Source organism: Aythya marila, assembly GCF_965140915.1.
Source record: "Aythya marila genome assembly, chromosome: 9".
NCBI classification, from domain to species: domain Eukaryota; kingdom Metazoa; phylum Chordata; class Aves; order Anseriformes; family Anatidae; genus Aythya; species Aythya marila.
Genome location: NC_139050.1, coordinates 14,574,358 through 14,862,715, shown reverse-complemented (window position 1 = coordinate 14,862,715; position 288,358 = coordinate 14,574,358). Strand labels below are relative to the sequence as shown.

The following is a 288,358-nucleotide window of genomic DNA, read 5'->3' as shown; positions in this document are numbered from 1 at the left end:
ACGCAGTGCCAAGGTTTGCGCTGTCATGTTCGTATCACTAAGGGAAAAGAAGGCCTCAGGCTATCGATGGCTTTCCATCAGGTCTTGTCTCTGTTATTCCTCCTTGTTAGTCAAGAGGGATTATTCATCCTGGGCTGGTTCCCCTTGGCAATCTGGTTTGGGTACCTTTGGCCTAAGAACCCACATGGCTGAACTGAATCCAAATGGGACTCCATATTATCTGTGTGACAACTCCGCCAGGTCCAAATGCTGACAATCACTCTTAATTGCCCCTGTTTTCAAGCATGGAGGTCTGCTGTTTGACCACCTAAATGCTCTTGCTTTGACTTCTTTTTCAAGTCTCCTCTAGTGATGTCAAGCTGGGGTTAGAGCCTTGCAACCTTTCCAGAATGATCTGCTGAGCTCACAGCTTCCAGGCTCAGCTGTAGCACTCTAAAATTTCAAGCAGAAGCTTGAGGACTGGTCCCTGAAGAGGTGCAGAGCTGCTGTCAGTCTTCAGACAGATTAGGTGAGGTTAGTAATATTTGCAGACTCACTAAGCTGAAGTTTCAGTGCATAAGGAGCTCGTTGCTTGCATTATGCATTAGTGAAAATGAGGAAGCTGGTTTCCTTTGCAGAAACTAATTCTGAAGGTCCAGTTGAGTGGTGTTATCTCCTGTTTGTTTTGGTGAACAAGTACAGTTCACCTGTAGGAGCTTTATATCAAGAACTGGCATTTCTTGGAAATCCATGTTAACTCGTAAGAATCTCAGGTCCAGCTGATGAACAAACTGAGAGGAGTTTTACAGAAAACAAATCTCCTACATCATGGCAGTGTGTAAGTCCCTACGATCTGACCTTTGCTCCAAGTTCTTACATCTTGCTGTAAAACCCTGTCCCAGTGTGAATTGTTGCAGAAGTAATTCTGTAGCAGTGAAAACCTAGGGGTTGCTCTTTGCTGAAACAGAGTCCAGTCATTAGAGATGGGTTGCACAACAAAATTCTGGGACAAAGTTAGGCAATACTTCTAAAAGGAAAGCCTGTTTCAGCTTGTTGGGTGTATGGGACAGTGACAATGCTAACACAAGTGTCATTAGTCTAAAAGATGCCTGTTGTGTCTTTCCCAAACTGAAGGTAAAATCAGGCATTAATGCAAAATGTGTCTGCAAGCCTTATTGAAGCAATAAGACTCTTAACATGGATGATTAAGTAAAACATCTTGTGGGGTGCAGTGTGTTTAAGCTGTTCTCAGGAGCGGATATGGTCCATTATGTTTTGTAAAAACTGAAAACTTAAAACATTTTTTTTATTGTTCTCTGCAATATAGAGTATTTAAACCCTCTCATTTTCCCCTGTAATTTTTTATCTGCTGACTTAAACTATTTTATCAAACAAAAAGTGTGGTTGAATGGAATGCTCAGGAATTGCCTTCCTAGAAGAAATATGTCTAAAACTGTCCATAATGCAAAACTGCATGTTTTCTTGCCAGCCATCATCTGCATCTTTTCACTCTGTATGCCTGTGGGCTTGAAGGATGGAGATTTTGTTTCCTGATCAAAGCAGTAATGGATGGAGATGGCAAGGCTCATCAGTCCAGTGCTGCTGATAGTCTTCTTGTCAGAAACACTTTTTCCATCAGAGTTGGTTCCTGACTTACTGCCGGGGGAAGGAGGGTAATCAGATCTGTTGGCCTCAGCCTCGGTCAGGGTGGCTGTTAGATACATTTTGAAAAGCTTTGCTGGTTGGGTGATGGAATGGAGCTAAAACATTGGAGGATCCTAAATGTTTGACACCCCCCCCAACTTCCATGTCACTTCAGTTGCCAGATAGATGGGGTGAGCAGGACGGGTTTGTGTTTCAAGAGGCAGAGGAGAAATAGAAACTTGAGTTAATCTCCTTTTTGTTCATGTGTTCCAATGTGCTATTTATTTGTAGCCCAATTTCTTTTCTAAAGTATCTAAGCCTCATTTCCCCATCTTGGCAGCCTCAGCAATCCTACTTACTTACTCCATGGGGGTCTTATGAACATTAGCATGGATAATGCGCTGTGTGATTCATTGATGATCATGGGCGTGTATTTGTGTGTCAAATACCATTAGCTTGGTCCTTTTCTTAAATAATGCTTCTCAGTCTATGAGCAGTGGTGATGGGACTCCACACGAACACAATTTGCATCTATAGATCATCTGCCAGATGCCACAGCAATCCTTAATGTAAAGCTAATGACTTTTTCAAATGAATTTAAACAGCCTAACAATGAGATGTAACAGAAAATCAAGGATGTCATCATGTTCAGAGGCTAAATGCAAGTGGGATGTGTAATAGGATATATAAATGCATTGTTAATCTCAAATTGCACGTTCACATCCAAACTTCAGCCCCAAACTTTATTCAAATAGCTAACGACAAAGACAGGGAGGTGTGCTTTCATCCTTAACAGAAATGGAGGAAGTTTTTACCCAGATCAGCTGAATACTTCTGTCTTCATACATTGGTGGGTCATAGTTTTGGTTTGATTACTTGCATGAATTGAAAATGTTTTCCCACTGTGGGTGCGAATGAGGTCATTACCTAGAGCTGTCCAATTATTGGTGGCTTTTCACATTTTCATGGGCTTATTTAGTCACAGAGAGCAATCCACCTTACATGAGCTCAGGGGCTAGATGGCAGTGTAATTGCTCCCTGTGGGAGTTCTTTTGGGGGAAGGAGAGAAGGGGGAATTTTAAAGGCTTCTGTCAGGAAAATTGACATTTAGGTTTGGCTGCTCAATCTCCATTGCTACAAGTAGCCAAGTGTTTCTGACGGAACGGTCACAAATGAAAAGAGCTGCTATTTCCATGTCAGGGCTAGGAATTAGCTCTGGTACCTTATTCGCTAAATAGATGGCATTTCTCTCTCCACAAGCTATTGTTTCTTCTGTTGTGTAGCCTAAACTTAGAAGTATTTATGAAATGGGTGCCACCCTGTGACTTATGGTAAGGAAAGCACGTAGATTTATAAAGAAATAATCTCCTCTAGAAGCGGTTCAGTAAGTCTTAAAATTTACTTTTATTGTTCATTTAGAAGCTGTTAAAACTTCAGAACGTGTGAGTCTAAGTAAGTAAATGTAAAGTACATAGAAAAGATGTAACTAGGCGGGATTAAAGATAAATATGTTCTTTATTACCCAGGCCCAGTGTTAACCACAGGATGGCCTACTGCAGAGCACACAGCCTCTTAGGGGGATTTTGAAGGACCAAAATCTTGGTTTTTTTTTTTTTTTTTTTTTTTTTTTTTTTTTTTTTTTTTTTTTTTTTTTCCCATTATCTGCCACAACCTGAAGTCTCTTTATCTATCTTGCATCACTTAGGCTGGCACTGAAATTCTGGGGCCTCAAAGTAAGGTGTCAGATGAAGCACCGTGTAAATCAGCATGTAGAGCAATATGTGTTTTGCTCTGAAAGCATTCATTGCTTACAAATGCTTTTATTCAGAAATGTGTTGGAACCATTTTCTTATTAAGATCATGTTCTTCTGGTTGTACTTCACTTCATTTTTTCTTTTATTTTTATGCATTTCATTTTATTGGGCAGCAGGTGAGAATGATCTCTATTGATTTTTTTTATTCACCTCTGCTCCAGGCTGGCTTTGATTATTCCTCTGTTTGTTTGTTTGTTTGAAATTGTTTGAAATAATTTAGATTCAGGTTTAGTGCTGTTGTTCAGCTCCTATTCATTGTATTACCAGCTTTTATGTGTGCAACCTACACCAGATGTCTCTTGACAAGGGTGGGAATAAAGGAAATTCTAAAGACGTTCAACATTTTCTTAGCTGCTAAGACTGAGTACAGATTCTTCTCTAAAATCCCATTTCAAAATAATCCTGGCCCTGCAGATCTATTCACAGATAGATGTTAGATCAAATATTTTACTTCTCAGAAGTAATGTAACAGGTATCCGTTTCCTTATAGACTTTTAAGCTGGCTGAGCTTTTCTAGTCTTTTTTTTTTCTTCAATAAAACTGGAAACTTGGTTAAAGCAACTTGGAATAATTTGATCATGAACAAATTTTTTCATGTAGCTAAAACTAGATCTGGAAAGAGGGCCTCTCTTTTCTGCCAACGATGAGGTGTTTGTGTTGGCAGAGGTGGATCACTTAATAGCAATGGTTTGTCTGGCGGCTGACGTATGGTGTATGACTTGTTGATGTACGCTCTGTTTATGATGTAAAGAACTGTGGTACTCCAGGATTTTATCAACAAAAATGTTATCCGTACACAAGTAACAGTAGGGCCATCAGTTCCCCTTGTGGCTGCTTGTTCTTGATCAGGGGAGCCTGTGGGACAGAAGCAGGTTCCTTTTCCCCAAAAGAGGTCTGCCCAAGCCATGGGGACTCTCTGGCCACACGTTCTTTCCCCACAGCAAATGCAGGGGAGTACAACGTGCATGAGGAATAACCAAGCATGCTGGTACCATTGAGGATCAGCTGATGTTAGCGACAAACTGGCATTCCTTATCAGTGTGCTTTAGTCCACACTAAAACCCAGCAATGTTCACGCTTGGCCAAGTTTCAGCAGCAGTGCACAGCTGGTAGAGCTGTAGGCTTGCTCTTTCACAAGGCAGATGGGGTGGGGTAGCTTTTTTAATCCATACAGGTTTTCACTGAGATGCCAGAGAGTGAACCTGGGCATCTGAGGAACAGGTGTGTTCCTCCTGCGGGTAGCAGAAGGTCAGTAGCCTTTGGTAGGAGGTGATGGCAAAGATCTGTAGGGGTTTCTGCAGAGTCCTTTCCACTGGATTAATGTATGGTGCAGCCACTGGGATGTGTCCAGAAGGGCTGGACCTTAATGCTGGTACCCATTAACTACTTCCTAGGATAAATATTAACACACCCAAATGTGCATCGTGAATGAGCACATGTATGTATATACATGTATATGTATACAATCGCTTTCATCACCCCTTGGACACAAGGGGAGCTACTTGCACAGGCAGATCCTGTGTTGCAAAGAACCAAAATTAAGATATTCCAGAAACACACAGTGCTGTGTGTTCTCTTTATGTCAGCACTCAAGAAATTGCCAAAAACTGGGAATTGAGCTCTCAGGAACTACAGCCCTGATAGACCAAAGGGAAGACTGGTTCCTTCCTCTCCCAGTTCCACTGTTAGTGTACCACAAAGACCTCCAATCCTTCTGATGTGCCCTAGCATCCCCTCTGCCCTGTCAAGGTGACAGCATCATTACTTCCAACAAATTCACTTCCCGTAAGGCATTCTAAGGATACACAGTTCATTCAAATGTACCAGATTTAAATGTGTCTTAATTTATGACTGTGTTCTAATCACCAGAAGATGATGAATATAATTAAAGATAATGAATGGCCCCATTAGTCTTTTTGCTAGCTGTGATAATACCTTCAGACAGACGCTTCCTTTGTCTCTGTGTGGTGTGAAAAGATGCTTAAGAGAGGGAAACTTCTCCTGTTGCAGCTGCCTCTCAACCTGGAGTTTGAGTTGTATTTAATAGCAAGAATGTGAGTGAATAAAGAAGTAAGAACCATTTCTCTGTGCTGAAAGCTATGCAAGTAATTGCTGAAGATGGAGGTAGAAAGAACTGGCCATACCCATCAAATTTTACATGCCCTGCAGGGAGGTCTTGGCACTCCCACGTGCTGCTATTTGCACCTCACACTTGCTGTGTTCTGCCTTTTAAAATTTGGGTTTTACATATCTCACAGAAAGCTTTGCTGGCACCTTTATGCTATCCACCACCCTTCCCTCACTTCCAGCCTTTTCAGACGGGCTTCAGGACATGCGATCCCTGGGTTTGGAATGTTTTGTGAGACCACGCTGAAGCTCTGAGGGAGGATTTCCACCCTTTGTGCCTTCCCTGCAGCATTTTCACTCAGGCTTCAAGTTTGTCTGGACAATGACACTGCAAAAACTGCTGATGAAGGTCTTTCAAAATTTTCCAGATTATTCAGAATCTCAGGCCTGTCTGACCACCATGGTAGAAGCAAGAGGCAGACCATGCACTGAGCATTTGTGCCTGCCAGGGCTGCGCCTTAAGGCTCCCAGCATGCTACTGAAACTCGTTTGCTGGGCTCTAGCCCTTTCCTGAAACACAATCATGAGAAAAAAGACAATTTAGACCTCAGAGTGTGCCTGAGACCAAAGTATTTCTGTACCAAATGAGAACTACTCCAGGCCAGAAAGCACAGGGGATGCTGCTAATCTCTCCCTCTTTTGACACTATCCCTTCTGGGCTGTGCTCAGCAGTTATTTATGACTTAAACCTGTCAGCTGTGGTGATCTGATCCTTCAAATCTTTCTAGGCCCAGTAGGAAAATTTAATATCACTGGATGAGGGGATGTTCAAGTTTGTCAAGCTCAGAGATATCAGATGTTCTGTGAAACATGGAACTTCAGCAATGTGATTTCCAGCTTTTGATTTCTGGTTATTAATGCATCAGTAAAGAGGTCTGCATAAAGTTATAAAAATATGGAAGAGATATCTGGTCACAGGCTCCTGCTAAACCACACATCAAAGTCCTGTAAACATCAAGGGAGCAGAGTTTATTGTATTATATCCGTCACAGAGTGCACTGTTTTAATGTACCGCCAACCCTAAACCTGTGGGTCAGTGCCAGTGCTCCATCAGCTGCTCTGAGCACAGTTTTATAGATATGTGAGCCTGAGGAGAAGACGGAAAGGAAAAGTAGAGAAGTAGGGAGCGATGAAGAAGAAACAGAAACAGCTCCGTGGCTCTAGAAGCTGTCTTGAGCTCGCCTTCTCCAGGGCTTGCTCTATGTGCACTGGTATTTCTGAGGTGTAGGGACCTCAGCTAACAATTGAGTTTTATAGAGGATCAAAAGTCTTTGAAATTGTTCTTGCTGAATAATTTCACTACAAAATAAAGGGAGCGTTTTTTTTCAAGTGGTGGAAGATTCAATTTCTATTTTTAAAGAGGGGAAAAAAGGCCACTTCTGCTGCAATGCGCATTTTTATTTAAAAAATTATCTACGCTTGAAAAAAAAATATATGAAAAACTTGAAGAGGAATCTAGTAACCTCAAAATGACATTTAAAGCAAACCAGAAATAAAAACATTTAACATGGAGCAAGTGCTGGGCTTTCTTATGAGTCCTCCCACCCCCAGGGCTGGCAGTGGGCTCTGGGATGTGCAGCAGCGCTCGCAAGCAAATTCCCTCTGAATACAGGGACGGGTGCGTGTTTCCACCAGGACTAACAGCCCAGGGAATTACCAGGGCTGCTGGCTGCTGCTGTCGTGTAGCTGAAGTCACTCCCAAAGTGTTTTCCTGCCGCACGAGGTGCCAGAAGCAGGGCCTGGCTGGCAGCGCGGTGCCCCCTTCCCAGGCTTGCCTGCCACGCTCTTCAGCTGCCCTGACAGTTGATTAATGCCTCGGCTGTGGAGTGACAATTCTGTTCTGCACCTTCATCCATCATCCCTGCTCCACTTCCTAGGGGCCTCAGGACCCTGGCAAATTGTCACATAACCTAGCGGGGACTTGGTGTTCCTCCAGTTGTCTGTCTGAATAAACGCCCCGGTTTTTCATGGGTTGTAAGAGGGAGGAAAGGAAAGGGCTTGGAAAAATGGATCAGATCCCCTCCATAGGAAAAGGGGATTGGGGTGGTTTGGGAAAGTGGCTAATTCACTTCTTTAAATGTTTAAATGAAAGTTGCCCGGAGCACAGAGTTCAGTTCCCAGCTCCCCATGGATGGAAGGAGCGAGGGGCAGAGAAGCCCAGCAGAGCAGGGAGTTTGACTAGCTGATGGTGCGGGACTGGTGCTGAGCTCCTCTGCATGCTCCAGTCCTGCCTCATTTGCCTGTCTGTGCAGGGGGAAAATCTGCTGTTAAGGTCTGGCATCTGTTTTACCACTTTAAAACCCAAAGGAGCTCCTCTGATCCCCTTCATTGCAATGCCACGTGGTAATTTCACATGGAATTGCTGCTCTTGTCTACTGAGAAAGTGAGAGAAAATCAAGTTGAGAGGCATTTATCTTTCTGCCTGTTGGGCAGGGATGTGCAGCTGCTCATTCGGGTGGTTTTGTTCTGAGTCTGCAAGGACTGCGTGAAGGAGGGGAGTTAACAAGCAGCCTGCTCTGAGCAGGAGCTGCACGGGTGGCGATTTCCCAGGGGCTGGACAGACAGAGGGGACTCGTTCTCAGTGCAAGTGCCTCACACGACCTCTTCTCCCTAGTTAACAGGATCACACTGAGCAGAACACAAGCCCATGTCTCTTGTTAGCACAGAGCCTGGGGCCCCGTCAGCCCCTTACCCCCGACACTGGCAAGGTGTTGCTCCTGTGGCTCTGCTGAGCTCATCTACAGCCTGCTGGCACCTTCAGCACACAGCTAAGGTGAAGGAACCTAAGAGGCAGAGATGAATGGGAGATGAATGGGAGAAATAGTTTCTTTGGTGTTTATGTCACACCCAGTTTTGAGATTTGGCTAAAGGCACAGATAGCTCTGTCCTCGCCAGAGTGGTTGGAGACAGGGCAGCTGAATGTGAGTTTGGTGGACTCACCTGCAGGCATTTCCAGCCCAACTCTATCTGCCACTAGGAAGTTTAACTTCCACCATGGCTCACCTATTTTGTTTAATTTTGTCTTGTAAAACCCCAAAGTGAGCTAATGCAGACCCGTGGCATCACCAGGACCTGCTGGTGCTCTGCATCCCCAGCAGGGAGTCAGCAGCAGCTGGAGGAGCTTTCCTTCTCCCCTGAGGTGCCCGGGTGTTGCAGCTCCTCCAAGGCCCTGGTAAGGGAAAAAGGCATTTTGAGCCTTCCCTGGTCTCCTGTGGCAGTGCTCGGGAGCTCTGAGGAACATTTCAGGTGAGTTTGGAGCCTAGAAGTGAGAGGACAGAGCAGATTGCTTGCTCTTCACCTGTGGGAAGCAATAGCTGTGGAAAAACAAACATAGCAGTGATATTTCCTGATGTCTTCTCTTCCCTGCTTTGAAGTACTGCTCTGAAGATGAGCCCTAGAAGGACATGCAGGGGGAATGGAAAAAGGTAATTTTGAGTAATGCTATCAGCGTGCATAGGCAGAGCATATTCTGCTTTCAGCCAGCTCCCCTGCGCTGCCTGCCCGCTCCATCTCTGGGTCTGGCAGCTCTGCTAGCAGCAGGCAGAGCCAAATCCTTCCCAGGTGGGAGTAGTGTCTGGTGTCACACTGCTGCTTCTGGCTGTGATGTTCCTCCAGGCTGAGGAACTGCCTCTGATCACCCTGAGGGATGTGTGGTATGTCTTCCCCAACACCCTACAGTTCCCAGCCAAGGGGAGCCCTGGGTGGTAACCCCAGTGCTACCTCCTGTTGTCCCGAGCAGCCCTCTTTGATGTGGGCAGCACATCCAAAACCAGGCATTGTGTGGGAAAGATTTCCTACCAGTACAGGAGCTGGAGGAAGCCCTGTCTCCCCAGTGGTCAGGCTTACTTTGGGGCACATCCAGTATGGTCCTGGTGTTTCATTAGCAGAAGAGTCAACAAAGCTGCAGGCAACAGCCGGAGAACAGAAGTTATTCAGTTCTTTCATTAAAAAAAAAAAAAAAAAAAAAAAGCTCTGTCCTTTTCTCAGCCAGTGCCCTACGTACTCTTTGGTTTAATAACAAGGGTGACATTTCGAGGCCTGGGGAACTCTTCCAGCCTGTCTTCACTTTCATATTTCAGCTATTTTCTGAGATAAATGAAAGGCCTAGAGCCAGCTGCCCGTCTGAGGTGTGTCACCTGCACTCTGGAGCAGAGACGGGGTATCTGTAGTTCGTTGGAACTGGTGCTTTCCTCCTGAATGTAGAAACAAATCCATGAATATAAGCATACGTGGCAGGTTATGGGGATTCCTTGGCTTTATTTTAAGGGGATGCAGAAGCATCCTTCTGCCTAATGCCCACTATTTTTGTGTGTATGTTGTTGTGGGATTTCTTGCAGCTGTTGCACATGCCCTACATGTCTGCTCCTGGAACCAGTGGGGAAATGAACAAACATCCCCTGTGGACAGGGGAGGGAAAACAGTGTTGAGGGCATTGAGAAATCCCTCTTCCTCTGCAGGAAGGTTCACTTGGGTCCTGTGTTCCTTTGGTCAGGTCTGGAGCTGACAGACATTGTTGCTGAGTTTGTTGCTGCTGTCATTTCTGTTTGTGTTTTGAATTTGAAGGGCAAATTTCATTTAAATCAACCGTGGTCACAAGTAATCAAAGCTAATGAGCAGGTTCCTATCTGTATTAAGGTAGGTAAATAATTCAATAATTTTCAAAATTCTTTGCCAATAAGTCACTTTGCATTTGTCCAGCCAGGGATGACACTGCAAATCTAAACAAAACAAGTCGAGATGTGTGTGCAAGCACACCGAGTGGGACTTGCATGGGAGCGGACACCATTTGGAGGCACAGTTGCTGTCAGCCAGGAGAGGCAGAAAGATGCTCTTGAATGAGAGAGGTGCACAAGTGAGCCATGGGAAGCTCTTATGGAGACAGGGCAGAGACAGCTTCTTAGTTCTTCCATTTCATGACCAACCTCTGCCCTTTACTCTCTGTGCTACACTTGGCTTGTTGCAGGACCAGGTCCTGGGCACTGCTCCATGCATGTGCCAAGCATGCTGGCAGAGAGTGCCTGTGCTCCCCGTGTCTGTGGTACAGAGCTAACCGTGGGTCTTGCTTGCTGTGGGCAGATCTCCCAGCCTCTCACCTCACCCGCGGGCACCTCTTCAGCTCGATTCCTGAAAGTAACTCCACGTGCTGGCAGCAGGGGCAGGCAGCACACAGAGCTCTGCACATCACAGCACCGTGGTTCGGCAGTGGCCAGGCAGGAAGCATATGGCAGGCTCGCGATGGGAGCCTGCCCGTGATCCAAAGGCACTTTCATAGCCAGCCACTACGTGGCATAGATGTTTGTGCAGCATCAAGGGTTTGTTGCAAACGGCATCCTTCACCAAAGGCATTTCTTGAGCACACAACGCAAAAAGACAGCAAGCCCAGGCTGAGTTTGTCGTCTTTTCCTGTAACTATTCCAAAGAGTTCCCACGTCAGCCTCTCCTGGTTTATTTTTGGGTCCAGTTTTTTCAGGTCTGTTGCCATCCATAACCAGTTCTTGTCTGTTTGAGTTGTAACCTGTATCATTTTGGCTTCTGTGAGCCTTGTTTGCTAGCACCACTGCTGAAACATAATGAGGTGGGAGCATTATTACATGGAGAGCCTCGCTGGAAAAATACTGTACTTAAATAAGAAGTTGAGAGCGTTATCACCACTTAGAAAATACTTGGAGGAGTGACAGCATATGCTGCTCTGTCATTAAAACAAAAGCTGTATTTCAAAAGCTTTTTTCCCCCAAAGATATTATGCAGATATTACAAGTCTAACAGGAACATGAAGTAGAAGAGCAGCTGAACGGAGTAGCTGCCATGGAGAGAGGTGGGGGCAGGTGACAGGAATACAGATTTCAGTGGGATGCATGCAAGGAGAGAGGCAGCAGAGTAATTTGCTGAAGCCATCCTGGAGAGAGCTAATAAGTACGTAGAAACCTCTCCTTGCTGCAGAAATAAATTAGCACAAGACGAGGTGAGGGGCACCAAAATTCTTTTTTGGTGGGGGGATAATGGGGAGTGCTTTGGTGTGGCTTGGCTTTGCCTGGAACATCCCCCCACACCTCTTACTGTATTTGGATTTTGCTGGCTCACTGCAGCAGGTTGCTGGCTCATTTCTACCCCAGGCTCTCAAGGGAGAAGAGGAGGGAGTGTGTGGTCCTGAAGGGAAGTCCTGAGGCAGAGCCAAGCCTCTGAGGATAAATAAGCCTTGGGCTGATCTTTGCTCAGGCTGCAGGTCAAGAGTGGGGTTCAAGCTTTGCAAATGTACTGCCACGGTTTGTGCAGTGCACAACATCTATATGAGGAGGCTTCTTGGCATGTGGTATTTAAAACAGAACTTGAAAAAAACTGTGCAGATTAGGCCCTTACAGGCCTGTGAGGTGGACCTAGTTGCAGGTCAGGCTCTACTTCTTTTTAGGCTCCCTTTGCCTCTAAATTGTTTCTTGCCATCCTTATAGGCAAGACTTCCTGCACAGCACTAGCAGTGTGTGCTTAGGTGACTAACATGCACCACATCACGTCTGCTAGGGGCTGATTTCGATGGCTGGGAAAAACCTGATCTGGTTTAAACTGAGCACCCCCGGGGATGCCAGGGGTGGTGAGAAGCTGCCCTGCAGCGCCCACGAGTGCTGCTGGCACAGGCCAAGAGGCTCACGTCCCTTGGGAGCAGGGTGTCCAGAGCCGCTCCACACAGAAAGCTTTGGCAGAGCTGAGGATGCAGAACTACAGCAAAGGAGGCAAAGGGATCAGGAATATTTGTTTCAGCAAAGCTTTAAACAGATTGTTCCCAGTATAGCAATAGTTGAATGCAAAGCAGAAAGGTGTTTCTCCTTTGCAGGCTTACTGCTGAATGCTGCTTTCCAGCCTCCTCTCTTTTCCAGATGTTTTGATTGGTAATTGTGTAAGTAATTAAAAATAGTGAAGCTAGAAACCTGAAATGCACCCCCCTTTTTTATTCTCATTCTGATTCATAAACCAGGCCAGCTCTGAACGATTGAATTAGGTAGGAAAGTTGGAAAGTGTTTTGTGATGTTTAAAAGCACACTTTCACAGCTGCAGTGTAAAACATTCACATCCCATTTCCTCCCCCAAGGATGCTCCTGCTGTGCAGTAAATGAGGGTAACAGTACAGATCTTCAAAACACTCCTAGCCTTTTGCCAGGTGAAAGACAGTTTAAATGTCTGTTGAAGATCACTTAAAATCCACGGTGGATTTTTATTCTTGCAGAAGTTCTCCAATTCATCTCTATTTGTTATATTTGAAGGAAGGTGAATGCGAGGAAGCTTTTTTTACTGCCCACGTTAAAGCTGAGCCATGAGCACTTTCCCTTGTGACTTGTTGGCCATGCTGCCCTCTTCTCCAAGGAGGCAGGTGCTCAGATGCAATGAGGCACAATGAAAACCAAGACCACCCTCTTTCTCTTTCCCCAGGGAATCCCTTTTCACACCACTCCTGCACCAGGAAAGGTTGAAGCCTTTCCTGATGCAGTTTTCCTCGCAGTGCTGGGTACAGAGATTTCTCCTCCACTGAACTCCTTTCCCTTTGCCTCTACTCTGAACTTTTAAGTGTGTTTGCTTCTTGAACTCTCTGTTGTTTTTAAATTTAATCATAAAGAGGAGGAGAAGGGGGGAAGAGAGTGAAAAACGTGTTAAATGAAGAAGAAAATCAATTTTGTGTTTGTCTCATCTCAGCAAACATTTACCCAGCCCTTCCCCTCCCCTGCCTGTCAGTGCCAGGCACCGTGCCGTAATCCTTTCTGCGTCTCTTCAAGCTGGTTGCATCAGGGCCGTGTTGCTTTTCGGTGCTCCTGACCTCTGAGTGTGGACCTGTGTCCTTGAGGTATGAGGGAGTTTAAAATCCCTTCTCTCTGCATTTCACACAAACTCAGCACCCAGGTGTGTTATCAGGCACCAGTGTTTGGTGAGTGGCATATGTTCTCACCATGGGTGACACCACCAGTGCTACCTGTGCTGCTGACAAACTGGAGGGGTTTTGGGGTTGGGATGCTGATGGGGAGCAGCGGTACTGGCTTCCTGCCTGCCCACATCAGGGACCTCGCTGGGCCAGTGTAATCCCACTGGTCTGCTTTTGGTTTCCTTCCCACAAAACCCCACCTCTGACCCAGGCAGTGATGTGTGCCTGGGGCTTCTCACTAGAACACGGAATACAGCAAGGGTGAAAAGTGGTCCTGGAGTTCAGACGTGCTCAGGGGTCTCAGCAGGCTGTGTGCTGTGAGGTTCCCTAGGAACCTGATGAGCAGAGAGCCATGAACAGCTTCAAAAAGCCATGAACTCTTTGTCAGTGTCTGCTCACTAGAACAGAAATGTGAGGAAAAAAATAAAAAAAAACACAATTTGGAAGTAGACACACACACACAGGAAAAAAGTCATGGATTTTCATAAATATTTTTATTTAATTTAAAGACTTTAAATGTTTTTGAAAAAAAAAAAGGATTTTTAGCAAGCACAGTAAGTTCTGTGCACAGCATTGACATAAAATGTTGTTAGAAAATGTCTCTGTCCCACTCTAGTAATAATTTTGCTGCAATAGAAGAGTTAAATATATATGTATGTATATATTTACACACACATTGATTCTTCTCCCAAATCTGACATGAATTAGATATTCATCCTAGATGCCTAGAGCAACAAGAAACACAGCCGAGGATATCTTTATTTCTACTCTTGTTTCTAATGTTAGTTAGCTTATTTAGTTTGACTTGTCTGCATTATCAATAGCCATTCATGAGCGTGTTACATGGTTTGAAATCAAGCATCAGTTTCCATCAAAGAGCCCAAAAGAGCTGCACAAAGGATCTTTTTTTTTTTTTTTTTTTCTTCTGCCAAGCCTCGCTTCCAAAGTACCAGGGTACTTGTGCAGTTCCTGCTGGTGTTTCTGTTCGTAACTGGGTTGTTTGGCTGATACACAGCTGTAAATGAGACGACAAGAAATACTTCCTCAAGATGGCTTGGTTCAAAGCCATCTCCTCAATAGAGGTTGATTGTTAGGCTTGGGCCCAGTGCCCAGAGGAGACAATCTTACATAAGTAAATAAATATTCTGTCTGCTTTTCATGAGGGCTGAATGGACGTTGGATGCAAAAGTCCTGTAAGGACTTCATGTGTTTAGGGCATGAGTAAAACTTTGGTGGAACGTAGGAATGCTTTGGCATCATGTCCCTTAAAATGGTAATAAACTGTTTCTCTTTAAACCTTTGAGATCCTGAAGGAGAGATCTCAGGCATCCATAAAGGTGTTGACCCATATGAATTCTTTAGTTCCTCTTTCTTCCTGGATAACAGAGAGGAAGATTGAGAGCCTTGCCTTCAATGGGTTTACTGCTGGAAGGGCCTGAATTTCTCACTTGGAAAGCCTTGGCTTAGAAGGACATTCCCTTGTCTCCTCCTTGACAGCTAGAGAAAGCCTCACACTTGGGTGCAGCATTAGGTGAGCAGAAATACAGGACTTTGTGTGTAATATTTTGCACATTTTTGACATTGATCTGTGGTCCTCTGACCTCAGAGTAAAAATAGAGATGTTTAGGAATGCTGTAAAGGAAAGGGAGGGTCTAAAGTGTGGGCTTGTTTTGCGCTGTAATTCCGCTGGTTGTGCGGTTGTTGATGGCACCAGTCCTGGCTGTAGCTAATATCCCTGCAGGTTATTTCCCTCTGCCTTCATGTCAGGGAGTACTTGGGTGCTTCCTAGCCAAATAAACCCATGTGCCTCTGATTTAAAGCAGATACCTTTAAAAATAGAAGTAAATATAGATGGGGATTATCCTCCTAGCATCTAAACTGTCTTTTTTGATTGTTTCTTGCATCAAAATTTCTTCAGCTGTAGTCTAGGAAGAAATCAGCCTCCCAGCAATGCTTTTTGAGGGGAAGGGAGGCAGGGAAGTTTGCTGGGGCATCGTGCTGGGAGCACGTGGTGCTGGGAGCAGCCTCCCAGTGCTGCTTGCCATAGCAGCTCCTCATACAGACCACCCGCCACCAATTGCCTGCCCTGTTTCTGATTCAACTGTATTGCAACCAACATTAAAAAATAGCTCCAGGCAATTATTTGGACCAGTGCTTGCTGCAGCAAAACCTTTAAGAGCTTTGCAAAAAGACTTCTTCAGACTCTTGAGAATCCAAAGCGAAGTCCTAGCTCTAAGGACTACTTTAATTTATTCAAAGATAAGGAATAACTGCTCCAGCTGTTGCTTCCAATTCAAAGGTCAGACTTCAAATACTGTGTCCTTGCTACAGACTTCTCACTAACAAGCTACAAGGCTGTCGTTATTCTTAAAAATAAGGTAACAAATGTTTTCACGTTGGGTGTCTGAGAGGATGGCAGACATTTTCAGAACTGGAAAAGAAGACATTTTGCCTTCCAAATTGTTTCTGATTTATTCAGCTGCCTGCATGTGTAATAAGCTATCCCATAAATACAGTAGTTCTAAAGGAAGAGGAAGTATTAAAATTGCTTTGAGTAATATCCATGGTCATGAAGAAAAATCCTCAGTGTAGAAGCAACCGGCAGAGATAGGATCAAATGGCTGACAAAAATCAATCTGAAAATAGCAATTGTAACCAGCTAAAGTTTGTTGCATCTCTGTTGTTCCTGTGGTGTGATGACAAGCCTCCTACTTGATTTACATCAGCTTACTTGGAGAAAGCAATCAACTGTCAGAGAAGGTTCATTATTTAAATGAGCTGATTTTTAAAGATTAAGTCAAGGCAGGAAATCGCCAGAAAATGTCAGTGAAAAGCAGAGAAGTTCAGGTAATCTGCACCACCAGCCAGACGGTGATCTGAGTTTATTGAGAGCTCATCTCCCGTTGTGGGGGGGGGCTGTGATGGACCAGAACGGCTCAGGTGCAGATGCAACAAGAGCACAAAACCTTACCCAAACAGAACAGAAAATGAACTCGTTGAAAATACGGTAACACTCACAGAAATGGTCTTGTGGCTTGAGAATTAGTTCCACAAACCTATTCCACTTATTGGTTATATCTTAATGCTCTCCCACTTTGGAAGTGCTCTGTTCATAAATGTGGCTGTCTGGTCTAATGGGGCACCCAGCCCTCTTTGAGGTATAGTCCCAAGCCACAATTGAAGCAATGCTCTGGATTAAACAACTTATTTTAAAAAAATGGTGAAACTGTTGAACTATTTCTTCTGTAAATCACAAGCTGACCTTTATATCTCGCTGTTCTGGAAAGATTTATGCTCCTGGTAGTCACGTATTTGTAATATTGAAATCATTTTTTTATTAATGATTTGATTTCTGTGGTTGACATAAAAAGTAGTTTGACATCTTCTGTTGTTCTTCAACGTACTGCCATGTAAGCCTATTTAAGATAACCCATCTGGATTACATCAAATGAGAATAATTTGGAGATAATGTCAGTGAAAACGGACAGTTATCAAACAGTAATGGTCTGTTGCTGCTACGTGAATACAGAGTATTTATCAGCAATGAGTATCAAATGGGAGCAAAAGAGCCACGTGTTGCAGGGATATTGGAAAAGGATCAGTGTTCTTATACAATCGCCTTCACATGTTTGTAAGGGGGCACTTGAGAGCAACGCAAGATGCTGTGGTGTCTGTGGCATTTGTGAGCCAGATGCTGCCTGGGTGGCTGTTTGCGTAGCCAGCAAAACCTGCTTGTGTTTCGTAGTGCATGTTGTATGGCACTGATGGCAGGAGTGTAGGCATTGCTCTCCTCTTGCACAGTAATGTGGGACTGGAGGGGAAGACCACTGACCATATCATTCATATTTTTAATTTATCTTAGGACAACAAAGGTGAAAATCCTGCTAAAATGTGCAGAGTATTTTGGGGACATGGAGGAATCAAAAACAACTTCGGTGAATGGAGCCCTTTGCCAAGCTGGCCTCATTTCTTGCTCTCACTGACTATCCTCTACTACCTCTGCTAAGCAGCCCAGTAAGGATGCCAGGCAGGGGGATGCTGCAACTTGCCCCATTATCAGACAGGCAGAAGCGGGGGTGTTGGGTATTTTGTGGGGTTCAGCAGCTCAGCCAGCTGAGCGCATCCACTGCCAGGGAAGTAAAGGAGTCTCGGTTCCCTCCAGCGCCTCCAGGCACAGCAGCTGATCCTGCACCAGTGCAGAAATGTTAGCTCCCGTTGTTGTTTTGGAAGTTGTTTAGTCTCTCTTGCCAAACACCTGTCATTTTTGGAACATTAATAACTGTAATAACAAGCGGGGATGAAACTGAGAGTTCCTCGATTGGCAGACTTTTAAAGATAATTCAATACTGTATAATGACTTTTAAAATTAATTTATAAATATTTAAAGCTGTGAATATTTCAGTCCTTTCAATTCATTTTAATTATTTAGCTTTAAAGTACATATCACGCTCTTTCCCTCTTGTTCAAATTATACTTTTATTGCATTTTGAAAGCCTCAGTCTGCAGACTGCAGCTGCAACAGCAGCTCACGATCCAAGAACATATTTACAGGGTGGTCCTTGGGCCTTTCTTTCTAAGGAAGACGGGAGGACTGCTAGCTGTGCTCATTTTGCGTGCTGAGCTTTTTTGTGTCCACAACCTGGATAATGATTCCAGTCACACAGGCGCTTGCTGCCCTCGTGTGCTTTTGCAAACCAAAGCTTGGCACATGCACATCTAGTGGCTGAAAATGATGCACGTTCAGGAAGGAAGAAGTACTCCTGCCGCCTTGCTGAGACCACACCTTGATCGTGGCCAGGCACGGTGACAGCACTCCTTTGCAAATAGCTGGAGCCTTTGACAATGTAATGAAATTTAATTAACATCTTTGTGATAAATGGTCAGTATCACAGGCTGGTCCCTCTGAATACCTTAATCACCCTTTTATTAGAAGGATAAGTAGATCCTTTGTAATTATCAGTCTCTTGGAGCAGACTGGCATTTTATTGTAGGCTTGTGCAGCATCAAGAGCAAGGGTGTACAAGTGCACCATGACAATCCTGGGGACTGCTGCATTGCAGCTGGTCCGATTGGAAGCGCTGTCGACCCCATAAGGACAACGAAGTAGTGCTGAGCTAGAGGAAGCTGAACCACAAAAGCTGTTGGAAATATGCTCATTATTACATTTGAGGAAATGCATGCCACCCCCAAGAGCAAGACAGATGGAGGAAAACCTAAGGAAGGTATTGGAGAGCCATGTGGATAAAAGATGCTTTATTTCTCCTGAAATGACAGAGGAAGACCAGAGCAAATAAAACCCCAATTTGACTTGTCTGGAGTGCCTGAAGTAGGGTGGGATGAGGATAAACCGTATTATCTTTTTCTCTTTTCCCAGTGCTTCCTGGTCACTTCTTTAACTGAATTCTCTGGGAGCTGTTCTGGAGGATAAAGATATCACGCACCCTGAATGCTCCTGAGGCTTACATGTCTCAACCTTGGCCTCCAAAACTAGTGTGCAGTGTTGCCTGTGTGCTTAAAGTCTGTAAAGCGGGAGGTAATACTTCGTGATATCACGGACCTGCTGGAAAAATGAATTCATTAATTTTTATGAAGCATCCAAATTGCATAGTAGGAGAGTCCTGCAGAAATGCTAATGAGAAAATTTAAGATGGCTTTGTCTGGGGGCAGGCTGGTGGGTGGTGAACAAAGCCTTCAGTCATATAACAATTGTCTCTTCAAGGAGAAGGTAAAGATTGTGTTAAATAATGACTTTCTTGCTAATGAGAGTTGCCCTTGTGTACCTGAAGCAAACACTGCAGTCAGGATTCTCCTTCTGCACCTTGCTTAGCTGTGGATGCTGTAGTGAAGATCACCTCCCGTGCCTTGCCTTTCTGCTGTACGGAAAGGGGATCACCTTTACAGCTGGCTGGAATTGCCCTTCGGTGTGCTCCCAACCAGGAAAAAAAAAAGCTGCTTTCTTGAAATCAGACATTCTCCAGGAATCCTGCAATTGCAGGGACCGTTCATCAAAAGCAGCCAAGTTTTGGCACTCCTTGTGCAGCAGCTCCTCTGCAGGGCGGACGACCTGAGAGCCAGTTGCTTTGCTTATAATGGGAAATAATTAAATGGAAATGCAGCTTTAATTATAAAAACTTCACCTGTTTCCACCTCCTGGTGTGTTCTTGGGTGCTTGCCTGGATGAAGAGGGTCATTGCTTAAAGTGCCACGATGCTTCAGGGAGGAGAAGGAAGGGGGTTACGTGGATGTGGCACGTGCCTCCCCTCGCACTGCTGCTCCTTGCAGGGGTCTGCATGGACCTCTCCCACCTGCCTCTGCCAGTCCAACACTTCGTGCAGCTTCTCCAGGCTCAGCAGCCTCTGAATCCCTGCCCTGCTTACGAGTGACCTTGGGACTCCACCCAGAGCCAGACGCTGCTGTTTGTGCCTCTGCAAGGATTCCCTTCTCCCACGAGAAGTGCTGGTAGCTGCAGGGTGCTTTCTGCAGAGTGACAGAAATCTTGCTTGCTCCTGCTGTGTGCTATCAGGTTGATGTTTTGTGCTGAACATTTGCAGAATTTTTCTTATTCTCTTCCCTTTAGCTCTCAGTTCTTTCCAAATGCATTGCTTGTTGTTAGATGTGGCTTTATGCTGCAATTATCTGTGCTCTGATGTGTCAGACAAGGGGGCTGCTCTGTGATGTCAGGTGTCTTTTCGCATCTCTCTCCCGACCTGCCCAGCCTGTCCTCTCAGGCTCACTTGTCAAGGTTTCAGAAGCCCCACAGTGGAACAGACCTACCCAGGCTGGATTTGATGTGTGTTCCTGGTCTCCTTCTCTTTCCCAGACAAGCTTTGCTTGGATGGTTCAGTTCCATCTCACTTCTTTATTTTAACTGGGCTCCAAAGTCTCTGGGAGACTTTTGAAAGAACCATCTCTGGTGCCTTGACTGCAGCCAAATGCGAGCCTGAAACAGTCGTGGGCAATCCCCAAATCCTGTCCCTATTTCTCCCCGCCTGCTGGAGCTGAGCGTGAGTGAGGACAGCAGAGCCAGCAGTTCTCAGGTGGTGCCTCCTGGGAGTGCAGCTGAGAAACCTCCAGCTGTGATGAGGTTAAAGTAGCAGGAGGTAAAATTACAAACATGAAAAGAAAGAGCTTGTGAGTGCAGAAGGATGTGTTTGCCTTTCCATCAGGATGATCTTTAGTTCATGTACACCATACTTCAAAGTCAGAGCTGTATTTCATCCCATGCCCTTACGTGCTTCCTTTGGCAGTGATTCAGCAGCCCCAAGTCCCCTTTCCTCTTTCCCTTTTAGTCCTGCGGCCTTTCCCGTGTCATCCAAGCACGTCTCATTGCTAAAGCACTCCTTTGCAAAGAGCTCGCCCTGATAAGCCAGGTACTCAGCAATGGAAAGCAATGATCATGAAGAAAAACAGGAGTAAGCAAGCTTGCCACCTCCCTGCCTGTGTTTCACCTGACTCAGCTGCACGCAGGGTATCCGACAGGAACAGCTCCTTAGCACCAAGGTCACGGAAGCCTCGGAGGAAAGCGCCGCAGTTCCCCGTGAAGTCAGAGAAGTCTCTGGTTTGTACGTGTGAGCGCTGTGAACCAGCTACTTTTCAAGTCCTTTCCTTTGGGATGCAAATCTCCACCCTAGGGGCCATGAATTGCACACGAGTCAGGCGGCTGAGCAAAGGAAAAAGACTTCAAAGGGTTGTTGTCCTGCTTCAGGGGAATGCAGGCTTTCCGTGCTGCTCCCTCTCCAGATCCCAGCAATTTTAGCTGGCTGCTTGAACTCCCCTCTCTGATCTCAAGTCCCATGTGAGTTAGGACGGAGTGTAACGCTTGAGAAAATAAAAACAGCCTTCTGCCATGGGCAGAAGGAGCATATTGGGTTTTTGTAAACTGCCTCGTGGCCATCACCATCATCTCTGGAGCAGCAAAAATCAGAGTGGGCTGGTGGAGCTGGTGAGGTGGGACCCTGGCCACTGAGGCCACATCTGCCCAAGGGCTGGCACTGGGGTCACCCTAATACCCACCTTGCCCCAGCACTGGGAAGGTTCCTCTGGCCAAGGACACCAGTGGGAGTAATGGGGACATGGAGAGATAGGGACTTGCACCTTGCTGGCTTTCAAGGGTGACTGCTGTCTTGAGGAGAAAAAGAGAAAGCCTGGCACAGCTCAACTTTTTTTTTTTTTTTTCCTATTTTGTTCCACTACTTTCTATTTGCTAATCAGGCTGCTGGAAGCTGATAATAAAAAAAAATATAAATAAATAAAATACAAAAATAACTAAATAAACCACCGTCTGTTCCAGCTACTTGTTTTTTATCAATTTCCTGTGGTACCGAATGTCTCGCCCACACTTCGGAGCATCAGGCAGGTTGTGGTGTGCATTCAGTTGGCACCATCACAAGTGTATTTAATGCCAGATGTGTCCCTAAATATAACAGGAAATCATCATGTTCATGTTTGCAACGAGCAGTTATTTTTTTCTTGGTAACATAACGGGATCAGGTTTTAAATAAAAGAAAACTGATTATTTGTGGACAGAGATGATGTTCTTCAGAACTGTTTGTCCACCGGGTGTTTGCTATCATAATTAAATTTATTGTTCCAGTTAAACAAAAGCAAGCTTTTCCCCAAAATTAATTAGTCTTCATAATTAGAAATTGTTTTTCAAGAATACATTCAATTTATATGCTAGAAATTACCTAGATTATGTTTTGCTGACAGCTATCAGAGTTGGCCATGCATACCTAATGTGCAGAGATATATTAATTACCTTGCTTAACTAGCTTGCTCAAATATATTAATAACTCCCTGCCTTGGAGAACTGCTGTTCGCTGGAAGCCTTTTATTGAGATGCAATTTCTCATGATGCAGAGTCCCCGCTTAGGTGACGTTCGTGTGTAGACAGAGGTACCAAAAATCAATCTGAAGGAAAACTAATAAAGCTGGCAGCCCTTTCACCTAAGCCTGGTGTAGATGGACAGCTGGAGAGCAGTGACTTTCTCAGATTAAGCTGAAGTGTGGTAAAAGTAAACATTCCTTCTTAAAAATGCACAAGAAAATGCCACGTCCCATCGTTTTTCTAGTTTTTCCCTACTCCCGGCAGCTCTTGCCCTCCCACTTGTCTTTTCTCCTTTTACTTTCTCCTGTATGCAGCTCCAGGACTCTGAGTCCTTGTCGAGTGCTTCAACCACGATTTTCTCAGTTGCTTTTCTAGATTGGAAAGATATGCTGCATCTTAGCTTTGAAAGTATGATTTGGATCTTGAAGCAATGTTGCAAAGTTATTCTATTTGGAATGTAAACAAGAAAGGACTCCCACCTACTTTCAAGCCACAAGGGACACTGTGCATCTGATTTGCTCCTTCAAGTTTTATTCTCTTGCTGCTGTGTTTCTTTCTGGATCTCTTCTTCATGCTGATAATTGCTTTGTTGGTTTGTGTCTCCTCAGAAAAAAATAAAAATAAAAATCTCCCTATGTAAGCTATTCAGCAATGTCTCCCCTTCTTTATATTTAGTTCTACTTTGGGAAGAAAGCAGATTTGGTGAGCTTAAAAAATTCTAGTTAAGCTTGTTCATCCCTATCCTGTTAAGTACTTTGGCTGCAATTTTCAACAAAAGGAGGTTAAATTCCCCAAATCCCACTGAAAGATGTTCAGCCCTGTGAATAGTCTAGCCTTAAATACCTGATTTACTGGATCAAAATAAACTTCACATGTGCTTATAAACCTGGAGAGCTGATGCAACAATTATATCTGGCTGTAAAAGAAAGAGACCATTAAATTCCTTGTCAGTGTAATGGAACACACTGTGCTTTTTAAAAACAATCTTTCTACCTTAAAAAAGTTACATACTACGTTTTAGTTGATTCAATACCCATGACATTCAGCTATATACAACTCTGAGTTGAGGCAGTAGGAATATACGTGCTGTATATGCTGAAGCCAAGGTAGGCACAGCTGAGTGCTGAATTCCCTGATGAAGCAACTTGTTCTTCAGGTCCTTATTCCTCCCCATTTATTTTAATTGATCCCAGCCTGTGCTGAGTTATTTTAATGGTCTCATTATTCTGAACTTCTAATAACTGACTTTTAAAAGGAACATATTTCACAAAGACAACTTCAATAAATAAGATCAAAGCTATTCTGGGCTGACTGGGTTGGGTTTTGTCCTCTGCAAACAGAGACATATGCCTGATGCATTTTTCAAGAGTGGGGACTAAGGGAAGTCAGTATTTAATATTAAAGGTAGGGAAGGTTGGACCATCCAGTAGTTTGCTTTGCAGATGTTAAAAATGCTGTGTTGCTTACTTTCACCTGGGGAGCAGAGGTTTAGCAAAAGCCCAGCTGGAATTTTAGGTACTCAATTTCTGTTTTAAAGATCTCTTGGAGAAGAATACAGTGTTCCCTTCGCGTGCTTTGAAAGCCTCACCTTTATTAGGAATACAGCAATTCAAAAATGCAAACCAGCAGAGAAAAATGCCAGGCAGTGATAACTGCAGCTCCCAGAGCTGTTTCAGTAGCACCTGCTAATGGCAAGGAACACCGCAGGGCAGGAGGGAATGGCCTCTGTGGTTGGAGTGTGCCATACTGACAGCTGGAAGGGCAAGAAGGAGAAATTACATCCTTATTTTTCTAAATAATACAAAGAGCACTTGTATTGGTGTGTGGGAGTTCCCAGGAGCACGGCACAGTTTGCAGTGTGGCATTGGAGAGGAACGCTGACAAACAGCCTTGCGCTGCTGTTCTGGGAGACAAGAGGGAGAACTCCATTTTATTAATTTTTTTTTAATACATAGAAGGAGTTACTGGGCAGCCAAGTGAGGCTGTGCTTTGCCAGGATGTTTGTTTGTGATCTCTTCTCAAAATTTGTTATTTGCAAATGTGACACCGATGGGGACATTTCTGGAGGAAGGGATTGTCTCGCATGGTCTAATATAAAGTTCTAGAACTGATTCAAAAGTCACCCAAAAAATGTGAACTTAAAATAGCATCCAAAGACTGTGTTGCTTGTGTTTTCACCCATTGAGAAACTGACTGAATTTCTATGATACCTGATATTAATGAGCAAAGATGTCATTGGGACATCAGAAATGGGATTTGGGGTATGACACCAAGTGAAACCTCAGCAGTTCAAATATCGTTCTTTGTTTCTAATGTAGCAATATGATATCATGGCTTAAAAATAGACAAATAAGGTATATTTCTATATTCTTAAATATTCATAAATCAGTTTTGGTTTTGACCCATCTTCTTCTCGTAGCCTAGTGTTTATAGGTTTATGGCTCAGATGCATGTTTCTTGTTACTCTTAGTGTGTTCAGCTCGTTCTGTGGGTGCTCAGCTAGTGCTACAAATTAAGTTCATCAAGTCTTCAAATTTCACCATCTGTGAGATGAGGGTGATGTTAGTTATGCAGACTAGCCACCAAGGAAACTGGAGGAGGACTGCTTGGTTAATTTTTGTAAATAGCTCCGAGGCTACAAAGCACCCTGTAAGCAATAAATACCGGTATTTTTACCATGGCATTTTCGATGGCCCAGGCAGTTTCTCCACCGAGAGGTCCAGCAATGTCAGCCATCAATTTAACAGCACGAATCTATCAGGACAGTAATACATTAGCTTCTAGCAATGCTATGTCCTCCCGTTGCAGTTACCTTGACAAATCGCTCGCTTCGGAGGCACTGCATCAAGCACCATTTCTCTGACAGGGAAACCTGGGTGCTTCAGAAGTGCTGTGCTTGGAGGTGGAGACCTCAGCTCAGAGAAAGACGGGGCTGTGGGCTGAAACATCTCCCCTCCTGTCTGCAGAGGGACGTCTGACGAAGGACAGGGTAAACAAAGACTAAGCAGGGAGGACTTTGCCATCCTGGGAGATGGAGGAAGGCATGAGGACCCTGAAATTGCTCGTGTGCTTCAGCAGGTTGGATGGGAAGGCTGCAATTGTGGCTTTAGGGAATGTTATCGCAGAGCCCAATCTGAGTCAGTGTGTGTTCATGGCTCTCTTGTGTAGGCTGAGCAAATTGAGGTCAATCAGTGATATCTATGAGCTTATAGGGGAGAAAAATATTTTTTCCACACCTGCCCTGTGTAGCACTTGTGTTCCTGATGCAGAGCCAGAGCAAGGCTATTTCATCTCCCCTCCAGCTCCACCAGCACTGCAGCTGGATCTGTCACAACCACAGAAACTGAGAGCAAAATGCAGGCACTAAAAATTCTTAGGGACTCAGGCAGGGCAATGGCAGGGCTGCTGCTCTTGAGCCACTGCCATTACCTGGGTTAGCCAGGCTGAGCTATGGATGCTCTAACGAGTCCAGCTCTCCCCTGCGGCACCAAAGTATGGGTTATTTTTGCAGGAAGAAGGGAAGCCAGTAGGCTGGGTGACTTACATTCAGCAGCTTGTTTGTGGCTGTGCAACGACTTGATGACAGAGTCAAGATCTGAATCCAAGACCTTTGATCCAAGCCCACAATAAGCTGTTGAAAGCCTGTGGCACTACAAACCCCACTGAGCTGCTTGATAGCACAACAATAAAGGCTGTCGCTTTTATTGGTGAGGCAGGCACTGCCAGGATGCCAGCAACATGCCACCAAATAGCTTTCAAAGCAATCAAAACTGGTACAGGCAATAAATGCGCAGTGCAGCATGGCACTGACTCAGTGGCTCTTATGGAGAAACTTGGATCTTGACCCTGCAAAGTCTGAGAAGGTATTTTATGTGAGCCCCTGGGTGGTCTCCCTGACCTCAGCAGGATGTTCTCTTGTACAGAGCTGCTGAGGGAGAGCTGCTGCTTGTGGACATCAGCTGCTGGGGCTAAAACCTGTGCACACAGCACACCCAGACCCTGGCAAGGCGCAGCGGTCATTCCACTGATGTCCCAACACTGCAGTTGGGATGCAGAGCTCTCCTGAGCACGGTCCAGCAAAGCTACATCCTGTGGAGGCTGCACGGCACCCCACCTAATAAGCACGTGCAATTTGTGTATGAAAGTCTTTCACCTTTCCAAAATTGCCAAGAGTAGTTCTTACAGGGAGCAAACCTCCTGAGAACCAGACCAAAGTTTATTTTGCAGTCGTAGCCTATTAAAGAAATTGGTTAAAATTAGTTGCGTGCTGCGTTCAAGTTGTGCATAGAAGCATTTTGGGGGAGAAAAAGCAAATACAGGTTTTTCCCAGTTTTCCTCAATCACTCAGGGTAACTGGGAGATTAAAATGCTGAATGATAAAAACCCCAAGTTAAAATTATAATAATTAACTCCAACATTGCATGTAATATCAGGAGAAAACTTTCTTATTATGTGTGTTGTCTTTAATTATAATTTAAAGGTTTGAGAAGGAGAAATTAATTATAGTTTTTATCCTGAGCTTGACAAAACTCAAAACATAAAGCTGATAGAGGATGCTCTGGAGAACATCTTACCCACCATTCAATTTAAACATCATTTAAGAGCCCAGCCTCCTGACGAGTTGCTTAGATTGCCAAATCATGATATTCCCTTGTCATTAAAAGCACAGTGGGAGACCAGTTTCCAGACCTTGTGCAAATGATAATTTTTCAGTAACCTGAAATAAAAACGCTTGGGTCATGATACCTGGCATTTTGCGGTAACCCTCTTCTGAGGGCCTGTAAACATTCATTTCTCTCATCAGGTTGCAGGTGTTATTGTGACACTGGTCTGAAAACAGCACTTTTGGACATGATCTTAAGCTAATTTTCATCAGTGCTTGTATGAGCAGCCCATAATCTTTGCAGACACTCTGTGGCATCCTTACCATCGTGCTGTAGATCCTCTAAACCACTACAGCAAAAAAACAAGTTAACAGTTTTTTGCTTGTCTCCTCCCGTGGAAAGCTTGAGATCTTCCTGGGGTGTGGGGCACTGGTGGCTGCTGTGCTCCGAAAAGCGAGGTGGCTCCGAGGATGCTTCTGTGCACAGCCACGGTAGGGATGCCCCATGGCTGCTCCTAGGATGCAGCAGGGTCTCCAGCTCCGTGTCAGCATGGGCTGAGGAGCCGTAGAGCACAGACGTCGTAGCAGGACCAGCAGCTCCAGCCTGGTGTACAGCCCAGCCCCCTAGAGTTCGTTCTGCTATGAGGAATAAAAGAAAACTCTCTCTCCACTGCACGGATCCTAATGAGAAACTCACAGATCTAACAGTGAGTTTATAGTGCTACCTCTCCTTTAGTAAATAGAAGCTGCTTTTCATAAATGCTCCTTATCAATAAGCTTAGCTACATTTTACAAGTCATAATATTCATCAAATGCCTAATTAAGTGAATCAGAGTTTATTTGTTGTTGCTGCCAATTATAAGTGATCGTCAGAACATTCCCAAAGTCATTAATTATAACTTATCTCTGTCTGTTTGTGTAATGGTTAAGCGTCGTGGCACTGAAGAGCAAACTAATATAATCAAATAAAGATGGCATAATCACCTATCCCTTACCACTGTGGAATTAATAAGATTTGTACAAGTCCGGGCCTACAATTAAAGGAGGCCTGGAGAAGATTTCTTGAGCCCATGAGAGTTTTGGTTTGGGTTTGAGGAAGAAAGTATTTATCCTTTACAAAAATCTGCATTGTTTTAATAGAAAATAAATGTTCTGTGTTCTGCAGCAGTTTCAGATGAAAGACAGGGATGGCATCCTTGGAGGAGTGATCTGTCGATCTTGGAAAGATGAATATTTATTCTCAGGTTGAGGGAGGCTTATAATGCTAGATCATTTCAAGTGTTCTAATTTAAAGCAGGTAATTAGTTATTGTAAGTGAACTTCAGAGATGAATTTCAGGGTATGAGATTTTTCTCTCGGTCTTGGTGTATTTGCTCGGAGGGAAGAGGCCATACACTGCAAGCACGCCTCTCCGCCGGCAGCCCTTTGTGACACTGAGTAGGTTTACATGGTCCTTCTGTGTACAGTGGTCCTCTGGTCCTCTGTGTTACACAGACATCTTTGCTGGGGTGCACACTTCTTGCTGTAATCACAAGTATCCCAATATTGCAAGGATTTAAATAATATTTTTTAAAGAAAAAGTAATGCAGCATCTCCAGCCATTAATAAACGAGAGGTGGTGCAGAGCCATTTGGAAGGAGAGGTGGTCTGAGCTCCATGTATCATGGCAAATTTCAGCTTCATTTTATGGCTTTTGGGGAGCCTTTCAGCAATGCTATTATGTGTGGTTTTAGGAATTTCTTCCATCTAAATGGACTGGCATTTTGATAGAGAGGAATGCCTGCTGCCTTCTGTGATGTTCCTTATCACCTGAACACACATCGCTTAACTTTGTGCCTCCTTCCTTTGACTATTTCTCCAGTTATAGCTCAAGTTCAGAAAGTTAACGCTAGTGTTGAGCGGTACTGCTGTATTGTGCTGGTCACGGGCAGGACCAGCTTGTCCTGGTAACCAAAGCAAAACCATTTGGGCCTGGTTTCTCCTAGCTGTTGGTCAGGATCCACTTGTGTGATTTCCAGATGCCTTTGTAAGTATTATATTTAAATTTAATCTTATGGGCTTCATCCTGAACTCCAAATGCCATGGACTAAGTCAAGCACTGCCCTTTGGTGTTGAAGCACAGGCACATGCCCAGCACACAGAGGTGAGATTACACTGCTGGCACCAGCTGTGTCCACGCAAACCTCTCATAGGAGATAAAAGCTCCTCGCTTTGAGAGGTGCAACTGTGGGTTGCCAAAACCAGCCCTAAGTGTGTCAGCCCTGCCTGCACGTGAGCTCTGCGCTCACATGGTTTCCCCAGACCCTGAAGCACCTTATAAAGAATTTTTCCCCAAGTGCAGATGCTAAAGGACACCTCTAGCATTTCAGACCTCTAGAGAGCACAGGCTTCTAGCACTTCGCCCCAGTAGGGTGTTGTCAGCACAAATTAATCTTTTTCAACACAGCCAGCGGTAAATGCTGTGCAGCTCCCAGCAGAAGCATCGGGAGTGATACAGCCATCTAGTGCTGCCAGCTCTCCTCTCCTCTCCTGCCCCTGAATTGCAAGGTAATTTGCTTAAGGGGCGATGCAGATCTTGTGGTTTGATCTTTAACATTATTACACGGGGCAGTTTGAAAAACAACAAGAAGGAAATGGATATTGCAGGCACTGGGGAAGGGCATTCAGCCTGTGCTTGATTCAAGCAGCTAGTCTCCAGTGACCCTGAGGAACAACAACATGCTTTTTTTTTTTTTAATTATTTCCCCATTCCAGATGGGGAGTAGGTTTATATCCTGGTCAGATGAGTGGGGGAGTTCCCAGCAGAGAGATTATTTCTGGTTAAGGATAGAAGATCTAGCTTGGACCAAGTTCTTCCTGAGTCAACCCCACTGCAGAGCTGTGCTATGTCAGTGCACGTTACCATGCTGTGCACAGCTGCCCTCCAACTGTACCTGCTGCAGGTCTGCTCCTGTGTTGCCTTGCAAAAAAAAAGTTTTATCCATGGAAAAGTCTGTTTTCATTAGCATTTTTGGTGTGCAAACATTTGGGAGTACCATCCAGCCTGAGGGCTTGACGTCTCAAAGCAATTTTGTTCTCTTTGATTCTGGGAATACTTAAGGCAGGTCTGCCTCTGAATCTCCTGGGCCCTCTCCTTGTTGACATTGTGCCAGGGCTCTCTTCGTGGTCTGTGTCAGTCTGCCTGGTTCTCTGGCCAGCCCCCAAATACCAGCACTCGTGTCTGCCATGCATAGCCTGTGTTCCCTGCAGCTCTGTTTGCATTCTTTTACAGATGGCTTTTCAAAACCACATCTCCTTGCCAGGCAGTGAGCACTCCGCTCTGCCCTGTGCCAGCCACCGCAGGCTGGTGTCAGAGAGGCGGAGCGGTCCCAGGGGTCTGGAAGCAGAAGTGCTTCCTTCAGCCTTTTGGGGCTGGACTCGGGGCTTGCTGAGCATCTGTGCCAAGCCCTCACCGCAGCAGAGCCCACAGAGAAGGGGTGGAGCCCAGGACACCACTCCAGGCCTCCTTATTAATTTTTCCTCCTGCATCCACCACCCTCCCCATCGTTTAACCACAGACCCAGTTAGTGCTTCGTGCAAGCTAAGAGGAGCAGCCTGTACATGTTTAGGCATATACGTGGACAGCTATAGGCATTTCCCTTGGCAGACAGGAATTAGAAAATTCTTGTGGAGAGCCAAAAAGGTCCTCTGAAACAACCCTCCTGATGATGGTAGCCAGGTTAGCTGGTGGTAAAGGAGACCAACTGTGTCTTGAGTAAGGAAAGAGCTGACTCAGCCGCCGGTATGAATAGAGCCAAGTTCAATAGCTTCTGCAGAGCAGAGCAAGTAAATATCAGATGTTAAAAGGGACCCAGATAAATCTTTGAGGATGTTTTCTGTGAGGTAAGGGGTTTTTGTTTTAAGACACTGGATTAGATTTATTGATATAGGAGTTAGTGGCTTATTTAAATTAAGAACCAAATCATCACAGGGAAGTTTGTTATTTGGATGGTCATTTAATATTTATGAACAAGAATTGCCTGTAAATTAAGGGCTTAATCATCCAAGAAACTCCAGCAGAAAATTTCTCCCATATACAAGTACAAGGAGATTCCTGAGCTATTACCCCAGAGTTGGCTTTTGCCCATCTTGTTATAACAAAACACTTGCAAACCTCCTCGTAAAGCTATAAATTACAAATTAATTACAAAATACCCATGGAGAACAGAGATGCAAACCCAGAGGAAATGCCTAGACAGAAAATGGCAGGACTGGCTTCCTTCCAGAGCGCTGGCAGGTCCCAGGGCTCGGGGTCATGCCACAGCAGCCCACTCTCAGGCAAACCTCAACAATCCTCAAAAAAACATCCAAATCTGTGGGAATGGTGCTGTGAAATAGATGCAGGAAGATATTCAGAATAGAAATTTTAAGGTACTTCTTTGTGGACAGCAAGAGCTGGGAATTCTGCAATATACACTGCACGACAGTTACATAAAGAGGAATGTATATATGTACATTGACCTATATTTTTCCCCATAATTTTGTTCAGGATTACAAATTTATGAATATAAGGGTGTGGATATTTTTCAAGACCTCCTATGTGATTGTTTTATCTCCCCACAGGCCTCCTTATCTCACCCTTGCAGCAATGTTTGGGAGCAGCTCCCTGATTTACACCTTGCCAGCTGAGGGGAGCTTTCTCAAGGGGTCCTGGCTCAAGCCCCCTGGCTCCCAGACAGGCGATCCAGTCCTTTAACCAGAGCTTGTCTGGAGGTCAGGAGCTGTGTCTGGGGTCTGCAAGCACGCTGGGATGCCACAGGTCTTGTAGCAGATCCTGGGGCTAGAGGCAAGTCAGAGCTACCAACTGTTGGCCAGGGAGGTTTGAGCTAGTATGCTGGATTTATTCTTCTCTTGGAGCACAGTTTGTCTTGCACTGATTTGTTGGGGCTGCAGCCTCATATTAAACCACAACAGCTCATACATCAGGTAAACAAATAGCAAGGTAATATTAAGTGAGTGCCTTGAAGGTGCCTCGCAACCACCTGGAGAAGCTCTGTTGATCTTTCCATGCCACTGTAAGAGCAGAACCCATTCCAGGCGTCCTCCTGAGGACCTCTGGCTGTCCAAAGGGATAGTGCTCGGGTGTTCCTGCTTAGGGTAGCTGAGATGAGTAATTATAGCAATTGCACTTACACCTATGTGCTGCAGTCCTAACGAGCCATATTGCATCTGCTGTGACTGAGTAAGCCATTGGTGTCCAAGGCCAACTGCAGTTACCAGGGCAGGGCTGCCCGTTGAGCTGCTGTAGTCAATTCCTCCGGGTGTGTTTTCCCATTAGCAGACCTAGCTGAGGGTCAGTGCATTGCCCTGCCATTTTCTCTTCCTAAGCTGTGGATTAGGAGAGGCTTGTAGCCGCAGGTGAGGCTTAGTTCACTGACCTTTTGTGCCCTCACTTCTTTGAGTGAAACTCCAAATCTGGATTCTGCGAAGGAAAGGATGAAAATGGTACTGGAAAAAAATAATTTTTCAGGGTGAAAAATCCAATTTAATTGAAATTATAGCAGTAGCCCTAGAAAAATGTGAGGGTGGGTTGGCAGTAAGTTTGGAGGCAGTCCATCTGCTGATTAAATTTGATTTTGTACGTATAGCCATGCTAAACCCCAATTATCGTTATTCAAGAAAAGCACCTGGATTAATCAGACCTGCCACATCCATCTTTTTCTAATGCCTATTCCAAATTTATCTGACTGGCTGTGACTTCCAGAGAGGAAAATTTCACCAACTGATTTAAAATACCGATTACTTTCCAGCCCTTATCTTTCCATGCTGCAGGAAGGAAGAGTGAAAATCAGCCCTCCCTGCTTTGTTCCTCCCTGGTGCGTGAGGTGCCCAGAGCTGGCTGTGTGGCACCCTGGGGACCTGGGGAAAGTGCCTTCATCAGGGCTCCTGATAAAGGGACCAGGTCAGGTCAGTGCTGAGGTTTCTCCCCTTTTCCATTGGTAGTGTCACAAAGACCAAATAGCCCCAGTGTTGCTGGTTTTAAGGTGAGTGACAAAGTCCATGCAGGAGAGCATGGTAGGATCCAGTGTGGGGATGGAGGTTTGAGTTTATCTTGAGCTGTAGGAGCCTGCAAACACACAGTGCAACAAGTGGCAGAGGGTGCAGCAGGAGGTGATGGGTTGCAGCTCACTGTTGGAGCCCTCCAGGCCAGTCCCCAGCCCTTCCCCTGGGCCTCCTGCCCCAGGAGGGGCTTTGCACAAAGCACGTGCTCCAAATTTTGCAATGACTGCAGAGAGCTCCACCACCTCCTTCCTTGCAGCCACTGCTGAACGTCTTTAAAGAGCGAGTGTTGCAGCCAGACACGTGTGGAACTGGGCTGTGCTGGTGAGGAGGTGCCTCTTGGTGGGGAAGGTGCTGCTCTGGAGAAGGCCGCAGAGCGAGGGGAGCGGTGCTGGGAGCAGGCCATGGCTTGGCTGGCAGCTTGTGTGCTACGGGCACTGGTGGAGCAGCTGGAGATGGGCTTATGTGACTGGTTCCAACCTTTATTAGTGCTCCCATCCCTTCCATAACATGAGGTTATCTGGATCTCATCCAGCGATAAGCTCGTGTCAGGGGAGAAGAGGGTGAGGTTCGGTAATGAGACTGTTCTGCCTCTGACCACCAGTGATAGCCGGGCTGTCTGAGGGATGCAGGCTGACAAAACACCCAGGTGAGCTCTCTAATTGCTTCTGGCCACTGACTCAGTGTAACAGCCTGTGGAGTCCCAGTCCCTGTCCCTGCTGGCTGGGATGCCTGAGAAGAACAGCCTTTGCCACTACTCAGGCCTCTCTCTTGAGCCAAAGGAAATCTCTCCTTAGTTTGCTTCAGCAAGTAAAGTGACAGAGCTCTGTAGGTGGACCAAAGTACTGAAAACCTGTCAAAAGTGGTAGCATTTTCAGAGATGCAGAGATGTTCAAGCTAGAAATAAGTAGCAGGTCTCAACTCTTTCCTTTCTTAAAGGCAACTCCTGTGTTCAACCAGGCAGCTCTACAATTTCCAAAGCTAGCAAAAACTGATCTGAAGGCAGAGTTCAAATCTCCAGCAAAAAGGCAACCACTACTGGAACACACAGATGAGAGACAGAGTAGATTCGCCATTGTTTGTGATCTTTTTCTTGCAGTTGGATGATGTTCCTTGTGATAAGCTGGTGCTAATCGGAATTGTTTGCCAGGTGTAAGATGTGCCAAGTGGTATCCTCTGGTCTGCATTACACAAGAGAGTACAAATACTCTGTTCTGCCTCTGGCATCCACAAATCTCTGAAACCCGGGAAGGCAGGGTAATGGCCTCGTGGGCTGTTGCTTATGGTGTGAAACCTAGTGACCTCCTGGGGAAAGTTTGGATGCTTGTGTGCATTTGCTTGGATGCAGATTAAATATTGGTTATGAAAAATGCATCCAGAGAATGTGCGTTAGTGAGCTTTGCAATAGCCAGCCTGAAATATGGAAAATGATTCAGAAACTGCCAAAAGTTGGCTTCTTCTCCCTTTTTGATCTTTGGCTTCACTGTACCTTGCTCTTGTGAGGAAAGAACACAAGGCTGTCTGCTTGCTTTGTTAAACAATTCCAACCTTCTTCTCTTCATACGCAAAATGTTTATAATCCTCCTGCCCTCTCTTGTGTCCCAGAACATCTTTGTCCTTTAGCTCCAATGGACCAGTTTCCAAAATTTTGACTCGGCACTCTGAAGCCTCCCCTGAATTTAAGTCATGCGGTAAAATTTCAGAAGTTAATAACACATTTTTATGGAGAGGAAAAGCATTTGAAGAAAAGCACTGGAAATTATGCACAGATCAGAAATTCTGAAAGATTTTGCAAATTCATAAAGCCTTATAAATACAAAATGAGCTTCTCAGAGGGACAGCGTGAACACTTCCTGAAGCCAGGAAAATCACCATGTAAATAGCCTGAGCACAGTGCAGTGCTTTCTGCCTACTTTCTGGCAGCACAAATGCTACAGCCCTCTTCTCTGAGGTCCTACCTTTATAAGCAACCACCACCACAGCCTGTATCTTTGCTGGATTTCCCCACCCAGTTTTGAATTGCTGCCTGACATCTATTCCGTGCACAGTTTTGCAGCTCTGGGAGTGTCAATCCTAGGACAGGATTTCCTCCTCTCCTTCACTGCACTGCTGCCAGCTCCACACAGTTTCTGATCTCTCCCCAAGCAGACCTCCCTTGTTCCACAGCTTTTGCCCTCACAGTCTGTTTCCTGATGAACCTCAGTACCTTACTTCCTAGAGGGGAGACAACCCAGCAAAGGGAAATATGTGGGGACTTATTCCTCCTCACTCCCTCCTTTTGCTTCAGTCTAATATCAAAACCTCTTTTTGAAGCAGCAGTCTTGCTCTTGCTTGGAATAATTTGGCTTTCCCCATCTATTCTGTTAAGATTTTTCTTTTCTGTCTATCACTCTGACACGGGCAAAGATCTGTGCCTCCTGGAAGGTTCGAGATGTCTATGATGGCTCTGCAGAGCAATTGGAGATGATACAGCCACAAGGACTGAGCACTTGCAATGGTGGTGAATTTGGCCAGAATTTTGGTGCTGTGTGTCATTGGGCCAGGTATATATCCAGATGTGACTGCAGGGCAGAGTAATTACCAATTTCACATTGGCAGTGGGAAAAGGATGAGGTGAAGAGATGAGGTAACCTTGATTTACTGAGGACATAATCAGAAGAAAGACCTTATGAGACAAGTATGATCTAAACTAATCAGGCCAGACCAGAATCCAGGATCCTGGATCCTACTGGAGAACAGCCTTCAAATGTTAGTGCTCCTAATTAGTTAAGCCAGATGCCATTATAAATAGAAGAAGTGACTGAATCTTTTTGTGGCAGTTAGGCTGTACAATGAACTTATTCATTTCCTTTTTAAGAGCATGCTGATATTTATAAGGTTATTTGTAATTGTTCATTAGTGATAATTATTTGGTTACCAAAAAAAAAAAAAAAGGAAAAGCTTGGAAAATTTTTATGGAAGAATTGAACTGTATGCTTATGAGAAACTAACATCAACTCCTTCAAGTCAGCAGCTAGGGAAGATTGTCAAGGTAGCAGGCACATTTACTTTTAAGCAGTGCAACACTATTTTTTCTGGCTGGCATGAATTTCAAGCACTCACATTTCTCCCCTCCCCATGTTTTTTTACTGTAAAATAACCTCTTTTCCCACTGGCTGTGGGACAGGGGACAGTGGGACATTACCTTGAAGAGATAAGAGATTGTGTGCAAGGCTCAGCATTTGCTCAAACTCCTGTTCTCATCAGAATAGTGACCCATGATACATGGAGTAAATTCCTGTGCCAGAAAATCCCCTGATCTTTAACATTTGAGGAGCTGCAGCAGCCTAACAGCTGGTGCCTCATTGCCTGTGTTCCAGTGTTGCCCACGTGCTTGACAGTGAATTAGCTGCTAATAATGGATAGCCAGGCTCTTCTGGAGTGAAACATTTACAAGAACCGACATGCTGCCAAGTTTAAAGCCTGGGAACACAAGGCAATTTCAAACCTGTCATTTCCTCTCAGAAAGGGGATTATTGCTTTGTTATCAGCAAAGATACTGTGTTATGTAGCTTTCCTGCCCTTGAATTATCTAGGTCATATGGAATGGCTGTGGGTTATGTTGCAAAATACATCTTCTGGGTCTGTGTGTTTATATAAGGTGTATATAACTACATAAAGCTCTAACCTGGAATTTGCTGCTCACGTGCATACATGGTGGAGTTGCACAGAGCACAGATACGTAAGCATTAGTACTTACAAACTTGCCAATTGCCTCAGACAGCCACTGGATCAAAGATTTATTGCTAGCTCAGCTCCCACAGCATTCACGATGCTTCCTGTCAGGGGTCTAAGAAATTGGTGCAATACCTAAGGCACTGATTGAAGGTAAAGTTGGCAAAAGGAGAACAAAACAAAACAAAACTTGCTTTCTTTTTCTTTGAGCCATAAGTCTTTGGCTTCAGTAGCTGAAATCCACTGCTTTATCCAGACTTCAGGGAAAGGTGCTCTGCGAGCCGCCTCTTGATCACAGCATTTCTATAGCTATGCTTATTTCTGGTCTTCAATACGTAAAGGATCAGGTAGGTGATAACATTGCCAGTTCATGTGGAGTGTGGATTACACTGTTGCATGAGGAAAGCTGCAGTTGATCCCACTTTCACTGAGAGTAAGGCATCTTGTGCTCACTGCGGGGTTTTGCAAGGCATTTCTGTGGTTCCTGATGCTCAGAGCATACATACTGGAGCTAAAGCACTCACAAGCCTGTACTGCAGAAAAGGGAGCAATGCGGCTGGGTTGGACCTAGTTCTTGAAAAGACTTGGAATCCTAAACCAGAAAGGGTTTTGCAGCCATGCTCCGGCTTTCCAGTAAAGCCATGCTTCTGCTGCTGAGCATCTAGTGAAAGAGCAAAAACCACAGCAGGCAAATTCACAGTAAGCTGTGGGTTTGTAGGAGAAAAAAAAAAAAAAAAAACCTTCTACAAATGTAAGCCTTGTTTCATTTCTGATATGATATTGAAGCATACAATGATGATAACATACACTAATACTTCATTCCTATCTGGTAATTAACAATACAAGTATTCTCAGGGTGCTCTCCAGTCTTTTATTTTGCATATGTATTTCTTCTGCTCCACATTTTTTCAGCTACATTGGCCTGAAAAAATCCCATTATTCATAATGTGCATATTTCCCGAGGAGCGGTTTTAAGTTGAATATAAGTTGCTTTCTTCCAGCTCCTCAAGAGCTGAGAATATATTCAGAATATCTGAGGCTAATATCCTGTAGTTTTCAAACAGACATTAGCATGATACAGAAAGCAGCGTCCAGCCTTATTTGAGCTATAACAATGATTCCATCATCTTGTGCACTGCAATAAATATGTATGTGTGGTATATCTACATATGTACAGCGTACGTCCATACATACGTGTCTTTGGTACTTACCTTATGTATGTCAGTTAAAATAATGTGTGTGACTAATTAGACTATACAGAAAGCATTGGGAGATTATAAAGGATGAATTAATTCTTACAGTTATTGCTCAGGTGCATCTACCTTTGCAGGGCAGTACCTGCTAAATAACATGGTGTCATACTGCAGAATTGCCTTTGATTTACAGCAGCAGCAATGTGCTGATTGACTCAAAGGAATCGAGACAGCAGGTCTGGCTCTGTCATGGGATTTAATGCATTGCTTTTAACTGTTTCTTTCTTGCTGCAAAGCAGCTCCATCACTCACTAGGCATCAGTAGGTTTTAAAAGGGCATTTCCCTCACAGGTATAAGTCACGGGAAATTTAAATTCCTCCCTGCATGAAAAGCACAGGGTGAGGAGAGGCTGTTCGCAGGACTCATTGTCAGAGAATTTCTTTTAGGAAGCATTTAATTGCTAAACCTGTAGACTTCAGTGCTTCTTCTTCTAAGCCAACTAAGAGAAAATGCAATTTTTCCTGTCAACACCTTGAATAAGAAATGATGAAACAAGCGCTCATGGCAGGTTAATTGTTCCTCGGGTATCTGCAAGCTCCGCACCGAGTGGGTGTGAATATTAACTCCAGCGAGTGGCAGGCTTACCGCGTGGGGAGGCCGTGCTAGCCAGACACACACGGGCCCCAGAAGGCTCCCTACCCAGACAGCGTGCACACAGCAAGGTCAGCTCAACCTTCCCCAGCTGCCAGCTGAATCAGTAAATACGTCGCTACTGAGCTTGCGAGGCAGAGCAGCAACACAGCCTGCAGTGGCAGGAGGAGAGCAGGCTGGGGTAGGGGTAAAAGTGGTGCTCCTTAGGAAGCCCAGAGTGTGAGTGCTAGCTATAAAACCACAACACAGCAATGTTTAGTAGATGCTTCCATCTCCAACTTAAATTGTCTGGGGAGACAACCCCAGGATGCACCTAACCAGCTGTGATTTTTGCACTAGCATGTTATCATTGCTTTGCACCCTGTATCATATGGTTTTTACTTACACATAAATTCCTACTTTCCTTTGCTTCCGATGCTCTTTGCTGTCCCCAGGGCTGAATGCAGTCTGCTCTTGGGAATCCAGCTGGACATGAGGCAGACCTGCATCTGTCCCAAGGTGAAGTTTGTATTTTGCTCTTATTCCAAAACTTATTTCTGTGACCATGAAATATAAGTATGTGGGGCTTGAATCCATCTTAAACAACCTGCTGAGATGTTCAACTAGAGATGCTCCTGCCTGAGACCGTTACATGAAGAATTCTAGACTAATTAATCATGTCTCTGGATTTAATTTTTGCTTTCAGCTGGATTTAGTCAGAGTGGCCTAAGCCCCACTCCCTTCTGTGGATGAGGGGAGGTAACGATGTCTCAGAAATCAACCAAAGAGTTAATCTGCCAAGGTTTGGTTTGGTTTTGTTTTCAGTTCAATACTTGCTGCAAATAACAAAGCGCAGTGACTGAGAACCAGCCCCCAGGTTCGATATCTTGGTCCAGCTGCAGCCACCAGAGGGCCTGGGGGCTTGGCAGGGGGGGCAGCCCTGGGACCCCCCTGCCCTGCAGTGAATTTCCAGGTTGTGCTCCACAAGGAGCTGGCAGAGCGGGTGTGTGAGTGTGACAGCACCTCCTGCAAAGCACCGGGCTTGTTCCTTTGCAGGTGTTTTCTTTTTCCTTTTCCTCCTGTGCTATTTTTACTGCGGTTTGAACCAGTGTTTAATTTGCCTCTTTTCACTTGGTGCCTCTAATAACATTTCTCTCTCATCTCGCTGCTTTGCCTGATCATTTTTCCTCCTCTTTTGTTAGATGTCTGGCTTCTCATGTTCTCCTTTCTTCCCCCCCTGTGTATTCAGCCTTGCACACTCCTCCCCACATACGTTTTCATGCATTGTTTGTATCACAGCATTTTTGCTGGGTGTCTGAAGAGGCAAAGGGAAGATCCCAATCCAGCTCAGATGCAGGGAACCAGAGAGCCCTTTCCATGAGTGGGGCAGATCAGGAGACTGATCTCTGCTGGAGAATGCCAGCTCACACAGCCCATCGATTCTGAGCAGGGAGAGGATGGAGACTGCTCCTTCTGATGCAAAATTTGCCCTGGAACCGTGACCCTGTTCTCCTGTCTCTGAGTGAGGGGTTTGTACAAGAACATGCAGCAGCTCCATGGCCACTCCAGAGTATGGATCCAGGCCACCAAATGCACTGGACCACAGATTTCCTTTCAATCAAGCTGTTGCAGGTGGTCTTTTACCTTATTCCTGAGCTCCAGCCTACCTTCTCACCCAGCTTTTTTTTGCTGGGGTGTCTCACAAAGTGTAGCACGGTCCCCGCGTGAGAGTTGGAGTTAATGAAGTCTGACTTCCTCTGGGCTTGTTTGCCGTGGTTAGCTGACTGTGATCTCTAAGAACAAAAGGCTTTTTGTGTTGTCGGAGCTTCATGTGGCTCTCTCTGTCCCTTCTGTGACATCTCTGCAGTCTGTCCCCTGTTTGAAGGGCTTTTGTGGTCTCCTGTACTCAGATACCTGATCTCAGAAAACCGATAGGAACTCCCTTACCTCCTGTCCTCACCCACTCCAACAGACTGCTGAAAGAAGGCTTCAGCAAAAACCTACAGCACTGCAGCATGACTGTAAAAGCCACATTTTCATCAGAAACAGGGCAGCTAAGCTTTCCACAAATCTATTTTTTCTGCCTTTCAGCTCCGCAGCACCAATTGGGCTGAGCAAGTTCTTCCCACCCTTTTGCGGGCCCTTCAGCTTCACGTGCGTGGCTTCACCTGCGGCAGCTCCCAGGACAGGCTGGCTCAGCTCCTGCGAGCAGAGGATGGCAGTTCCTTCAGACAGGCACGTGGTGGTGAGTCTGGGGGATCATCCTCTGCCAGTTCCCTGGCCAAGGGCTGCCCCATTTCTCTGGAGCTCCTACCAGCCTGGTGGGTGGCCGTGAGGCTCCAAACTGAGAGGCAGGGGGAGGGAAGGAGGCAGGGTATAAATAAGGATGTTGCTGCATGACTCTACCTACATCTGGGATTTAAGCTCCCATCTAGCCAGCTCACTCATACATGCATGTATTTTGGGTTTTCGAAGAGTGGGAGTAGTCTGGTCAAATTTTCCTTTTGCATTTTCAATTTGCTTCTCTCCACCCCCACCAAATGTCTCTCTCTAGCAGGAAAAGACCAGGAGAGCAGAGTGCCTGGCAAAGATCTGCCAGATACACAACCACCTGCAGATAAAAAACAATAAATCAAAGGCCTGATTAGTTATCCCTGTATTGCTCAGCAGTGCTGAGAGCCTATCCTAGAAGAAACCATTTAAATTCTCAGCCCAAATCCTGCCAGGCCCACCCTGAGGGAGCTTTCCTTGCCCTTCTTGGCGGTGTGGGTTCAGCCCTCAGTGCCCTGTGCATGGTCAGCATGAGATGGTGCAGGACAAGTCCCAGGCCACCGTGGCCACATGCCCTGCAGGAACCAGGCCTTCTGCTGGGGGATGGGGTCGATGTGGTCCCATCATCTGCAGGACGGAGCTGGCTCCTGCCTCCATGGGTGGGGAGGCCAGGTCTGAGCCACCGAATTCAGAGCTGGAACAGACATGGTAGTTTTCCAGATGGCTCTGTGCAAATGTTGTGGGATGTTTTTTTTTGTTGTTGTTGTTTGTTTGTTTGTTTTGTGGTTTTGGTGTGTTTTTTTTTTTTTTTTTTTTTTTTTTGTGTGTGTGATAGTTTTGCAGATTTGTAAATGATGCTTGCGGTTTTGGAACAGAAATTAAAATCAGATTTGGAAAAATAATGAGGAGTTGGGGCAACCTCAATACTTCATCTTTGATTTTGACTTTTTAACGTTTTGTTTACTTCTTGAAAAGGCAAGAGTAAAATGTTTCTCATGCACAGAAAGGAAGAAATGTCTTCCATCTTCCCTTTCCCACAAAAGGCCTAAACTAAAAGAAAAGAAATATCTAAACAAACAAACAAAAACAACTGGCTGGTGAGAGCAATAACTGATGGCTGAAGTGGGTATCAGGGATGCGCTGTTTGTATATCTATTGGATCATGAGCCAAAGCAAAGAGTCAGACTGAAAGACATCCAATTAGTTAACAACCTCTCCATTTAAGTACATTTCAAAGAGTCAAATAATGGCAGGAAGAAGCTGGGCTCGCAGCCGCTTCTGCCCCAAAATATCGTTGTTCATCCTCATAGCCTGGCCAGAGGCCAGCTGCTTTTGGGTTTTAGCCACAGGGTGCATTTAAAAACCATTCTGTGCTCCTGTTTTCTTGTCACTCAGGGTGAAATTGTTGTAAATAACCATTTTCAAGTGTGTCCATGTCAAAACAGAGCATGGTGGTGTTTTTTTTCTTGGGTTGGTTGGAGCAGGGAGCAAAGAGGAAGAGCAGCTCCAGAGCAGAGCACTCGAGCCTCTCCAGGATCTCTTGTGAGCATCTGCTCCATCCTGCAGGTGGTTTTCCTGCTAGGACCAGCAAGCACAGGGGGCTGTTTGGTGTCTGCTCTTACACTGATTGACATCTGGCCAGTGCTTTTCATCGATGGTGTCAGTTCGTCAGAGTCTTCTCAGGGATGGATGAAACCCCAAGGAAAAGGAAAACTGTGAGTGGAAATACCCAAATGAAGCAGGAGGAAAATCTTCAAGGAAAGCCTTTGCCTGAGAGCGTTTGCTTGTTATTTTTCCCATGGATCTAGGGATGGCACTTGTGAGCATCCCAACTAACCTGACAGCTGTAGAACACATGACCTGTCAAGCCCTCTTTTATTTCTCTTAAAGTACCTCTGTAAGAAAATTATTTAATATATAGGTATATTCCAATCATATTTAGGGAGTACAGAACAGGCTTGTTTTGTTTTGCTTTGTTTTGCTTTGTTTGAAAACCTTTTTATATTTCCTATAAGTCTGGATATTTTTCCTTGAAAATAAGTGAAGAAGGAAAGTAGTAGAAAGCCAGTTCTGGTTAAATCCCAAGCATCTCAGCTGTTGCATTCATGTCCTTTGCCTTGCTCTCTGAAAAGCCTTCTCCATCCTGCAGGGCTCTTCTGTTTCACTTGGTTAGTGGGGACATGGGGCGAGGTGCTGGTGGTCATTGCTAAATCACTGCAACTCTGGAAGCTGTCACACTGCTCCCCACTAGCTCTTGCTCCCACTTGCCAACATTTGCATGGTGCCTCGGGGGAGCTGGTACTGCCACATCCACCGCTGTACTTGGTCAGGGAGGAAAAGAGCTACCAGCTCCCTTTCCCTGTGCTTGCTGAGCTAGGGATTGAGGCCCACTCACAAAGCAAACCCGCTGCAGCCAGAGCCACCGATTTCATGCCCGGTCTCTCCAGTAGTTACAGGACCCGCTGCTGCCCTCCCCAGAAGTGCAGAAGCAATTCCAAGAGGATTTCTACCCTCTCATATGTGAGCTGCGGGCTGGTTCGCTCATTCCTCACTACTCATATAAATATATATATATATATTTATAGCACGTCTCTGCCTCTGAATGCATGTGCTCATACGCATGCACTCGCACAAACTGTAGGTGGCACTTTGAGAATTAGCAAAGATGCTGCTGGGGCCTGCGTCGGGGCACAGCTCTTTGGACACCAAGCCAGGGGGAAGGAGGAACAAAAAATGGATCAGTTACTAGTGAGGCTGGCAGAGAGGGAGCAGAGGCTCCCTGGAAAAAAAATTCCCCTCATTCCTCATGTTCAGTTCACAGGGACTGCGGCACTCTGCTGCTGGCAGCCCCTTTGGGAGAGATGTGCAGATACCCTGTGCTTTTCTTTACAGTATGTCTCACTTATCTGCCTCAGAGGAGGAAGGCTGCTGTACTTAGCGCCCCAGGAGCTCAGCTGGACATGAATGCTAACTGACCAGAGGAGAAGCAGCTTGCTACAAAGGTTTTATCGTGTGTGGAGCGAGCGAGTGCCAGACACAGATTATGCGTTTGCAGAGCTCCCGGCCCTCGCCTGCTTGAATTGTCGGGAGAGAAATTCAAACCCCACAGTGATCAATCTGCTGTCTGTCAGCATTTGGGAACCAAAGGGCAACCCCAGATCAATCTGTTCTTGGAGGCCTGTCCTCATTTCAGAGATTACCTCGTGTTTGCTGTGGCGCATTAACCCCTGAGGTGCTGAGTGAGAGATCCATGGGCTCACGTGGGTATCACCTTTGCATGATGTCTTGCAGAGGGGTGCACAAATTTTGCCCCAAATTTCTCTGACTGTACGTTTAATGCTGCTCTGTATGAGAGGGAGATTGGCCTCTTCAGCTGCATGCCATAGCTCTACAGCATGCAGAGGGGCTTTCCTTTTCATTCTGGGCAATTTGTACCTAGATTTTGGGAGATTATTCTGCACTTGTAAGGCTCTCAGTGTCCCTGGAAGGTACATCTCCAGGTGCAGTACTAGAGGATGGTAATGGAGAAGAGTTTGCTGTGGTCAACATAAACTGTGAGAAGCCGAGAAATATTTCTCAGCCTGCTGAAAAGGTGTGGCAGGAAAACTTGCAAAGTTTCTGGCCTCTGCAGCATCTGGGAGAAGATTTCCATTCCTCTTCCCCACTCGGTGGTGAGCTCCTGCGAGCTCCTTTGTGCACTGACGGCAGCAGGCCTGGGTGGAGCAGGGTGGGCAGAGGGACTTTATGCCTAGGGCTGTAGCCAGCACTATGCATTTATGCCCACCTGGAGCTGGTGGATTCTCTGCTTGAGGAAATAACCTGGGAGTGTGTATAATGTGAGGTCTTCTCTACAGACTTTTAATTCTTTTCCCTTCATCTTGTTTTAAATTGATGCCTTCGAGGTGCCACCGTATTAATCTTTGTGTTTAAAGTGGAAGACTGTATCTTACCTGTGTCAGTATAAGGGAATTAATTTGCAGGGCTATCCAGGGCTTTGTGTGAGCACAGTGCCAGGTAAATCTGTATTCATAATCTGAGGTGTCCTGCGGGATGTTTCTCTAAGAATGCTGCGTATCAAAAAGGTACCAAGACTGATGCACTCCCAGAATCATAACTTCTTCCCAGCCCATCCTATCAATACTTCTCTGAAGTTTTTTTAATGATTTAAAAAAAGCAGCCGTGTAAAATCTACATCTCTGCTTCTTTTTTCTTCCCTCCTCTCTCTCCACCAAACTCCCTTGTGTATGACATCATCTGAAGCACTGCTCATTTAGGATCTTCCACTTTCAGTGCCAGATTACAATGGAGCCAGCAAAGCATGCTTTGTTAGCTTTGATTATGTTCACCACAGTGCAGGGTGCAGCACAACAGCTGGAATAATTGAGATAATCTCTCAGCTCACGTGGGGGGGAAAGTGATGCAAAAGCAGGGGAAATGAGGAAGCAGAACTGGAGGTACAGGAGCAAGAGTGTGGCAGTGCCGGGGTGTTTCAGCAGCTGGGAGTTTTCAGCAGCTCTTTGGGAGTGCTTGCACCAAGAGGATTTGAACTGGTTGTTTCTGGAGGCTTGTGGAAGTTCCATTTTTGTGAAACTGCATTTGTTTGAGGCTCGTTTCCTAAAACACAAGATGGGATCGATGTTTCTGGCTCTCCCTAGAGGTTGTTTGTGATGCCCCATCCACTGCAGCATGAATGTGCTGGTGGCTTTCATGCTGAAGATTCCCGAGGTGCTTTGAAAAAAATCTGTCCCAAAGTTTGTTCATAAAGACAGCCAAGGGTCACAGTGACAATAGCTCTGAGCAGCCACTTGAAGCTGGCAGAGGACACTACGTCTCTCGGAAGCAGTGTGAGACCTGCCTGTGTACACAGGGACCTGCTCCCCTGGGAGAACTCTGCAGAAGTAGCTTTCTTGACTGTACTGCTTTATCTTAATCAAAATCATTTAGCTGAGTTGGGAAGAAGTTGAATCCTGCCCAGACTCACTCAGCTTTAGTTGTAAATGCTGTCTGTGCAACCAGCCAGGGCACGGTGGTTCTGCCCTTAGTGTGGGCTTGTCAGGTATTCGGCTGCTCCTCAATTCTGCCAGGACAGAATATCCGTGAGGCCAGTTTGAGATTTTTGGGACAGAAGGAAGTTATGATCTCGTATCTGTAGTGGTTACACAGTTTTGGAAATGAGTGGCAATGCATATACTTCAGGACTCTCTCAGCAACATGTTACCCTGACATTTGCTTCCATCTGTCCTGGCAATCAGGATTTTGTGAAAGGCCACTAGCCCACTTGCAGCAGCTACCCTCTGTTTCCAGCATCAGTCACCAGCCACTCGAACAGAGATAAGATTTGCCTTTTTGCCCTCCTCTTCCATCACTCTGCTGTCTTTCCCTTTACTACAGAGACATCTCTGTTCTGCATGTGGCTGCAGCTCTAAGCAAGTCTCAGGTAACACTTCAGAGTCAGTCACAGATTTCTAAAGGAAAAATAACAGCCTGATAGGAAAGCCAAGAAGCCTGTTTTGGATGCTACATGTACACAACTATGTATTACAAAAAGCCTAACATGCCATGGTAAACTTTACTTAACAGACTACTTAATCTCTACAAATGTTAACCTCCAGGTTTTTATTTACTGAGCTGGTGGTTTATGATGCCATTGTCTAATTGAAATGTGTTCGTTCCCTCTCCTAGTGCCACCGCTAAGCATTTTACTGATATATGGCATGAGAACTGGATGGGATTTGTTTTCTTTCAGAATAAACTTGGGAGACAGATGGTGTTCAGGCGGTACAGATGTGACAGCTTCCATTGCCTTTTTAATGAAGCTTTTCTTGCCAGCTAAGCACTTTTGTTTTCAAATGAAAAAAAAATGTCATTTTTCACTGGCACTGTAGAAAAACAAGCAGCAGTACAGGAGGAAGGAGATTTAGATTTGTACATCCTCAGCAAAGAGGGTGTTTGCATCCAAACCCAGACCTGGAGGTGGCCTGAGCCCGTTTTTTGGCATCCCTCAAACTCAGGCTGTTGCACATAGAGCAGCAGCGAGGAGAGTCCTCATTCTTCCCTCTCCCTGCTGCCGCACTGCGTGCCTGGAGCTTTGCAAAGAGACCGGTGGCTTGTTCTTTCAGTACAGGTAGGTAAGCTGAGGCTCAGAGAAGGGCTCTGAGCTGCACAGCACCACGAAGCAGAGGGAGGGCTGAGAGCAGGGCCCAGCTCGCCTTTCTCTGCGGCCAAATTGCTCTCCTTGGGGTTGGCAAGGGCGGGCAGGCTGGGAGCAGGTTATCAGAGCCAGCTGACATTTAGTGCAGCATCTGAACCTTTGCAGGTTGGGAAGGCTCAAAACAGCAGATTTATTAACAATGTGCATTTTTTGTTTGTTTTATTTGTTAGTTTTCCCCTTGTACAGCTCAGGAGCTTGACCCAACAAAAGAAGTGCTATTTCATTCAATTTTGGTAAGGTGCTGTTATTTACCATGGGGAGACACAGCACTGCTGCTTTGCATGGAGGACAACTAGTCCTTTGGAACACACTATCTCAGGTTATCACGAAGGTGAAGAGCTCAGTAGAAGTGTAGTTAACTCCTTCCCAGAGCATCTTATGGGCAGTCTCACTGTGACGTTACTGCACGCCTCAGCCAAGGCTGTTCCAGGGGCTGTTGTCTACAGCAGTCCTCAGCTCTTTGCTTCTACTGTAGGTGCCCTCCCCTGCTAGCTAGTTGCTGGCCACTTGCACCAAAAGCCCTGGAAAACAGTGATAAGGGAGGCTGGGGCTGGCTCGAGCCCATCTCTTAGAAGCTGTTCACCTTTCCTACGCCAGTGCTTTCAGCAGTGTAAGCTGGAGAAGGGAATCAAAGGTGCCCTGAAACCCACAGTATTTGTGCCAATTGGGCTGGAGTTTCAGTCTGGAACAAAGACTGGAGCTCTCTGAAATGCTGCAAAAGGGAAAATTTTAGCCACAAGCCTCTTTCATTTTTGAATAAAAAGGTGTTTTTTTGTTGTTGGTTGGTTGGGGTTTGTTTGTTTGCTTGCTTGCTTATATATATATATATATATTTATTTATTTATTATTATTATTATATATTTTTTTTAAACCAGAACCAGATTTGCTCCTAGCTCTGAGGCCAGGCTGGCAGCATGGGCACGCTTGAAGCCGTGTCCCTGGTGCACCCAGAGCGGAGCAGAGCACAGCTGGCAGCCTGGCACAGTGCTGCTATGAAGTCCAGGCCATTTATTTGCTTCCAGGAAGGCCGAGCAGGCTGTCAGCAGGCTGCCGTCATGCATCACTCCCTGCAGACTGCCTGTGGACACATAGCAGGGGGGACCTGGGGGTCCATGGTGGCCCTGGCTGGCTCTGGGCTGGTTGGTTACAAACACTGCTAGAAATACTCCAAGCAGCCATCTGTGCTGAGATGACCTTGTCTCTGTGCACCCGTTGTAACTGCATGGCTTTAATGTGCTTGTGTCCATGGGCTGTTGTTGACTCTCATGTCTGACAGCAGCCAGCAGAGGAAGAAAAGCCTGGTTTGGTTCAATGCAAAAGCCAACATAGGGCCTTGGGTCTCTCGTTGATCTGGTGGTGGCTAGAAATCTCCCACAGTCTCCTGATCTGTTCTGCCTGGGGTGAGGGCAGCAGGTGCTGGGGACGTGGTTTGACACCATGGATGAGGTGACCGATGGGCTGCCCACAGCCACAGGCCTGCTGCCAGGTTCTTCCTCACTGCTGGACAAGAGCTTGTGTCCCATCCCATCTGCCAGTGCCTGTTCTTGGCTGCCTCTGGGGTGAGTTTGGTCAGGGGCTACACCAGCAAGTCATTTTCTTCTGGGTTAGTGCTTTCAACTGACCCCAAAGAGGGGGCAGGTGAACGGCAGTGTGAGCATGAAGGGCAGACCCAGCTCTGGCAGCAGGTAATGGCTGCTCCGGCCTAGCTGGGCCCAAGACGCAGAGCTGGCTGCTTTTCTGGTCTGGCACCAAACCTGACGTCAAACCCACCGATAGCTGGTGCAAAGCATGGCATGAATTCACTTTTCGGTTTCGAAGGAGATGATCTGTCTGCAGAGCACCAGAGGGGCTTTGTGTGTGGCTCCTCCTCACGGTGCGCTCTCTTGCAAATCACCCTGCTGCTCGGTGGCTGCGGTCTCAATTCATCCAGCTCCCGACACATTTTGCTGTTTATCAGTTTAATTGCAAGGGGCCTGCTGCTGTGCTATCTGACTGCAGTGTGCCCATTTAAGTGGCTGTAACCCTGGAAGTCAGTGCCTGTATCTCAGGTCCAAATCCCTCTGCCTCGTGCAGGCATGCTGTGTCCAACTAGATAAGTGGGTAAATGCTGAAAATTTAGCAATTTAGCACATGTGCAAAGCTGCCAACTGGCAGGAATCCTCAGAGTGGTAAGATGAAACGTTCTGAGTTACAGAACAAAATGTCTGTGCTGGGGTACCCAACTACATGTATTTAATACACTAGTACTGAGGTTCAGTGGAAAACCGGAATGAAAGCTGTTTAAACAAATCCTTGCTTCATGTAACGTTGTTGTAGTCCAAGTCATTGCTCAGTGTATCACGAAAGACAACATTACACAGCGCTTGTTCAGTACCAATTCCTTGTCTGTTTCAACTAATAGCAAGCATTTAAAAAAAAAAAAAGTTTGCTTATACATTAGGGAAAATGAAGTTAACAGACATCAAAATTCTGTCTTGGGGAGTTTGCTGCAAGGCAGACACAGGTATAGCAAAAATGATTAGCACTGAATACTGATAATTTATCTACTGGGATAGTAGCATCGTTAGAGATGTCAACGTTTTATTTTATCTGTACTGGTAGGATTTTTGGAAGAGTTTCCATGTTTCCAGCAGTGAGTCTGTGAGTTTCTGACGAGGCTGGGAGAAGCACAGGGACTCTATGCTGCAGCAGACAGGAGGGCTCACATCGGGGTTCGGAGCCAAGTGGTCCCATGGTCCCCGTTTGGGAAGCGTTCATCCTGTGTTGGATGTCTGTGTTGGATGGCATTCCTATGGGAATACCGATTCAGTGTCTGGGTTGCATTGTGTGAGGATGGTTGTAAAGGTCACTTTGGCACTGACTGTGCCCTCCTGTTTATCTGACTTACTAATACAGCTATCAGTGGGTCTGCTCTAAAGCCCTGTGAAGGTGAAGAACCAGTCCCTTGCTGAGGAGACCATCGTGGAGCTCACTGTGGAGCTCCTGCCACTCAAGCAATCTCCGTCTAGCAGGGAGTCGTGCTGCATCCCAAAGCAACTAAGTGTACATGCGCTTAACGAACTCAAGTTCAGCTCCTTTCACCGACCAAAATAAATTGTTTCCATGCCTGCCCAGATTGTAAATTAGTAGAACAAACAGTCATTTAAAATGAATGATTTCAAGTCAGAGGAATACAAATCAGAGACTGTATTTCTTCTCACTGGAGGAATACTGTTGCACCAAAAATATTACTTAGATTTTCAATCTTCCGTAGACCAGACAAAGGATCTTCATTATCAAGCAATCAACAGACAATAAAACCAGCTCTGACTCCACATCTGATGTGGCCTGGCTTTGACAGATCATTCCCTTTGGTGCCTTTACACATAGCAAATGTTGCCAGCTGCCAGGGCTCACATCTTTATTTGGCTTGTGTGGAGCTGGAAGCAGAAAGGTCTCACCTCAGAATTCACCAATTCTGTTAGGCTGCAGCTCCATCTTTTCTGCCATCCTCACCAGTATTGCTTTCCTCCTGTTCCTGCATGAAGGGGGTTAGTGGGTGAGCCTGGGTCATGGCTCTGCTGGGGAGGTGTGGGTCCAGGAAGGACAGCCGTGTGGACCACGTCATAAAAAGGTTACCTTGGGACTGGTTTAGATGTGTGATGAACCCATTATTCAAAAGTGAGCTCCTAATTTGATGCAGACTGCTGAAAGCACAAGCACCAAAGTCCAGTTGTGCAAAATACAACACTGCCTGAACTGCAAATGCTTCGGGCCTGATTCGGGCTGCTGCAAAGTCACCAGGACTCTCTCACTGCCTCCAGTGGGGTTTCGATGCGATCCTTACTGAATAAACAATCAGGAAGTAAACACGTATAGAATCTGATTACCTGGTCTCCAGCCTCTTGATGAACTCACTGCTGCATCATGTAAATACAACTTTGGCATGTCAAATTCCAGCGAAATGCAGCAGCCCTTCCATCACCTCTGTGAGCTTGGCACCTCTGGCCAAGCTCATCTGTGACTTCTGGTCATACATCACAAGGGTCTGCTGCACAGGTGGCAGGGCTATGGATTACATCTGTCCTTTCTGGCCTAAATAATCAGTGGTGAGATCTGCTTTACATCAACTTTAAACAGCTGCAAGTGCCTGCACCGGGTGGCAAATCTGCCCCACAAGCCCTCAGCCTTTCTGTGACCCACCACAGCTCCAGGATTGCTAAGATGCTGCCCTGAGATGATCCGAAAGCTCTCTCTTATTTTAACAACACGGCTGTTTGTTATTCTGTCCGGGAGCAGTAAAGCCATCAATCGTCCAGAAGGAGACCATTTTAAAGCACACTAAACAGCAAATAATTCTCTGCCTGGGATATTAAAATATCACAAACCACAAATTTCCCCGTGTTATTGCCTTGTAGCTGACATCTGTGTGTGTTAGCACTGGGGGACCACAAACTGAGGAGCAGCTTGATCTATAGACTGTAGGAAGTCTATGGACTGAGGAGGTGATATGCTCACACTACGGTAAAAGGCGGTGCATGAGAGAACCTTGTGCAGCCTGCTCCCAGGCTTTGCATTGCTTTTGCAGCCCCTTCCCTTCCTCTCCAATACATCAACTTATAATCGCTGCTGTGTTTGAATGGCATGTCCGTGGGGTAGGTACTGTTGGACATGTCAGGTAGAGGCTTGGCCAGCATGTCTGGCACAGACCTCTTTGTGAAGGAGAGGGGGTCTGCATCAATTGCTGCCTCGTTTTTCAGCCCATCTGCTCTTTTGGACCTGGGAATTATTGCCCTAATGACATGCTTGCAGTACATCTTTGCCCTCAGCTACTCAAAAACATTTTTTAGGTTGCTGACCTAGTCAGGGTCTAAGTTATCTTCACATTCTCCTGCAGGGTCAGATCCATCCAGACTTCACATGTCCTGGTACAAGGAGTGTTACTGGGGAGATAAGAAGGGCACGAGGCTATAGTCATGCATAGACTGACATGCTTGCTCTCCAAAATAAAGTTATGCTTATGGTCTGCTTGTCCTTCCCAGCCCTGTTAGATAAACACTGTTAGATAAAATCCAGCAGATGCGGAAAAGAGGAGCTTCTCCTAAGTTAAAATCAAGAATGAGGGGCATCATCTGGCATTAAGGGAGAGGTTTTGGAAATGAAGGAGGACAAAGTCCTGTACTGCCCTTTGGAAAGATACTGTATATGGCTTTGGGTGACACAGGAGAATTGTCACACAGCAAATACAAGGTCTGGATTTTAACACCAAGAGACTTTATGTTATTTCCTGTGATCCTCTGACATTGTGCAGTCATTTTGTAGCTCTGAAAATGATGGTCAAGATTTGACAAAAGGTATAGCTCATCAGTATGTGCAGAAGCATCTGCAAAATCCAGATGGGAAAATGACCTTGGCTCCTGCAGTTAAAGAGAAAATGAGGCTTGGGCAAGATTAATTCCCAGGGTTGCACACTGATTTCATTGGAGATGCCCTAAGGGTGAGCTTGATTCTGAATCCCTGAGAGTTTCCAAAACAAAGTAAAATCGAGGTGGGTGGCAGTATGGAACTGATGTGGGGTTTTGTTCTCTTGTTGTTTTTTTTTTGTTTGTTTGTTCTTGCCAATTGTTTTAGTACAAGCTACTGTGGTTTAAAACTTATTCCTGCAGATTTGCAGTAGCAGACCACTGTCTGACAAAGAAAAAGTAAGCCTTCACCTTAAACAAGCTCATGCTGCCTTTGGAAAGATTTCACTTCATTGATGAGCCTGTCTTTCCATTCCAAGTTGCTCCAGCTTTGACTCTCCAGAGTGCATCCATTCTGCCTCTTTGAAGCCACCGCCTGCTGATATGTTTGCAGAAGCTTCTCCCAGGGAATGTATTTTTGAACAGAAAAATGGTTTTATTGAATTAATAATAGATGGGCTTAAGCTGCAACAGTTGAAGCTTGATTTCTATATGGATGTGGACTCCAAACTTTGTGCAGGTCTAGAGCGAGGTTGTCGTGATCCTTGACAGTCAGATATATCCCATTCTTAATCTCTGTGATGTTTGAAATGCCATCGCTTTATGAGGCCTATTCCACCAGCTGAACTAGTGCAGTGTGTGTATTTGGAGATTAAAGAAAAAAGAGGCAAGCAGGGAATTTTAAAGTTGGCTTCTGTTCTATAGGGGAAAGAAAATCTGAAGATGGAGAACTTGAACTTAAGCTTCTTCCATGGCAAATTTGTGCCTCTGGGTCTGCATGGTTAGCTGTGGTGCCACATAGTGACTGTACAGCGTGAATTCAGATTTATGTCCTACACTGCAGCCGAGTGACCCTGCTGGGACAGTCTCCCAAACCTTGCTAGTGAAGGGCAAGCCTTGCAGTGCCCTGAGTGCGACCTTGTGAAAGTTCATTACAAAACTGCGTGAAAACCACCCTTCTGAAGCTCAGAGGAAAACTTCTGTAGATTTAGGGCTGAGATGGGAATTACTTGTGTAGCCATTTATTGGTGAGACAGTGAGTGGTTCCTGCATCCATGCCAGAAATCAATGTCTTCCCAGGGGGTTGCTCCCTATTGCTTCTGCTGTCTGTTCTGTCTGATGTGCAGGGAGCACAGCAAATAGCGGAAATTAAACATGAAGATAACACAGAGTGAAACACACCTCTTTTTGATCTTCAAATTGCACTGGCTTTCCTCTTTGTTGAACGGTGAATTCTGCAGAACTATTTCAATTGCCAGCTTGTGCAGTAAGTTGGAAAGCAGAATTAATAAGAAGGAGTGTCAGCATCTGAGCTGGTAAGTGACCTCTGTGAGGCACAGTCAAAGTGGAAGCTCTTTGCCTTTCCAGGGTCCCGTTATCACAGTTATCATATCCTGTTATCATATCACAGCAGACTGCCTCATAAGCCAAAACCTTGTCATCCTTGTCCCAGCCCTGCAGCAGGGCTGCTTGCCAGCGGGTGGAGACCTTGTGCACCACGAGCACCGAGCAGGGACATCAGCACAGGGGTGCCGACATCTCCGTGTCATGGAGTTTGGGGTGCTGGCTGTGGGGTCTGCACAAACCAGGGCCCTTGGGATCCCACTGCTGCCTGTGCAGGAACTGCTCTGCCCCGTCTGGATGAGGGTGTCCTGAGGACACAGCAAGCACGAGCTTCCAGGAATCCAACCCCTAAGAAAGCAAAGCAGCACTGCATTTACCAGCCAAGCCAGGAGGAGCTGGGTGAGACTTAAATGTCACCAAACTCCCACGTTAGGGACTGGCACTAAGATGGAGTCACTGATGGCTTTCCTCCTTGCAATTGGTCTCAGAGCTAAAGAAATTAAATTCACCCAAGTATATCTAGAAGACATCGTCTGACCTGCTTCGACCTTCACAATGCCATTTAGTTGGGCTGCCTGGCCAACAGATTCTTCCTCCTCCGTGCTGTTCCTTCGTCTTTGTATCAAGCAATGGGCACGAGGGGCAGTCAGCAGCTCCCTAAAATGCAGCTTAACACACGAGGTTAGCACAGCAGAAACACACTGCTTTCTTCTACCGGCTCTGCTCAGTATTTAAACTGAGATATTTAGTTCCCATGGGGAAAATTGTACGAGAATAGAAAAAGGCACAGCATGTAGCTATTATTGGGGCAGTGATTGTAATGAGCATGGAAAATGGAACAATATATAACCCATTCTTAATAGACTCTTGGGAGGGTTATCCTCTGCTTCTCCTCAGATTCCATAACCAGACACTTTTTATTTTTTTAATTGGTAATGCATTTTTTTTTCCCCTCTGGAGAGCTCAGATCCATTTGTATTGCTCAGTAAACATTAATGGCATTTCCCAAAGATGAATTATCTCCATGCCTGCACCAGAGCACAGTGTAAATGAAACAACCTATATATCTTCCCTCTTTCAAAGCAGCTGCTTCACTAGAGTTCCTGCCCTTTCCAGAAGGCTCTGAAAGGTCAAATCCTCCAACTGCCTCAGGTGGGGATGCTCTGGAGCTTTTGCAAGCTCCTTATGACATCGCAGCGTTCCCTCATGTTTGCACTGGTGAGATGAGCCCTGGAACCATGGTGACCAAGACCTCTTCTGCCCAAAGTCCTTTGCCCAAAGCTATGAGTGCATGCAGCAGTTAGTGATCCATGTATCATGAGTTGAAATGCTCTGTGAGGAATTGGTGCTTACTCAGCTTTAACTTTGTGGTCACGACGGTTTGAGCAGATTTGGGATGCTCATATGCTAAAACACAATGCTGAAAATGTATCAGCTGGCTTATGGACTTTCATTGTCCTTAGTCAGGGTGTCCAAGAAGACCATCACAAGATTTGCTGGTGCCATGATAACTCTTCAGCAGTAGAAGCAGAGCAGTCAAGGCTTACTCCATGCTGCTGAGGAGGAGGTAGGCTTTTTAGTGCCTTTTACTCCCTGGAAACAGCCTTCAATCAGCCTGAAGGCTGAAGCATTGGCTGTGGGAGAGGGAAGACGTGAATGCCATGGAAACCATTCTGCTTCACTGAGGCAGTGCCGTGGTGCTTCTTCTGATTTTACTCATAGGTGCTTGCAGGGGGTCATCCCATAGCAGCAACTGAACACCTAGTTCCAGTTTGGGGAGAGGAACCTGGCCCTGCAGACACTCATAACTTTTCTCATTGTCTTTGTTTTTCTTGATGGAACTTGACATGCAAACATTTAGGACTGGGCCTATGCCAAAGTTGCTGGAGCTCTAGTGTTGGCCATATTTTGTGACTAAAGCCTCCCTCATTGCTGGAGTCCAGCATTAAAAATAATATATTTCAGTTTATGCCTGTTAGGAAAGCTTGGTTTTGTTTGCTTAACTGAGGACAATTCAGAGCCTTCTCTTTTAGGAACTGTAGCTCTCAAAAAGACAGTTTTTTAATGTTTGCCACACGTCTGTGTTTCAGCTTAGCTGGCATGAAACCAGGCAAGATGGCACTTTTCATTTCCTGCTCGCTGCAATCAGCCCCGGGGAACTTGCACTGCTCTCATGTCAGCTTTGCTGAGGGGACGTGGACATCGCATCCTCCTGGGGAGTCCACACTCGTGCTGCACAACCGGTGCACTTTAAGGCATAAAGGTGCAAAGTAAGGCCGGTGACAGCTTGAAGGATTGTGTGGGCTCTATCAGCCAGACCCTCTCTGAGCGCAAATTTAAAGGAACGGTGTTGACAGACAACGTTCATAAGTTGCTTTGTTGAGTGTTAGCTTCACTTTACAGCACATCGTCATACGGCAGTGCTGACACTTGTGGCATGACTTGCTGGCACATCTTTTGTGCTCGTAGCTTTTTCTGCATTTTTTTTTTTTTCCCCAGTAAATCCCTGATGGCACAAACTGGAGCCGTATTATCAAGTTTTGCTCTTGATGCATAAGTGAGAGCTTTTTTTTTGTACAGCATGTGCTGGCAGAGCAGTGCAGCTATCACAACTAAAAGACAGTCAAGGGTGGAACATAACGATTCCTTTAAATTAAATGTATTTCTGTGTGAGGAAGAGCTTTCTGCTGCTGGGCTTACAATGGCTGAATTCTTCCATTCATTCAAAAGTCATAGCAGCATCTGTTACTTTGAGAGCAAAGGTTTGCTGCGGGCTTAGCAGAGCTAACAGTTGCCGGGGGCTAGGTGAGATGAAAACATCTTACCTTTATGATGCACATTTTTGGGCCATTTTCTGTACTAGATATACTCCCAGTGCCATGCAACCAGAGCTGGGAAGAGAATTTGTCCTCCTAGTACCACACACAGGCTAGGCAAGGCTTGTAGCTGCTGTAACATTAAACTGATTCACAGAGCACCTGAAATGGTGGTGGCATGTATGGACAGAGAAAGAAAAAAAAAATCACTCATCAGGACTTTGACACTGGGAAATATCAGTGAGAAACAATGAAGAGACTGTGGGTGCTCACAGCAGGAAAAAAAAAAATCTGTTGACTTTCCTTTTCCTTGATGGATAATTGACAAAACCCATACGGCCTCATTGAGAGGGGGCCTGGAAGGAAAGCCTGCAAGGCTCCTGAGTCAAAAAATGCATGGAGCCCTACGTGGTGCCTGCAAGCTGCGGGTTTCCCCGGGGACATGGAGAGCCCTGGAGCTCCTGGAGCCCAGCAGCTCCTGGGCAAGGGCTGCTGCAGCCAGACACAGCATGGAGCTGGGCTGTGAGGCTGTCCTGCTTCACCTGCATCACCTCTTGAGCTGATTTTTCCAGCTTCCTTACAGGTCAGGAGGTACGTGGGTGTTTCCTAAGGTGTGTGAGAGGGTTTCATTGTGGTTACATGCCACCAGTGTTTGCCAAGGCCTGGCAGGGAGCTGCTCTCCACACCCGTCAAGGCCATTCAGGCCCCAGGTGTGACCAGGGCTGATCAGCTCCCATTGTGGGCCAACAGTGAGTGTCACATGGAGCTGATTAACTCAAACACAATGGACCCAAACGGCAGATTATTTTGACATTTGGGCCTGAACATGGCACTTCCAGGGGCTGTAGCAGTGAGTTGGCAAAATAAAATTGGCGAGGCAGAGGCTCGATGTGGGAAGCGAAGGGAGATGCACAACAGAAAAACCAGCACAGGGTCCTGCTGGAGCTGCTGTTTGCTGGGGGTCTGGCAAAGGGGTCCTGCACACATGGGCACATCAATCTTTGGTCTCACGAGCTGGAGATGCCATCAGGGATGTTAACAGGTTGCCCAGGGCTGGGCCTGAAGAGGCGTGTGATACCGAGGAGTGCTGTGGCTGCTCTCTGTGGCTGGTGCTGGGCTTTCCACACAGGAGAGCAGCCAGGGAAGTTCATGCCCTGCATGGCCCTGAGCCATTCCCTGGGGAAAATGCTGGGAAAGCAAGCAGAGCCCCACTGTGTAGCTCCAAGGTGTTTATTGAAAGTGGAAGAGACCCTTCCCTGGCGGGTCAGCCAGGACTGGTGTGAGGTGAGGGGCTCCCAGCTGTCAGATGATCTGAAATTCAACTCTTTTCTCCCCAGGAGCTACCACAGAAGCAGCAACCACAGCAAGTTCTGCACCACTGTGTGAACTGTGACCTCCAGGGCTGGGTTACAAACACCCAAACCATGCCCTGGGTGCTTAGTTCAGGGCCCTGCTAGCTCAGTGCGTTCCTCTTGAGGCTCCAGATCTTTGACTGTACATCTCACCACTGAGTAAGCAGCTGTTGTCTCCCCACGCCCCCACCGCCTTACTTTGGGGGATATCTTTAGTCTGGGAGGAAGCTGAAATGTAGACCATGAGCTGTACCAGGTAGGACTGGGCTGGTGGGATGCCCCCAAGGTAAACCTGTATCCGTGACCTTGCCCCAGTGTTGTGGGACTGCGTGTTCTGAGGAGGAAGGCATAACTCACTCCAGTGGGTTATAACTCACCCCAGAAAGCTTCCCTGCCAGCTCCCAGTGTGTGCCCTTTGAAGCTAACGTTGGGCTGGTGTTGGTGCTGTGCTGGCAGCCCACAGGCACCAGTCCCTCACTGTCCCTACAGCACAGGCGGGCTGCCTGGAGGTGGGTGCAGCACGGCCACAACACGAGGCTCTTTACTTCATGCTTTCAGCTTTTCCAGCCACAAAAGGCCGTGCTTGAAATGCGTTCCTTCATGCTGGTCCTGGGAGTCTTCCATAACCTTGAGATTTGGCTGTCTCCTTGCCGTCCCCTCCCGGTGCCCAGCCCTGCCAGGTGCCGGTGCTGCTGAGGGCTGCTCAGCGCCTGGGTCAGCCACAGCATCCTGGAGATGACCATGGCCTGAGCACCAAAACCTCCCCCAGCCAGGACAGCGCATGCATTTGCAAAAGCATCTCCAGCACATCGATACTCTGCTGGTCTGTCCTGCAGCTCCTGGGTGCAGAATGGTTCGCTGTCGACCCCAAACTACAAGGAGAGCAAGCAAGAGGGAGAGCCCTGCGGTGCCCTGCTCACACCGCAGCTGATGTGGGCTGAAGCAATGCCTCCGAGCCCTCATTATGAAGCCAAGGGGGGTTTATTCTTGGTACCTGAGCCTGACTCAGAAGGGAAGATGGCAGCTCATGCCTTCCTCTGTGTTTTGAAGCGTGAGACCATACTTGTATCAGGGCTGCCACAGCATCTTGGAGCTTCCCTTCCTGTAACAGGCTTGGCTGGCGTAAGGCTTTGTGTTAGAGGGGTGTAGCCTAGGCTATGGGTGTAAAATGAGATGTGTGGAGCCTCTGCACACTGGCAGAAAGGGCAGCAGCTCCTCGCCCCCACGCTGCCCTGTACCCACCCACACCTTTGTCCTGGTGTTGCAGCCCCTGCCCCCCCCCCACGCTGTGCATGGCTGCTCACTCCATCCCTCCTTCCCCTTTGCTCTAACTCGCCCCTAATAAATGTGATCATTTCATCCTGCAAAACCTGAAAAAACCATTTCTGAAACTCCCCTGGCAACTAAGACAGTAAAACAAGCCTATAAATATAAATAATTATGATAAAAAGGCATAAAAGGGCAGACATGGGTCAAACGTACTCGCATAGTGACACGAGTAACAAATAACTGCACAGTGCTTGAATGTCGATGGAAAAGGCTGAATGCAGAGCTGCTAGGTTGTTGCCTGTAACTGTCAGACTCCTAATTCGGGCAGGCCATATTTTATTGATAGCAGAGCGAGCATAGCCATAATCCATCCCCACTGTTCCTGCTGTGTGAAAAATCCCATCCATCCCCAGGGAAACAGGAACGGCAACGGCAGTGGTGTGAACGTGAGGTGAAAGGATAAGACAGAAAGCACCGCCCTGGTGTGTGTTTCTTGCACATCATATGCTAAGTTCAATTTTCCAAAAGCTTTGTTTTATTTTTAAAGGTAACATCTTTATTATTATTATTATATTTATTAGTTGTTATTATTAATATTATGCAGAGATGAGATTTTTTTTCCCCCTTTGATCACAGAGCAAACAGTTTGCTTTTGAAAATGTTAATGGAGTCCTGATTTAAAACATTTTTTCTTCACTTTTTTTTTTGTGTGTGTGTGTGTGTGTGTTTTTCGTTTTGTTTTGTTTAAAACGTTGCAACAGGCAAGATCTGGGGTTCGGTTTCCTCGTCCTACACAAAGAAAGCTTCTTGAGTTCGGACTCCTAGCCACTACCGGTAGGTCCTGCCTTGCTCAGCTGTCGTCGTCTCAGTGTGGTTTCGCCAGGTGGGGTGGGAAGGTGGGTGGGAGGGGAGGAGCTGGAGGTAGGGAGGGTGTTTGTCAGCTATGTCGAGTCTTGGTTAACAACTTTGCCTCCATTCATGGTTGGTGTCCCTGAACTTTTTCTAGAGCGTCCTTGTTTTTCTCCAATTTCATGCAGCGATGGCTCTCTGTACATGCACACTGCAAACAGAAAAGACACCCGTTAACAGCCTGAAGTCACAAATGTCACTGACCAGAATGAATTAGTTCTTTGTATGTGGAACTGAAATTTTCAACCCAATACAAACACACACAGACTTAGGAAAACCCCAGTGACCCAGCAGTAGATCCTGTTCTCAAGCAAGACCTGTTACCTGCCTTTGCTGCCACGCCAGATCCTCCCTCCTTATCTGGATTCTTCCAATGGCACAGACAGAAACAAGGGATTTCTGCTTTCTCACAGTTAAATCTTTCTAGGTTTCATGTGCTTTACTGATTTTTAGTATTAGATTCACATACATAAAATAAACATTCCAGTTCCCAGCATCAGCCAGCATCTCAGGATGCTAATACCATTTAATGACAGGTCCAAGAATTACCTGGTGCCCAGTCCTTAATCTCCAACACAACGTAACTGGTGTCTTGAATCAAAATCCCACCTTCATCTGGGCCATCTGAGTTTCCTGGGTGATAAGCTCTGGATGTGGAAGTGGTGACTGAAGCCCATTTTGGTGCCTTCAGCCAAGCCCTGAGGTTTGCTCTCAGCACTTGTTATTTTTTTCTCTCTAAATCAACAGTCAGCCAAGGCAAACGCTGTGAGCAGACACGTGGGGATGAGTTCAGTGACGGCAAGCCAGGAACCTTCCCAGCTCTGCACGGTCACCTGGCAGCGCCTGAGAACGCAGTGGCTGGAGGGCACCTTCTCTCCAGACGTGTGCCTCCAAACACGAACCTGCTGGAGCCTAGGCAGCGTCTGCCCAAGCCGTGGCACATCCCCGTGCCCTGTGCGGCATCAAGCATTTGTCTAGCTCACCGCTGGGACTATGTCCTAGTGGCTGTCCTCGTGCCACGCGAGCTGTGCCAGACCAGGGGCAGGTGCTCACACCGAGAGGAGCAGCTCTGATGAGCTCATTGCAAATACCGAGGCGTTTCAAGGGCAGGCACTTTGGAGTGGAGAACTTGAGATGGGTCCAGACTTTAAATCTCACGTCTGGATCTTTGCAAAAATTGGGAATGAAAGAACTGATTGCCTCCTCCTTCATTTTGTAACGCTGTCACAGCACAAACAACTGCCCGGAGCTCGAACACGGGGATAGAGCCCATCAGGTTTGGTTCCGGGTAATCAACAAGAACAAAATTTCAAAAATTATCTGAAGAAATGAAACAAATATGCCACGTATAGAAAAGCGATGTAAGCGTTTATATTTATAACCTCCCCCGATTTGCAAATAAATCCTGGCAATTAGAGGCAGGCTGCAAATGACATTATTGCTCTGCATTTTACTCCTAGCTAGATAAACAGTTATAGCAGTGTGCAACAATACAGGACAGAGATAAAGTGCAGTCAACTGTGTATTAATAGGCGGGATATTGCACTGAATATATGAGCAGTGAAAAAATACGGCTTTTCCCATAGAGCATCTTTAACACAAAGCTTTCAAAGCAGTTTAAGCGCTAGCTGGGCCTCCCAACAAGGCTGGGAGGCAGGGGCTGCGCTGCAAACTGTTATTGCAGCATCATTATTTGACGAAAACGAGAAAAAGGAGAACACGAACAACTCAGCCCATGTGTCGGGGCCAGAATGAGCAATGCCAGCACCGCCGTCAGCTGCCCGGTGGGACCGCGCGGTCTGAGTGCTGCAGGGACAGCGCGGAGCCTGTCAGCAGCCTGCCAGCAGGACAGAAGTGAGCTCATGTCCCCTTTCGGCTGCTGAGCTGTCCTACACACCTTGGCACGTGTCCTTCACCAACCCTGTGGCAGTGACTTTCCTGTTGTGCAAAGCGCTGACCTTATGGCTGCCCGAACTGCTGCTCCAGTGGCCTAGCACTGGACAGTAAGAGCTTAAAGAACTACGGGGAAAAAGTTAACAACTGAGAAAAACCTGTGCTCGTGTTCCCTTGTGGTTTCTTAGCCCAAGTGGTATGTTTTTTTGATGACACTGAGGCTGCACATCCCCTCTGAGCCTGACCTTGTGCTGTGACGTGATGCTTGCCCAAGGGGGCTGGGTTTTTGTGCTGGTGTTGCTCCAGAGCTGTCCCACACACAAAGTTGTGCCTCGAGTCCAGTGTCGGCTTCACCCTGACCTCTCTGGTCCCAGGCTGGAGCTTGAGGCACCTGGGTGGGCTTTTCCCCCAGGCAGTTTCTCACATGGAAGTCGTCTTCCCAGTCCCAGTTCCCCCACATGCCCAAAGAATCACAGAGAAATTCAAGCCATAGTTTGGGATTTTGCATCTACACTGGCCCACAACTCAGGCTGCAGAAGTAAACAACATGTGCAACAGAAAAATAAAGAAACCCTGTATCTAGCAAGCAAATAAGGCAGGAATTTGATATTTATCTTCCCGTCTAGCAGGTGATACAAGTGCTGACAAGGGTCCTGGCTGGAGGCTGCTCACACTGTGCTTTCCAGCCAGTGTTGTCAAAGCCTCAGCACAAGACAGGCTGTGCCAACAGGCCATGCCAGGAAATCCACAGCAGCACGGGACCGGCGTGTTGTCAGCATTTAGCTACCCCTATGGTATGAGGGTACGCAGCATTTGTACAGCCTCACGTACCAAATATTGCCTGGACAGTCTCAAAAGGCTTCTGCACACATGCTGAGCTGCAGCTTCTACTCCACGGTGACTGCAAACCTGTGTGCACGGCAGCAGCCCGGTGTGCGTACGGCCCCAGGAGGGGATGCACGCGGACGGGTGCCCGTGGGGCTTTGAGGCCGGGGTGACACATTGTGCAACACGAGCTCTTGGCCTGCAGTTTGTTACTCCCTGTGCTGGGAAAGCTGGAGCGTGACTCACATGCGGAGCTGTTCGGCACCGACCCGGGAGGGGATATGTTTGCAAATGGCCTGCCGTGCATGCCCAGATTTTCCCAGCTTCAAACTAAATCCTTGTGGTTCAGGACCACCAGCCCTCGCTGACGGGTGAGTTTGGGGTCCCTGTGTGTGTGTAGGGAGGCTCGCTGCCCCCGTCCCCTGCATCGAGGTGAAGCAGCAGCAGCGTGGCAGGTGGCATGCCGGGACGCTGGGGAGGGCTGTGGCTCTGCAGAGCGCCAGGCAGCTCTGGCAGGATGAGCAATTAGGCTAGAACAAGGCTCCCCTCCCTGCTTTGCCTTGCTTCTCCCACCCACCCACACCCACACACCAAGCCAAATACAGCCCTTAATGTCTGGAAACCAAGCTAATGCTTTGGAGCTTCAATCAGATAATCAGCTCCTATGTCCCAGATTCTAATCAACACATCCATATTCATGCTGTAACTGGAAAGCGCCACGAGCCTGATCCGCGGTGCAGCCACGGGTGTAAATGGCAGGGGGAGAGCGGGGCCGTGCCCCCAGCTGCTGCTTGCAGCTCTCGGTTCTCTGCCTCCCCGGGGCCCAGCGGTGCCTGCCTTTGGCATGCCCAGGAAATAATTCTGCAAGCAGTTCAGCAGGAAGGGGGCTGTGGGTACAAGCAAGGGAGAAGGGGAAGGCGAGGAGCATCCTTCCCAAAGGTCAAGGCACAGAGAGGCTGCCTGTCACCCAGGAACACACGAATCCTCCATCTGCATGCTGGCACAGGGTCCCAGCCTCATTTCTGCTTCCCAAGCCTGGCACTGGCACAGCACCCACACGGTGAAACTGAATTCACCCCGTGTGGTCTCCCTGGGCATCAGGGGCTGGCTGCCTTAGGGAGGTACCCAAGCCCTAGGGAGCTGGGAGGAGCTGATTTTTCCACATTGCCATTCAGCAGGCGGGTGGGCAGCCCTGTGGGATCACAGCCTGGCCCCGTGGCATCCTCAGCAGCCCGGCCTCTTCCCCTCGGTGGCTGCCACCGCCCCGGGTGTCACTCTGCAGCAGCAGGAGGCCACGGCGGCCGCATTAGCTACTGCTCCGGTGGAGGGAATTAATTGTCTGAGCAACAGCTAGGGGCAGGAGGGAGCGGGTGATTATGCACCCTCGTTTTCTGCCTCTAATTACCGTGTTCCAAACCCAGGCCCAGCTGATGCATTTCAGAGGTGTTTGAGCTCGCGGCTCCCCAGCGGCGAACCGTGCAGGGTGCTGCCAGATGGAGTCGGTTTGTTCAGGTAAGGAGCACGGCACAGGATGACAAAAAGCCAAGCAAAAGCGTGGGTAAAATACATTGCCTTTGCCCTCTAATAAGATGATTAGGAGTTTGATAGATGAACAAATGAGCTAGTGTGGGACAGAAAACATACCACAGCCTGTCTGCCTGAGAGGCAGACCCAGAAGAGGAGCTGTGTTTAGCACAGTGAGTGTTGTGGTGTCTTTCCTTTTTTTTTTAATTAAAAAAAAAAAAAAAGAGCACTTCTAGGATTTTGTGTAGATTAAGGTGTGATCTCTTTAAAGTGTTCTTGTTAGGCCTACAGCATCTTCCTACTCAGCAGTGTCTTGCATTTCTTTGCAACACCTGAAGACTCCACTTTACCAGAACTGGGATGTTGTCTCCGCACAAAACACACCAGGAAGGATCTGGCAGCTGTTCTTTGTGTGTGGATATCCATCAGTGGCAGTAGATGGCTCAGATTAGTCACTACCAGGTCACCTTCCTGATACCTGTCCAAGTCACAAAGGCTGAGGCACCGTGAATTTGGATTTCGGGGCAGCTCTGCTGACTCAGAGGGAGTACGAGTCATCTTCTGCTTTCTGTGGCCAGATTTGCCACCCCAGGTATATCCTGCTTTGGGCCAGGTGAGAGATGAACTGACACGTAGCTCTTTTGAGAGAACAGGCTGGAAGTGATGTCTTCAAGGAAATTAAATAAAAACAGCAGAGCACATCCACAATAAGCATCTGATCAAATTCTTACTCGAATGACTGGAAAAGCCTCCCATTATTTGAGGTGGGCTTAGATACGGAAATGAACAAGAGGCACCATGGATAGAAGTGTTTGTCCAGCACTAATCACTACAGACACTTAAAGAGATTGAAATTGCTTTAAAAGATTACTTGGTGTCCAAGTGACAATTATACTCAAGCTAATTTCTTGTGCAGTCTGGTTCAATCTATATGTCTGCACTTTAAAGGCTCATTTAGCTCGAATGATCAGTGATCAGAAATAAAAATATCAAAAGAAATGTGTTGCGTATGTATGTTTTTAACCAAAAGTGGCCCCACACAGTACATTAACTGCTGCCTGCCAGGCTGTTTGCCTTGGCTTTGCCTGTGCACAGATGGGAGAGGAACTTAACGCTTCCCCTGTTGTTACTTAGGAAGGTTTTTTTGTGCTTTTATATTGATTAAGCTTGGTGCGACTCTCAAAAACAAACAAGCAAATCCTACCTACACTAAACCAAAAGCAACCCCTCCTACCGACCAAGCACAAAAACCTTTCTAGTCGCTTTTGCTCAGAGCAGCTCCAGCATCCTGACAATCTACTGGAGACAAAGCGACCTGTGGGATTAGCACAGCATAAAGCTGTGGCTGGGATAGGTAACACACACAGGTACTGCTGCATGTATACATATGCACATACATAAATGTGGTCCTTAGAAGTTACCTGGGAGGATATTCCATAGTTATATTTATTAGTTTATTGACCATTTGCAATTCTGAGGGAAGGACTCTGAATTCAGAAAGCAGTACGGAGCAACAGGCTTCAAGTGAGCTCCGTGAGCACTCCGGCCTTTCTTGTTTCCTTTTCCTGCAAAGGTTCCCTTCCCTGAGCTGCTGTGTATTTTTTCTGCACATGGCAAACGACTGGGAAGTTTCAGCTCGGAGATGATTGCCACTGGAGTGGTGGGTGAAGCGATTCCTGGCAGTGCACGCACCTCTCTTTCCCGAGGGACACGATCCCCAGGCACAGTTACCCTGCCAGCCACCACGGTGCAGTATTAATGCGAACCCAAACCCGGGTGCGTGCTGCGGGTCCAGGCTGGGAAGTGCTGGCCTGAATAAGCAGCAGAGCTCACACGCTGGGACACGCCACGGCGCTCAGCAAAAGGGATGTGCACATACAGCAGGGGAGTGCTTCAAATGCTTCCTTCAAGTCACGTCAAAGAGAAAGATGCTGCTAAAGCAGGGAAGGAATTGCCCCCGTTCTGTAACATCTCTGCTTGCAAGCTCTGCTCGCGGAGACTTTGATGGATGCGGCACCGCCGTGTCACGTGGAGCTGAGCTTTACTCCAGCCCTCCCCACAACCCTCTGCTACCTACAATGAATCTTGGGCTTGGGAACAGAGTCCTCCTGCTGGAGTCACAGCCCCAGACAGCTGAATGCTTTGGGAAGCTGACACGTGCCTCAGCTTGGGCGGCTGCCAGCTCTTTGATGCAGCAGCGCTCGCAGAGGCTGCCTGCAAAGCGTGTGGAGGAGGGAAGGGGTGGAGGAGCCCTTAATTTGGCTGCCAACTTCCAAAGTGCTCGCTCGCTCGGGAGGTTATGTGACAGCTGTGATTGAAGCGAGCGTGGGAGGAGGCAACTGCAGGAAAGGGAAGCTCTCGGGCTGGGCTGGGTTTTTCAAAATGAAAGCCGGAGAGGCATTTGCTGCAATGAGAACTCCGCTGCGGGTCAAGCACCTCTATTATGGCAAGTCTTCCTGCACGGAGAGCCCCAGGAATGGACTAATTTAATGCATGCAGAAGACAACTATTGAGCCATTCAACAGACTGATGCACGCTGCATCAAAAAAGAAATCTGGATTCAAAGGAACCCACTGATCGGTGCCAACACGCAGCCAGGCAGCAAAGAAATACCAGAAGGAGCTGGAAACCCAGCTGGGAAAGCTAGCACTTGCAGAAGCCTCTCCTCCCGCCCAAGGCAGGAGAGGAGGAGACGGAAGAGAAGCTGGTGACCAACCTCATGTCTGAAACAGGTCCTGTTCCTCAGCAAAACTCCAAGTGGGCTTAGGGAGTGAGTCTCCCTGGTGCCTCAGATAAACAAGAAAAGGCTCCTGGCTGCAGAAAAAATAATGAGCACCAGCTCAGGAAAAGCATGCTTGTGCCACTCTCTGTTCTTCCACTGCCTCCATCTTCTGCACAAAGGCTGCAGATACCCTGTGAATGCTGAGCTCCATTTCTCTTGAATTTCCGAGCAACAGGAAAAGGATGTTTGCTTGTTTCAAAAATCAAGTTAATACCTGTTAAGGACTAGGCTTACCGCACTACTTCTCCCCATTTGCCAGTTCCCAGCCCATTAAAAAAGGTAATGGCAGGAGCCTGTGGCACACTTCAGTAGTGTACAGTCAGCAGTAGCAGGAGGGCTAAAAATCAGCTCCACTATTTCCACTGAAGCCTCATGATGTGAGGAAGATGTGGTGTGAGAGCATCTCATCCAACTTTGGACATCTATGATAAAGTTTTGTCTACCCCCTGTGACGTACTAGGCTGTCTTTACATACAGGAAAAAACATGAGCACCTGTAGGTTGAAACCATCTTAGACTAGATGCATTAGGGTCACTGGATTCCTTTGTTGGAGAAGTTGGATTCCTTTTAAACTTCTGAGTGAGCAAGGGCAGCTTTCCCTTCCCAGTAACTTCTCATATAGCTGGGTTTTTAAACTCATCCTTTAGCAAGCCAAAGCTGAGAAGCTTTTATGGGATGATGTGTGGAGTTCATTCATACAGGAAAGAAAGCAGATGAAGCACTAAGAGTGCAGCCCAGCACCCCCCTGAAACTTTACAACCATCACCCTTGCTTTCTGGTCTTGCTCCCCAACACCCCCATCCACACAGCCCCAAATCTGCATCTGCAAACTCAACCACCCTCCACACCACAACGATGGAGGGAGAGGTTCCATACCTTCAATGGGTTTGGGTACAAAATGTGATGAGGGTTTGGTTTTTTTCACCCGGTTTCCCTTCATAATTTGACCTTCTTTATTGAGTCCCAGGAACCACGCTCGTCCGGATTCTTGCTGCCGGTACAGCGTGGAAGAATAAATAACGTAGTAGTTTTCAAAGACAGATTCTTTAAATTTGCACTCTGGTGTGAAAACATCCTGCAGCGAGAGAGAGAGAGAGGGAGAGAGAGAAGAAAAAGCAATGGCAAGAATTAATCACTGATCTCCTAAATTAGGCATCGCTGAGTGATACATGGCGGTCACGCATTGCAGTTAACTTGACAATAGAAAACAACAGGCATCAGCAACACCAGCTCCCAGCAATGATCCTCACCCAGAACACTCCCCACTGAAAGGGAAGGCTTTATTTCCCTGACAAGGCAGAGCTGTGGTATACCAAAACAAAACAAAAGTGAATGGGCTTGAAAAATGTGCAGGAAGTCAGGAATTTGTGTCCCGGTGAGCATGCAAACCCTGTCAGAGCAATGCCCTCGTTTGTGTGAGGTATTGTGAAGTGTGTATGTTCTCCCAGGTCTCATCAACAGGGATTTCAGCTGAAATACTAAGCAAAAAACACGAGAGATGAGAAGCAAAGACACAGCCCTGCTGCTCACTGCTACTCCTAGTGCCACCCCCAGCTTCGCTCTTACCTTCCCTGTGATGGATAAGAAATGTGCAATGGTCATTGTCTGAAACACTGAGGCTTCTTCATATACTTATGGGCAAAAAGCAGCTTACCAGGGGCATTTAAGTGGATTTGGAGAACAAAACCAAGTAATCAACTTGGTTATTTTCAAAAGGGGCAGGAGGAGATTCTGGCACAACGCCCGCACATCTTTCAATAAAGATAAAGAATAATGATAACAATCAAAGACCAACAGAGAAGTCATTTCAAACATACTCAATATCGAAGAATTTCTTCACATACAGAGAACTGGTCTCTGACCTGCCCAGGAGCAGACCACAGGGGCTGTCCCAGCTGCCTCCTGAGCCTGCTGCCTGGGGGTGGCTGTGCCCAGCTGGGGAGGAAAACTTGCCGTCTCTCACAAACTTCTCCAGATTTTAAAAACGGGGAAATAATATTAAGACTCTGAAAAGAGCTGGCTGGCCAGGGGGCTCCGGCAATGGGCTCCCAGCCCTTCACAGTCAGACGCAGTTATTGGTCTGAGACGTGTTTTTCCCAGACTTCAATGAAAATTCTTCCTGTCCAAACGAATGCTTCCACTGGGTTCCTTAAAACGATGATATTATTGAGAAAAAATAAAAAAGAGAAAGAAAAAAACCTCAAACTACAATGAATAAGCATTTCTCAAGAAAAAACCTGTTTTATCAATCAAAATCTCATTCTGCAGGAGCCAGACAAGGCGTCTCAGAGCCCCGTGCGTGCAGGCGGGCGCTGTTATAGGCACGCGATGCGTTCCCAACCCCTCACCACTCAGGTTCCTGCACCCTTCCTGATGGAAAACCCATGACCAATGTCTGAGCGAAGCACCTGGAGTAATGCCACGTATTTACTGCAGACCTCATTTGAAAAGTGAACATTTTGAACACTCAGCAACCCTCAGGCGTGTATTCCCCCGTGCCCCGGGGGTTATATAAAGTGCTGCTGGTCCGACAATAAATCCCGTGTGCAGCAGACCTGCGCAGCCAGGCGGGCTTGAAACCACAGCAGATAAAGCGCAGCAGAAAGCGCAGAGCTGGGCTGCACACATGAAGCTTGCATCCATCAGCACCACGCGGATAAAACCTCTTTCAGCCCAATGGGTCATTTTGCCATATCCCTGGGAGCCTTCCTCGCTGGAGGAATAAATATTTTAGGCTGAGGGAGTGAAGCAAGTTGAGAGAGAACCGGATGACTTAGAGCACTAGGAAGTGGTGTTTGAAGTAGCTTCCCCAAAGATCAGTGTTTGAGCACTCCTTAAACCCACTCCTTATCTCCAGGCTTCGCCTGGCCTCGGAAGAGGTGGTTCAGGCAGTTTGCAGCCCAAGTCCTCCCTGCTCTGCCCAGCACCACCAGGCAGCAAAGCCCATGGTGGGAGCATCTCCACAAGCAGAGTGGACACCTCAGTCCCTTTTCCCAAGCCGTGGGTACTCCACCAACACAAACGTCTCAATAAAATTCCCCTTAGGAGGACTGGAAAGTTTTCTCCAGGGAGGGGTGGCTACCAAAACTTGCCCAAAACAAGCAGCATAATGATGTTATTTTAAAGCTGGTATATTTAAAGGCATCAATTTATTGAAGATATAAAAAATAAGGCAAAAATAGTACCTGTCCACCTGTTTCTGTGAGTTCCCTGGTCAGTTCCTCGTCCCCCCCAATTCACCTGACAGACAGCTCCAGACACTAACCACGGCACCACCACCAAAAGCTTTCCAGCTCTCTAAATTAGGCAGCTTTAGAAAACCCATAGATTTGACAGCTAAGTTCTAGTAAAATAATGCCATTTTATGCGCTATTATTATCTTTCTTATTACACGTACCACACCAGTAGCAACAACTAGTTCCCACTGTCCCCCAGCACAATTCCTCCTACTGCCAAACCAGCAGTCCCTGGGCTCTGTGCAGGCTCCAGCTCCAGAAATCTTTGGCACAGCAACTGCCGTGTGAGGACCTGACACAAAACCCAAGGGGATGGCAATGGAAAAGCAGGTCACAGACAAGAGAGGAGACAGACAAGCAGGACACGGAGCACTCTTCCAAGCACTGGGGATATTTGGTGTGTCCTCTAAACCTATTTACCATGAAAACCCTTATGGTTTTCTTCAATATCTTCTTGGTGGCCCATGTCAAGCCTTCCAAGCTTACCAGGCCCAGCTGTCACGTCACTTGGTTCCCGCCCGTGTCTCTTGCTCTGTGGCATCTCATAACAGAAGGCTATTGGGATATGAATGGTGGAACCTCTCTACAAGCTTTGCTGTCAAAATTCGTTGTGGCAAAGATGCCAGGCCAGGTGGGACACGCTGTCAGTTGTCTTGTGCTGAGAACTGGGAAGGAAGAGCAGAGTGCAGGTGGGCAGATAGGCTGCACGCTAACCAAGCTCCGAGCAGCAACTGCTGCACAGGCTGAAATCAGAGACACCTGAAGGTGTTTGTGGAAAACCACTGAGTTATTAGCCAAATCTCTGCTGGTTGTTTTGCTTTTTAAACTGATCTCAGTGTTGATGAAATGTGCTAGATGGGAAGACCCGCAATGCAATATTTTCTCAGCATCACACAGACACAGGGTGGGTAAAAACAGCAGAAGGACCCTCAGGCTGTGTCCCCCACATGCCTCTGACAAGCCATAAGGACATCCTCCTCCACAATTAATGCTGTGATGAGCCCTGGGGTCAGCAGCACCCACTTCGCTCTCTCGCTTGGCGCAGGGACCTTTCAAAACAGGCTGATTGCAAACCCCACTCAATTATTTTCCCAACTCCCTACTTGATAGAAATAACATGACCAGGTACAGATGGCTTCATCTTTTAATCATCAGCCTTTTGCAGTCTTTAAACACAGAAATAAATCGTGCCTCTGTTTCCTGTACCAGCTCCACAGCGCTCTTCAACCCTTGGCAGCACCATCCTGAACCCGGCTCACTCAGGAGAGCTGTCAGTTCTCCTCATCAAAGAGTGGGGTTGTGACTTGGAGAAAAAATAAATCCATTTGTCTGTTTTATCTTCATGCCAAATATGTATTTTTTGACTAAATTATCTTTGGATAGAAAGAAAATAAATACATTTATTTGTTCACTATATGGATTTAGAGCTTGAGGCGTTTTGTTAAATGTCTCTAGATGTTACTGAAAATGATTTGAAAAAGCAGATCTTTTTTTTTTTTTAATTGTTAAACTAAAAACTTGTGTGAAATACTTGTAAAAGAGATGTTAGCCATTTACATGCCAAATGATTAGCATCTGCCTCCAACTTGTTTTCAGTATCTCAACACAACCCCTTGAACAAAAGGCCGTTCCGGTACGGCACAGTAATGAGATTTGCTTTCAGAAACAAACACGGGGCTGCTCTGTGCCAACTCCAGTTTTATTGGAAATCGGAAATGGCACAGTTTGGAAAAAAACCAAAGTCAAATGGCAGCTATCACACAGAAAATCAGAGACTACATTCAATGGCATTTTGAATCGAAGAAGGGAGCCAAATGGATGTAACTGGCATTTTGTTGTGTTTTTTTCCAGTGCATCAGACCTGCTCAGGGAGGGTGTAAGGTACCACAGTTTGCCCCAAAAGCTATTTCTATTTTAGAAAAGCAAGATGTTTAATTTTCCTTGATCCCTGTAGTGTCTCCTGCCATTTGCATATGGAAATGTGCTTGGGATTTCCAGGCCTGAGCCATCTTCTGTATCACGTGAGCCAGTCTGGTCCTTTGGAGAGGTGTCAGGAGCAGCTCGCTGCCTCTGTCCCCAATCCTGACATGGGCTGGGGGGATCTGTGAAGGACAGACTTTTTCTAATCTAACTTAGCTTTCACCTGCTGTGGTCTGGTAAGTCTATCCCAGCTTAGCTTTGAGCAAAACAAGCTCGGTTGGACTCTCCTTTGCACGTCTGTGAAGACGGAGAAGCTCCACAAGACACTGGTGGAGAAACATTGCTGTCAGACCCTTGGACACGATGCTTCAGGAGGCACAGGGCATTCCAGGGATGCTCAGCCACCCTTGGACATCTTTGCTCCTTCAAAACACGCCAGTCCAATGGAGTCACAGCCCTGGAGCTGCTCCAAGCAAGCAAAGTGCTGACCCCTGCCCATACCAGGCTGGGGGCATCACCTCTGCCGGCACCCTGAGCATCCTCAGCTGGGAGTGCATACAGGGCCCCCCGGTATGCACTTGCCCCTTGCTTTGTTTGGGCCAAGCTCTGAGCAGCAAAGCCCTGCTGTCCCCAGAGCATGGCAGGAATGGTGACAGGCAGCAGGAAGGCTGTCACTGGCTGTCGTACCCAAACCCAGCTGCGCTCTCAGCATCCCCCAGGACTGAGCCACTTGTTTGTATGGCCTGTCATTTCCCTACAAACATCCTCAAAATTGCCAAATAAATAAATAAAGATCTTTTTATATATATTTTTTTTCCTGAAGATGTCCTTTTATTATAACCCAAAGGAGAACAGCAAATATACACATCCACACGCAAACCTAATGACTTAATAAATTTAGTCACTGAAACGAGCGGCAATAAAAGAAAAAGCCTATTCTGCAAGTAGTTTGTGCCACAGTTTAGGGAAGGGATGTTAATTATGAGCGTTGAAATATCTAACTAACATACTCCCAGAGTAACAGTTTTTCTTTGTTTACAGCACTTACGGGTTTCTCTTTTATGTTCTGCACAATTACTGAGCCGGATCTTCCGATGGGATAAAAGCAGCGAACGGCACCAGAGCCCCTGGCACGGCAGCAGCTCCCTCCCAGAGTATGAGGCTCGGGGTATTTACCGGTGCTAGTGTTAACAGGTAAGACTTCAGCAAGTCAATTAAAACATATTAAGGAGCTCCTAGTAAATAGGGAATCATAAATATGATAACAGATGTCAGCAACCAGAACAGGGTTTAATCTGCATCCCTTCGATGCCAACAGCACTGAGAAGTTCACTGTCTGTACCGATGCCCATAGATCTGTGTGGATAAAGACACTGGTTTCTCAGAGACCCATGGGCTGCCAGAGGAAAATGTAAGTGCCCACAAACCTCATCCCAAAGCGCCTGTTGCTGGCCTTGTTCCTAGGACTTTCTCCATGTAGGTCCCGTGCACAGGTTAAGCCCCCTGCAGCCCACAGCAGCACCCCCGAGGCACTGATGCCCTGCGTAGAGCCCGCTGGCTGAGCTCAGCGTCCTCCTGCTCAGTGTAGCTTCCTCCAGGGCTGCATCTGTCTGGAAATGCTTGGAAATAATTGTAGCTGAGCTCTCCTGGCACGTGATCAGGAACCGCAAAACTGCATCCAAACTGTACATCTCATCACATCTTTGTCCAGATGGCAGGTGATATTCTACTGTTCACACTCCACTTTTCCTCCCCCTTCTAGCTCCATGAGAGATTGGTGACAAGTCTTCCTGGTGGCCTTTTACAAGTAGGAGAGAGCAGATATGTTTTAAAATAACAAGCTGCTACATGGGAGCGCACAGCCCTGCTGCAGAGCACAGACTCACTTGATGAGACAATATGGTTATCTCCAAGTATTTTGACTCTGCCTGAGCCATCTGTGGGTTGGAGGGAACACATTTTCAAATAAATCACCATCCGTGGCAGGTCCAGTCCCCAGTGAGCCGGGAAGCAGCATTAACTAGCAATCCAACTTACCGCCCCTGGAAAATGTAACGATGAGGCTATTTACTCTCACTTTTGCAGGAACTGTCTGTGCCCAGGGTACATACTTTGTGTGTTGGCTTCATTATAAAACAGCAAAGCCTGTGGTGGAGCGCAGGTCTGCTAAGTCTCAGGAACTGCCCCAGCATTCCTTGGCAAAGGAATGGAGACAAAGGTGTGATTGCAGCTCATGGGGATGTGTCCGTGGTAACCCTGCAGCAGAGCAGCAAGGAGCATCTGCCTGGGCACGTGGCTGGGGATTAACCAAAACCCACTGAGGTTCTGCAAGAGATGCCGAGCTCCATTCTGCCCCAGCTAGCTGGTTGACTAAACTGAAATGAGTTCGTATGGATCCACATGTGCCATGGTCTAGCATCACGCTGCGAAGCATGTGAACCCTCTGAGTTTTTGAGATCCAAACTCGGACCCATCCATCCCACTGTACCTCAGGATTGTGTTCTTCTTTCAGCTCTTGGCCTGCTCATCACACAGACACATTTCTTCTAAACACTTTATAAAGTTAAAAATGCCTGGATTCATTGCTCTGGCCTTTGGCAGCTGCTCATGCAAACCTGATAGGAACACAGCTTTCAGTTTAATGAGTGCTGACAAGAACATAGCTCAGGACTGCTCTTCAAGTTGGGCTGCTCGCTTCCGTGCCTCCCTGGAGAGCCTGGGTAGGCTGGGGGAGAACACAGGTTCCGGGAGGCAGACCTGGTCTGTGTGCAGTTTAATCCAGGAAAGGCTGCATGCTGAGCAACTCGCAGATGGGACACACATAGAAAAGTCACGTATTTTGTCTGTTGTTCCACTTCTTGTTATTGATGGACCCCAAAATCAAATTTGTGGTTGGATGGAATAAATTTTCATCCTTTCTTTTTAAAACATTAGGTACATTTGGATTTTATTTTTTTTTATTTTTTTTTTTTCTTTTCTTTAATTTTGGATCTAATTTCAAGGTGGAATTGTGAAGTCTTTCAAAATGTGGAGCTGGTAAGAACTGGAGCAGTGATCACAGCATACATGGCTCATTCACATGGCACCTGGCCCATCCAGCCCAGCACCACTCTTCTAGAAAAGCAACTGCTTCCTACCAGAGGGGTTTTCTGACAGCACTGTCTCTGGTATCGCACTCCTGGCAGCTTGGAGATCTGGTGAAACCCCAGGATCATTTATAATCTAGGAATCCCACATTATCTATTGTCTTCTCTACATTCTGTTTTCCTAACAAAGTGTCTGGAATTGGTAATGCTGCTATTGGCTCTGCTTCCTCCAAAGCGGTACCCAGAAATACATCTTTGCATTCAGAGATAATGATCATGAGACAAGATGGGACAAGATGAAGATATGTTAGTTGCACACAAGAAAAACAGATTTCCTAAATTAGCATCACACTGCCTCATCTGCTAAAGCCTGAAATAACCATGAAGAAAAACAATAATGTAAGAACCCCAGAAGCACGGCCAGATGGGCTGCTTTGGACCTGTCATCTCTCCATAGGGCCACAGAGAGTTTCTTGGCATTCATTCCAGCCTGAGTGCAGGGCACAATGAATTGACTTGTGGCCTTTGGTCACTTTTGCAATATTGCTATGTTTATTTCCGTTGACAGTAATAACAACAATATATAAACTAAAATAATGATTACGTATTTTTAAACATGACACCATTTTGTTCTGATATACAAAAGGAACCTCTGATTGGAAAACTAGCAGTAAGTATTAGATTTATCATATTGTTATTGATATTTAAATTATCCTCAGAGGCTCAAACCACAGCAGGAGCACTTCGGGCATTTAATAAAAACACCCTTGCCATAACAAGAGGAAGGGAAGCCCATTTATTTCCTACATTTTTTGTGCAGAGATCCCAAGCACTGAAAGACCAGGCAGTTTGCTGAGTGCTCTGTAAAACCAGAGGTGGCAGAGCTAGCGAAGAAACTTATTTCCCCTGGGTTCCAGTTCATTTTCTTAGGCAAAGGTCCTCTCTTTCTTGTATAAATGAAGTAATACAGCTATAACAACATCGGGGAGAACAGGACCACGAGCAAGCCCCCGGCCTTGTAAGACAGTCTCCTGTGGACGGTGCTTCAGCATGCCGACAGAGCCCAGCGTGCCCTTGCCCCCGTGGCACACCGAGCACAGGTCCAAAGAAAAAACCAAAGGCCCAATTTTCTGTGCAGTTCGCTTTTTGGAGTAACACATCACGTGGGCAGCAGATAAGAGACTTGCCGAGGAGCTCGCCGGGCCTATGACAAGTGTAAGCTGGTGACACACCGAGATAGCCTCCTGGCTTTGACTCCTACACTCCAACCGCAAGGCCGGGTGGAAACACAGCACACCGACACGCTCCCTGTCTGCTCCAGTGCTGGGAAGATCTCTCCTGCATTAAACCAATTTCAGAGCTGTCACAACCAGGGCTGGAAATTCAATTTCTTTGCCGCTAAAACTTCCATCCTGAAAATGAGAGGTGCTAGATTATGAATATTTTGACAGCTTCCTGACAGGGTGGCTACACCCGGCCAATTAACCATGGGCCCTGCAGTCTGAAGCATCAGCTGAGGTTGGGGTGAGCTGGTGTTGGACAGGCTGGATCTCCCAGCCAAGAAGAAATGTTATGAAGTGTGAATATTCATGTGGCTTTTGCCTCCCCCTCGTTACAGCTGCTGCAGCGCCTACGCAGAGAAAAGGAAAGGTTCGTGGCGTGTTCTTGGGAGGAGGCCAGCTCTGCTGCCCACCAGGAGGGCCGAAGGGAACCCACCAAGATCTCCGCCTCAAAGCCTACACCTCCGCATGGTTTCTGATAACCAAGCCAGAAAAAAGGAAAAAAAAAAGTAAATAGTGCTTCCCTAAAACCTGTCAGGATTACCCTAAGGTCTCTGCCCTGTCTCTGCTGAGGCTGCTCTGGCTGCAGCCAAGCAAACCACGTGCCCAATGCTTCAAATCCCTCTGCTCATCATCCAGAGCACCAGTGAAGCTGGATACATGCTACAAAGGCAGATTGTGAAGAGGGGCTGCAGGTTCATTTCTGCTGGTCCTGAGCATCATTTACAGCCAGTGGAGGAAGTTTGCTGGTGAGCATCTATCCTGTAACTGAGGCACTGGACTTCAATTTCTGACAGCAGACTCCTCTGCTGCTCCTGAGTCCTCCAGACTCTGTGTCCTTGAGCCAGACGCTTTGGGCTACCGCCTCATCTAAAATTCTTTAGGTTGCTCATTGTGTATGAAAAGCCTGTCTCTGGCTGCATACAATAGAAGCATATTCAGCCCGAGGAATGAATGAGACTCCAGCTCCTCAGAACATTTTTGGGAGAGAGAGAATGAGACGAGAAAGAAAGTGTTTGGCATGAAACGCAGACAGCCCTTTGTTCATCTATTTCCTGGGAAGTCAGAAAATCAGCCAACTCTGCTGTGATAGAAATCCCATCCACAGATTGACCACAGTATCTCTGCTTAGCCTGAAAGAGCTGACAAATCCCACAGCCCAGAACAACTTTACAGAGAAGACCAGGCCTATTTATACCTTGAATGGATTTCCATGATACGTATGTGCTGACAGCCTGAGTTATTATTATTATTTTTTCTGTTACTTTCATTTTAATGTGAATAACTTGTGGACAATGCACAAACATTTTGAATGGACCCAAACTATGGCACAGCTTAGATCTGCCTGTTCAGTGCAGGCAGCCAAGTGACCCATTGTAGCCGACTCTTTGCTTCCCAGGAATCAGACAGATGGAAGTGTATCGTTAGGGATTTTGTAGCAGTGGCTATAGTGAAATTTTTCACTCTGTTGCACACTTTGCTAGAGAACTCAGATTAGCTTTGGCATCTGATCCTGTTCAGAAGCCAACTAATGACTGCAACTTCCAATCTAAAATAATATAGTCACTCTAGAGAGAGTAATATAATACAGCAACTCTATTTGGCACAATGCACGGTAAAGCAGGAGATCATTTTACTGTGTTACTAATATATAGAAGACTCTGCAACTGTCTTTAAATTATATGACCCAAAACACATCAACAAAGCAAACCAGTATTAAAAATTGGTTATCTCCTATTTGTAGATCCTTACTGCAGCACACTCTCAGTGAGATCTAGGGTTTGCCATCAGCTCTGTGAACATTTCATTTAGGTTTACGGGCTCCGTGTTTACAATGCAGGACTGAATGGGTAGTGTGAAAGTGCTGGTGGCGAGGACCCAACATATCGCCCTGTGCATGTTTCAGGATGGGTTCAGTTGCTCATCTGCCACCTAGTCCCATGGCATAAACATCGGGCACATTAGAGGCTGTCCTGGGGGGTTACGCTTCAGTTTGCCTGCATCCGAAAGGAGCCAAGTTTGCACAGCCTCAGATCACTCTGTGACACGAACCACAGAGCAGCATGTGAGTGCAATTTGGAGATTTGCTCCAGAAGTGCACTCCTGATCTAACTAAAACACTGATCCCAGAGAAGGCTGGGATGGTTGCCTTACTGCAACAGGGTATAATATAGTGGGCATGTGATGGATGTGAAATGTCAGCACACCTCTTGCACACCGTATGTCCTTTAGAGGAGCTGGGGGCCCTGTGTGCCCATTGGGAAAACAGGGAAGTAAGGAGTGTGCGGCAAGCTAGGTGGTGGTTGCACACAAGGTCCCCTTCTCCTGCAGTGTGGGGTTTGCACTTCAAGTTGTTCCTTTGTCATCTGAAATGCCTCACTGGGGGTAAGAACAAGAAGCCTTCCAAAAAAGCACTTGCCACCAACATCCACTACAAGAAATAGCCCCATTAGCAGTAATAACAGAAAGGTCGTTTGTTGAGCCTGCCTATTTCAATCCCAGTACACTGCTTGCAGGAAGCTAGAAGCTGACTACATGTCACAGCTGGGTCCTTCAGAGGTCTGAAAATACTCTTTTTGTCACAATAAGTTTAAAAAAAAATCTAATTGATCTGTTCTAACAAACAGGTTAGGAAGAGGAAGAAATGCTCAGGGCTGTCCTGACCATATCACTGGAGAGAAATGTATCCTTACCTGCTTTGGTTGTTTTTTTGGGTGCTAGCCCAGAACAGGAGAAAAAAAAAGCCACGAAGGAGAAATCTTTTGCTCATTGACATAACAGTCCTGTCTCAATATCCACAATATTTCATAGTTTCCGTATGTTTTCATTGACACTAAATCCTGAATCATTAATGCAGCAACAAGAGCAGAATCAGATCCTCTACGAATCACTACAGCTGGACTACACATTCTGTTCAAGGAATAAACACTGACTCACAAATGTTTCAATTAAAATGGATATGATCACTTTCATAACAAGGGAAATGAAGGAGAAGATTAGAAGTCCTGTGGGAACATAACTGCTGGTGCTTGGAGCAAAAGACACCAAGATAACCTCAAGTCCCGAAGTGTCTGACTTAACTCATCCGAAGGCTGGGACTTCAGGCAAGCAAAATGATTTAGGAAAACCTTATTGTGTGATGGCTTATTTGTACTAATGGACCTGGACAGTCACTTGTGTCCCTATAGACTGGTGCTGGGCTCAGCAACAGGCACACGGTGTGCCACCCTGTTCAAAACTGTCACCCAGGGCAATGAACAGCGTAGCCACAAACCACTGTCAGCATATTTCACAACATGCAAGCAATGGGAAGGTGAAAACCTGTGAAGCAGAAATTCAATCAAGTGGGAGAATGCTTACAGAATCGTTGGACTTTATTTACTGGTTTTGCACTATTGCATCTCTACTGACCTAACTGAAGCGTATTAACGTGCTGCTAATATGCTCAGAAATACATACAGAAAGCCCGTGCACTTGGAGGAATGCAAAGAAAGCAACAGCACCATTGGGATCGTTTTACTTATAAGAGGGCAGTAAAAAAAAATAAGAGGCATGTGAGGCACAAAAGCAAAATAATGAGAGCTGTGAAATTTTACTTTTTAAGCCATAAAATATAACCTTTCAACTGACAAGGATGCTTTAAGAAGTCTGCTTGCTAAATTTAACTTTGATATTGAGAAGTCTTGTGTTTTGTTCTTTTTTTTTTTTTTTTTCTTTTTCGTTAGCGTAAACTTGATAAAAAAAACGAGGCGCGATAATCCTGGTGCTACACATTTTCAAAAGCCATTTTTTAGCTTTAGACTCTTCAGAGAGCGCAGATAACATTTGCATGGATACAAAGCCATTGCAGAAAGACTGTTCCTTAAGGGCAGAGCTGGCTGCAGGGTTTAATGTGATAGGAACTGAGATTCATAATCAGCAGCATTCGCATTAATAGCCATTAAATTATTTATTCATATCAGGCTCTGGAAGCCTGTAGGATGTCTAGGTTGTTCTGAAGGGCTCAACTCTCATAAACTCTGCTGCGTGCCTTCCTGTCAGTTACTGATCTGAGGGACATACCTTCATTTTCACAAGGCTTGGGATCTGCTGATGCCTCCAGCGCAGCCGGAATGAGCAGGCAGAGTGCAAGGGCTCCCTGAATTATTTGATCCAGTCCTTGCCAGGGCCCACCGATTCTCACCAAAGCTCCACAATATCTATAACCCTCTGATTTCTTTTCCCGACAATTCATACTGCAAGGCTTTTTCAGAAGCCCGCTGCTGCAGGTTGTTTCTGGGTGTACTCTCCTTCCTCTACTGAAAAAAAATTACCAAACAGCCCTCAAATCTTGCCTGTGAGGCCAGAGGAACAAGCAGCAGGGTCACAGAAACTAACCTAAGCTGCAAAAGATGCCAATGAGGTGGTACTTTGCCCTAAAGCATCCTCCCCATTTTTTCCCCCCACACTTGTGTCCCGAGCACCACTGCTGACCTTGATCCATTTACCTCTCTAACAAAATTATGCTGTAGTAGCATGTAATTATGCAATCAAGTAACGAGCTATGGCTTTGCTCTTGGTCTTGCACACAAAGCCACCTTTGAAGAGGGCGATAAAAAGGGCAATTATTGCGAAAGGCCAAAGCAGCCCTGGGTACCCATTACCAGGCACGATGCAGGGGATGTGTGCTCACGACTGGCATGCTGAGCTGCTCCTGTGGACACCCACCTAACCCAGCACAGGAGCTGGTGGAGCTCCCTGGGAGAGGTGAGAGGGGTCTGAGCCTGGAGAGGCTTTGGGGAAGTGTGATGGGACCGAGGGTTCCTGGCCGGGCTGGGTTTGGAAAAGCAGCTCCAGCACGGCACCTTGCTGCCTGGCTCCAGGCCAGACCTGTCAGGTCTCAGCCCGTGGACAGTTTGTAGATTTTGGGGTGGGTGAAAGGAAATGGCAAAAGAGAAACTGATATTTTAGGGAGAAAAGAAATTGCCAGCTTTGCCCACTGTGTTATTTGGCTGGGTCATGCTATCCTCACACAGGCAGTTCCACAGAAGCAGGATCAATCCCTTCAAACCACAGTAAAGTACAGGGGGATTTGTTTCTCTGCGTAACCAAACGATGCCATTAGCAGAGCACTTGCGTATGCCCAGCTACCTCGCTCACACAGCAGTCCCGTGAGGGCTGCAGGAAGCCCACCTCAGTGGGCAGGGAAAGGGCAGGGGGAATGAGGCTGGTTGCGTAAGATCCTTGGAAAGGCTGTGTCCGAGTCAGAACATGGATTTTCTTAATCTCAGCCCAATGCTTTCAGCATATAAAAGGTTACAGAATAGACTAGGAAGGCACTGGAATACCAGCACCGAGTCACAGCATTGCTGTGGCCCATCCCTTCTCTCTGACTGCAGCAGAAAGAACATCCCTGTCTGGGAAACATGAAGCTGTCAAGCAGTGATACCAAGCACAGACACGTCAAAAAGCCCCAGAAAGTCCATGGAAATGAATTCCCTATCGTCAGCAGCAGCTTCTCCCTGGGCAAAGATAAATAGCTTGTTATGTATGCAGTCTATGTGCTGGCATGTACTCTACAGCTGACAACGTTCAGCCTCCAGTGTAACTTGTCAGAGCCTGATATGCCTTCCCTTAATCAATGTGGCAAGCTCCTGAACACCACGAGCTTCAAGCAGGGGGCTATTGTCCCTGCAGGCAAGGGAACGAGGCACGCTGTCAGTCTTGCTGCCGCACTTCAACGCAGGCAGCTCCCAGTCATCCAACGCCAAAATGGAGCTGGATGCAGCTCGCAGCTTCACCAGCACAACCCCCCCGAGCTGTGGCTCCTCAAAAGGCCCCGAGACGGGGTGCTGCCACGTCCCGCGGCTCAGCATGAAGAGGAGAAAGAGATGACAGGCAATATGGGATGGCCGCAGTGCTTCAAGGGTCCCTCCTCGTCCCAGTTCTCATTGTGCTGTTTCACGCTGTTCGTTTTGAGCTGAATAGGATGAAGGTCTTTTTAGCTATCATCCCAGCCTGAATCACTCATAAAGCAAATTCCCCCCGTGTTAGCTGCTCCACATGCCTATGAGATGCTGGGACAAAGGATGAGGCTGGGCAGGCAGTGACTAGAATACAGCAGGGTTAGGAAAATTTGTGGTCAGATACTCAGGAGTGCTTACAAGGGGAAGTGCTGAAACGAGACAGTTTATGAAATTTGACCACCACAGAGCAGCCGGGGACACCTGAGGTGTGGCAGGCAATCCCTCAGCTCCAGAAGCCATTTGAAAGCTGAAGGTGTGCACTCAGGACAGGGCACCGGGGAGATGTGTCTGCATTCACAGCTCATGCATAACAACTGCACTGCCTGCACTTTCGGAAGAAATGTGCTGGGGACAGCAGGGAAGCACAGCGATCTCATCTTCATCATATCTGACAAGAGCCTTTTTGGGAACAACCCTGCAGGGTGTTGCTTCTCAGGACTGTCTGGACTGGGAAAGGGATGTGCTCCCTCCTGTGCTTTTCAGGACACCACTTTGCTCTGAAATCTGCCCCTAAACCACTTGTCTCTTTTGAGTGCCACATCACAGCAACTTTTTTCCCTTTCCTTCCACTCCTAACTTACATTATCTTTTGTCCACTTCTGATTCTTTCTTCTCTATTCCCTGGCACTTTATTTTAGCACAGTGAGCTTCTGTTTCTTCCGGAGCCACAGTTTTACACAAACGGGACTGCCCCGAACTGCAGCTGCTCTTCTGGGTCCTTCAGGCTGAGGTCACACTGTGCCATACTCCAAAAACATCCATACACAATAACAGAATCACAGAATATATCACTGTTCCTTACAGTCCTACTGGATCCAGTGCAAATGCTTATGTTCATAAGTTATTTACAGGCTGACTTTCTAAAACACTCTGTCTCAACTTCATCTCTGTCTCAACATCTCTGTCTCAACTTCAACAGACCGTAAGAGAACTCTGGCCACTTCCACCATGAGCGACAACGCACAGAAATGTGAGGCAGGAAAAGGTTTTTTTGAGCATAGTAAGAAAGGAAAGTGCTGTTCTCCCATGGGAAACTTCTTGGGCATGATGTGGCAAGAAAGTAACAGGACCAAGGTCACTGCCAGCATCTCCTCCCAACACAGAGCCTCAGCAGCAGATATAAGGAAGAAAAGGAAGAAAAGAATTGATCGATGGTCAGGAGCCACCACCCTCAGAAGTTCAGACCCTGGGTGTATTTGTTGGGACTGAATGGGCCTTGCATGTAATGGGCACACTGCAAGGAGGCTGCCAGTGCTCCTGCGGGGAAAGGGAAGAGCAGGAGAACAGAAAAAACCCTCGTGCTGGTGCCTGGCTTCTTCCCTCTGCAGCAGCCCAGGCACTAACCACACTGATGGCAGCGGTAGAGCTGGGCTTGCACCACGGGCAGCCCCATTCTCACATGGAAAAGGCAATCATAGAGTAAAACACAAATCCACCTCAAAACCCATCCCTCCTCCTCTCCAAGATAACGCCACTGATTTGGCAGCGTGCAGGTATATCCACTTTCCCCCAACACTTGCACACAAACCATTTTTTTTCTCTTAGTAGGAAATTTCTTTTGTATAATCAACTCCCCATCTATTGAGTTCATCATGTTTTTAACCTAAAAATACAGAATGATAATGGAAAACATGCCTGGACCACTGCAGGCAGGCTGAGGCATCTCACCTCTTTTGTTTAACCCTGTATTCAAGAGCGCATCACCAGAGGGAATTTCAGTAACTCCTGCCTGTCCATTCCCACCTTAATCTCCGAAAATGATTTGAGCAGGACCTGCTATGGATGGGAAGGGTGACACGGGAAGGAGAGTGGCTGGCAGAGCCACAGCCTCCACATCCTGACACCCTGGGACAGCTCTGTGACAGAGCAGGGGACCTGACAGCTCCAGGGCAGAGGCACATTTTAAATAGAGGCTCTCTGCACAGACAGCAAGTTTAGTGCCAGCATGTTATATGGTTTGTGCTTTTTAGGTTTGATTTTGTGCAAATTCATATACTCCTGGAGAAAATGAAAAAGTCATGCTGCAGTTTGGTCCTCCTGCAAGGAATTCATTGCAGTGTGCATTTCCTCGTCCCTTTGGGGCACACAAGCCAGGGACCAGGTTCTCCAGGGAATCTGCAACTCCAGAGTAGTCTCTGCTGTGAGTGAGTGAGTATTTAGGGCAATGAGTCTCAAAGTCTGAATATTTTATCAGCTGTGTGGGGACTGGAAAAAACATTAACGTGCATTAAACTAACGCTGGGTACCCTCACTGACTGTCTCTACCTTGGAAGGAAATATCAAAAAGCTCATCCAATTCTGAATGTCCTCCTTGGTCTGATGGCGTCTGAGTGGAGCAGCAACCATTGTGGTGTCAGGTGAAGGCACCGGGGGTCATTCCTGGAAGGTCTCTACTTCTGCCAGGGACAGGATAGGTTGTGGCTGGCAGCAGGATTGCCCCGCTGTTCTGTCAATACAATAATTAACTGCAAGTTTCCATGCCTTCAAAGACAAATGCACTACCTTCAGATGGGTAAAACTTTTCTGATCTTTCCTGACCTTGAAGATCCCTCGACAAAACTTTCCTCAGTATTTTAACTGCTGTTTCTATATTATTGATGAACCCTTCAGTCATGCCTAGTGAAAATCCTTCAGACATTCATAATGTCGGAGATCGGCTATTTGGACAGGTGACAAGCCCATTTCTGCTAAGCCAATATTTTTCATATCAGGAGTCACCAAGCAATGGCAATAAGAGTGAAACAAGATGAGAGCTGGAGATATCATCCCGGCTCCCAGCTGATTTCCTGAGTGTCCTGCCAGCCGGAGCGTGCTTCTGTGCTTGATTAATTTAAATTGGGAGTTTCTGAAAACAAAAAGTGTAACACTCAGCTTCTAATCAGAGCGGAAAGGTCCTGCAACTGATCAGCAGGCAGTGAGCGCTCAGCCGCACTGCTAGGTACTCCTTCTTCTGAGCTCTTTTGCCAATAATGATACAATCACCACGCAGCTCTTTAAACCGACACAAATAACCTCAACAGCAGGGCAAATAGCCTCCCACAGCTGTGGATCCCAAGTAACTATTCCAGGGACTTTTGAACTGATCTTTCCAGCTGCTTTCTATGGTCTCTACACGTTGGAGTTTCCATCTGAATTTGGGGAGATGGACTTTTCTTCCTGCTGCATGTTCCTGGCCCCAGGCACCATGAAAATGCAAACCAGAGGCTAACAGAAATGGTTATACCTAAAAGACTTTGTGCTACATTACTTTTTATACAGACTTTCATTTTACATCGAAATGGCCACCCTTTTCCAACGCATGCACGCACACTCAGTAAGCTGTGAAAGTACAACTTTATTACCATGGATTTACCTCAAAGGGTAAAACTGAGCCAAAAATCAATTCGGGTTTGCTGACAAAAAGCAAAATGCTAATACTGGTGTTAAGGAATCAAAATGTCACTCCCTAGCACCTGCAAGAATATCAATCATCTTGGTTTTTACATCATATTTCCCTTCTTTTGCTCTGCAGCTACTTTGCAGAGCAGCTCGTACCCAGCTCTGGCCTGGAACCAACTCCTGCCATTTTCTGTGTCAGGTGTGGTTTCAGGTTCGAGGGTCAGAGGCCCATGGCATTAAAATTAATTGATTTTGAATGGTTCCCTGAATTTTGTCATCAGCTCTGTAATAAGCCTCAGGTTTAATGGTTTCAGATCTGTGTATGTAATATCACAGTGGATGGCCACAAGTGGAAATCTGGCCCTGGGTTTCTGGACCTGAAACCATCAGTCTTTCCTTTTTTAATTAGAGCCATAGACAGACTGTACCCAGGAACAGTACATGCTTGGATGCCCATCTCCCAAGGCAGATATTTAGCAGTTTTGACGTGTAGTTCATGTACTCACTAAGGCTATCAAACAGCTTTGGCACCTTAGCTCTAGCTGAGCGTCAAAGGGAATTAGGCACCTAAGTCATTTAAGCACATCTGTAAATCCCACAAAGCTTCTGTAAGCATCTTTCCACATCCAAATACTACTGAAAATCTGTGTTGAAAAGTAGATAAGTAGAAGACCGATAAAGAACTGTAAGTAACCTAACTGTTAGTGCTATTGGAGACTTAGAAGTGGCTATGGTATATTATACACACAGGGCTCCTTAATAACAACAGGATACTGGACACATTTTAATGCTCCAAAAATAGACAGTAAACAAAGTTCTGCATGCAGAGCTAGTCAGGATTATTATCCTAGTCCAAAAGCATCCAAAAATCTTTAGCCTGATCTCAGCAGACCACAGAACAGCCATCTTGCAGAGGTACTGAGTGTTTGCAGCTCTTTTTTGTCTTTTTTTTTTTTTTTTTGCCTGGCAGCAAAGCCCGGCAGCCAGGGCTGGGAGCACAGCATCTCTGCAGCGGGGGCATTGCACTTGGCTGGGCTCGCTTTCATTGTTTGAACTCTTTCAAGGGGAAATGCACTGCTGTGATTAGCTGGGGTTATTAGCAGTGCTCAATGACTTGTAGTGTCACCGATAATCAAAAAGGTCTCAAAAAGTGGAAGAAGACGAATTGAGTTAAAATATACAGCCTACCTACAGCTCACCTTCCCAGGTCAACGATGTGCCTGTGCCTACAGCCCGCTATGTATACGCAGCAATTAATTCAGTGACTGCAGGTGTACAGATGAGGACAGAACATGATTCCAAATGTCTTTGCTTAGAAGACGCTCTCAAGTAGTCAAGCATAATCATAATGAGAAAATGCTGCTGTCATATAAATCACTGACTTCAGGGCCAGGAAGTATCTCTAGAGAACTCAAATCTGTCTGCTCCGAGGCACGAGCAAATACACCAGAACCAATGCTGATGGGTATTAGCCTAACATAGTCTTAAATGACCACAGTACACCTAACTACTTAGACCAGAGCTTTGCTAGCTAGAGAAGTTCTTCCGTCCTTTGTTGCTGAGTTAAACCTGTTGCTTTTTGCCCTTCCCATGATGGACATGCAGAACAATTGCTTACAACCATCCTAAGAATAATTTCTGTGTCTGTTAATGTTGATCTCATGCCCATCTGTCCATCTTCATGCCTCAGTGTCATACTTGATCTTCTTTAAAAAAACAAACAATCAGACCAACAAACTAAAACCCAAAAGAAACACTCTCCACCCTTCCAATATTTCCCTCTAAACCTTGTAACTTACTATTTTCCTCTGGACTTCTTTTTTCCTTGCTGTCTTTCTTCCAGTTCTGTGATTCTCATGAAGCACAGTGCCCAGAACTGGCTCCAGCCTCCACCCAAGGAGCGCAGTGACAACGCATTCGCTATGGTACCCATTCAGAGCCAGAATGAAGGGTGCCTTTTCTATAAGCTTCCTCTTCATTCTTGACTCATGTTCAATTTGTGGTCTGCTGTAAGCTCCTGTTCCTTTCCTGCAGCCTTGCTGCCTTTGCTATTTTTCATTCTCTATCTGTGCACTTAAGTTTTCTTTCTGGAGTGTAGCTCATGAGAAACTCATCTTCACTGAACTTTACTCTATTGATTTTCACTACTGCTCCAATGTATCACGGTAATACTTGAATTCTGACCTTATCCTTCAAAGTGAATCCCAATTTGGTACAATCCACACACTCTCCTAGGAGTAGGTCTCCTATCACTAGCACCGCTAATGAAAACGTTGGCTTGAGCCAGACTCAAGACTGACTGTGCCAGACTCCTCAGAGCATGTTCCCCATTTAACCAACACACCGCTGTGCACTGAGGTCAATTTTTGCAAGTTTGTGTCCTCCCACCTTCCATTAATCTGACCCATTTTTGCCTGTTTTGCAGGCAGGAGTTCCTCGTGGAGAGCTCTCAGAAAGGCTTACTAATAGCAATATGCATTGTATCCCCCCTCCTTCCCTGTCACCTGTTAGGTCTGTTAGCTGCTCTACCAAAGAAGGCAGCTGAATTGGTTTGAAATGATCTGTTGCAGCATTTTGTGCTTTATTCTAATGCAAGATCTGAGTCCTGGGAGACACGAGCAGGGCTCATCACCCTGCATCCCGACAGAAGTCAATGAGTAGATGCAATGGGACTGAGAGCAGAATAAAGCCTGGGTTTTTCAAACTTAGATGCTTTTTAGATACATAAATCTTTTCTGTTCAGAAATATGGGTTCAGGTAGTTAATAACGGCACTGAAGTGTGAAAAAAATCAAGGTAAGTCTATAAAAAGTGGATGGACTTTCATGCAGCTAATTCTTTCTACAGAGCTTTCTTTGCTGTATTCTCCAGCTGCTTAATAACTATTTCCCCTTGGAACAGCCCCTCTGTGTCCTCGCTTTTTTTTTAAACCTATCTTCAGTGAATTCTTCCCAACCCAGCTCTCCTGGCTATTTGAAAGCTGCCTAGCTAAGTGATTTGCTGCAAGTGCTCGGTTTGACAGAGGTGGGCTAGGACAGCTGGGAGGAAGGGCAAGCCCTGAGGGGAAGAAGCAAGCAGGTCTCTGGAACTGGTTCAGGTTTTGTTAATGAGCCTGGCAGGTGAAGAGAAGAAGCCAAGTGTCTGTTTGGCTTATCAGCAAGGACCCTTCCTAGTCTCTAGTTAATTAGCTTTTATTGATTTTCAGGATAAGAGAGATTTCTGCTAGATTCTGAGCAATTTTAGCAGAGATGCTGGACTGCCAATAAGTATGGATTTTCCCCACCCAGCAACTAAGATGCCTCATTTTGCTCTCCCAGGAATTCAGGTTTCAACTTCTGCCAGGGCTGAAGACATGCACATGGCAAGGAGAAGGAGAGAAATGCCACGTCCTAGAGAGCTGTGTAACACCAATCTGGGGGAGCGTTCACAGCCCAGGGTACAGGCACACTGCTCCCAGATTGGAAACGATGGGCTCATGTCCCAGTTGGCGTGACAAGCCCTACAAAGGCTCGCTGCTGCCCCTGCACAGCACCCAGTCCTCTACTTGGGGCTGTACACGAGTACACAGTGCTCCTGTGGTTCTGCAACACCATCGGGACCTGCTGAGAGCTTCTTCAGTTCACAGTCCTGGAAATGAGAGGCCAGCAGTGATGTTTTCAGAGCAAAGCATTGCCTGTCCTGGGTTATAGCTCTTGGGGATGTTAAAGAATGTAAGACCTGCTAGGACAGTTTTGGAGGACCACAGAAGGACTGGAAGAAATCAAAGCTAGACTGCTTTCTCCTCCACACTCCCTTCTGGGCTACAGGGGGAACCAGGCGGTTCTCTCCAAAAAAAGAGCTTGGGATCAAGCTGCCATCCTTTCAGGGTGAATACCAGGGAAACTGGGCCAGGGAGCACAATGGAGAGAGAAATCACCTGACAGTACAAAAATGTGCTAAGATGAATTTTTCTTATAACTGGAAACAAGGCAGCACATGACCTAGTGAGAGTGAGGAGCCTGCACCTCCTGCTGCTGCAGGCCATGGCTGTCGATTTGCTAATTGCTGCTCTTTCCTCCCCCAGCACCCCATTATGTTCCCATGGGGCTCCCAGTTCCTGCAGGGACTGCATCCACCACCCCCTGCTACGTTGGGTTATGCTAGAGCTGCTGATAACAGGAGCAGACTCCCCAGGCTGCAGCCCAAGTCTCACTGCGGGTACTCTCTTGCCCCCAAATCTAGTTTCTGGAACTGTGGGCAGGGATTTTCCTTAAGAAACAGGAATTTGGCAGAAATGGAAGAAAATTAGAAACTGAAATCTCTCAGGATACGGAAGTCAAGCACCCACTGAGTAATCCCTATTTTTTGATTATTTTAAGCAGTAATATATATATATATAAGGGAAAGCATGAACTGGAAGCTCAGAATCCAGTAATAAACGAGAATTAACCGGGTGAGGACATGATGTCCAGCACAGGTACCGGCACTGGGAACCACGAAGAGGACCACAGCCTCCCACAAGTCTGTGACTCCTCCTGCAAGAGCAAGGTGAGATGACAAATGAGACTCTGAGCTTCTGGAAGACACCGAGTAATTACAGGGATATCAAGAATTGATGTCAGTAATGACAAAACATACTTTATAAGACTGATTCTAGTTTAAATCAGATGTCCTATCTTAAAGACCATTACCCAAACCAGCAGTAAGGATGGGGTAGGGTTGGCAGATTATCTCAGTCCTATTTGCCAGAGGTTTTTTTTTTTGTGTGTGTGTGTTTTGTTGTTTTTTTTTTCCTACTCTGAAGGGGCAGGATTAGCTGGGACTACAGGACTGACCTAGTCTGGTACTTTGTTTTATGGTTATCACAAGAAAGGATGACTCTTGCTGTGTTCACCATACTAATGATGTAAGAGGCACCCCAAATGACTGAGTTTTGCAAACTTCAAAGCAAAAGCAAAGGAGGAAGCTGACAAGACATGCTCTGCTGATTTCCTTGTCATGAGTAGTTTGGTTTTTAATTATGCATGCTGCTGCTTCACGGGGTGCTGGGGACCATTCCACTGCAGCTTATTGTGAAAAGTAATTTAATTCTCAGTACCAGGAATCCTCGCTGCCACTCTGCCACGGCTGCTGAATCCTTGCTTGAGATCAAAATAGAAACCATCACTGGCGTGAGTGGACAGGCTCCGAGCGAGCCAAGGAGACACATATGGACACACACGTGCTACACAGGGGGACACAGGGTGACAGCTATCTCCTGGTCACGGGAGCTGTAAATCCAATGAAATGATTAAACCAAATCCAACAGCTAAAATTTAACCTGTAGGTGCATGAAAATGCACAGTTGTACAGGCAAATATATGCAGCAATACCTCTGTTCAGCCTAAGTCCTACCGATTGAACTGGTAGATAAATCACCCTATTACAGATAATAGCGAGGAGCTGCAGGCTGAGAGCCCTGCAGTCAGGGAGGAGACACAGATCCTGCTTCTCAGCCCCAGCAGTCTCAGTCCCCGGGTGGGACAAGTGTCTAACGCCTGACACCGCCTGGCAGGGCAGACTCAAAGGAAAAATGAGCCCTGTGAGCTTCTGATGATTTTACCATTACCTGCAACTAATATTTGGGCTCTGCTGAGAGCAAGGGGAGACTGGCTACTGAACCAAGGGCAGGGGAAGAAGGAAGAAATATTTGCAAAGATCTACTGATGTGATCATTTCCAATAACTGCCTCTGGGTGCTGTGCTAATGAAGGACGGTGCGACTCGTGCAGAGCTCAGCTCAGTAAATGATCCTGACACATGAGAAAATCTTTTTCATGTCCGAAAAGGTTTAACTGTCAAAACCACTAAGGCTTTTTTCAGCTTGCATTTCTCCGTTTTTACCTGTCATCAGTGAGTCCTGGGTAGTATCTGTGTTGGACAAACAATTCCGGCCCCAGATTTTATTTCTTGCATGTAAGTTCTCTTACTATACACAGGAGCCGTCACATCGGAAGAGATTGGGGACTGCCCGATAAAACATCCCCTCTCTGAGCAGCACCAGCTGCTCCAGGGAGCGTGCAAGGGCTCCCATCATGGCAGTAATGGCATAATTTGCCTCAAGGAAAATTCCCTCTGTACCCTTAAAACTTAAAGGTTGGCTTAAATGAAAAGTCACTGCATCAATTCCTCAGCTCCTGGGGAAGCCAAATCCACAGCCGCAGCAACCCTGAACCTCCACGTCCTACCCCAACGCAGCTCATTGCAGAAGAGAAGATTGAACTGATGCATAAAAAGGTAATAGATTTTTAAGTAATAGGAGGGAAGGTAATGTGGCCTATAAAGGGCTATCATAAAAAATGTCACACACTGACCAAGGACGGAAAATGACACAGGCAGGTCTGCCCAGACACATTGCAGCTGCAAGGATAAAAAAAAAATGCAAAAAATAAGCAAAGAAACGTTACCACTCCATCAGACCCTGATTTTTGTGTCTGTGGGGCTGTGACTATGGTGGCTCCATGTGGACATCCCCAGCAGAGGGTGGCCCTGGTCCCACAAGACACGAGGCTCTGTCTGAGGACTCTCTCCCATCTCTGCTGAGCGGGAGCGGGACGGCTGGATTAACCTCCAGCAGCACGTTTGATGTGCACGGAAACCCTGCCAAGGCAGCCTGTCACTTATTAAGAACATTTGTCAAGGTTGTTAAACAACCTTGACAACAAACCCACAGGCAGCAGCAGCAGCAGAAGGGGGCCTGCGATGCTCCCTGGATTTGCTTTATTAATCGTAGCTTCATTTGGATCACACATCAAATGAACTGGCTGCGATCTCTCCCGGCTGAGGGCTGATGAGAAAGGTTCGAGAGCCGCAGCCCGCACAGCTGGCTGCTTCTTACCTATGGGAAACCTTCTGAAGTGCTCCCAGGGGAGCACCCATGGGTGCTGGCAGGGTACCTCCCTCCTTCTCGTGCCTTCAACCCTCTCCCTGGAGCTGCACTGGGGCTTTGTGAGGAGGATGCTCCCTCCCTTCTCAGTCTTTCCACCCGCAGCTGAGGACTGGCCATGGGGCAGCTCCCCAGGCGCGCTGTCCAGCTTGCAGACAGCACGGGCAGCAAGGAGGGAGGCTGCACAGGGCAAACCCATGCCTGTGCTGCCAGCCTCGTGTCCCCATCCCCATCCCTGGCACAGCCACAGCACTGCCAGCCCCAAATGTGTTTGTATGACTGGCTATGGGATTCCCAAAGTATGTCTGGGATGCGATTCTCAGGCTGTTCAGCAGAACTAATGAATGAAAAATTAGCAACGCATAGCACTGGCTATCAACCCCAAAGCTTAAGAGAAACTTCATACATTGAGAAATGCTTTATCAGAATCAAAACACCAGTGCCTTGTGCAAGGGAGGTGTGGGTTTGGGTGTTCCAGCGGAGAGCAGCACCCCCACCTCATCCTCTCCCTGCTCCCCAGCTCTCATCTTTGCAGGGCACAGCGTGCTCCCTGGAACAGAGCCATTTCCAGCTGCCCCTCATCGCTCTGCTTATTGACGCCTGCGAAGTAGCTTGAAGAGCCTACACAAGGAGGAGGTTTGGGATAGTGGAGGTGCTCTAGGCAAAGACTTAACCGGACCTGTTGACTGGAAGATGAAGCAAGAAAAGCAGAAACAACAGCCCTGACCATAAGACTCAAAACTGGACATCAGTCAATGACAAGCACTGTCCCCATGCACCACTCAGCTCCTGTTCAACACAGACTCACAGTTAAGAAGATATTTTTAGTCACTGCTCCTTTATTATTTTTTCCCCATCTCGCAAACCAATGCTGGAAATAACAGCAGAGGCTTTCCCAGAACAAACCATACCCCTTTTACTTATGCTTCCATGCTGTATTCATCAACCTGTCGGCACTGAATGCTGTGCTGACCACTGACCATGGAGAGGCCCAGGACTCAGAACCCCAGTTACACAGAATAAAGTGAGAATTTATCTGTAGCTATATAGGGCAAGTGGAGTATTAATGAATTCACAATTCATAAAGCTGTTTGCAGTGTCTAGGTATATTCAGCTATGTTCATATTAGGGATTAAGAGGTATTATAACAACAGGAGCCTGGCGATGGTTTAATTAACTAAACCATTTGCATCATCTTGGTCCACTATACACAGTTCAGCTGTATTGCTAGAAAATTCGGGGTATTGGCTTGGTTTATGGCTCACTCTGTGAACTCAGTTCTGCTCCCCCACACATGCATATCCTTGATTCCTCCTCTCAAATTTGCTCGAATGGAACCATTTTCATCCCCCTACAGCCAAGGAAATAGTACGTGTGAATGATGACTGAGGTGTTATATAGTTTATGCACAGAAGAGGCAAGCAAGTGGATTCTCTGATGGGTATATTCTGCTAGATAAAGGATCTTTCTGTGATCGGAACATACCGTTTGGGAGAGAACAAGAGCCACTAAATAATATTCGGTCAAAATGTTCTGAGCTTTGCTTTGTGTTTATATAAAAGTATGGTTTCTTTATGAAAAGTTTGTGCCTCTTTTCTATCCTCTGTGGTTGTAAAATTAACACTGTTACTGTGTCTTCAGCATTTTCTATTATGCCCTTTAAGTTTGATCTTTTTAGAGAAGCATTTTGTGGGACTCGGGGTGGATATTCTGTGAATCTGTACCTAATAAAAGATGACATAGATACCTGTAGTTGTAGAAGAAGAGACATGAGGAGCAGGGTATGTATCCTGCCCCACTGTTTGTTCCTAGGACACTCTGATGCCTCATCAGAGGCGATACTGAAATGCTTTATGCCTGTATTCACAACACTCAGATAAACTACACTGCTGTTCCTAGATGTTCAAGGTGTGTTATTCATTTCTACCTGGCTAAACCATTATGTTGGTTAGTGGGCAATCCACAGGCACCATCAGCCATTGCAGCTGTAGGCCAGGTTGGCAGACAAATAGAGAAATTGACTGATTCTTCTTAATTTTGCTGTTTGCATTTCTGAAAAGTTTACTCGTGCCAATTTTCTTCCTGCTGTGAAGCCCAAACACACACGTTCAGCTACCTGTGAATTCACCGCAGTGTAGGAAGACCTCTAGAAGAATGGGACAAAAATCAGAACCTTCAACCAAGTTTAACAGGCAGTTTGATATAGAAGAGCCTGCAAGGACCCTTCTCTCAATGCAGATAAGGCTGGGAAAAAAAGATTATGGACTTCTGAGGGCTTTTCCATCCCCAGTCGCTCTGAAGATCAAAGGCTGAGCCATCTCCTCCCTTGGCAAGGAGAGGAACAACGTTAGTGTCAGTGATGAATCAGCCTTAGCACAGATGAAAAGAGATACTGTTCTGTTTTGCTGAGCTTTCTTATCCAAATATCAGGAGAAATCCTAATGCAGGATGAAAGATTATACTTCTGAATGTACAATTAAATATGTATCTTTGGGTTTAAGACATTTTTTCCTTTTCTTTATGTCTTTAAACTTAGATAAATTAGAACCAAACCAGAGCGTATTGGAAAACATTTTTGAAATGCAAGATGAATCTAAATCAACCCTGGCAGTCTCAAATTGACAGAACTTCACCCGTGGTTGCAACAAGGACCTGCACAAACAAGCACTGCCCAGTTGGGCCAAAGTGTTGCAAAAATGTGGGGGTTCAGCACCTGGGTCCAAGTTCACAGTTTACAGATGAAGGCTCTGCAAGTTTAGTAAAGCACCAGCTCTGCAGAACCACAGCGTCTCTCTGGTTGGACTAGATCCATATCAGTATAATGAAACAGCAACTCTTTAAAACTGCCTTTGCATTCCCGTGAATCTCCTTTCTCTCTCTTTTTTGTTTTTTTCCTTAAGAAAAAGTCTCTGCACTAATGCAAACAAATCCAAGAGCACAGAGGGATGCATGAAGGATGGCTGCTTGAGATTTGGAAGGTGTGGAAGGGTGGCCCTGGCAATGGGAGTTCCCACCTCTCAGAAGTGTAGCTGAAGCTCACGTTGTAGGCAGAAGCTGGAAGGCTCTTCCCACCTGGAGCACCATGCCAAAGACTCACCATAGTCCTAGGGGAGGTGCCCACACCACCATGCTGCATGGGATATGACACATGGCAGTGAATGTATGTGACACATGGAATTGGTTCCAGCATGGAACAGAGGCAGCAGGAGGACAGAGTGTGGCTCCTCATTAAGTCCATTTGGGTACTTGGGAATATTTTTTCCACACACCAGCTGAACTGAAACAGGCTCCTCCTGTCCATTCTGCCAAAAGTCCCTACCAGTCTGATCCACTGCCTCTTCTCTGAATGTTTTCCCAAACAAGGAGACTCTGAACCCAGGGGCTGTATCAGCCTCAGAAAGAAAATCAAACCACTGATCACCCAAAGTGACTTCTGCTTCCCAGCCGAGGTCACTGAGGCTTTCTTCCCTTCCATTTCATCCATTCACTTTCATGTTTTACATAAAATAACCCCTATTTCCACTGTCTCTGACTGAGTGGGAGTTCTAAGCTTTTTATGACTTCTTTTTATTCTTGTATTTTAAATAGGAAAAGCAGCTTTAATGGATAACTGGGATTCTTAGTTGCCAGCAGATGGGAAGGAACTGAGTGACCAGAGGGGCTCCTCTCGCTGCATGTCAAAGGCAAAGCCACCCCACCACGTGTGGCACATCGAGCTGGGGGCCCAGCTGGGACAGTGCTTCACTCTGCCTCTTGGATTTACCCCAGATGGGGGCAGAGCCCCACGCTGATGGGATAAAAGTCTATTGAAACAGCTTCTGCAACAAACACAGAAATAGAGTTTTAAATAACGTGCAACTTTTGTAAACCATTGGGTCACTCCACTGGTGCTTTGTCTGGAAACCTAAGCCACGTACTGCTCACATGGTGGTGAAAAATAATGGGTATCACAGTGTTACAAAGGCCAGTCTTCAGGACATGCCTTGTTCCTCCTGGAGCCGATGTATTTTTCACTGTTCCCTTCTCAGCCCTGTCTCCAGGCCATACACAACCACTACGCCTCCCTGCCACCATCTGACAAACTGATCTACAAGTAGAGCTGGCTAGCTTTTTTTCCATGTGCACAAAGACAAAAACATTGAAAGTTTCCTTTGTACTTGAACTTTCATTGGAAAAAAAGTCTTGAAATGAATGAGGCTGAGCGGATAAGGAAGGGGGAGGAAAGTAATCCCAAGGAGTATGCCAAAGTGCACTGCTTAGAAACTCATTTCCTCGACATGAGAACCCAGCAAAAACATCCAGCTAATTCTCCTTTGACAGCCTAATATTGATTTTAGACTAATTCTCTATATGTAAATGAAGCCATTAAAATTCCCCATTCTTTGCAATTAGTCTTTCATTGTATTTTTCCAATAAGCCAAGTCTTTGAGATTGGCAAGAACAAGAGGAGATGCATAGAAAAGATGAAGGGATTTGATGCATCTCCCCCATGCTTCACCAGTGCACCTCAAACAAACTGAGAAGGATGAGATCTAGCTCTAAATCCTCAGCCATGGCCCAGAGGAAATCTGATCTGAATTGGTTTAACAATGCCTTTTCCAGCCAGCAATTTTGCTTTTACTTTGCTTTCATTTTACACGTTAGCCTTAAGAAATGTAAAGTGCTGCATGAGATTCAGTCACAATACCACTTTGGCTCCAAGAGTGCAGTGGGGCCAAATCTTGCCACTGTTCTGCTCTCTCAAAGAAACAACTTGGTGAGATACTGAGATGTGTAGCCAAAATACAGCACAGGGCAAGGCTGCAGGGCCGCATGTCACAGGCCAAGCAACTGCGTATGTGACAGCAGAAGTGAACCACCACCCTTGCTAGGAAAAGGTTATTTTTTTCTGGGATTGTCTGGAATGTTCTCAGTTCAAGGCAGGACAAGATATTGATGTATTGAACATCCAAAAAAACAAACAAACAAAAAAAAAAAACAGGAAAGGGAGAAATGAGAGTGGAATCACTCAGAGCAGAAAGGACATTTTCAATCAAATCAGTGTTATGACACAACAATGCCAAACAGAATTTTTTGTTTCAATTCATCTAATTGAAAATTTGTAATATCTTGTCAATGGTGTCATTCTCCCTTTGAAAAAGTAGTTTTTTGAAACTCAGATTTGCCAACTACAAAATGCATTAGACAGAGGACTGTTAGAAGCTGCCTGCATCACCTACTCTGACCTGTGGATTGTGCCGAGCACAGCTTTGCGTGGCGTCAGTGCCTGTAACCTTCAGATCGCTTCCAGTCCTCATGGGCTCGCAAAACTGGGAGCTTAAAACAAGGTTTTGCACTTCTGCAGCATCTTTTGTCCCAACATGTCTCATAAATTATACACCTTTTAATGAAACACATCCCTGCTGAATGAAACATGACAGCAATACAAACCATCGTCTGTGGTCTGGTTCCCCGTACCCTTCCCAGGCCATTTATATTTGAAGGTGAGGTGCCAGCTAATCAGAAACATGCCCAACATTTACACAAGCTGGGACAGGGCCCCTCTGTTTCAATCATACTCAGGATAATACCACTCTGTTCTGTGACCGTGCTACATTCTGCTCGTGTCCTTTGCAAAACCCAAGGCTGCCTGAAAAACGAAGGGAGCCTGTGTTAATACCATGCGACACAGTACATTAACGGCAGAGAACAATTCTGATGTAGCCTCCACAGGCTGATTCGGAGATGAAGTCCTCAAAAGGCAGCCTGGCAAATACAACTTCCTTTTAGTGTGTATTGTAAAAGGGCAATAAATTACAAACGTCAATACGGATAGTAGAAATCGGAGCCTGTGGGGCAATCTTGTGCTGAATTAAAACAAATATCGCCTTGACTACAGCTGAGGGAAATGGCTGTGGCATCATATTTCATTTTAATAGACTGCAGAGAAGTTTGCCTGGGGAGAAATCAAAGTGACTTGATTATCCCATTGTGTTAACTAACATCCTTTCCCATTCAGGCTCTGTCCCTAAACCAATTTAAAACCCTCCCATAAGAGGCTTTCAAGAGGGAGAACCGGGTTAAAAAGCATTCAGAACAACCACTCTGCTCTAACCCTTTATCTTGTGTTGTTACAAGGAAATGTCTAGGTATGTTTTAGGATTTGCAGCAGAAGGAGGGCTGAGGAAAAGCGTGGCGTAGCTGCCCAGGAGGGCCTTGTTTCTCCAGGGCTTAATGGACCTGTGCAACAGGAGCCAAGGAGCTGCTCTGCTTCCAGCCTGCGCTCACCTGCCCACCTGAAGTAGCTATCACAAGAGGAGGAGCTCACGGTGTTTTGTGGAACTCCCCCTGCCTTTCCGTTTTGTTGTGTTTGTACAGAAAAGCCAATGGAAGTGGTTTGTGATTATGAGAAACAGTAAAAAATATATTTCCAAAAACAAATAGCATTTTACAAGCAGTTTGAGAGGAGGAAAAGCAGTGTTATGCCTTACTATTTTCCTGCAAGGAGGAGATGAGAAGTAACTGAAGGAGAGAGGAAGTCTGACACTCACAGACACTGACGCAATCCAAAACTCAAGAAATGCTTTGTTTTTTTCCTAACAAATTAACATCTTCAGCTGTCTATTTTCTCCCCAGAATTTTTCACTGAGATGACTTCTTTGTCAGACAGCTCAGCTTCTTTTGCTGTCTGCGGCGCTCAAGGCCAAGCACAAAAGCAAGTCCTTGTCTGTGGCAGAGCCGGGAGGGAGCCAGGACACAGGTGGTTCCTCGGTGCTGCCTCCTGTCAGCTCCAGCCCAGCAAAGACAGGATCTGCGCCAGCTTCTCTCGCTGTCTTTCTATACATCTATTTTGGTTCCTATGCAGCATCCATAACCATGACAACTGCCTGCCTGCCCAGCTATCAGACATATGCAGAAGCTGTCTGGTTGTCTAGGCAGCAGTGTTTCTGAAGAGGAGACTGGCTGAAGGAGAGCCTGGGCTGAACCCTCCAAATGGTGCAGCACAACTGAGCCCATTTAATGAGGAGAGCGAGTGGAAGCAGCCCTGCCTCTCCCACTGGCGTTACCCCATTGCAGCTCTGGCTCCCTGCGACAGGATGAAAATCCTAAGCTAATGTCACAGCAAAGCACTTCCAACACTTGTGTGCAGGCTCTGCTCGGCAAACCACCACGACCAGGATGACTTTGGAATCTTCTTCTTGCACAACATTGTCCAAAATACGAGAGCTGTCCAGGTCCAAGGTCTCTGAGAGTAACTGGAAAGGGAAGTACCCTATCCTATTTTGGTCTCATCCTGCTCTCTAGCAGTTAGAGAACACCTTAAAGCTCAAGGCACTTTCATCGTATCTTTTACATGGAATGGAGCAGGTCCCTCTTAGTTCTGCTCATAAGCAGGGCCTGGACTTGACAAACCTGCAGAAGAGTTGAAAATATCCTCCCTACAGCCACGGGCAGCTTCCCCAGTAAAAACTCACAAAGTCGTTTTTCTTTACTAAAGTCACTCTCACATTTCAGTTTTCACATTTTTATATGGACCCTGTTGGAACACAGAAACTGAACTCACCTTAAGTCAATATTGTATTTGTAACAGGACTGACTGTGGGCAACAAAAGGCAAGGGCGAGAACAACCAGAAGCTATATATGCCATTTGTCCCACACTTTTTCTCTTCATTCTGTTCAGCAAAGATGGGCTAACCTGACACACAGACTCCAGGATGAATCTGTTCATTACACTGCAGCAGAGAAGAGCAGTACACAAGGAGGAAACCTGCTGGGGATGGATGTCTTGTACTCCTGGTACTGACACGGGGAGAAGTTAGAAATTCTACCTTGCAAGCCTCAAGTTTGATTGATAAATGGCCTGGAGTTGCTCTCCTGGACTTTCTCAGTCAGCTTTGTTGGCACACTCTGTGCTGTCAGGGAGGGCACTTCGGAAAATGGGATCGCCATCAGTCAGCCTGGCACTGCCACAAATCTCTCTCAAACCTGAGCCGGGCGATGGGGAAAGGCAGGACCCGAGAACTAGATGGGATGCCAAGGTGTGACAGCGCATGGGACTACCCACGGGGGTCCTGTTACACTCATATTTTAGGAACAAGAAGCTCTTTTCCCCTTTATTGTTACGCTCACAAGCTTTACAGATAGAAAGGTAAAAGCACCACCGTAAGTGGCAGGGCAGTGGTGTTCTGCACTTCCAGGCCCCATTTATCTAACGGTGCTCAGCCGTGCAGTGCTGATGCCTCAGAATTACATTGCATTACTGAATTTTGCTGTTGTAGGTAAAACTATTATTAAGGTTGTCTGACAAATCCCATGATAACCCCCTGCTTTCAGACGCTTTTAACTTTGTCAAGTGTTAAGTTTGACTGATAACTTCAACTACTTCAAGATGAATTCACCTGGAAACTTTCAGCCATGACAGCTCATACATTTCCAGTTAAAAAAAAAAAAAAAAAAAAAGGGAAATGTGTTAATTCTCGTGAAGTTTTCTTAACATCCTTCATCCTCACCTTTCAGAGTAAAGAATATTCACCCAGGCTTTAGCTAAGCTGATGATCTGTGAAAATGAGCAGTTCACACATGAGTACAGGGGAGATGTGCTATAGTTCAAGAGCTGTTATTTCCTACTGATTCTGTCCAAACTGAATGCATTCCAGTGAACAAATTCCTGGCAATTTCAACTCTGGATGGTTACAGGCTGTGCCAGGACTGCTCTGAATTGACAGCAGAGTGATTTCTTTTCATCTATCTTCTCTGCTGGATCCTGACAAAATGGAGGCGTTGGCCAATTTGAATACAAATGAGAGAAAGCTGGACCAGCAGCCACAAAGAGACGCAAAGGGAAATGTGGGAAACAAGGCAGGCAAGAGGTGAGCTGGGACCGAGTGGGCAGGGATCAATACAGGGCACTACTGGGAGTATCAAGTTCTGAGTGTAAGCTGAAAGAGGAGTTGGTAAAGGAACTGCTAGGAATTAAGAAAACCAGAACACGAAGCAGGGCTGGAAATGAAAAGCACGGGGCCAAGTGAGGTGAGGCAGGCAGAGGATCTGTCTGTGCTGGAGACAGTCTTGGTGGTCTCTGGGGTGAACATGACCCCAAATGATGACTTTTTTTTTCAACTCTTCAAAAAAAACAACACAAATAAATGATACACTGAGACTAGGAATAATACCGATGTTTCTAGGTCAAGTGTTCAAAAAGACAAAAACCACAGTTCATCAGGGCAGAGTAACGGGTCTCTAGCTGCTCACACCCTGCCTCGTACGAATAGCTGATCCTTCACTTATACAGGGGTTGGGCCCCAGGTCCCATTCATTGGAAGGACCCTATGTGCCAGCTTAGAAGACCACCGTCCCTCAGTCCAGTTATTAATGCTTTCTATGAACTGGATAATTTCCCCAGGAGGAATGCAGAACAGATGTTGAGGAAGAGGGGGACAAATTTATTAAACTAATATTTTCTCTATTTACCTTCAGTTACACACCCAATCCTTGTACAAACCTCTGAGGACCAAGGTGGGGGAGAGCAAAATTCATGCTCTTCTCTGCAGGGAAGCCAGGACGGTGCAGGACAGGGCCCACAGCTCCTGCTGTGGTTCAGGATGGTACCAAGGGACCATCACCAGAAACAGCTTCCTCGGACAGGGCAGCCTTTGCCAGCCAGTTTCCCTTCTCTACTGCGCACAGGCCTGAACTGCACAATACTCCTAGCTGAGCCTGATGTCATATTCTCTGCATTTTTTTTTTTTCTGCCTCTGCTGGCTGTTTTCCTACACAATTAACTCACCAGGTGGATATTACCAAGAGGAAGAAAACCAAACCAGACTGACTTAAGTACCTTATGTAGAGCAGGAAATCACGGGTCTCCATGAGCTCCGCAACGTGCAGAATATTAATCACTGAGCCACAAGTGAGACGGAAACATCATAAACACCTGTACCTCGCGGCACAAAGCAAGGGAACTATGAAAATGCAAAGAGACGAGCAGGTGATTAACTTCATTTAGCTACAGGGAAAAGTAAAAGTTTGCTAAAATAGCGTTGAGGTGGAATTGCCAGTGCAGGTCCCAGCCTAAAGCATCTCCACTTCCCAGCCCCCATCACTACATGAACAAAGGCTCAGGCACACGCATGAGGTCCTGCAGGTTTCTTGCTGAGGATCCTTAAGAAACAGACTGAGTTCAGGCTGCAGAGAGCAGCCCTGGAGGCCGCGGGACCCCCCACCTACACCTCACAGACCCAGTACATTGACCAGGACCGAGACTGGTGGCCACTGCCCTGGCAAAGTCAGTGACACAGACATTCAGCAATGGGAAAACAGCTCAGGCCATTTCCACCAGCTTATAGTGCAGGACCCTTTGTAGCACCGTGATTCATGTTTTATAATTTTCTTCCTTTTATGTGTTCAAATTCACCGGCAGCATCCTGCAAAGGTGCATTTACAACCATTTTTTGCAATTTTCCAAGGCAATACTTACAGGGCTTACGTATGCCATTTGTAATTTCCTCCTTGATGTCATTTATAAATTACTTCCACTTAAAAAAAAAAAATCAACATCATTGGACTTTTATTAAGCCATATATATATATATATATATATATATATATATATATATATATAAAAGCTGTTTCAAGACAGAGAAAAATACTAGAAAGTACCCTCTTGGTTTACACAGTCCAATTCCTGGCAGTATCTCATCATCTGTTTCGTAAGTCCATCAAGTTTCACTTCTAAATGAGTTATTGGGTTGTACTCGCTGCCAGGCAGTGACCATTTGTTCTTGTGCCAGCTCTGGCCTTCAGCATAAACATTGCTGGTATTTACCCCCCAGTGTTAACTTATACAGTAATTATAATGCATTTCCATCTTCCATTTTGCTGGGGAGTAAACAAATCAGTTGAATGCAGATCGTATGAAGAGACCTTCTCTGAACTTGCTCTGCTCAATCTTTTTTTAACACAATTAATCAGAAATGCATGCAGAATTACACTGGGTCTCAGTGGCTTCTTCAGCATTTCAGCATGCCCTTAGCCCTCTGCAGGTCACCTGTGCCTGTGACACCCTGCCCTGTCACTTGGCATTTTCTGAGCTACATCTCACTAATGGTTCTTAGCTCTCTGATCTATGTAGAACAGCCAAGGTTTAAGCTGTTGTTTCCAGCAAACTTAACAGCTCAGGAATTCTTATTATTAGGCAAAATTCTCTAATGTCCACTTACTATGACAACTTTTTGTGTGATGGATGTTTCTGTAACTTGTCTCCCAGAGCTACCTTTTCTTCTGACTCAGTGTTCCAGCTGCCTATTGCAGTGCCAGCAGCTCCCAGATCCATCCAGCTTCGCCATGCACTTTGCCAGCCCCAACTTGAGCAGCTTCGCAGCCCAGCCAGTTGCACCCCGCTGGCATCTCTGCGGCAGGGCTCCTTGCTCCCTCTGCAGTTTTCTCCTCTGCTAACCCTGCCCCTCCCAGCTGGACCAGTGGCACGTGTGAAAGGACAGCAAATGCTTTGCTGAAGTCCAGATAAATCACATTTACTGCAGTTGCCCTATCTAGAAAGTCGCTGTTTTTATAAAGAATGGTAACAGAGTAATCTGGACACTTTACCCTTATTAAACACAACTTACATTTTATCTCATTTATGTTTTTGAATGATTCTTCCCTTTTCTGGATAATATTGAAGTTACAAGGATAACAAGCCTGTATGTGTTTTTAATGTTTATTTTCTCCTGAGATGCAGCTGCTGCTTCTTCCTAGACCTTCTCTTTCCCCATCCATTCTGGCAACACCTCCCTGCCAGGCACTGAGGAGCACCATTCCTGCTGTTCACATATGTGGTCATCTCTTTAAATCACCTTCAATCTCTGCTGCCTCCTCACTGCACCTCAGGCCCACTTCTCCTTTCCTCCATTGATTTTAAAAGCCAAGCAGCATTTTACTGTTAATATTTTTTAATGGTATAACTCCTCCTCATATTTGTAATTCTCATTTATCCTCTGCGCTTTCTGACTGGAGAGCAATTGCTGAATTACATTTTGCATTTTTGTGGACTTCTTGTCTGCATCAAGTATTATTTTTTTTAATGTTTTGTTTTGTTTTGTTTTAATCTGTTTGACTAAGTGTCTTTCCAGACCAGGTCTCTGTTTTCGGGGATATTCATTCTAAAGTTTCTCCTCTTTGGCTGAAAAAAATAATAATAAAAATTTCAAAGCTACTTTTGCATTCAAGCCCTGAGCTCCGCTGCCTAGTTTCCCTCTGTAACTAGTTTCCTTCACTTTTATGAAATCATGAATCTTAGTTACAGCCGAATGTTTAGCCTACCATTTAATTTAAATTGAAATAGCTCATGAGCTCTCAGCTGAAGGTTGCTTTCTATGTCTAAGTCTTCTGTAATAATCTCACTGTTTTGCAAATCTGCATTGCTTTTTCTTAGTTCAATAACTATTTGGAAAAGAAATCCTCAAATTATCACATCCTGGTAAATCCGGGCCCAGCATTAGGAGCAGCATTTATTCTCCAACGTCTATTTGGTGAATGGAAATCTCTCAAAATAACACGATTTCTGTTAGTTTTTATCTCACCAATAATATGAATGAGATTTTTGAGTCTCAAACATGCCTTAATATAATGAAACAGATTTTTTTATGAACCACTTTAACCTAAAATAATTTCTTCATACAATTATAGCCAAATCTCATTAAAGCAGGGTGACTACGTATCTCTGTACCTATGCTTTCAACAGAGCTCATATGAAAACATTCTGACACTCTACATCCTTTCTGAAAGAAGGAAGTACTTTTCCTGTTAACTCCAAATAAAATAATTACGTCGTGCAAGTCATGGTGCCCTAGCAGAGGGCACAAAGAGGTGTCTAGCCCTTGCTGTGTGACAGAGACCCCTGCCTGGTCCCACTGCTGATGGAAACCCTCTCTGAAGCCCCAGGCCACAATGCTGTCTTCATGGCAAGGCCACCCCCTGCTGTAAGCAAAGCAGTTCGGGTGTCACTTCTGTCCTGATGTTATAACGAGCCCTAAATCAGACTGACCCATGCCATGTTGCTGTAATTCTCACTTTACCCTGGTGAAAACAGATCTGGGGTTGTGCTTTCTGCCTTCCCAGAGAGATGAAGGAAGGAGGTGCTGAGGCACGGGGCTGAAACACTGCTCGCATCTCTTCTGACTGGAGCCGACAAACTGGGACAAATCCTTGCCCATCTCCCCACTGTCTTTTTTCAGGCTCCAAACAGAGAAGCCCTGTATCTCAATGGGAAGGCAAGTTGTGGGGTCACCACAACTTTCAGAGCCACCAGGAAAAGAAATAGCACAGGAGGTAAGTAGCAGGCGGCAAGTAAGGCAACACAGACGACCTCCAGCTACAAAAAGAAGGAAAACAGATATGATCCCTCCTTCTTGACACACTGGAGCTCAAAAGTCAGAAGTCAAGATGATGACACATACAGCTTCCCTGATGAGGTGGGAAAACAGATCAGCATCAGCTTGGAGCCAGGAGTCTAGATGTTCTGAGAGAGCTTTGCCATCTGATGCACCTGTTCTAGATCCACATGCACAACAAGTCCAAATCCAGCAGCCCCAGAACATACGCAGCACATAGCAGAGAGGTGCTTCCAGGAAAACCAAACCCAACAGGTATAACAGGTGGGTTAAAAGGATGCTGTCATCGCTGCAAGGAAAAGCTGCCAAGAGATCTAAAAAAGCTAAGATGGAAATGCTGCCAGCATCCGTCTTGCAGGAGGACTGCTGCAGGCTCTCCTCGGTTCTGTGACCGGGCTTCCCAGCAGATCCCAACGTCTTTTCCGGAGATGATGGTTAAGAAGAGAAGTGGCAGCTTCAGGGCATTTTACTTAAGCACCTTCTACTAACAGTTCATTTGTGAGACAGACAGTTAATTAACACACAATCGTTGGAAAAGAAAAGCTTTCTTCAGCTCCCAGATTACTTGTTATCTTTTGCAAATGAGAGGGATTTTTCTTCTGTTAGAACAAAAATGTCCCTTGCATACTGGTACCAAAAGGAGGATAGGAGTGATGTCTACCCTTGATTATGGGCTGCATCAAAGGACACATTCCTAACCGTGGAAAGAGGAAAATCACATACCTGCACCTATACTGGCTGCACACTCAGAAACCTCCATTTTGTTAAGCTAAAACCCCTGAATTGGTGCATTCCCACCACCACTTCCTAACTCACTCTTGCAATATTTTCTATTCATTCCCCATTTCCTGTAAACACCCCAATTTTTATCCATAGAGCACATTATCTGCTCAATTTTCTCTCCTATCAAATGCTGCTATTTTCACTCTTTCCACTTCCCCTCTAACTCAGCCCTCAGCCCCGTAACTGTTTCTGTCGCCCTTCTCTGAATTCCTTCCAATCTGTGACTCATAAAGGAGGATTTATTGGACTAAAGATCCACTTTTAATAATGCCTTCTGCTGAAGTTAACTCAGGCACCTTCTGTCCTGTTGGATTGTGGCTTTGAACAATCCACGACAGCATGTCTGGAGGAATTTTGCTGAATAAACTCCCAATCAGCGAAATGTCAAATACGTAATGGCAGGAAACATCCTTACAGAGAGAAACTTGGGTGACCGGAGGAAAATGCCACAGAGAGAAAATGGTGAGACAACAACATTACTGACCTTAGTAACTTCTGCAGTGAATGTCCCTGCAGTGATCAATACACAAACGTGGAAGCAATTACAAACCATCAGCATGTAACCCCTGCTCTCCCCCCCCCCCTTTAGGAATCAGTGGGAACAAATCATGAATTGTAATAAAAACTCACAGATGGTTTCTGGAGACCTGTTAATTAACACTGCAGTTTCCAAACCCAGCAAGATAATCTCCCTGGATTCTCTCGGAGTAATAGCAACAAATGAGCTCCCTTTAAAGGCAGATCAGGGGGAACGTTATCTTCTCGTTCAGAAATGAGAGTGCAAATTAAGTGGCAACACTTTTATTACTGATGATTGCAGGATCATCTGAGTTTCTGGAGTGCCTGGGAGTAGGGATGGTGCACTGAAAGGGAAGCAACGCATTTATCAATGCACTGCTCATTAAAACTTGCTAACGCAAGAACAGAAGCTATTGTCCAAGAATGGAAATGCAGAGTTGGACGATGATCAGCCATACCAGCCCCCAGACAGCATATCATCAAGCCCAGACTGAGAAACTAATTTCTTCCCAGTCCCAGCCAGTCTATCCAGACTGATTTTCTGTCCTGGTTATAACAACTCACAGTAATTGTCACCAGTGACCAGTGATATGCCCTGGATGCAGACACTAGCCAAGAGGTAGAGATTTATTAGGGTGGTATTGAGTTGGACAGAGAGGAATGTGGACATGGAAGATGATAACATCACGTAACAAATATCCTCCACCACCCAATTTCCCTCACCCAAGTCTCTACCTTTCCTTTCAAAGTGTCTTTCCTGTCACTGTTTTTTCTTACCTCTTGTAAAAAAAGACATTTTATGGAGCAGAAAAAAAAACAAAACAAACTATGAATAAGGATGCAAATATGCAAACTTTTTTGGAGGGAGACCTTTGTATTGTTGCATTTTTAATGGTAACCAGATTGTTCCTTCAAAATAACCGGGACTTTCTGAAAGTTAATAGCTTCAGTCTACATCTGAGCTATTAACACTGCTGTGCCTCCCCTCTTTTTTATCACCTAAAAGCTGATACTGCAATACAGAAGACATTCACGTAGCATAATGCAGAAAAAGGTCCGTATGCTTCTGAGACATTGAAGACTGATTATTACCTGTCTCTTTGATTTCTGGCTTACTGAGTAAGTTTTAGTGGCCTCTGCAGATGGCTCTGAACCCCTCTGCTGGGATATTTATGTATGAGCTTACTGCAGCAGATTACTCTGCTGCTGCATGTTTCTGTGGGTCTAATCTTGGCAACGTATTTGCATTTGAACTTTAAAGTCATCTAAATATGTTCCCTAGCTTTATTCTATTCTGTGACTCCGAGGTCAAATTTACTGATGGGAAATACTGTGGAAAACCTAGCCATAAATGTCAGAAGAAAAGAAAGGGAAATTTGGTAACTTTCAGGTATAGAAGACCTCATCAGAGTATAACCAAACATTCTTAGCTAAAGAAGAAAATGAATAAACAAGAGAAACCAAAGTGGTACATATACATGTAAATAGCAATACCATGTGGTTCTTGGGTAAATTGGATTTTTGTTTTTTACTTTGTTCTTTGAAAAGAAAAAGAAACAGGCGTTTTGATGAGCACAATGGAATGAAGAGCTCTGCAGCCTGCAATCCTCCATGCTGCCAGGCAAAAACCAACCTGAGGTAACTGCTACTTGAGAAAAGTAGGCCATCTCTTTTTCCTTTTTTCAGTCAAATATGCAAACCGAAATTAAATGGCTACTCTCAAAACACTGATGACCAAACTGAAACTGCAAATTCATTTTGCATAGTTGATGAAGGAAATAGGATTTCTTTCTTCAGCTACATTCTGGTCGGGTATTTCACAGTATCCAGCTATTAGTACTCAAAACCGTCCAGTTCTGCTGACTTCACTGCTCCTTTAGGTTTGTGCGAATGCTTTACTTGTAAAGACTTCCTGGCTCTTTGAGGTCACACCTCCTTGCTATTCCCCAACAACTTCTGTGTTCCAAACACTTGCCATGATTCTTTGCAAAGATCATTATAATCACAAGGCATGTGAGGTGGTGAGGGGAAAAAAAGAAAGAACCTTGAAGTCGCCAATTTTTGATATCATAGAAGCATTTAGCACTGAACTGAATCCTTATTATTTCTTTTATTCTCCAGCAGTGCTCATTAAAGAGGGAGAGTGTGGAGATGAAAGACATTTACTTTCTCACTCTTGGAGCCAGCTGAAAAATCCAGCTCTGCCTTAGCATACCCCATAGTTTCCCAGGCTTGCAGGATAATGCACTCAGCACACACGGCTGTGAGAGAGAAGACTGTATGAAACATCACGAGTGAAAGGGAGGAAAACAAGCCCAAGAGTTACGGCAAGAGACTAATGAATTTTCGTCATGACTCTAAGTAAACACCCAGGTCTTCTGTGCCATTGATAGACTTGCATGAATGTCCTACAGCTCTGCTGCCCTCTCGTCAAACGGGCCTAGTCAGCCTTTTTGTCAGAGATGGCCATGCTGATACATCCCTTGCTGGTTTTGAGGGCTGCTTGGAGGTTACAAAAAAGTGAAGATTCCTTCAGTGTGTGCTTGTCTACCCCTTAGCTCCTAGGCCCTCTCAGAGACAGGCTCCCTTAGGCCAGGGGCCCACCTAGCTGAGTGGTTTGTTGCTGGCAGGGACTGGTACTGGATGTACTAGTGAAGAGCAGAGAAACATCACCTACAGGACTCAGTCTCCAGCAATCTGTGGTATCCTTGTCTTTATCAGCCCTCACTCATTATGTGAAGAAGCTTCTACTCTGCTTTAAACTTGCTAATGTCTTCCTGGCCAACGCTGGCAGGGATGCTCAGAGAATGAGGCTCACCCTCCTCTGAAACCCTCAGTGAGTCCGTTTCCAAGACTCACCTCCAGGCTTGAGTCTATCTCCTTCTCCTTCCTCCTCACAAACATATATGACATTTTTACTGACTGGAAGACCTGCTTTGCCTTGGTGTCTGCATATATCTAATTAGTCCACTATTTGCTCTGCTCTGTCACATCACATGAAGCTTTCCAGGCACCTTCAAAACTGCTGTGAGAGCACAGCCAGTCACTCACTCTCCTTAAAGGAGAGATGAAAACCCTCTAGTCCTGGCCCTGTTGCTTCATTAAAATATTGCTCCAGGTAAAAATGATTCAGCCAAGTTTGAGAGAGGCCTCACAACCTACTTCCCATAGAAAGACAAGTTTAATCACACTTTTTACCTTGCAAATACTTTCTCAGCCCCTCTCAGAAATCTGCAGGTATCCCACCACTAAAAGTGATGGATGTCCTACGCAGAAAAAGGATGGCCTAACAGAATTACTATTGTTGTGTGCAATGAACATCTTCTTTTAAAAAATAAAATATCCAAACATGAAAACAACTTAATGGCAGAACTTCCTTAGATGCACATAATTCAGTCTGTTAAGGTTGAAAAGGGCACAGTTACTGAATTGGTGAAGAGTGAAAACATTCAGGAACACATTTCTCCTTTTCATTTATTCAACACAATCTAAAAACCATGTTAAATCAGCTCTTCTTTGCAGTCTGGACTGTTATTTTCTGCTGACTCCACGCTCACGCATTAAAGAGCTATTCTTTTTCTTTTTTATTCTATTTCTTTTACTATCTATCAGAAAGAAAAGGCTCGGAAAATAAAAAAAGCAAAACGGTTAATAGGGAATTCTAAAGAGGCACGTAATCAGGAAAAAGCATCATTTTAAATGTTTTCAAGCCAGAAAATACCATAACAGGGAAATAAAAACTGCAGTACTTTATTGGATTTGTGGATAATCCTCCTATTTACTGGAAGAATTGTTTCTCAATCTTTATTTTTCTCTGAATATGTGTATTTGAGGGGTCACACTATTGAGTCCGCTATGTATTAAGCTAATACATTAGCCGATTTATCTAAACGAACAGGAAGCATAAGTAAGCCTACTTTTTCAAATATGTAAATCTCGTTTTTCCCCTCAACTTTAGCATTACAACAGCCTCAGAATGTTATAATTCAGCTATCTAGCGTGCAGTGTTCTTCACTTTGCAACTACCTATTCTGAGTATGTAAATTAATCTTTATCCTAGTACATGTGGATTTAGCTTTGTATATCTAACAATGTAGTCCACTGAGGCATTCCTCCATCTTTCCTCCATTAATTTTTCAGAGGAAATACGGTCAATATTCACATTATTATCAAGAGATTAGGGACAACTGGGATGTTCATTTTAAAAAATACACTGCAGTGTATTTGAGTGGTGACAGAAAACAAGCAGGTGGCTGTAGGATTGGTGGCACAGTGCTCACCATGTACTAGCAGTCATTGCACCATTGGTTTCATCACTAGAGAACTCTACTTGGATGGTCAGACTCTTAAGCACAGCCATCCGTTAGTGCCTGGGAAGATTAGACAGACAGATGGCTCCTACAGAGAGATGAGTTAGAAAGAAGCAGAGTGGAATATTTTCACCAGATGGATGTTACCAAATTTTGCAGGGCACAAGAGATGCCCTGAGGTCTAGATCACAACCTAGTACTTCCCCTAGGATCTTCAAGAGGAAAATAGTTCCTCAGTTTGGCCAAGTATTTGAGCAGAGGAGTAACTGGAGGCACAAGAATTTTCCCGTTAAATTGAGGATGTGCTCAGGTCCTCAATGAGTTAGCCATTGTATAAGGGTACTGAACTGGCCAGAGAAATACTCAACAAGAGTTGGGTGTACGTGAAGGGATCCTGATTCCAACGGCTAGCAGTGTATGGGAGGAATTACAGCAGTGCCTTCTCTCAGAGTGTTCTCAGTAAAAAAACACAACAGATAAAGTGAGTGGAGAATCCAGGCAATGCCAGTGACTTATAAATGCACTTAGATGGCCTCTTGTTGGCTTGTACTCAGGTTCAGGGTGTTTCAATGCCTAGAGATTCAAGAGTTGCAGGAGGGGAAATATTTGTTGATAATAATATCAATGGACTTTTCACAGAAATGGAGACACTGCTAACCATAAAGAATTTTACAAGTTGAACTGACACTACTGAGAACAGATTATACCCAAGTATTTGAACGTATGATTGATGACTGCTGGCACGGACAAAGGGGACACCGTGAAAGAGAATATAAATAAAAGGACATAATCACCTAAAGAGTGAGTGCTGTAGTCTCTCTCTCAGAGTCTTTAGAAAAAATGTACATTGTTACTCAGTTGTGTGCCTAAATCTTGAGCTGGTAAGCATGGACGTCTTGCCAGACTCCTGTTCTTCTCCACCTCTCCCACTGCACACAGGAGTACTTTATTGTAAATAATAATGGTTTAAATTTTCAGGGGAGACCTGAGGAAGGAGATTACCTAACACCCTGCCCTAGTTTTCAGTGGCGTCTATAGCTGTGACTCTCCAAAGTGCCTGCGCTATTTAGGTCTCACGTTCTGCAGACTTCTGGTAAGCAGATTTGAAAAGATTGTGGGCTGTATAAAATTTCTTTCGGACAGTCTCCAAATGGATGTTAGGAAACAGAGTCCTATATGATGAGCATGAAACTGAGCTTTTGAAGTCTGTAAATAAAAGGGGAAAGAACTGCAGGGATGGTGATTACTTTGAAATCCCGCTGAAACCACAGGGAGCAAGTATTTACAGCACCACTGGCAATGAAGTAACTAGGTGCCAGAGCAGTGATTTAGCTGAAAAGTAAGATAGCTGGGTTCCCGGCTGATTCTCTTAGGTGGTGCCAGGTCAATTTATTCCATTTTTAAGTCAAACAATGATTTCCCCTACTTCACTGCACCATTCCAACTTGGCAGACCTAAAAACCAAGAGCCTCTTTTCTTTTTTTCATTTTTAATGAATAATAGAGATACCCCAAATGAAAGCTCCCTCCAAGTGCTGCTGAGGCATACGCACACTTCTGTGGCTGACTAACTTGGGGCAAGCAGGGCCACGATGGCTGAATTCAGATGGAAACACAGCTAAATCTGGAGCAATGTCAACCAGGAAGGCTTCAGGTGTGAGAGGCTCGTGTGAGCTCATTGCTGTTTCACAGCACTAGCATCTTGATAGAAAAAGGACATGTGAAGGAGAAAATCTTTTGAGGTAAAAAACAAAGCAAAAAAAAACCCAACACCCTCATGCTGTCATGTAGTCGCTCTCTTATCTGTTCAAGCTCTTACACAGTGCCCTCAACGTAGCACCCGAGTGCCTGTCAATCTCTAGCACACTTATCTCCACACTGCCTCTGTGGGAGTAGGAAAGAAATCTTATCTTCACCGTATAGATGAGCGGCTGAGGCAGAGAAATTAAGGGCTTGATTTGGTTACCTAAATGTAAGTTTCTAGTATTATTTGAGATGTCTTGGGGCATGCAAGACATGCACAGGGCTGGCAGGTAGGACACGAGACCTATGGGAGAACCACAGTTTTCTTGGGGACAGGCAGAATATGCTGGCTCATCGCGGAGAGAGATAAATATCTAGGTTTAGGCAGCTCCACTGAATCCTGTGTGACTGGGCCTGAGGAAGGCAAGGTGTTTGTGGCAGAGCAAGGAGCTGGACCTTACAAACTGCCCCACTAGCACCCTAAGGACAAGAACTGCTTCCGTCTGCAAAATAGGGACACTTTTTTTTTTTTTTTTAACATTTTGATTGCAGGTCTGTATTATTTCTAAAGACAAGTTTCCTGTGCCCTGCACCTCCAAAGTAACCTGTGGTTGTTGGTAGCCTGTGCACTGTCCTTTTTCTGGCTATGAGCACAACCATTTTGCAGTCACACTCAAGAAGAAACCCCCCTACAGAATACGGATCTAATTTCTGTCCAACTCAATAGAAATACTCAGGTTGTCGTACAAAGGAACAGAAATAGTATCAGAGTAGCCCTCTTTTACCACGTACATAAGCCCAGACCTCACGCTGAAGCGTGAGCCTACCTCCTTGTAGCAGCATTTACAGAAAGGCACTTTCATTGCAGCTCATGGCAAAACCTTCTCAACAATTTAGGAGCTTGTAATGAGCTCACTGAGGAAGAACAGGAGGATGGTCAAGGTCAGAGCCCCCATAGGAGTGCTATCAGTCTTGACATGTACAGCAAATAAAGTTCTTAAACAGCTGCCAAATCAGAAATAAGCTGTATGCAGAGAAGCCGTGCTGGCCTTGCTGCAAGCTGTTATTTGGTGCATTAGGCTGAGGACAGATTTGCAAAACCACTCAAGCAGTACAGACGTTTGGTTCCCCTTTGGATCAGCTCAGTGAAAGAGGTGGTGGTGAAGCACCAGGCTGGCAGGCCTGGTTGCCTGGCTTCCAGAACATCTTCCTGCAGTGCTACCCGCAGTAACACAAGCATCTGCTCGCTACCATTCGCCCCTGCTGGTTTGGGCTGTGTCTACATGCCTGGCAGGTAGGTCTGCAGCCCAGAAACACAGGGTTAACCAAAATACCTCCAAGGATGAGGCTGGTTTCAGTCCTGCCTTCTGGTCTCTCTCCTGGGACAAAAAGCACACATCAGACACCATTCTTCCCCCAACCACACTAGGTACCCTCCATTGTATTCACAACCACAGCAGTGAGCAGAATCTGAGCAATGTCTTAATTTACTTAAGCCTACTGAGTACTTGAAAGAGAGGAATTCTTTTTGTCTTTTTTTTTTTTTTTCCATATGTGAAATCTGATTAGAATAATCCTGGCAAGGCAAAGAGTGATAAGCAAGTAGAGTAGGTGAAAAAAGGTAGTTTTGAAGGAGGAAATTGATTTCCTTCTGCCCTTCCAAATTTGAATAATAAACCTTCACAAAGAAGTTCTTTGGAAGAAACTCCTGGAGATATAAAAAACTGTAATTAAAATACTCTAAGAAATTATGACTTGGAGCTCTTTCCAAAAATAGATTGTTGCAAAGTAAAACGTTTGAGACACTTGCACTTGGTATCCAGTGGCCAACATTTTCACAGGGCTACAGGAAAATTCAAAAAAACACTTTGAATTAGCCAGGATCATGCAAAAAACCTGGGCCTCTGGGATCCTGTGCCTGCTTTGCAACCAAGGAGTTACAGACCAAAGAGAAGTGTGACCAACAGGCGTCTTGCAAGGAGAAAAGGTAGAAAAGGTTCTACACTTCAGTTTTCTTATTCTAAGAAACTGGATAATCTCCTTTGGTGGAAGTTGGTTTGAGGTTTCTAGTAGAAAAGTAGGTCTTGCTGTGACTTCACAAAAGACATAATTTCCAATTTGCAAACCCGATTATTCCTATGAGATAACCACTTATTCACTGGGTGCCCAACACCTCTGATACGTGGTCTTTAAAACGTCTGGAAAAAAACAGACTGATTTTGTTACTGCAAAGTTTCCTTGTGAGACCTGGCTGCTCAGCTCCTGGGGCACCACCGCAGCACAAGTGCTTCTTTCTGGAGCACGGCTGCAATCCGGAGCTCCTCAGGAGCTGGCTCCAGTTCTCCGCCTGCCATCTTGTGAAGCTGACACCGTAAACAGCCCCAGCTCCTTGGGCGGCTGAAAAAGAGAGATCTGTGGAGCTCTGAGCAACTGCACTTGACATATGGTATTAAGATGTGCAAGGGAAGATGGCTGGCAGAGTACGGCTCTCTTGTGGTTCTTTTGCCTGCTCCCATTATCCTCAATGAAGATTGCTAGGGACATAAACGCTGAGGAGCCAGAAAAGAATTAAAATGGGAAGACAGAGAGGGAGAAGCAAGCCCTGCCTACACAGCCTTCAAAGCAGACTGATTTGCTCAGACTCAAGATACTACATAAGTTGTGCTGCTGCTGCTGCACCAGTTCCCTGAATAACCACAGTGATACAAAAGAGAGCTTCTGATCAAGGCAAAGAATTAGGATCAGGAAGAAAAGAAGGACTAATCCAGCCTCCACGCATGACCTTGAGCATGTCACACCACTCCCCTTCATTCGGTTTCCTTAGCTATGCAACGAAGTGGAGAATTATCTGAGATTGTGGGAGAGCCCCGGAGCGACGCCGAGGAAAATGATAACAGATTCATTCTGGGGCCTCTGCAACCCCAGGTGACTTAATTCCTCCTACTGCCTATGATCCAGATGACCCAGACACCCTCAGACCTGCCTTATCCTGAAGGCCAATCATGGGATTTTCTTTAGGCAAAAGGACTACATTTTAAGGACTCTAACTGGTATGGGAGAGCCACAGGCTGGGCCCTGCGTTATGCTGACAGCACTGAGTGGTGCTCCCATCAGACTGAAGTGGCACTGCACCTCTGACCTGGCTGCCCATCAGAGCTTGCCGTTCAGCTCCTCCACCCACCAGGAAGGGGAAACAGTCATTTTAAAGATGCCTGGCATGAGTACGTGGGGCTTGAACACTGCGGCAGGGATGCAGAGAATTGCCCTTCTCAACTCCTGCTTAGGAGAGATTCCTGCTGGGGAAAGAGATCGCCCAGCACAGCGACTGTGCTTGTGGGAATGGCACAATTACCCCGAAGCCAGCTGCTCAGCTCGTTTTGCACGTGTCTAGAAAGTTGGACATCACTTCTCTCAGTGCCTCCTCACCTAGCAGACTTGTTCAAAATCCCCGAGGCTGTATTTTCCTCCCTCTTCTATTTCACGCTTACAATGATTTAATGGTGGAAAGAGAAAAGGCTATGCAGGAGATTCATGCTGATTTCTATCTTCGAGGCTTTAGAGAGAAGCAGACAATCTCTGCCCAGCTGCAGTAATTCCTCTGCAGTGCTCCAGACAGCATCTGGGAGGCTGTAATGTGTGCATGTGTGCATGCAACTCCCACGCGCGGGTATCAATAATGCATTCGATGTGCAGCCTTCAGTGCAGCCGACCAAGGAAGCTTCTTATAAAGACAAGTCAACCCTTCAGCCTTCCCAGGAGGAAAGTGGTGAGGAGATACGAAGACTCACCATCTTCATGCCACGTCTTATTTATGTCAAGAGGGCATTCATATTTTGGAAAGCTTTTAGCATGGGGCTGGTGCCTAGGTATGTATTTGGGGGATTAGAGAGTACATTGCTCTGAATACCAAAATACTTCCAGCTTCCTGGGATTCAGATAATTTACAAAAAAAAGAGCAGCATGAAACCCTATTATTGCTCCCCAGGCACAACTCCTTGCACCTCAGACACTGTCAGTATGCCAGAGGTGGCAGGACACTCTCATAGTCTCTTGACTGCCTTCTTGATGGCTCAGGTGTCAAAACACCAAATTAACCCAATATTCATGTAGAGGGATATTTATCAATGTCAGAGAGGGATAATTAATTTAATTTAAAAGTTTTAAGGCTTGTTGGGTTTTTCCACAGAGTGTAGCTCCCTCCATTCATCACAGGATGGGATCAGTAGTGCGTCAGTGGGGAAAAAGATCCCCTTTTTAGTCCTGCAAAAGCTGTAGGGGAAGCCTACAAGTGTCCACCCACCGAGACGAATCTTTTCAGTACGTAGTCCAAAACCACACAGTATAAGATTAGTGAAAAGTGGTTAAGGAAGGGGAAAAAGAAGAAGGCAACAAGGTGAGCAGCAGAAGCCTTTGGATGATGTAACTAAAGAACAGAAAAACCGTAGGTAAGTGAAATTAGTCACAAGAATAAAAGATCAAACACGTAGCCTAATTGCAGGCAGAAACGGGAATAATACACCATACAGGGACTAATGGGAATGATTCCAACCGCAATTACTTGGTTTTCTAGTCCTGGGAAGTCTACAGATGACTGCTGGTGCAGCAGAGAAACTTCATTTTAGCTTGGAACATAAGGACCAAGCCAGGAGTCCAGATTCCTAACTCTGGTCTGAACCATCTTGTCTGGGCTGTGTTCAGCAAAGCCATGATTTTCTCCTCCTATTTTTGACACAAAATAGGCCATGGCTTGCCTTTTACTACTGGAATTTTCAAAATCTCTCATTTTCTCCTAATCCTATGTCTCAACATTCTGTCTGCCCCGATCTCAAGTCTCCTGTACCATTGCAGAGAAAAAAAAAAATAACAAGAAAAGGCTTTGCAGCAGAGTATTTTTAAAAAGCTATTTTAAGTCCAGATTCTACTTAGATTATTCATCCCCTCAAAATTTACAAGTTGGATAATATAATTAAATACTCCGGGAATACACAACCAACAAATCTAAAAGCAAAACAAAACAAACAAACCCCCTCCACTCAGGGCTTACATTTTGAGCCTTCCACAAGGGTCAGAAATATTTATGAAGCAGAGTCAGACCCTGCGCCAGCATATCCAGCGGGTGGGAGAGGACGGGCTCTGCCTTTGGTGCTTGCTGCTGTTCTCCTGAGCACTGCCACAGGGCCAGATCTGGGCTCAGCCATCACCAGCACGTCCAGAAAAGCCCTTGTAGGGTTTCTTCGGTGCACCATGCACCCCAAGGCCAGATGCATGGACTGGGCATGGTTCAGGAGGGATGGGAACGGGTCTCATCCTGCCTGCTGCTGGGATGCCCCTGGACAGTGCTGTTGGCAAGGCACCCTGTGCCACACAGCACACACAGATCAACCCCACTCCTGGCTTCATGGAGGAATTGGCTTAGAGAGAAGGCGGGTGGATGGGGGCTTTCCTTTCTGGCGTTTTCAGGAGGTGCCAGAAGATACAGCCAAAAGCAGAGGGCGATCCCCAGAGCCCACATCCCTGCTGCAAGGGAGAGCCGGGAGCACAGCTTCAGCCAAGCACCCAGGCACACTTCCACCGCTTCCACACTTCCACCGACTTCAGGAACATTATTTCTGCCTTGCAAGTCACGCCGGTATGTTTTCACAGCACAACCAGGCTCCCACCCCACCCTTTCTGCTGCAGCATGCTACATTCCCCACTGATCCAACCAGCCCAAGTATTTTGCACCTCTCTTCCTTTCCCCTGGAAAACCACATTACAATCCAACCATGTTCCCCACCTAAAAAGTTTGCTGTCGCTTGGCTCCCAGTTCTAATTACATGCACACAGTCAGGAAGGTTTCTTCTTGGGTTTTTCAGCCTGCCTATGACTGTCGTATCTCCTGCCTTCGCCTCCAGAGCCATTAGTCACTGTTTGGCAGAGGCATGCCATTCACTAGTTTTATCCATTCTATATTTGACTTTGGAGCTATCAGAAAGGAGATCCGAATCAGTTCATTAACACACGCCTGACCTCAGCCAAACACGTCCTCGCTCAAAACCTGCCAGGAAGGACAATATTTATCCTCCCTCCACCACAAAATAAAATGTTAATAATCCCACTGCCACCTTTGACACGCTGGAGATTTGTTGAGATTTCGCTTGTGGAAAAGAGACAATGTCCCTATTTATGGGCAGAACAGACACAGGATAAATGGCATTAAAAAAGCCGAGCAAGCTGGCGAGTTTGAGGCAAAGCAAATTAATAGCCCAGGGAGAAGGGCTCAGATCCTGGCTGCTCCTGCATCACCCAGCCAGCAGGATGCAAAGGGAAGGAAAGGAGAGGGAATTGTGCAGCCACCACCTCTCCAGAGCGACCAGGGCTGGAGAAATGTGCCAGCACCAACAAAACCCAGACCTGCCATTGAAGCCACAGTGGGCCTGAGCACTTACCTGCCCAGCTCAGCCCCTGCAGCTTCAGGGCTGCCCACGAGGAGACAGAAAGCCAGGCAGCTCTTCCCGTGACCTGCCAGCTCCATTTACCAGGCCTGACACCGTTGCATTTTGACGCATCGTAAAGCAGACAGCTGTTGGTTTTGTGGACCCCTCGCTCCTGACAGGGTGGGTTGGTCTGAATGTAATGAGTCTGGCAGTTCTCAGCTTAGTTTCTTGTAGGCTAGTGCCCGTGCCACAGGCACATAAAAGCATCTCTCATGAGTGGATACTGAAAATACAACACAAGAAGCAAATACAGCATAACCCCGAGCAACCCTTGGAGACGTTCTGCCACACCAACTCCACAGCAAGGTGGAACACCAGCCGCAGCCTGGGCCCGTGATTTCTAATAAATGCTGTCTGCCTACAGAGAAAAACATTACCCGGCCCATCCAGAGAGAAATATCCTTTCTCAAAACACAACTCAAAAACCCCAGTTACCCAGGTTCATCTTTATAGGACTCAGTTATCTGCAAGAGCAACGTGGACGTCCCCGCCACCAGCGGTCCCCATCCGTGGCAGCATTATCCCCTGCACACTGCAGCTGGAGGATCTGCTCCAGTCTGCTCTGCTCACGTCCCCTCTGCTAACTAGGGCTTCCCTGCACGCCACCCTACTCTCCGTCCAGACGTTTTCTAGAATTCCCTTCCAAAATCCGACTGGAAGATTGGATTGCATCGACCGTTCTGTTCTGCTTCAACCTCGTTGTTTCCCCTGCAGTGGTTAATTGATTGCACACCATGCACGGGAGAAAAATGGGCAGGCTGCGTGCAATCCTACCGCTGCTGGGGACCTGTTCCAAAGACTTGCCTGCCTACTGATCAAAGCTTAAAGCTTGGACTCAAGGAAATCAGCAGCAAGAAGGTTGTGCAGAAGATGGTAGCCATGAGTGTGATTTCTCTCTGAGATTCCTCATCTTGCCTCCCTTACAGTTTGGAGCAATCCCCTTCACCAGCACTTTACCCTCCTCCCCCTTTCACGCTTGCAGGAAGTCATGTGGGATCAAAATGCTCCACCAAAATCTCAACATTTTGTTCTGATTTTATTAGGAACGGTAAAGCAATATAAAACACTCTGAAGTTCTTTCAAAATCGGAATCTGTAACATTTCTTTGGGGAAGTGTCAAAATGAGATGAGTCAGCACCACTGGAGTGTTTTTCCCCGATTTTCTTCCACAATGAAATTTCAGCAAAAGCTCGTAATGCGTCCCAATACTGACAGACCACTGCTTACAAGGGGCAATGCCCCATTCACTCTCCTCTGGATGGCATTACATGGAGCATGACACATTTCTAAATATCCTGCACAACCCAGGCTTAGGGAAGGCACTTGTTATTGGAGCACGCTCATTCTTTATAATTTGCACTGTTCTTACATAAGCTAGCAAAAAACAAGGGATAATGTCTTGCTGTTACCGATTTTGGTCTCCCAACAGCCTCAGGCTTGAACAGACACAAGGGCTGACCCAATCCACCTGTGATGCTGACAAGGAGCAGAGCAGCACCGTCCTGCTGGGAGCCTCACTGTGGTGCTGTGCTAGGGATGTCCTGGGGTCGCAGGTCCCTCAGGAAGGCACCAAGTGGGAAACGTGCCCACAGAGCCCCAGCATCACAGCACCCCAGCGCTCCTGCCGGCCCTCTGGGTCTGACGAGCAGCCCAGGAGGTCCTGCCAAGTGAGGTCAGGCCCGATTCTGGCACATGTCAATCACTCTGCCATGCTTGCTCTTGTAACATCCTAAACAACCCCTGCACCCACCACTCACACAGGGGGCAGGGAGCTCATACTGCCAGGGCCCAAGGAGAGCTTCGGGGAGAGGAGGGCAGCCAGACAATGAGGATGGAAGCACCTAAAGGGGGAAAAGTGACCACTTTGCTATTGATAGCTGTGTTTATAAGTCTCCAAGCTACCAGGGTGGTGTGCCAGGGCACTTATCAGCTGTATTTTAGGAACAGTCAATGCAAGGCAGGAATCTGCTCCCAGGGGCTGGCTCTCCTCAGCACAACAGCTTGCCCCATGACTCCATTTCGCTCCCTCCATTCTTATAATGAAGCCTGGGGACAGGAGGAGCTTTCCCAGTTAATGCCTCCATTCAGCGAGCCCCCTTAAACCACCAGTGAAGAAGAGTGGATGCTCTGGAGGGAAATTAAAAGTACATTAAATTGGGCTCTCGCTGTGCTTTGCCTTTGGAGACGTTTCTCTGTCTCTGCTGACCTGGCTCCCTAATGAGGCATGGAAACCAGGGAATCCCCCCAGCAAGCCTGCTCGCTCACAAAGTCTGCACAAAGGAGATAGGCAGGATACCTGCCTGCCATACCTGCACTTCTGACTCCATCAGCTAAGCAGGACTGGAGGTCAACCAGGAATTAAAGAAATGGCATCGGTAGAAGCAGTTTAACAACCCAAGCCTATTAGGGGAGAGAATGCAGCGTTTTTGATTCCAGCCCCTGATCTTGAAACAATGTAAATAAGAGTGCAGCAACCCTAGAGGAGTAGTAGTGAAATAGTTACAGCATCACAAGCAGATTAAAAAATACAGTTAATATACATACTTCCCCAGATGCTTGTTTATTATTATGCAAGACATGTTTATTATGCAAAATGATAGAGCAGAATAAAAAAGCAGAGAAAGGGAAAATGAAAAGACACACTGAGCTCTTAACATGACTTGTTTTTTTTTCAGTGCTGTTTAGATTTTTTTTTTATTGTGCATAATCATTCCCTTATTAGCAGGAATCTTTGAAGTGATTCAAGCTCTAATTTCAGCATTTCAAACTCGCAGGTTTATACTGTAAAACCATACTGAGCTCTTGTAAGCGACCCATTTTTTTCCCTCTGTATTCCATATCTCTGCTAAGGTTTTCTCAGCCTTTCCAATAAATTATGTATCACGATTTGCCGTTTCAAAAATAATTAGAACTCAGAGTTAAACAACAAGGAATATGTGCAAGCAATACATTTTAGAAGAGAAGCGTTAGGCACTTGGGGCAAATCCCATCCCAGCTGCAGCGCCACTGAATTATACATACTGTACAGAGAGCTGCAATTTGGGCGTACTTGGAGTGATTGGGTGGGTCTGGGGAGGCTCTACAAGCCCATGATGAGCATCTGCTCCAGGAGAACTAGGCTTGTGCCTCAGACAAAATATTTTTCATGAGATCCTTTCCCTACACTCCTGTGTGATGCAACAGGGGTAATGGAGAGCCGAGCTGCAAAGCTGAGAGCCAGGAGCAAAGGGACTGCTTCAGCTCCACGGAGAAAGGTTACACCAAAGCAGGAATTAATTTGGTAGGGAAGATATTAACTCCAGACAGGTAGACAGGAGAGCATGTTCTGTGGCTCCTGTTACGATCAGACTGTAAAGTCACTGGAGCAGGACGTACCTCTTTATTCTGTGTTTCCCTATCCTCTGCAACAACCAGCCTTTGGTCTCGGCTTCCCAAGAGCTGAGGCAGTACACGTAACGCCCTGCCCTTCATTCATTCTGTATGTTGCTGCTTTGGTGTCAAATGCTAACAGGGGATACTCAAGAGAGCTGCTTAGCTCCTGAAAGCAGGCACTGATAAAAACCTTTGTGCACCATCAGGGAATTTACAGCCACCCCATACCACAACAAACCTCCATGGGAAATCACCAATGACTCTGCAAGCTTGCAGTGAGGACGGTGTTTTTGCATCCCGCTGTCTGCAAAGCCAGGTGCCTCAGACCCAGACATGGTTTTCTTGCCTACTCAGCACCTAATTCCCCAGCAGACCTCAGAGTCAGAAGCAAGCTAGTCTGGAAAAAACCTCAGGTCTCGAGTGTAAGTAAACAACCCACGGAAGTCATAAACAGCTGCTTCCCAAGCAAACAAACTTTGGCATCTAATGCATTTCAGCCTGTAAAGCTGCCTGGGGATCTAGGGTTGGCTTCAGGCAACAAACCAACCCCACACCGTCCCTGCCCATTTCTAACGGCACAAAATAAATGAAGAAACTTGCTGTTAAAGGTATCGATGTGGCCAAGCACATTGGGCTAGGAGGGTACTGCATGTTTCTGCAATGAGCTTTTTCGCTGAGTCTGGCTTTCAAGACCCCACTCAGCTCTGCTTTTGTGCTGATTGGCACTGGGAAGGCTTTTTCCAAGGGCTGCTTATTCTAAATGCATTCGTTCAAGAGCACATTGGCCCAAACTCAGAAGGAGCTGGCACAAACCATCTCCAAGACCAGGCTGATAATAGCTTCTGGTTTGATCCAGGGCAGAGGATGTCAGCCAAGGTCTCAGCTGGCACACGCAGATTAAACACCACCAAAAAAACCCAAACCCTACAGCGATGGTGTGTTCAGCTACAGACACAGACACTCTGGGCTCAAAAGGAGGAAAAAAAATAAAAAAAGAACCATTTCCCTGGACAGCTGCATTTTATCTGAAAGCCGTCCCAGGCTTGAGGGTGTTACAGCAAGTCCTAGCTGGGCTAGTCTGGGACAGACAGCAGGCGAAGCAGCCAAGCAGCAGAAAAAGTTCATTTATCAGTGGATCTGCGCGAGTGAACAGTAGCTATGGGGAATATTGACCCATTTTTCAAAAAATCCCTAAGAAAAGGCTGGGGACAAAACAGGTACAAGCACAACAGCAAAGGAAAATGGCCCGAGACAGAGCAAAGCTGTAGTTCAGGGTCTGCTAAGCAAGGGAACGGGGACAATGTTCCCCTTCTCCTTCGGGGTGAGCAGCAGTCGGGTCCAGGCAGCGTGGCCGGGGGCCTGCTTGCCCCAGAGAGGAGCAGGCTGTCCAGTCCTGTCAAAGCAATTCCCCGGCACAGCCTTTGAGACTGACACAGCCAGGCCAAATGTTGGCTTGGAGTAGGATCCCTGCCCCACAAGGAAAGCTGCAGCATCCAAAAGAGACTGCTTGGATAGGCTGAGACCTTCTGAGCCACATCCAGTTGTTTTATAGGATCCTGGTCTAATCTCATCTTTGGTGCTATGAGAGATTTGACCTCTGCTCCCTGCTCCTAACAGGCTTTATCCACAAATTTTCTTCTTTCTCGCCTTGGGGTCTGCTCCAAAGCAGAGTGAATTTATCGATTTCCTGTTGTAAGACAGAGACAGAGCCACCGGTCAAAACAAGAAATAAAACCAGCGCAGGAAGCTCCATCCCCCTGGAGCAGAGATGGGCCAGTAGCATCCATCTACTACAAACAGAAGCCTGAAATCATGTTTATGAAATTAACAGCTTTACTCTCTTATTAGTTCAGACAGAGCTGAATGCCATCAAGCCATAGCATGCAACGAGGTCCACTTCAGTAACCACACTAGCAATCTTGGTACATCCCTTATTATCTCTTCCATTTAAGTCAGGCACATTTGCTGGGAATAAGCAGGCTCCATTAAACCACCTTCATTTCAATACACGTATGATTTGATGCCTTTTAGGACAATTCACATAAATAGCAGATATCTTCCCTGGATACATGGTCCTCCTGCTAACAAAATCTCTTGGTATGTCCCTCCTACCCTCTTCATTGCCTCACTACCTGCTAGCAGTGTGCTAGCTAGCTTTTCCTCCGCATTGTCTCAGATGTCAAACATCATGCTTCCAACTCTCCATTTCTTCTTTTGCCTGAGCCCCACACTCTTCTCTCCTTTGCAATATTTGTTCAGAAAATGCTCCACAAAGACCCACCCCAGCTGGCTGTGGCTCTAATGCCACACACTGCTTTCCTAGGTAAGGGGCACTGGGGGCACGAGGAGCCCCAGCTCTGGGCCAGGACCCCTCTGTTCCCAGCACTGCACAGGTACAGGGCAAAACTTCAGTCCTGACCCCTGTGACACTGTGTCTAGTGGGAAGCCCGCCTGATAATGCAGCACCACACCACACTTGGTATTACCTCGATCTACCTACCTTTAGCACTTGATAGCTTTACAAAAAAAGGAGATTTTCATTGTTAGTAAACCAATGTAATTTATTTAGAGGCAGTCATTTATGTTTACTGGGCTATGAAAGAACAGGAAGCGTCTGGCATCCACAGAGATCCAGATTGATCTCTCTGTCTCTTTTTGACAAGCAGCCAGTTTTGAGACCTACCTCGCCAGGCATACTAACACGTTGACTTGCCATTTTCTACCCTGAGCTGCTGGGGAGAGCGAGCTTTGTTACCTCTCATGGGAAAGGGGGAAATCCCAGCCATGTGAAAGGTTTAAAACTGACCAGGAATGCAGATGAATGATATGGGTCAGGAAACACAGGTGCAACTCAGCCTTTTTTATCTCAAGCTACTTGGATCATGATGGTAGCAAAGATTTTGATCCCTTGTCAGTGACCTTGCAGGAGAAGTACCCCAAAATACAGCCACCAAGAGCTTGCTGCACAGAATACCCACAAGGAAACCTAAAGCAAAATTAATTGACAGCTATCAGAGACATAAATCAAAGCTAGAGCAGTGGATCTATCCTGGTGTGCTTATGCATATCCTGTGGTAACACGTTTTGGTGGTACCATTTTGCTACTCTACAAGCTATGAAGTGGCGTGCCTTTTTCAAGCTACATCTTATGTGACAGTGACAACAGCAACTGTGACAGTATGTTGCGCTTACTGCAATTGTAATGACAAAAGACAACCCAACACTGCTTGTACTGTGAGCCAGCAGCCTCCTCTTACTGTAGGAGCTAGCACAAGCATCAGCTTTGGCTGAGTACATGGTACAGCATCTCCTTGGGTCCAGAGGTATATAGGAAGGCACACAGCAGACAAGTTAGGGAAATGGACACCTCTGCCCCACGCTACACAGTCACCCTTTTGGTGGTCCTATCTCCGATCTCACGTACGCTTTTAAAGCGCAGCAAATGCCGAGACAAGAGCAGAATCATTGTACTGTAAATTTACACAAATGGAGATGAGATTAAAATCTTGCCTATATGCTTTAAAGATATCATAACCACAGAAATGAGCAGAGTATTATTAACTATCACTTCTTACTATGTAGAACTAGAGCAAAGTTATTTGAAGCATAAAAATTCTGGCAAAGGGCTGCCATATTTAATAAATCACTGAATCAATTATTCACTGTGAAAATCAATTACTTACTTCAAATGAGAATCTTATGAATAACCTCATGCCCTTTCATGCCATCTAAGAAAGTTATAGGGGAATTAGTCAGTAAAAAATGCCTCACTTATCTTTTATGTGCATTAAAAAGACCACACAAATACAGGGTAATTCTGCTCTGCTGAAGCACTCTGCCAACAGAATAGTCCAGAACCATTTTAATGAAGTCAGTGTATTGCTGTGCATTTACACTGCAGTCAAAAGCAGAGTATGACCCATTGGGGCACCACCCCCAACAGTTTTCCGGGTGCAATTCAGAAGCAATTGCAATCACTCCGTCCCATTTCACAAATGGGAAACCAGAATATAACCAGCAAGCTGCATAGCCTCCTCTACAACGTGACCTACATTAGGTAACTCCGCAAAGGAGCACAAAGTATATCTTCACAGGTCAGGAAATATTACCATGAAACTCCGTGGAGACACTTGAAAGTGAATATTGCATGGCTTTGCAGCAGCTCCCACCACTCCTGCTTTTAAAGGTTTTCCGATACGTGACCATTTTCACAAAAGCTGTCTCCAAGTCCCAGCGGGGTCTCCTCCCTCCCCCTACAAAACCAAACCTTCCCAGGAGCCCAAAGGTGCCAGGTACTCACTGAGCTGTAGAGATATCCCTCAGCGTTCATGGCAACGTACAGACCTGCCTTCACCCCTTGGATTGCCACCACACGAAGACCCACAGGAATTAGATTGAAAAGGGCTGCGGAAGGAAAAGAAAAGCAAAGGTTAGGCAGACATCACCCCGCGGGGCTGCCGCTGCTTCTTGCCCCACGGCCAGCCCGTACAAACCGTATCGAACTGGAAACAAACAGCTTGCTTCCAGCTACAGGAAAGACCTGCAGCCACAGGGTCAATGTTGAAAGCAGATTTTAAAAAGTACTGAGCTTGCTTGCCTCCCAGAAGCCTAAATATACCCATCAGGATGTCTGATCACTGCCTTTGCAATGCCAAGGGCTCGTACACGTGCTCAGGCTAGCGTATCTTAACAGCTTTCTGTGGGCCAGCTGAGCTGTGGTAATGCAGGCGTGCATGTCTTTGCCCGTGGCAAATGATCAACACAACTTAGTTTAGTTTATCCTGACACAGATTTAAGCCTAGCCACACTTTCTTGGATTTACCATAAAATAAAAGAGTATATAGGCAGGGACCATGGCCAGAATGAGGCACCGTAACTCATCTGTGTGCCTACCCCTGCGATCCCTGCTATCAAAGGACTAAAGGCTCTCAGGAAGAGATACCGCCCTGGTCCTGAGCTCTGCTCCTCATTCGGAAGCAGCACTAGGCAGGACAGAAGAAGACAAGACCTTTCAATACTCAATTTTACTGCAATCTTATTGATTAAAGCATTGCAGCCACTTCCTCTCAATTATTTAGCTCGTTGCTGGATTCCAAACAGTCCCTGTGTCTCAGTGAGAGACCTTTCCCGTGAGCAAACACATTAATGTTCGGTCAGGCTTTGGTGCATTTCTAACACAATGAGCTTCATGGGGAAAGGACCGACAGTGTCAATAGCCTACACAATCAGACATTAGCATGGCTTTGTTTCCACTGAGAACTGTAGGACAAAAGCATCCAGATGTGGCAGGAGCCTTGGTGCTTCAGCTTGTGGAGAGGTCACTGGATGCTGTCCCAGGAGCTCGGGATATTGTGCTTGGCTCCTTGCAGACAGTGGTGCAGGCTACAAGAGCTTCATCAACGTCTGAGGAACTGCATGATTTATAAGGAAAAAGAGCTCAAAGGGTGTGGGTAGTGTAATGGGAACCTGATTACCATGGAACGGTGGATTTGCTTACAGGTTACAGACGGATACCTTTTCAGAAGAAAAACCTGAAAAAAACAACACATAAGGAACAGAAAGCAGTGTTGCTTGAAATATCTGTCAGGTGCTCTGGCTAAGCTGGTTTTAGGGTTATCTCCAAAAAGGGATTCATGAGTTCTGGTTTCAGTTGAACACTCCTTCTTTTCTATCCTTCCTTGAGGAAGGCTAGAAGACTCCCCTCGGGCAGCTCCCTGGAAGGGAGGCACACCAAGTCTTGTGAAACCAGCCCTACCCCCAGACACCTTGCCTTTAAGCACCACATTCAGTGCAGTATCAGTGTGTGCTGAAGTCTCACAAAACCCAGTGCCTACATTTCTGTGATTTCATGGGAGGGGAGAGGACTTCAGCAGTATATGGAAAAGTCCAGTGTGGGTACTGGTCTGTGAACTGCTGGAGTCAAGGATGGCAACGCTATGACCCTGTCCCAGGAGGAGATAAACACTCCCCAGCGTAGCTACCTGACTTTACAGAGCTGTGTTACAGCACAGTTCTGCTGTTGAGCAGCTCCCTAAACAAGGCAGGCTTATATTTCTATCAGCTCTCACTACCATGAAAGTCTAAAACCCTCTGTAATTAACAAGTCTATTTATAAGTAATTCCCCTTCCCTCATTACACCCCCACCCCCCACTGAAAAATGGAGCATATTACTGCAAATAATGAAACAGAATGGGCATCATCATTCATTCTCTACAGCCAATTTGTCTTGCACAGAAAACTTGCGACAGACCCCTCAAAGCATTCATTAGGCAGCGGGGTGATAATGCCCAGAACTAGGGGGTGGGAAGTTCCACTCGGAAGCACCCACCTCTCCAAACCTCTCTTTTTTTGCATGCCAAGGGAGCACAGCAACAACCCTGTCGTGCTCTGCATTACAGGAGCAGGACCACTGCTGGTTCCCAAGCTCCCTTGGAGCCTCCTGCAGACCATGGCAGCAGCAGCCCCAGTCATGGCTTTTAGGCATGGCAGAGCATCTCTGCAACATGCTGCAGAGCAGGGGAGCGAGTGGGTAGGCAGGCAAACAGAAGGGCACGCATCTGACATAGGTAACTGGCAGCCAAAGTTGTTTTAGGAAGCAAATGTTTTCTTCTATTAAAAGCATTTGGGGGTCAATCAAAATTTTGCAAACTCTCAGAACTGTTTCTGCACTCCAAATGGGAAATATCTTTGAATAAGTTAAAGCCTCTGTTGTCATGCTTTTAAATGGATATTTCATCTTGTTTTGGAGCAGATTTCAAAGCTTATAAGCTTTGAAAATTCTGCTAATCCTGAAATACCAGAATTAGGGATGGGGAAGAGGACTAGCTGTGGTAAGGTAGGACTGTACACAGGGCGTGATGTTAAAAAAAAAAAAAAAAAAAAAAAAAGAAAATTATCTAATGCTTTTAAATCTTTCTGTTGCAAATAGTAGATTTTCTATGCCATATATAACCGCACAAGGCAGACATGCTCCTACATTTCTCATGTAGAAGACAGAAGAATTACGATGTTTGATGTTTGCCAATTTGCCTTCATTACATTTTCCCATCTCCACCCGTTCCTAGACTTACACCTCCTCCTGCTCACTGATGATACTACTTTTACCATACTCCATTTCTAAACCCTGTAGCCACGAATTATGTTGTTCATCGTTATGTTATGGCCATTTATCAGATGCATCACATTTCTAAACTCTGAAAGCTTACTTGGCTAGGGATCCGAGCTAACTTATTACAGAACTGGAAGACTAGGGCAAGAACTGCCATACAGAAGATGTGGTCCATGTGCTCAGGTGATATAAATCAGTCAGAGGAGCTAAACTAATTTATACCCAACAATGGCCTTTTACTCCCCCGAAACTGCTTGGATTAAAAGAAAATTCTTCATATATCCCAAAACTAGTAGGAAGAGAAGCTGTCTTCATGCTTATATTAAGATGGCGTGCCTTGAGCCACATGGTAGAAGGAACAGATGTCCCAAGAGCTGTTTCGCGGGAAGCTGGCTGGATGCCCATTCAAATGCCATTAGAACTTGGCTCCTGTCCCCCCCCTCTTTTCTTTAAGAGAGAAGAAGTGGAAAATAAATGTCATCAGCTTCTCAAGAACACACACAGAATGGGCACCAGAAAGATAATTCATTTTGAAATTGCTTAAATATTAGCAGTCCCTCTTATATCAATAATTGGGTTTTTATTAGAACTTTTAATTTCATCAGATGTATCTAAGGGACATGTCACGTCTCACTTTAAATGTTTATTTTGCTAGAGTAAACCAACTTAATGCATTCCACAAAGACTGATTCCTTTCATAATGCTAGTTTGAATAGTCAGGGGGTGGATTCAGCATGCAGAGCTGATGCATGGAACAGTGCTCACCAGGCATGTACCTGTGTTCCCTCCTGAGGGAAGAACACATGGATAGCCATGCAGGGTGGCAAGGACCCTGTTGTAGACATCAAGAGTGTCCTTCTGACTCTGGATGTAAATTAACCCACCCCTCTCCATGGACAGGGAAATACCCACTTTTTGGTGAGTTTTGCACTTCCACAGAAACACTGCACAGACTTGTGAATGGCTGGCCAGGGATCCTCTGGATAAATATTTTAAAACAAAAAATATCAGTGAAATCTGCAGCTGTTTACTTAGATGAGTATGCTTTGACTTCTTTTTTTTTCTCTGGTCAGAAATTGAAAGTGTAGAGGAATGGAAAGGAAGAAAAAAAAAAATAGCATGCCTTTTTGGTCTTTCCAAAGTGAAAAATGTGATTTTGTTTTGAAGCTGTAACAGGAAGCTTCATATAATATAAAACATTGACTTAAACTGAAGATTTATAAAGGAGAGTGAGTGATCAGAAGTTAAATAAAACTGAATAAAGCACATTCTTAATTTCATTTTCAGGAGCCAAATATAATCAGGTTGGATTTTTTTTCTCTTCTGATATTCCCTAAGGTCAGGGGATGGGGAAACATTTGTCCTCTATCTTCTCTCAAAGACTTCAGTCCCCTGTATACGCACCAAACTCTCCAGCATAGCCCATGACTTTGAGTGACTGGCTTGGCACGTTTCAGCTAGATGCCTCCTGTCCCACCAAGCTGCCAAGGCAGGGCTGCCACCTCACCAGGAGGATTTATGCTCTAGAAGTGCCCTTCAGCCCATCTATTTCCAATTAAGGAGACAGGGGGGAAGCAGCTCCCAAGTTCTCAGCACCTCGCCGACCTGATCTCTGACATTTGACATAAATAAGAGCCGTTTGGGTGATTTGGTGCCAATCTCAGACTCCAGAGGTTCCTCCTGCACCCACCGAGGTGCAGCCAGAAGCAGCTTCCCTTGGCTCCCCTGCCAGCCTGAAATATTACAGAACTGTCCTTACATTTTATTTTCCTCTGCTGTTTACCTAAATTCATCTCTGCTTCCATTTAAGCCCATTACTTTGTTGTTCGGTCCTCACTGATAGATGAGGGTAATGAATCCCTGTCATCTCCAGCAGCTCTTTGCATGTCGTTGACAAATAGGCCTCCAATGGGATTTTCTGCAGATTGAGAACATCCTATGTCTTCTTCCTTTTAAAAAGCAGCTAATACCACCCAGCACTGGGTCATTACTCACCCGCTAAAGCCCACTGAGCTCATCACGTGTCGGTGCCTGCCTGACAAGAGCACAAGGCCAGACTTCTTGGAGGAAGAAGCCCGCTCAGTCCTTCACAGAGGTGTGCGTGCAGGGGGAACATGGAGCTGGCTGCAGGTTCTCCTGCTCCAACAGGAGTTAAGAGTTGTGATTGCAATTTGTGGCCTTTTGTTTGTTAAGCACCAGCATGTGAACTGTGGGACTAAGACTGGACACAGCATGCTTCAGGCCAGGTTCCTGCTGAACGCAATCTTTTGGGTCGTTTCACGAGGGCTTTGCCAGCCCCTCACCGTTTCAGTCACTGCTTTCTCAGAGCTCCTCTGCATGTAGTCCCCGGCCCTGAGCAGGCTGCAGCCACTGTCCTCACCATGCAACCACGCATTGTCCCCACCATGGCACCCCACCAGCTCCTTGGGGCTGGGGCAAGCCCCACAGACATGGGGCTGCATCTACCTTACACCCCTGTCCCAGGGCACCTTCACAGGACAATGTCAACACCTCGCTACATGGGCTGCATCACTGCAGACAGCCCTCACCTGCAGCCCAGAGCCTGCCCTCCTGAAGGAGCAATGCCTTCAATCTACCTAGGAGCTTCCATAAAACAGAACAGCTTGATTTGTCCCCAAATTAAGTAGGTTCTTCCTTCCACAAAGTACATGAAGCTTGCCTCCATCAATTCTACCACATACATCAACTTTTCTTCATCCCTACTAACAACTGGGAAGACACCCTCCACGGTGAGCAGGCAAGATGTTCTGTATCTTCACCAGTGGCACAGAGAGCTTCAGACCAACATAGGATAAACCAAATCAAGACTTGAGTCCTAATCGGTTGATGTAATTTGTGGCACCAAAGATCTGAGTATTGGTGCCTTTAAAAGCAGCAATCTGACACCTGTAAAACGAAGAGATGCTGTAGGAAACACCTTTTTTTTTTTTTTGGTAACTTTTCAGTGAGTTTTGGTATCGAGAAAGCTATGTATTTTCCAAATGGACATTGGTTTGTGTTTATTTAAGACAATATAGCTCCTGCACATGAGCATCACATTTAAACCTATGTGGCTCTGCTGCACTTTGGTAATCTTTGATGGACAACATGAATCTAATCCCTTTGAATAGGGTTTTAGAAGAAGACCTCAATTTGGAAAGGTCATTCAATACCCTCAGCCTTAAAAGTAGCCTCAAAGCACAGAATTTGGGTGAACAGCTGGTTTTCTCTAGCCTGGAAATTCCTGATGCTTGCTGAATTTTTCAGGATAAAATAGTGAAAACAATCATCTCTTCTTCTCCTTGGAAAGAGAATTCCCCGTATCCTTTGCCCACGTGGCATGTGTATAAATATAATCTCCTTTCTCTTTTGGCAGTAGTTCAAATCATGGGTTTTATTCTCCACCCCACCCAGATGGCAGTTACAGAATCGGGGCGGGAGGGAACAAGATGGGAGAGGAAACATATGAAATTATACAGGCAAGATTTAAAGGGGAAGTATAGATAGGAAAAAATGTGCAGAAAACAGCTGGCTCCTTCCTAATTTGATCTTTTCAAAAATGAAGCTTCACAAGCAAGACCCACTAGGTGATGCATTTGATTGTAATTGGGTTGCAAAACAGGCTAATTTTTCTTACTGTAGTCGCTGTTTTCGTCCTTGGTCCCATCAATTGTACCATCTGGGTGCATCTGCAGGAAGTATTCCTGCTGGCTGAATAACCTTGTCACAATTCCTTTCAGCTGGGGTTCTGCAAAGAAAATAATAATTACTATTAGATATACCAAACATGCAGCAAGGAGCAAGAGACCCAATTTGTGTGGTCCCCATTAAACCCTGAGTAAATAAAAAAAAGTGCTTGGCAGATCAGACAGCTTTCTGTGATTCCTTTCAAGAGTGGTTGTAAAATATTCATATAGACATACAGGCAAATAAAATGGAGATCAGATGAGGAGGTAAAATGCAACGCATAGTTGGTGCAGCATAAAGTACCAGATTTATGCAACACCGCTTCACTGGAAGTTACCTGCCAAATTCAAAGTCTTTAGACACTCTATGTATTCTGGATATGCCACTCATTTGGAAGAAAATTTGCTAGCAATGTTGCAAAGAATTTGCTCGCTTCTTATCCTGCCTGTAAAGCCAGCTACCCTGGTTTCTATATTTGATCCACTATTATCTAGTCCCAGTCTTATGCCGATGAAGATCTATTTAAACTGCTGGTATTACAGTGGTGTAAAACCAAAGCAACTGAGCGCTGAATCAGGCTATGCGAGTCCAACTGTGTGGGATTCGGGGAGCAAAATTCCTAAAAGGAACAGATGCAAGACACCTCCAAAAACGACCTCTGAAGCATTTACGGGCACCTGAAAACGCCTCTGTTTTAAATCCCGTATGTTCTTCCCTTCCAAAACATGTGCCATACACTCTGGTGGGTGAGAATCACTCCTTGTCTTCAGCAGGGTCCTTTCCCAGCCCCATATACCAGCAGGCAGCCATTGGGTAGGAGCTCCCCTACCACCCCAGCAATATTTTACAGCCATGCTGAGGAAGAAAAGGGAAACACGAGGGAAAAGCAGAAACAATTTGGCTATGAGATAACTTCACCTGACAGAGCTCTGCAGTCTCCCTGCCGTCCCACTGATCAACACACAAATTAAGTGGCCAAAAATTCGGGATAAATTCAATTTTACCATGTGAGGCTTATAATTTGTCAAAGACATTGCTTCCATGAGGCAAACTAGCCAGCTACATGCAGAGGGGCAGGCACACTGGCTGGATGACAGAGATTCTCCTCCTGTGATGGGAGTTTGCTGCTCTGTGACCACCCACCACAAGTAAATGGGAGCTCCTTACTGCTGGCTCAACAGAGGGGGAAAAAAATATCTAGTGTAGCTTACCAAAAGTCAGGCTCCCATCCTTCCTGCCTCTCGTGAGGCTGTTCAATAACCCATGGTCATTATGCAACCCTGCTCATGCTGTGAGCTAAGTGCTCCCATTAGGAGCCCCCATCTCGAGAGCTTTTGCACCAAGCTGTCCCACCTCCGTGCGAGGATGGAGCCCCCATCCCGCACCTCTCCACTGCCCATATTCCCCACCACAGGCAGGGACAGCAGATGTGGATGGGCCAAAGGTGCAAAGGGTTTCAACTCCAGCGACCACTCCACCACGAGGAGAATCAGGTGCTATTTCCCATCTGCAGAAGCATACGCTTGCCGCCAAATAAATCAGTGTCAGCTGGTTTCTCTGCTGGCTTAAACAAGTGATTTCATCGCAGCCCAACTGTTGTAGGCTGCAGACAGGGTTTTTCCCAGAAAAAATCCCAGCTCCAGGACAATAAGTACACAGTGGCCATCTACTAAGAGATGATGTCAATCGTGCCAAGATACGCCAAATCTGCTTTGCTTTGTTCTTTCCAAAATGAAAGATCTGTTTTGTTAGATGTAGGAACTTGATTTAAACGTTTTTCTTACAAAGATGTCAAAGTGGAAGGAAATGCAAAGCTGCATCCTCAGGCACAGCCAACTGCACTGCCCTCCTCAAGCCTGGCCTCTTCCCCCTTTATCTAATCCCACAATAGTAAGGGTGCTAACAGGCATTCTCTGGTATGAGACCTGTGTTTAAGTCCCCGAATGAGTCTCAGCCTCATTTTTACCTGCTGGTTAAATTTTAATGTGCAAGTACTTTGCACAAAATGGAAGAGCTCCCAGCAGGATGGATTTAAAGACACTCCTGCAGCCTGAAGCTCTGTGTACTGGGGAAGGGGAAAGACCTCGTCTTGAAGCCCCTCAAGGATAAGAGCAGAGATAAAAACCAGGCCTGACCCTTCCTCCTTTGTAGGGAAGACAATTTAGATACAGGACAGAAGGCCTCTTTCTTTCAGGGCCCAAGCTGTACTTTGATCATGCAAATCATTTTGGAAGAAGTTAAAAACCTCTCTCACTGACACTAAGTAGCCTACTGAGTAAAATACAAAGCAGATCTCATCATTAGTAGCTTCCTATCATCTTGGAGCTTATCAAAACAGCACCCGAGGTCCCGTAGGGCCCCCCTGCATCCGTGCTGTAGATGAAAGCAGCACCATACCAGAAGGCTGAGTGTCACCACAGGAAGACATGGGGTGAAGCCCCAGCATCCCTCTTTCATCACGGATCTGACAAACACTCAGCCAAGGTCTGACTCAAGCTTCAACAACCACCTTCTTCATAATCCTGGGCTTTTCTCAGTCAATGCCTGCCAAGGGATGGGTTGGAAGAGAAATATGATCTCACATGCACTTTTTTTCCTGCCCTGGTTTTGCTGAAGTTTGAGGCTCACTCCCAAGCTCACCGTAAGCTCAAGGGGAGTGGAAGGGAGCTCTATGCCATGTACAAAACCACCACGCTCCTCCTGTCCCTACTGCGGTCTGACAGCAGCAGTGTTCCCATCTCCGAGCTGCACAGAGCCTTCTCTGCAGGAGCATCCCTGTTCCTGAAGCCCTACAGCACCAGCAATCAAAAGCCTTTTCCAGACACCAACTGGTCAGAAAGCACTTGTCAGACACACAGGTCTCAGCTCCTCTGGTGTTTGCGTTTCCTTAGGTCTCTTTCTACAGGTGAGGAGAAGCACTGCCAAGCAGCTGCACCTTTGGGTTCCCTCCTGAACAGATAAAAGCAGCACAGAGCTGTGCGCAGCCAGCACCAAGCTCTCTCCTCTAGGCAGAGCACAGCCCAGGAGGGCGAAGGAGCTGTCTGGGCGATGAGGGATTCATCTCGCCTAGCACAGGCTGCTCCACAACACAGGCTCAACACCTGAAGAGGAATCCCTTTGCATCCCAAACCCACGGGGACACAGGAGCAGCTGTGCTGGTGGCAGCTCAGGGGCTGCTTTACCCCTGGGCATCTCCTGCCTGATGTCTGGGCATGAAGTGGGGCACTGGGACTTGTCACTTGTGCATGAAGCAGTGTGCCTGGGAGGTCTACAGACAAAATTTTAGGTGAAGCTTGCGTTCAACAAGGAACAAGGATGCACCCATCTTCCTCCCAAAGCTCACTGCAGTTATTACTCGCAGAGGGGTGCGTAATCACAAGGGAGGGTTTTTCCTGCTAGCCCTGAGGCAAAATTCAGCAGGTGGCTTTTAGGAGTGTCTCTATGTTGTCATATATTTTAGCATCACTTCTTTCCAGCGGCAAAGAATGACAATTTTATCAGTCTTCCAGCATTGCTACACCTCATGCTACAGCAATAGAGGTTTCTACGCTACCTTTTCTTTTTTTTTTTTTTATACCACAAACAGCAGGTCTCCTGGTCACTTCAGGATGGTGGCACAGCCTGGTAAGTCACAGCAGAAGGCAGAAAGACAATAAAATAGGCTGAGAGCTTTCCACCTTTAGCAACAAAAGCCATAAGAGAGCAGTCCTTCAATAAACACTGCGGGAGAAGACAACCCTGAGACTGTCTGAAATCCCCCTGGTGATATTGCCCCAGGCTGTAATAAATAGGAAACAGAAACAAACCATAAAAAGGAGGAAAAAAAAAATGCAGCACAGCCAAGCACGAACCTCTCCTTGACCACTTCCATTCTATAACCCACTGAATTCACCAGGAATTAAACTCTAATCTATTCTTTAACCTCATCGTCATGTAGCAATGGGAACTCAGATCTTGCTTTTAAAGGAGCAATATGGCATAACACACTTGAGCTAAACCCATTCCTCCCACTCAGGCTCCTCCGTACATTCGTCTGTTCTGCTGTAGCTTTCCCTACAGAAATGGAACTAAACTAACATGGACAAGACTTCAGCTGCAACTTAGTGGCTCCCCGATGACGCAGCCAAGTATTTCAGAATGGGTTTAAGGAAAAAGTTATGACTGCCTTGATCTCAAAGCACAGACTGAGCACAAGAGACTTCCATGCAGCACATACTCCCAGCGCAGCCCCACGCTATTAGGATCCCCAGGGGATAGATAAAGGAATGTTTTTGTCCTTATTTTATAAGACATACCATTAAGCTTTAGAACACTCACATTAAAGACCCTGTTCTGGCCATTCATACACAGCCCTTCAGGGCTGGGGCATAACAGAGAAAACACAGCAGATCCACTCTGTACACCAAGGCAGCGCACTCGGATCCCCCAAATGTGGCACTCCCTGAGGGCACAGGGGGAGATTTCCCCCCAGAAACATCCCCAGGGGGCGGAGCAGACCAAGGAGAGTACCAGAGAGCAAGAGCTAAGCCATGGCTCTGTTCCTGATCTGCGGCATCTGTCAGGCTGGGTAAAGACACAGCCCTCAGCTGCCAGTCCTTCTTAAACCAGCCCCCCACTAACCAACTCACTGCACCTCCCCTAACCAGCATCTTTCTTGTTCCTATTTCCCCAGGCCAAGCTCCCCAGCCCTGCATGCCTTGCTTTTAACTTCCTGGCCCGTTTGATACAGCTGAGGGCAACTAAGTCATGATCTGATTGCTAATCTCCTTGTCACTACTTAGACGGTAATGCGAGGCTGGCGTTATGCAGTTCAGCTGTCCTGCTGCTGGGGCTTAAAGCCATCTCCATCCAGCACGGGCTGCTGTGCTTCCTGCCACTGAATTGTATGGCAACTCGCATCCCCTGGGGCTTCCCAAGGGATAGGAGGAGCACAGGGTGCTCACACCAATCTTGTTTGCTCTCCAGGCATGTGCCTTGCAAAAGGCCAGGGGATTGAAATCAGCTATCCAAGTCACATCCCTCACCCCCAAATGCAGGCGCTGCCGAAGGTATTTGCTGAGTCCCCTAGGAAAGAGGGTACAAGCTCTGCAGAGTCACTGGGAGAAAAGCTTTTTATCAAAACCATCACCTTCTTTTTAATGACCTCTTCTTTAATTTCTGCTATGTAAGGTGAACACAGAGCTCGCCCCCGTAACTGCAAAACGGAAAACACACAAACAAGATAGATCTCCCCTATCATGTGCTGCAGGGGGGTTCAATCCAATGTAGTCCCTGAGCTTGGAAAGACCAAGGAATAGGGCACGGCTTTGATTTCCAGCCCAGACTCCGTTGTGGGAGGCAGCCTGCCACGGCTATGTTTCTTGCAGTTCCCAGAACCCCTCTCACTGCTGCTGTGCATATCCGAGGCTTTGGGCTAGGAAACCTGGCAGGACTCAGCAAGACCCCGTTCACAGGAGCCACCTTAATCTCAGCTCGGAGTTAATGGCAGGAATCTTCGAGGGGTTTAATAACCTCTTGAGAAGATGAAGGGCTTAGTGACCTCTCAGGGATTGGAGCCACTGGCTCCGAGGACTCCTGCAATTTGCAGCGATGCCCTGGTTGGCAGGCAGGCCTCTGCTGGAGGCTGCTGGTGCAGAACTGCTTTTAAATTCACCCCACAAGTGCCAGAAGTCCTCTGTGCTGGTATGGCTTACACTCTGAACCTCTGGGGTTACTGTTCTCCACACAACCGGCTGTCACTGCCCTCTAGCTCACACCAAGCAGCCATTTGACAGCCAGCAACCTACAATGACACACAAGGAAGGCACCTACTGAGTAACTCCGAGACTCACCGATTTGTTTGCTCTCTTTCTGCAGCAGGACAGGCTCCGACTCAACGCCCCGCTTGCTCCCAGCACAGCAAGGCTGGCTGAGGCTCCAGCAGCAGGCTCCCAAAGCTGGCCAGCACCCGCTGCCCAGCAGAGGACATCGCTCTGCCGAAGGAGAGCTCCTCCTGTGCCCACCTGAGCCCCGGCTGGGCATCCCGCTGACTGTCCTGTGCCTGTGCAACAGTTTTGCTGAGGATGGGACTGTAAACGGGGGACCTGGGATGCATTTCAGGAGTGTATTTCACCTAAGTGTATTTTAAACATTTGTTTATTGCAATTAAGCATTTTAGGCTGGAATTTACACATTCCATTATTCTCATTTTCCTCCGTTCAGGCTGCGGCTGTCGTAACGGGAGGCTGATTTATGACTCACTGCCTGCGCTCAAACCCGCACCGAAACCAGCATTGGGGTCGGGATGCAAACTGCTTCTAATTTCCTTAGATTAACTCCGCATTTCAAGTGCCACCACGGGAACTGCAGCTTCCCTCCCCTGAAAAGGACGGCGTCCAGAATACCGAATAAGCCAAATGCTGCAAACACACGCTGACAGGGAAGGGCACCGAAATCCCCCTTCAGAAGCACGGTGTTAATGAAGGCTCGTACTAACTCGGCACGAAAACGCATCAGCGAGCTCCACGCAGATTACTATGGTGACAGGCATCGGCACAGAACTCAGGGAGAAAAAGGAGATGAAAAGCTGCAGGAGAAAAACGTGGGTTTTTTTTTTTTTTTTTCCCACCCAGGAGCTGCTGGGTTCTCTGGGGTGCTGGGAGCTAGGATGAAGTAAGTGGTTTTCTCCAATTAAACGCATCGCTGTCGGCAGAAGTTTAATGGCTCGGCTCGCTACGATGATTCACTGAACCCACCCAAACTGGGAAGCTGAGGGATAAGTGCTGGCAGCTGTGCCCGGAGCCGCTGCCCTTGCAGAGCAGGGGTGCCTCGCGACACGAGCTGCGACCACGGTGGAGCAGGAGCGTTTAGCAGGTGCTGCGCACCGGTGTCTGGGCCTGCACCTGCAGCAAGCCGTGCACCAGGCAGGTCGGAGCCTCCTGAGCCATACGTGGGGCTCCTGGAGGACACTCCAGCTGTGTCACTCAGGTGCAGACGTAGGAAACCCTTTCTCTGCAAAGAGGGCACGATGCTGCAAAGCGCTGAGCGTTTTTGGCTCCCATGGGAGTCACCGAGAATGAAAAAGCAGCAGGAGGAGGCAAGAAGGGTGCTTCCCAGCCCTATAAAATGTTCACCCATAGCAAAACATCACAGCAAAATTGTTCTGAGCAGAGGAATGAACTTGACCACCAGCAGGTCCTGAAGGGACTGGGCAGTGCAGCCCCTACCACCTTGAGCTCCAGGCTGGCAGGGGAAAAAGTACATGTGTAGTGCAGAACAAGGGGGCTGCCCCAGCACCGGGAGGCTCCACAGCAAAGCAAGGCATCCAGCCTCGCCATGCAGAGCTGCCCCAAACCTCTTTGGTTTAGATACAGCCACTTGGCTTAACACAGGGCACCTCACCCAGCCCACAAGGAGAATGGAGAGGTGTAACCAGGGACTGACTGATGCTAAGACATTTATTCCCGTGGACGGTGATGCTGGGGGCACCAGACAGCTGATCCTTTCCTGGTGACGCAGAACGAAGGCCGTGTCTAGCTCCAGTCCACTGTGATTACAGGGTTAGAGCCACCCTCCAATTACAGGGAATTTGTTTTGAGAAGAAAATGACTCGGGGACAATAGGGCTGCATGGCACGTGTGTATTTACTCATCTGAAGTGTAAATCTCCACCCAGGGCTAATAACTACGGAGAGCCAACTGGTGTTTCCAGGATGCATGACATAAAATAACAGGCTGTGCTGGCAGGGATGGCCTCTGCAGCTGAAGGACAAGCTTCCGAAAATGACATTTCCCTACCTCAGAAGGATGATGGGCTCGCGTTGATGACAGCACCCATCAAAGCAATCACCTCTTGTCACTGTCAGTGAGTCACTAGAGCAGAATGGCACCTTGTAAGCAAAAAGAGCATCCAGGGAAGTGATTTCCTTTCCTGTGCTGATGTCTGCAATGAGGAATAGTAATTAGCCCTCTGGCACTGAGCACAGCTGCCTGCCCACACCCCTCTACCAAGGAGCAGACACGTACAAAGCCCTGCACGACGCCTGCTAGCTGCTACAGATCCTCAAGCCTCGAGGGAAGGCTACTGCTCCCTCATAGAGGAGGTGGAAAGGCTGTGTTTGCACCACACTGGTGTGCACGCAAGCCCTCCCATATCCCGGGAATCAGCTTTACAGGGATATTAACACAAGCACGAGGCAATGGGCAGAGAAAAGGAGTCACAGAAAGCACTGGAAACGAGGGGTGCAGCCACGGGGATGCTGCTGCACACCTCTCCCAGCCCACCTCTTCCTAGGAGCCCGAGGGCACCAGATGGAGGTGGCATCCACCCTGCCGCTCACTCACACCCTGGGTCCTGACCCCGTGTGACAGCCACCTCAGGTCCAGGGCTCAAGGAAAAAGAGGTCCCAAGTCTTGGATCAGTTCTCCTAGAAGGCAAATGCCAAACTAGTGTACAGGACACACAAGCTACCCCTCTGAGCAGTCCCAGCCCACAAGCTAGGGATGGCACAGCCACCCCAGCACTAAAGGCCCGAAAAACGTCCCCAAAGGCCACCGCAGCTGAAAGCAATGCGATGCCGAGAGAAAAAGGGCTGATGGCCTCGCTGCCACCAGTTATTTTGGCACAGATTTGCTGACTGCCTCTGGGTGAAATTATTCAGCTGAATATTTTAATTGTTCAAAAACTTTGAGTAAGAGCAGCTGAAGCTATACACAAACTCCATCTCATTAATGGGGAAAGAAAGATCTGAAAAGGGGAAACGTTTTGATTTTTTTTTCTTTTGAGACAATGTTTTCTTTGGAAATGCGATGAAAAAAAAAAGATTTTAAGAGTTGGAGATGAAAGCCAAAGTTTCATTTTAAGAAGAATGAAATATTGCATTGGATCTGAATCCCCTCCTCCCCACAAACATCTTATATTTGACTACAGAGCTAAAAAATCAATTCTTCATACAGCTGTGCTCCTGGGTTTGTTCTCCTCTCCCCCAGGACATGGTTTGTGTTGCTGTTGATCCAGTGCATTTCAACAGCAGTCAAACTTTCAAAACCTTTCCCTTTAAAGTGCAATCTGCTCCTATATTGACTCCAGCTCTGATGAGGAGAAAGCCAATGCCTGATAGGAACCGAAAGCATGAAGAGATGTAGGGCTGTTCCAGGAGTTAGGCAGGGTGAGCTTTCTTAGGTAAAGAATTAAAAAAAAAAAAATAATAGAATTTTAATGGACCAGAAGTTGTAGCTAAAGCTCCTAAGCTGTCATTTTCCAGCACAGCTGATGCCTTGGCCACTAAAGGCTAAGGCAAGCTCTTAAGTATGGACAGCAGAGCACAAGAGATATTATTTATTTGGAGGAAAACCCTGCAATTACTCCTGACATATTGTGTAATTAGCCAAAATTACAGCATATTCACCCAGAGTGAAACAGGATAGCATAAACATTACGTGTGAGCCCACAGCCAGCGAGTGCATTTCACTGGGGCACAGATGTGACCCCAGGAAGCAGCAGCCACGCCTGAGCTTCTCCCTAAGGCAGCTTCTCCCCAGCCTGCGTCTGCTGGTGCTGGCTCCTGAGCAGCTCACACCAAGAAACAGCAGGAGCAAAATCCATGCTCCTGTGCTGAAATGAGATTTAGCAAACAGGCATCACCCCAGCTATGTTGTCCCCAAAGTGTGGAGGCTCAGACGGTGATGCCCGAGATGCTGCTGTCTGCACACTGCTGGGCTTTGCTGCCTGGAGCTGAAGGAGGGAGGAAAAGAAGAGCAGCTCTGCCTGCTCCATGCTTGCAGCGCCTCTTACCCTACAAATGGGGATGGAGGGGGAAAGGGGCTCCTACAGGGCCATGTGTGACTCTGTGAGACCTCGTCCTAAGGTCACAAATCCTGGGCAATTCTGTGGCAGCGCTTTGCTGCTTATGTTGGAAAGGCTGTGTTTTGGCGTGTTTACGCCAATGTGCAACGCAAAACTTCTTCGCTGTGAATTTGTCAGACTTCTTCCTGGTTTCCTACAAAGATTTACATTGGTATCAGGAAATGTTTCTACCAATGCTACCAGGGTAGGACCTAAAATCTGCTCCATGGGTTAAAAAACAGGATAAAGAAACACCTGCCTGGGGGATACATGCCTGGTATCAGTGCAGGGCTACAGCTGGACAAGCCAAACTTGGGGTCCCTTTGTCTGGTGACATTATCACACCTCTGTGCCCCAAGTTTGTCAGAGGGCTCCACGGCACAGTCCCCTGCTCCCCTCACCACGAAGTGCCCCCCACGAGGCCCCCATCGCTAACAGCCCTAGCCCGAGCTGAGCAGAAGCCATCCCTGCTGTTCGCGCCTGCCACGGCGCCGTGATCTGTGCTATTCTCAGCTGCCAAAGCTCTCCGCTTCCTCCAGCCACCCGACAGGCCTGAAATACCGCAGAAATGCCGAGAAGCCCCTCATGCAACCAAAACACACTATGGAAACGCCCACGTCGCTCCTCCACTCAGCTCCACAAGCGCAAGAAAGTAAATTCATTAAAAGAGAAAATGGACAGAACGCGCTCCGAGCAAGGGCTGAGCAGAAAGAAATCCCTCGATGAGCCCTGGGTGGTCCCTGGGTGGCAGCTCAGGGTCCCGAAGTCACGGTGCAGGCACACAGTACCAGCAGTCTTTAACATCTCCTGTCGATGCACAGTTCCTCCCGCGCTGCCTCAGCATTTCTCCAAAGGGATGAGAGGCGTTAGACTTCTTTATTTAACAGGTAATGAGCCTGGCATGTAGAAAAATCAAAGCTAGAACCAGTCGGGCTGTGTTTTGAGATTTTTATTTTTTTTTTTTTGCTCCACCGCACTAATGCAGATTAAGCCTTCCTGTAGCAGTTTGCAAGCGGTTTTTTTTGACCCAAAATTATGATGTTACTAAATTTCGGCAAATATTACACAACACCAAAATGTGCATACAGAAAATGTGCTGCTTGCGACAGTCTGGCTTGAAACAAGATTACACTTCAAAGAGCAAGATAATGCTAAAACCAGGCAAAGCCTGCCGTGCAATGCCAAGTCCTCTTTCCTTCCTTCTGCTTTGTGAAAGTACGCTTTGTTTACCTGCACAAAAATTTAATTTACCTACCAAAACTGCTTGTGGTTTTGGAAAGCTACCACCCACTTCTCTCCATCTAAAGCTCTGTTTTACATAGGGAGCTGCTGAGTGGTGCTCTGAGGTTTGTGCCTTGCTGCAGACACCTCGCTCCCCATGTTGGGCAGTCCCAAGGGTCCCAGCGAGACTGCCAAGTTCACCGCCCGCCCCGCTGCTGGCTCAGGAGAGAGCTGTAAGCACGGAGCTCGCTCCCTGGGGATGCACGTGCTGAGGATGACACAATACACACAAAGCAAAAAAAGAAATCCTGCGTGTCCAACAGGTCTCTGGCTGCAGCTCCTGCTTCTCCGGCTGCCCAGGAGCCTCTCGCCACATGGGAACTTGGATCGAGCATCCCAAACTTCGGCTGGGGGTTCCTCATCGCTCAGGAGCTGCCAGCAGGCTCTAGTTGTAAAACCTAGGATTTATTTCACAGGAAGCAGAGATGTATTTTTGTCAAAATGAAGAAATAAAACTAACAGATGAAATGTTTAAGGAAGCGGAGAAGGCGCAGAAGGAAATGAAATAAAAGCCAAAATAAATGTTTATGAGTTGTAAATGATGATGCTGCGTGTCAGCCGGCAGGCAGATCCTGTCCTGAAGAGCAGACAACCAAGCTACGAGAAGCCAGCAGAGCACCAGCAGCTGTACAGCGAGCTCTGCCAGCCCTTTTAGCCACTGTCACGGGAAATCCCCACTGGAGCATGATGTTGGTCCCCGGAGGACGCATGCACGAGCGGCTGGAGATCGATAACTGAGAAGCGAGGTGCCTGCAGCCAGCAATTCAGACCCAGAGCTGGGTACAGGAGCCGTGCCAGGGAAAGGAGCAGCCCAGGGCAGGTTGGACGGTCCCATGTGTGCGACTCTTGCATCTCCTGTAGGGTCTCAGGTCCGCGGGGATCCAACACTGCTGTGCCTTCGTGCTAATTTCTCCCTGTTTCTCAATTTTCCAGAAGACGTGGACTGGCTTTTGGCAGCCTGGCTTCGCTTGCAGCAGTCCCATACAACTTGACCTTTTGCAAACTGTTTTGCTTTGGGGAATGAAGAGAATGTATTCATTTGGCAGGTCTGGCGAGATGGGTGGCAACTGCTAAGAAACTATCTGTGCAGCCAGCAAGGGGAGGAGAAAGCAAACTGCGCTGTTCTAGGTAAATATCAATTAAGTGAGCACGTTCGATTAACCCCAAGGCTTGGCTCTTTTCTTCCCTCCTTTCCATCAAAAATGCTTAAATATTTCAAGTTTTCTTTTCCCAAGAAAGGAACATTTTTAAAAAATATATCTTTTTCCTGACCACAATCAGCTTTCAGCTGGGAAAGAGGAGCAAGTAACAGAATTATGTTGCCTCTCAGTGGATGCTCTGCCCATTCACAGCAGGTAGCTGGTCACTGGTCACACATCCTCTAAACAGAGCATGCTGCAGGAGGGGAAGGAGTGCCCCAGGATGGTGCTGTGGCACAGGGAAGCAGCTCTGTGCTGCACCCACCATGGTGGCTGTATTGAGCCCGGGGTCTTCATCCTCACACCCAGCCCCTGGATGCATCCAGCCATCTCACATCTCCCCTTTTCTGAGGTCTACCAAAGGAGCCAAGCTCTCCCAACATAAACACTGCTGCCTGCTCTGAAGGCAGCATCACCTGGACAAAATCCCCCCCTTTTTTCCCCTGTACAGCTGCAGGCACAAAAGAGGCATATGCAGCTGGGAAGGGAGCTGCAATTCCTGCCTGCCACCCTGACCCCAGCCAGGGGCTGCGGCACAGCTCCACATCCTCCAAGCTCTGAGTGGTCCCAGGAGCAGCACGAGCCCTAAGGCATTTCCTTGCAGGGCCACCAAGCCACGCCAAACCCCAGCTCCTATCAAACCACAAATCCCCCTTTAAAAATAATTTATTCCTGGAGTCCCTGCTAGTGTTGTTTGCTGGGCACGGGGCACAAAGCAGCTTTTAACCCAGATGCAGAGTAAAACCAGCCTCCAGAAAGGCCCAGCTATTCCAGGATTCTGCTGTGTGCCAGAACAGAGTAGAAGTTAAACAATGGATGCAGCAGTTTGCCTCACGCTCACGGATAACGTATGAATGCAAAGAATTCCACGTAAGCTAGGCAAGAGAGACAAATCCCGTATTAAACTGGAGAGGAGAGAACAAAGATAGCTTCCCGACGGACTGCAACGCGTGCAGCCCAGGTACAGAGCAAGCATTTTGATGCAGGGTTCCTCACAAGACACTTCCAAGTCTAAGGTACAATGATAACGCAGCCACGGCAGTGATGCTGACCTGGAGCTGGAGGAAATGCAAACGTGCAGCCCTTCTGCTGGCAGAACACGGAGATGTGCGTGCGTTTAAGGGGCTGCCTTCCCTGAACTGCTCTCTTCTTGGTCACCTTCTCCTGCCAAGCCATGCAGCTTGCAAATATGAAAGGGATGTCAACCCCTCACGTGTTCTGTTTGTTAAAACCCTTTCTTTGATTTTAATAATAACAAATCACAGCTTGGCTTCGACTGTGCAGTAGAGAAGTCCCAGCAATGATATGCACCTGGCTGGTCGGAGGGACGGGTCTAACAGCACAAGTGCCAGAGGGGCCGAACAAATGCCTACCTGGCCACCGTGCGATCTGCCAGCTCCTGGTGTGCACGTTTTGGGAGAGGAAAGAAGGAAAGCAGATAAGCCCAAGTGGGTTTGCACTTGCTCCTCACCACAGTGAGGCTCATTATCACGTTTGTCTCTCACAGGAGTGAGATTCCTGCAGCCTGCTCAGCTCCCGGGGCAGCTCTGCGCTCCACACTGCCCGAGTCAAGCTGTTGAATTTTGTTTTAATAGATCTCTTATCTGTTAAAATATGCAGTATCTGGTCTGCCGAAATTATTCTAAGTTCATGCTGAATTCAGCAAAGCAAGGAAGGAAGGAAGGAAGGAAGAAAATCTTGTCTTCATTTTATATTTTTGGAACTCAAGCTTTCATTTTTTTTAATTTCATAACAGCATTTTGTTTAAAAGTATACCTGAAAATTAAAGAAAAATGCACATATACAATTCTCCAAATGGAATTGAGCCTTTTTTCTCCCCCAAAACCAGATAGATCTGTCAATGATAAAAGGATTTATATGGATCTTTTGTTCTGTGGGGAGCAAAAATAATGGCTCGTGGACCTCTTTTCCCCCTGACTTTTCCATTTGGCTGGCAACGGAGGAATCATTCATTCACACTGCTCTAATGGGGAACCTCCCCTGCTGGCAACTCATTCTCACCGCTCCCACAAGCACAGCTACCCCTGAGGCCGTTGGGGCGAAAAGATACCCATCCCTCCAGCAGCTTGGACAGCCTCCACAGATTGCCTTGGCATCGGCAGCGCCCAGCCCAGAGGTAGCTGAGTGCCACGCTGCCCTGCAGCCTGTGCTGCGAGGCGGGCTGGAAGCTCAGCTCTCCGTGCTCAGGATAACCCCGCAGCCTCCTCTTCCTCCCCCATGTCAGAGCTGCAGAGCCCGGGGGTGCTCCCCGACCTCCCTGCTGCACCTGAGTGCAGACGCACGCCGTGACAGTCCCCACGTTTGGGAGTCACGAATGTGAGCGATGCCACCCCCGGGGTTTGATCGGAGAAAATTAAGCCTATTTGCCGAGCTGTCACGACCGGGAGGGAGCCTTTTTTCCCCACTCCTGATTATTTTGGCACTCATTAGCACCATGGGGCACAGGAGGACCTTGCTGGTGAGAGGCTGCCCCAAGCAAGGAGGACGCGTGTCCCACAGCCTGTGCCCCTTCCCCAACACAGGCTGGCGTTTGGCCGGCCACTTGCTGTACACACACTCGTCCAGCTAGTGTGGTGAGGGCTCTGCAAGCAAGGCGATGCCGGCATTTCCAGCCATTTCTATTGCCCCCAGCTCCTCGGATGCAGGACAGCAGAGGCAGACAATGCCAAATTCTGCAGAGCACCAGGCAGAAGAAGGTGCTGGGCCACCCTCGGCTGGGTGCACACCCAGACACACTGTGTAGGGCAGCACTGGGATCCTGAACCATCCCGCGGGCAGCAGCTACCTGCTGAGTTAATTCGGACACCAGATGGGCCAAATTCCACAGGTTTGCCAGCTATGGCAGCTCTTCTGAGATGCATGGCTACAAACGCAGGCAAGGACTAGGACAAATTTGATGGAGAACTAAAAAAGTGCTTTTGCCACAAGCTTCAATCATCATTTCCACCCTACCTGAAATCAGAAAGGGCTTCAGGATTTAACTCGAGGAATTTAACAGCTTACAGAGATGACAGACTTCTCAAATGTTTTAAATGAATCTCTGAATGAACAAGGTCCTTCTGTGTCCTTCAGCTAAAGTTGCTCATATTTTACTTATACTGCTGCAAAAATATCTACATATATATACTTTAAATTCCAAATCGCCATGTATTATTCAAACTGAGAAATACCGCAAAGGGAAAACATGGTTTAAGTTACTGCTTTTTTTTTCCTAACGTGTGAACCATTTCCTTCAGTTTGGAAGAAACCTTTAGATCTCCTTAAGGAAAAGCATCCTTCTCCTCAAGGAACACAAAATATATATCAAGCAGAAAAAAAAAAAAAGAAGGAACAAAAAAACAGGTTGTTGTTGCTGTTCTTCTTCTTCCTGGGGGAAAAAACCTGTTTGACTCTAAGCTCTGCATTCTGAGCTGGAAACCCTCCTACAGAAACGATGCCCGAAGAGACAGAGACGATGCTCTGCAATGCCTGCTGCTGCCTGACCCAAAGGTGACTGAATTCAGACATCACCTCCCCGAGGAAGGGCAGCCCTTCACCGGGCTCTGCCCGGACAGACCTGCCGCCACCCATCACAGACGCTGTGCCCGCTGCCCCAGCCTGCTTCCCTCCCCTGCAAGGCTCCCAAACTCCTCAATGAACTGCTCTGCAGCCAGGCTGTGCTGAGAGGACAAGTCCAGCCCAGCTCCCTGGGGTGCCCTCAGAAGATGAGCCATGAAGCAACAGCCTCAGCTTTTGTCAGCAGGCTGCACCCACCAGCCCAGGGCTTCCAGCAGCAGAACTACAAATGAGCCGAGGAGGAAGCACGTCCGGATGCTTTAATTCAGCCCTAAAGAGGATGCAACTACTTTGTTCAACCATTTGTTGGCTGAGAAGCCGCACAGGGCTCCTTTGTGTTGTCTTCTGCATTCAGCTCTTGGATCTATCACTCTCTGATTAAGAGAATCTCTCCATCTCTTGAGCCTGCACCAAAAAGCCATGCCATACACTGATTTCCTTTGAACCTCTATCAAGTTACCACAGTCAAAACAAAATATATTCTTTAATCTTTTCTGGATGTACTTTATACATATAATTGTGCCGGTGGTCTTCAACACACACATATTTTGCTTGACACCTGCACCGCTGCTGCCAGCAGCCCGTGTTAATTCCCAATGATGGAATTAAGCCTAGGTGTCCAAATTTCCAGCCGCGTCCATCAGACTCAGTGTCCTTGTTTGGCCTGGCACCTTTGAGCCAAACACATAAAAGAGAGGAAGAACATAAGAAAGAGAGAGGGAGACCATGCGCAAGAGAGCTGCCTTTGCCCATCAAAAAGGCAGACGATCCATGTGCTGGTTTTACAGCACGGCTGACAAACGAGGTGCCTCTGCAGCCTGTTTTCCCTAGGCGTGGATAGCTTTGGTTATACAAGATGTCCCTGCATGGACCTGCTCCCCCACAGCTTCCCAAAGCCCGTGATTACTCATGCCCACCCTGAGCTTCTCCCAGATGCCAGCTCTCCCTTCCCGTACCGGAGCGGGAGAATTTCATCCTCTCTTTGCACGCGCTGTGAAGCGGAGCACAGGGTGTCAGCTCTGCTTGCACCCATCCTTACGGAGTGTTTTGGTTAGGGCACCGAGCTGCACATCACAAACATTTAACCGATGTAAGCTCCCAGCACTGCTTCCACAAAAGCAAAGAGCAGAGGGGACACGAGCCCCGCCAGATTCCATTTCTCCAGTGGTGCACGTTGCTGCTGCCCACCCCATCGCCATCTCATGAGCAGTGGGTTGCCCAAAGCGTGGCGTGCTGGAAGGAGCATCGGGAATTAGGTCTCTGTGTCAGGGAACTGCCCCGTGCCTTGGTTTCACCACCTGTAAAATGGGGAGAACGCTCTCCATTTGGTAGAGCCCGTTGGGTACTATAGATGTAAACCACTTTGTGAAAGCTACGGATTTGGTCGGTTACTCCCTCCAGCTGTAAAGCAAGGTCACGTTTCAAAAGGCACCAACAGCTCCCCTCGCAGTGTACCACTTCCAAACGGGATTTTAGCCCTTGCGAACGCACATGGTTCTCACGTTCCTCTCACTCTTCGGAAGTACTGAGCCAGCATATCATTAAGCACACATAATCACTGGGGTTGTGGGTCACTGCACAATGTATGCACATCCCTTAAACCCGTTCCTATTCATTTGCATGTCATTTTCTATGCACGAGAGTGACTCTGCAATGAATAAGTAATCGGCACAATACACTCCCTGAATAAACAATCTGAGCAGCAGCAAACCCGGCGGCACGCTGCCTCCTGGGCAGCACACCTGAGTGCAGGAGCAAGGTGGAACGCTGAAACAAACCTCAGCTTAAAAGGCTGATAGAGGGAACTAAAGTAGGAATTGTCGATAGCTTATTAAAAGCCAGTTGACATTTTAAAGCAAATTAATTTCTCTTCATTTTAAATTTTATCAAATGAATACAGTGCTGGTTACAAGTGATTGACTGACAGCCTGAAGACCGAACAGCTCTATTTTTACAGCACTGACTAGCATTGATCCTTCTTCTGAGTCAATAAAAAGTCTTCTTTAAATCACTCTGGTGTATAACTTACTAAACACCTTCCTTAGCAAGACAGTCCATGCAAGTCGAGGGAGTTCTTAGATTTCAGCGATTCTTTGCAGGCATTCAGTGGATCCAAGGGAAGCAGAACTGGACCCGTGCAGCTGGGAGCACTGTGGTAGGACCCATAAAAAGACTCAGCACCCACATCCTACTGCAAAAGTCACGCAAACTGTAATGTGACAAAGCACCTTGGTATCTAGGAAGCAGGTCTGGACTTCCCACCCGCTCACTCCTTGGCCTGAGAGACATCACTCAATAGCAAATGGAGATGGAGAGGAACAAGAAAATATTTCATCAGTGAGACTCCCAGGTCCCAGTCTTGATCCTACAAAGAGTGATTCCTGAGACAAAATGACACCACTTTTTGGGCAAGAGCCATTTTTTGGTCTGGACTCACAGGGTAATTAATATAGAGGATGGCCCAGCAGGCCACCACTCACCATAATATGAGGGGAAAAAAAGGCAACGCGTTTTTTTCCCTTTGAATATGGCAAGCCTCAAAACATTTCAGATATTTTACAGCCTCTTTTGGTAATTGCTTTAAAACAGACTGCTAAAAGAGTCTGTTTTTCATAGCATAGCCCATTGCAAGTCTTGAAGCATTTGGCTAGCTAAATGCAATCCCTGCCCCACCGCCTGTGCACCAGGGATGCTGACAGCAATGCAACACCATAATTTTCTTTCCTCTTTACTGACAACAGCAAGAGTAAGTGACCTTCCACGGTGAGAGGCTTTCCCCGTTTTTGTTTCTCCCTTGAGTGCAGGTCAAATACCTCAATCCACAGACCAGAAGAGCTGCCATCAGCTAGCTCTGACACCTTCCTGCAGTCGTGGCTGAAAGACTTCAGATATGGAAATAAGACTTCATGAACAGATTAATCAACAAAATATTAATGTATAGGGGAAGCATGGAAGGATTGCACAAGCTGATGGCACATCGTAAGAGATGAGTAAACAAGCATCGCCACCTTTTAACCACGATACTAACAAACACCAGAGAAAAGTACCTGTTCAAAGCAGCTTCTCAAATCATTCTGTGTTGGTTTTGTTTCTTTACCTTAGAGGTGGTTTATAGTAGCAGAAAAATAGAGGAAGAAGTAAATAATAATCCCACTGAGAAACCACGAAGGGCCTTCTCCTTCCAGCTACTGAGTTCTCACGCCTACCAAGGACACCTGAGAGCACAGAGCAGCGCTCGGAACCGAAACTGTGGGTGGTGGTGGGACTTCATCATGGAAATGTGAGCAACACGTACACCAGGGCTGAAGTTCTCCACAAGGAAGCGAGATCAACCACGCACACACACACGCACAGAAGGATAAAGGAAAGCAAGGAAGAAAAGATGACCCCAAAATGCATTTCTAGGTCCTCACAAGCTCAGTATTAGGTGCAACAATCATGCAGCTGCCATCTGGAAAGCTTTCCGAGCTAATGAAATTCCCTATGCAACTCCGCTCAAGAAGTAGCACTTGATGGATCTAGTTATCAAATGGCCACGATTCTAATTGATCCTCAGCTCATCGATTTCCTTGTCACTATGCAGAAATTAAGAGCAGGCTGTTGAAAAAGCGCACCTACGGGGAGGTGGAAAAATCCAGTCCTGGGAGAGGCCACCCCGACCCAGCCGCCGGCTCTGTCTTGCCGGAGGACCCCCAGCGTTCGCAGTCGGGGCAGAGGCGGAGGGATGCTCGGAGGGATGCTCGCAGGGGCTCGGGGAGGAGATGCGCCAGGACCCGGGTGAAAGTTGGGCGCGGAGCGAGCCCGTCCCCAGCCGGAGAGGTGAGAGCCCCCACCCCGGGAGCTGCCGGCTCCGGGGGCTGCCCCCCGCCTCGGAGCGGGTCCCCAGGGCCCCGACCCTCTGTACTCACCCGGTCTCCTCCTCACCGGCCTTTTCCTGCCGCTGCAGAAGCGCACTTTGCTGAAGACCCCCAGGACGTGCCTCTCGCAGAGGGAGCGCCCGTCCTTGCTGGGGCTGGAGCGGCGCTTGGAGGCGGACACCCGGTCGCTGTTGGACTCCCTCGCCTGCCGCTTCTGCCGGATCAACGAGCTGGCGATAGCCGCTGCCATCGCCGCTCATGGGCCCCCCGCGCCTCGCCAAAGCCGCTCCGCTCCGGGGGGGCGCCGCCGGGGCTGGCCGGGCGCGCTGCGCCCCTCGCCCCCGGGGAGGGGGAAAGGGGACCGGGGGCGCCCCGCTTAAAGCGCTGCGGCGCCGAGTCCCGGCAGCGGGGAGGGCTCAGCCGGCCAGGCGGAGCAGGGAGCCCGGACTAACAACCATGGCCGGCCGCCGGACCCCGCCGCCCATGGGGTTGCTGTCCCCGGAGAGCGCAAAGCCCGCTGCGGGAGGGTCGGCGGCGAAGCCCCCCCGGGTGAGGCGGGCGGGCAGGCAGCGCCCCCGCGCCTTGGAAATCCGGGAGGCGGCCGACCCGCTTGCAAAGGTCCGTCGGAGGCAGCTGGGGCCGAATCGGGGGAGCGAGGGGGGGGGCGCGGAGGATCCCAAGGGTTGGGGGGAAAAGTCAGAGCCCCCCCGGCCCGCGGCCGGCCCCGGCCCCAGCACGGCGGCTCCCGGGCGCGCACATGGCCGCGGCTCCGCTCCCGGGCTCAGGGCGAGCCGCGCTGCATCTCTGCTCGCACTCCTCCTCTTCCTCTTCTTTTTTTTTTTTTTTTTTTCCCCCCTCCCCACTCCGCTGGCGGAGAGGGGAAGGAAAAGCAGCCCCAAAGGAAAAATAAAAAATAAATAAAAATAAAGAAGAAGCACCAGGCCGGCGTAGAAATAAATAATAATATAATAAAAAAAAAGAAGGCAATGCAATCAAATTAATTAAAAAAAAAAAAAAGCGTCCCGGCTGGCGGGTGCGGGCTCACATCGCCGCAGCTCGGCGGCCCGGGCTCACACCGCCATGGCTGGCGCAGCTCCCCCGGCCCTGCTCGCCGCCTGTGCCCGGGCAGCGGGGCTGTCCCCGCCGCCAGCGCCCCGCATCGTCCGGCCCGGCGGGGGGCTGCGGCCGCTCGGCACCGGGGCGGCCCCGGGCCCGGCTGCAGCGGCAGGAGGAGCGATGCGAGGACGAGGAGGAGGAGGAGGAAGAAGAGGAGGAGGAGGAGGAGGAGGGCGGGGGGTGCGGCTGCCGCTCCGCGCGGGGCTCAGGATGCTCCGCGGGGCCGCCCGACGGCGGCGGGGCGAGGAGGAGCCGCGCCGTGCTCGCCGCTCGCCCGCATCCTTCGGTCCGGCAGCGAGGAATAACGGGGAGGGGGGAGCCGGGGGGAGGAGAGGAGAGAGGGGAAGGAGGGGCCGGGGAAGCCCCCCCCGGACGCCCACGCCGAGCGGGGCCGCTGCCAAAGCGGCGGGGAGCTCCGCAGCCCCGCGGCGGCTGAAGGTGGAGTGGGGGGGGGGGGGATCGGTACCGACCGGGGGCTGGGGGAGAATTGCAGCTGCTCCCGCTCGCCCTCCTCCTCCTCCTCCTCCTCCTCCTCTACGCAATCCTACGTGATCGAGGTTCGGATGAGAAAAAAAAGCTCGCAGGCAGAGCGAGCAGACTGCAGCTCCGCGCCGCCTCTGCCCCTCCGGCCGGGCAGCCCCCGGGAGCCCCCCACCCCCCGGCCGCCCCCGCCGGGCTTCCCCCGAGCAGCCAGCGGCGTGCGGCCACCCCCAGCATCTCCTCGGCCGCTGCCGAAGGCTCCCGAGAGCCCAGCCCCGAGCAGCTCCGCGGCTTTCCCCGGGCAGGCGGAGAGCGGCAGCAGCCCCCGGCTCCCCGGGGCTGCCTCTGCCGCCAGGGGTCCCAAGGCAGAGCGCAGCTTTGGAGCAGGAGCTGCGCTGCTCGGGGCACCCCCAGCCCCTGTCTGCAGCCTGTAGGCTGCACCGAACTAAACCGAAGGTGCAGAAGCCCCTGGTCATCCACGTCAGTGACTGCTGTGGCTGCCACAAGGATGGTGGCTCACCAGATTTCAGGTCCGAGTATCAGCTAGCACGGCTACGTGCAGAAGGCACCTGGAAGCTGGAAGACACTTGGGGGAGCACGGAGAGGGGATCTCAGCTGCCCCAGGTGCACACCCAGACCAGAAGCCGTGGGGTGAAGCACTTATCTGGTGGAAGAGGGCACTTTAAACCAACTGGGGACACCCCCTGGGAATTACCAACTTCAGCAAAATAATCTGTGTCACTACTTGGCGACAAGAACGTCAGCTCTAAACTATTGTAATACATGGGGAAAAAAGGCAAGCGAAACCTCCACCCATTGTGACCACAAAGATTAGCCAAACTCTAGCATTAATTCCTGATTTTCACTCTTAATCGTGCGCATGCCAACACGAGGTGGAATCGGGTTCTCCCAGGGAGAACAGGGGAGGAAGATATTCAAAACCATTTGGGAGATATAAATGTCTGGCTGTTGATCTCCTTTTAACCGCTGCCAACTTTTTGGAGCAGATTTCACTGTCCCAATCAATAAAGATTTTTCTTCCCTTTCCTGTAACTAAAATGCTTCGTATTTTAATTTTCTCTGCTGGATTATTTCACTTGACATCAAAGAGTGTTGCAGTACAAGGTACAGGCATGGCCTAAAGAAAGCTGTTTGCAATCAGAGAATCACTGCCTGAACTGCCAGTGAATTATCCAAAGCTTCATCTTCAAAGGATGTGAGCAAATCTGATATCTTCCCAAGAAAGAGGTTTTCCATCTCTATACGAAGATACTTTCTGCCTGTAGTCTTCAAATCTCTGGTAAAAGAATGCCGTTTTATCCCCCGCTGTATTAGATAAGTTTCACTTACTTTGTCATGCGACTCATTTGTTTTCTCGTGTAGCTGCAAACGAAAAGCAGCAGCTCTACACTTAAAAATGATCCTAATCGGCGACAAAGCTGGTCACAGGTTCTCCTGGTGATTTGTGGGTCTGAAAAGAGTGCTGCTGCAACCCTGAGAAGAAATGCTTCTCCCAGGTCTCTCTGCCTCTGCAGTGATGGAATTAAATTAAAGTTGAGCTTGTGAAACTGAATATAGTATTGCATTTGCTAACACACAGGTCTGTCTTTATTTATAGATGGCCAAGTAGTCCACAGGGTTTGGTTCTCAGTGCAGGCACGGCGCCATGAACTCCTGGTGACATTACTGGCATGCGCATCTGCTCTGCACCACTCTGGATCCCGCCCCAGCTTCACAACATTTGCTGAGCAGCCCATGCTTTCACAAAGATGGAGCAAGCCCAGAGCGGTCTCGAGCCAGAGAACCAAAGGCCAATCTCATCATGTCCCTGCACTGTCATTCTTGCAGGTGAAATGTGTTATCTTGGGTGGGCTGCCAAGCAAAACAGACAAGCCTCTCATGCCTTGTACCCTGCCAGCAGAAGTTCTCTCCTCCAACTTCCAGTTGGGTGAACGGAGCTGCAACCATCTCCATCCATCTCCACCTGCAGCAGCTTTGAGGGTGGTGCAGCACTCACTGCTCCACGAGCCAGTGCCGAAGGCAGGGGCTGCGTCCCTCCCTGCTGCCAGTGGAGCTTGAATTGTTTGAGCAAACTGGGCCAATGGGGCATTTTTCCTTAAGGCACATCGTTTTTTATATATCTCTCTGTCCACATCGTTTTATCTCTCTATAAAAACACTAATAGAATATTAATATCCCGTATTATGTAATTATTAAGGCAGTTCCTCTCCCCTGCCTCTTCTCCCCTGGGCTCCCTCCTCACTTCCAGTCCCAGCCCAGGAAGCCGCGCAGCCTGCACTCTGAAGAGGGAAGGAGAGAACAGCACCCATTCATAAAATGAACAAGCAAGATCATGTTTTGATCACGGTGGAGAGAGACCCCAATACTCCTACAGTTTGTGGAGAAAGGCCCCATCCCGCACACAGGAGCAAGCAGAGGGTCAGGCTGCCCACGCTGCTGGAGAAGCAGACTGCCGGTGCTTATTAAACACCAGTAATTCTGCACCCTGAGCTCAAAGGAGGCTAGGCATTAGGCACGGGCTGTGGAAGGAGGCCAACATAAACATTTCAACATTTCACTGTCATCTCTGAGGTTTTGCTCACTGGATAAATAAACTCTTCTCTCCTCAGTACTGAGGTTTAAAATGAAGACCTAGATGAATGTCAGGGCTTTGGTGGCTTGAGCAGAGAAGAGATCTAGAATTGCCTTCCCTTACCTTCCTAAACAGAATGATCTATCTAGGTCAAAACGGAGGTTACTGGCATCTTTCCTCAGCGAAGTGCAATAATTCCCGCAGGGCTGCTAACAGAATATCCTGTTTATTTTTCATAGAGCCTTCAAAAGCCATGGGTTACGTTCTGTAGATTCAGTCATTAGACAGATCTCTGTTTTACTAATTCTGTACACAGGGAGATAACTACAGATAGAAATGTATGCTTTTTTTTTTCTTTTTCCCCTCTCTTTTTTTTTTTTTTCTGCATAGCTACTGAAAATGCATGCACGAAAGTTAAGGAAGAGATTTAAATTTAATGCTACTTTAAAATGTATAAGTGCGTTTCTGTAGCTGAATGGGGAAAAGAATGACACCCATGCCTGGCCAGTAATTCTGAATGGCCTAATTCACCATTTCAGAGCAGCATAGCAACAAAGCTCTTCCAATAGGAAAGCGCCGCTCGGTTTGAAAGTCTGCATGCAGCCACCTTTTAAGAATTGTACCCAATTTCCACACTGGGTAAATTACATCTAAAATATGTGCTTTGTCAGGTCTGCTTATTAAGTGGAATTAAGCCCATATCCATGTTTTATTAACTTTATTCTTTACAAGGTAGCCCTTCGCTGCGTGTCTAGCATAATTAAAATTCATGCAGCTTTGGCATTCCCCAGTCTCTCTGCGTGGGTGGACTTTTTTAAAAAAAAAACAACATGCCTGGGTAACCTGATAAGGAAAAGAAAAGATCTTACAGTATTTTGCTTGTTTTATGCTCAGGGTAATTCCGTTTACAATGCATGGCTTTATATCTATGTTTGGATGCCTAATAAGAATTCACACGGCCCCTTAAAAATCTGCTGTTCTGGGAGAGAGATCTGGCCCTAAAACAGCGGCAGAGCAGGGAAACTGGCTGGCTTTCTGGTCTTTTCTCGCACAGCTGAGTTCTGAGCTGACTAGGCCTTTTAATAAGCACAGAAGAGCCTGCATCATCTGACTGCTATATTAAAATAATTTATTTAATGGGCCCCTCACCCCCTTTTTTTGGCTTCAAAGATTCAATTAAAACCAAATTTGCAACTCATCATGAGAGTATTCATTAGCTTACGCAGTGCCTTTAGAAACAACTCCAGCCCGGGGAGAAGTTGGGCTTGGCTGTGTCTTAGAGCCAGTGGCAGGTAAGCGGTTACGCAGATTGCAGAATGAGACCACTGCTGCAAAAACTGGGCCACAAGCAGCAGCGACACAGCAAAGCCAAGTGGAGCCCAGGAAAGAAAATAGTTCTGCTTGGGTTTTATATGTTCGTATATATGGTTTTGCTTTCTAAGAGAGGATTTCTGCTTAACAAAGAAGGCTTTATTTCTCCTCAGTGACTTGTTGCCTACACCAGGTGGAGGCAGGGAATGCAAGAAAGCTTTACTTCACTGAAGGCGACTGTGGCTGTCTAGGAATGGAAATGTCTTGGTGCATTTTCCTTCAAGAAGCTGAATATTCTTTGTCTCCCAGTTTCTGGAAGCACCTGCTGAAAGTGGCAGGGAATGAGATCATCTAGGGGTGCTTCTGCTGCCTGCATCCTGCTGCAAAGGCGGTCTCCACCAGACGGACTCAAAGGGATTAGCAGCAGGGGAGGCATCTGAAACTGCTCCCACATCGGGAGAGAGCCTCACTGAAGGGTCTGCAATCAAGGAGCAGTGAAAGGAAAGGAACTGCACTTGCAGATAACCTTGTGCAGGGCAGAGCCCCTCATCCCACACAAGGGACACAGAGGCAACCAGCTGCTCTAGGCTTAGGGGCACACACCTCAGGCTGTGGGAAGAAGACCCAAGCGTTGCCTTGCCTGTACCACAGCTGCTGCATTTGAAAGACAGGACAGACCACGGCCTTCCTTCCTTCCTCCCCCTGCCTCCTCTTCCTCAGCAGGCTCCCTGCACCACCCAGCAACTCCTCCATCTGCCCCCTTGGGGACTTTTTCACCTGCAGCCACCCGCTGACAGCCCTAAGCCACAGCATCCTGCCAGGAGCTGCAGGGGGAAGGAGCATGGGGACTTCAAGTTTCACCCCAGGTCCTGCATCTGTATTCACAGCACGAGAGAAAGAGGAAGAGACCACGCACCTTGTGCTTAATGCAGAATATGATTTAGATGCTGAACCACCACAGAATCACCCCGGTCGTGGGCCTGAGACTGCACACAGAGTCCTCTTCTCTGCCTGAACAGAGGCCAAGGCCTTGGGCCGCAGGGCAGTGGCACTTTCATGAATAGAAAACTCCTCCAGCCTTCCCCATCGTGCTCTTTGAATCCTATTGAGGACAACCTACAGGCTGCAGCCCATTTCAACCCACACTTTCGACACCGTGAGAGGTGCCCGCTTCCCTGAGGTGCTGTGCTGTGGCTGGGGAGGGGACCGTGGCCCCGCGGCCCAGTTTCAGGCCCAAGGCTAAGGTGCTGCTCACGTTTCTCCCCTCCCTGTGGGGAAGAAGAGCTGCTCACACCATGAAACCTCCTCACGTTGTAACCATGCAGCCAAACACCACCTCCAACCAAAACTGTTCTCAAAACAGTTGGGGAAAAGCCTTTCAATTCAAAGTTTCTGTGAAGCTGACTTTGCTGAAAGTCAAACAGAGCCTCCCTGATTAGATCTTGGCTGAGGCAAAACAGCCCAATGATGTGATTGAGAATGATAAAAAGAAGGGAGGGAGAACAAAACCCCCATTGCATTCCTCCAGCAGTGCTGTGGGACCATCTGCTCCCCAGCAAGTCAAGGCTTGGTGGCATCAACCTCGTTAATGCGTGTGTGGCACTGGCATAGGCCAAGATGGGGAGGAAGGGAGCAAAGCTGTCAAGGAGAACTAACAAACTCTCTCCAGCCCCATAAATCTCTCTATCCGCACATAATGGATTCTGACAGATCGAAAGAAGCCTTGGAAAGTTCCCTGACCCCAAACTTGGCTTGTCTCACAGCCTAAGCTAGGTGGGATCTCTAATCCTGCCGTGTTGGGAGAGCCGTGCTTCAAAGGGGCAGCTGCCTGCTCTGACACTCGGCAAAGACTCCTTGCAGCTCAGAGAGCTCACGGGAGATGCAGCGGCTCAGACAAACCCTGGTACTCCCACTGCCATCAAGCTCTGCAGAGCAGGAGTGCTGGGCCATTAATCCTGCCCGCAGGATGCTTCTGAAGTTACACGCATCCAGATTGCATCTTATTTAACCAAACCTGCTTATTTCTCCCACATCCTGCAAAGGCATTCTCAGCACTACATGTAAATAAGAGATTACAATTGTCATACAGACAGGACGAGGCTTGAAGACTCCCACATTCCCTGGTGTCCTAAAACGCCACATAACGACGACCTAGGTGAATACATCACTTCCCCCACATACCTCCCTGCCTCAAAACACACCTCTTGCTATTTGTTTTGCCATTTATTTCCCTCCCCAGCAGTAAATCAACTTTTCCATCTCCCCAGTAAAATGAAATCCCATATCTTCTCTCCCCTGAGTCTCACAAACAGTTATTGCAATCCAGACAACAATAAAGATATCAGTAGCCTGGAAGCAAATCTAAGTTTGCCAAGGATGCAAAGACTAATGCAGCTGTAATTAATGATCGCAGCAGGTCTGGTGAAGGGACAAACCCGAAGTGACCGGGAAACAGAGTGCATTCAAACAAGTTTCATTTTAATGCAGACAGAACAAACCACTGGGGACAAAGAGTGCAGGCTGTATTACTTCAAAACTGGGCACACTTTTCCAGAAGGCAGTGGCTCTGGAACTGCGAGCCATGAGAGATATATGACTGAGCAGGAGCTCTCTCTGCAGGACTGCAGCTGAGAGAGCCCAAGCCACCCTGGGGTGCCCCAGCAGAGCAATGTGGAGCAGAAGCAGAAATGCTGTTCCAGTTGTACCCAATTCTGCAAACACCCTTAAGGCAGAAGACACAAAGTCTGGTGGCCAGCTGATTCTTGTTGATCTGCTGTACTCAGTCTGGTGATACTGTGGCCACTGATAGTTTGCTGTTGCTGAAAGACTGGCCATGGGAGGAAAATGTTTGAGGCACTCTGCATCCAAAAGAATGACAGAGAGGACTTGGCCCTGACTGATAAATCTCTCACCTCTCAGTAAGAACATTTTGAAAACAAGGGACTCTTCAATCCAGCAAAGTCAGGATGAGATCCGGAGGCTATAAGTCAAGGCAAGGCTCGTATTTATTGTTAATAGCAAAGGTAATTCATCAAGAGAATGATATGGCAAGAGTTGTGATGGATTCTCTATCGTTTTATCCTAAGAGTCAACCTCTTTCAAAAATAGATGAGCTGATATCATAGCACACAAGGTACAAAGGACCCTGGAGAGGTCACCCCTGCACCATGCCAGCAGCGCCTTCATCACCGCTGACAAGGTTGGTCTGAGCCCTGCTGAGGGACCTGCAGCAGTGGAAATCCCACAGCTCCCTTGGGAACATGGCTCTGCACCACCCTCAGCCGGGAACGGCTCTTCCTAACCTCTCATCCAGATCTCACTTCTCTAGAAGTTTCTTGCCCTATTGATATTCCTGTCACAGAGGACTTCCTGGGCTTGCTCTGTGCAGTCTGGACTCGAGTAACGCAGGAGACCAGGCTGTGCAACCACAAATAGTCCTTTCCTCCTGACCTCTGGGACTCGCCTAGTGCCAGAACTAATATGAACAGAAAGCCACTTTGCAGAAAACCTTGAGGTTTCAAAGCTATGTCTGTTCCCCACAAGGAATGAAAATGAGACCTTCCAGAGCTCAATGTGAAATGTCAGAGGAACGAGAAAGCACAGTGCTGCGGGGGAGCTGGTGGCCACACCACCCTCAAGACCAGGACTCACATCTCTGCTTCTGCACAAGGCAGAGCAGTGCCATGAAATCCAGTCTTTAAATCCCTGTGCAGTGGATTTTTATTTATTTTTTTTGAAATTACTATTTCCTTTCTCCCTCCCACAGTTTTGATAAAGTGGCATTTTTGAAGGGAAAAAAAGCTCCATTACCAGTTGTTTGGCTGCTCTTTCTACAGCCATCCATCACAGCCTCTCAACCTATAGCACTCAGACGTGTCGCCTTCCCATGAATTGCATCCTTGGCCTTTTCTGCCCTCAGACTGCTGAACTCCAGAAGTACTTGAAGCAGAAGCGACCCTGTACCCTTGCTTCCTTTATTTGTACCATCTCTACAGCTCACCTTGGGCAAGGATTTCCCATACTGTGCGATTTCTTTCCTCCTCTCTGTTTGGCTATCTGTTCTTGCTTGCCTGTCTTCCCTCCGTGTGTACGTTTTTCTCACTTCAGGGAAAGAGCTAGAGTTTCTTTAGTCTTATTCCACTGATTAACACAAAACACATTATTCAGTTAAAGGGCTGTTAGAGCCCTCATACAGACAAGCCATTGATTGAATTTGGGGTGCAGAGACTACCCCCAAGAAACAGCAGAAATAACTGGAGAGACCAATGCCCTTCTACCAAGCATGGACAAACAGGCGATGGGTCCTGCTTACCCACCAAAGTCCTGTCCTAAAGCCTCCCCTCTTGAAAACAGCTGGGATGAGAGCACAAGAACCCCTGAGTTTCCCTTTCTAACACCACAAAGAGGGCTGCAAAATTGGGAGCTCTCTTTTCCCCAGCCGTCCTCCCCCATTCTCCTTCCCCACCGCCCCAGGCACTGTCAGCTGCCCCCCTCATGGCACCCAGCACAGTGGCCATGACCCATCCTTGGGGCTGGCCCCAGGGCATTTGGAGGAGCCTGTGGGCACTGGAGGGGCAGCAAGGGCACGGGGCAGCCTCTAGGGATGTGACGAGCTGGCAAGGCAGCCAGCAGCACTCCAACTAAAGGTGCTGTAGCGCTGCCAAGTGTTGTCAGATGCAGGGAAACTCACAACAAGAGCTTTCATCTTTCATTATGATTGAAGGCGTCTGCTCTGGCCTGTTGGAAATGTCGTCTTCTGGGATGCTGTGGGCTCACCAAAGTTCACGCAAGGTGGTATGAACCAGGGGGCAAGTTATTTGTGTTTCTTCCTGCAAAAGCTTCTCCACAAGATTAGCTGTGCTTGTGATTGGAAATTGTATGAGTGTGGGGGTGGGGAGTCTAAATTAAAAGCCACTTAAGTGGGTGCTTGAGTAATTATTGGGAGGCTTCTGAAGAGACATTTTTTCAGTAATTAAGGAGAACATGGCTTTGGGCTGGGTACAGGTGGCAATATGGCAGCTGACATCAGCAGCACCCCATGCAGGGCTGACCAGCTACCCATTAACCACACAGATGTGCAGGGATTTCCTGCCCAAAGAGCATCCTTCAGAGTTGAAAGAGGGCCAGGGCAACAGAGAAAGGGAACTGCTAGTTTCATACTCAGATCCTCTCCACCAGGGATGCACAACGTGTTTTTTATAAGGCTCCCTAACTCCCGAGGCCCCTGTTCCTCAGCAGGTGTGGATCCTGTTGCTGCCTCTGTCTACAGCAGCTCCAGGGGCCCTGAATCCCTGGAAAACCTCCCCATCCAAGGGAGCTGAGGCAGAACATGCTGGCTCATTCCAGCCTTGAGGATGGTTGGCTTATGCCTCCACCAGCAGCATGAGCAGGTCAGGTGTGAGACTGGCTCCAAGGCTGCTCTCTCTCTGGCTTGTTTTCTAAAGCCTCACGCAGGCTTTGTCTCCCATTTGCTTGGCTTTGGGGATTTTCCTGTTTTTTAAAGAATGTCCAAAATATGTGCTCCCTTCTCAGTGCTGGGAGAAGCACATTGTTTCTTCACCCTGCTACGGCAGGTGCTTCCAGAAACTGGTGCATCTGATACCTCTCCAGCCCACCTCAAACGCTGCCAACTGTGGGGTTCAAAAAAAGGTGCCCTCGTATAAAAAGGCGGATGTGACAGTGAAGTGACTGAGCAACAGAGACACCTCTAACCCTGCAGCAACTTCCTCAGGCACTTAGGAAATTAAGTCTGAAGATCTGGAGCTACCAGGACAGTGTCTGCCTCCTCATTAACGATGCAGGTAAAGAAGCTCAAAGACGGGAGCAGCAAAAGGAACGTATGCAACGCAAACATGTCCTTGTGACGGAGCATATTTCATAGACACTTCATTACCTTCAACAACTTTCAGGTCCTTGCTTATTCTCTAGCAAGTCTCAACTGTCACAAGCCAAAAACCGCAGGCTGGGATGATCAAAACGGACAGCATGAAGACGGCTTCCAGACCTGACGATGCTCCAGGGATCCCTCTGCGAGCTGAGGGATCTACTCCCAGCCCTGTGTGCTACCAAAGCTCCATGAACTTGGGGCATGCGAGACACCCCAGTGCTGCAGGCACCAGCTCTCACCCCAATTAGACATGCCAGACAGACTGCTGCAATGTTCCCCTTCAAAAACCAGCCAGCACGAGGAGGCGGGCACGAGGCAATCATTCTAGAGAAAGCCACACACTACTCCCTGCCTTGTTATTTTATACCTCCAGCAACTGATGCACGCCTCTCGCTTTTCTTTCTTGACCCCTGGCACCACAGTGGGTCTGAAAAGTCTTCTTTCTGTTGCTATTTATCTAAACTATTTCACACGGACTCTGTCAGCTCAAATTTGGCCTAGCTTCTCAATTTTGTGAAAAAAAATGAGCATTTATAACCCTTCAATCAAACAGAAAACATGCCCGTAACGTTACACAGCTTGAATGAAAGCTTTTCTTTTTAAAACAAAGGATGTTCCCTTGTGTTGCTTGAAACCCTGGCACCAGAGCAATTAAGAAAGTGAAACTGGCTACAAACTAAAGTAGAATGGACATGTTTCATAGATCTTCATTGCCCAGGCAGAAGGAAATGTAAACAGGGCATAAATTACAGCAGCCAGAGGACAGATAAGCTGAAGGACAATGCTGGCACAAGAGCAAACGGGCAGAAACTGGCCAAGAATAAATTTAGACTAGAAATTAGACGTGGTTTCTAGCTATCAGAGGAATAAGGCACTTCCAAGAGGACTCGTGGGCACATCTCCACTCTCATCCTGCCCCCTTGTTTTTGCACACATTTGTGGAAAGATGACAAGGCACAGCCTGCAATACCAGAAGCCAGGAGACCCTTCCTCTCATCTGCAGCAACAATAGCTTTGGTCTTTATCAAGCCCCTTTTTAAGGCTCTAAGAGCAGGGAGACATTTGATATATGCTCAATATGTTTTTTAAACGAGCACTGTCCCCTTAACCTTTGCTAATTGTTCCATCTTAAAATATATCTGTCCTAATGGCCTTTCTCATTTAACTGATGAATTAAAATAAGCGGCGGCAATTATTGAGTGTTTTTATTTAGTGGTGTCATTAAACAAAGCGCAGGAAAATAAGATCCCATAAAACACAACCGATGTTATGCAAGTGTTGTTAGGGATGCAGTGACAGGAGGGTACTCAGTCAAGTGTTTATATCGTTACTATCATTCAGACAGCGGCTCAAAAGCTTATCTAATTTGAAAGCCACTCCTGCGGATCTTTGCTATCGATCGGCGCCGGCTGCAGGGCCGCTGCTTGCCACCAGCTCACCCCAGGATGGGGAGGATGCCAGGCAGGACCCTCCCATCTGAATGTCTGCTCTGCTTGCTGGGCACCCTGGGCATCCAGTGTCAGCTGGGGCAGGGGGCGTTCTGCTGGACTGGGTGACTCGAGGAGAGAAATAGCTTCAGGGATATAAACTGTGCCCTCGGAGAGCTGGTGGAGCCTCCAGCCTCAGGCAGCAGCCTGCCCAGAGCCCAAATGTGATTTTTCCTCCACCACTTCAGTTGCAAGCGCTGCTTCAGGGACTGTCTGCACGGGGTCCCTCGCTCCTCTGAAAGCCACAACAGCTCCATCAGCCCCTTGCAAAGCCAGGCAGTGTCACCTTCTGCATTAGGTGGTCCCCTTCACCTGTGCGACACGCAGGGCTGCATGGGCTAAAGGAGCAGGTGAGCTGCGTTCGTGGACAGCTCACAGCAGGAGCCCTGGTGACCTGCCAGGGCCGCTGTCTCCCCTCTTCCCCACTACTCAGCCTAAGGAAAACTTATGCTTATGCCTGTAATTTCTGCACCCAAGTGCTACATCGCCAGCCAATGCTGTTTAGAAATGAATTGCTGCTGCATAATGTAGGGCAGAACAACAAATACACATTAGCTACATATCACAAATCAGATAATTACCAGCCGAGATATTCGTACGCGTGTTCAACCTCTTACACAGTGTAATAGGACACTATCAAAATAGAGTTCGCATTACAATGACAGTTTTGGCTTCTAGCACTTTGGCTTTTATTGTAATAAATTCTAATTTTCTGATTTTTATCTGCTGCCTTCCCCCCCTGCTTCTGGTGGCACAGGAATTATGATTATGCCAGCTCTAAACCCAGACTGGCTGATCTTAGAGCAGGCTTTCTGCCTGATTCACTAGCACGGCACTGAAGCATTTAGGACACGACCATTGCAGACCATCCTCAATGCCAAGGGCAAAGCACCACAGCAGCAGGCTCGGTGCTGCACCCAGGTCCACCACCGCCCCGCAGTGACCACTGGTGCTCCTCCTGCCCACGCTTCCAATTCCTCCCATCCATAACCGAGGGTGATGATAATGCTTTTGTGAGCCTTCGCCACAGGAAAACTCACAAAGAAACGTTCCTGGAGGTGTCAGGAAGGGCCCCCCATTGTAAAGGACCAGCACACCCCTCTGCTGACACATCTCTGCCTGCCGGCTCAGCTCCTCTGCACCACGAGCTGTGACCCCCTCGTATTTTACCTCCCCCTGCGAGGCTGTAAAGGGAACGCCTGGCCCCGCTGCTGCAGAGCAGCCTTCAGCCTCCCCCCCGCCACACTCATCCCCTCGCTGCCTGTTTCAGCAGATTTACAGCTCGCAGGATGTCGGTGGCACTGCTGGAAATGACAAGGTTGCCACCTTGCTCCACCAGGACTTCAATGTTTAGCACCACGGTCCCTCTGCAAGCAGAACAAAGATGCGAGAGCTCGGCAGCCCCAAAGCGGGGAGGATGACAGAGGTGCCAAGCAAGGCTTTGTTTTGCTTAATCTTGTTTCTTTTCCAGGTTATTTAACCCTTAAAAGATTAATTTGGTGAAAAACCCAAATTTTTAAAACTTCCACTGTATTTTTGGGGGGAGGGGGATTGCAAAGTATCCCAGAACTTGATTTGTCTCCCAAGCACAATTACAGAATTGTTTGGAGCAGCATAGGACACCTCAGATTACAAATTCAGGTATTTTTTCAAAAACAGTGATCAGAACTCATTTTGCCTCTAAATCCAACATTGTTTTTGGTTTTGAGGGGCACCCTGGTCACCCCTGCACATCTGAGCCACAGTTTTCCCAGTTTTGTTTCTAGTGGTCTATAATTTATAACAAACCCAGTTTTTGCTTTTTCCACAAGGAATAGTCCTGATAAGGTATTGAACGGGGATTGGAAGTGACCCAATTCATCCTTTTTATAATGAAGTTGGACAGTCCCAGGGTGGGAAGATCCATGGAGTGATATGCAACAGAGGAGGACGCTAGCCAGATACGGGGTCTGGAAAGGGAGAGAGCCTGCCACAAGGGGAACTGCCCACACCAGCTTTGCTGCATAAACCGAGCAGAAATACAAGACTCGCCAACCAAACGAGGAAAAAAAACAACCCTGGGTTTCTTTTACCCAAGCTACAAAACTTCCCCTTGTGGCTGACCAGGTACCATGGACCTCCAGTGGACCAGGAGACACAAACCTGCTGCTACAGCATCTCTGGCAGCAGCCCAGTCCTGTACCCTGCGCTCTTGTGGTGGCTGCACACGGACAGCAGCCTCAAAAGAACAGGGGGAAAAATAGGATGAAAAGAGGCTCGTGGCTTAAGATAAGGCGCAGTTTAAGTAAAGGAAAAAAAAAAAAAAAAAAAAAAAAAAAAAGCAAAGGCCACATAGAAGCAAAAGGAGAAAACAATTGGTCTTTGCTTCCTATTAGCAAGTGATGCTCAGCCACATCTTGGGAAGCGGGGCCTTGACACACGCCTAGTGGCTGCTCGGGAAGGGCAAGGCTTTCATAATGAGGCCCCTGTACAGCTCCTTATGCTGTAAGAGGCGTAGGCAGCCCCCAGTCACACCCACGTGGATTTAAGAAAATGAGGATAAAATCAGCACCTACTGACATCAGTCTGGGGAGGTGCACGCACCCCGTGCTCACAGGAAGGGCTCCACTAACAATTTATGTTACACTGCATCCTTTGGAAGGGTAACTCATTCTCTTCCTTTAGTACCATCGCTATTAATGTCTGCAAATGCTTTTAGAAGACAGACCGATTACCAAAAAGCACTATTTTTATATTGGCACTTTTTTCTACACTTTCAGTTCTTCTTGTGGCACCGTTGGCAGAGGGCTGGGGCGCCTTTTGGGCCCTTTTGCACAAACCTGGCACCAGCTGCCGGGGCGATGCCGAGCCTTGGGGCTTCCCAGCACGCAAAAATGAGCTCGGGGGGCTGCTCCGGAGGGGATTTGCTCCATAATTTCCAAACAAGGCTCACCGGGAGGCTCACCCCTCCCTCCTGCGGGCACTTTTTGGGAGCAGCATCCCCGCTTGCCGGCGGAGTGCCGCTGCCCCCCAGCGGCCGCTCGCTGCTCGGCACAGCCGCGCCGCCGCCGCCCGACTCCGAGGCAAAAAAACCCTTGCAGAAACCCCTCCCCGAGGCCAAATTTGCAAGACCCCTTTGCATCAGCACGTGATGGGGGTGAAGGTGGAGAGCAGCGGGGCAGAAAAGGAGTTTGGGGTCCCTGTGGATGCCGGGGAGCGTGGGTGGGCAAGGTGCCCTTGCTGCAAAAGGGTCCTGGTATCCTGGGTGTGGGGACAGAGCCAGGCTCGTTCCCGGGGTGCCCAAGGACAGGATGAAAGGCAGCGGGCACAAACTGAGGCACAGGAGGTTGCCTCTGAGCATCGGGAAGCACCGGTCGGTTGTGCAGGCTGCCCAGAGAGGTTGTGGAGTCTCCATCCCCAGAGATACCCAAAGGCTGCCTGTGAGATCTGCTCCAGGAAGCCCTGCCTGAGCGGGGGCTTGGACCAGGTGACCCTCAGAGGTCCCTGCCACCCTTCAGCCACTCGGTGATTGTGACAGTCCCCAGAGCTGGGCAGCTTTTGCCTTGCTCCTTCTTGCCTGGGCTCACCCCACCCCAGCACCTGGTGCAGCATCCCGAACAGGAGTCATCCTCTGGCTTCTCGGGATGGAGATCCTCCCTCCCAGCCCCTGCTGGAGCTGCAGTCTCACTGCTCAGGTCACACTGGCAGCGAGGGCAGAGCATCACAGGAGGTTTTGCCATGGGCCAGGACTTACTGTAGGGTCAGCCAAAGGAACACGGGGCTGCTGGCAGCCAAGAAATGCTCCTCTCAATGCCTGGGCTCAAGAAGAGTGAGAAAAATGAGGGGTTTCCTCCAGCCCCCCAGGCTAGTAGAGCAGAGTGCAGCAGCTCACCACCCTGCTTCCCAACAGCAACCATTGCAGCCCTGTTGGCTGCGTGCAGCAAATCAGCACCTTCACCACACCCCAAACAAACTTTCCTGACCCAAACCCTGAAACCTGGAAGTTTTCGGTTGAACAGAAACTTCAAGCAAACCATTTCAACTCGAGTTTAGAAAATACGCCTGCCCTTGAAATCAGTGACAGGAGAGAGAGATGATCTGCGCCTTCCGAGGAGAGGGCTCAGGGACTTCCCCAGGAAAGACAGGCCATTTCTCAGGCCATATTTTGTCCTGTGTCCCCACAGTGAGGATGCAGGGAGGACCGGGGACCTGCTGCCCCTGCGACAGCCAGCAGCTCACTGCCACCTGCTGCTGGCCAGCATGCACGCAGCGCAGCTGCACCCCTCAAGAGCTGCCCCAGGGCTGCGAGACGAGCCCCCAGATGCCATTTCCTAGGGGAGAGGAGTTTTTCTCTGTAAGTCTAATGCCTGGCTGTTCTTTTATTCAGTACGCTTTATTCAATGTATTTTCAACAAGTCAGAGATAAAGCATTTCTTTCTGTTGGAGTTTCAGACCAAGAGTTTGCACTTTATCCCTCCGCCCTGTTCGGCACTGCATGACAGCCCAGCCCTGTTGTGCAGCACTAGTTCAAGCTGCCCATGCATCCCCTGCACTCCTCACTGTTTCTGCTCCTTCACCACCCATTTTTACCGTAGTCATCCTACCCGAACAGCGAAGCTTAGCTTCAGAGCCCCACTGTCAGGATACACACCCAAGGGAGACGCGGCGAGCGCCCCTGGGCACATCACCCAGCAGCAGAGGACACCAGGCAGCGCTGCCCCATCAGTGCTGGGTATCACAACCCACAGGGCAGTGTAGACGCACAGATTGCAAAGGAAAACATTAGCTAACTAGCTTGGCCTTTGCTGCATTGCTTGTTCATTTGTCTGCGAGCTGTGCAAGTCCCCGCTCGCTGTTATTCAGCACTATTTGTTTATGTTGCCTCCAGCAGTCCTTGCTCTGCCAGTCATGCAAGCCCGACGTTTGTAATTTGTCCTGTAAAATAGGAAATTAACGTAGGAAAAAGGCTGCGTACAGCTTTCCACCACAGCATTAATATCCAGCGCTATATTCCATTTTAATGGAATAAAAATCAGTTTGTGCTGCACCAGCTAGTAGCTCGCTCGGGAAAAGGAAATTTCCACAGGCTTGGTCCCACATCCCGACTGCAGCAACAACTGAGATCAGATCATGGGGGCAAAGCTTCTGTATTTCTTCTCTGGAAACAGGTTTACCCGATATTTATTCCTGAGGAGATCTTCAAAATTTGCAGAAAACGAACAGAACAGAGACACAGAAGCAGAAATTCCTGCCTGAACACCCATTTCTCTCCACAGTCTCTGCTGGACATCGCTTTAGCTCGCACGGAACAAGTACTGCAGAGCCACAGCTGAAACGAACTCACGCTGGAAAAAGCTGGGACTTCGCTGCCAGCTGCTCTCCGACTAGCACATACATTACAAAGGAACGACAGAGCAGCCCCTCGCATCTCTGGCCTATTTACATAAATCTTTGAGTTTACCTTGCCCAGTAAAATCACCCCCAGAGCCCATTATTTCTAACGCATCACCGCTTTCTCTCCCGGGTGCTATTTGCCATCCCAGCATAGCCTGTTTGCACAATTAGGCGTTTCCTACCCTGGGACGTGGCCTTTGCAGTGCCATTGATCACAGCAATTAACAAGTAGGGGCAGGATGCTGCAAGGCCTCAGCGGGCCGGTGCTGTGCCTGCCTCCTGGCAATTTTTCCAGCGGATTTTGTTTTCAGCATTAACTTTATTGGGACTAAAACAGCCGGAGAGCACAGCGCTGCACCTCGTTAGCTTTTACGCCAGAGGAAGTAGTTAGGGGCTCTATGGGACAGTTGCATTTCACAGAGTTCTTCTGGCTTTCCTGGTGCTCACTAATGCCTGTAACAGTGGTGTGACCAGACGCAGCGCAGCCCCTTGTGCTCCAGCAGGGCCCTGGCTCAGGCTCCGACCCAGCACAGAGCTGGCATGGAGCGATCCCGGGTCTTGCCTCCCTGGCTGCCCCTCGTGGTCCCACAGGCACCTTCTGGCAGCCCACGAAAAGCCAAAATGACTCCTCGTGAATAACTAATTATCATTACTCTGGAATGTTGTTAATGAATTAAGAGGCTGGCTGGAAACCTGCTGGGCACGGGGGCACAGCTCTGGGAGCGGGGCACAGAGGTGCATTTCTGCAGGTGCTTCCCAAGCTCCTTGGTGAGAGCTGCTGGGCTGAAACCTCTTGTTAACTACACTTGGGACCCAAATGTCTGCTAACACTGCAGGAAAAATGTTCATTTTCACTAAAGATGTCACACGCATCACAAACCAGGCTCAGAAGTGCTTTCATTTTCCGGTCCCCGTGGAAAAGGCCTTCCTGTGCTGGGTCCAAAGAGAGGAGCGGAGAGAAGTGAAGCAGGCTGGGCTTGGTGGACGCTGGGTTAAGGGACTTCTAAGCAGGACTGTTTGGAGCTCCCAGGGCCACGTGCCCATTTTCAGGCTGTCGCCCCAAGGGAGGGGGCTCTCAGCTGCCCACCAGCTGCCATCACTATCCTGGTTGTGCCGCTGAGGGTTAATCTGTCCCTGCCACCGTGTCACCAACGTGCTGCAGAGTGTGTGGCCCTTTTATCCCGGTCAGGGCTGCTGCTGCTCTGGGGATTTGGCTGCTGACGGAGAGAGGAAGGTTTGGGAAGGCCGAGGAGCAGTTCCTGTCCCTACAGCTTAAAACCCGACTTGTCTGAGCACCAAAACGTGCTCTCATGAGCTCAACTTCACCTTCCTGGCATTTGGCTCTGCAGGTGAGGGCAGCGGCCCCCTCCCCAGCCCTGCTGGCTGCGGGGGCAGAGGACAATCCCCTGCAGCTCCCCAGCTCAGCAGCCACGGGGAGGCATCCAGAGGATGCTGTGACTCCTCATTATACCAGGTGAAGGAAAGGCCCTGGGCATAATTAACTTAATGAAGCTGGCAGCTCTGCACACTAACAGGACCTGATGCATGGTGTTTAAAGCGCAGCTGCACAAACACAGCCAGCAGCACTCGCAGACCTCTCAGAAAGCCCAAACACCCAGCACCTGCCTGAAAAGAGCCTGGATACCCACTCTTGGTTAAACGTAAGCTCCTGGAGAGCATCTGGGCACCGAGCAGCCCTGGTGCTTCCCTGCTTCCACAGCAAGCAGCTCCCCCTGCCAGCAGCTGCCGGGTGGCCGCGGCAGTGACATTCACAGCAATGCCCACAGGAGGCCGGTGCGGTGCCAGCAGGCACAGCAGAGAGCAACTGGAAGGTGGGCTTATTTTTCCTGGCCTTTAGAGAGCACCAGTAATGTGCAGGTGATGGAAAATTAAGGAGGTAGGAAGAGCGGTGCGTGCTTTGGAAAGCAGAGAGAAGTCTCGCATCCTTTGGATGCGTGCTCCATTTGTGGCAGCACACCCACAGTTAAGGCTGGGGAGCTCTGAGCACAAGCAGCCCTATAACATACCGCACTGAACATGTCAAAGCCCTGGCTGCTCCCACCCCAATCACAGCCAGGAGGAGCGCAGCAGCAGCAGCAGGGGCCTGGGGCGAGCTGCGGACAGGCGGTCGATGAGGCGGCCTCGTGGCACGATGCCCTGCTCCCCTACAGAAACGTACCAGGACACGCTTGGGTTCAGTCCTGCTCTTCCAAGCAGGCTCGATGGGCTCCTGCTCCCCAACCCTTGGGAATTCACAGTGGATACCCCCCATCAGCATCTCTGCTCCCAAAATTTCATTTGCTTTATTTTGCTCCGACCATTACGCAGTTATTTGCACGGTGCCACGAGAAGCAGAAACAGCACAGAGCCCTGCACAAGTGCTTCATTGAGATAAGCATGCAAAGTGCCTTAGCAGGTATCACAAATTACATAAAAATGCTCTTCCCAGTTCCTCATTTTGCTTCACTCTATGAATATTACAGCACAGACAAAACCATCATCGTGAGGCGTTACAATGTGGAATGACTTTTTCCCTAATAGCCTTAAAAGAGAGACCAAACCAAGGTTTTTATTTTTATTTTAGCGGGCAAGTTACGATCTTGTGGGGAAAACTAAAAGCCCAAATCCAATTGTCTTTTTCTAGCAGCTTTCCCCTCTGTTTCCTTCACCAGGGCAGCAGTTTCCAGAGAACTTTTTGACTCCTTAGGAGCAAAGCCAGAAGGCAGCCCCCACGCCCTGCAGACCGCTGGCCTCAAATTACCCAGTGGATTATCTCCTTATGATTAAAGGATTCTGGCTCACGGTCAGAGATGTTACAGTCCTTCCCCCGAGGGGTCCCTGTTTACTCAGCTCCATCAGCATTTGATGTCAGGGTAAATGCTTGGAGGGATGAGCCCCAGGTCTGGGTTTGCCTCGGTGTGTTCCTGGGAAAAGCTGCCAGGAGGTGCTGGGCTTGGGGCCAGGGTGGGCACAAGGAGGAGAAGCAGGGAGACTTTGGTTTTGCCTCCTGCTGCCTCTGGTTCCTGAATTATGTGAGCAGATATAACAAATAGTTGATTTTGGTAAAGTTCTCAGGGGCCTGCAGCTAAAAGCAAGGGCAAAACCATAGATCTGTACATCTGTCGCCTCCTTTCTTAACGCAGCACCTGTTCCGTATAAATACTGCTACAGCTCTAGGCACGTACAACAAAACAGTGTCTAAGTCATTCTAAATTAATTCTGAATTCTTAATTCTAAACCAAAATCACACAACATGCCGTATGTACCCAGCTTCCTGGAAGGACTTTTAAGTCCCCCTCACAAAGCCTGGCAGGGACAGGGCAGCGTTGCTTTGGTGGCAGCCCCCGTCACCCTGGCACTCGTCACAGCCCAGAGAATTTCTTTGCTCGGCACAAGGATGGGAGGAAGGGGGGGACTTGTGCTCCAGAGAGCCTGTCTAGCTGGCTGCCTGTCCTCCAGCCCTAATGGGATGGGATTCATAGCACTGCCTGCCCTGAGCTTAAAAATAACTCAATTGAAACTGGTTAGGAAGATTTATGCCTTTCAGCAAGCACCTTGCTTCCAGCCTGCACAGCAGCCATCTCCTGACACAGCACAGAAATATCTCTGTAATAGGAACAGGAGGTCAGCACCACGTTCACAAGGGCCATCCCAAACCCAACCAGGCGTCCTTGCTCCACTGTGTGCCTTGAACTCCAGAAACTGCCTGCTCCGAGACCTCTCCCTGCTGCTCTTCTGCTTTCTGTGGCATCTCTCCGTGCTGCACCAGCTTGTGGTGCCAGGACTGAGTGGAGTCCCACCGCTCGGGAGATGCCCCAGGACTGTGGAAGCTCAGCAGCTCTCCCATACCTTGGGCTGTGCCACCTCCTGCCAAGGCTGTGGCACTGCACAAGAGCTGCCCGGTGGGTGAAACGAGGGCTGAGAGTGGCAGCGTTTGCTGTGCTCCCCTGCATGACCCCTGGTGCTTTGCTCTCCTGCACAGCTGGCAGAACACAGACCCCTCAGCAGGGCCTGGCTGCCAAAACCCTTTGTGGGCTGCCTGATATCAAGGGCAGGATATTTATCCTATCTATCAGGAATGGATAAATGAAGACCAATCTCCACAGCCCAGTGCTGTGTGTAGGTCAGGGTCTTGCTGAGGTAACTACATGGCAAGGGCAAGTGCAGAGGCAGGTATGTGGCCTTGGTTTGCTTAGTCCTGGGGTCAAATGAAGTTACTTACGAAAGCTCCTGCGTGGCCTTTTGCATTCGTCCCCTCTGTATCTGCCCTCCCAGTGGGCAGACACAGCTCCTTTTAAGATTCAGGCTGCGTGCTGGTGAGCACTCAGTGCCAGAGGACTTGCATTTCCAATGTGAAATGAAAATGCCTGAGTCACCATTTTATCAGGTGCCGAATAAGAACAAGTTTATTTTTTCATGTGTATAATTATATGTTTGGAAGGGGCTGGAGCAGCTCACAGAAAGAGCAGGGGAGATGCTCGAGGGAGCTGTGCTGATGGAGAGGCCGGGGCGTGGGAAGAGCGCTGCTGGGGCCAGCAGGAACGGATGCTCCCCTCCAAATCTGCTCTGCCCGATTCTTTCCAATGTTTTTCCTCATATAGCAATAAACGTGGGTGCTTTGGGATGGATCAGAAGGACTGGGCAGGAAGAAAACAAAGGTTTTGTTTGGCTCAGAGGACTCTTTGGCAGTGGTAACACATTTCTCTAATTAAATCGGTCCCAACCTAGGCCAGGAATGAGCAAGGAGCAGCAAGAAGCAGCTGTCCCACTTGAAGCACATTAACATCCCCAGTTCCTAACCACCCAGGACTGGCACGTCTAACACCTCATCCACAGCGATTGTTTCTTCTCAGCAAGGAGAGAGAGCGTGGAGGAGAAGGAAAGAAGGAAGGGCACTGCTGGTGTAACTCCTGCCATGCGGCTGTATCTGGGGGTTTGCCTTCAGCACCTCAGTGCCTGCCACACAGCACGGCCCCTCCATCAGGCAGCTGTCGATATGGGAAAATTAAGTTTACGCTTAATGAAAGGCCACAGCCAATAAGCAATCAGGCAGCGTGTTCTCCACCCCGTGATTAATGAGCCAGGGGATGTTTGTCTCCCGCAGCGCTGCCGACCGCGGCTCTCCCACCTCTGCACCTCGCGCTCTGAGTCACATCCCACAAAAGGGGAGGCACCGAGCCTTCAGCTGGGACTTCGTTGTGTCTCTGGATGGAGAACGTGTCAGGAGCAGTGATCACAACGTGAATGTCACCAGGAGGGGTGCGTATCCCGCTGCTGGGGGCCATACGACCGGCTCCTCTGCACCTTTCCTGCCCCTTCCCTCCCCAAAGCAGCAGCACCTGTGCGGCCCCATGTTGACTCAGCTAAAATAACTGATTTGACTGAAAACTAACCTTAAGAAAAATGATTAAAAATAAAGAAAAAAGGTTAGTTTCCTGCTCTAGCTTGTCACCCAAGAGTAGCATTAGCAGAGGGAGGAAACAAGAGTACACACCCATACATCACAGGTGTTGGGAGCACAGTACCGTGCTCCCATGAGAACAGCCTCCAGGCCCGTCCAAAGACTGAACACATCCTACAAATCCCTAACCTGAACCAGGTTTCTCAGCCTCTCTGAAGAGAATGCTCAGGAGATTCATCTTTCTTTTTTAATTGATCACATTTCAGACAAAACAAAACAGAAATGCCACCTTGACACCGGTAAATGTTCCCTGCATGCACAGATCTCCTCAGGAGGGAGCAAGAGATTTGACTGATGAGTGTCGTAATCCTTTATGCGTGCCTGAAGAGTGCTTAACTATTACTCCTGCCATTTAAGAATCCATAGACTCCAATGGGATCTGGGTCTCTGAACTGCAAGATCACCCCCTTAGATGAAAGAACCTCTCTTACGTCGCATCGAATGGACTTGAGAAAGAAGCAGAAGGGAATAATCAGCTCCAGGCTTTCAACAAACGCCTGAAAGTTGAGAGGTAAGAGTTGAAAGGAGATCAATAAACATGTTACCACGTTAAACTTCCACGGGTAATATTTAGACATCACAGAAGCTGGCACCTTAAGGAGGAGACAGAGAAAACGGCAGAAAAAGAGAGAAATCTCCCAAACTGCTCTCAGATGGCCACTTCCAGTGGCAATCATGCTAATTGCACACACGGATTAGGCAAACAATTAGGAATGCATTTTTCAAAATCAAGCCTCATTTGTCTCACTTTCGCAAGAGTTTCCAATCAACAGTTCTTAATTTCGAATACAGAACAGTTTAGTCATCAAAAAGCAAGAGGACGAAGAATACCGGGAACACGCCAGGAAAACAATCTCTTCCCCATCTTCCCCACGCTTCTGTAACCAATTCCTTCGGAACATCTCACAGAACGTTTTCTATTGACACGAGCTGTAAAATGACTTGGGTTTAATGAGCTCCTCTCATCTTAAAAAATCAGAGAGAAAAATGTAAATGCACAAAAGAATGTCTCGAGTAACTTTGAAGGGGCTGTTACCCACGTACAAACACAACTATCTACCATCTGACACCCTGACTGCTACTGATATCCTTTATGGAAATTTAAAGTATTGTTTAAAAGCGTAATTTCCCCTTTTATCATTAAAATCATGTTGTAATTCACCTAGCTGGAGCAAGGAAAACACAGCCAGCTTCCCTTCTCTGAATAAGCACGGTTCTGGCAAATGACTTAAGCGCGGGCTTACAATGAACCAGCTGATGGAGGTCACAGCCCGCTTCACCCATGCACTCGCACACTGCTGCAGGTGATGCAGAGAGGATTAGCAAGCCCCAACCCAAGCCCTGTTTTCTATGAAATCTACCTCCTGAAACACTTCTGTTAATATGTAGTGCCAGGAATGACTCTGCCTTCACGCAGAAAATATAACTGAGGACTTCAAAACGAGTGCTGTTGTGGATGCAGCGTTAGACACCTTCCCTCAGCAAGACTTTTTTGGAGAGGACAAGGCACCCACACAGCCATCGCTGCATGACCCCAGCCACAGGCTGGCCACCTTCTCACCCTGCTCACGCTTAACCCCTGGAAAGCAACAGGCTGCATCCGTTCCTCTGAGCAGGCGGCCAATGTGCTCTCCCTGGTAAGCTGCATTCCTACTGAGCCTTAAATACTTGTCTGCGAGCAATTTATAATGCATGGGCCTTTAATGGGAGCTTAGTGAATGGTTGGGGTCTCAAATGAGTTTCCAAGCATGAATGAGGAATCGCATCCGTACTCTAAAATTCTCACACTGTGTTTTCTGCTAAATACTTAAAATCCAAAGACATTTCCCCAGTTCCAATGTCCAGACTTGGAGTAACATCAAACCACTTTGAACTCTGGAGTTCTGCAGAGGCCCGTACAGGTTGTGAGCTGGTCCCACAGCCGCCTTGCAGAGGGCGTTACTGTCTGTGCTGCACAGACGGGACAGACGGAAGGAGGTGTGCTGCCACCGGGGGTGGTTACACGCGGACACCCACAGCCTAAACGTCAGGCTGAGCACATCTCCCTGCCTTCCCCGGAGATCTCACCGATACCATCAGGGGAGTTAAACTGCAGCTCGTCTCACCATGCAGGAGATGTGGGCCATAGGAGCTCGGTTGTGCCCAGATGCTCTGGTTGCTCACCCTGGCTGTGGGGGAAGCCCAGCTCCACACTGCTCAAGCTACGGTTTGTGCACCCTGTTGTGCTCCTTCCATTGCAATGAACACTTACTAGAACTGGAAAAGGTTCAAAGAAAGGCAGCAAGGACTCCTCAGACTGCAAGACAGACAGCTCAGAAGGGATGTGTCTCAGGTCCGTGAAATCTCAAGTGCCACAAGAAGAGAGAGGACAGGACCAGTTCTGCACCAGCTCGCTCAGTGCCTGGTCTCAGGGAGGCGTCGAACCAAGCCAGGAGGAGCCACGTGCAAAACGAGGGAAGGGAGGGCCGTCTGTGTGCATCAGGTAGCAGAGTTGGGGAAACCCTTTCCACAGGACATTAGGATGTTAAAAATGTATGTGAACTCAAGGGGAGCCTGGTCAAGCACACAGAAGAGAAATCCACTGACAAGCTCTAAATACACTGAACCATGACTGGCTCAGAAAACTTCCTAAGCTGAAAATAGCAGCGAGAACATTTGGGGGACATGCCCTACTCTGTTTTCTCACTTTTTTTTTTTTTTTTCTGTTTAATGTGGATGAAGAAAGAACACTACTGGGGAAGATGGACACTTTATTCTTGCCCATTTTAATTGCTCTCATGTTTTCCTGTTAATTGATGCTGGCTCCATATAGTTTTTTTGCTGGCTTTTTTCAAAGAGACTCCTCCTTTTTTTTGCCAAATAATGCTTCCCAGCCTGTATCAAACCCAGTGACGATCCAGTACTATAACACAACAGTGCTGTGGATAAAGCAAAGCCGAAACAGGGAGTAGGACATGCTTGCTCCTAGTCTCAAGGCTTAAAGAGAGATTACAGAAGTGCTACAACAGAAGACTGTCCCTTGGCAGCGAGTAGTGCAATGTGCTTATTTGGTAGCAAGCACATCCTTCCAGTGCCTAAACCCAGCAATGTTTTACCAGCCAAGTGAACGTTTCCATAAATAATAGAGGCACACTACCTTGCTCTCCTTCCCAGTTCTGTGCTGGTTTCCCCTTCCACAGCCTGGGAGCAGCAAAGCAGCGAAGGCTGGTGGCTGAAATTGGCACCAAGTTTAAATTGGCACCAGAGGTGGAGCTCAGCTGAGTGAGTAGGGGGGCAGGAGAGAAACAGAAGTGGCACCTCCAGGTGCAAGGGGGTTGTACGCAGCCTTCCCTCTTCTGGATGGGAGGCAGACACACACCTGCCTTTCCAGCATGCTTCGGGCTTGGCATTTTTCTCTCTCTGTACTTCTATCATCAAACCCATGTTTCCTGGCCTTCTCCAGGAGGCTGGAAGATCCCTCCCTGGGGGCTTGTCAGCCAGTGTGCTAGACAGGGAAGTGTCAGCCCAAAGGACAATGGCTGTGCGTGCACAGAAGGGAGACTCTCAGCATCCAGGAATGCCCAACAGGAGCGAATTTAATTCACGGAAGCGTTTCAGCAGAAAAGGACATGCTCCCACTTAACCGTACTTTTTAGTCACACTTGACATGTCATCTGAAGGAATCCGATTGTTCTAACTCACCTTTCCTAACCTCAAACAAAGGGGGAAAAAAAAAAAAAAAAAAAAGAAGAAACCACCAACAAGCCAACCCTGAAAAATAAACAAGTCATGTCACCTCTTGGGTGAGGTGCTGTGAATGAGCTGCAGGGCAGTAACAGATCTCCCCGAAGATGCTGCAGGATGTGTGTCAGCCATTTACCAGGCTAGGTGGAGGCAGGGAAGGAGCATTTCCCTTGCTGAGCAGCCTGCCAGCAGCTGAGAGACATGAATCCTGTCCCCAGAACTGCCTCTCGAGGTTAAGGGTAAGAACAGAAAGGATTCATCACACAAACGCCAGCAATTCTGAAACAGAGGAAGAAGCACACCGAGTTTGTCTTATCCATAAAAGATAAACCCCAGTCATCCGAGAGGAACGCCGGAGCCCAGCAGCAGGAAGTCGAGCCATGCCTGAATATTTATACACGAATTTGTCTGATCAGCCAACCAAATATTTACAAAGATTACACCCTGCTTACACAGAACAAAAATGCCAGGGGAAATCAGCCCTTCAAAAGCAGCGTGTAAGAGGGCCTCCAGCCCTAGCATCACACGACTGCGATGCTGGGGAGCTGCCTTTAACCTCAGGAAGCAGGTAAGGAAGCACAGTGTGCTGGGACATGGGGGGTGCCTCCAAAACCCCAGGGTCTGCACGTGGATTTCACCGCTGCAATTCTGCAGAGAGCCAGGTGCACTTAACCACACTCCGGCTGCTACTGGATGTTGCTCCTAAAGGATGGTGGCCTGCACGCCCCTGGGAGAGACCAGAGAGTCCGGGCTGCCCACACAGAAAGGAAAAGCTGCTGTCATCACCCACAAAAAAACACCATGGCAGAAGGTAAGCAACGGCAAGTCACAGGAATTCAGACAAACACTAACAGCACGTTGGCTGTCTGGTCCCATCGGGCTGCCAGTGATTGTTTGGTTTGGTTTTCATTTCACCTTTCAACAAAAGAGGAAATGCAGAACTTGAGAAGGAATTTGCAGCATATGGGACTTGGAAACTCCTTTCCAGCGGTCATTTCTAGATGTACCAACACTGAGACGTTTCAGTATCATCACTGTGGGAGTCCAGACCCTTCTGGTCCTTCTGCTTTTCCAGTTCAAAAGCTCTGTTTAAGCATGGCGAGCTCCACCCCACACCCCATAGGGCAGGCTGCTGAGACCTGCTCCTCCGTTCTTGCACACCTGGAGTCTCCCCAGCACACTCCCCCACCCTGAAAATCCCTAGACTAAGGCAGAAAGTTGGGCACTTACCCACAAAGACAGCACAACATACCTAGTAAGATTTTTTAAAGCCAATTTCATTACAAGCCCCACCTTCTCCATCCCTCTCCCTTGGCGAGAGAGTCCCTCCTTCTATCCCCATGTTCATGTATCCCTCCCACACTGTCCATGTCTTCCCCACCCAGTGTGTATCCAAATCTTGCATTCAAAACACTTTTCCATGTTTTTGTATGCCCACACAGAGCCAATTTTCCTGCTCCTGGACACTTCCTCTGTATCCTGCCCAGCTGTCCCAGGCACACTTGCCTGGTCCCTGGCACACCATAGAAGCCTGTTTGAGAAGGCACTGTGGAAGACGGGCTAAAATCTGGGACCAAACTGATTGGATTTGCCATGATAACAGCATGGGGCAGGGGATTTTCTTGTTCTTTCTCCAGGAGCACGAACAATCTCAGCAAGAGGGGACCAGGCGTGCCACCTGGGGATAGGGCCTTAGCTCAGACTACTGACCTGGAACAAACGGGATGCCCCAGCTGCTCCCATGCACAGCTGTGACTTAAAGAGACTTGCTGGGAAAGTACTGGGGCACATAAAAAGAACCGAGAGCAGTAACTGCCCAGCTCAGCTCTGATGGAGCTGAGCCACTTCTCCTCACCGTGCTTGCTGCTGCCCGCCGTCCTCTCGGTGTACGAGGATGGAGCAGCGCAATCGCGGTGCCATGCACGAGTGAGCTTTCAAGTGACCAAAGGGTTGTGAATGCACATTAAAGCAGGAAGGGGACTCTAATAAGGGGACAATTAATTATTGCATGGGTTGCAGAATGGAATTTTTCCCTCTTATCTGAAACAAACAAAGCTTTGAGGGAATAAATACAACTCCAGAGATAATCCCCAGCTTGGATACTGGAAGCATTCAGTGCCGAAGCTGGGAAACAAAACAATGCTAATGACTCACGCTGGGCCCGTGGGTGGCTCATCACTAAATTAGCAGCAGCTTCCATGCTCCCAGCTGAGCCTGGCCTCGCTGTCACAGATCTCCAGGACCGCAATTGAGCACATGCAAATGGGCCCGGCAGCCAATCGCAGCCACAATACTCGAAAGGCACAACCGTGCCATTTAGAAAAATGCTTCGCCGTACAAAACATGATTACCTCCTTCCATGCCGTTTCAGGCTAAGGGAAGAAACGCTATTTTTATTATTAAATGTTACGCATCTTTTTTCCTCCGAGGGGCAGAATCTATTTAGAGGCCTTTTAGGCAAACATCTCTTCGTACAATTGAAAGCCCTGTGTACTACCATCTCATAAGCAATCTCATTTCGCTCTCAAAGCCTGCTGAACTGTTGATGATATCTCTACCACCTGGCTGTAAACATCTACGACAAGCAGCAGTTTGGCCAGTAAAAAAGGAATAGTTTCCTTCTGGTAAGCAACAGCAGGGGCTGGGTGAGGAGAAGTGAACTGATTTGGGAACAAAATAAGTAAATGAGCAGCAGGTCGTTCCCACAAACAAAGCCATGGGATTTGTTTCTTTAATGAACAGTGCTTTGCAACTAGTTGTGAATACCTCCAGAAAAAAAAAAAAAAAAAAAAAAAAAAAGAAAAACAGAAAGCAAGCCTACCATCAGTGATATCAAATTAGTTGGATAAACAGGAAGAAATTTAGGGATGATGCCTGTTAGAAAAGGTTGAAAGCCACTCACCTAAAGCAATGACTCTGCTAAGCACAAGATTATCTTAAAATGGGAGTAGGTGCATGCGTAGAGTTAAGAGTGCACTTAAACAGTTCGCTGAACTGAGACCCAGGTCTGGAAAAACTCCTTGGTCTTGGAGTGGACGTGACCTAACGATCTTCACACAGCTCTTACGTTGAAAGCTTTTGCTCTGAAAGTCAGCTGTTTTAAGCATCTGCTTATGAGCGTGGTATATTTTGTTACTTTCACATTGGAAAAACAGTAACACAAGACAGAATTTGTGTACACAGTTATTCAGGAAAACCAGTGGAAAAGTAGAAAAAATCTTTCACAAACTTTTTGGTTAGCATTTCCCACACAGACTTAGAGTTTGTAGTGTGTTACAATTGCCCATTGTGTTTAAACTCAAATTCTTCCTCTGCCTTAGTTTAGTTTGGGAGGTGAAAAAGAGTTAAACTTCGCTCCTTTGCAAAACCCTGCAAAACTCTCAATGACAAGTGCCACAAAGCAGCCTACCTTTGCTTCAGAGAATTGCCTCTCACCCTGATTCCAGCTTCCTAAGAAAACTCAGATGACGCTTACTTTGCCTGAAGCTGTTCGTTCACCAAAAGAAAGCATTTAACAAATACTCAGTGTCAGTGGTGCTCTGGTAGGACCCAGAGAAGTTTCAGACCCAGAAGAGTCGCTGAAGGCTCCAGACTCCCAGCTCTGCAGTCCAGCCACCTGGCCGCCAGCCACACACCTCACACCCAGGAAGCCTCCAGCCCCACCTTTGATTTGGAAGATTTCTGAAAAATTTTATCACAAAGTGAAATGTAAAGCCCTGCGTGAAACTGAAGACTTTCCTTCACATAGCTACACTTACCTGGCTATGAACACTTAGAAAAAGTTAGACGTATAATCTTTAAAATCATTGCAAACTGTATCTCTGAACTTCTGCATGCCAAGCAATTTCACCAAGTAAGAACTCTACCAAAGCCACTGTTTGTAGCTCAGACAGGCCAGAGGTACCCCAGCACCACAGCTTCCAGGAGAGATACTCAGCATATGTCTACATGGGAAGGTTACTTCAGAATAAAGGAAAGCGGGGATTTAAAATGCTATAGCTATTCTTGAATAATACCCTAGAGGAGTGCTCCTATTACAAAATAAAAAAGAATTTTCATAGTTTTGCTTAATTCATCTCCCGGATGAATTAAACTAAATCAGACAAAGGTATTATTCCAGCTAGCACATGAGTGTCAACAATAGGAATTACCCTGCAACAGCACACGCACTTCATTTCCACCGGTCAGTAAGCATTTAGCTTTGCAAAGACACACAACGGGATGGGGGAGCCTGAGCAGAATGCACACAGGGACACTGACACACTTTGAACAGCGGCAGGTAAGGGAGCTGTGGCAGGAATGGAAAGATGCCGATGATCCCCAGTGCAACAGCATCACTTCCCAGAACTGGTGTACATAAGTAAAGCCTACACACACACACAGAGATCACTTCACAAGCCCAACAAGGAACGCCAAGCAAAACAAGGCCCGTCAGTTTTGCTTGTAAGCCCAATGTTAATCCGGAACATGCAATTTTACATCCTACGTGTGTGAGTCCTTTTGCATCTGCAAGTGCAGGCACATTATGGCAGTGCCCCAGATAGTCTCAGGACAAATGCAGAGATGTGTACAGGGAGTAACAGACAGGCTAATAGCAGAGCCACAAGCTGACCTTGCCTACCTAGACAGAATGCTCGTTGCTACTGCCCCAAATATCAGGCTTAGTGTTGTGATGCATGGAGAAATATAAAGACGCTCTGTGCCAGATAGCATTTTAATCTGCCATAAAGCCAGCATCAATCAGCATATTTCCAGGAGCATCTCCAAATTTTACCAGTGTTAGAGTCCCAGTGAGGCCAAGTTCAGGGGTTACTTTCAATATGATCTTAATTTCTACTGGAAGCATCGATTTGCAGAATGGGAATTTAAACCGAGAGGTACTTTTTACCCAGAGGCTTGAAAATAGATTGGTCTCTGAACATAGCCAGGCCTCTAGTGCTGAAAACAAAGCTGAAAATGTTGCTGCTAGGTGCTTTCATTCCAGTTGATGAGACAACATGAGAAATATCTGTGGTTTTAGCAATAATGCACCCAGAGGGGAGTCTGTAGAGGAGCCTAGGGCAGAACAGGCAAAAGACAGAACCCCTTGAACAGCTAAACACTAGGTCTTACAGACGAGGGCTGAAATACTCACCAGGAGAAGTTTTCATGCTCCTACTAGTGTAATTAGTACTTTTTTTTTTTTTTTTTTTTTTTACATCAAGTCCCTGCAAACCAGGTACTGGTCATCTGCAATGTTTTTTCGTAACTACAGTCACAGTTATATCTCTGACTCAGTGGTTATCGGATGTTTATCTCAAGCCTAGCATTGTAGCAATCTATTTCATTATGTTGACTTAGAAGCTAAAAGCAAAAGTGATTCTGGCAAACTGCACATCCCAAGCAAATGGGGAAATTTATTAGCAGAGAAAATAAATTAGCCAAGAAATAAAGATTTAACAAAATTAATTATGATATCATCCAGAAGGGAAATAACTCTGCACGTGCAATACAATCAGTCAGCTCACGAGTTGTGAAAGTGAGATAACAAGTGATGTGCATGGAAGATGAGACAGGACATCGCTGTGCCAAAATACTTGCAAAGAAATCCACAAGGGATTAGAAATAAATCTCTTGTTCCGTACTGCTATGAATTACTTGCACTGCTGTGGTACCTTAGGGACCCATTAAGCCACATTTTGCAAGGTGCTGCTCCAACAACCAGAGAAGTCTGCCCCTGCACAGGCTGAGACAGGTGGCAGCAGACCTCAGAAGTGAAGCATAAGAAAACAGCAGGCTAGAGACAGCTACGAGTGGAGGTGGGGTGTCTCAGCAGAGTGCTAACAAAAATCTTGCTAAGATTTTTGCTAGCATCACAACAGAGCTGCACAGCACTCTACAACCACCTTCAGTGTTTCGCTGTTTTTCTTTGAAGTATTATGCCTTAGTTGCTGTCACTCAGGAGTGGTCGAGGGCTCTGAGTCAGCACCACACACAAGTATGAATCTGACTTTAAGCACGCGTTTATATCCTTATGACTCGTTTTCATGAAAGAAAATGAAGGTAGGAGGAGGCTGAAGGTCTTGATCAATCTCTTGGGTAACCTGAGTACACAAAAGGCCGAATAGCCAGGTGGTTGTGCCAAACTATCAGTACAACTCCCCAGACAAGATGATCAAGGGCATGAAAGTAGCTCACAGCACTTCACGCCGTTGCTGTTGTAGTCTGTGATTCCGTGGTCCTTCCTCTCCTGTAATTTATCATTCTTATGGTGGTTTACATCTCTGACGGGCGTAGTCCCACTAGGCACAATGCCACACGTTCAAGGGCTGTTGCAGGCGCATGTACCTTTTTCCTGAGGCATGCTGACTTTCCGAAGCAGTAACAAGGAGCTCTCTCCTCCAGCAGGCCCAGCCAGTGGCCTCCTCATAGGCAGCAGCTTTCTTTTTTTTTTTCCCCCCCAAATTTTCATATTTTTAAAAAATTCAAGTCCAACCCCAATGGAAAGGCAACAAATGCAGCCATGAAGATGAAACATATTTGAGCAGCCTGATTCAAAGCAACGCGCCACAGCTGGAGCGGTCTCTTGGTGGCCTTGTGGTGGTTCAGGCCCAGTACCTGGAGAACAGGGCCAGCTGGACATAATGACAGGAGAGCGTTCCCGTGGGGTTTTATAGGCCTCTTTGTAGCACAGCATCATGAAACACAGACTATGCAATGTCCAGGATCACTCTTTGCAGAAGAAATGAGGAAAGATTCGGACACTACATATCCATCGATCATGTCTTAGCACGGCATCCATCAGAAAAGCCAAACCAGCACAAGAGGGTAACTACCAGGGCACTACAACCAGCTCCTGGTGCACTGAAGTCAGAGGCTGCCACAGATGCTCCTTAGCAAGGCCTGAAGGAAGCCAGGCCGCCTCAGCAGCAGCTCCCCAAACACCGCCCGTCTCTTCCCTGAGTAACAGCGAGTGCTTACGCGGGAGGTGTGGAAAATTCTCTCTCACGAGGCTGAGATCTCTCACAAGGAAACAACATCAGCATTACAAAATGATACTATAAAGACATCCTTGTAAGCATCCGGTGCCCAAAGATTGCAATGGTCAGGGTTCAATAGGCAGATCCAGCAGAAAGCCAACTAGGCACTGAAACCCAGTCAAGCTCAAAGCAGCAGGCTGAGCTTTATAACTTCTACAAATCTTAAATAATAACAACAACACGGAGTTTCTTTCCATTACTGTTTACCCAGTGTTGTAGAAAGGGAAAGGCAGACTCTTGAAACATGCACAGCACAAAGGAAGCTGCAGAGACACCACTTATAGGACTTCAGTAAGATCACCCTAAAACTCAGGAGCGGTACCATACCAACCCAAGGCGCTCATACACTTCATCCCCTCTTCAAACGCCACTTTACTACAACTCGGGATCAAGCACCTCTTCCAGCCCTTCACCCCACTGAGCGCCCCATCCTCATACAGCCTCCAGCCATGCTCCTTCCCCAACAGGCTGGGAGCCTCCCACCCCCCATCGGAAGCAGCCAGGGGGTTCCCTTTGCTTCTCGGGGCATTCCCACTCTAGAAGACATTCAACACCCTCCAAGCAAACACTGGTACTGCAAACAAAGGGGATGGGGAGCTCTCTCAGCGTGCCCAGCCCCACACCTGAGTCTTGTGGGGCTGGGAGCACCCTGGCGAAGCTCAGCCCTAAGCTGACCAGGGGTTAACGCTTAGGGTGGGGGTCCCAGATGGGGTGGGGGACACACACATGAGGGACTGCTCATGAGGAGAGGGCTCTGTGGGGAGGAACGAGACCCGAGAGGGGGCTGCCGGTGGGATGGGGGACCCAGGTCAGGAGGGGAAGGTGGGGAAGGCACCGGGCCGAAGCTTTGGGGTCAGCACCACGGACAGAGCCCGGGCACCTGTGGGAGAAGGAGGAGGAGGAGGAGGAAAGGGAGGAGGAGGAAGGGGATGAGGAGGGCGAGGAAACGGGGCCAGCCCAGGCCGAGCGGCACCCGGGCTGGGAGCCGAGGGCGGCGGGGACAAGGACGCGCGCTCCCCACCTGGGCTGTTGCTGGATCTCAGGCGCCTTCCACAGAGACACTGCAGCATATGCGAGCCTTTCTCCAGGAGAAGCCCGAGAATCCTCATGGATTTCACTTTGTGGCGCCCTCCCGCTGCTCGGAAAAGGGACCGGCCCCGCAGCGGCCGGCACTCAGCGGCGGGGCGCCGGGAGCCCCCCTCGGCCCCAAACTTCCCGGCCCATCGCCGCGGCCGGGGACCGGGGGAGGATGAGGAGGGGGATGAAGAAGGGGGAGAAGGGGGGTTGGGGGCCCGCCGTCACTTCTCGGGACTTCTCCGCCGGGGAAGGGCAGGCTGCGCCGGGAAGGGGGTCGGGCTAGCTGGAAGGACGTCAAGCCCTAGAAACGCGAGCGGCCGGCTCCCAGCCCTGCCCCCTGCCGGCACGGCCCCCGCCGGGACCCCCCCCTTCCCCTCCTCTTCCTCCCTGCCGAAGTCCCTCGGGATCCCCCCCGGGAACTGGGGGCGCCCCCGGCCCCGCCGGCAGCGGGGACGCGCCGGGAGCCCCCGGGCTGGGCTCGGGCAGCGCCGGGCAGGGGCTCCCCGCTCGGCGCCGGGCACGGGACCCGCACGGTGGCCCAGGACACACCTCTCGGCTTCGGGCACCACTAGGAGCCGTGCCTGCAGGCAGGGCCTGCCTCCTGTCGCTTACGGGTCCTTGTTTCCACTTCTGGAGCTTTTTTTCCCACTTACGCATCTTGCTTCCACCCGCAGATGCTACAGCGACAGCGCGGGGCTGAGGGCTCTCTGCCCAATCTCAGCCTTTGGTCTCTTTTTCCTGCTTTTAACCCATCACAGCCAGGTTTACTCCAAGCTCAGTGTTTGAGCTGCACAGCCCAAGGTTGTACCCGGGCACAGGCGGGAACCTGGGGAAAGATGCTCTCCCCAGAGCTGAATTATGGAACTACTCAGTGCAAAACCCACCCCACACAGCCTGCATGGGAAGCTTCCTCCATGGGAAGGGGAAATACACAACCACCTCTCCCATGAACTCTTCCACCCGAATACATCAAAATTCAAAAGAAAAACTGAAGTTTTTCTGGGGGCTGCAGTTAGCACATCACGCTCTGTGTGCACATGGGGACAGAGGCTGCGTTGTTAACTCGTGGCAGGATGCCCCTCAGCTCAAAAAAAAGTGAGGCACAGGCAGCACCTGGGCTGCAGCACTGGGAACCCCACTAAGATGGAAAAGTAAAAGCTATAAACACTTGGAGATCGGAGCACCAAGGCACATCAACCAGGGATAGCAACAAAAACGTTGTTCTGCGAGAGGCTATTGAGGATTTGTGGCAAAACCAGTGTTTGTGAGAGAACCACAGTCTTTCATGCCCTTAGTAAACACCCCCACAGTTTCAGTTTTCCTCTCAAACACGAAGAAAACAAAACAAAAAATGAAAATGCTAAATGTTTCATGAAATGGAAGCTCTTATTTTCCAGTCCGTCCTACTTAGTACACCGAAAACAGCACTTAGCTAGAAGCAGAGCCAGTAGCATAGAGCTCAGCACCATTAAAAGGATGCAAAGTAGCATAGATGCCAGGGATTAGTTATTAATAAACAATATTACACAGGACCTGGCAAACTCACCAAGTCACAGAATAAAGCCAAAGAGAACCGCCCTTCTCTCTGCACGTCCCCACTTATCCGGGACCTTTGCTCCAGCTGAAGCCCTCAGCAATGCGTGCTCTACAGCATTTGGGGAGCACTACCAGGCCCTAGCAGGGCTGACACCAAACTGGGATTGCAGCTGTTACCTCTCCGCACCACCCATGGCTTTCGTTTCTCTGCTGTACCTGATCAGTGAGGAAAATTGTAGCCCCTCTGAAACAAGGCCAGAAGTAGTTTGCTCAGTGAAGCCCTAAATCACAACCGGTGGTTCTGGGGTACTTCTGTAATGGCACAAAAAGCAACAGCCCTGTCCCTGCAAGTGCCCCAGCAGCGTGTTTGAGACGAGAACAATTCTGGATCTGGCAGATCAAGGACAGCACAGCGAGATCTGAAGTCAAGGTGCCCTCCTTGCTTAGCAGCCAGCGTGGAACCGTAAATGAGGGGGCTCTGATTTAGAGATGCCAATGCTGATGTGCAGCACCAGGTACCAGGACAGAGGTGCACTGAGGTGTTATCTGCGTTAAGGCAGTGTAGGAAGAGGTAGGTGCTACCGCTCGGACATGCAAAGATGTGCTTTAGACAAGCTACAGAAGTCTGTAAGAAGAACAAATTAGAATGCAACAGGCAGCTGAAGTTTGAGACCTCTGTTCATTAAAATAACACTTCTCAGAAAAACTACTCAGAAAAAAATCCACAAAACTACCAATAAAATAACCCCTATTTCCTTGAGGGGTTTCCATCATCATCCAGCCAGAACGATGAGCCAGGCTTGATAGGTTGTGATCTGCCAGCACTTGTGCGTGAGGCTGGCTCCAAAGGGGTCGGATCCTGCCTTACAAGAGCAAAGGGGAGCAGAATCAAACCGGTGAGAAGAGCGAGTGAGTGTTCCTTGGCATTTCTAAAGGAGGGGCACGAGGACTGCAACAAGCACACGTTCTTTCAAAACTGAGTAGGTTTAAGTAAGCTTCAACAGCAAAATGGAAGCATAAAAACGGCAAAGGATGATTCTTTAGGAACCGTGATGCATGACTCAAGTGTGTACATGCCACAAACACTCAGTAATACCATGTACCCAATTAGGTAAGTGTTCTCCCAGTAAACAAATCTTATGGAACTTGGAAAGACAAAGGGAGCTGACATAAATCAAGATAGTGCTAGATAAGTTAACTCATTTTAATCCAAAACCAAAGCAAACCAAAATAAAATTTATTTCTCTGCAAAAGGCCAGCATATATTCAGACGATTTTTTAGTGGGACATAAATCTCTCTAAGGCGCCACCAATAAACTTGTATTACTAAATAGTAACACAAATAACGTCTAAAAAGTTACTGTGAAAACATTACAGATATTTAAGTTTTGCCAGGTAGAAGCTGGGTATTAGGAACAATATTTCTTCAATAAAAGCAGGGATTGCATTTGCTGGAACATAAAGAAAGCTGGGAAAGACTCATTGAGGTCAGAAGACAGTTGCAGGGAACACAGTGTCATGTGTGTTTCTCCCTTATTAAATTAAAATGCCATTGGCCTTCTGAAGCACAGAACAGAAACAAAAATATGTTTGGGATTATGGAATTTAAATTAATACCTTCTACTAAAAAGAGGAATACACTGTGCTCCGATCAGAGAAAAATAAGGTGATTTAGCAGACAAGGCTCTTTGCTAGGTATTAAAATAGCATAATGTGCAGGAGTTATCAGTTAGCAAAGCCCCAAAAAGAAAGTCAACAAAAGCTCAGAAGAGACCAGGCAGGAATATATACAAGGCATTACTGTGAATACAAGGCATTCCCCTTGTATTCACAGAAAGGCTGGTGCTGATCTTTCAAGGTGCTGGGTCCCTTCTGTTTCTGTTTTCACCTACATTGACCACCTGCAGGCCTTTGAATACCGTGCCTGGTTCGCAGATAAACAGCCTGCACAAGTAGGTCATTTTTGCGAGTCTTTGCCCTCATTACATTTCCTGGCCAAGTGCAGGTGGATGTGGTGGGAAATGGTCCATGAGCCCCGGCAGCTTTGTTCAGGCTGGCACCAGTACTGCCCTTAGACCTTGCCCCCCTTCATAAACCTACACATCTCTCTGGGAGCACCCGGGGCTCATTTCCCGACCTTCACCCCATGGATCCATCTGTGATCATTGAGGGTATGTTCCTCAGCAAAGCCATAACCACTTCTTCCCAGCATCTTTCTTTGCAGGAGCCATTTGAGCAAAGCCTGCTCAGGAACAGGCTAAAAAATTACACCCCTTTACAGTGCAAGAGCTTATCCTGCTGTCATCATAATGCTCTGAGTATCCGTGCCTTCCTTTGTCCCTCCTTCGTGAGGCAGGGCAGTAGCAGAAGAGCAGTGCTTGCTGTAGAGCCGTGCTAACCACACGCAGCTTCTTCTCACCCAGCTCCACTGAGATGCGGAGCTATTGGGGAACTGTGGCAAGAGTTCAGGGGGGTGCCGAAGGCCACACGACAACAATTTGTGTAAGTAAGGAATCTCCTGTCATTGCTCAGTCTGGTGATTCAGGGAGAGGATTAGCCTCTTCCTGACCAGTAAAAAATTGTGCCCATTATAAGGCAAAGATTGCAGCTATTTTCTGCTGGAAACTACCAGGGAAAAAGTATATCACACACACACCTTCTGACAGCAAATGGAAAATGAGGAGGAAAAAAAAAAAAGACAGCTCGATTTCGTACATCAGATGAGAAAGACCAATTTCTTAGTTGCCTTTCCATGCTCAGAAAGCAACAAAGCTCACATGAATGCATGGGAACAACCCAATTACTCCAGCTGCTGGTGGGGAAACTCGCCTGGTGAAACCTCAGCCCCCTCTCAGCTCACCAAAGCAAATTCAGATAAATAAAGATGTCCCATAGGCTCCATCATTCAATAGGTTTATCCTCAGATATACAAAAAGCTCAAGGTAGTAGTTACATTTCCAGACATTAGAAAGAAATCTAGTGGTGTATGTATCAAATAACTTGAATCAGAGTTAGTGAAAAGTGGTTGTTCAGGATATTTTTCAGCACAGTGACACTTCAGAAGCTGGAACTTTTAAGACTTCTCCAGGCATACTTTGGTAGTAATGCCACTGGCTTCGAACAGATGCTCTGGAAAACAGAGCAAGAAAGGGGCAGCCATACATTGTTCTGTCCTCCCACTGCCAGTGCCCTGCAGCTCTGTGATTTCCTCATCCATGGGATGTCTCACAATGCATTTAAAAACCCTTGATCGATTTCTCCGCAACAAATTTTTATAATTGGTTTTTGAAGCCAGTAATACTGTTGGTCTCCTCCCTGTCTTTTGGCAAGAAGCTCTACAGGTTAATCATGCACCGGGAGAAGCTTTCATTAGTTTAAAACCGCTTCTCAGAAGCTCCATTTAATGCTCACCTTAGTAGTTACACTGTGAAATGGTAATTTCATGTTCTCCGTGACAGTCATGGCTTTAGACGCCTCTGCCGTATTTCCCTTCTCAATTGTTTCATTTCTGAAGATGCTGAAAATGCCTAATCTGTTTCATCTCTCCCCGGGCAGCAGCTCTTCCATATGCTCTGCTGACCTTGTCACTGTTCCCTGCATCTTTCCTGGTTCTGTTCCCTTTCATTTGTTGTTTGAGGAGGAGAACTAGAGCTGTAGGCAGTATTCGAGGTGCGAGCACACCAGGAATGTCTGGTGTAGTGCAATGAGAGCTCCATTTGCTCTGTACCTTTCCCGGTAATTTCTGCTTGCTTCTGCTGAGCTAACACTTTCAGACAGATCCACAGCTTCTCTGAGGTCTTCTACCAAAGAGGAAACAACCCCAGGAGCAACCCCTACCATTAATGACCATGAATAATTCGTTTCATCCATGGGTGCTTTACCCTGCACCCCTGACTTTATGCTGCTGTTAGCTCACCAGACACTCAGTATCAGGAGATCCTTCTACAACTCTTTCCTGCTCAATTCTGCTTTCCTTCCTCCAAGTGATTTTGTTCTGTTTGGCAATCTGCCTCCTCTCCATCCCCTTGCTCTTCAAGAGCAGTTAGGACCATGCTGGACCGCAGACGTCTCTCCCTCCTCTGGTAGTTTCCCCACTCATCAGACCTGACCCGTTTTCTTTGAAGGATCCCCTCAGTGGGGGGAACATCTTCAAAATCCAAGTTCATGACTTCAGCTGGGTCACCTTTACCCAGATGAGAGAACTCAGAAGGCAGGATCCCCCCGGCCCTTCCCTAGCCGATCGCACCTGACTGCCAGCCCCCCATGGGGCGAGGGGCTCTGATTTCCTGCAGGTGGCTGAATTCCAGCACAACCCCCAGGCATTGCCCCATTGTGCTTCACACCCGAGAGTTGCAGAAGCACCTTCCAGAGGTGCCCTCCTTGGTGGGTGTGATTTCTGACAGCTTTGCTCCCCATCCGACCAGTCTCTGCAGCCTCTCACGAGGGAAAAGCGAGCAGGAAGGCAGGAGATCTCCCCGTCTGCTGATCCCTCTGGGCTCGGAGATCATGAGAGAGAAAAGCAGATTAAAGAGCCATAATACAGCGAGCACTGGGAAGTTCTGACCAACAGCACCCCGGTAATTAAGGTTATTAATCCATAACAGGCAGCGACAGCTTTGCCTGAGACATGACCCATGCTTAGAGGGCAACAGCTCGCCGCTGTGCCAAGGGGCCCGGAGGCAGGCAACTCCCCAGCCAGCGGGGCTTGGGACACCTCGAGCAGGTGACTGCTGATACAAAGCCAATGCTGGAACTTCTACTTCAGTGTCAGTGCATCTTCTAAGTGCAACCAGGACACGCTCTTGGTTCATCCCCGACCTGCTGCGTGACATGTGAGCAACTGGCAGGCCCCTTTCCTCATTTAAGAGCACACAGCTAATCCATCCCTCTCACAGGGAAAGGCTGTCAGGCTTCATAAAGGAGATTTTCTCAGGGTGAGTGTGGCAGAGCACCTCTGCAAGGAGCCAGCTCCCCCTGCCCGGCAGCAACCCCCCTGTGATGTTGGCGTGCCCCTGGGGTCAGGCATTACGAGCCTGCCCATCTGCCTGCTTCCAGTGACACTCCGAGCTCTGGTGCTGTTTATTCAGGCACACCGACAGGACACGTGTACGTGTAGCAGGGTCTCATCTGGACAAGTACTTGCCCAACTCCCTGCCTTGGGAGCAACGGTACAAGAAACGCTTTCTGCTCCAGTTCACAGCTCCTTAGACCTCAGTGAAGTTGCTACCAGGGCACAACAGCTCAGACCCTTGCTCATTAGCTGGTCACTGCAGCTAAAGACACATTTAAAACCTCGATTGCACTGGCAAGACCCCTCCTCTGGAGCCCACAGCTCCCAACTCCTGCAGCGCAGCATCGCTATGGCTGCGGGGGCTTTGCCAGACCCACACGCAGGTTGTCTCTGCTGGTCCTCACGGCAAAGAAATGACAGAAGCTGGGCATTAAATAATAATATTACAGAGTAGTTATAATGCACCTATACATGTACTGGAAAGTTCATGTATCGAGAGAATTGAAGACTGGATTTACGAGACCTTTAGAAAAGCCAACCTTGAAAATCTTGGCTTCCCATTGCATGTTTTTTCCATGAGCTTAGTTTAGAGGATTTTGTGGCTGGGAAAATTCCTTTTGGAAAACATCTCTCATGTACTGCCATCCTCACCAGAGTGCAAGAGAGAAAGAAAGATCCTCAGAACCTCCTCTCTCAGGGACCGCCACTGCTTTTGTTTGGGGCAGATGCTCCAAAGAGGTCCAAAAATCAACACTCACTTTTCCTTAAAGTGACATTTTCTAAATTATTTCAACTTTGCCAAAATACTTCGGTTGACAACATGATGAAAAAGTCTCGGTGAGAGACTTTGACCTTATCAAAGCAAAACGTTCCTGCAAGTTTCTCACACAACATTTGACAAGCGTGCAGGAATGAGGAGAGGTTGGGCTGCTTGTGGTTTCAGGACAAACCATTGATGTTAGCCACCCCGGACACTGCCAGCCATGAGGCAGAGCCACCTCCTCCATCCTCTGCTGTGGCAATAGAAACAAAGCCAGGTAACATCTTTGGGGTTCTTCCCTGCCTTTGCCTCAGGTCTTTTAAGGTTGCTGTTGTTAGCGTTTCTCTGCAGCCATTAGAACCAGAAAATAACTATGTCAGGTTGTGATTCTTACGTAACGGCTTGGGGATTTAAGAAAGGCCCCAAATCTGCTGAAAGTTCACAACGCTGCTTTGCAGTAATCATGCCAGTGACAGGTAACATTGCCAGCTCCCAGGGCCAGGAGCCACTGCTGCCTTGTGACATGCTCGGTAATGGTCTTGCCCAACTGCTGCTCAGACTGATTATCAGCCCCTGGGAAGCCCTGCTCCTCTATGGGAAGGTAAAAATCCTTCTTTCCTCAGCAGCTGGAGCTACCTGACCTCCAGCCAGCCCTGCGTTAGCCTTGTGCCTGCCCACACCAGAAGAGCCATAGATATTGTCCAAACAAGTGCCACGCGATGGCAGTACTACATTTTAGGAATCCTGTCCAGTGCCTTGCAACCCTGAGATAAGGAAGCCCCTGCAGGATCAAAAACCAGAAGTGCAGACCTCAGCCCTCCCCAGTGCTGCCCAGCCCCATGCACTACTTCTTGCCAGGAGCAAGGGGCACCACAGCCACCGCTCCCTGTTCCCGCAGCTGTGTCCTACACGTTCAGTAGCATAAATGGGGAAAAACGTCCAGTGAAAGCAAAAATGTTCTGAACTTGCTCTCACATCACATATAAACCTGTGGACCACCACCAAATCTAGCAGGGTGCCAGCTCAGCGCTCCCGGCTGTGGAGCAATCACTGCACATCCTCAGGAGGTCCTCAGGGGGCTGAGTGGGGCTCCTGTGCCAGGGAGAGCAGCAATGGGAGGTCTGCGAGGAAAACAAGCACGCAGCAGGAGACATCCCGCCCAAGCCACAGCTCCCCTCTGTCCCAGCTCATCCTGGCTCAAGGCCCGCTGGAGCAGCTCATTGTAAAAGAGCTTTGCTCTTCATTTCTCAGGACGGCAGAGCCAGGAGCTCCTGAGCGCAGTGCCAGGCAGCACGTGGCATTTAAGGGTGTGAGGAATGGAAAGGGCAACTCCCAGGAGGCTTTCTTTCCTTCCCCCTGCTGAGTTACAGCAGGGGTCACAGCCACAGCAGCTGCTTTTCGTTCCCTTGAGCTCAGCATCAAGCCGTAACGAAGCCATAAGCAACTCAGCATCGCACAGAAGTGCTCTGGTCCAGCCCTGCACGGCTGAATGGCACAGCACGCAGTGCTGCAGGGAAGGGAAGAGACTGATACCGAGAGATCAGGCTCCCCGTTTTATTTGCTTCACTACTTCTGCAGAGAGCAGGAGCGAGGCATGGTGGAGAAGAGCTGTGCTCCTCTCCCTGCTCCCTCAGCCACCCTCCTGGTCTCAGCAAGAGCTGTCAGGCAGGACCACGAGTGTCCAAGGTTAGTGCCAACAGCGCTCTGTGCAGGGCAAAGAGGGTGAAAGGAGAAGGATCCTTCTCAGGATGAAGCTCTCGTGGGACAGACTGCCTAAAGGACCTATTGAAGAAGCTGCTAAAAGGGGTCTGAGCCTCTGGCAAGCTGCACTCTGCCTCCTGGAGAAACATCTCCAGGCTCAGACAGGAGGGCTCCAGAGCTGCCTCTTTGCCCTCTCACCTGAACCAAAAGAAGAGGGGACATTTCTCAGCAGAGATGCCAGCTTTACTTGCACACCATCAGGGAGGCACCTGGTAATGGGCCTCCATTAAGGCAGAGTAAATTAATAATCAAGAGCAACCTCTGAGCTGACGTCTGCTCCAGCCTGCGGGACAGCCCCTGAGCAGCCAAAACTAGAACAGGCCCATTCCTGGCAACAAGTCACTGGGAAAGCACTGGGCTGTCGGGGATGGAGACAGCCGTGCTTGGATAATCTCATTTTAAAATTTCTTCCTTCTATTCCTGCCATCTTGCTTCCTCACATAGGTCCTCACCTTGTGGAAACTGTTGGCTCACGCCTGTGGTACCCCGTGATTTCTTCCTTAATATTGTTCTTACCAAGGGATGTTTGATGTGGGATTCTTGCCGAGGCCAGTTTGCATTTCCCTCAGGGGTGCTCACATTGACTTAGGATCGATGAAGATGAGCACATGCTGGCTTGGCCAGTATAAGGGATGCTGTTTATAAACCTACACGGAGTACTTTCCCTGAGCGTAATAATTGCACGGAGATGGGCCCTTCGCTGCTGGCAGCAGTAGGGGTCACTGCAGCGTGTGGTAAGTGGGAGAACTCAACTAAAAATAAAAAGCTAAGGGGAGAAAAAACAACAAGCTGAACATCTTGTGACAAGTCACCCCAGAAGCCCTGTCAGTCTGCCAGGGCTGCACTACCTGGGAACTTGGAGGGAGGCAAAGCCATTCGCTGTCTGATGCTCAAGAGCTCTTTAGCCCACTCCAGCTTCAGCTGCTTTCCGTTGCTGGCTGCTTTTAACCTACTTTTCCTCTTCCAGAACTCTTATTTCTGGCTGCAGCCTTCATTAGCAGAGACATGTTCCCCATTCTGTTCCTTCCAGAGATGTAGGCTACATCCCCAAAGTGCCTTTTGGGAAAGTCAGCTGAGGGTGCAGTGCCCTGGAAAGCAGGGAGGAGCGGAGCTTCAGGGGTGTGTTTTCCCTCCCAGTTCTCAGGATCCAAACCCAGCTGGTGAAGCTTTTGGATGGGGTTGTTCTTTCCTAACCATTGCCAGCTTTGTTTCCAAATGCGATGGAAAGACTGTTAAGGACAGAGACCTCTTTTCCTTTTCATCATCTGATTTCTTTTCCTTTTGATAGGTGATGCAACACTTTCTCTGTTGTTTTGTGTGTGTGTTTTTTTTCAGATCTCCATTTCTAATGTCCTCTTATACAAGAAGCTAGGGAAGAGGTTTGCACAAAAAGAATCTTCCAGGAACCTCAGTGATCACAGCTGAAAAAGCATTTTCCTGCTGATCCAACTGCAGAAAAATCCAGACAAAAAAAAAAAAAGAATCCAAGGAAGAAGTTCCCCTGAGCGGGATGGATGTGAACTGTTTCCTATCAGAAATTCCTCGCAGCCGTATCAGCAGAGCGCTGCACTTAGTTTAGGGCTGCTGGGAGACTGGAGCAACTCCGACACCCGAGCAATTACACAGCCTGCAGTCTTGAACCAGACTGAGTCCAACCAGCCCAAAACACAGCCCAAACAAGCTTGCATCTTGCTGCAAAAGATGGTGTAAGACATACCTATGACTACTGGCATTAACTCAGGATGTGTCATCAGTTTTGGAAAGCATCAACACCAGAAGATAGATTGGGGATGTATTGGGGATGTTGAACACCAGCAGCAGAGCTGTTCCCACGGCAGCTGCGTACAAGGCCAACAAATCTTGTACAGAGACGCTGAGGTTGGCACTTCTGTCCCCTCTTCTTGAGCAGAGGTATTGCGGCAGGACTGAAAAAAAAAACACCACCACTTTTTTCCCTTTAAGGTGGCCTTCTCGCTGTGTTTACTGCCCCATCAGGCTTCTGGTCTTCCTCTGCCTCAGGGTTTTTGTAGGCTAAATCCTGCTACTAGCACAACAGGCACTGGCTGCTCTCCACCCCGAAGCTCTGCCAGGCTGGGAGATGGATGGAGCGGGTTTTAAACGTACGGTGATTTGCAGCAGTGCAAGAAGCTACCAACAATCCTGCTGCTCGACGTGGCAGCCTGCATCCCAAAGGACCTCAGCGCAGCTGATTTACAAAAAACACTCAGAACAACAAATGCTCTTATATTTCATGGCATCTCTTGTCAAACCCAGTCTCTGCAATGCTCTTGCAATTAGATCTCCTCAGAAAATCCTTATAAATCCTCCTTGCATGTTTCAAATACGGGAACTATAGAAACACCCAGTGCAGATATGCATTAGGGAAAAGCGCACGTACTTCCCAGCAGTGCCTTTATTTTTATTTTTTGTGCCTTCTGTGCAATGAGTTTGTGCCATCACACGCCAGCCTCACACCCTGGACCTTTTTAGTTAACAACTTTTTGCTTCTTACAACCAAGGCACCTTTCAGAGCTCTGCTTGGCTGACAACTTGACCGAACCCACGAGTCCTCCCTACGCAGGGCAGAGTTTTGGCAACAGGTGGCTTTTCAAGCTCACAAAGAAACAAGAAAACCCAAGGCTAGGAGCTCTAGGAGCTAAGAAATGAGAAGTGTAAAGGGGATAAAGCACTGGAACAATTTAACACGGTGAATCTTTCACCGCTGGACAATTTTAAATCGAGATGCGATGTTTTCTCTGTTTGATGCTGCACTTCAAGCAGGAGTCAATCGAGGGCAGTCCTGCCGCTTGCTCTCTGCAGGAGCTCAGCCTGAGAAGATCACAAGAGCCTCTCTGACCCCATAACCCAGGAATTAATGCCTGGAAGGAGCTTCTTGTAAAATCTGCCAAACCATCGCCCTTTAAATCCCTACCTATGACTCCTCTGCCACGAGGCTGTGACACAGAATCAATTAGAGAGCGGGGAAGATGGAAAAGGGAAAATAAACAAGAAGTCACTGAACAACAAAGACCAAGGCACAGCGACAGGAAGATGGAGCTGTGAGCACTGCCCTGCACCAGGCTGAATAGGACCTATTCTGGGCTCACGGATCACGGGAGTTTTGCTGTTACTGACATCACCAGTACTCAGTTTGTGTCCTCTGCTCAGCTGCAAAGGACACAGGTTTGCTTTCTTCAGGGTCACAAAGCCAGTGTCGGTCCCAAACACTGAATGGTCCCACCGCACAGCCAGCCTAGGCACGAAGCTCTTCTTTCATTTTAGCTCCCTGGCCAAGCCGTCTTTGCAACTGTAATGCTAGGCTAAAAGAGACTGGATATAAACAAAAGGAAAAAGAAGAACAAACCAAAGCTGCCTTCCCATTATTTTTGTACTTTGGAATCAGCAAAAATAACCTCCCCCGTCAGATCTGGGTTTCTCAATGCATCTCCTATAAAATGTTGGCAGGGGACTGAACAAGGAATGAAAACTGTACCACACAAGTCCTCGGAAAGCCACCAGAGGGTAGCAAAACATTTTAGAGAGCAGCTAACCGGAGCCCAGACAGAGCAGCCTGATCTGCACCTGCAGCTCTCCTTACCTTCCTCTCGCTGTTTCAGTTATTCAGGAAAGCTACATTTTTACTCACCCCCGTCCATTCCTTTCTCAGAGATTCCACCTCGATTTCTTTGCAGGTGAGAAGGGAAACTCATATTTCGTGTTACTCTCACCCTGCCCCTCGGGAAGAGGCTTGCCTCTCCCTGATTTTCCCCACAGTGCCTGCATGGCCCCCAGGCCAACTCTCCCCTGCAGCCATGGGCAGCGCACAGCCTCCTAGTGGGACGGAGGGGCTGTGTAGCGGTGGTACCACACCATGGGGAGGAGAGAGGGGGGACGAGGGTCCGGAGGGCAAAAAACTGTGTCCAGCAGGTTGGGTGAACCAGCCCTGTTGGTAAAGTCCCTATAGCAGGAGCCACGGGATTACTACATGGCCTCACTCATGCATAACTCAAACATCAAACGCCCTGCCTGACGTGCTGATGGCCAGTCCCGTGGTTCTGACTTTCTCAAAGCTGGGAAAAGTACAGGAGAGGGAGGAATGTTCATTTTTGTAAAGCCTTCCCCACCTCTCCAAAAGCCTCCATTCTCTACCTTGCAGATTCCTGTCCTGGTTGCATGGAAACCCCTCAGCAAGATGAGTGCCCCCGGAGCCAACAAATCAGCCCTGCCCCAGATCTTCTCGCACCTTTTCTGCTGAGTGTTTGGGTAGGAAGTCTTGCACGATGTTTTTATTATTATTTTTAAGGCTGCCACGTGTGAAATTGTCACCAGGATGATTCAAGTCGGGATGCAAGCAATCCCGCTGTCCTGTTTGCAGACGCTCTGCATGGAACCAGGAGACCAGCCAGGAGCTCGGCAAAAAAGGAGTCTGGCTTTTAAATAGCTAACTTTTCCATGCACAGTCTGCAGGAACCAAAAATAGCTCCTGAATATTTCAGCAAATCATTCCCAATAATTAAAATTGTGATGTGTTTGCTGTCAATCCTAAATGCGGTGAGAGCCATCGGGTAGATTATTCACTACAAATTATTCATCCAGCTGCATTTGCCGAGTTGAAAATTTCCGTTCGCTTAGACCTAAGCTCAAAGACTCCATCAAGCCTCTCAATCAGAAGTTCTTTCATATCTGCTCATTGCTAAAAAAAAATAATACACAAATTAGCCTTCCTTTGGCCATCCTATTTGTTAAATACAGGTATGTCTCACCAAGCAGGCTAATGCTGTAGTGCAGCTGACACGTTGTACTGATTGTCGGGTTATATCTGTCCAGTGCAGCTGCTTTCAGTGCATATTAGAGAGATGGAAGTCATTAAACCTATTTTATGCAAATTATACCCCAGACTGAAGCATCATCCTTGTTCTGCCGAGGTGCTTTGCCAGATCTAATGATCAGTGCTTTGTCACAATGTCAGAAGGCAATGGGAGGTAAAGGAAAGGCTATCACTGACCTCCAATTTTTGGGTAAAACAACTGCCCTTGTAGAGAACTTAACTGCCAGCCTTGCCCCATCAATAGCTGAGATGAGGCATTTACTCACAAACTCCCTGAAAAGGCACTATCAAAGCTAAAGACCTCAGAAGCACCATCTTCTTGTAGCATCATGAAAAATTTCTAGCATCATCTAAATCCAGTCCAGCAGCTCACTCCTCCATTACATCTTCTGCATGAATGACAAATGTGAAGCAGAACACACTCAGCACAAGAACACATTCTGGGCAAGGTCCATTTAGATGTCTTTTTAAAGAAAGTATCCAATATTTAAGGGTGTCTTCACGTTCTTGTAGCTGAGGTTAGCACACCTCAGGAGGACGAGATATTTTGGAAGCACTGAGCATCTCTGCTAGAATAGTCAGGGCATGGGCGTCTCAGTTCGAGATGGTCCCCACTGTCCCCCAACACATCTGGATGTTTAATACAAACATTATTACAAATGACTCCACCAAGTTCCCCCAATCTCCAGTGCCACACTCCAGAAAACAAGATTGTGAGCTCAAACCCCTTCCTCAGACTGCGTGGTATGTGCATTTCCAAATACAAACCCCTCCTTTCCATCATTTTTGCCCAAGTAATTTTTGCATTTCACAACACAAAGAAAGCTGTTGCCAATGCCCAAAACGGAGCAAGTACCTGGCAAAACAGGCTGCCTTTTTTAATAGGAGGGCTGCATTTCATTGCTATGCATTCGCATGACAGTCACACTCTAACAATCTCACTAGCTGCCCCCTTCAGTGGGAAGCTACAATTAATTTTTACTACACCAAATTAAGTACACACCTTCACAAGACAACTCTCTCCACTCTCCAACTTGCAAAAAGCACAAAGAAGAATCTTCCTCTGCTGAAAAATTGGCAAAGAGGGTGATGGGCAGCCCTCAAAGTCCTCTTCTGGCTTCTGCCTTGCCACTGAATGGTCCACAACAGTCCTGCCAACGTCACAACTTCAGGGGTTCGACCTGCATCTAAACCCTCTACTTCCAACCCCCTGAAGAGCTCCGTTGAAGCTATTGTGTGCATACAGAGAGCAGCTCTATGCAACTTTTGGGAAGAATGACTCAATTTATAGCACCTGAGAAACTGGGGAGTTCAAGATGTGATAAGTGCAGGTACTACGCAGCATCTCCAGCAGATCCGATTAAGACCTCTGTTTGGTGAGGGGGAAAGGACAGAGCGTGGTGACCTGCTAACCACAGCACAAGGCTCCATGTGCTTATCTCAGCCCCCTCGCCCACCCTCTTTGGGGTCTGGCCCTGCATCCATGCAGCTCAGTCTCCCTGGGCTCTAGAAGCTGTTGGTTGGTACCACGCCTGCAACAAAAGCTGCACATCACCAATTTTTCTGGCTGCTGCTGCTTCAGAGAAAGTGACTTCCCCACAGGACTAAGGGGATGAGGCCATGGGTAAATCTGGAGGGTCACTAATACCCCTTTGGGAAAAGACCCTGGTGCTATGGGATAACAGCACCCCCAAGTCACAGTTCCTCGCTGAGTGCTCCTCCTCCTCCTCAGTGACGTGTCTCACCATCGTTCCTCAATGTCACCTTGATGGGGAGAATAACTTCTTAGGAGGAGGAGTCAGCCTGGAGCGACAAAAGCCACCTCCTGCAGAGGGACACCCACAGAGGTGTGCAGGCCAGGACAATGCCACCATGTCAGGCCAGAATTAAAACTTCTGAGTAGCTCCAGCTCCTCACTGACAGCCTTTATGTAATGACTGAAAGCAATTAAGGGAACGACCTTCCCCCCGCTGACATGTCTGCACACACATGGAATTACAGCGCGGATGGGAAGGAGCCTGACAGGCGATTAGCCCAGGGAACAAGAAACCTGGTCAGGAGGCCCAGAGCCCAGTTGTGCTGCTTCTGGCTTCTGCGGGACACCATGTCAAGCCTCCAGGGCAGGGATGGAGGCCACAAGGTGCTTGCATATGAGTAAGTCTTTCCTGCCCAGCAGGTGCCCTCCCCAGCAAAACACTTCTGTTCCATAGAGAGCCAAGAGCCTGTTGTTGTTGTCCTGATAAAAACTGTCAGCTCTGGCTTCTCACTCAAGGAGCATCCACCAAGAGCCTTTTTCCCTAAACTTTTTAGTCCTGTAGCCAAAGTGGTGTTTCAATAACAGGTTGACACAGACAGGGCAGCATGAGGGAAGATGATCAAATCAACAGAAAAAGAGGAGTTAAAGCCAAGTTTACATAGGCAGAAGCACAGAAATGCTGTGGGAAGACAAAGGCATTTGTTTTCAGGTTTAGAATATGTGAGAACTGTACAAAATCTGGACCTGAGGCTAATAAAAGCAGAAGCTTACTAACGGTGGTGAGACTGCACGCGTTCACATAGAGCCTACATGGGTGGCTCAGACTGCAAGATTTTAAACAAAAAGTATGTAATAATTGGGTTTAGGAGAAGCCTTAGTCTACAGAAAGTGATGGTTGCCTGCACATCATATTGCACCTGCCATTAAACCCCATCCTGGAAGAGGCGACACAGAGCTAAAACCTGAGGTGGAGCCGCTCTTCCCCCATGGACCAGGTGTGGGCAAGGCACGAGGGCGAGAGCTTTGCACTGTGAGCTCTCTGGGAAGACACAAATCCTCTCCCGTGAAACTCCTGAAATCCCATTGTAGCAGAAGTTATCTTACCAGGGAAACAGACAAAAGACACAGCAGGACAACAGCTTTCAGGCTTTGCGTACTTGCATCCCTGTACTAACAAAAACTCTCCAGCTCTCACCCCCCAGCTGTGAACACCCTTGTTTGTGAGCCCACACCTCACTGCAGTTCTAGGTTCAGCTCTGACACATGTTCTTGCAGGCTCAGGTTAACAAAAAAGCCAAGAACAGCAGCTCAGACTCAATTATAGCTCAAGGAAAAAACAGAGCACATGTGGTTTCAATGAGTGTCAGCTCATTAGAAATTTGGCTCCAGAGCACTACCCGGGAAAGACAGGGTTGGCTTCTCATCTCCTAATTAGAGCTGTGGTGCAGAGATTAGCGGGGAGCTGAGCCTGGGCAAGTGCTCTCCCCTCCTGCAGGTATTTGTAGTTCATTGCTGGTGTCTGCAGAGAGCTGCTGTGCACCCTGCTTTGGGGACTGCGTACCGTAACCCTGGGAGTACGTCAAAAGGCTGGGTAATGCCGTGTAGGGCTGACAGAGCTTTTGGGGAAGAGGTTGATAAATAAGCACAAAGCACAGCGTTTACCCAGCTCAGTGGGGTTTTACCCCTTTGTTCCTGCCTCTCCAACTCAGAAGAACGACCACCACCTCCCACCACTCCTGCTTTTCCACTTGGTTTGGTCCCTCTGGCTTCTGTGCAGATGCTGCTGATGGGCTCCACACCAGACGGTGCTCTCATCTAACCGCAGCTTACAGATTTCTGCCTGATCTGTTCAATAGCTGAGCTGTGTTTCCCCAGCTAAAGGATTTGTAGGGTGTCCTGCCTAGGCCCATGCACTCCAGAGGACTGCAGCTCCTGAAGGTCCCAGGGTCCATCTGCCCACGCTCCTGCCCGTATCTCAGGCTTCCTGAGGAGGCTGAAGTGGCGCTAGACACCCGTACTCAGAAACGGGCTCACCCACAAAGACTTTCCAGACAATTCTGTTTTCACCTCAAGTCAGATGATGCGCAACGTGAGCAGTTTGCCAGAATTGTCAGCAAATGCTTCTGCTCCTGCTAAAAGCCTTGTGTCAGGGCTGAACGGTAAATTGCTGCATCAGTCCTTAGCCCAGCCCCAAACATCTTTAAGACCATCTCCAAGTGCCCTAAGCACCTCAGAAACAGGTTGCCCATCACACATCACACACTCAGTCTGCGCTCTGCCATGCATGTTCGCAAGTGCAGCTTGAATGTTTCTCCCCCACGTTTTTTTTTTTAAATGACATTTTCAAGAAAAAAATACCATTGTGACTTTCCCCCCACCCCCCAATTTTGAAGAAGTATTGTAGTTGGGCTGACTAGGGAAAAAGTTCACATCTTCCACTAAGAAAAATGTGTGGGAAACTAGCATTTGCAAAGCATGTGGCATAACAGGAAAGGATCGCCAGATTACCTGAAGAACTGTTACTTGCCTCCACTACAGCTCTATTTTGGTTCAAAGCCCTACTTGCAAATTCCCAGGAAGCAGATAATACAGATTTTCTTACAGTATTTCAGATTAATTGCTTCATAAGAGATGGAATATCCTCAAAATAGGATATCTGTAAGCTTCTGATTCACGTATTTGCCATTTAGGGCTCTTATGCATACGTGCATTTTTAATGAAGATATAGAACATCATGGGAAGAATAATCCGATTTGCAATTTTACCTATGGATTGAGTTTAGTGTGCAGTGAATCTGGGCTGTGTGAGCATGTTTTCAGTGCAGCCCTCCTTGCATTCAAAACATGATGCAGTGGAGAAGCCACAGGCTGAGGTGGATCGCACCCAAAGGGTTCTTCTAAGGCATTAAAACCTTTTTGCCATAAATTGATCAGTATCCCTAGCACATCCCATCTCAGATGTGCTCAGAGTTCACAGTTTCTTCTTTTTCCAGAAGATTTCAACCTAGCCTTGCAACTAGTAAAAGCTATGATAGGGAGTTCTGTAACTGAAGCTTTTAAAGAAAAAGTTGAGCAGAAAAAGAGATCTACAATTTGCAGACAAAACACCCTGGCTACATCCGTACCAACAGCTTGATATGGTGCCAAACACTAAAGCACCTCCTGACATCTATGGGCAAAAGGCTCTGCCTCCCTTAAAGGATGAGTTTCAGAGTTTAACCCAGGAACACTGGGCCTGCCATGGCACACCACACCACACAACACAACACCCCAGAGCTTCCAGGGAAAAGCAGCTCCTTGTTGCAGAGTACTCACAGGGAAGTCACTCCCAGACCACAAACCTATATCAATAAGCCTCTCCGCACCTCCCCATCACCCTGAGGTCCCATTTTACTTTGAGGTTTCCCAGAACACTGTGTTTCCCAGTATCAGCTTGTAGGGGCAAGAGCTTTATTGTGTTTTCATATTCAAGGATGAATTCAGAAGAACAAAAACCGCTTGCCTTCAGTGCGTCATCCTCGTCACCCAACAAGGTCTCAATGAAAAAGCACAGGCTTTTATTCCTTCCTATCCACCTGCCTATAAATACACAAATAATCCCAGAAACAAGGAGCTCGCCACCCTTGAAACCTTCCAGAGAGACAGCACACACCTATCTGCACACCATCAGTGCTCTTAAACACGGTACAAGTTATCAGGCCTTTGAGGGAACAACAACCTTCAGAAGAAGGCGTTTGAAGTGATTAGGAAAGCTGATGGAGCACAACAGCCACGGAGATTTTCTTTCCACCTCTCAGCAGACACAGAATGAATTGACTCATCTCAGCACAGAACCACAACACCAGAACACCATACCTAGAGATGTCTTTATGCTGTATGTTGCTAACGCTGTACGCCCTGCATGTACAAGGAGACAATGCAGCAATGACACCATGACAAGAAGTGTTAATTTTACAGCCCCAGCTCAAACTTTTTTCCCTCTAGCAGACGTAAGCATGCAAAGTGGGATCCCAATTCAACCACGAGCCAACCCTGGCACCACGCTGTTGCTGATCCAACCATCTGGTTAGAAAGATTTTTCTCTCCCTCAGCTACCTACCACCTCGCACTCCATAAGCGACGTCTTATGACCATTACCAGCACCAATTATAAAAGGCATCTGCCTGCAGTGACAGAACTGAAACCGGCACGATAAGGTGTAAGGAAGGCTCCAGGCTGCCTGTGCTTACGGCAGCTCCCACGGGTTCACTGACGAGAAGGCACCGACACCTTTCAGAGCTACTTACGGAACTGCTGCCGGCAGCATGGCACAGGGCAGGGAAGTTGCTGAGCTATAGAAGCAGGAAAGGGAAGCGATGGGGTATTTAGTAACTGCCCTCATCAGTGTTCCCAAAGATACTTTAGGTCAGCAGCAGCAGCAGGGGAAAGAGAATGGGAAATAGGGGTTTGGGCAGGGGGCATAGTACAGCAGCACCCCAGACCCCAGCCAGCACACAGGCACCTTCCTGACCTGCTTCAGCAGCAGCCCTGCTGCCCTGGGGGTCACCATAAGCCAAACCTGCCCAGGTGTCCACAGCACAAAGGCAGCAGCATGGGGACACTCCCACAATGTCTCATTTCAGGAAAAAAAAACAAGGGAAGCCACTGCAAGTGCTATCTTGAGGCCCACAGACGACTGCTGTTGCTCCAAAACATCAACTGCCCTGCCCCATCCATCCATCCGTAACTAGTGTGGTTCAACACTTTAAACATTCACCATAAAAGCTTAAAAGAAAACATTAAGAAAAGATCCAAACAGGTTGTTACTCCTACAGGAGGCTGTTTGAGAAATTTGTCCCTTTGCTAGTCATAAATTTGCCTTCCAACTTCCAGCATAAGTTTATGGATGTAATTCCAGTACTGGCACAATACAGGGCCCTACACATCCTGCACATAAACATCAAGATTTGTAAATCGTTTACAAGAGACAGGAATGTGCTGCCATCTGCACACAAAGGAGCTGCTCTGCAGTACATGTGTGCACGTTGCCATCCCTGGGGAAGGGGAGGACGAGGAAGGGGCAGCTGTAAGGTCACTGGGAAGCTGTTGCTACGCGATGGCTCTTTGGTGACTTAAACCAACATAAATTTGATAGCTCGGATTTAATCAAGCTATCTGCAGTGGGTGCTAACAGGAATCCCTGCTGGCAGGCACAGCAGAGACCAGGCACCAGCAAACAGAAGAACAACAAAAGGTCTCATCCCAAGAGATGGCCTGGGCACAGGACATCACCTGCTGTCAGTCTGTGCAGCAGCACCGGGACACCAACAATGACTGTCAATCCACACCTCCTCATAGCCAAGAATGGCTTAGGCTGGAGAATGTCAGACTGTTCTTTGTATTTTGGGCTCGACAACGTGTGAAGGTTCACAGCCCTGCGGGGGTCATCCCATCACAGTAATAGAAAGGTCAAAGATGAAATTTAGGATCAATTCCCCCTTGCTCCCTTTTAAAGGGGAAGAAAGGAAGGATTTACGGCCCATCTTATTTTATGGCATGTCTTTAAATGAAGATGCTCAGTCCTTTAAAACCAAAAGACTCTGGCATTTTTCACATCAAGTATTTCCCAAACCAGGTGAACACCTCAAGGTAGCTACGAAGCCAAAATACTTTATTCCACAGCACAACACATTTTCAGTGTTTAAAAAACCCCAAACCCTCTACTTCTGTATTCCACCAAATTTACCAGTGAAAGAGAAAATACTGTGCTGTCCTTCCCTTATTGCAGAACCTCATCCCCAGCTCCGGTTTCAAGAACTTAAAATAAAAGCTACAGTCTGGGGAGCATCTGCCATGATTTTCAAATAACGCAGAGAGCTACCGCCAAGCTAGATAAAGCGTGATGGTCCCTGCGAGTGGCTGCCACAGGCTAAACTGATTGAGCTGCGTATTACACAGATGAGTACACAAGGCGAGATCTCGTGGCGGTGGATTGCACCGTTTGAATGACAGTCTCAGTCCGGAGGGTGTCTGAACGCAGCCCTGCAGTGATGCTCCTGGGCAGAGCTCAGTGGGGCACAGCTGCTATGGACCTGGATGCTGGAGCTGGGCAAATCGCTCAGCCTCTGACACCTGCAGCACAGTTACTTCGCTCACAGGGCAAACTTTGTGAGCTGTACATGAATGACAGATTTACCACTGCAGTAACAACTCCTTTTCAGCGTCTTTGTATTTGCAGAGCCAGGCTTTTCCATCAATGGGAAATTTAATTGAAATTTTGATACAGGCAAGGTCTGGATCCGAAGTCATAAGCACACAAAAGCGGTAGGAATCATAACTACTCACATATCCTACATGTAGCAACACAGTCTCAGTCTCATCCCCCATTTTTTAAGGCAACTTAATATTTTTGTATTATAAATTTACATACAGAAGCGTTAGTTTCCATCTGAAGTTTTTGCTCAGGGACTATCTCCCATACAGGAGAAGGAAAATGGTGACCCCAAGCTGGGAGACTTCTCCTTGGGCTCTGCCAAGCTCCCAGCACTCCTGGGCGCTGTAGGAGCGTGGCACCAGCAGCAGGCAGAGGACTCAAGCAAGCACAAGGTTTGAGGAATAAACCCAGGATTGCTTTGCCATTTAACCATGCTAAGCAGATTGAGGACAAAAGACCAAGGAGATGTCAGAGGGAGATAAACTCTGGCCCAAAGTGGGGCAGACCAATAAGTGCCATCGCTAATTGCTGCTCCCCAGGTAGGAGCTCGGGCAAAAACATCACCTGGAGCTCGAATGGGTTTATTGATATTTACTCTCCCTTCACCCTTGGTAATTCACACAAACAAGAGATTAAAAGAAAGAAGGAAAGGCACAAATAGTGGGAGGGAAGAAAAGGGTAATTAGTGCTGTCAGGAGCAGGAAGATCAGTAGGGCCCTAGTGACAAGGAAAAGACAAGAGGGAAGGAAGGGACTAACAGGCACTTAGTATTTCAAGCACAGAGAGGTTCTTGCAGCTAGGGATGCCAAAGCGAGACTTGCTTAATATTATGACTATGACAAAGCAGAAAAAAAACAGAACACACATTGATTAAAGCAGCAGGCATCTCCCTTGGATGCCGAGACTCAGCAAGGGGCTGCAGCTTCCCAAGGAGGCGAGCATTTAGATTTCAGCTATTCCGAGACATGGACCATATGTTGGGGCCATCTGGAGGCTGCTTTATTTGATGGATGTCGGATGCCTCCAAAGACACCAGGGAAGGGAGCTGAAATATTGGGAGCTGATTGATGGCGAGGGCACTTAACTGAAGATGACCCCACTTCTTACACATTCACACCTGCTCTGCAGGAGCAGCTCAAAAATAGTCTTCCCAGGGGAGATGGTGTCTTCTGTGGCTCTCAGAGAGCAGCGGCTTCTGATGAAAAACGCGGTTACTTCACTGGCAGCTGGTGAGTTCGGTGGGGTGGCCTTTTTGTGCCCGCAGGCAGTGCTCAACAGCTGATCCACGGCACCAACTGCAGGGCCCCAGTCAGCACCAGACCTGGTTTGTCACTGCATCGGGAGGTGCTGTGGCAATGGACAAGGCCTGTGACACCACAGGGTCTTCAGAGACTTCCCAGCTCTGCCAGCACCTCCTGAGAAGGCTTAGCTGGAGGAGAGCTCTGCCGGGCCACCATCACAGTGCAATGTAAACTGTAGGAGAGGACACCCGTGCAGAGACTCTTGCTGACAGCTGTGCAGCGCTTTTCATGGGGCCCATTTCCTTTTGTCCCCAGAAGATGGGATGGCTAGGCCCTGGCACTGATGGGCCAGTTAGCTTTGGGCAAGGCATCTTCTCCAAGTTACAGGAAATCTCTATTTTCCGGTTAAAAAATAAAAAACACCAAACCACCACCACCACCAAACTCTTGCAGGCAGGTGGTGTTAGTCATAGCTAATGGACACCAGCAGCACCCAGGCAATGAAGGCCAGCAGGCAGGAACCCTCCTGCCCAACCACAAAAAGGCCTTTTGCCGAGATCTGTGCAGACTCCTATTTTTTCTCACACCAACAGGGGGTGAAAGGAGGCACCCAAAGCCCCCGCTGTCTCTGCACAAGGAGAGAGCAAGCAAAGAGCCCAAACCCATCTCTGAGAACAGCTTTCAGAAAGCAGCTCGATAAAGCACCTTGCACTTTGTCCCTGCCTGGTAAAACAACAGTAAACACTTTTTCTTCCCCAGCATTCAACAACATGCAGCTTGAGAAGCCATCTGAATACAAATGCTCGTTACCCTCGGCAGACGGAGATCTCCATGACTCACAGCCAAGGACAGTGTAAAATCTGCTGCCATTTTACAGCTCTTCCCAACAGCCTCTCCCAGCTTGCTGCCCCGTTTTAATAGGCCCCGGGGTTACGGCGCAGGGTGAGCTGAATTGCTGACTTACAACCGCCAGGGCTCGGCGATGCGATGCCGTCCTGCTTCGTGCTCTGCTTCTCGGGAGGAGAGGGAGCTGCTCAGAGCAAGGCGGCTGCAGGCTGCCAGCAGCCTCACGGCCGAGCTGCGGAGATGCCGTGGCTGTGATGTGGCTTCACACGACCTCAGGTGGAAGGTGCCTGATGCCCCACTTCTCCAGCGTGGCTCCGGACACTGGGAGCTCTGAGAAATCCCATTTTCTCTTGGCTGCTGCTGAGCAGTAGGGCCTGAGTCATTTGTGAGTTAAAACTGAGTCAGGTGAGGGAGCTGTGACAACCAGCACCAGCTAAGAGCTGGCTCTGCATTCACAGTGCTGTGGGGATGTGCCTCTGGAGACCATCTGGGGGCAGGAGGACTCCTGGGGATTTTACCACTTCTCATTTGCCCACGGAGGACTTCAGCTACCTGTGCACTGAGCCAGCCGGGACTCCAAGGGCTGGGGGGATTTGGCTAAACACAGGATCACATCCCACTGGATGTCTTCAGCAGCAGGCAGTGAAATGATGCCCCCTTCACTCATCTGGAGCTTGAAGTAGAGCAAAGACAGGGCAAGAAAGTCCTTCCAGCTTCATCCCCACTTGGGCTGCAGCTTGTGCTTTGTATTGTCATCCACTCAGACAAGGACTGGGGTTTGGTGACGAGTCAAGTGACAAAAAAAGTACAAAGAAAGGGTTATAAATATGCATCAGAATCTCAGGTTGGAGATCAAGGGCAATTTTATGAGAAAATCTTTTTAGATTCAAAAAAAGAGGTGGTGAGGGGAGGGTGTATGCATAAAGCTTCATAATGGCAAGCAAATAAAAACCCTGACCTTCCTCCCTGGATAGGAAGGATGAAGAGCCTTCCTGTGCAAACTGACACAAACTCTGGGGATTTAAAGCTCCCTTCATCTTCTCCAAATTATTAGTTTTTGCAATGAGGGCAGTCTTTTAGTGTGCATTTCTTCACCCAGTCAAATCTCAAGGAAACCTACTGCAGCAGCTGCCAAACGAGAGCAATGAGACAGGTCTGGAGGTAGCCACATGCCTCCATCAGTCAGCCACAGTCTCACAACTGAGTGAGGAAACCAAGCGTCCGTCAATATGAATGTGTTTGCTCTGGGGATCCCCATTGCTAGCACCCGGGACGCAGTAACACACAAACCTTACCCATCTAGATACTTCAAAAGAGGGACTTCTTATTCAGGTTCTGAAAATCTCCAAAGTAAAATGCTCAGAAAGTGTCTTTGTGGGATAATTTACTTGAACAGACTTTTGGATGGTCAGCAGATCGCACAATGATTTATTTCCCCTTGGCCTAGGAAATGAGGAATCAGCACAAAAGGTATAAACTAACAGTAACGCTTGCACCTCATCTAACGGAAGAGCAGAGAGAAAAAAACACTTGCCAGGAATATTCCACTCGGTGACACCAGTTACCAGGAAACAAATCACATCTGCTTTGCAACATTAGCTTAGTTCTTTGGAAGAGCCACCGAGACCACTGCAATGCTCAGGAAGGAACGCGGAGCGACAAGTGATGCTGCGCTCATTTCCACAGTGCTGGGGCTGCTAACTTCTCTAGCTCAGCACTATGAGCCACGGTGAGTCATGGGCTGCTTCATTTTCCCATGCAGTTGTCCCAGAAATGGGACAGCTTAGCAGACTAGCAGAGCTGCAGCCCCCATGCTTGGAGGAATGCATGGGCTGATTTTTGTAATGAGGAAGGTGATGCACAAGGCAGAGCCTTGCTCAGCTGGGAACTCTCCACACTGCTTTTATTCACCATAGTCACCCACTAGCATCTACTTGTAGCACTCACCTGGCTCCGTGAATTACAGCCAGATTAGGGTCCAAGATTTCCTACAAATCCCCCCCAGAACCATTTTGAGCTCCAGCAGCACCAGGTGAGACCAGGCACACACAGTGGCAGCAGGAGGAGGGTCAAGGCAGCTGCTGCTCTCAGGACTGCAGTGGTATCCCTTACTACCCGTGTAAGGGATCGATTCAATCTTATGTGAGTATTATCTGGGCCATATGTTAAAACAAATAATATCTGTCACTTCTGCAACATCCTTTTATCCAGATGCTCTACAAATAGTGCAGCTGGTCTCCTTCCCACTGCAAAGAGAGCCAATAATTCAGTAGGTGCAGGAACAGAGTCCATTAAAGCTTGCTGCGTACTAGTACAATTATCTCCATTAGTGGGGAGGTAAACTGAGACACAGAAGGACACATCTTTTCCTCCAAGGTCACACAGAAAATCTACTGCAGAGCAGAAAAAGAAATCAGTGCTGCTTATTTCCAGCCCAGGCTTTGACCATAATTATAAATGAGAGATGAAATTTGGCTCCCATTCGAGAGGTTGGGGAAGTTCAGGACCCTGAATCTATTCCTGGCTTTTGCTTTCGGCTTCAACGTGTGACTTTGGATAGGTCAAATTTTGATGCCTGCTCATTTGGAGTGACTGACCACGCTTAGGCTGCCCATATATGAGAACAAGATGCATCCATTAATACCAGGTTAGGCAGTTAGCATGCAAATATAAACATTTTGCTTTAAAAGTGGCATCTTCTGGTGACAGCTAGCTCTACCTGCTGTACCCCAGCAGTGAGCTGTAATGCCAATGTCCCTCACTTAGCACGTATCCTGATGACAGATGAGTTCAGGCAAACTAAACTGGGGAATACACACACTAATGTAAGGAACAACCACCCCACTGACCTGCCCCAAGCCATCCCTTGCTGTGTGACAATGCAGCACACATCAGAGGGTCTTCCTTGGCCAAGGACCCTTCTGCTGTTATCAAGTGCTGCTTAGCATCTCACAGGTTAAAAAGCCACTGTTGGAGAATACCAGCTCATCCAACTGAACTGTTTCAATGGAATTACTGTTAGAAATGAAGCTTACAGTTAAATATATATACAAATACAAAAAAAAAAAAAAAAAAGAATCAACAACAGCAAAGCAGGGAGAGGTGCTGATGCACAAGCTCCCTTCTGCAGTATTGCCCATTCATCGTCCTGCACCACCCAGCCTGGAGCAGTGCTTGCACACCCTCTCCTTGGGGTTTTACACAAGAGACTGAAAAGTTCCAGATACAGGCAAGATACACCAAATCCACACTTTTTTTTTTTTTTTTTTTCTCCAAGACAGACCTCGTGTTTCATGGCCAGACAGCAGGTCAGCTTGCCACTGCATCAGGCAGCCCGGGGAGTGTCAGCCTCCTGGCAGCGCTGGGGGACAGGTCTGCGTGCACCTCTCTGCAACGCGCGCTGCAAACGCTCCCTAGGTCACATAATGCCCTTGGAACTCGTTGGCAACATTAACTCCTGTTTCACAGGAAGCTCACCTCATCTCCACCACAATAATAAGGCGCAAATTGGAGATGTACCTCTGGAAATGCTGATTTTCATAGCTGACTGCTGTATTTTCCACAGCTGCTGAGTAAACTCCAATTGAAATGTAAAGGATTCAGAGTGTTCAACGCTCTTCAAAGTCAGCACAGGAGAAATGTTGGCCTTGACAAATTCACTTGTAAAATTGCCTTTGAACTCCACTGGAGCCAGGACTTCACTGACAGTACTTAAAATCGGGCTGTCCTCATTAAACCTGCCCAAAGCCACACGGTGAATTAATAAATGCCATTGGTACAGGTATTATGCATAACAGGCCAAGAGATAGTCCTGAACCAGTTCCCATGAAAGCTGGAGCAGAAAACCATTCAGTCTCGGTTTCAGCATTTCCAGCAATGGAGAGTTCACCGTAATCCTCAGTATCAGTTACACTGCTCCTGTCCCTAATTACCTTCACAGTTAAACTTCAATTTATTCCTGGTCAGAATGTGCCTACCTTTTATTTCTAGCCACTGGATCTTGCTGTACATTAAAGAGCTGTTCCCCATCTAGATACAGACAGATCAAATCACACTTTGATAAATTGAGTTAATCACATTCCTCTAGCCTCTCATTATAGGTCATAATTCTGGTATTTTTCCCCCTGGTGTCCTTTTTTTTGGTTACAGGTATGAGAAACAGCCTCGGGTATTTTACATGAGATCGCACCAGTGCCAGTTACAGAGAAAACTGAATTACTACCTTCCTGCTGCTCCGAATTTCAGCAGGTGCCCAGCCACAGAGGGCATTTGCCTGTGCCCAGTTACCAGCCAGGGGCACCCCGTGCAAATCTCACCTTCCAGGGAAGCAATTGCACCCCTGCAGCACCCGTAAGCACAGCCAGGGCAGATGGGGACGGGGAGAGCTCAGGTCGTGTCCTGCTGCTCTGGTTCAGCCAACTCAGCAGTGGCCCTGCACCTTTTCAGACTGGCTGCTTTTTGGAAACAGCTCACCCCTGAAGCCCTCTGTGCCCAAATGCCTGCTCTTACAAGCAACACTTTACATGTGTCTTGCTTCCAGTTCACCAGCTCGACAACTCTGAATGATCTGTCCTCATCTCTACCCCTTTTTGAGGTCACTTATCAAGTACTCAACATCCATGAGCCAGCCACTGACAGACCCCACTAAAAAACCCCAAGCCCTGAATCCAGAGCTACAGTGCAGTTTGCTACACTGGCAGCCACCACAGGGTCCCACTTGTAATTCTGAACAGACTCCTAACTTCATAGATTAAGTTATTACTTTTCAAGACTGCCATAATAATAATACTTAACATTCCTTGAGCAATTTACATTTTCAAAGTGCTGCAAAAATGTTAATTAACAGCACGCTTACACCAGCTTCAGGAACCAGTCGCCTCACAACTGCCGCTCCATTCACATCCACACTTTTTCCAAAAGGATGCGTCAGAAATCATTTAAATCCCATGTTACAGGCAATATTTTATTCTATTACTTGAGCTTAATTTAAGGTCCAGCAACAAAGTGGAACTAAGGACGTTAATAGCATCCTTAATAAATTCATGTAATTCTTACCTTCTATTAGGAGAACAGGGGAAAAACTTATCAAATCTCAGTCCTCACTGTGCTGAACAGCTATTTTCTGTGCAAGTCAGAAGTGCAAAGAAACCTGACTTGTAGCTGGATCCCAGCACTTCCAACATTCCCCATACTTTGGCCTCGCGCAATTCAGCTGCAACCACCTTTGAAACTCACAGTAACGGTATCTTATTTTGGAAGAGGCTGGCACAAATCTGAAAAGGATCATCTATTTTTATATTTCACTGGATGACACATTTTATTCCTGCTTTAGGGAACAAGCCAAAATGTGGATGTTGGAAGAGGCTTTTCCTACAGAAGCATCGATCTGCTGCTGAGAGGTCTCTGTAAAGCACTGGCCCCTGGATGCTGTCAGGGAAATAACAATGGGCAAAACCAACCATAAATCTCAGCGACTGTGATAATTTCCATTAGTTGGCACTTGTCAGACTCATAGCTGGATCTCAACGTCCTAAACCCTCCAAACTATTTGGATCCAAATGCGTCTACATTCCCCAGCCTCTCTGGAGGCTGGCAGAGCTAAGTAGGCACTTTAAAAAGTGCTGGCAAAAAAGTTGAAAGTGAAATCACCAAAAAATGTCTCCTGACACAGATCTGGATACACAACATCCAGAAAAAAGGTTGCCAGTAACTCCTGAAGCCTAATTTCATCCGTCACTGAGAGCAGCACACAACTGAAAGCAGCTTATGCAGTGCCCTGCTGAGCATCATCTGTTTAGTGTGTATACTGCAATTTTAAAAAATGTGTGAAAAATGAAAAACTATTTAAGTCCAAATGCTGAATTTGCAGACTACAGCCTTATGCCAGACAAGATGTTGATCTTTAAGCTTGTCAACCTGAAAGACTTTTTATATTTCAGGAAAATGGCTCGCTTGCGTTACAGCACCCGAGTGAGATGAAGTCCATCTGGAGCAGAGCAGGGTCAGCAGGATCGGCCGCCGAACGGAGCCGCGTGTGACAAAGACTAAAACAGCTTGGCCCATTTAAGCCTAGCAAAACCAAACACAAGAGGGAATATGATCATCCCGGAGGTATTTATAGGACAACCTCCGTACTGGAGCCAGTACAGATAAATATGGCCAGGAGTACACGTAACCTAGAAATCGGAAGGGTTTGATGGGTGCAGGGAGGCTCTGAAACAGTTTCCCAGCAGGACCAGTGTTTTTAAGAGGGCACTTGAAGTTCACGAATGCAACATACACGTTCAGCAATGGGGGAGGAAAGCAGGCCAAGTGGCCCAGGTCTCTGCCCCTCCTTATGCAGTACAGCAGCAGGTTATGTTGGAAGGGGATTTTGGTCAGTCCCACCTCTCTAAACATGTTTCAGTTTCCACCTGCAGGCCAGCTGATGCCTAAACATTGTCTTTCAGCTTTGAAACACAAAGACCAAGAGGGAAAATTCACACTAATGTTTCTCTCATGAGATAACAGCTGCTCTCTATTAGCATTTCTTACAGACTTTACTCTTGCTAAATGCCTGCTCAGCTCAGCAGAGGTTTGTCAGGAGGAAGAACAAACGAGGAACTCAGTGATTTGATCACCGCAAGGCTAGGGACAAAACCTGCCAGCTTCAAATAAGAGCCAGCACTGGGGCTTGCGTGCATGCATGTAGGAGTAAACTTTACTTACGTAAAAGCTCAGCTGTCTTCAACCCTGTGCAGTGAAAAAACCTGCCTCTGCATCAGCTAGCAGCATGCACAGGCTCAGGCAGCCAGCAGCAGAACAGCCACGGCTAAGGAAGCCATCTGCAGTAAGAAGGGCTGCACCACCCTTCTGCTGCATGAATGAAACAAAACCCAGAAACGGCACCATCCTTGCCCATAGAGCACTTCACCCCTAACTCAGGTCAGATGCTAAAGCACTGCTTTGGTCTACCACGGACTCCCCAGGAGAGACAAGGTACCAGCTGCATGGTGTGACAGGCGTCTGAGCACGCAGGCAGTCAGATTTTCTACTTAAGTGCTGTGAGATGAAAGATCTTCCGCTTGGAGACATGCTTGCACGCTATGTTTCTTCTCTGTTGTTTCCTCAGGAAACAATTCCAAACACCTGGATCCCAAATTCCCAAATATCCACCGCAATCAATATTGCCACACAACTGACTGCGCCTGTGGAGAGCACTTAAATCAGACAGCTCCGTCCTGATTTTCCTAAGAGAAGCCAGAGCAGGACAAAGCCAGGTTAACTGGGGACAGAGTGAACAGAGAATTAAGTTTATGTGCCCACTGACATAGCCTGGGGGACTTGCTGAGAAACTGCAGTATTGCCTGTTCAGTGCACAGAGAAATTTCTCCAAAAAACATCAGGACATTATCTATTTCCCTTCCTGGTAGCAACTTGCTTGTGCTCTTTCTCACCGTGGAGCCTTCCCTGTTTTCCTGGGCAAGTTGCAGTATGGACAGAACTGACTTATTTTCTGTCACGTTTCTGATGACCTAAGAAAAGTGTGCTTGACCCCAGACAGTTTAATTTATTCATAAGACAGCCTCGTGCCACACATCACAGCTATGGTTTATTTATAAAGCATACTTGATCTGGCATGCTTCCAAAATATGTTCCACTTAGCTCTTAAGCATCTTTTTATTGGAAATCGATACATTTAATAATTGCCCTGCACACACCTCCGGAAATCCTGTTACCACGCTCAGCTTCATGATTTTACCTTGACACCTGCAGCACAGTCTGCAGGGGGAAAGAGAAGCTACCATGGGTGTGACAGAGACAGGGGTTAAGTAGCACCAGCCCCCAGTTTCTCCGACTTAGAGATGATTTATTAATTTATTTTTACTAGAAGAGCTAGGATGAGCTCACAACACAGCTGCCTGAGAGCAATGGGCTGGGCCAGGCACTGAAATGCTGTAGATGCAGATACTGGATGAGACCAGTGACCAACTAGGATGATGCTTCAGTCCAACAGGCCTAAATCCCGTTCCCTACTTTTCCAGGTTGTCCACAGACATCCCGAACACCAGATCCTCACTGTGGGACCCTCAGCACACCTCACAGCAAGCTTCTAACACATTCCAGGTCCTCTCTTTATTCCTGCTTTCTTTCTCAGGTCATTTGTTGTCAAGGATGTTACCTCTAAAGCTGCCAAGCCTCAGGTTCCTTTACAACTCCTTGCACAGCCCCAGCCCTTGGTGCTAGGCAAGGTGTTTTAAGGCAACTACTAAGTTGTACTTGCTAACAGCACTGTTTTCTATTCACTTACAAAACAGGTGTGGGATATTGGCAGTGCTCAGAAAAACTTGTGTGGTTTCCCACAATGCAACGTCTCCATCCCAGAAGAAAACCTACAGCATGGCTGAGACCCCCTGGGAAAAGTCACTCATCTCTTTTGTTTTCATAAAGCTGGAGATGAAACATCCATCCCATGAAGCCTGCCAAGCCCACAGAGAGAACACGGCTGAACTTTGGGAAAAGCAGCTCACATCAAGCTCTAATTTTAGCATGTCACCAGAAGGCTGGCTCCACAACACGCCAAGTGCCTACTGGTCGGTATGGGATGGGATAACTGGTAGGACAGCAGCAGTTGGTATCGGGTCTAAGCAGAGCCAGTGACACTTTGAGCCCAGACACGGCTGATTTCACACCTCCCAGACAGACTCACAGCGCTGGCCTGGGTGCAGAATAGAGCCAGGGGAATGAGGCCACCTCAAACCATGAACTGTTATCGAACAAACTGCTCAGGATTCATCTGTCCCAGCTGGGATATGGGATCACCAATGAGGACATGGCCACAGAGCCTGAACACTACCAAAGCCACCCTGAGCAGCAAATAACTGCTATAGTCAGTATAGTACAGGGCCTGGCCTCTTATTTGGTCAGCTGGAGGCTTTTATCTTGTATTTGTCCCTACCCCCTGCAAGAAACAAAAATTCTTTAAAATGATTAATTGTCCTCAGCAGTAATTAATTATCCCCAAGTAGTGAACTGAAATGACAGCCTGATATTTCTACTCAATCCTCAGGGGAAAATCGGGTTGTCTTGCTATGCTCTCTCAAGCTGACAGAGTTAAAAATAGGAAGTTTAATATGCAGTCTGTAGGACTTTTTCTGCCTGTAAGCCAGTCCCAAGGGAGGTCTCAGTTCAACTGCAAACTCACAAAGTCCCGCTGTCCTACACCAGCCAGTGACATTTATTGCCTTCTCACGCAGCCTAAGCTCAATGAAATACTAGCAAGAACCAAGGAATTTTGCCAATTAACACAATTAATGATAATTTACAGCAAGAACTTTTAATGTTGTGAGCGACACCTGCTTAGAGCTACGTGCTAGAAGCAGCACGTGGAAAAGCAGAGATCTTAGCTCACTGCAACTGGCCTGGGAGCAGGTGAGAGGCAACGGGGTGGGCAACTACACATCTACTTGTGCTTCTGCTCTTGTCTCACTGGGTCGGAAGCTGCATCTCAGGGAACAAATTAGTTTTGTCCTAGAGGTGGTTTTCCTGCTCAGGTTTCTAGTCTTGAGACAGGTAACAGGTATCAAGACAACAAAACATATTTTGGTTAATTCGTACCAGTCCTTCATTCAAAACAAAAGCTGTTACAAGCTCATTTCATCAGTGTTTCTGTAAAAAAAAAAAAAAAAAAAAAAAAAAATCTGAAATCACCTCTTTTTTATTTCACTAATAAAGCAAGAATTTGGGGGTAAAAAATGGAAAAAAACTGAACTGATGATGCATTTCCCTAGCACAACCCCTATTAAAGTTGTTCCTATTAAAGGAACAGCTACAGAAAGCAAACCAAGCCTTTACTCAGCATTAAATCCCGGTGTGCTGCAATAGCCAGGCGGGTTGTCAGATGCTCTAAAGCACTGAGAGCTGGTTTAGGGAACATCTATTTTCAGAAAAGGGGGAGGAAAGCATCTTTTTCTATACCTTAAGCAGCAGCCTCTCTTCTAGCTCCTTGGTGTCTGTAGAGCTGTGCTGGAGACACCCAGCCACTGCCATGGGCAGGATCCCAAGTAAAAGGCACCAGCACCTCAGATTGATCCTGAGGCCAGTGCAGGTCAGACAGGATTTGTCACCTCCACCATGACTTTTGGCCTGAGTTAACAAGGCCAGGAAGATCTGATTTGGTAGATCTGCAGCACTGTGCTGGCTTAGTAAATCTGCCCAGATTAGGGATCTACAAAAACCATGGTGCAAAGATACCCTGCACAGATACACAACCAGTGTTTGGAGATAGAAATCCATCTACTAGCCAGAATTTAATTTTTCCATTATTCAGTATCCTAAATTGCCACAGTACCAACAGCAGCACACCAGTTCTCTAGGGTAATGACAGAAACAGTTTCTGCACCTGTGTAAGTTTATACATGCTGTCATCTCAGGTAAAAAAAAAAAAAATAAATCACTCCATACCTGTAAGAGGGCTCCTTCCTCAGCACAGATGTGCATCTTTCCCCAGCCCACTTCTAGCTGTGGCAAGGGGGGTGCTGCAAGCTGTTTTGACACTGATCTTGTCTTACCTGTGACCACCCTGCTTTGTCAGAGAACACAAAAAAATACTGCCACACATTTTGCTGTTGCTACGAGGGGCTGGCTCTCAGCACCACCACACGTGCCCCTGCCCAGCCTGCTTAGAGCAGAAACATGGCAGCGAGCGCAGGGTGGTTTGAGGCACAGCACGTGCTTTGCAATGTTTGTTCCCCTGCAGGGATAGGACCCCAGCCCAGCTGCAGCTCCCTGTGTGGCACAGCATCCACCAACGTGCTGCCCCATATGCCACTGCCCATGGGCGTACTGGAGCAGCTCCAGCACCAGGGCAGAGCTGTGTCCAGCCTCACACGCGCCTCAGCAACGCTGTGCATGCAGACAGTTACACAACAGACCCCTGGGGACACGTGGCACAGCCCCTCATCCTGCTCAGCTTCCAGCCCCGCAGCACTGGAGCCCACATGCTGTGAGCCTGCTGCCCCTCGGAGCAGGAGGTGACCCCTCCTCAACACCTGAACCAGCCCCACGGTATCTTCAGCTGCCCCATCCCCTCCATTGATCCCTTCCTTGGAAAAGTGAGATAGCAACTTGACCTACACTTTTTTCCCCCCCCCCATTCCCCAAAAAGGATGCAGCACTGGGAGGTACAGAACTCCTGGTGAGGTTTCCAGGCTGCTGCTGCATGACAAATCAGTCATCCTTGCCCCCTACCTCCCGTTTCATTTCAGAGCACCACCATGCTTGCTAGCAAACTTTGTTGGCTTTAAGCTGGTTAATGAGTGTTGCCTGTTGATATGCAACAAAGCTTTTGTGCCCACAGGCAAGAAATAAGTCTTTAACTAATCAAAAAACATGCATTCCCCCTCTAGTCCCCCCCAAAGCTTTTCATTACATTTGCCTTTCCAGGGCCACCATCCTGCTGCTTCCAAAACCCTTGCAGGACATGAATGTCTTTTGGTTGTTTTAGCCATGACTTAAAGAAAAAGAGGAAAAGAGGAAAGAGAGCAATCTTGCAAGAGTCATTTGCTGTGCTTAAGTAACTGCTTGTGGTACAAGCACCGGCCTCCTGAAACAGCTGCACCTGAGTGCAAACAGCACTTCGCTCCTCTACCTACTGATTAAAGCTGTGCAACACGTGCAAATGGATACATGGGGACACTGTTTGGTAGGTGGTTCCCTGCAACAGGCAGAGAGGGGAGCTGTATTCCAGCTGTAGATGTGCAGCCCCTTCACTGTGCTCAGTCCAGAAGCCTTTTCTAAGAAATGCTCAAATTCCAGCCCAGGTTTCAATCCCACGGAGGTACGGAGCCCCCACATACTGTGCAGCTGATGCTAGAGCTGCTTCACTCCCAGCCTTCAGCAGGGAGAGTTGCAGCTGGCACCAAACCTCTCATACACAGCTCAAATCAGGGCTGGCTTTTAAAACCCTGGCTTCGAGGCACCCATTGCAGGTTGCTGCCCACACGGCTGCTGGGGGAGCTCAGCAGAATTAAACCCTTGCACTAGCCGGTGGCTGCTGTTGTCCCTCATAAGCACAGCAGCAGCACTGCATCATTTACTACACGTCTCCCGCAGCCGCTGCCAGATCCAGCACTTTATGGGCATTTATTTTAAGTGTCATTGTTTTCTGTGCATTAACATATGCTCCAGCCAAACCCTTTATTCATCACTGCCAGCTACCTCGTGGCTTGTTGCAGCCAAAATTAAAGAGTCTTGAAAGCACTACCTTAATTCATAACCAGGAGAAGGAATATAGGTCTGTGTACATTTGAAGAACTTTTAAACAAAACCCCTTTTCTGGTGAAAATAACTGCCAGTCTTCAATTAGAAACAGCAGCACCTTCAGGGGCACGAGCTAAGCAGCTTTGATGGCACGTGGAGAGTCCCCTACTGATGCTGGATGGGACACAAGGTCCCTTGTACACACAGGTCATCTGCACTGCTTCTCACGTCTGCAAGGGAAGGCGTTATTGAGCTGACTTTTCTTGGTGGGAGACCACCTAGCAGATCTTTGTATGCGAGTAAACCCTTGGAAATGTACAATTACCACCTGCTAGGACAAGCTAGGAGCATCAAAACCCCAAGAGGACCCAACTTATTTCATGGGCTGGGCTGTCATTGCTAGAGGAAACTGAGGCACAGGACACCCACCTTTTCCCAGAGCAACTTTTTTTTTTTTTTTTTTTAAAAAAAAAAAAAAAAAAAGACATTCAAAATCAAGCATACAAGGTGATTTTTTATTTTTATTTTTATAAATATTGGATTTTCAGGGTCTGATTGCCTCAGGTCAGCTGAAGAAGTTCACCGAGGGCGCTGGGAGTCACAACCTCGACTGATACAACCAACTCGTGTGCACAGTTACATGTGTGCATCCAAAGAGCCTCATGAACCACCACAGTAAGTGTCAACCCAAAAGAAGAAAATCTAGTTAATAGCAGATCAGAAAGTTCAATTCCTCTATTAATGGAAATGTTTCCAGCAGAGCGATTACGCAGCACCCTTAAAGGAAGCTGCCAAGAGACAGAGCAGGGCTGCCGATGTATGTTTGTATATGGACTGCCTGAATCGCTGCCGTCCTGTGCCCACTGTACCCTCCCCAGGCAGAAAATATCAATGCAAACATCATTTGCATAACTAATTACTGACCTACAGCAGCACGATAATGAAAGGCTGTATGGAGGGGAGAAAAAATGAGATATTTGGTGCTTACAGAATTAAAGCTCGCTGCTCTTGGGGATGCAGAATAAACAGACCAACTCCACACAGCAGCGTAAGTGCTGAGAAAGAAATTCCACATAGGAGGCCAAAAAAAACAATTTTAGGTTAATTAAGATCCATGAGTCAAAGCCTTCCTGACAGTAGGAGGGATGGAACAGCCTCACCGAGTACCTGGGCCCTGCTGGCCGCACAGCAGCTCTTGGCCCAGGCTTCCCAGGACCTGTGGGCTCTTGCAGCTGGCTCAACAGCAGCTGGAAGCAGCACCCAGGTTAAATTCCTGAGCAAAACCTAAAACTTCATCATCAGAGCTAACAGCACAAGTTCCTACTAACACATGGGAGAAAAAAAGTTCTTGCCTTTTCACACAGGACAAGGACTCTTGGAGAAAAAATTGGCATTAAGTAGTTGTAGCAGAACTGCTCATGGTATAGGAATAGCAAGAGCTGGCCTTGCAGTTGTTTGATTTTCACACTAATGAACAAGTTAAGTTCATTTCTATCATCTTTATCATTCGCAGTGGCAGGCAGCTGAGGAAGCAGTCAAGTTTTCCATGCATCAGCTTATAGGCATGCCTGCAGTTCTTTGTGGCTGAGCGTTATGTCTCCTGTTGTTACTGGTGATCCAGCCTGGCTTCAGGTTTTTCCTTCCTCCATGTGAAAAACCTCACTTTAAAGAACTTCTCTCAAGCAGGTTGTGAACACAATTAAAATAACTGCAGTAAATTAATTGGCAGAGACCGAGAAGCACCCTGGAGTGTTAAAAAAAAAAAAAAAAAAAGACTACAAAACTTTCTAGAGGGTGAGAAAGATGCACGCACACAACCAGGTGGCCCTCAGCCCTGCATCCTATAAAGGTGTGCAGCGGGGCTGTCAAAGCTGCAGCTCTGCAGGTTCTCAGGCCGACCTTCACACAGGCACAAAATAAAAGATGTACACGGAGAAGCCTGCGCCAGGGGAAAGAGAAAGAACCAAACCATCCTGCCTTGGAGCATGCCTTGCAGTCATCTGTGCTTTGGCAAAGGGAGAGCCAAACGCTGGTCGCCAGCCCAGTAACAGCAGCAGGGAGGCAGGAGCGGGAGGTCAGGTCTCTGCTTCTTTCAAGATGACCCCTGAAATGCTGAGCTCCTGACGTTATTAGCACCAGCAAGCAAGGAAGCCAGCCAAGAGCAAAACGTGTTTTATCTTTCAGTCAGTAATTGAAGTGGGCCGGCATTCAACAGCACACGATGCCAATTTTTCTTCGAACACCCGAGTGGTGCACACCTCTCCGACACGGGCTGCAGAGCAAACCCGCCGCATGCTGCACCCTCTGAAATTCAGCTCTGACCGCTGCTCGAGATAGCCAGCAGCAGTCTGCGGTGACAGAGGGATAAGTTTTCTGCTCCGGATGAATTTTCACCACGATCAGAACGGATCGCTCGAGTCAGATGAGAAGAGAGCGAGGGAAGGGCTGAGCCTGCCCGAGGCTCTGTGAGGCTGAACTCAGAGGAGCAGCGAGCACGTCAGGACAGTCCTGGTGATGTGCAGCGTCTGCAGTCCGAGAGACAAAGGCACAAGTTCACTGCTCCAGAAAGAGAAACTGCACTTCAGAGCGAGAGAGCTAAAATAGAAACTCTAGCCTTCATGTAAAAAATAGATGAGATGAGGATTTTTGGCTTCTCTGCTGACCTATGGGCCGGGACAGGGTGCAGAAAGGACTCCTCTGAGGGTGCTGGTGCCCCAGTGAGACCAGCCCTGTCCCAGACTGGCTGATAATCAGGATGCTGCTTCTGCTGTGCAGCTTGGGGCACAGCCCCCAGCCCAACCCATGCTCACATCTGGGCAAGTTGTGCAGGTGAGGAGGGGACATCCACAGGGGCTGCACGTCTCCACCCCTATGCCAGGGTAGGGGCTCCAGAAGGGAATTCTCTACTTCTCCTCCCTCCTCTCCAGTCCTGTTCCCTGCCCTATTACCCCCACTAGCGGGGAGGGTGAAAGATCTCCATCCCTCTTCCTCAGTCAGGATAGGAACCAGATGGGGACAAGCATCAGGAAGACAAAACTCTGCCTCAGAAACGCTGAGAGAAAAAAAACACACACTTCTTTACAGGCAAAGTATGTACTCAGCTGCTTTACTCAACCATAATCAAGATTAATAACCTCACATAGTCATAAGAGCTTCAGCTGATGGGCAGTCCATAAGCACAGCTCTCCAACAAACTGCTGTTAGCTTTTACAAGCATCACGCTCCTCACAAAACCCTTACATTTCTGCCAGCCTGGAGCAAAGCAGCCCCTGAGCAGCACGCCAGCTCCTGAACCAGGACGTGTTCCTGCTCCTGCCGGGGGATGTGGCTGTCCTCTGCCTGGCGAGGAACATCAGGCTGAGCAGAGGGGCAGCATTTGGCAGCATGTGGCAGGAGCAGCAGGCGAGTCCTCTGCATGCTACCTGCTCCCAGGAGTGTGTCGAGGCAGCCCCAGGCACTGCAAGCCTCAGCCAGGATGAGCCTTAAGCACATCAGCTGGTGATGAGAGGCTACAGGCCATATATCATGCGCTAAATGGCCAGCAGCATTTGTCTCACCAGAGCTGTCACCTCCTGCTCTAAGGAGCAGGAGAGCCCAGTTATGCAAGTCTTGTTCCGTGCTTGTAATGACAGTGTTTAGGAACCCAAGACATGGAGCAAAATTAAGCCCAGTGTAACTGCCCCATCCACTCCTCCAAAAAATAAAGCAACTTCAGTTCCTGCAAAAACAACTGAAAGCCGATCACTTGGGAGGAAGGGTTGTTTTGTTCAGAAGGCATGTTTTTAGCTTTCTCTTGGACTTCCTAGCTGTAATACATTTTTCTTTAATTAGTTTAGCTTAACCAGCAAAGAGCAGAGTTGAGGAACAAGGGTCTGCACATAAAAGCATCTGAAATTGCTGGCTGGCTAATACAGCCTAAATAGACACTGCAATCTGCCTGTCAGACTTATTAGAGGGTAGTATTGTGTTCTGCGTGTTACATTACTATTATTGTATTTTCCAGGAGAATGAATTATCTCCTGGTAATGATTTCATATGGGTAAATGAGGCTGCTAGGCTCGCTTCATTAGCATCTTTTCTGCAGCCACCAGCATTTAAATTAGAGATTCTCCTGGACCATGCGAAGGAACAAGTGTTTACTCAAGTGTTTTACCAGGCTGCCAACACAAGCATCTGCATCCTGCAGGTCCTGCTTCTGCTGGCATTGTGGAAGCTACAGACACAGGGGGGTATGGTGGAGACCCGAGGACAGAGCAGCTCCTGGCAGAGATGGGATCTGATCCGCATCGGCAGCGTTATCTCCTGATGGCATGTGATACAGGACCTCTGACCAGAGCAGTGATGTTTTTCACACATCTGTCTCTTTGACAAGAAACACCCTTTGAATAGGTCAAAGCGAATACTGAGTATTTTTTTGTGTTTCCTGGAGGAAGGGTGCAGATAGTTATATACACTGCCCTGTGAGCACTTCTGGGACTTCCACCCAAATTGCCTGCCCAAGCTCGCTTCTGTCCACCCTTGCATGGACCCAGCCATGAGCTCCTGCTGCCCATGCCCAGGCCCATTTTGGATGAGCAAGGTGGGCAGTGCAGGACTAGGAGCAATCCTCCCAGGGAGCACAGCCCCATGACGCTCAGGGCTGACATTACCCTTTCATATCCTCCCACAAGCAACATGCCAGCACCCGTACCCACCTCCAGCATCACAGCTGGGTCACTTGCACAGCCCCCAGACTCTGCACAGCCACCAGAACCAGGCAAAGCGCAGGCCGGGGGGGGGGGGGGAGCTGCACGCACTGAACAGGGATCAGGGCACTGAGGCAGCACAGGCAAGGCCTGAACAAAGAGAAGTTGGGCACCAACCCCAAGCCCAGAGGTTTAAAACTGCAGTTTTAAAGGGATGTGTATGGATTAGGACAAGGATACAAACCAGGCTACAGAAAGTTTACTGCACTCAAAGATGGCCACAGCACAAGCAGAAAGCACAAACTCTAACCCTGTGAAAATTGCGTGTCCTTCTCCCTTACCCAAAGGCAGCTGTTTCCAAAAGGAGGGACTCAAGATGGTAAGAAGTGTGGATACAAGCCCAGCAAAACCTCAGCTACAAAATGACTTAGAGGGTGAGGGCTGGCATTGTAGTGGGAAATGCTGGGCATCACTGCTGCAAATAAAAGTGCTCGCAGCTCCTCCAACGGCTTGGCTGGCAGCAGCTGGGGAGAAGGGACTTTCCTCCATCGAGGTTTTGTCCCAGTCTCCCAGACTTCCTCCACACTGAGCTATTCACACGCACATGAAAACTAAGTGATGAAGTCAGTGACAGGACTGAGTAGAGGGAAGGTCACGTTATATATAACAGGACATGTGATGCAAAACCACACGTAAAATCCACCATGCTGCTGGCACGAACAGGAACCAGCAGAACTACCAGGCATATGGCAATATCCAGATCCTGGAACAATGGAGCAGGCAAAAATTTTAAGGATATCTCAAATTTACTGCTTTAACTCCCTTCTACTCAATTGGTGGGGTGGTTAGCTGGATTTATCACTGGATTGTAAAATAGAAATCCTTCCAGCACGTAACACAGCACCAGTTGAGACTCACCAAGTCCCTTTTATGATGACATTAGCTTGTCTTTTAGAAGGCAATGTGTTTGGTAACTAGCTGGGGCCCTCCCAAGGAAAGCACATTTCTCCAATGCTCACTCACCACTGTATTTGTAACTACATCTTCACAACCCCATAATTTCTCAGTCATTTCACAGTCACAGAAATCCAGGGAGAGATGAAGTCCGGGAGCCACAAAAGGCTCCAGAAAACTCCCCTTCACTGGAGGGAGGTTTTACTCTTACTTGGCCAGAGCACTAAGGCAGCTCTCAAACTCCACTAGCCTCAACAACCAAGAAGCAGGGGCTGATCAGCTGGTCTTTCATTTTTGGCCCTAAGCAGACAGAGTACCCTGGTATTTAAAGGTTTGAGCTTTAGAAATGGCTTTGAGGGCAGGGAAGGGAGGCTCTGTACAGCAGGTCTGTACATCTAAAGATGCAATAACTAAACATCTAATTTCTCAATCATGCTTTTCATCTGGTGCCCAGGGTTCAAAGCACCCTCAAACCCCACAGATGCGAAGTGACAGCAGCTTGGCATGGGGTACAGCCCTCCAGTGCCTGTCAGTGCCGGTGAGGACAGCTCTCCCCCACATCACCCTTGTAGCTCCAGGGTCTGCCTTCCCCAACAGATTCAGAGCTTTTCCAAGAACACTTGGATTCAGCTCCAAACTGAGTCCCGTCTTTTCAGAAAATTACAGCACTGATTAGATTTGTAAGATGATTAAGAGCTCTTCCAAGTCCAAAACTCAGGTAGCTAAGCTGTAACAGGATGTTCTACCACAATCCTGACGGCAACGCCAATTTCAGGTTGAGTTTCCAAGAACAGCGCGTTCTCTGCAAGCCGGCTGCGCTCCGCAAGGTCTGCCTGCAGCAGCACCCTCAGGAAGTCACAGCTACAGCCACGTGCAGTCAGCTGTGCGAGCCGTACAGCTTCACCTTCATGGCCTCGTGTGCAGCCACAGTAACTGCGATAGCTCTGGGCTTCAGCCCTAGACATGAGCTACACGGTACCCAGGGCAAAGCTCAGCCACAGCCTGCTAGCAGCTCTAAGAGCTCAACGACTTACTCCTACAAACCAGATCATTTTTACAGACGATATTCCTGAATCCAGAAGATACTGAAGTACTTGCCAAACTTAGCCTGCTGTAGGTGAGTTGAGAAGCCGATGAGGATGGCACTCACCTCTGAGGATGGCGCAGGGCTGGTGTCACTCAGCACAGCCACAGCAGGAACACGCATGGCACTGACGGCATGGCACAGTGAGACACGCTACCTTTAGGGCAACGAGCTCCAGGATGGAGAGCAGGACAGCCAGGGCAGGCTCAAACACAGCACAGCCTGCAAAGCCCCAACCTGCCCGCTGCACTGCTTGGGCCAGACTGCTGCTGCCAGCAGAGGCGGCTCTGAGAAAATAAACTGGGCCCTGACATCACAATGGTGCGGTGTAAATGCACTCTGCGCACCGCAGCCACGCCACACACTGGCAAACCCTCCTTCGGCAGGGAACAGCCCATAGAAAGTAATTAGTTTGCATTAGTTATTAGGAACGTGAGCCACTGTGTGTACGAGTACTGCCGTGCTGCAGACACTGCACTTCGACTGAGGGCAAGGCACAGCAGAGATTTGTTTGCTGTTGATAATTGTTCCCTGCCTCGACTTTACTCAAGCAGCTACAATTATTAATTTGTAAATTTCAACATCAAATTCAGCAGAGCTAACTAAACAGAAGCAAAGTCAGTTGGAAAAAATCTACTTTTCTCCATCACATTATTTTTTTTCCAGCCGAGCTATCTTTCTTTTTGCGCTGATATTAAGGGCATACATATTTAAAGTAAGTCCCACTGGCCACATACGCCAGAGTGCAGCATAGCAAAAAATAATTAAAGTAATTGTTTTTAAGGACAGATTATATTCACTTCAATTTTCCTAGGATAACAATTTGCACAGTTGAAGAGAAAATCAGATGTGAAACCCCATGCTGAATTCATTTCCCTGCTATAAGCAATTCTCTAGATCCTTCTCTGGGAAGAGCAAAGGTCCCGCTTACAAGGGGGGTGGGCTGGATGCCACTGCCATGTGATTGGGCAAAAGTCACACAGTGAAAGAAAGCCCTGTTAAGGATAAACTCTGTCCCTGGGGAAGGAGCAGACTCCAGGACCTAGGTTCATCTACAGAAGTCATGGCAGGAGAATGCTCTTAGCCTAGACACAAAAATAAATGTATGCAATTACTCCAAGTAACAAGAAGTCCATTACAAAATGGAAAAATAGATATTTGCCTCTGACAATTAAAGAAAAAGTTTAACTTCTTCTACAGCCTAATTCAAGTAAAGTGAATAAAGGAAAGAAAGGGGAGCCTTAGGTAAAAGAACAGCACTTTCTCCTCCCAAATCATAAAAACAGAAATTGATCATCACTGTTTCAAAGTGTTAAAGTATTTTCAAGGAACATGGTCAATGCCTGGGACCATTTCAGACTGAAATCACATTAGTACGTCTCTCAGAATAGTCAGGTTGGTTCTCACCTCTGTAAACCCCTTTCTGTCCAGCAAACAAGCAAGTTTGTTACAGAAACACCATCCTGTAAGGACAAATCTGTCTTGTGATCATCTCTGTAACAGCAGAATCTCACCAGGGATGAATTAACCAACATCATTTTTCCACCTTTTCCATAATGATGACACAGGTATTTTCAAAAATCCTTTTTCCATTCATCTCTGCTCGCAGCATGTGTAGCTTGCAAAAAAAAAAAAAAAAAAAGTTCCTTTTACCATCTTCTGTAATTAATTTTCACTGAGCTGGACAGCAGAAAACAATAACACCCGCCCCCCTCCCCCCCGAGGCATTTGTATGTGGCCTTCAGTGGGCTGCAGCACCGTGTATCTGAGAAGGGGCCTCAGCACTTGGTGTGCTGCTACACTCATTCATCGTCCTGCCACTGAACGTACCTGGGTGTTCGCTAACAAGAGCAAATACATTCAATCTTTTATGCCAAGAACTGTCTTGAATAAATGGGGAGAGGCACTAAGAAGGAACTGAGGTACTGGGATACTTAAACACAGAGCATCATTGCATTCAATGTGATGATTACCACACAAGCAACATGAAGTTGAAGCATGAATTGTCACAAATAACTTGTATTTGTTCAGATTTCTCCACCCTCAACAGAAAGATGGACTGCACAGCCCAGTGCCCCACCTCCTCCAGAGCATTTGCAGACAGTCCCAGCAAAAGCATCTAGGTACACACCATGAATATTAACTACTTGCCACAGTGTTCTCCTATTCAGTGATCATTTGCTACTTCTCAGGGTTTCTGTTTAACTGCCCCCCAGGAATTCAGGGACCTAGATGTTCATTAACCCCACCTACAATTCCTTGCCAAGCACAGCTGACACATCAGCTCCTGGGGTTGAACCCAAACCCCTCCATGAGGACCTCAGGGCTGCACCTAGATTTCTTTCCTGAGCCATTCCCCAGAGCAATCCCAGACCAGGACCTCAGCTCCCATAGTACTGATGATTTAGTAGCACTGTGGGACAGGGAATGCAGGAGTAAAGTTCCCTGGCCGCGTCCTAAAAATCTGATCCCAAACATGCCTTTATGCCTGCCAAAAATACAGCTCTTGAAGGCAATCTGGTGTCAAGACCATTTAGCTGAAGTTGTTTCTGAGATGACTCAAATACCACTTAGCCCACAACAAGTTCCCAGCCCACTGCTAACAGACAGACTTGCTGATGGGCACAGGGTCATTTCTCCAAAGCAGACTATTCATCTCTCACAGACTACTCACTCTCAAAAGTCATCATGCACTGGTCATCAACTTCAAAAACAAAGGAGAGCTCTCAGACATCTTTAAAGCCCTGGGTTTGCTCCATTAAGTTTAAAGCTTGCAGCTATTTCTTTGGTAGAAGAAAGGAATCCAACTGCATACTACTGTGCACGCTGCTGCTCAGGGAGAGGCAGAAGTCCTGCCACGCTACTCTAATTAATAAGGACTGGGTGCCTCGGGTCTGTGGCTAGGAGACAGCACAGCTGTAGCTACACCCTCCATTACCAATTTAAACGTTTAGAGCATGTGTAGGTGAAGAAAACAGAACAAAAAATAAAAAATATAAAAAAGTAAAAGGAAAGAAAAATGTGCTTTGTGACTCCCACCTGTGTTAGGAACTGATGCTTTAAATTATTCTAACTATCCATAACCTGAGACTTTTCCAAAGGACATCCTCCCTTTCACAGGAACAGCATGTGCCTCACAGCACCTGCAGCTACTCTCAAGGGTTGTGACTTAAGAGTGCACCTAACCAGCAGCCTTGACAAGGGCCATATTTAATTCCGTATATATTTACTGATTAAAAGCTACCTTAAAGCAGAGCACAGGTTGAAAGCATGCATACCAGTAGTACAGAAACCAGCCCACAGAGACCTGCCAGTTGCCAGAGGCAAGTGCTCAAACTTCCAAGTCTGGGCCACGTGGACTTACAGCTAACCCATTTCACATTTTGCACAGCTACTACCTGGTGTAACAACACATCTTCGTTCCCACCACGTCGCAGCAGTGACAGGAAATTCAAGACATCACATTTGCTAGCTCCCCACATCGAAATCACAACTGCTGGATAAACTTTCAATTACGATGGGGAGAGGCTGAGGGTAGAGGAGATAATCCTTAAAAGAACTACTTCAAATGCAGACTAGGATGAGATTTCAGAAAGGCTAACTTATAAGCTGTGTGATGTGTTTGTTGTTTTGATATCAAGGTCATTCATAACACTCAGACACTACTTTTTCAAAGGAAGCCTTTTGAAAATATTTTCTATTTGCCTTTTTTTTTTTTTTTTTAAATCAGCTGATTATTATAAAAATCCCATTAACTGAGTGCCACACAAACCATCAAAGAATTTTCTCTCTTCTCAAAGAATAAGACTGAGACAAACAAGGCAGCAAGATGATCAAGAAACCCTTTTTACACACTGCTGAGGAAACCCTGAGCTCAAACCCAATGAGATAACTTGAATCAGCTCAGCTCTCAGTAAAGGAAAGCTGAGTTTGCCTGTGTTGGGTTTGCTCTTCTGCACCCAAAGGCTGTGTACTTGGTAGATGTTATGGATTTATTCTTGGTACCATGCAATAGCTTACGCACACAGGCCAGCTCAAGCCATGAGTTTTGGAGTGAACACACCACTGTCCCTGAGAAAGCACTAAAAAATATAATCCGTTTTGGCTACTCTGAATGGTCCTTTCATTAGGATGGGTTTTGGTGGATTCTCATTTCACAAGCCTTCTACCTTTCGAACCTTGAATAGAAAGAGGATGTGCTCTTCAGGGAGGCAAGAGAAGAGCAGCATGGCCTGCTGTCCTCCCAGATCCAAGACAAGATGCATGTTTCAGGGTTTCTGAAGTTGGCTGGCAAATATCCCAAGGGACTAACAGCATACAGACACATTTGAGGAATTAATGGGAAGAGAACCCCTCGCTTCTCCTCCATAGCAGCTCTCTCAGCTCAGAAGTGCCCAACCAAGCAACCCCGTGGGGCACGGAGGAGGCTGACATGCTACAGTGCTCTTCCAAGCGCTAGAAGGAGGTGTCTTAAAGAAAGACACTCTTCTGGGTTTGACAAGCGAGAAGTCAGCAGTGAAACACAGATGCTTGAGGAAAAAACTGAAGCAAATGAACCTCAGGATTTGTTTCTGCTCCGCGTGGCTCCTATTAGGTTAATTTGCTTTATCTGTCTGCACAGCTGAGGCAGGACTAGCAGAGAGGAGCCAGCACTGCTCATTTCTGAGAGCTCTGCTACTACTCAGCAACACTGAATCTGGGCAGACAGTCCCACACCAGGAATATGGGGAAGTCAGTACTAGTCCTATTTAGGAACAATAAGTACGGAAGGGGAAAAAAATGGAGCAAACTCTCAAAAGGAGAACTTCCTTTCCCTTTTTTTCAGGGAAAGGATAAAGCAGAGATTTTACTCTTATTCCTCAAGTATCATCAGGAATGGTGAGAATAAAAACTGTGCTGCTGCAGTGGATTTCAGCAAGGAAAAACTAGAGCCACACGGCTGTTACCAAACGCCCTCCAGACATTAACACCACCGTCCGGATGACAATGTACGAACTCGAAAGTGCTGTGTCCAACACTGAGCCACTTCGAAGCCCAGGATTAAAACACATCACCCTGGAGAAAGGGGAAGGTGATGACAAGGAGCCAAAAGCAAGGAGCTGTACATTTATAAATAAAGAAGGGTGCAGGGCTGAAGTTAGCTAGTAAAATTAAGAGCCATATAGATTGGGTTTTTAAGATATTAATGATTATTTCAGTGCTATTTTGTTCACTTCCACTTGGTGGTGAGGAGGGAGCACACAAAAAACCTCAGATTAACGCTTTTCCTTGCATGAGGACAGTAGTTAGGCGGTGCATGTGTGTTACATCACCACCTCTGTGCTCCTTTCTCTACTACCGACTAAGCAGAACCTTGGACTGCAGCTAATTAAGCAGAACGTGAATTCAGCAAGATTGGATGGCTTGCACCAGTTTTAAAAGAACATCCTGAAACCCTCTATTATTGCTACCAGTTTTAAATGTCTTGGTCACGTGGAATTTGGGGTGGCTGGAACAAAACCAGGTGATGTGTTGAGTATTCTAAAAGGCAAATAGAAAATTCTAAGAATGATCCCCAAACTAAAAGTGATAAAATTAAACCGTATAAAATGGAATTTCTTCAGAATCAGCAGTACCTAACATTAACTTTGTTCTTTTATACCCTTGCTTACCTTGCTTTTACTCTTAACTTTGTCGATAAAGTGACACTGCTGATTTTCCATGCAGAATTTATGCTCACACTACATGATTTGATTAAGATAAAAAATTAATCTGACATGTATCGGTGTACAAAAAAGCATTTCACATAGTGATGTCTAAGTAGCTGCAGGTACACATGTATGTTCCTACTGAGGACTTGACAGAGGCTGGTCTTTGAGCCTGTGTTAACACATGTTAACGAGTGGAAGGACCTAAAATCATTACTAATTAAGTCTGAATATGACAAACAGTTGACAACTGAGACATAACCAACAAATCTGCCTGGCTAAATAAGCAGCACCAAAGAATATAGTACAGACTTTGCTCTGCCACATGCAGCAATGTAAATGATGGCAGCAGCATCCTGTAAAGCCACTGATTTTGGCAGGAATTTGCTGGTCAACATTGAATAACAACATTGAACAACAACAGCCGAGCACACTGTGCTGGAACAGTCCTGAGGTCAAGAGAGCTCAGAGACTTTGGATGGGTGATGTCAAATGAAAAATTAATGTGGTGTTTGACATCTGTACAATCAACATTACAATAAGTTTCAACGTTTGCAATTTGGGAAAGATACTGAACAAAAACTGGATCCAGAGCAAAGAGCTACCAAGAGAATGATTAAAGAACCAAAAGCTCAGCTTGGAGAAAGGCTCCAGAAGCACCATCTGTTCCCTTGAACGAAGGGGAAGGTTAACAGGACGATCTGATCACAGTTTGCAAGTACCGACGTAAGAACAGAAGCGTGATCAAAGAGCTCTGTCCTTTAGCAAATCCAGTCTAACAAGAGGCAGCACAGAACTGGACAAACATGCCCAAAGCAATGCGTGTTTATGACAGCTGGCTCATCAGCTCGCCATGATGTTGATAGTGTTATCAGTACCAATACCCACCAGGCTGAATCCATAGCAGTGAGGGCTGTCGTGGATCCTGCACCACATAATAAAATCAGGGTATATTTTTTTCATTCCTCAGATGCAGCTTTCTAGCTAAAGCAGGGAATCATCCAGGGCTGCCAGGGGATTTTCACAGCACAGGCTTTGCATGAGCAGCTCTGTGTGTCCCACGAGGCCCCTGCAGCAGGAGCAGTGCGCCGAGGTGGGACTGCGATGTGCCACTGGGGACGGGCTGTCACTCTGGCAGCTCTCAGGAGTCAAAAGTTTAAGCCTGAAGCATCGCTGCTATCTCATGGGCTGGCCAGCATTCCTCCTGAAGCTGGTGTTTAAGTCAACACCTCACCCCTTAGCTTCTCCCACAAAATATGACTGCTGGGGTAGGACATGGGGATTCACCTGGAGCCCCAACCCCATGGAGCTTCAGCTCAGGTCTGATGCTGCAGATCCTTCAGTCCTATAACCAGGAACAAAAGTCCTTATTTTAAGAAACCCCATTTTTGGCTTAAATATTATGTATTAATTTTTTAGAAAGATGGGGGAGGTGACTTTCCTTCAAATGTTCTTCAGCTCAGGAAGCTGAGGGAGCAGAGCACCAGCTGCAGAACCCTCAAGTTCCCCCCTTGAGCCACTTATTTCTGGCTCAGGAGGTTGTGCAGGGGTTAGTCACAGCCCCTGGGGGGGCTTCAGGATAAACACTCCCTAATCACAGGCCTGGGCAGCATATTTAACAGTCACCTGGGGAAATAACACCACAGAGTTCAGAAATGAGTAATTTAACCTCTTAATAAAGAGCTGAGATTGCTGTGCCCCAGGTCTCTGGCAGGACATCTGCTCAGAGCCAGGAATAAGAGCAGAAGCAAGCAGAGATTGTTTTGGGGCATGTGGGATACTCTGGGGGAGCCCAGAGGATGCAGGAGGTGCCTTGGGGCTCCAGCTTCCAGCCCCAGTTCTCTCACCTTGTGCTCCGAAAGCTTTGCTGACACCCTTGGCCAGGTCCTGCCACTCCTGCGTGGAGCCACTGATGTCAGGGAGGGAAAGAGGGAGCCCAGCCCCTTCTGGCAGCGCAGGCACCTCATGTAAATTCATTGAATAAATGCAGTCATTTCTCTCAGCTGATCCATCCCCACGTGCGCAAGCTGAAGCTGTGCCAGGCCCTCATTGCAGCCAGCTCTCCCACAGCTTGCCACTCCTGAAGGTGAAAGCATTTGTCACCCTTATCAGCATTTCCCCTTCCCTCCTCACCCCAAACTGCCCTCCCCAAATTTCCCGGCCCTCCTTCCTCAGGCAGACTTGCTCTGCACAAGTCCAAACACAACCCAGGCAGAGCCTTGAAAGAGACCTTGGAGAGAAAAGGACATTATAAAGTTATTTTAAGTAAGGAAAACTGCAGTTCCCTCAGAGGCTGACTTCAGTCCCTAGAACCCTTAAATTTTTAGGTTTAAGCAAAAAAAAAGCTGTAAAAGCTGTCTCCTTGATATGGCTCCACAGCAGCTGATACCCACGAAGACATTTTGCAAGCACCAGTACACACAAGTGACTCAAAACAGAACCAGAGCATCCTCAGCAGACGCCGACATGGGCTTCAGCTCCTGCAGTCAGTCCATGGGAGCCTGGTAGTCACCTGAAGAGGCACAGCCCTCAGCTCTTTGTGGAAGAGGAAAACTGAGCTTTTCCATGTGTTTTGAGGTAACCACCACCTCCTAGCCCAACCTGAAGAAATGACTAAATAACAGGTGATGCTCTCAGTCAGCAGAGCTGCAGACCAGTGCCTACCTCATTCAGATCTGCCAGGCCTGCAGCACCATTTAGCACACACCATAGGGCTGGACACAGCATGAAACATCCCCTCCTGTTTGCCACCTCCACACGATGATGCTCTGAGCAGAAACCTACACATGGCCATGTAAACCCAGGGTTTTCAGGGTCTGCCTTGCTTTGTGTATACACCTACCAGGAGCCCAAACCACATGCACAAAATATACTCCATAAATCATCAACCCCGGACTTCTATCCAGCTGTGGAAGATCTTTGGGTTTAGCTTCTCCCCTTCACTTTTACTAACTGTAGCTGATACACGAAGCTTTTCAAGTAGGAACTGGAGTTTGGGTTCTCCAACATCAAGCACAGGCATCTCGGAGAGAGGAAAGTAAGGGAGGCACTGACAGCACGAAGTGAGAGCTGGCAGGGGAAGGGATGGCAAGAATCTGTTCCAAAGAAAACGCAAGCAACTGGCCAGCTGAGGAATGTTTTAGAGACACTTTCTTGTGTTTTTCTTTCTCTGTAGGGAGGGAACAATATGGAAATTGGTGCCATGTCCCTCTCCAGACTGTCATACAGCTCTTGCTCCATCTGTATGCACTGCGAACAACATGAAGCATTGCTTGTTTTCCAGAAGTGACTGGTGATTGAGGATGCCCTAAACTGAGACTCTTCAGATGGCTTTTAATTGCATTTAAGATAATGTGCAACAATTTATCAAGTCTGTTACCTTTCAATACATCTCCAACTCATCTCTAAGAGGCACCACAGTCCCAGACCACTAGGAGATCCCTGCCCACACCCCACCACCTTTTTACTATACATTTTCACACCCAGGCATCACAGCACAGCAATGACAGAAGTTGCCCTATGGAGACACGCAGAGCAGCTTTGAGAACAGGGTAGTTAGGACTTGCTTCCTTAAAAAAGGACCTCCACATTTGGGACCTAACCCAATATTCAAGTCTCAGAACAGCTGGGATTACAGCTCAGATGCCTTCAGCTCCCTTCCTGAGCTCCTCTGCTCAGAGGAGCAGCTTTCTGCTCCTGCTCAGCACAGGCCCCTGGCACACTCAGGCTGGCCACGCTGCCAGAGCCAGGAGCCACCACCCTGCCTGCTGCGAGCAGCCTGGCATGGGCATCTCACCTCCAGGAGGGGAAAACAAAAGCCAAGAGCAAAACTAAATAAAAAGTGTTCAAATTTTTCTCCCTTCCTTGCATGTTGTAGAAGCTGAACTGTCACTGGATCTTTTGCAATTGAGACTAGATTATAATCCAGTCTGGAAGACAAATATATCCAGTTTTGCCCAGTTCCTTGTTGTTTTCCATTCTTCCTTTTCTGTTGTGCCTTAATAAGATCAACCCACTGCTTCTAGGTTTCACACAGCTATAGGGAACTTGTTACTAGATGTTAGAGATGTGTAAACCATTAACAGATTCTCAAAAGACACGTCCCCTGAAGGATAGGGTGGGGGAAGTGGGGAATAGCTTGCCTAAATGTTCACATTCAGCTCCTTTATGCTTTATAACCACTACTAGATTATTTTCAGCTCAGTAATACTTCAAAGAAATGACTGGAATCAGGACCAAAAGCACCAAGCATCGTATACAGACACAACAAGAGATAAGGCCTGTCACCAAGCATTTAACCTCAACAGGTAAATCAAAAAAAGCAGGCTACACATCAAAAACAGAGAGGGATGAGGATTGACCAAGGTCTCGGAGCAAGCCCACTGAGAGGCCGTGTTATTACCCAAGTATCTGGAAACCACACCAGCAGCTTGTTCTTCTCCTTCCCTGACCAGTCACCAGGCCACCTATCTTGACCCTTAGCTATAGCTTCATTGCAGATGCAAAAACATTAATAGTACGTGGGATCTGCACCACAACTGCAGTCATCATCAGATATTCTCCTCAGCAGCAGCTAGGGGATGATTTGTCACTTCTGCATTCACATTCACTTGGGCTCTTCAGCTCCACACACACAGCCCAAACAGCAGTCACTCATTCGCCATTTGATCCATAAATAGACTGGGTTGGCAAGAAGCAGGTCACCAGGAAAGTGCAATTCAGCAAACAGCACCAGCACCTATCACCAGCCCCAGCAAACCAAAGTGACCCTGGCAACTCCAAATCAATGGATCTGCAAGCATGGCCTGCCCAATTCCTGATCCTGACTTGGCCATCACAAAAGCACTTCCACTTATCCCCATGTGTGCAAGCAGAATCTCAGAAGAACAGAAACTTCCCAGAACAGCTCAGAGAAGGTCCATCTCTGCGTACACGTCCAGGCAGAGGTGTCTCTCATGCATGCACAAAGGTTTATGCCAGATCAAGCAAATACTGTCAGAGCTGCAGTCTCAACTTGTAGGTATTGATGAAGCGATTAGCCATGAGCTTAGCTGTGTAGCAATGTAAATACCAGAGGTAACTAAGAGGCACCACTTGCATTACCATTGCAATTATGCTGATTTGCTACTAAAGATAGTTCAGGTACCATTTGCCATCAGCGTACACCACTGGCTGCAGAGTGTGGTAAATGGCTGCTGTGGCAGCAAAATTAATAAAAATGGGCATTATGTGGAGGGTATGTAGAAATAAAACAGTGCATATAATTAAGTCCATCGTCACTGGGCAAATACAGCTGCCATTTGGTAATACCAGAGCAATCCCTGATGCAAAAGGACAAAGCTGCAAACCTGGAGCCATTCAAGGTGCCTTCTAACCACGGGGTCAAGCACTGAAACAGCCCAGTGAGCTGACACCACCAACAGCTGGAACTGCTGGCTCCCAGAAGCCCCTATGGGAAAGAGTCCTCCCAGCTGGCTCCTTTGTATTAGTATTTTTGTGTTAGTTTTGTTGTTGTTATGAAATGTCTTTCAATTGTGATTGAATTAGAAGGAACAACCTTGATTAAATTTACATGAGAAATGTGTTCCTCAGGTTCCAGTTGGAAATAGAGGCTAGGACTCTGATCAGGATACCTGTGTCCCAGCTATCCAAAGATGATTTCAGTCTGTGTAAAGAAGGAATAGAAAAACATCTAATACCGGAAAATTGTGGGGAGAAAAAAGACACATTGATTTTAACTGCTAGTAAAATAACCTACTGCAGTTGCTGTGTACGTGGATGCACACAGGCAGGACCAATTCCTCAGATCCTTGCTTGGCTCTTTGCTGTGCAAAATCCAAGTATTTGTTTCTCTGCTCACCAACCACTCAAGAAGCTAGAAAACTAAGAACTGTTTCTGTGAAGCATATTGTTACTGTAAGGCTACATCTTGCATGGCTGTGCTGGCCAGGATTCCTACTGAGAGGGCGAGTTTGGAGTATGGTTCCCTGCTTTAGTCCAATCTTCTTCTAACACTGCAGCAACTGGCACGAAAAACCTTCCTTCCAGGCTGCTATGGAGAAAGCAGAGATTTATGCTTGTCATGTCCACAAAAAATTGGACCCATCACACAGACGGGTGGCTCTCTGCTCAGAGGCAGAATGTCAACAGCTATATTAAGCAGAGGTAAGGAGCGTTTCCAAAACAGCTTTTCTTCTCCAGGCACTAACCTTAACCCTGGGTTTTACCTGCTATCATTTTCCTTCTCTTCGTACTCAGAACACCTCCACATGATAGATGCTGGATGAGTATTAGAGGCTTGGTTTAGAAACATTCTGATTTTTACTTGTGAGCATTTCCAGCATCTCTGCATACCTCACATTGTGAAGATGCCGGTGCTTCCACGCACCTGCTGTGCCAATGAAGGCATTTTGGGACTGTTATAAGCGCCATATACAGCGGGTACCAGCCCAAAGTGCAGAACATTTCATGAACAGTAAGCTTTACAGCATCCACAGGGAAACATTGGCACTTCCATTTCACAAACAGAGGCTGGGATTTGCCCGCGGCCAAGGCTGCTTCTGGTTCTGCTTCTGCCCCAGTTCGCAAACATCTTGGCACAGGCCACTGCACCAAACTCTGCCCTGGTGACGGAAGGCACTGCTTCCCCACGCATTGCCCAAAGCTTGCACCACACCTGACTTAGGAAGGGGATAAAGCCTTGAGCAGCCCCTGTGATGCCCAAGGGCTTCTCCTGCAAGCATGGAGCTCAGTGGTGTGACTGTGCTCAGCTTCTGTTTGACGTACCTAGCTTTGAACAGCAAAAAGGAAAGTTTAAAGTCAGCCCATAGAGGAGGTGTGCACATCTACACCAAAACACAGCAGAAAGAGCCCTCCTGAATCAGTTTTTAAAGCCTAAGACATTTCCCCCCCCATTAACAGGTCTGACACCAGGTTCCAGCCCTGGGACACAGTTATCAGCAATCGCTCTTTCAGTACTAAGCACGGAGCTGTACAGAGACACACGCAGTTGTCAAAGCAAGAGAGGCCCATCCCAAAGCTTATTTGATGCTCACAGGCTTCTATCCAGATTTCTTCCCCTACTACAAGCTATTTAAAGGGTTGCTAACCCAAAATGGAAAATAGCTGTTTTATTTTAAAGCATTAACTAAAAATCACAACAAAGCTCCGCGTGCCCAGCATGCCAAGCCAACACACACAGAACAAGACAACCAAAATGCACCATTTCCTTACTCAGTTCATAGCACCTTCCTGCTTCTCCAGAGAGCCTTCCTTCGCTCCCCACTTCCCCCTCCTGTCTGACAGAACTTCATAAGCCCCACAGGCATCACCTCCACACTGCTGCTTCAATTCTGGTGGGCCAGGAGCATGCTCAGGGGGCTCAGGGGTTTTGCCTTCAGCATCCCAAAAGGTGCAGACAACTAACCTGTAGCTTGCAGCCTTCCTTTTCCCAAGTGGACGGATGTTAAGTACATCTGAAGCTATTAGGGAAGACAAACCAGGTTTCCATGGTTATGGGAGCCTGAGCTTCTTGTCTCAGGAAAAATGCAACGCACGAACTGCGGGTAGGAAAGAGCAGAAACAAGGCCAGATTCATGGGCAGCGAGTAGCACAGCTCCTCAACATTTTTCATGCAGGCACCAGCAAAAAAGGCTTTTCTTGACTGCCTGGAGATCTGTGGGCTTAGGCTACTGTGGTGCTACATACATATTCTATTGCTCTTGTGCTGTGACAGCATTAGCAGTGAGCACAGAGGGGCATGGCTGTGCTTCTGGCCCCTGCTCACCTGGGTGAGCCTCCCCACCCCTAAAAGAGGCCAGTGCTGCAGGGTAAGGTGTTCCTTGCCACCGAGATCAAGCTGCCAAGGGATCTGAGCTGCCCGTCTCACCACGAGATGGAACAGGTGCAGGCTGCTCTCTGGGGCCCGGATAAAATGCTTGCGCATGAAAACCCCAGGAAGGCAGGATTTGCAGGTGTGAATTTGCAAATCTGTCCCATTAAGTTACATTTGGGCTCGGTGCTGTGAAAATACAGACACACAGAGCCCCAGTCCTGCCCTCCCCTCCTCCAGCCAAAGCACAATGCAGTTCCCTTCTCTCACACTGCCCTGAAAGCAGAGCTGTTTGCCATCAAAGCCTCACTGCTTCGAACTGAAACACGGCTGAGGCAGAGGCTGCTGATACAATGGGGAAAGGCGTAACTGCAGGGTCCCGGCACATTGCTGAAGTAACGGCTCTCCAGGGCACAGAACATCACAGCCTCCATCCCACTTGAGGTGCTGGAATAGCAGCAGAACCACGTTCATTTCCAGGGAAATGTATTCTTTCAGAGCAGAAAAAATAGACTTCAGGCTTATTTTGGGAGCTCAGACCAGGGAATCAGCAGCTTGCACACTGGCTGATCACATTTCCCTAGCCTCCTCCTATATCCCTCCCTGCAGCTACACGGGGACTGCCTGTCCTGACATCCATTGGCTAAACCAGAGCTGTACAGGCTCACCAACAGCTACACCTGGCAATCCAATGCCTCTAAACACATTAATCCTGTGCTGGCAAAGCCTGGCTGAGCAGCAGCACCCAAGACTGAAGTCAGCAGGCACTGCCCCTGGGTGCTGCTCACCCATCCCAGCTCCCTTCATTACCCAACCCACTGTCTGGTTGGGCACCAGCAGTAACGAATGCAGGAACACAGACTGCTATGGATCAGATCAAGGTAAGCCAATTACTCTTCCATAGTGTCTGAGCCTGATCTGCAATTAACAACTCAATTAAAAGATTATTTTCCCTTCTCCTGAAGATAGCCAACCTTTCACCACCAATAATGCTACACCCCAGTCCTTGGGACTCCCCAGCACAGGACAAAGTTTGAGGAGAAGCTCAGAGGAGTCCAAGAACAACAAGGACAGATTTCTCCTATTTCAGGGCATCTTTGGCTGGTTCTGACCGCTCATGGATGACTGCATTTTCCAAAGAGTCATCTGTGGGAGACTAATTTATTTGGCAAATGAGAATCCGTGGGGTGCAAAAGCATAAACATGCACACAGTGCCAAGACGGTGTTCAGATCCACATTAAAACTTCTCCAAAGTGCTTAGTTGGAGAACAGGCTTTCATAGATTCATATTCTGTAGGACAATGATTTGGTAATTTCTTTGATTGCATCCTACTGCATCCTGCAGCTAACCCAAGCAATCTCATCAGATCCATGTGAAAATTACTGGAACTCAGCACCCATCGGGGTGTCTTGGGCAAGTTCCTTGCTGCAGCAGACATTTTATGCACTCCTTAAAATACATGTTTGCCTTAGCTAGGGCTCCTCCTAAATGATTAGCCCCACTCTCCTTAAGGTATTCATCTGGGTTCCCTAAAGCATCTAAAGGATTCAAGATGACTGCATACAAGACTTACAGATAACATAGACCCAAAGCAAGGTTTTGACCTTGCTCTTTCCCCAGTTACCTTAAGAACGTCCAGAAAATCATTGATAAAAACACTGCTGACCAAACCCATCTGAGGGCAGCTGCTGAGCTGCACAGCATCACATTCACATCTTGTGGTTTGTCCAGCCTTCTGTTAGCTGCAACAACTTGTGTGCCATTAAGCCTGGTCTGCCTGACCTTGCCACACTGATCTCTGCAGTCACTTCTGTCCCTTGCAACCAAGCAAGGATGCCCCCTCTGCAGTCAAACCCAATCACTTTTTAACAGAAACACCCCCAAAAAATCCACAGGACATTCAGATAGGGTTTACTTTTCTTAGAGAAGAAAAGGCTACATGCATAAAAACCTTATGAGCACTGCTGCCCTGAGAGGAAAGAAAGTGTCCCTTCCACTGGTCATAAACCTCAACTCAGTTTGGTTTGGGTCAGGAACTTTCAGGTCTGCTTGGAACATCCAAAGGGGTGACTGTCCCAAAGTAAGCCAGGCTGTTCCCACAGCTTGATAAAGCCAGAGTTGGGAAGAAATCTCTGCAGACTACACAGAGATAGGGATAACCAAGTGACACCTCCAGTGACAATGAATCGAACAGAGGGAACCTCCACATCTATCAGATACCTCTCAATAGAATTCTGCCATGTAATACACTAATATGCAGTGGTTCAAAATAAATCAATAAACCCAAGTAACCAGAGGAAAGGATTTATCAATGACAAATATCCATTAATATCTTGTTGGCTGAACTTCAGAGAAGGCCTGGCGAACATATGAATAGCTACATGTAATGTTTCATATGCAAGACAAAGCATGAGAATGAAGTGCAAAAGCAAGCTAAGCTGTAATGCTGGTGCAACTCTAAAAGCCATCCAGCATCTCAGCCTCCATCTGCACCACAACTCACTTCTGCTGGAGAGGCAGCAGCTGGAGCTGTTCCAGCACCTCGGAGACAACCCAGTGCTCCCACCCCTGCTGGGGGTGGCTAGCACAGCGAGCTCTGCAGCACCAGGATCATCCTGCCTCATGTAGTTCAGCCTGAAGCATGTCTATCTTGGGGTTGTTTCCATCCATTCCTCTGGAGAAGGGGCCGCCATCCACACTCAAAGTGGAGTGCTGCCCTTTGGTTTTAAGATACCACCACAAGGGCAAGCATACAGAGCTTGAATTAATACCTGCTGACCTACCAAGCTGTGGTTCATGCAAGGAAAAAAATGTACTAGTGTTCTCATGCCCACCTTTGATTTCTGACTAGTTTCCACATATAATGTAGCCTTCCCAAATTTTTGGACTTAAGTAAGAAACAGCCTGTCAGCTGGGTGCATTGCTTCAAGAAAACCAGCCAGAGGGACAGATTTTCACAAACTTAGTGAATTTCTTCTGCAACACACTGCTTCTTGGAGAAGGATGCACTATAGAGGTCTTTATCTTGATTCTTTTCCTCCAACTGTTGAGAAGTGTTTTCTCATTTGCTGCTTTTCAGTATTATCCAAGCAGTGATTAGACCTTCCCTGATACAGTGAACACTAAGCAGAGATCTTTGAAAAATATCCACCTTCCATACAGAGCAATCAACCATGAGACATTGAAACACTGAGAGCAAGCATTCTGAGTTTAGAATAAAAACAAAACCCAACACTACCCAGATGTATCTTATTTTCAGAATGGCTTCCTCAAGAAGTATTAAGTTACTCTGCTTCATAATACTGCTTTCCTGATCCCCCAGCTTCTTCTCTTTTTACAAAGTATATCGTTATATAGGTAAGGCCAGAGAAAACCACTAGATACTTATATATCTTTTCCTATTACAAACAGTGATGTAGTGATGTCACTTACACTGAAATACTTCTGCACACTTCCATTTCTAGTAACTGCTTGGTACCCCAGCTCCTATAACATGAAAAACCCATCCACAAGAACACGCACACACCTCTAAACCACCACACAGCTCACAACCACCTCTAGGAAAAATACACATTTGAGTGAGTTATGCAACTGTTCCTCTGGACTCCCTGGTTTTCCTGCCGGTAACTTTTTTGAAGTTGGAATTCAAAGGCTCGCTTTGAAGGTTTGGTTATGCCTCAGAACACAACTCCCGTCCCTCGCCACCCCAAACAAGGGCAGCACTGTCCTCAGCACACTCCTCTTCTGTGTCAGTGGTACTCCTTCAGGCAGGCTGATGGCACGAGGCAGCCAACAGCCCTGCAGCAGGGCATTCAGCTCCTATTTATTAGGACCACAGTACCTATTTATTAGGACCATAGTATTCTCTGAGGACAAATAGGGTGCTGGCAGGTGGAGGAAGGAAGCATACACCTGCGAGACCCAGCTTTCTCTTAACTCTGCAAAAAATCTTCATGTAAGATGAGAACTAATACCTCTAATATCTGTCTATACATACACTAGGATATTTACATACCTGGGTCAATAGTGAAAAGCATTTAATTTCCTCAAAGCTCCTCAAACCCCAGGAGTAATAAGCACTGGAAGTGGGCATAAATACTGCGTCACTTACTGCTGCTCTAAGCTGACCTTCTCACTGTTTCTTTATGCCAAAGGAGGGCAACAACATAGTACTCTGAGAGAAATCATCTCCTTGTGAACCAGGTCCACAGATGCTTCCTCAAACCCCCAGGCTTCCTTCATTACCACCATTGAGAATTGTTTTGTGTTTTTTTTTTTCCCTGCATAATGGGGAAAAAATCTAAATCTGCATTTTCAACACTGAGACAGTCTCACCAGGGTAACTGCAGTGAAGTGTCTGACATAGGGCCACTGAGAGCACTCTGCCATGTTGAACTGACCTGAAATATTTGAAAAAGATCTTTAATAAATCCAGCCGCCTTCCCCTACTAGCACACTGCTTCAAGGAAAAAATGTGTCTCATGCCTCTGCTCTGAGGGAAAATCCCTGGAGAATTACAAATTCCACAAAGCAATGCAGTCTGCCTTTCATTAAGCATATGAATTTCCTCATGTAACACCTGAGAAGGTGTTTCATTGCAAGTTGTTAGAACTCATCCTTTCACTTTGGCAGGTGACCTTTAGCAAGCTGCTCCTGCCCAGCGCCTCATTTCCCTCTGTAACACCAGCAATGCTCAGGGCTTCTGGTTTGTGGCACCGATACCCAACCTAGTGCTGCAGGTTATGAAGTGCTGGAGTTTTTCATCTGCTGGACCGGCTTGATGGGAGGAAAGAGGGGAGCCCAGCTGCCAGACTCAGCTCCTGAAACCATACGTCACTATGAGAAAATACTGATGTCGATGAAAGTGAAGCATTTTGGTTCTTTTGGCAAAAAATAACTTTGATATTATCATACATCACCTGAACATGCTTTAGATGTTGAGCTCATTTTGAACAGACACACCAAAACAAAATAATTCAATGCTGCTGAACTGATTCTTTTATGTCCCATGAATTTTCCACGTTTTTTGTCTCGGCAAAAAAGATGTTGGAACACAAACTTCCCGGAAGATGGATATTCTGAAAGTCACTCAAGTCCAAACCAGGTTTGAAAGGCCTTGGCTTTAAGTAGCCTTATGTTTCTAACTGGCTGCTGGGTCCCTTGCTGTACACAAGATGAGCCTCGTTACTCCAAAAGCTTTCTGTCACCACAAGGAGCTGACACTGATGGCTCCTGGCTGGGCATTGCAAAAGAACAACATGGAACAATTTCAGAGAAAGTGAAATGGCTGCATTATTTGAACAGGCAATATCAACTTTACAGCACTATGGGTGTGTTTAAGTACCAGCGATGTAAATACAAATGTACAAATAGGGAAAGAAATAGTGACAGGGACCAAATAAGCACTCACTCATACAGATGCTTATTGACTTGGGCTTCTTCAATGGTGAATGCAAGCTTTTCCATAAGTATCTCTAACTAGGGAGCGAAATGCCACCAGTCCCACGCTGTCACAACACCCTCCCACATGCACAGCTACCCAGAAGCCAGCAGCATATAGGTACCTTCACCCTGAGTTCAGCAGCAGCTGCTGAGAAAGGTTGGATCAAGGTCAGATATTACAAAAGCATCTCCTGCTTCCAGACAGAGAAAAAAGACTGGGACTAGAGCCACTGAGTCCCCTTTTTGCCTATGGGACATGCAGAACACATCTTTGAGAAGCAAAACTTGTCACGCTCTGGTTCAGCAGTAGTTCTCACTCCTTCTGCACAGGATGAAACCAAGACCCAAGTGGCGTGCCCCTGGCAGGGTCCAATGAGACAGACTTGCTGATCTCCCTGGAGCAGTCCCAAATGCATCTGGCACCAACAAAACCAAGCAAGCTACTACCTGAGATCTCAAACTCTTCTAAATTCTGTCAAAGTTCCCAATCCCTTCCATCATAAAAAGGTGATCGGGACCAGACAGCTGAAGCACGCATTCACACACATCCTTAGGCATTCACCTTGAGTGAAGATCCGTAAGGAAAAGAATAGAAACAATTATATAAAGAATAATGTTCTTTGACACTATTCCTCCATGTTGCCTTTTCCATTACTGCAAATATTTGTCTTTGAAGATCTTTTCCTGCATGAAGAGTGAGATTTACTGTGCATGGAAACTTTACAGATTATTACTTCAAGCTAACTACACTTTTAAACTTCATAAAACAAGGTTACTGTAATAATTCTATACAACATTTGTACATTTTAAAATTAAGCAACAGATTATATGCAAGATTAATAACATTTTTGTAGCTCTATAAATATGCTCTTGTATTTTAAAATATGAAGTGTATTACAGAAGCAAAATCTCTCTTATACTGAAGGATTTAGTTTCCACCAGAAAGTGCGTATGAAGCAGGCCTTATCAGAAGGAAAACCGGGATTATCTTTCAGACAGAAGTCTGTTGTATCCTGCAAAATGATGCAAACGCAAGTGGAACAGTCTTGCAATTAGAGCTCATAGAAATATCACACCATTCAGTGTAAGACATGAAGCGGGCAGTGACGCACGCTGGCATTAGATCACACATACAACTTCATTTACTGTTCAAGGTAACATCCATCCAACCTGGTCTTGTGGCAAATCAGCCATAGTTATGGAATCCCCAACTTCTGCCACCACAATAAATATAAGATTGTAAAGCAGTTATTGGAGTTGACAGCATAGGAGGAGAAAGATGTTACGACGTGCCAGCTGATTAGCAATTATAACAAAAACATGAGAATTACTTGGACCACTACTTAGGTCTGTTCATCTTTATTTCCATAAGGATGTCTGTCTCTGGGTTACAGCCCACTGTTAAAGAAGCAGTTCTAGACCTGAAGTTTTTTTTCCAGTACCTTCTGCAACACCATCTTTACTAAGGGCAAGATCGGTGCTTTGTCTGAGGCACAGGAGAGACATTACCACAACCTGCCTGCCTTCAAGGTACAGGCATGACAACAACTCAGAGGAAAAAATGAGAACTAAACATGTTACAACAATCACCTTGAATAGATAACAGAACAGAGGTTTCCTGTCATCCTTGCCTGTCCTACCAAGCAGGTCAGGGGGGCTCTGATCCTTCTACAATCTTTGACCACCATTTAGGATGTTGCAGCACAAGTGTGTATGTCCTGTATATCCCCGGGCCTGACACCATGCTTTTACCTTCTGTTATTAAACACCACTCCTCTATTCGTTGCTGAACTGCTGAAAAACAGACCCATATCCACAGAACAGAGAACTGCTACCCTAACTGCTAGCCTTCAGAGCAGCTGGTGTGGGATGCATCCCATAACCTCGGCTGTCTCAGGGCATCGCTAAGCCATGAAGTCAGAACAAGAGGGAGGAGCTGACAGCACCAGCAGCCCAGGCAGAAGCATGTTCTAGTGGTGAAACACCTCCAAACCTTTAGGACAACCAGCAGAAAACAAGATCTCAGTCCCAGCTTCCAGCAGTCTGCTCATACTCCCAAACAGCTCCACTTGCGTACATCCACCCCCGCCACTTTCCTGCCTTCACCACATCAGGCAATTTGCTTTTGGACATCTCATCACTCTCATTCTCAGGTGACCCCTGAATCTAATGAACTTCCACTCTCCTGAGGACCAGCCCAGTATGGATACAGCCATTCGTACTCCCAGACCATGCTGTTACCCCAGTGATTTCTCAGCAGCAAACCAGACAGGGTTTAAAAGTGATGTCAATGCAACATGAAAATTCAGAGGGAGAATTCAAGCCTGGAGTCCTGCTGCTTCATACCTTCCACTCCCACACCAGCCACAAGTCCCCTTTCCAAAGCCCCCTAGCTCTCTGGCCAACACCACCACATCAGGATCTGGATCCAGCCACTGCCCAATGGCACATCCCACCCAAGTGAGGTCTCAGATCAGCAGAGTAAAGTGCTAAAAACCACACTAGCTTCCTAATATAAAGTTCTGCATAGGTACTGAAGACATGCCCTAAAGCATGCCCAAACAGTACTGCCCAGGCACCGACATCCTATTTATTACAAACCCAGACTGACACACCATGCATTCTGTCCCCACACACAAAAACTTCTGTAAACCAGTGGTTTAGTGGCCTTTCTCCCTCCTGCAGAGCACTGACATCAGGGGCTGAACCCAGGTGATTTACAAGCCGGTGTCCAGGACTTGGCACAGCTGGGTGGAAGCCTGGCTCCCAATCTCCACACTTTTTTGCCAGCAGGGGCTGAGCTGAGAGCCAAGGGGTTTCATTCCTGGAGGAGCAGCAACTGATTTATTGCCTTGTGCAGTTGCAACCAGCCCCTCCAGGAACAGAGCGGGCAGCCCAATGTGTCTTTCAGCAAAATGAACTGTCCGACACCAGACCCATCCAGGTTTGTCTTACAGCAAGAACTGAGTTCACTGTCCATACTCTTCTATTTCTGTATTGCTCTGTCATCATCTGGGGGCATAATTAGAGACAATTTGATTGCATTTTTCCTCTAGGAGATGCACAAGCTGCAATTCCTTAGACTCGTGACGTTCAGCAGCGACTGGCTGATAGCCACCGTGGTCACTGGTTCTGGGACCCCGCAGCACCACTGGGGTCTATACACAGAGCTCATAGCTACTGGTGCCAACTGGGGCTATTCCGGGACATGGGGGCAAAAGGCATGTGGCTCGCAGATCAAGACAGTGATCTGTTTTGAGTGATACTTCTTCATAAAGCTACAAAATAATCCATCCAGGTAAGGCCAGAGCAGCCATCTTCACGGAGCTAACCAGTTTCACGGGGCCTCGATAAGCGTTTGAGCCAGTAACCACTGACAGAGTGCTGGCAGAACATTTGTAGCTGAGGTATGCATGGAAATACCTGATATAGTCAATTATAATACTTAAAATCTCATAACCACTTCTTTTGAACTGTCCTGGGGAATTGTACAGGGAAAAAATTATTTAAATTTTAAGTGAAACATTTGTTTGTTCTGTTTGAAGTGGGCCTTGTCCTTTTCTTAATAAAGCAATTTCAAAACACATTCAAACTAAAGCATGGTATTTGGGACTGAAAGACACTTGAAAACGAAAATACAGGATTTCCTGCATGACCCTACTTTCCCAAACACTGCTGTTTACTTTTACAAAAGGTAGCTTAAATGGATAGCTGGAAGCAACTGTTTCTCCCAACAACTTAACACCTGTACTTCAATGGATAGAAGAGCTACAAGGCTGATTATGGAAATAACTGAAACTAATTATAGTGCTTTACAATCCATATGTACCTCTACCTGGAAAGGCCTTAAAAGCAATGCATGAAATCCACAGTGCCTGCACGAGATCAGCAAGAGTTACCATGGTACCTCCTTACCAGTGAAAGTGTCTGGCTGAAAAACAGCTGTTTTGTTCGTACCACCTCAGGCACTGGCACACACCGATAGGGTCCAAGGCAGGATCCATCAGTAATAGCAGAGGGTTTTCTGCAGGCTGGAAAAATGTGATATTTTTGAGGGGGGAGGGGGTAGGGGGGGCGGTTCCTTTCGACCTTCTCCAAGCCTACAGCCCACCACAACCACTTTCAGGTTCAGATGGAAAGCTGCACTAAGAACGTGCTCTGTTTGCCCTGGATGACTAAACAGCTGTGCAGCTTCTGGGTAATAACAATGACTTCAGGAAGAGCAGTAAAGCAGCCCAACACCAGCCTTGCATTTAAGGTTACTGGAGTATAAACCCAATGTCCAGGTGAGCATAAACTTGTTTCAGTGGTGGTGATGCCAGCTTTAACAGTGCTGGGATTCAGCCAGACCCTTCCAGATTATTCCTGAAAACCTTTAAATAAAAGGGGAACCCTGTATGGTTGTATATGTATAGAAGTACAGCTGTAACAGCCCATCAATCTAAAAATTGCCACCGTTTGACTTGCACAGCTCAAAGCATTACATGGACTAGAAGACCCTTGGGCATGCAAAGCTCAGCTTCAGCCCCAGTTCCCTGCTCCCCATTTCACAGGCAGTACAACACGAGGCTAAATTCTGCACTTCATTCTGCTATCACCATCCTCAGAGTGTGCACAGAAGGGGCAACTTTACCAAAATCAGTATTTTCTTACTATAAATAACAATTAGGTTTTTAAACAGTCTGTTCTGTCCTTGCATACTTCCCACGGCTGCATTCTTGCATTGCTGCAGTATGTCAGGCCTGTCCTCACTATTTCTGGGAACCTTTTAATCAAAGGGGGTGGAAAGTTTAATCTTAGCTGTTTTTGGTACAAGTCTTGCTATTACTGGATGCTGCATTTTATTTTATTTTTGGGAAAACACACCATAAATACAGTTTAGGTAGGAAAGCCTCAAACTCATGTTACTGAGAGATGAATCGTGTAAGTGAAATTGGCAGGTAGATCTGGATACCTGGTGCTATGTTCAGAAGCATGGGAGAGAGGTGTCTCAGCACATAGCCACTTGTTATAGGCGTACTTCATAGTCATTTCTAAGATGGGGTGAATATTCTGACTTTTGAAGACAGCACATAGTGATTTTAATAGCAGTTGCTAACAAAATCCTCAAAGCAATATGATTTCAACAAATAAGGCAAACTATTTGCCCTCAAAGCAGCAGGAAGGAAATCAGAAGTAAATCAGCTGCTTTGTATTTTAACATTCCCTTGAAACACTACGAAAAAGAGTTTCCTCCAAACCTACCTAATTAGTTAATAATTAAGGGCTCAAGTCATTTAACTATGTCTTCCAGCCCATAATCATGCAATTAGCTCCATTGTCTTCTCAGTTAGGTAAGGCAGCAGAGACCTGGCCTTTGCCTACTGACCAAATTGCTCATTCACTTCTCCAAGCGCAAGCTCCAGGTAGCTCCACATGGGCTTTATTTAAAAGCTTGACTGGAAAAGACTCAGGACAGTAATTTTTAAAACTTCTCCACTGATTTCTCCCTCACTTCTCATATGGCAACAAAATGGCTACGATTTACAGTATGCAATTTCTCCACCGGGAGACACTGATGGGAAGAAAAAGTTTAAAAATTAACAGCTGACTTTGTCAGTGCAATTATTTGGGAATGTATGGCATTGGTTAATAGACAATGTCAGAACACCAGGCTCACTGGTTGATAATAAAAGGAAATACGAATTGAAGGCCAGAAGATATCTGAAAAGCTCAGCTTCAGCCTTCAAAAGAGATCAAATATGCTCAAAGTGTTACAGAAAGCAGGTCTTGCTGAGGAAGCTTATTCCGCTGTCAACCCAGTTACACTGCATGGCTTGTTAGTATCAAATTAGGAAATCAAGTTTTCTTTTACATAACTTTTACATAAGTTTTTTCCCCCCTCCATACACTAGAAGGTGCTGGATTCTGCCCTTTTTTGGTGGTTTTGTTGATATGTTTGCTACTTTTCTCTAGTTTACAGTGTATTGGAACCACTAAAGTTTAGGAAACTGAACACGAGACTACTCTAAAGCAGCAACAAAGGGCACGCTTCTGCATTATAGCAAGGGTTCTCAAGAATAAGTTCATATCACATGCCTTTTTCTAGGCAAAGCTTCAGAAAACCAAACTGAGCCTCAAAGATTACCTGGGATGAAACTGAGTAATTCTGGCCATTTGCAATATTTGCTGTTTTGTGTTTGTTTCTTGGCATTCTAAAGCCACAGCTGTGACATGTTCCTAACTGAAGGTCAGGCAAGTTTCACACCCGTTGAAGCTCTCTCCCGAAATACACATTCAGGACTGCCCATCAGTAAAGAAGGAAGTTTTGAGGGCTGTCCTTCAAGGCAGAAGATTATTCTCCTGCTGAATTTCATGTAAGATTTGACATATCCACCTGTAATTTTCCCCCCAGTGTATAGATCACAGCCAAGTTGCAGCTGCAATGCCTGGAGACAGATCTTCAATGTCCAGGCAGTGATAAACACTCGGCTATGAAACGAGGATATGGATAAGTAGCTGAGTGGACGATGAATTCAGAACCAGAGTTGAGGTTCAAACTCCTCAGAAGGATCATGTCAGAAATCAGCATCAGCTGGAAGAGACCTCAAGAAGGTCTCTAGTTTAATGTATGCCTGAGGAAGGATTATCACAGGTCTTGAGCGCAACCATCCTACCAATAACCCTTGACTTGCTGAACTTGGAGAAAAAGAAAATCAGCAATGGTACTTCACACTGGAGCATGCATGGCGTAAGAAACTTAATAACCAGAAATGCTTCATTCTTCCTGATGAAGCCTTCTTGCTTGTCAGCCTCTTTACAGATACTGTTAAATTCATTGAAAGTGTTTTTGCATTAATAATATATTCTTAGTGACTGAGAAGCAAGGACTTTCCCTCATTATGCCAATAAATCATTCAGCACTTCTGACTTTTCTTCATAAATCCCCCAAGCAACCATTCTCAACGAACTAACCTTACCTATTCAAGGCTGATGGCAAATAAAGTCCATCTGTATCACGTTTCAACAAAGGGATGAAAAAAGCTGCATGGCTTAAGAGAAACAGATTTCCAGGTTAGAAATACTATTCCATACTTTCCTGATTTGTTTTGCACATGCTATTAAAAATAATGAACAAAATGCCTTACTTCTGGAAGTACACATCCTGATACATACACAAGACACTGCAGTATTCCTCCCAGGCCTCCACGCTATTGAGCAAACAGCCATCATCTCAAGCCACAAGATCTCTTCTGAAACATGACGACACTGTAAAGAGTTTAATTTAATCTCAAGAAAAAGCTGGAGCTTTCAGTGTGTATACCGCATAAATATCAAATCAGAAGTTTCATCCAAACCTGGTACCCAGGAGCAGAAACTCAATGAATTAGCTCAATGATTTCTACTCTTATTGAGTACAAAGAACACTTAGAAAAAGCAAGGAGGAATATAGGAGCTAATAAAAAAAGGAAACATCTGTTTATCACTGACAGAAAAATAGTAAATGCTTTCTTCAGTCATCTTAGCATAACAGCATTATTAAAATCTTTATACTTTGAGTGAAAGCATTAATTATTACACCCATCAGGAATATTTTTCGTTGTCAGTTTGCCTTTTACCATGCTAGTAAACACCAAACTTTGCATGTAAAAATTAATCATGTTATCTCATTTACAGGTCAAAAGACACAGACTAAAATAGTTTCTGCAATTCTCCTAAATAACTAGATTTTAACTAGATTTTGCATATCAAATTTTATGGCATATTAGAAATGAATGCAATTCAAACAGGATTTGAACAGCTGAGTAGATAGAGAGGGAAAGATAAGAGCAGATAAGAAAAATCTTGCAGTAAGCTAAGCCTTTTGAAAAAAGGCTTTTAAGAAGTTTTTTTTTTTTTTCTTTTTTTTCAGGACTCTAAATGAACTAAGAATGAAACAGTTGCATGCAGGTCAGTACTCAAAGTATCCACAGATTAGGCTTCCAGCCACTGCACGTGTAAATGGTATCAGAACAACTTCATGCATTAAAAAAAAAAATAAAAATTAAAGTACTCCAGCATTTCATTCAAGCTAAATGCAACTTCCACAGCTCCCACGTAACTCAGGGAAGTGGGGTGGAGGAATCTGTCTGCTTCTTAGGTATTTTAATAATAGCCAGATGACTAAGTCCTCCTCCCAATTTTATAATATTTAAGCCTATTTCTAGGGTCCTCTTTCCACTTTGTTTTGGTAACACGGCAGGCTGCAGATATGAAGGAACAGGAGCACAGCCACTTCTTCCTCACTATCAGGTGCGTTGGAGCATGGCTGCTTTCTGGGGTACCATCCCCACTGCCCCCAGCATCAGCTGGGCTCCGACCATCCTCTCATCCAGAAGCTGCCCAGGCCTTCCCAAAGGGTTTCAGCAGCTCCCTGCGGATGGTTAGTAAAGGCACTACAGACCCAGTTATCAGCTCTTCTAGGTGGCAGCACATAGGCAAGGTTTGCTCACTAAAACATTTGCCAGTCCCACAGAGCAACGCGAGCTCTTGCCATCATGGAGCTCTCCCAGGACATGGCAATATTTGCATTGCATTTAATGTGATTTCTAATGCCTGTGAAAGGAACAGACATTTATTTCACTTGCTCTCTAAAATCCATTAGAGAACAGCATACATGCAGTTGTGGCTTAGCACCTTACACTCCTCCAGCATCTTCCAGCGTGTACAGAGTGAGGCAGAGGAACAAAACCTTCACAGCACCCCACTCCAGCTGAGGTGGAAACCCAGCCTTAGAGACACGAGTACCTCTCTCTCCAAATGTGGGTGTTAAGATCAGGCAACCAAAGTGCTCCCCTGCTACACACAAAGCTGGTTCCCCTGTGCAAAAGCACAGCCTGGGACAGGGGGGTGGATAAAATACATCAGGCCATTTATCCCCATCCCTTAACACGCTTCCCCGTGTCAAACTTCAAGCAGGTGGTTTGAAAAGCGTTGGCATCAGTAACGCATCCTGCACCACACAGCACGTCACTGTGAAAGGCAGAGTGTGTACACAGCGCCTTTCCTAATGGAAAGGGAGCCACGTGGGGAAGCTTCCGACCAGCCTGATGGAGGTTCAGGTGTTCCCTAAGAAAGGAACAGTTTCATAACAAAAGCAACTGCACCACTGCTTGGTTTATTCTGTTGCACAGAATAAACCAAGACAACAGATATGACCCCAGTCTCCACCAAAGCCACCCACCTTACAACCTATTTACAAACATTTGTGTTGAAGTACGTGCTGCAGGCCCACGATAACCAGGACACCTCCAGATGATGTACTTTATCATGGAAAATGTACTACATTTGACGTCAGCACCCCGAACAGCTCCAGGCCACAAGCTACTGCTGGGCTCACCAAGATCTTTTCTTTGATCCCCAGAAGAAAGCCACGAAGGTGGGAAGAGCACACAGCAATCTCCAGAACCGCCTGTTCTCACTCGCTGCCCTCTCTCTCCCCTTGTCCACAAAGCCTGTCTGCAATCCTGACGCTCACCGGCTCTGTTAAGTTTTGATCACAAATTCTTCAAGGTGACAACGCTGTCCTTTTGGGGCACAGGACGCAGATAGCTGCGCAGAGAAAGCTGGCCCACGATGCTGGCTAAGGAGGCTTCAGGGGGTGTAGATCGATCAAACCACCCTGCCCATTCACGTATCTGCAGAAGAGCAGGATGCAGAGACCTCAACTCTTTGCCAGTCCCAGAAAGGGCAATTCCATGCCCTTGGGTAAACCAGACCTTACTAGTGTTTTACAAACCTCATTTAAAAGCCTAAACATTACATATCTGTGAACAGCAACATTGTGGCTTCCCTGCAAAAGCAAAAAGCTTTTTCCTAGTCTTTGTAGCTAGAAAGAAAACATGACTTAGACAGCACCTGCCTGGGACAGTCACTCTGCAGAGATGTCCTCTGCAGAAACCTCAAAGCCCTGCTGCTCTGGGACTCTCCAGCAGAAGAGAGCTGTAAGGCCAGATCCTGTCTCCTACCACCCAACCTTCTGGGCAGGAGGCTGCTCTTCCTGAGGGAAAGAAGACCGATTGCACCAGGGATACATCTCCGACCCGACACCACAACCAACAGGGCGGGACCACATCTCAGAAGACTGACAGAAGCACACCCAGATGCCAGGGGGGAGTCAGCAGTCTTTGCTGTCCCTGCAGACCAGCCACACAGCTGACAAGAATGAGTCTTTCTACACTTCCCAGACACCAGCACACATCCAGTGCTGCCAGCAGCCTGCCCTGCACAACTCCTCTCCACAGGAGAGAAGAGCACCAAAAGCTGGCTGGGCCCTGGCAGAAGGAGGGCAGCGGGCCCCTGCTCCCCATGCAGCACACACGAGTCCCCATCCCCACCTCAGACAAGGTCCAAGGGTTGACTTCTCTCCCTTGCTGCAAGAAAGGGATTTCCTTATATCTTCAGCACTAGAGAAAAGGGTAGAGGAGCTTCAGATGAAGGAGCTTCGGATGAAGGGAGCATTCCCTGCAGCAAGGCTCCTGCAGTCCCTCCCTGCTCCGTCCTGAAGCCCAGGGCCATGCAGCTCAACTCTTGTTTGGCTGATTTCTTCCCCAGCCTCCGAGTCCGAACAGCACTGTGTGACATTCCCCTCCCTGCTACGCATCTTTCTGACTGACTGAAGAACCTGGCAAGGGACCAAGTATTCTTTAACCTCCACATTAACTATTGTTAGCTTTGGCAAAGCCCAGCTCCCGGGATGCCGCGAGCGGTATCACTTACTGCTGCAGCCCGCAGGAACTGCTGTAGCGGCGAGATTCAGGGAACAGGGATCAGGTAGCAGATGCACAAACACAGCGCTAACCCACAGTGTCCTCCCTCCCCCATCATCTACGGAGCTTCAGGAGCAGCTACAACTCCTTTAAGCTCCTCTCTGCTGGACAAGGTTTGGGGACTCAATGAGCAGAACCGAGCACGTTAATAGAAGCTCTAAGTTAGACGAGGCCAAGCGTTACTTCCAGGCCACTCGGATGTGTTGGTAGCATTGCAGATTCATAGAGGGCAACAATTATTTATCTTTCTGGACACTGGGGGAGGTCAAAACGTTTGTCTCTGGGTTTGACTGTTAGACAGAGGCACAGGCTGCTCCAACACCTCCCTCTATGGCCCACGCCAGGACCCCCTTGCTTGCACTCTTACTGCAACAGCCCAAGAGACTGCAAAGTCCTTAGTCCTGCCCCCACTGCACAAACCCCAGGGTGCATCCATCTCCCCTCATTCCCAAACACTACAATCAGCTCCAGCAACTCTGAGCAGCTCCAGAGATGAGCCTCCAGCCCCCTTTTTACTGAGGTCTTTTTTTTTTTTTTTTTTTTTTTGCAAAGGTTCAGCACCAGCCACATCCAAGCAGCCAAGTTGTCCTGGGATCACAAATCCCAGGTGGGAACATCTACAAAAGTCACTCAGCACAGCTGAATTCAGGGCCCAGAAGGGAGGTGTTGGTTTTAACAGACTTCCTATCGCTTAATGTAGAACATGCTCTTCGCCAGTACCTGCACAAAACTGAATTTGGATGTTCTAAGACTTGCAGTGGGGAGGGCTGATAGGGTAGGAGAGGGCTGCAGGAGAAAACATTTAAAAGCATGAGATGACTCCAGAGAAAGGCCGTATCAGAGAACACACAAGCAGCAGTGTCCTAACAAGACTTGCAATGCAGAGGCTTGCTTAATAACGTACATGAAATGTAAACAAGTCCCTAGTAAGGCAATGCAGTTGCAGGTCCATCCAGGGTCAGTCACAAAAGCTCAGGATGTGAAGGGGCTGGGCTGGCTTGTACCTTCCCTCCGGGGAGGCAGCCTGCATTGAGCCTCACTACGCAAGAACACAACTTCAGCCCCTTAGATCTGCGCACCACAGGCCTTCCTGTGCTGCTCTGCCATGGAGGGAGTTTCAAGAATTACTCCAGTGTCAGTACAACTGGACCCCTATCACAACCAAGCTATCTGCCTTCTCATTTTTCCATTGAGATGCCAAAGTTGCTGGCATACTTCCTTTAAAGCCATCTCTGCTTTGGACCTGTCCCATTCTGGTGGCATGATTTCTGCCAGGGTTGCTCTGAAGAGCCCTTTTCTCTGCCTAGATAAATCAAACCCACAGAGGATGTTGCCCGCCTCTACCCCAACACAGAAAACCTCTAGTAAGTGCAAACTGCTGAGATGTTTTTAAAACCATAACAGGATGACTCTTGGCATTGTCTCGCACCAGCAGCCCTTCCACCAAAGCCAAAAGCCCAGGAGCAGAGCACCATGGAGCCTGTTTTGGAACCAATCAACACCAGTACCAGCAGCCTGAAAGGCTGCCTTGCCCAGCCGCTTGTTCCCAGCTCAGGCAACAACTGCATCATAACAGATCTGTTTGCACAAGATGGGAATCTGGTGGCTCTCTACCAGGTGCTGCTTTCGCCACCAGCTAGCTGGATCCTTTTCCTTGGATTTCATTGCAGATGTTACCTTTCTGTCCCCTGCACAACTCCTCTGGTTGTGTGAGCTCTATCAGAAGTTCCAGAGAGCTTTTTCCCTGCATGTGCATGCACGACGGGGCACATAACGTGCTATTTTGAAGTCACAGTCCACTCGCTTCGCATCAAGGCATGTACCAGCAAAACACGCAAAAAGCTAAAGGTGTCCCATCTCAGGTTAACTGTGAAAAGAGTGTCGGCAGCCAAAAAAGAAATCAAGACTAGGCTGCTATGAGCTTTTGATCTAAATCAAGTCTTTGCTGGTTCATTTAAAATAAAAAAAACTTACCTGTCCTTAAGCCCTACTAATTCCATTGATTACTGCCCACAAGAAACTGTACTTTGTAGGACATGCTGCCTCCATATGATTGAAATAGCTTTCCTTAATCAGCATATAATCAGATATTCCCACACAGGAGAACTATAGCCCTGATTGACAAGATAGTTACAAAAATAAACCTGAGGTTTAAATATAGCTTGCTCAGCTCCCTGGAAGGTATGTACTATTGTGTTATACAAGTCTACCATCATTTTCCTTGAATTAATATAGCCCATATTCCCCCGCTGCCTTGATATCTATCAATTAAGCAGCTACCGGAGTTGAGTTATAGAGGAGGGCGGGCAGCTAGGGTTAGGTGGGAATGGCAGCTGGCCTTGTCACTGCGTGGACTGACTTACCATCAATATTTCATCGGCAATTAACATTTACAGATTTTGAGTTCACATACCAGTTGAACATGTGATGTCTGATGCAATTGTAGAGGTAGGTAGGTAAATAAACGTGCAGGACTACATAGCTACGTGCAGAAAATATACAACCTTTCATGTGGGGCATATACGCCTGGGTTGGATCCATGTCTCTGCACACAAACACAAAGCTCGGCAGGCGATATTTAACGATTCCCTCTTCCTAAGGTGGACAGTTCAATAGCACAGGACTCAGTGCATTTCTTCCGATCTATCAGGATGTTCTGATGTGTTAAATATGCAGCGTAATGAGGGCAGAGCTCTATAGCCCCACTCTTCCCATCTCCAAAAAAAAAAAAAAAAAAAAGAAAAAAAGAAAAAACCTGGGGTATTTTTGAAAACCATCCTAATTACGAAACGCTCTTCATCTCTTAAAAACATCCCCGCCGCTGCCCGAGCACGAAACACGGGACAGACCTCCTGTTTATTATGCAAATCCCCGGCATTAAGAAAACAAATCGCCAACTACCAGCTGGCTCGCCCTCCGCGCAAAGAAACCGAGAGCAAAAGGCGCCCTTCGCCGTGCCGCCCCACCTCGGCAGGCACCGACACCCCTCGGGGGGGGGGACACGGCGCCTTCCCCGGGCCCCCTTGCCCAGCGCTGCTGCAGTGGCACGGCTCGGCACGGCTCCCGGCAGCTCCCAGCCCCGCTCCGCGCCCGGAGCCCGGCCCCTGCGGTGCTCTCCTCTCCCCACCGCCCTGCCCTTCCCCAGCACCCACCTTTGCCTTCCATCTCGGAGCCCTGCTGCGAAGCGTCCCGGGGATGGGGGGCAGTCTCCGGTGGCCGCTCTCCCTTCCTCACCCCGCAGCCCGGAGCCTGCTCCGCGGTGGGGACGACGGCGCCGTCACAGCCTGGGAGCTGCAAGCAAGCAAGCAGTGGGAGGAGGAGGAGGAGGAGGAGGTGGAGGTGGAGGGGAGGGAAGATGATGAGGAGGAGGAGGAGGAGAAAGAGGAAGGCCGGGAGGCCGGGCTGCGGGGCGCTGCGCGTTACCTGGGCGCCGGGCGGGCGCTGTCCGTGGCGGAGCGGTGCTGGCGCTGCCGCTGCGGGGGCGAGAGGCTCCGCCGCCCGCCGCGCTGCCGGGGGCCGCCCGCATGCGCGCCCCGCCCGCCGCCCGCCTCCGCCGCCCGCACCGCGGCAGCGCCCGGGGGGGTGGAGGGGGACCGGGGAGAGCCCCCCGCCGCCGGGGGATGCGCCCCCAATTCCCGGCCGGCCCCTTCCCCGCACGGCCGGTGGGGTTGGGAAGCAGCAGCCCCGGGAACGGTGTTGGTTTAGTTCGCGCAGGTGGGGAGGGGGACCCCGTAAAGTGCCCCGCTCGGGTGGGGGATAGAGCCCTGCTCGCCCCCCAGAAGGAGAAACCAAGCCGAGCCCACAGCACCCATGGATATTGAGGTTCCCGGGGAAGCCCAGCCTCAGGTTAAGGCCTTCCCTGGGTATGGATTGGGGAGATTAATTATGCTGATTCATAAAACATCCACCTTACAGATTGGAGTTTTTGCATCCACCACTGGATTTTGTTCTCCTTTCTCTTACTAGCAAGCAGCCCTCCACTAACACCGATAAAACATTCATATCAATATCAAGTCACCTCTATGTAGATGGCAGGTTGTGCACCTCAAGTTTGTCCCTACAAGGAAGTTTCTCCAAACCTGGAAATACTCCTCTGTTATTCTCAATTTCCCCCACACACACACTTTTCTACCTGAACAGGGATAGTAAAATCCATTTCTGGGCTTCATTTCATGAGCTGTGTCACTGACCAAGCATCTCAGAGCATCCCTTTTGTATGCTGGGAGCTGCACATAGAGGATAGATGGCTGTACCACGTATGTTCATCAATCAAGGACTCTGTCCTGCTGTTTCCTTATACAAACTGGTGGTTGTGTTCACCTGCTCACTGGCAGCCTGATACTGGCCTAAGTCAGTGGTCCCAGAAGCTTTCTCAAGCACCTCATCCCAAGCTACCATAACCCACTGAGAAGAACAACATCTCTATCTATTCCAGGACTCAATATTCAGGCATTGTAGGTGAGCACTGAGTCCAAATACATTACAGAGAACTGACAAAGCACAATTACCTTAATTTGATTAGAAAGTCAAGTCAAAATTTCTACTGTTGTAAGTTTTTCATTTATTGTTGGACTTTCTACTTCCCCATTGCTGTTTGTACCCGCTACAGATGCCAAACTGACCAGACTACACTTCAAGGGGTCAACCTGCATGCTCTCCAAGAAGCAACGAGGGGATGGGTCTTTCTTTCCAAAGCCTATTATTCCTTATCAATGTTCCAGTGTGTAATCAGATACACACTGGAGTGCTCAATAACTCCTCCCACAAACTAAAACCCTCCAGCCAACGCTGGAGGAGCAGGCTTGTAGTAGCTTTGTACATTTGTGTGAATCCAGTTTGACCACCAGACTGAACCACATGGTGGGAAAAGGGACTGAGATGAAGGGAGAAGTTGTTCAGAGACCATTGCACAGCACAGGAGAAGGAATACAGCCAGGAAGCCAGGCAGCTCTTGGACAACGTTAAGGTTCCTGGCACCAAGAACAACTTTCACAGGAAGAAGTGAGGGCAAAGGGACACCGTAACTGGTAGGGTATGGCTGGGCTGGTCACCAACAACTTGTTCTAAGGCAGCATTTGCAGTATCAGGTGCTGGACCAAGGAAGCAAGACTTCTCAAAGCTGTACGCTCCCTGGAAAGCCAACAGCCAGTAATAATTCAGCTTTGCAGGAAAAACTGGGGAGCTTTTTCCAGTGTCCTGAAAAGGAGAGCAGTAAAATGCTCCCCATGTGCAAAGGCTGGTTGCTTTTGTTTAGGTTTTGTTTTCATCGTGAAACTCTTCTTGATATAAACAGACTTGAATTAGGAATTCAGGAGCACTCATTCTTGGGGAGCGATGCAAACCAAAACATTTGTCAGTTTTTATTTTGCTTTTGAACTCTGAAGCCTTCTCTCCTTTGACATAACAGGTAGGACAGTAGGAGCAGAGTTGCAGAACACCCAGCCCCACCAGTCCATGCACATGCTCAGTCACTGCTTATCAGATCTTTGTGGGTCATATCTGGGATGTCATAATCTCTCTTCCTGTTCATGAAACCATTACAAAGCCTGAAGATCTACATTCTTAAAACTGAATAACAGCATAACAGGAGAAGTCCTCTTATGTAGAACAGTTGCAGCCCCTTGAGGGCTCCTCTCCTCACTTAGAAGCAGCAAATCCAAGGGAACAAATCCAGTGGCTTTATCCAGCTGCCATTCACAGATCATCTTTCAAACTACTTCCCACTGGAAATGAACATAATACTGCCCATACTGTTCTCTACATTTCAACTACATCCTGCCTTAAAGTCTCAAAAAGGCTGGACTAGCTCATGTTAGATCACATTACTGCTCCTCCTCTAGCCTCTCAGAAAAGTCAGATCTGTTTCTACCGTGGCTTTCCAAGTAAGCAAACACTGAATAAAAATACATGTATTAACAGCATCTCAGTAACACTACAAGTTGTTCTCCAAACCACAGGAGAATGGAGCACTGCAGCTCCACTCAGGAAAGGCAGGGGTGCTGACCCCAGACCCCTTCTCACCCACACCTTTTGAGCCAACATAGGAGAGCTTCTGGAGCACTGCTCTCCTGTGCTGAGCCCACAGCACTGCCAGCAGCATTTCCCTTTCTTGTTACCTGTTTTCCTCTCATGCTCCAGCTTTGGGAGTAGGCTGGAATTGTGGTACAAATAAGAATGTGCTCAGTCCAAGCACAGGCCACCCCATGCAGACCCCCCTCTTCACAGTGTCCTGGTGCGTCCTTGGCTCCTGTCATGGCAAGGGAGTTGGGAAAGGCAGAGTTACTCACCCTTGAGGGGTGCGTGGAGGTGAGGCTTCTACATGGCAGAGGAAACCTCAGCCTGGACAGACAAGAATGGACTCAGCAAGGGCTCAGCTTTGCTGCTCCTACATGGTGCTCCACAGCTGGGAGCATTGCCTCTGGGCCCCAGGAACCCACTGCTTTCCCCACTGATGGGGGCAGAGCCTGCCACTTCTGCCTGCCCCCTCTCTGCACCAGCTGGCTCAGGAGCTCCCCTGAGCAGAGACCTGACAAACCAAGCGGCTCTTTTGACACTGCTGCGGACAGTAAGCCCGCGTGATGATCATACGTGGTGTCCCAGCTGCTGCTGCTCCTGCCCATCTGCTCCCCTGGCACCGTGCCTCCTTCTCCAGAGGGAGCCTCCGTTGGCGAGGGCAGAGGCACCAGCCAAACCACGAGGTTGTGCCAGAAGCTGTGCATGTGCTCTTGTGTCTGCACAGGGTACTTCTGCGGGAGGGTGGATGCGCCAGGAAGGAGCAGACCACCAGTGGTGGGATTTCACCTGCTCACTGCGTTTTCTGGTGATGACCATCTAGAAAGGGCAGCAAACCCACACACAGAGGCACTAAGTCAAGGGCTGGGGGACAGCTTCTGTACTGAGCACTATACAACACAGTTGGCCATCAGCCTGCTTCAGTCCTATGCTTTGATTGCCAGGGAGAATATCCAGGTGCCAATGACTCAACGGGTTCCCCAAATGCCCAGAAGCCAGCTTCAGCATCCAGCTCAGACAAATTCCTGCTGAAGATTCCACTGTTGGTCACAGAAAGACACTTGCCCTGCCCAGAAACCTTGAAGATGAGGAACAGTGCAGTCAAAAAGCAGCTGCACCAAGTTCTGACCAAGGGGGAAGAATAGCTACTTGCCTCCATGGTCAGCATGGGCCTAACCTCAAAACCAATGCACCCCTTGAGGAATGGGGAGCAGGGCTCAGCCATGTGCTTCTGGAAATCCCATTTTCTGTAGCATCTGTTCCCCCAAAGCGATAGGCATCATTAGCTAACTGCCATCATTAGCCAGCAGAAGACTCCTTTAGGACAGAAAACAAGACCGCTCCATTACCACACCAGTCTCAGAAGACAGCCAGGGACTATGAGCTGTGCTCAGATAAGCACAAACCAAAAGAGCAGGTTGCAAGAAAATAGGTTGGGACACTGCGGCAGGACCTCTGGTGTTGCTGAGATAAGGAAGAGTGGGGCAGGAGAAGAGGAGGAGTAAACAGAGTGGAAGCTTTTATCAAAGAAAGCGAGTATTTGCAAAGTACAAAAAATTGTTCTACAAGCTGCCATCCATCACCTTGTGATGTACAGGGCTTCTGATTGTGAGCAACAAACACCACCACAAGCTGCCACCTCACCAGCTGAGGTCACTTCCTCACATCCCCCAAGTAATGGCTGCACACAGAGCGCAAGTGCCTTAGGAGCTGGTGTGTGAAACAGAGACCAAAGCATGCCACAGTCTTTCAGCAAGTGCAGTTTAATTACATAAAACTGCTGATCAAACGTTGAGATTGATCAGAGACAGCATTATATTAGCAAAGGAGAAAGCACTAAAAGCCACAGAGGTATCAAAACAAGGGAGCAGTTTTGCAGTTACATGCAGCTGAAGTCTGAAATCACTGTGGAAGAAAATCAGGAAGGTAACCAACCTTTTATAGGCTCACAGGAAGGTCCGTCCAAGCACCAGCACTGGGCTGGGAGAGTACCACCAGCTTTCTACTGCTACTGTTCTTCATAAGCATCCTTAGACAATTGCATCAGTTTGTTCAAACACTGAAGTCAAAGACTAGATGTTTGATTCACCAGGCTATTAAAAGTCCCAAGAAAGGTCAGATGAGAAGCCCTAGGATTTGTGCAAAGCTCTCAGTATATCAGAATACACCAGCCCCTTCAGCAAGCAGCTCCCCAGAACGTAACTGGAGAACTCCCCCCAGCTTTGTCTGTCTTGCCAGGAAAAAGGCAGTGCATTAGATAACCACCTGGAAGAAACCCTAGCACTCATTAACAAGAGTCTTGGTGTTGATTTTAATGGTAGCTGGATCTGAGCCAAACACCTCAACTCCAAAATGCCATTTTCTGGGAGGGACCGTGCGTCCTGAGCTCCTCAGAGCCCAGGGAAGCTGGTGATTTTTCTCCATCCTTGCAGAAAGTGCTTTCAGGGCCAGCTCCTGGGCCCTCTGAGCCCCACCACGGACTTCTGGTTATTCAGTTTAGTAAATACCTGGGTCACCTCCTCTGCCAGCTGTGGGCAGAGAGCTTTCAGAAGGCAGGTTATTATACCATTATAGAAGCTTAAGGCTTTCATGCCAAAAAAAAGTAAATATGAAAATAAGCTGCTCAATGGAGCCACTTAAGCATTAGCCCCTTTTTGACTTAATTGAAAAAGGTAATTACATCCATTCAGCATGCTTTGCACAAGAAAAAGGAGGCTTTTCAGCGCAGAGGCAGGAAGGAGCTTCCTGCTGGCAGCTCACCTGTGGCAGCAGCAGGCAGCCTGCCCTGCTAAGAGCCAAGTGCTAGGATGCAGGCAGGGGATGGACTATTTATCTTAAAATCCTATTACCTATTTGCCTGCTCCTGTCTCCTACAATAAAAAGCTATTAGCTCATCACTACTCTTCAGCCATCAAGGCTGAGCAACATTCATACCCTTTATATGCTATTACAAGACATCCCAGCAGACTGACCTCTGCTGAGGTCCAGCTCCCAGCAGGCAATTTCTTTGCCTTACTCCTACCATGTAACAACAATTTCTAGAGCACTGAACTCTGCCCTCTGACCCTGCAGTCCTGTGAGCTGCACGCCAAGGCTATGTGGCACCCACCAAAATCCTGGGCAGGTGCCAGACCTCACCAGAATCACCGTGCTAGGGAGCAGGCAGAGCCTTGGGCACAAGTCACCTTCTATCCAGCTCCAATGCTTTTTCCACTTGCCTGTGTTTCCCCTGCTCATTTTAATTCTGTTCTCCAGAATGTTACATTCAGACAAACACAACCAAACCTGCAGAACCAAGAGCAGCAGCATTAGTGTATTCACAGTGCAGCTTTCCCCTGCCTCAGGGAATCAGATCTCACTGCGATAACTTGGGCTGAAACCCAGAGCTTGTCCAAATACAAAAGGCAGAAAAAATGGTGTATCCAAATACAAAAGGCGTGAAAAAATAAGAAGTTCTGCATGATACCAGCACCTCTGGCAGCCATTTGACTTGACCACTAGAGCTTGAGTTCCTCTTGGCAGATACCACAGAAAGAGCATTGACAACAGCAGCAAAATTCAATTAGGAGACAGATATGCAATAGGAAACAAAGAAAAGGATTGAAGAAGGAAGAATGACAAAAGCTGAGGGTAATGTTAATTAAACTAATACACTCTCAGCTGCAAAATGGGAAGACAGACCAACCTGAGATGTGAAGTTACTTATCTCCGCATTAGTTGCCAGGGCAGTGACACAAATTTTAAGCACTTGAACAGCCCTGGTAAAGGCAGAAACATGTTCACATGCTCAACCTGAAGTACAAACTCATGCATTTGGCTTGATTAGCCCCTACACTCCCGGGGAGAAAATAGAAGTGAAAAAAAAAAGCTGCAATCCTCCCCAGAATCAAATCCACAAGAACAGGCAGCATGCAGGGTTCCTCCATCCCTGACATTTAGGGTTGTAAGGTTTGCAGGAATACTCAATCCTGAAGTGAACATTGCCAGCTCTAGCTTGTCTCCAAATGGGGTTGTCACCAAACTCCAACCCCATTCTAACCTCCTGGCACCAGCACCCAGCCCATCTGTAGCACCAAGAAGCAACGCTGCTTTCCTAAGAGCAGGTTGCTTCCTGCTCCTGCACCTTTTAGGTTGATATAAGGTGTGGTGGGAACACTAGACCTTGTGGCAGCCCAGACTGAGCTGCAAGGACAATCCTTTTCTTTTGGAGGTGGGTCTGGCACCAACAGGAAAGCACCAGTCACTCACAGAACATGCCCAAAGGCCATGAAGTGTAGCAAACCCTAGTTTTCTATCAGCTCTGTATCCAGAAAGAGACTTCACCTGCCTCCTGTCCCCAAATCCACTGGACACTAGGCATAAACACTCTTCAGTGGCTTATTCTATAGAGTCTGCCAGGACACTGAATGTGTCTGCTCTTCTCTGCAGAGGTTTTTCCTACAGAAAAGCTTGGTTGGCTTGTTTGCTTAGCTTGTATACATAAATAGCAATTTCTTTAAGCCTTGCTTTCATTGATTGATGGGATCTCACTGTTTTCATCCCAGAAGCTTTGGGCTGCAACCAACCCAAACAGTATGAAAATCAGCATGCCTGAGCCTGAAAGGATGAGCAGCATTTGGAAGATGTTGCTTGCTTCCCCGTTGCCAGCTGTGGCCACGGCATAGCCAGGAGAGGCAGGGGGATTCAGCTACATCCCCTCCCACACAACCAAACAACGCACCTTTACCACGAGGTCTGCAAAATACAGCTGCTTAAAAACTGGAGGGACTCAGCCCTACCTGCCAAGTACATCCCCTTCCACAGGAGAATGAGACAGAGCAACCTAGCTATAGTATTTTCTTAACATTGCAGTGTCATCTTCCAGATGACAGCTAAACATGAATGTAGAAAATCTCAGGTTCACTCTGATGGTATACCCAGCTGCAAGTCACTTGTTTACTCTCCAACATTTCTCCACCTCTGCTCTTGTTACAAGCTTTTCAGCAAAGAATAACACAAAGTTTTGAGATTGCAGGCAGTGTCTGTAGCCTGCTGCTGGTTGGATAGTCAAATGGATTGCAACAAGCATAGAGCTTTGAGGTAGAAGAAGCACACACCTGCATGTATTCTTCATTTATTCTACAGAGTCCAACATATGTTAAGTATAAAAAGTTGTTTTTGTTTAGTTTTCCCATCACAAAGAGCTGTCCAGGTGGGGTTTCAGAGGTCAATTCAAGAACCAAGTCCAGAAAGCACTCAGCCTATACCCACGTGGGAGCAGACTCATGTTCTTCCCATCCTCCAACCTTACCCTTGAAGATCCTGCTCTGGCCCAGCAGCCCTGGAAAGACAGATTTTCAGCTGTGTCACAGTATTACACACATCTGGCACACAAACCATAGCTGGCAGAACAGCCAGGTCAGAGGATATGTCAAGGAGCACAGTTTTGCCTCTGCCTTCTCCCCCCCAGCCATGCCCAAAGCTGACCTCCGTGTGCTTCAGGAGAGTCAGAGCAGGCTCTCCATTGCTCTTCCCCTTCAAAGCCCATTCTTGGGATCTCATTTTCTGCAGCACATAGAACTAATCTTCCCTCCTCTGCATTTCTAGAGGCTTTTTCTTAGCTCTTTGTTCAGGCAAAAGGGAATTCCTGTTCCTTAGTCAAAGTGACTATTTTCCACAGCTAGAACACCAGAACCAAGCAGCTTCTTCAGCAAACAGCACCACGAGGACATTCTTGTCAGAGGAGCAGCTGTGCAGAGAATGAATGGTGAGAAGAAAAAAATCAGCTCCTTGGGCAGCTTTTACAGTATATTCTGCATTAATGGTTGGCTTTGAATTGAGATGAACACTAGGGACACAGCAAGAAGGCCTTGAAGAAGTCCTGCACTCATCCTGCAGAGGTACATTGAAGGCATGTACTGGCTAGCAATGCAGAAATGCCAACTACAAGAGATTTACAAGAGATTTTCCTGAGCTAGGGAAAGGATCCCTCTGGGAGCAACATTCTGGATGGACAGGAGCAGCCCGTGGTCATCCCCAGCAGGGGAGGAGGTGTGGGGAAATAATGGAAAAGATGCCAGGGAGGGCTGGTGTGGGAAGGGGGACTTCTGCAGAGCATGCGTGAAAGTAGCCACAGCTCGGGAAACCACTGACATCTTCAAGGCAAGTGACAGGCAGCTTGAGGGCCATTGCCACTGGGAAAGCAGGAATGGATTGAAAATGAGGGAAAACATAAGAGTTCTGATCTAGACCAAGCAGATAGCTAAATCCACATAGAAATATTCAGGCTAGACCTGTCTCAGCCTGAGAAGAGATGACAGAACACCTAAAGACAATTTACTGCTTGGATGAAGTCAGATGAGATGTGAAGGGAGGAGAAAAAGGGCCCAGAGACAGACTGATGTGGGACACCCGCACAGATTTGGATTGAAGAGGGCTAAAGCACAACATTTTCCAGGGGACTTTGTGGAAGACAGTCTAGGGAGGGAAGAGAAGAGCTGAGAGTGTCCCAGGCAGCAGGAGTAGGACATCAGGGGACAGAAGGGCTGCCTTTGATGCAGGCATTTAGCAAGTCAAGGTGCAGAGACAGGCTGTATTTAGAGAAACATGTGGGGGCTTGAACAGCAAGCTTGTTTGGTGAGGAAGAGCTGCCAGAAGAGAGGGTGGGCTGAAGGGGAAGAATAACAGCATGGATAGGAATAGATACGGGGAGTCTGGGAAATAGGAGAGGGTGCCTGCGCTCATATCCAGGAGACAAGGAGGAGAAAGGAGAGCACATCTCACATGTCTTAAAAGCAGAAGAAATTTTGGTCAGAAAAAGAAATGAAGGCAGAGGAAGGAGGCTTGGAGTGACTCAAGGTGGCAGGAAGCCAGCTGCAGCTGAATCCCATGCCAGCAAGCAAGCTGGAGAAGGAAAACTATTTAGTCAGCAAGGTGGCAGAACTGGAAAAGTTCAGCACATTCAGCACAGCAGTGGAGTTTGAAACCCTCTGAGTAACAGAAGCAGAGGAAGCCAAGGCTGGAATGAACCAGGACTGGGCTTCAACAGGCTCCACGCGGCACTGGGATGAGAAAGTGAGAGGATTGGGGTGAAGGGGGACCAGCAGGAGCAACCAAAAGGACAGACAGCAAACAGAAAAGATGCAACATCAAGGCTGGGAGCAGCATAAACACTGAACGATGGCACACGTAGTAAACTGGCAGCAGCAAAAAAAAAAAAATAAATAAATAAATAGAAAGAGCAAGTGGGAAAGCAATGGGGTTGTTTTCCAGCGGGATGTTTTCCTGCCAACACCAAGAAAGCACAAACTGGCAAACAGCTCCAGAATGAAAGCATTTGCTGGAAACACCCACTGCCTGATCCTGAAAATTCACCATGTCATGACCATCCGAGCCATAAAAGTGCAGTAACACAGCACCCAGGGTGCCACCCCCCAGGGCCAGCAGTGGGCAGGGGTCACATTGAGCTGAACCCCCCTGGCCCTGGTGCAGGAGGCTGCAAGGCAGCCCTGCAGGCTGGGAGCTGCAGCTAAAACACCTCCCCAGCTCCCGGCCACAGCCTCCCACAGGCACCACAATCCTGGCACCTGCACGCAGGCACCAGCCGTGCTCATTGCAGGGAGAGCAGCTCTCCTCTCCCTGCCCAGCACCCAGCCGTGCCATCACCACCTGGCACTCCTCTCCCCTCCTGCAGCACCCATCCCCTCCCTTGGTTTTTCATTGCTCCTGTTTTCAGGCTTTCTGCTCAGCCCTGTGCTGGAGCAGGCTGAGCACTCGCTGTCTCGCTGGTGTCCCCTGCTTCCTCCAGCACCAAGGCACGGAGGGGGACAAACAGCCTGTGCTCACAGCCCCTGGCAGTGCCCACGAAATGCCATCACTCCGTGCCAGCAGCCTCCCGAGGCCACACGAGGCTGTGCACGTACCTCTGCCCTCTCCTGGCTGGACCAAGAAATGGCGAGCTCGGTTTTTCCTCCATCCCCTGCACCGCAAACACTCTTCTGACAGCCGACGTTCACGCTGTAGGCTTACTTTAACCATCCCTGCAAAATCGTGGGCCTGTACAATGTGTGTATTTTATGCCTCCAGGCATATTAGCATTGCCCAGATGCCTTCCTATAGATCACATATGCACCGTGGTAAGAGCCCGACGTAAATTGCGACACAAGGAGTACAGAAAGCAGCTTGCACCCAGCTAGGCATGGAGCAGCTCCAAGTGCACCAGTTATTCTCTAGCATTTTACAGCAAGCATCCCAAACCCCAAGGCACCACCGGTCATTCTGCGCTAAGACTGTGCTCAGCTGCTAGGGCCAGGCAGAGCATGAGAGCATACATGGAGAAAATTGCCTCTGTGTTCCCTTTAGTGGCTCTTAATCCCACGTGCATATTTTCAGGTGGGTCACAAGGTTTTAATCCATTTTGGACTTGGGGAAGCTGGGTATATCGGATACTTTTTTTTCCTGCAGGACCTTCCAGTGCCAGGTGCACCAGGTGTGAAGCCATCCCAATCTGTCTTTTACAATTAAAAACCAACCTGAACATATCCTCTCTTCAGGCACTTCTACAAACACATGCCTAAGCAGCTCCATTCCCAGTCCCCACCGGGAGAACCTTGCCAGAGTTGGGATCAGGACAGGGAGCACACCATGCAGCCCTCCCCCAGGAGCAGGTCTCCTTGCCTGCTGCTATCTCTGGCGGGCAGGTTAACACCATCTGCTCTTCTTGCTGGGCTGGATCATTCTCTGCTGTTCCAGTTTGTTTAAACTGGCATCACATACCCACATACCCATCCCCTCTCACGCACACTTGATGAGAATTCAAAGGAATCACATACAGGAATCTGTCTCACCCGAGCCACTCCACAGCTGGCTTCCCACCTATGAATGGTGAAAAAACAACAGGAGGCTCCAGCTGCAACCTCAGTAGCCACATGGGTATGTTCACTTAAATGCATTACCGAGATTGCTGCAAACAGAGCCCCAGGTGCTACAGATGCACAAAGGGGACAATCACCCATTATTCCTGCCTGATCCTGGCCTCGAAATCCCCATCCTGATTAAATTACTGAGGCCAGGATTATCAGCAAGATAATCAGATGCTGCATCTAATCCAGATAACTCAGCCTGACTGGGTCTCACTGCACAGGATTTCACTGACCACCCAGCGAGGGCATCCCAAAGCATCACATCTCCTTTCCACCACTTCAAGGACTTAGACATCCTTGGGACTAGTGCATAAGGGAAGGCTAAGGAAAGAATCCTCAAATTCAGTTGGATGCTATAGCTCACTTAACTGCTGTGGCTCTGAGAGCTCCCTGACCCAGCACACTCAGGGCAGAATCTCCACCTTTTGTTTTTGATAGAGCCTCGAGATCTCAATGCATCTGTCAGGAGCAGAGAGGTGCAGCTTTGCCCATTCCAGACAGCATTTTTGGTCAAGATAACCCCTGTCTAAGGTTTCCATTTTCTTGGCCTTAGTATTGCCAAACAAAGCTTGTACTTATAGAAACCATGAGACCACCTTAAGAGAAAGATCCTGGAGAGTGAGGATTATTCTGCTCTTGGAGAACTTCAATATTTGGACAAATGCAGGAGACTTGCAAAATTCTATGCTCACCCCTGCCCCTCTTCAGCCGAGACCCTTCCTTCCCATGTTTCTGCAAGTTCATCACCCTGGAACAAGAGCTAGGAGCTCAGTGATGCTCTGAGAAGGAAGTCCAGCTTCATGCACCTGAACCTCAGCTAGCAGCTGCATTGCACAGCAAGCGGGGCTTTGTTTGATAACAAAATGGCCTGGATAGGGTGCAAAGACAGAAAATGTACCTGATCTTTCCCCAGGCCCTGCATTGTTCTCAGTCAGCATGAGAGGGTATTTTAAAATCCCCTCTGCAGACCTGCACAGACTGAACTCCTGCTCTGCTTGAAAAATGAACCACTTGGAGGCTTTCATCACCTTATCAAAGTCCCCAGCGGCCCCTGCCTGCCCTCCCATGAAGAGTTTGATCTCCTTTTAGGAGGAGGATAAAGCTGTCCTTGAGCAAAGCTGCTTTTCAGAGAGGCATTGTGCTGTTTTCATGAGAACATCAGACACCTCCAGGTGTCCCTCAAACACGTATCTATCAATAGTTGCAGCTCAGATTTTTCCAAGCAGCTCACAGAAAATAGACCGTAGGCATCTGACTTCTGTGAACCGCATTTCTAATGTGCCCTTCAAACAGAATAGATGTCTAGATTACATTTCTGATGCTGCATAACTATGTGGGTCCAGCTTATCTCCAATTACAAGGGCAAACAGGGAGAAGAGGACTGAGAAGGAAGAAGTTGAGCAGAGAACAGACCAAAACATCACTGGCTGCCATCAGTTCACACACACTGCCAAAAGAAAGGTCATGCAATACTATCTTTCTGCATTGTTAAAATCTCAAAGGTAAAATGGCACTATCATTGCAAGGGTATAAATGGCTGCATGAAACAATCTTATCTCCCACCAGAGACAATGGATTGTTACCTGAGAGAACCAAATCCTTCAGCAGTGACGAAAAATCACCAGATCAAGAGCATCGATGCTGTTTTAGCCCATCTCCATGTGGAAATCAACAGCCTTCATTCACTAAGCTTTGGGAAAAGGAAATAGGAACAGCAGCTGGCTGGAGTCAGACACTGAGAACAGAGGTGTTCGTTTTTGTAGTGAAACTCTTCGTTGTGCATTTATACACAGTGGGTATAAAAAGATCATATCAAAAAGCACCCTTGTCATTAGATTTTCAAATTCATCCAGCAGTTGGAATCCAGAGCAGCTCCCTTTCTCTGACATGGAACAGAACCTAGGAAGACATATCCGTAAGGAAAGTTAAAAACTCACACAGAAGTGTCTAGATGCAGTTGCTAGAACCTGATAGGAAAAGGGGGATGGGAGGAAAAAAGGTGTTAGCTTTTCTTTCCATACTCAGTCATGGAAACTTTGAAGCAGAGAGTTCTGATTTCTGCCTGTTTTCACTGACATGCTGCTAATCAGGCTGTGCAGAGCAACAAAAATGCATCTGCCACCTGTGGCACAGAGACCTGCCTGAAATTCTTATTTCAGGACTGACAAAACCAGCCACCATAGCCCCTGGTGGATTTACTTCTTTGGGCTCAGTGAAGATGGATGGTGCAATCATATCCCTCAGCTATGTTCACAGGTGAGCAGAGATGGAAAAACATAACGATGGGATGGAAATTGTGGTCTAAACACCTTCTCAGGAGCAGGACATTAGCTTAAAAATAATGACACATGCTGGAAAAAAATTGCTTTTCTAGGCTATTTTTCTTCCTTTGGAAAGGTGGAGAAATGAGGTGGTGTGGCATAGGAAGGAAGAAAGATATTGAAGTGCAGTAAGCACAGTGATTGTGCAGATACACTGGAGAACACATTGTTGCACAGTTTGTGCTTTTAACAAGCCAGAAACTTTGTGGAGGCAATGAGGACTTTGAGAACAGAGTCTGGGACACTCAGGTGTTAACATTAACAAAAACACAACACACCTGTGCTTTGCTGAGGGCTCTCACACTGTTCAGGTCAGTGAAATCATTACTGCAAGCATTTCAGGCAGGGATAATCCAGAAGGAACAGTCAGTGCCCAGCACACCAGAGCTCTGGGAACTTGGCATTTGCCATACAGCACAAGGCATCTCCTCCTCTCTCCCCCCCTCCCCCCCCCCCCCCACTTTGTCCCACCATGGGACAACATTAGTGGAGGTAAAGCAAAGATGTCATTGCTAACTTGCACTGCTTTACTTGGATGCCTATGGACAACTGTGAGAAGACATTTTTCCACTCATATCTAGCTCCACATTTTATCACAGACCACAAATTACAATATATTTTTTTTTAACCCACCATTTCAACAAGTGACCTATTAGAAAACTAGTGAGATAAACATCTCCCCTCCATGCCAGCTGTATTGCCCCACCGTCACCTCACATCACACCATTCCCCACCATACCTCTACAGCATGGTTCTGCTGCTGCTGAGCAGCAATAGAGCTTGCTGAGAATAATTGTGAACTTAAAGATCCAGGACCAAAAAGAGCTATTTCTCTTCACAGGGGAAGGATGGGCTTCTGCTTATCAGCTTAACTAGTCTGTGCTTGGCTGTTCTTTGAGATTTAATGGCAAGTCCTCTCCCAGCCCAGCAAGAAGAAGCCTGGCATTATTCAGTGCTCATCTTTTTTTGTTGTTTGCTACAGCACCTTTTCCTGCTCAGTCTTATTTGCAATTCTGCAGATGTCTCCAGGATCACACACAAGGAGACCAACTCAGGTTCCCCCAGCTGCACTTACCCAGGCATACACAGAGCTCAGCTTTGTTTTCACAAGCCCAAGCTCACCTGCTACCACCAACCAGCATGCAGACTACACACTCCTGAGGTGCTACATTTGCTTGCTCAGGAGAGTTCAGTTGCCCTCCTGAGCAGGGCAACTACCTGGCTTCACAGCAGGACCCCTGCAAGGTTTCCAGTGCTACAGCCCACTGAACCCAGCAACACAGCACTGGGGTTCTTCTGATGTACCCTGTACCCAAGCTGGGTTCAGGTGAGCACCCCATGAGACAGATACAAAGTAGATCGTCTACAAGGTTCAGCAGGCTCATGCTTCTTAGCTTCCAATGGAAATGAATGCACTCTTCCTTGCAATTAATCATGTAAGCCAAGGAATCATTTCTCCTTCCTTCCGTGATGCCTTGCAAGGGTTTAAGACCACCAAGAAATACCTGCTGGTAGTCAGCTTATTAGCAATAATAGCAAGTAAACTTGATAGTGGTCCAAGATATGTCCTTTCTTTACAGCCTGACCACATTCTTCCTCAGAGATGAAGACGTGCAGTTGCTGCTGGCTGAGGCACTATTACCACACAAGGAACAATCACCATTTCCTAGGTTTCAACACCAAGCAAACCTCCCTTGCTGCTGTTTTATTACCTTGGCCCTTTCACAGTGGAAGGCCAGGCAGCTGTTACTTCCAGCATGCTTAAGGCTGGCTCTGGCTCTCCAGGCCCACCAGCTCCTGGCACACACAGCCAAGCCCTGGCCTTTCCCCATACTTGCTCACAAGTTTGCTTCCAGCTTTATTAAAATTTCCTGTTAGCAAAATAATTGAAGGGAAAGGGGAGAAAGACCACCCACATCCTTTAAGATGACAATTTTCACCACTTCACAGTTCAGGGTTCAGCCTTATCACAACCACAGCACCTACCCAAATCTCCTCAGGAGCCCAGGCCCAGGATTCAGGACCTGTTCCTTATTTTGTACACAGATTCACACTAATTCTACTTAAAAGCCCACTTACTTCTCAGTCCATCGCTGGCTTTCCTCTCTCTGCAGGTCCCACCATCCCTTGGAGCAGAAACCCAGCAGCGTGATCTTCATGCTGCCTTCCCTTCCTCCTTTATAATCTGTGCCACCAGATGGCTGCTAACACAGACCCCCCTCACCTGTGCTGCTGCAACCAGGTGGCTGAGCCCCTGGCATGAACTGTCCACAGCTGCTGCGTGTGTGATGAAGGGTTACTGGGCAGAAGGAAATAAGACCGGGGATTTTCTCCTGTTCTACTTCTTTTTGCCTTATGGAGGGGAAGGAAACCAGTACGGCTGTGAAGCTCAGCCACCACTGTTGTTACTCCAGCTTGCAGATGGAGTAAGGAATGGATCCCAGACCCTCGGGGCCTGTCATAACATCGTTCTCTCTCTATGCTTCAGCTGTGTGTTCAGAGCTAATGAATTGGCTTTTAACACCAGCAAATTCCAGGTCTGGCCACTGGTAACCCTGAGTTCACACAGGTCCCATTAATCTGCTACAAGCAGCAGGTGCTCAGCTACTGGGGCAGGCAGGGCCCAGGTTCAGGATGAGCATGGGGGCAGCAAATGACAGTGTCAGGCACAGGGTGCCCAGGAGCTCTGCAGAAGGACATAATGCCCCTGCATGAGTCCTGCCCATGATCTGAACCAGAGGCACATGTGCCTGCTCCAGTCCATGTCAGGGTAGGGGTCCGTAGGCACTAAGCAGATGGGGGTGACAACCCACTGGCTGTGTCACAGTGTGCCCACCTGCTCTTGGGAGTGTGCACAACCCACACTTGTCCCAAAAAGAGAGGAGTTATTTTGCTAATTTTGGCTGATGCTTCCATCTCCAATTTCTGCAACTTTTTTTTTTTTTTCTTTTTTTTTCTTAAGATATGCAAACCATGAGCAAACAACAGGAAATGCTGGCAATCATTTAGCAAATTGAGCAGTCAATCTTATTTCTTTGCTCATTTGAGCAGGTGTGCTCTCTGGTGAGTATTAGCGTTTGCATAAGGAACATTAGAGCTGCACTTAGCAGTTTCAGCCGCTGCAGTTCCTGCTATTGATTGCTACCATTCAAGCCCAGCTCTAATGCATGTCAGCAGACATAAGCTAGGAGGCAGCTATGTCCCCACTGGGAGCAATGATATATTATCACTCTCTTCAAATGAACCTGGAGAAATTCTATATATATTTAACAGAAATTCCTGGCTCTACCTGACTGCTAGGGAATTTCAGTGGCTGCAGTAGTACAAATCAACAGAATGTGTGAGGAGAATGAAAATTGGGTACTAAAAGTGAGTTATGCATAGAAGAGATTATTCTACAAACAAATTCATGAATTCTACCCCACCCACTCCTCCCATCCCCCTTTCTTTGAATTCAGACTGGCAAACGTGGACGTTTGCTGAAGTCCTGTGTGTAAAACAGAACAGCAGAGATCTCCATCATCACCCTGGCCATCAAAATGTTTGATATTGCCAGGCACGTGAAAGGACAAGGCCACAGGCAGACAACAGCAGGCTATTTCCAGTAAGAGCCGTGTGCCTGCAGCACTGCTGCGAGGCTTTGTTCCTATTTAGATTTGTAAGCAGAGTGGATATTTCCAAGCTGGCGAATGTTGTGTAGTCGAGAGATACCTGAGCTGGCGCTAAAAGAGCTCTTCCCAGAAACAGAAGCTGCATGGGGTCTAATTAGTGCAGCCGAAGGGAAGAGCAGATCAGCATGTGTGGAGAGCAGCAGCAGCAGCAGAGCCGCCCTGGCTGCTGGTCCCACGTGGAGCTGTGCTGTGTGGGCACACCGGCTCTTTCTTCAGCAGGGACTGCGCTTGCTGGGAAGATGCACTCAGTGTTCTTCGGCAGGCAGCTCGCTGGATGTGGTTAGCTGAGAGCGTTGTGATAAATAAATCCCACCCCCGGTCACAAATGAACTGCAGCAATTCATAACCCCCTGAGCTTTGCGCAAAGATATGTTGAGTTCTTTAAGCCATGTGCAGCTGTATAACTGGAGTTTTTCATGCCTGAAATAAAAGCAGTTGACAGGACTGGGCCACTGGGACAGCCAGGCTCCAAGCGGACACGATCACATAGATGTCCTCTCTGCTCTGCCGCACCCAGTGCCTCCAGAGCATAGCTGAAACCCTGCTGTGCGTGCTGGTGTGTGAAGGCAAGGCAGGGCAGGAAGGGCAAACCAGGCAGGACCTCCTCTACAGACACCATAAAGACCCCCTGGCACATCATATGGGAATTGCCTAACGTGTCTTGCCCTTACACTGCTGCACTGCACTGTGTTCCTATTTTTTTTGGGGCAGAAGTACTGAGGTGGGAAACATCTGCAGAGCTTCTCTAATCAGAACTTCTAAGGCATTGGTATAGAAAGAAACGGGAAGACTAAAAGCTTATAAAATTCATTTTCCCTCTCAGCTTTGTTCTATGGAAGGACTGCCCACAATGCACTGGCTCTTAGGTAGTTTAAGTTTTTCCAAGGGAAAAGAGGTATTTTGGGGAGTGTATTTTTTTTAAACATCCATAGCTGTGCGTGCTTATATCAGACTGCAGGCAAGAGACCTGCACTGTGTCTTGAGGGACTAAGTGACAAAACCTGAGCTGATTCTCAGCCTTCAAAGCACAGCCTGTTTTCCAAGAAACCCCGCCGCTCCCCTTTGTGCTGTGCTGCTCTCAGGCTGATTGCAGGGATGGGCAAAATAATCCTCATTACCCTGGTTTGCACTGTTCCAGCACTGCCCAGGCACGCACAGGTCTGTGCTTCCTACCGTCTTTTGTCTCCTGAAATAGGGTCCAAACTCACTCAGATCCTCCAAGACAGAGCTGTGGTGTCCCCACTGCAGTAAGAAGCAGAAGAGGAAAGCTCCAGGAACGCAGGAGGGGTGTAAAGGTATCAGCCAGGAGCCTGGCTGGATTTCACGTGTGGAGGAGCCTGTGTCTGCTCCACAGAGCTCTGCTTGTTCTCTTCCTGTACTGATTTCTTGTATTCATTAACAAATACACTTCTCTGGGCTAGGAAAGAGCCCATATGACAAGCCATGTCCCCCTGGGGGGAGTGCAGCCTGGAAGAACACCTATGTCTGTAATGGCCCAGTACTGGGCTTTATTCACCCATAAAGCAGCTCCCATCAGCACCCCCTGTCCTACTCCTTTTCCCAGTGATTTCAGAGGAAGATGCAGTTTCCTTTCAAGCACAGAGCACTGAAGAGGAAAAACAGGCTGCTGGCTTATTTTGATCAGACCTCTCTTCTCCAGAAAGCACCAAAACAGTCTTCCCTCCACGCAGTCCACTGCTGGGTTTCCACCTGCAGGGTGGGCTGCAAAAGGAACAAAAGGATTGACTGGGTTGTCCTCATAGCTTGCTTTTACTTGGGAGAGCGTGATTTCTGTGTGTGCTGGACCAGCATGCCTGGCAGCCCTGCGCAGCGCTGTGCATCAGAAGAGCAAGCCAGCGCCTCTGAATTATTTACTCCAACTCACATGAACTTGTACTTCTCCTCCCTTTCTGCACAGTCACCATGACGCTCGCCACTTCATGAATAAGCTGGAGAGCCAGATGACAGACGATGAGGTTGCTGTAGACGATTATAACAAAAAATGACAATGCATTTATCCAGCTCCTTTGAGCAGCATTTTATTCTCTTTTAATTCATTGTTGTGTAGCAGAACACCTCTGGAGAGTTTATTTAGAGATGTTTTGGAGGGGAGCACGGGGCAGGCTGGGTGCAATAGGGAAGGATCAGTTGGGCAACGTTTGCTTTTCATCCCTCCTTGGCAGCTGGGTTTCACACTCTGTCTTAGCATGGGTTTTGATGCTGAGTAGAGCTGTGACTTGAGGAAAGAACAACTGAAGAGCTAGCCTTGTACTACTGACCTGGTAACATCTGCCTTGGTGGACTTACTGATCCTTTAGTCACAATGGGCTGATGGGATTTGGGACTGCTGGGTTCAGTTTCTACACTTCCCTTTGACTGATGGTCTTGTGCTTTTTCTGGAGGCTTTCTGTAACAACTTCACACCATTGTTCCTTTCATTTCTGTTAGTAGAAGAGACAACGTTTGTGGAGCTAGCTGAAGTATTTAGCAATTTAACATCTAAATGTACTCAGAGCTGTCCAGGGGTTAAAGACATCACTTACAGGTGCCAGTTTTGCCACCAGCACTTAACAAAATAATGAATATAGCACTGTGCACATCAATCAAGACTAGACAAAAACATTGGCAAACAGAGGGAATCTCAGAGGAAAGCTAACTGGAGGTTGCAGGTTTGGGTGTTTTTTGTATATGTACTGCACAGCGTGGGAGGCAGAGGGGAAACATGGCCCTCACAGAGACATTGTTCCTAGGCCTTGTTCCTCATTGCCCTGACTCTTGTGCATTAGCTCAGTGGCTGCTGTGTGACACTCACAAGCTCCTGGACACAAGGGTGCCCTCCTGGCAGCACTGGTTGCAGAGCCTTCTGGTCACTACGCAGGTCACATTGTTGAGGCAAAGGTTAGATTTTGCAGTGGGCTCCCTCAAGGAAGGATCTTCTCATCTGTGCTGTTTCAGCAACTCTTGCAGCATCTCTTGACGTGGGAGGTGCAGGATGCTGCCCCCCAGTCTGCGGTCAGCTGCAGATTCAGACCCAGTGCACCCTGCAGGCACAACAGCCGCATCTGCTCTGAGAGTGCTGGCTTACCCTGCAAAGGAGGCACAAGGTCAGGAAGGGGAGCTGGCTGGCTCGCACAACAGCACCTTGGCCTTTCTTCTCTAATCAGCTGAAGCTGTTAGCAGTGGCTATTAACATACTGTACGCACGAGCCTTGGCACGCGGGAGGCAGGAGAAGGACTCAAGGTCATTCATCCCTCAGGAGAAAAAAAAAAAAAAAAAAAAAAGAAAAAAAGAAAAGTCCATTCCTTTCTTCGCACACTTCTGTTGTGAATTGGTTGGACAGATCATAAAATCCTCTCCCTGTCCTGCCAATGTCATGATGGGATGAAAAGCAGAAAGAAGCTTTGGAGATAAACAGATACGTTAATTAAAGTGTCTAATAACCTAAGCTAAATCTAAGATTTGTGCTCACTGGGGTAGGCAAACTCAGCTCACCTCTTTCTTCACCACATCCCAAAAAGAAAGCTGAAACAAAGGGGTCAGAGGAGATGAGCATCAGGGACAGAAATATCTGCTTGGGTGCCACTTCCACCTTGCACTACAGCTTGCTTAACACTTGAGAGTCAAGTATATCTTCAAATGGCTTCTCTCTTCCTAGCAAGACCTCATCCATGTCTTCCACGTTGATTATTCCTAACATCTGAGGAGGAGAGACAAGTCAACTTGAAGAGCCTGATGCCCCCTGCATGCACCCACATCTCTGCTTGGCAAACCAGGCTGTCTGGTGAGCAAATGAGTGTGTGTTCCTCTACCACAGAAGGTCAGTAAGATAAAAATAACCCCCAAAAGCCCACATTCAGCTTGGAAGCACAGTGCTGAGGCAGGGACAATGATAATAGGAAGACACAATAGTTCCTCACATCAGCCCTAAAATTACAGCTTACTAATGGGCAACAAGGGAGGAGAAGGGATGGAGGACTATTTTGTCACTATTCTAAAAGCATTCAGAGGAAATAAATTGGAATCCATTTGACAGACAGTTCTCAAAATGTGCTAAATATAAAGCTGAATTTCCCTAAATACAAAACATGACAGCAAGAGCCCATTGACCAGCAACTTTTTAATATATATACATATATATATTTTGCACCCTTACCCCCTCCACACACTGCCCTCCTTGTTTAGCCTTTGCCCCTTGATGGTTATTTTCCTTTCTGGAGAGCTTAATCAGGAGCTATTAAAGACAGTAACTCTCTACGCTGTATAATGTTAAAAGTCCATTAGCTCACCCCAAGCAAGCTGGCAGGAGGGAGATGATGTACTTGCTGAAGTTGAACAAGCTATTTGCATGCTGAATATTTCTAATCACCGAGCAGTGCCAGGAGAATCTGAACATCACTGCACTCACTTGCCCAGTGACCTTTCAAACGCACTCACTTTAATACAAAACTGAGCAGCAAAATATATCCCGTGCTGAACCTGCAAAAAGGGATGGATTCTTTTTTTTTAATTTTATTTAATCAATTCTAGGTTACAACTATGCACACGCTAACAAAAAAGGAAAAAAGAAAAAAGAAAAAAAAGAAAAAAATCATTAGCAGTCTATCTTCCCTTTCCCTCTGCCACATTTACTTGTATTATACATGGTTGCTTGCATTATGCATGGGTTAATAAAAGATGACAGATATCTACTTACTTTTTACCTGATCACAATCAAGTTGATCCTGCAACGAATACACACTCAGTTTCAAGCACATTTTCAAGTCCCAGTGTACTTTAATGGGATTTGAAACCTGTCCCACTGCCCTCCAGTCCCAACTTTTGGGCTTCAGTTACTGACCCATCTCTTTGTAGCAGACAAGTCTGCCTCACAATGTACTATCATCCTCCATAAGGACACCAAATGCAGACGGGAGCAGAGCTCAGGTGCCTCTGCCAAGCCCGGAACTGCCGTGGCTGCCAGAGCAAGGTTGCTTTCCACTGGAACAAAGCAGTCAGGGAAAGCCCAAGAATTTAAATCAAAATTAGAGCTATTTCTCACAGTGACAGAAGGAAAATAGGAAAGGCAGACCTTCAAAGAATAGCTCTTTCTTCGCCTAGTGGATGGTTAAATTACCAGTATATTGCTGAACCTCCTGCAATGAGTGACTGATGCCCAGCTGTAGCCTTCTAGTTACAGCACTGACATTTCTGCAGGCCGGAGTAGTGGAAAACATGAAGAAACTGATTTATCACAGCCAGCCAGAAGTGACTGAGGCTTCACATAGC

The 288,358-nt window shown here is 47.4% G+C and overlaps 1 protein-coding gene across 3 annotated transcripts; it reads right to left on the bottom strand.

Moving 5' to 3' along the window:
* Window positions 1-59,713: 59,713 nt before the first annotated feature.
* Window positions 59,714-265,676, bottom strand: FGF12 (fibroblast growth factor 12). 3 transcript variants are annotated; one of them, XM_082767169.1, is made up of 6 exons: window positions 265,612-265,676; window positions 265,341-265,479; window positions 134,234-134,344; window positions 127,788-127,891; window positions 67,988-68,186; window positions 59,714-60,238 (listed from the first exon to the last, which is right to left on the bottom strand). In XM_082767169.1, exons 2-6 carry the CDS (start codon window positions 265,351-265,353, stop codon window positions 60,120-60,122), a joined length of 546 nt encoding a protein of 181 aa, XP_082623295.1. In that variant the 5' UTR covers window positions 265,354-265,479; window positions 265,612-265,676; the 3' UTR covers window positions 59,714-60,119. The 3 variants fall into 3 exon arrangements, with proteins under 3 accessions (XP_082623295.1, XP_082623296.1, XP_082623294.1); XM_082767170.1 differs by lacking the exons at window positions 265,341-265,479; window positions 265,612-265,676 and adding an exon at window positions 239,974-240,047; XM_082767168.1 differs by lacking the exons at window positions 265,341-265,479; window positions 265,612-265,676 and adding an exon at window positions 154,070-155,047.
* Between the last annotated feature and the right edge of the window lie 22,682 nt (window positions 265,677-288,358).

What these genes read in the sequence shown, in the direction of transcription:
- FGF12 (XM_082767168.1), bottom strand. Translation starts at nt 154,268, where the DNA reads ATGGCAGCGGCTATCGCCAGCTCGTTGATCCGGCAGAAGCGGCAGGCG. An exon ending in GGACGAAAACAGCGACTACA is followed by an intron (nt 127,892 to 134,233) that starts GTAAGAAAAATT and finishes TTCCTTCCGCAG; the next exon opens with CCCTTTTCAATCTAATTCCT. An exon ending in TGTACCCAAACCCATTGAAG is followed by an intron (nt 60,239 to 67,987) that starts GTATGGAACCTC and finishes TTCTGTTTGCAG; the next exon opens with TGTGCATGTACAGAGAGCCA.